The sequence below is a fragment of the Urocampus carinirostris genome, chromosome 16 (genome assembly GCF_059441175.1).
Source record: "Urocampus carinirostris isolate Australia breed hairy pipefish chromosome 16, RoL_Ucar_1.0, whole genome shotgun sequence".
Classification (NCBI taxonomy): domain Eukaryota; kingdom Metazoa; phylum Chordata; class Actinopteri; order Syngnathiformes; family Syngnathidae; genus Urocampus; species Urocampus carinirostris.
The window spans coordinates 18,355,635-18,558,833 of record NC_142364.1 but is presented as its reverse complement, the minus strand read 5'-3'; the positions used below and the strand labels follow the sequence as shown (position 1 = coordinate 18,558,833).

Sequence of the window (203,199 nt, the reverse complement as noted above, 5' to 3'; positions counted from 1 at the left end):
TTATATCCGTGAGTTTAGTAAATCCAGGAGAATAAAATACTTACAAATACAAAAGAGTAAAAAAATGCTTTCTGTATGCCATCAGCCACGTGCTCTACGCATTCATCTTTTTCGGCCAATTGCAGGCTTTGTTTTGCCATTCAAGCCAATGCCACCCTGTAAATGATAAAAAGGACCCTCCCCTTGACCTCCGAAGAACTTTAGCCAATAGTAATCCATTCAAATGATGATTGGCACATTGGTTAGCCAATGAAACGCCCGTAAATAAATCCCAGCATACACCGCGGACTACTTGGCGTTCGGGGGAAAATCTAGTCGCGGCGGCAAGTTAGTTGCAAGACTTTGCGAATTAATATTGATCCATAAATAAGGCGCACTGTATTATAAGGCGCATGGTCAGCTTTTGAAAAAAAGAAAGGCTTTTAGGTGCGCCTTATAGTGCGGAAAATACGGTAGTTTGTTTTTTCACCTAACTAATGACCATGCATACTAGAGGGAGGGAGAGAGAGAGAGGGAGAGAGAGAAAAAGAGAAATAGAGAGAGAGAGACAGAGAGACAGAGAGAGAGAGAGTGAGAGAGAGAAAGAGGGAGCGAAAGAGACAGCGAGAGCGATACACACACACACACACACAGAGAGAGGGAGAGAGATAAACAGAGAAAAAGAGAGAGAGAGACACAGAGACACATAGGAGAGAGAGCGCGAGAGAGAGATACACAGAGAGAGAGAGACATACACGCACACACACACACACACACACACACACACACACACACACACACACACACAAAGAAATGGGGAAAGAGAGAGACAGTAAGAAAGAACGAGTGAGAGAGAGACACAGAGAAAGAGAGACCCACAGAGAACAAGAGAGAGAGACAGAGAGAAGGAAAGACAGAGATACAGAGAGATATTGAGAGAGAGACACAATGAGTGAACCACTGAGAGACACATAGGAGAGAGGGTGCGAGAGAGAGAGAGAGAGAGAGAGATACACAGAGAGAGAGAGAGAGAGAGAGAGAGAGAGATACACACACACACAGAGAGAGAGAAACGGACAAAAGAGAGAGACAGAAAGAGAGAGTGAGAGACACAGAGAAAAAGAGAAAGACACACAGAGAACAAGAGAGAGGGACAGAGAGAAGGAAAGACATAGAGATAAAGAGAGGGATAGAGAGAGAGAGAGAGAGAGACATATATATATATATAGAGAGAGACATATAGAGAGAGAGACACAGAGAAATAGACACACACACACACACACACACACACACACACACACACACACACACACAGATTGCAAAAAAAACATCGCAGTTTTCTGTCTTCATCAAAAAGGAATCAAATTCCAAATCGAGCTTAGAACTTTGCCCACCGCACAGCAATAAATCACCATTGTGCTTCTTGCCATTGGTTATTGGCTCCCATTCCAGGTAAAGCAATGTAACGTCACATGCAAAGGGTCAATACAAATAAGGGAACCCATAAATTAATTGTAAACGTATTAAAAATCCAAACATTAAAGGGGTCCTACAGTTGGAGGAGCACTATCCCACTAACGATCGCCCCATCATTTTGGGGGAAACTTACTCAAATCTTTTAACATTTGTCTGAGGAAATCAATGGTATATTTTTAACATGGATGAGATTTATGTTTTTTTGTCTCTTTGTCTTGTCCTGCGCGGTTGTCATGGCGCCCAGGTGCCCCCCCCCCCTGACACCGGCTGAGACGCATTGGACTGATTGCTTTTGGAATACTTAAACACTCCTTTTGAGACTGCCCGTTGTCAGACCACTGCTTTACCTTGTTGAAGACCAGTTCATCCCTGTTTGATCAGAGTAGTGCCCAGTTTGTAATTTTGATTGGATTTGAACCTGTTTTGTTTTGGTTTTGGTCTGTTTGTGTGTTGGACAACTTTTCTTTCCTAATTAAAGTGACAGATAGTCTACACATATGAGTTCCGACTTCCTGCTTCCCGGTCCGTTTCCTGACACTCTTATTGTCTATTTAACTCAAATAAGTAAGCTAATAAGCTTAACATTACTGGTTCTATCTTGAAAAAAGAACACAAAACTTATACATGAAGAAATTATATAATCATGACTAAATATAGGCAGTGACATATTTCAGTATCACAACAATAGTGCCATTTTAGTGGGTGCTATGTATTTGATATAAAATATTTTAAAACTGTTGAATTAATAAACTTGCCTTTTTGTGAAAGTTTTATTTATTTTTTGATCTTCTTTCAATTGACGTATTGCTTTTATCCTTTTAGTGTTGTGAGACAATGTTTTCCTTTCATTGTACTCTTACAGTAAACCAATAAAATACTGTCAGAATCCTTCCAGTTTTTTATGGAATGTTTCATTTTTCTGAATTACAGCTGTCGAAAAGAAATGAGTTCTTGACAAATAATACTCTTTTCTTTTCTGATACTTTTGGATCCAAGACAAACACATGCTGAGTGAAGAAACGAGACCAGGGAAAATAAAATCACATGTCAAATCACTGCCCAGGTCGGGGCGATGATATAAACAAAAGCCGTAATCGAAAACAGACCGGATAGTTGCGACTCGATCTAGTGAAACACAAGTGTTCTCCTCTTGCCATGAGTTTAGATGGCGCTTTGTCCACCAATTAGGGACGAGATCGCCTGATTGGCTGCTCGAGTGGACGTAATTACACACAGCGACGCCTTGTACATGGTTCCCGATTTGATATGGCCGCTTATTATGGATGCACATACTCGCAAACACACGTATTGGCTCAGGCGGTGTGGTCCAGGCCAGGGCCACCGGGACAGAATATCCCATGAATTAGTGTTTCTAAACTGTTGGGTCGGGAGCCAAAAGTAAGTCCCGGACCTAATTTTAGTGTGTGGCAAGGTAATGCTAAGAAGAACAATAAAAATGCAACGACACTCCTTAACAGCAGATGGCGATATTCCCCAGCTCGATCTCTTCAACCTATACAGTCATTAAACCTGTTTGAGAGGGACCGCGTCTCATTTTATTGTGATTTATTTTGTTTTATTTCCTTTTTCTGCGCATTATAATGGGTCCCAAAAGAGTTTGTGATAAGGGGAAGGAGGCTGGAAAACAGTGATAACAACTATTAAGTTGAAGAAGGAAACGATTTGAAATAACGACAGCGATGTACGAGTGTATGCTAGCGACGCTTGCTGGTACAGTAAATGATTTACAAATGTAGTATTTCTAGCTTTTTCCATGTATATTGATTCTTATTAATTACATAATGAAAGAATTATAGATGTTTAAGTACAAGCTTTATTAATATTTTGATTTTTTAAAATTATGCGGCTTTTTTGACTACATAAAATACTTAAAGTTGTTTTGGTTTTGGTGATCATGTTGTTTTTGAAAGAAAGGTGAATATATTCTACCATCTCTGATTTAAACTGCACAACCTTTTATTTTTTATTGATTTGGGTCGCAACTTGACTTTTGGGTGTAATGGTGGGTCCTCAAGTCAGACCATTTGAGAACCAATGACAAATAGTATCTGGCTGAATATAATAAACTTCTCAGACTCCCTGGTAAGGTCTATTCAGGGGTACTGGAGAGGAGGGTCCGCCAGGAGGTCAAATCTAGGATTCAGGAGGAACAGTGAGGTTTTCGTCCTGGCCGTGGAACACTGGACCAGCTCTACACACTCTGCTAGGTCTTTGAGGGTGCATGGGAGTTTGCCTGACCAGTCTACATGTGTTTTGTAGACTTGGAGGAGGCATTCGACCGTGTTCCTCGGGAGGCCCTGTAGGGGGTGCTTCGGGAGTATGGGGTACCGCACAGTCTTATCCGGGCTGTGCGGTCCCTGTATGCCCGGTGCCAGAGTCTGGTCCGCATTGCCGGCAGTAAGTCGGATTCGTTCCCGGTGAGGGTTGGACTCCGCCAGGGCTGCCCTTTGTCACCGATTCTGTTCATAACTTTTATGGACAGAATTTCAGGCGCAGCCTTGGTGGGGATGGAGTCCGGTTTGGGGGCCTCAGCATTGCGTCACTGCTTTTTGCAGATGACGTGGATCTGTTGGCTTCCTCAGACCGTGATCTTTAGCTCTCGCTGGAGCTATTCACAGCCGAGTGTGAAGCGGCCGGGATGAGGATCGGCACCTCCAAGTCCGAAACCATGGTACTCAGTCGGAAAAGAGTGGCATGCTCCCTCCGGGTTGGGGATGAGATCTTACCCCAAGTGGAGGAGTTCAAGTATCTTGGGGTCTTGTTCACAAGTGAGGGTAAGATGGAACGGGAGATTGACAGACAGGTCGGTGCAGCGTCTGCCGTCATTCGGACCCTGTACCGGTCCGTCGTGGTGAAGAGGGAGCTGAGCCGAAAGGCAAAGCTCTCGATCTACCGGTCGATCTACGTTCCCACCCTCACCTATGGTCATGAACTTTGGGTTATGACCGAAAGAACACGATCCCAGATACAAGTGGCCGAAATGAGTTTCCTCCGTAGGGTGTCTGGGGTTTCCCTTAGAGATAAGGTGAGAAGCTCAGTCATCCGGGAGGGACTCTGTGTAGAGCCACTGCTCCTCCGCATTGAGAGGAGCCAGTGGCTCGGGCATCTGATAAGGATGCCTCCTGGACGCCTCCCTCGGGATGTGTTCCGGGCATGTACAACTGGCAGGAGGCCCCGGGGGCGACCCAGGACACGATGGAGAAACTATGTCTCTAGGCTGGCTTGGGAACGCCTCGGGATCCCGTCGGATGAGCTGGAGGAGGTGGCTGGGGATAGGGATGTCTGGGCTTTCCTTTTAAGGCTGCTGCCCCTGCGACCCGACTCCGGATAAGCGGAAGATAATGGATGGATGGATGGATGGATGAATATAATAGAATACGATACGATCCGATATATTATATATCCGTTATCCGTTATCTGCACCACTTATTCTCAGTAGGGTCGCAGGGGTGCTGGAGCCCATCCCAGCTATCTTCTTGGGCAGTAGGCAGGGGACATAATTCTATTTCTAAGAGGAGTTCATCGTAATTTTCCATACCACACACACGAGAATATTTTTTTTTAAATTCAGTATTTCAGCTTGGGACTTTTTGATATTAACATTTAAAAATGAGATTGCATTGAGGGTAGTATCGGAATCTGCTAGAGCAGGACATTTTTAAAATGGGGGTATAGCGTATTTGTAGTACGAAAGCCACGGTAAAATTTCGGAATGGAATCAATACAAAGATAAACGAACGGATACATTAATTCAGTCTGAGGTGGGGACTGCAAAGTGAACTTGCCATATAGCAGGTGATAGAAACATATGCTAAGTAGCTAATGCCTTCCGAACTCCTAGTACCCCAAATAAAAACATTTAAAGATACAAAATAGAACATATATTTCAGTTATGATATTACTCGACTGGACTGGATATTACCTACTCGGAGTTCTTGTCAAAGACCTGGACGAAGCATCAACTTAGGTTGCGATGGAAATCAGCACGGGAAAAAAAAGTAATAGCCATCAACACCCAAGGTATTGCCACAAACATCACGATCAACCTCTAAGAGCTTGAATCAGTCACCAAATTTAAATATCTAGGAGCTGTCATATCAGAAGAGGGGTTAGAACCAGACATCATGGTTGGGATAGCTCTAATCACAGCCGCACTTGCCAGGATTAAACCCATCTGGAAGGACAAGAATATCGCAGTGAAATCAAAGATCAGACTCGTGCAAGCAATGGTTACTTACATAGTCCTCTATGCTTGCAAGACATGGACTCTCACAACAAAACGGGAAAGGAAAATCAAGGCCATGGAGATGTGATGCATCAGCTACATAGCCCATGTGACAATGAAACAGTGCACAACACTATCAGAGGGATCATTGGTCCCTTCAAAGAACTGTTGTCAACTGTGTGCGGACAAAAACTGCAGTGGTAAGGTCATGTCACAAGATCATCAGGACTAGCCAAGATCATTTTCCAAGGCAACAGTCCAAAGGGGTAGGAGAGGAGATAGACAGAAAACAACTAGGCGGACAACATCAAGAAATGGACTTGTGCCAACAAGCAAAACACAGGCCAGGAACTGTCAGCAGTGGAGAGAGCTACCTAGAGTTGCATCCTCAGTGTTGCCTCAACGGCCTAGGTGGTAAAGGGACTTCACTTATTTCATCTTCATAATTGGTGATGATAAAGGACACAATTAATTGCTCTATAGAGGAACATTCTTCCTGGAAATTGAGACGGAATTTCATATGACGCTCTCGAATAAAGTATCAGGTGTGCGCCTGTGTGTGTATGTTGACCGACCTGATTGTTGTTAGGATGTCTACACCAAGACGGAGTAAAAGAGCTGGGCAGGTGGCCTCCTTCATCTGGAGCACATCTGTTTGCAGGATGACTCACATGCTCCTTCCTACCTTGACCAAAACACAAGCGCACCTTCAAACACATATTTGCCACTCCAAAACACACTCACACAAAACTCAGACATCGCCAATCAGACTTAGTGGACCTCCCCACGGTGCGCTTTGATGTTGCGTTTAATGACCATCTTAATACAAGAGAATAAAACCTTATTATCTAGCTGTTTCACTCTTGCTGCACCAGCACTCATTATGCAGCATAAACGGTTCTGATACGCCTGTCTATTGGATGCCTGTAATTTTTACCAGGCTTATGATTGCTGCCATGTGAAAGCCTTAAAATTTGAATATAGTCTACACCATTTTGAAATGCTCACAAAAATGCTGTACAATAAAAAACTGATTTTAGACTAATGATATCAGGTCTATTTTTTGGCTCAGGAAGTCAAATGCATTTTTTAGAATGATCAAAGAGTGGGTCATTTTTGTTAAAGGGACGTTGCACATCAATAATTTTGCTAATAATTTCATAAGAATTTTTTTTTCCCCCAGACTGATACCTAATCCAAGCACGTGAGTGGTCAGTTAAATTGTGCAAGATACAGATAGGTACATAACCTTCACAAAAAAGAAAGATTACATTGAATTGATATTGATATCCATGTTGTGAAACATTGTATTTAATGAGAATTGACATGGCATTCTAGAGAAAACTCTAAATGAGTAATATTTTTTTAAAGACAACATGTGTTTTTCTTTAAAGGGAAATTGTATTATTTCGCACTTCCTAGAGGTGGAAAAAAACACAATTTATTTAAAAAAACTATTGATTTGAATATATATATTTTTTTTTAAATAGAAAATTATATAAACGTTCATTTGTTTATACACCTTTTTTAAAAACATGGAGCTGTAGAGCAAATAAGCCCAGCACAAAATTCAATTCCAAGTAACTCAGAACTTTGGAATGGATGGAATGACTGCGTCCCCTTATGGACAGTCCCCAAACAAACCAATTTACCATGTACCATAATGAAATCTGATAACAAGAAGTGTTGAATGTAATTAAAACATCCATGGCTAGGTATTGATAAAATTATGTTCTCACCATACGTAATTATGTCGATTGGAGGGGCATTCTCAATTACAGAATATTACGTAAATTTCTCACTTCTTTGGCTTTCTTAAGAGTTTAGCAACTTCAATGACCCGATACTGTGAGTATCAGATATCTAAGACCAGGTCCATAGAGGCATGATCAGATATCTAAGACCACGTCCATAGAGGCATGATCTGGTCAAGCGTCCCTGGTCTATTTAAAAAGAGGAACTGATTGATAGTCAAGTCAAGTCAAGTCATTTTTATTTGTATAGCCCTAAATCACGAAGAGTCTCAAAGGGCTTCACAGATCATTACACTATATTACACAAACTATTTTCAACCGACAAGAGGAGTAGGTTATTCGTATGCAATGGAGTAGAAGTGAGTTTTAAGTTTAGATTTAAACATTTCCACTGAGGTTGCAGATCGAATCTCAGGGGGAAGAGCATTCCACAGCACCGGTGCCCGGATGGAGAACGCTCTCGAACCAGCAGAAGACTTCTTTGCTCTCGGGATCATCAGAAGACCAGCACTCTCAGATCGTAGGCTTCGGACCGGGACATAGTGGCAGATCAGATCTGAAAGATAAGAGGGAGCAAGTCCATGTATGATTTTGTACAATACTAAGAGAACTTTGAAGTCACATCTTTGGCTAACTGGGAGCCAATGCAGGTTAGCCATAATCGGTGTTATGTGATCGTACTTTTTTGTCCTAGTTAAAAGCCTCGCTGCGGCATTTTGTACTAGCTGAAGAGACTTGATTCTGGACTTCGGGAGACCGGAGAGTAGTGCATTGCAGTAATCGAGACGGGAGGTAACAAATGCATGAATTATTGTTTCCGCATCAGACTGAGACAGTATTGAACGGATTTTAGCAATGTTGCGAAGATGGAAGAAGGCAGTTCTAGTAATTTGCTTTACATGCATCTCAAAGGATAGATCAGGGTCAAATATGACACCTAAATTTTTAACTGAGTCACTCTGTGTGATGTGACATTTGTCAATGTTCACAGCAGTTTTTGCGAATAAGTCCCGGCATTTAGAAGGACCAATGACTAACATTTCGGTCTTTTCAGAGTTAAGACGCAAGAAATTGAGTGACATCCACTCTTTTATCTCAGTGAGACAGGCCTCCAAATTTCCACAGTTTAGTGTGGAAGATTCCTCCAACGGAAGATATAGTTGAGTGTCGTCTGCGTAGCAGTGGAAGCTGATATTGTAGAGTGCCCTCTTTCCTACTGCCTCGAATTACTGTCATGTGGCCGCGCGGGCCTGCACTGCGGCCTTGAGCTTAGCACGTGGGCCATACGTTGCGACCACCCGGAGCACGAGACCAAATCCCTCCCTAATAACAAGTAAGAAGACGTTTTCAAATTTAACACCATGTTTGCTGGTACTTGGGAATGAGCGTTTTTTTCTCTGTACAAGGGAATCTCCCCAAATCGACGCACATTATAGCGGGAAACTTTCTTTTTGTGCTCGTAACTTTCAGCGGTCGAAAACTCCCATAAATAGCGCCGCCCCCATCCTTTTTTTCTATCATTAATACTCTGTGTTAATAAATTGTGTGTGTTCATTACACCGGCCTGGTGCATTGATTCCATTTTCTTGGGATTATGAATTCATATCAGAGAATAATTCATTTCAATACTAACGATTTTCAAAAGGAAAGCTAGAAAAATCCATACAAAGCTCACCTAGAGAGAGCTGACAAGATTTTCTACCATCTTGCTGCTACCCCCAAAACCAAAAACCATGTGAAAGGCTGGCCAAAAAAATGATAAGAAATATGGTGCGATTTTGTCACTTTGAGTCTCCATAGTTTGTAATCTTTCTTGTGGTTTGTTCATTTGTTTTTCCTTACACCAAACACAGTGATAGTTAGTTGTAAAATATTACACAGTGTCCCTTTAAACCAGAGGTTGGCAACACAAAATGTTGAAATATTGCACCAACAAAACATATTCGGAGTCGCAAAAAAAGCAAAGCTTTATAGGAAAACGTTAAGAACGTATGTTTCATGTGTTTGCCCCAACAGAAACCATAGTTTTCTATTATCAAACATTTTGAAAGAGTTCCAGGAAGCCACCAGGGGGCCAGTCCACTTTTTGCTGACCCTTGCTTTAAGCAATGCCTTGATTGAAAATAGAGAAAAACATAGAAGTCAATTACAATGACAATGTCGTCAACATTAATGGCAGAAAATAAAATTGAAATATGGGAAAATGTGTAAAATGAGCCAGAATTTGAACACGGACCTCTCGACTGTGTCGTTAAATTGCTATCCATACAATCAACAACCAAAATTCAAGAAACAATCGAATTTAGTCAAACATGTCAAGCTATAAAAACGACAAAGGTTTGTTTTGCTATGTGTGTTCATGGGACATTCTGTAAGGGGTTGTGGTCGATGCGCAAGGAACCCCCCTCCAAGCCCTTGTTACACTTCAATTCCTGGAACACTTAACATGGCGTGCGTACACACATATGCACTTTAGCGGTCGGCTTTGACAACAAGCTGGGCAATAATTCAATTAAATGAAGCCAGCTCGTGAAAAATTCACAAACATCGACTTTTGTCTTACTTTGGTGATCGGATTTCTCTCCTGAGGCAATAAAAATTCTTCGGGTTGCTTTATCAAGTGCCATCGGGGAAGGGGGATAATGACGTCATCATCTGCTTATCTCTACATTTCAATGGGTGTTTTATTTTTTATTGTCTTGTATTTAACGCTTCTCATCAATAATTGGTAAAATGGTTGCCAAGTTAGAGAAAATGAATCCAAAAAAAAGCAATAGAAAATATTGGTGTATTTCAAGGTACCCAAGTTAAGAACTGATACTAGTTGAAAGAAAAGGTTACTGGATTTATTTCGTTTTTAATGTGTTGTTTTTATTTCTTTTTAGTAAAACTGGTTAAATAAGAGCTGGACATAAGCTCTTCTGTTGAGGGTCTTTTTACAGAATACTGTGGGCACTATTGTGCTTCGAAACAATGGCATTAGAATTCATAAGTGCAAAGAAAAACATGGCTGACATTTACTTTTATACTGGAATGGTCCATGAGTCAATTTTAAATCTGATAAAATAGAAAATGGCTGACAAACACTATCATAATGAAAGGGCGGTCCGGAAAACCAATATCCAAACTTTAAGGAAAATGAAACGTTTTCATGATTACCCATTGCCCTCACCTGTGCCCACTTGTTTGGCACCAGCTGCTGCTTGTTGCCTGATTGTCTCCCCTCCTATTTTAAGTGCTCTCATTCACTCCTGGTCAGTCCATCAACAAACCTCTGGACTTGCCAGGCGAGCATTTTGACTCTGTCCTGTCCTGTCCGGTATCTTGCTCATGTATCCTGCATCCGGTATCGATCCCGTCTGTCCCGTCCAATCTGGTATTGATCCCGTCCTGTCCGGTATCAATCCCGCCTATCCCGTCCTGTCTGGTATCCTGATCGTGTATCCTGTATCAATCCCGTCCTGTCCGGTATCCTGCTCGTGTATCCTGGATCCGGTATTGATCCCGTCTGTACCGTCTTGTCCGGTATCCAGTATCGATCCTGTCTGCCCCGTATGATGCCCATGTATCTTGCATCCGGTATCGATCCCGTCTGTCCTGTCCTGTCCGGTATCCTGCTCGTCTGCCCCTGGCTTCCTATTTATCTGCGCCTGACTTCTCTTCCCCACTTCTTCTGCCCAGCGATCGCCAACTCGCTGGCATTTGTGTTCCCGCGCATGACTGCCCCGCTCCCGTGAATAAAGCTTGGTGTGAAAACGTTACGCGTTTGGGTCTAACGTCTTTTCGGGTTCTGACAAACGTAAGGTACAGCGGTAGTGGAAATTTCTACTGCCCATCAAACCATTGTTTAAACTGGTTTTAACAAGTACTGATATTGTTCCAGCTCACATGTTGGCAACAAAATAGGACACAACTGAAACGATGGAGATTAATAATGACTGGTTAAATGAATACATCAAGAAGTCAAATAATGATGAACAGTGACCTCACACTGGCACAAGTGAACATGAACCGAACATTATTTATATCTAAGTGATTAAACATACATACAGACGCTGCCCTACTCACGAACGATCGTAAGTTGAATTTGTTAGTAAGTTGCTTCAGTGCTAAATTTTGTATGGAATGTATGTTTAAGGTTTATATAAGTATGTTTAAGGCTTGTATAAGTAGCGTGTATTGTTTTGTACTAAAAATAAACATTTCATAAAATAATATGCTCTCTAAAAATAAATAAAGTTGAGCTTAACTTACTTTTAGAAGATGCGCTTCAAAAGGTCCTTCTCTGTGGTATAGATAGATAGATAGATAGATAGATAGATAGATAGATACTTTATTCATCCCCGAAGGGAAGGGATCCAACCATTTTCTCAACAATATCAGGCTTTCTTTTCCCACTTTCATTTCATTACACTTTACACCAACCGTATTGAATGGATGCACGAGATATTAAACAATAAAAATGTCAAAAGTTTCAAAGTTGGAGATACAGTGTAGTATGTTTACACACAAACTAGAAAGAGGAAGCCGGATTTCTTCTTCGGGGTGGATCCTGGGTGAGCTCTCACAGCGCCACCAGCGGCGGAAAGAAGCACTACAGCAATTTCCTTTACACTGAAAAAGTTGCAAACAATACAAAAACTTTCAGCAATGTCCGGACATCTCTCGACATCCCCCAAAAAATGTTCGGATGTACCGTTTTTCGTAACTCGAATATTCGTAAGTAGGGGAGTGCCTGTATTAAAATAAAAAAAGACTATTGGATGAAAAGCTCTTAAATGATTGACAGAGCCCTGAAAATTGGATAAAGACCAAAATAGTACTGTTGTACTTTATTGTTTTAATAACCCATTTTATGATTGGTTGAAAAGTAACAAGCATTTTTGTACAATTAATGAGCAAACCACAAAAGGGCACGTGTCCACTCTATATGTTTCTCAAAGGCAGAACAGTTACCCATGCAGTCGAATCTAATTCTAAGGTGCAGTTCTAGATTTAGGCCCTGGATTATTAAGCACTTGTGGCCAATTTGGGGTTTTTAGGTCTGCCATATTGTCCGGAAAACACAGTCATAATAATCTTATACTGCATGGTGCCGTAATAAGTGCTGTGCTATGGATAACATGTGGTAATGTGATATAAATTATACAATATACAATCTCTTAAAATGACTCCACTCTCTATAAAACATTATATGCAGAAAATGACCACAATTACTTCAAATGGCAACAGATGCATTGGATTTTATAACTGACGATAAGAGGGATAAAAAATGCTATTATTGTCGTCAACAAAACATGTCGAGCAAGGACTAAATTGGATGTTTATATAAGCCTCGCATGTGACAGGTTGCCCCTTAAAACAGAGAGCCAAGTGTCGTATAATTCTCAGTCCTTGGGGTGTTTTGATAAAAGCATGTCAGGGACATGTTATTTCCACACCTGGGAACTGTTTGACATTGTTAAAGAGAAAGAAGAAAAAGCCACAGGTCTCCCTTAAGCGGCGTCTGCCTTTATGTACGATACGGTACGTGCGCTTCTAGGAATTTTTGCTGTGGGTCCCCCGTCTCCCCCCCGGTGTCCAGACTGTAAGACAAATACGATTCGATGTTGCTTGTAAAAGAGTCACCACAAAGGCTGTTCGCATGTCAAACGAACAAACATGGATTTAAATAAAAAGAAGGTTCGGTTAAGCCAGGGGTGTCAAACTCATTATAACTCGGGGGCCACAGGAAAGAATAAACATTCCCTCAGGGGCCGGACTAGTAGATCGAGGAGAAAGAAGAAAAAAAGAAAGAAATAAGAAAAAGAAAAAGAGAGGGAGAGAAAAGGAGAGAATGTGGGACAAGAAAAGGGAGAACGGGAGAAAGGAGAAAGAGAGAGAAAGAGAGAAAAAAGAGAGAGAAAGAGAGAGAACGTAAGAAACAAAAGAGAAATAGTAAGAGAGGGGGATAGAAAGAGAAAGAAAGAAATCCAAAGAGAAATAGAAAGAGAGAAATAGAGAAAGGGAGAAAAGAGAAGAAGAGAAAGAGAGAAGGGTAGAAAGAGAGATGAGGAAAGCAAGGGAAAGAGAGAGAAAAGGAAAAAGGAAGAGAGCAAAAGAAGGTAAAAAGACACAGAGAGAGAAAGAGACAAAGAGGAACAGAGAAAGAGAGAGTAAAAGAGAAAGAGATAGAGAGTGAGAGAAAAAAGGAGTAAGAGAGAGAGCGAGAGGGGGGGAAACTCAGCATCTTTGTGAGAGGCACCTGGCGTTGGCAAATCAAGTGGATATATTTCAACCTGCAGCTCGTTTTTATCTTGTGCTTCCCTCAGCGTTATCTCGCGGGACGGATGAAATCCCTTAGCGGGCCTGATTCGGCCTGCGGGCTGCGTGTTTGACACCCCTGGGTTAAACGGAAAGGATTGTTTAACTGTGCAACAGTGTGAGTAAGTTTATTTTTATTTATACCAGGCACATCCAAAGTCCGGCCTGGGGGGTCAGTTACGGACCGTGATATCATATTTAATGGCCTGTTATAAAATTAACAATATGTTGCACCCGTTTTCCACCCGTCCGTTCCTTATTTCCCCGTTTGTCCCCGGCTACGACCTGTTTTTTGACCCCGACCATGTTTTGAACTCCCGTCCCGGCTTACGACCCGTTTTTGATCCCGACCACATTTTGCTCTCCTGTCCCAGTTATCGACCTGTTTTTTCCGTCCTCAACACCACGATCTCCCGCTCCGGAAGATCCACATCCGCATTCGGAACACGCTCCGATCCCGTGAGCGGTTTGCTTACCGCGTCCAGCGAGCACCGGATCACTGGCGCTGACTTTCCTCTATATTTCAATAAACTTGTGAGTAAACGTAACGCGATTGGGTCTACCTTCTGTTCTGGACGTGACATATTTTGTTCAACATAATCAAATATTTTCCAACATTTCTCATCAGGAATCTGCCCCTGTTGCTCAATTTTTCTTCGGTATTTCCCCATCACTTTTCTTTTATAAATGTCATTTTTGAGGGCGGGGCATGGCTGCAAATTCCCATTGGTGTGCGTATAATTATGGAAGTCTGTTAACAATCGCCATTGTCATCTCTGCTGAGAGGTAGTGTCGAGCAAACATTGTTTTGAAGGCGCGGAGTAACATTTTTTCCTTCTTTTTGGGGAGTTATTCTGGGGTACGACTGTTTTAACAAATGGGTGAATCATCTTAAGCAGCTCCCCGCCGGGCTTTTGTAAATATTTGAGAGGGACTGTTGACATGAAGATAACACGGGCTAATGCATTTAGGAGTCAGGAGTGTGGGCGGGCGCCTATGGTGTAGGGCGTCTTCAACTAGAGGATGGGGACCCTGGTGTTAGGCCAGGGGCTCGACATTATTTCAACCATTCGAATATGATAAGTTTAAAATAAGTTTTTTTTTTAAACAGTAAAAAATATCTTGGATACCACCAATGTCAAATGGTAGCAGATACCAATACCATTAGTTATGTTATTCCACCTGAGCAGACAATAAAAAAAAAAGCACCTATTAGCGCAAACTGTTTTTTATCTTAAAATCAGTAAAATAATCTCATCTCATTAGCTGCACCGCTTATCCTCAGTAGGGTCGCGGGGGTGCTGGAGTCCATCCCAGCAATCATCGGGCAGTGGGCAGGGAACACCCTGAACCGGTTGCCAGCCAATTGCAGGGCACACAGGGACAGACAACTCTCTCGCTCATTCACACCTAGGGCCAATTTGGACCGGCCAATCCACCTGAAATGCATGTCTTTGGAATGTGGGAGGAAACCGGAGTGCCCGGAGGAAACCCACGCAAGCACGGGGAGAACATACAAACTCCGCACAGGTAGTCCGGTAGCTGTATTTGAACCCACACAGGAGGTTCCCGAGACCTTGGAACCGTGCCGCATAATATTCCTCTACAATGTAGAGTCTACATGAAGGGAAACCAGGCTGCACAGTTCTGAGGTCATGGGATCAAACCTTCCTCTGTCGAGTTTGCATGTTCTCCCCATGCTTGCATGGGTGTCAGTGTTAACATTTAGAGCCTCTGATGAAAAGCCAGACAATAGATATGTTTAGACGCAGGCAGTAATCTGATTGGAAACAGACAATTGCCACTTTCCGATTGTGCAAAGCCAAGAAAACTCACACAAGAATCCGAATAGGGTCTAAGTCCAGCTGCGATTATTCCAATTGGAAGGGTTTGGTTATTTCAATCCCCGGGATGATTGTGTTAAAAGCCGAGGTGAAGTCCAAGAAGAGCATAGCTCATTGTTTTTTTTCAAATGGCTCAGCACAGTATGAAGTGTGGTGTTTAATATGGTGGATTCTACAGTTGCATTCATCCATGTGTATTGTAATTCTGTCATGATTGCCGATTCAGAGCACCTGCGACTGCTTAATTGGCGCCAACAGCCCGGACAGCTCATTGGCTGATTTACTCCTTTCAAACCCCCAACTTCCAAGAGATCCCTGTCAGATCGTTATGCGAACCGTTGCTCCCAGCTCGGCAAGCTCTTACGTCAGACTCTGTTCCTGCCCTGATTTTCTCTGCCTGATCCTCGTTGCCAACCTGTTTCCGGACCTGACTCTGCCCCGTTCTGCCTGCCCGTTATCCGATCTGTTTTGCCCCGCTACCTGCCCGCCTCCTGTTGCCGACCTCGTTTCCGAACTTGACACCGCCTTTGCTCTCCAGTCCCGGCTAACGACTTATAATTCCTGCCTGTCTTCGACCCTCCTCGTTAGACACGGAAGTGCCACTTCCGCAGCTCCTGCTCCCCTTGTCCGTCAACCATCGGACTGTGGAAGCAAGCCCTGCTCTTCCTCTTTATTAATAAAAACTGCGAAAACGAGCGCTATTGGGTCCTATGTCTGTTTCTGGTCCGTGACAAATTCTATGCTTTTGGCTAGGCATACACAAGCAAATATTGTAAACACGTGATCCAGAGATAAGGAGCTCACTCTAGAGTGCAGAAGAAAAAAGAAAGGTACTTTGTTAAACTTGGTGAGTGACATTTTTCTTAGAGATAAATGCAAAAACAGCTCTATTTGCAGAAGGTCACTCCTGCTTCGCACTTGTAATCGTAATACTCACAAATGCCATGTTCACAGGGCTATTTGTTTTTCATGTGGCATGTAAACGATTATATTCGAATGGTTCCAAAAATCTGACTTCTGATTCCAGTCGGACTATTCCCTGCATGGAAACGTATTGACCTTTTTCACGTGACGTCAAATTGCCTTCCCCGGATGAATTGGAGCCATGATGGACTGTAAGAAGACCCTAACGGATAACTCTTAAATGAGTATTTGACTTGAAACAAATATCAATAACGATTACATAGAATATAACCACCACTTTTTACAATGGTGATTTATTGCTGTGAGGTAGGCAATGTTCTAAGCCCTATTTGGAATTGTATCCCTTTTGATGAAGACAGAAGACAGTGATGTTTATCTGTTATCAAACAAAAGGGCTGGTGTTGTGCCGAGGCACCTCTTGCAGCCATCAAGTATTTGCAGGATTTGCAGCAAACATTTTTTACAAGGTATGCTTTATGTATTTCGGAGCGATTTTATGTTAAGGAGGGATGAGTGCCACTAGGCTATACTAGCCCTACTTACACCACAGGAAATGGTGCCCCTATTACCCTACTGGTTAAGGAATCCAACCAACCAACCAAGTACAAGTCACATCAAAAACACTAAATATAATAAGTTAGCTAGTGCTAACTAGCTACGTTAGTGTCTTACTGCTGCCATTTCTTACTACATAAACGAGCTGCTTTTAATGCGATTAATCAGCAATTTGAAACAGTAATCTTCCGAAAATCACATGTACAGTATCGAAAACAGTTATGTGCTCTACCATAAAGCTTATTACGCCGAAACAAACCGTCAATTTATCAACGGAAAATGGGAAACGTGTGTTCAACGTGATTTCGACAAAGTAAATATTTTCAACATGCTCATGTGATTTCTCCCATGCTTTACTTTTCTTTTACGTTCCACAAAAAAATTGATAAAAAGTCGTTTTAGTAATGTTTGCGTGGGGGGACATTTCATGCCGGGGGTGCATTTTAACAAAGCACACAACGCGGGCCAGCTACAAAGAACTGGTAAGCAGACCTCAATAGGCTTTTAGATCAGCACTGGTGTATGGGGATGCTCCATTTACAATATAGTGATCCAGATCGTGTTGACTGAAGTTAGGCAGACTGGAGCATTTGGTTAGATCTGTGAATATGTCAGGAAGAAGACTGTATGGGTCGATAGCTAGCCCTGCTAATGCTATCCTCACTTTCTCTTAATACAGCTCTTTGTGCTTTTCAACAAGGTGAGCCACCTCACCCAACAGCTGCAAAGTATTAATTTGAAAAGTCATTGCCAATTGTGTTGAATAGTATAGATTTTTTTGTTGTTGTCTCCTGTTTACTGGCCAGACCCACTGTTTATTAGGGTTTATTGCCGTCTATCATGGTGTCGACACGTGGTTAGGTCACGTATGTGCAAAGGGTCAATAGCCAATGACATGAAAAACCTACCAAAATATCTAAAGCATTCAATGTTTCCTTTGACCAGTAATTTGATTAACGACCACTTAAAAGTGTGTGTACAGTTGTCTGTTTATTTTTCCTTCTCTTCGGTTAAAAAAATGTTTGACAGTGCGTGTCTTTGAGTGAGGGTGTGTAGACTTTTTATATAACCAACAATAAAACACATTGAGTATTGGTGTTTATACATATATTATTTTAGTCTTCCCTACCTTAGCTTTAAAACAATAAATCTTTGTGCCCGAATATTTTTCTTTTTATATCCTTTTTTACTCAGAACAATTTTTTCTCAAATGAAGTTAAGGCTTTTAATCAAGTAGTACATTTTGCTTAAAGGGACCGTGTGTATAATTATAATATTATAATTATGATTAAAAAATATTGATTTAAATAAAAGGTGAATATTCATGAACTTTCATACAGTCTGCAGGCTTGAGAGCGTTCTCCATCCGGGCCCCGGTGCTATGGAATGCCCTGCCTCCGGAGATAAGATCTGCAACCTCAATGGAAGTTTTTAAATCAAGGCTTAAGACACACTTCTATTCCAAAGCTTGTGATTGATGCCCACCTCATATTCTGTATTGTCCTGTCTTTTTCCAACTGCCTGCCTGGTGGTGATACGAAGGAGAAGGATGATTTGAGATGAGTAAGCGGACCAGCGTTTGACCTGAAGCATGTGAACGCCTGCATGGACCAGCTGGCAGAGATGGGAAGCTGCGTCGTGGCCGCCATAGACTTTCTGGGCTAGTTTACAGGCTGGGGGCGTCGCTGCTGTCATGCACTTTCCGGAAAAAATTTCAACATGTTACCTGGTGTTTACTATGTTTGTGTACTGTAATGCTAAATTTAATTCACCCTGGTCATCCTAAAAGGGGGATACCACTTGTAAGATCCCTTCTCAAGGTTTCTCTTTTTCCTCACGCTGAGGTTTTGAGTTGTTCTTTGCCCGCATGTTGGTTTAAGATCAGGTAATGTGTCATTGTAATCCTGTGCAGTCCTTTGAGACATTTTTGTGATTAAGGGCTATATAAATAAATTTGACTTGACAAACATTCATTAAAAAATAACCCAAAACCTCGTGAAATGCTGGACCAAAAAAGGAGAGAAACATGCTGCTTTTTGGTCACTTTGGGATTCCATAGCCTGTAGTCTTGCTTGTGCTATTTAGCAATTAGTTTTGGTTACATAACTGAATAGGGGTCGAATAATGCCCACTGTCTCTTTAAAGGGACATTATGTATAATTTAGCGCCTCTTAGTGGTAAAAAAGATAAACTGATTTATTAAAAAATATATAAATAAATTATATATTGATTTGAATAACAAGGGAAAATAATGAACCATCATATAAAATGCATTTTTACTAAAAAACTTCTAAGTGGAAAATCTTTTATTTATCCTACAAAACATTAACGTCCACTGACATGATTGTACGCTATCAAAAACCTGGTGAAAGGCTGGGCAAAAAAACGAAAATGAGAAGAAAAATGGTGCAATTTAGTCACCATAGTTCTTCCTTGTCAAGTCAAGTCATGTTTATTTGTACAGCCCTTGATTACAAGGAGTCTCAAAGGACTGCACAGACCACATATCATTGCAAACTACAGACTATTATTACACCATCCCCAGATGTAAAACCTACATGAGGGCAAGGAAGAACTCAAAAACCTCAACAGGAGGAAAACGAAGAAACCTTGAGAAGGGACCGCACATGAGGTCATCCCCCTTCCAGGATGACCAGGCTGAAACTGATGTTGCAATACCAAACAATACACAGATATCGTCAACATAAAATATAGGTTATTCATATGCTATACAATATAAGTGTGTTTTAAGCCTAGATTGAAACAGTTCCACTGAAGTTGCAGATCGAATCTCAGGGGGCAGAGCATTCCACAGCTCCTGGGCCCAAATGGAGAACACTCTCGAACCTGCGGATCTCTTCTTGGCTCTTGGGATCACTCGTAGACCAGCATTTTCAGAGCGAAGGCGCTGGACCGGAACATAGGGGGAAATCAAATCAAAGAAATGAGGGAGCAAGTCCAAGCATGATTTTCTGTAATACCAAGAGAACCTTAAAATCACATCTTAAGCTAACAATGTGCTGCTCAAACCAATATGACGACATCTAGTGGTCAAATAATACACACTGTCCCTTTCAGAATACCAGGACTCTTTATGACATTCCAGCCAAAATGAACGTTGCTCCTGATGCTAATCTTCCACTTGGATTTCGAGGACGTACTGGAAAAAACCTCTGCGGGGCGTCTTGACCCCAAAAAGGTGAGAAAGCGAGCGTAGGCGTTTTTGTGTTTAGTTTCCGATGTGATTATATCAATATTGATAACAAAAATCCACAAAGCTGCTTCCATTCGGTCACTGCCTGTTGTCTCCACGACAACGATACACACTCATTATCTTGCATCAAGCGCTGGAGTGGCGCGAAATGTTTATTCTTTTTCTCATATTGACGCACAAAAGGTTGGCCAGGAAATATGAAGCATTTTCGATCTGTTATCGTGAACGGGCTAAATCATGACTACGACGGAAAGAGCATCGAGCCAAATTTGGGACTTTTTCCTGCCTTTCCTTTCTGGGAGAGACATCTGCTTTGTTCATATCAGAGGTGGTCATTTTGAACGCTTCAGACGAAGGACTCTCTTTGTTTCAATAGTGAAACCTGAGAAGCTTTTGACGACGATTTGACTATTATTTAACTTTGCTTGTTGCGGTTTGCAGGAGTGTAGAAAACAATTGCGTCAAACTGACATCTGTTTCTAATGCATCGACGCATGTGTGCATGAGTGCGTACGCCTGGAGGAACAAAAAGCTTGAATATAACAAATACATACGTATTATTTATTGCAGGGGTCTCAAACTCAATTGACTTGGGAACCGCCGGAGCTAGGGTCTGAGTTCAGTCGGACCAAATCTAGTGTTCTGCAGGAAAAGCTCTGATAAATACTTCTAACCATACTCAAATATATTTTATACATTTTCTGCACAATAAAAGTTATAAAAATAAAGAAATTAAGAATTCATATAATGATCAATCAGCTCCCGACCACCGACCACTCCAAGCAGCTAAATCCAGTCTTCTATCGGCCCAGCTACACCGGGCCATTATTCTTTTCAATCCCAGATCAATATTTTTCTTAAAACTGAATGAGAAAATAAGACCAATACCTTCTTTTAACTCATGAGTGTTAATCAAAACTGCTTCCAGATACTGATACAATGATATAACCTAGCTAATACTAAATCCATTGCACCCTGGTCATCCTTGGAGAGGGGATTACCACTTGTGAGGCCCCTTCTCAAGGTTTCTCATTTTCCTCATGTTGAGGTTTTGAGTTTTTCCTTACCCGCATGTTGGTTTAAGATCAGGGGATGGTGTTATTGTGACCAGTGCAGTTCTTTGAAAAAGTTTGTGATTCAGGGCTATACAAATAAATGTGACTTGACTTGACTTACACAACAAGAAATTCAGCAAAGGTAGTTGACATGTTTTGTAGCACTCGTTTTCAGTTGCACTACACAACACAACAACTTCTAGTGGTCAAATATTACTCATTATCCCTTAAAATTGCATGGAATTAGTGCAAATACAATATAACATGACATTGTAATATTACTCTGATTTCTCACTAAAGGCAGGCTTCGAAAATGCTTGAATAATTAATGCTGTAGTTTCAAGAATTGAAAAGTGCTTGAATTTTGAGTAAAGTACTTGTTAATGCTTGAAACCTGCCATGTTTGTTAACAAGCCTGCTTAAAAATGACGCTGACACTGCTCTCTGGCGGCTTCGCTTTGCCATTGCATTTCTTCTTCCCTGGTGATTAACAGCAGCTGGCATTAGTGTGTACGGCAGTGTCCTACGAAGTGTCATCGCCCCCTACGGGTCACTCCCAAGAGGACAGGTGGATGCTACACCTAGACGGGCTACTATATAATGTGTATTAGTGCAAGCATTATGTATCAATTATTGATAGGCCATGCAAAAAAAAATCAAGGTTCCGTTTTCCAGTGCTACATTGTAATGGGAGGAACTTCCTGCAACTGAAAATGTAATCGATACATTACCACAATTTTGCCCAACACCTATATACGGTAGACGGAGATTTGTCTTGAAAATATTTATAGAAATATTTTTCAGATCCACAAATGTATTCGCGATTTACTCAAGACCTAAGTAAATCTGCAAAATACATGATTCACACTGGACTTTTTTTAATGGTACCGGAAAACTGCCTTTGAAAGTCAAGTCATGTTTATTTGTGACGCCCTTAATCACAAAGAGTCTCAAAGGGCTGCACAGACGACCACAGACTATTATTACACCATCCCCTGATCTAAAACCTACATGAGGGCAAGGAAAAACTCAAGTCCTTAAAAAGTGTTCGAATTTCCTCTTGAAAAAGTTGTCAGAACCTTGTAAAGGGCAGAGTACATCAGTACCGGCCTTCGTTGTGAGAACCAATACCTCCAAATGAGGCTGGTGTAGGCACAATACTGGTATTCGACACTACTCTTCCATTACGAATAAAAACACATTAAAGAACTAAAAAAAACAAGTGTATCGTGTAACGCGTCGCTTCAGGGAGTGAGAAACAACAGCCGGCAGAAACCTTTCCTCAGCAATTTCTCGATTCCAAGTAGTTGCGCAAACGCCGACTGGTTTTTCTGTTTTGCATCACACGTTGCAGGAATAACCCCGACTTAAATATGTGCGAAGCCGTTCGGCTGAGTTTGAGCGGTGACCTCGCTGCTCCCTTTTCAGCAGCTGAGGAACATCTCGCGCCGACGTCAAAGCCGTCATAAATCCGCCCTTTCCAACGCTCAATCGGCCCCGTGATATGAATTGTTGCTATTTCAGAGTATTTTTTGGCAGACGAGCTGAGCTGCAGTGTGTTGCCTCTCAGCGATTACACATCGCTTTTACGAAAAGCTCTCCAAATGAGCTTTTATTGCCATTCCGATGGCTGACTCATCACAGCATCACAGTAATTAGGGCTTCCCTTAAAGCAGGGGTGGGTAAACTAGGGCCCACGGGACACATGCATGTCAAGCTTTTTCATCCAGGACATCAAACAAAAACACTCGAATGGTGCCAACTTTTGTCCCCAGTGTCCCTTTCCGAATCGACGACAAAAACGCTACTACACAAATACTACAAAATAGCAGGTTGTACTTGCCCAAGAATCTTGTTTGAGCCAATAATCTGACATAGCCATCACGAAAAAGCCACGACAATAAAATGCTATTACACAAATACCGTAAATTCCGGACTATAGAGCGCACTTGATTATAAGCCGCACCCACCACATTTTAGGAGGATAACCGCTTTTGTACTTACACAAGCCGCACCTGTATATATGCCGCATAAACCCACATTAAAACATGTAACACAATTGTAAAAGTAACCCAAACCCGACTTTAAGTCCCGCGATTGTATCTGAATTTAAATTTAAATAAGTTTGTACCGCTAAAAAGTGAGGGATTACAGTATGACTTGGGCTAGGTATCACAGTAGCAAATGCAAGCATTAAGTAAGTGGTCAGCAGCCACTGGACCAGTACCATACACAAAAAAAATATTTGGGTGCGTGTTACACCGGGATTACACAGAAGTATATCACAGTGATTGAGCAATAATTAGACAAATATTGCCCCCTGCTCAGCATTAGATGCATTGTTGTATTGTATTGTATTTATTTATTCAGCCAGTATAAACCATATGCATGATATACACAAGAAATCATTTGACACGCGAACACTCAATAATGATAAAATAATAGATTTAAAAGAATAAAAAGAATAGAGTAAAAAAATATATTGTAGTGTATAATACAAGGTAATTATATAGAATAGTTTAAAAAGAAAGAATATGTAAATAACAAGACTAGAGTAGAATAGGTCAGAGGAACGCCGCATAATAATACTATACATAATAATCTAAATCAATTCCCATTGAACATACGGATAGCGGAAGGGTAAAAACTCTCTTTAAGACGTGTAGTCTTGCTCACAATTGAGTGAAGACGGCGACCTGACGGCAGGTAATCAAAGTACCTGCAAGCAGGGTGACTGGGATCGTCTATAATTTTTAGTGTCCATTTTCTAGTTCGGTCGATGTAGATACTTTGCAGGGACGGGAGGCCAGTACCTATTATTTCCTCTGCCGTCCTCACTACTGATTCAATCCTTTGACAATTCTTTCTGATTGACGCGACGAAACCAAACTGTGATTGACCTAGTTAAAACGGATTCAATAATAGCACGATAAAAATTGACTAGAATGGATTGACGGACTCCGAATGTTTTGAGTTGACGAAGGAAGTAGAGCCTTTGTCTGGCTGACTTTAGAATATTAGTAGCATTGACAGTCCATGTGAGGTCAGCTGACAAGTAAGTACCCAGAAACTTGAATGAATGCAACGGGAATCGAACCCAGATCGCGGCAGTGAGAGTGGCTTATGGTTGATAAGGGAAAAAGCATTATAACGTTGTAATGAAGCATTAAGGGAAATAGTTCAGCCAAAACTTTCTTTAGACAATGTGGTACCGCGAGTAAAAATGAGATGAAAGCCAATGCCTTTTCCCATATTGTCTCAATCCCTAGTCGTCTCGTGTTTACACAGTGGATTTGGGTTATTATAATTGATATTATTATTAATATTATTACCATTATATAATTTGCATGAGTATTATATTTATCATTGTTGTTCCTTTTTATTTTTCATGGTTCACGCATCCCTTAACCGCCAGGGTCCTTGCGGCACATTTCCTGTGGTGTGTCATAGGCAAGTACAGCATGACAGAGCCCAGGGCATTTTTGGGGTAGTGTTTTGCTCCCCATATGGTAGATGGCACTTGTTTCAATGGTTACCAGTAGCAGGAGAAGCCTCCAGTTCTTTCTCAAATACAACACCCTCATCATCTGGTCGTTGTTGTTTTTCAGTGTAAAGCTGCATCCCGCTCTTCAAAGATGGGCTGGGCCTCTGCAGCGGTGTCTGATGATACTGATACTAGTGTCAGGTTCTGCACGGTTGCCATGGCGCCCAGCTGGCACCGCCCCTTGACACCCACTGACTCGCATTTACCGATTACTTCTGTGGGTACTTAAACGTGCTCTTTTGAACTGCGGTTTGCCAGATTGTTGTTGCTTGGTTATACTGTTTGTGCTTGTTGGACTTTGTTGCACTCCGGTGTAACATTCTGAGAGATTCCTGCAAGTTCTGTTTAATTCTGGAAATGCCTAGTTTGTAGTTTTGACTGTGTTTGACCCGTTTTGTTTTTTGGTCTGGTCCGTTTGTGTTTTGGACAAAAAAAAAATTCTCAATTAAAGTGTGAGGACGTCCACGCAAATGAGTTCCAATTCCTGTGACAACTAGATCCTAATACTAGATCCTAAACCACTGGGGTTTTATTCCGAAAGGTTGAGTATCACAGTGTACAATACGCATTGCATCATTCTTATCATTACTAATGTTGTTATTGGACTGGGCCGCGAGTATATTCAGACATTAAGGTCGGCGGCATTACCTCAGGAGGTAGAGCGCTCGTCTTGGGATCAAGAAATTGCAGGTTCGAATCCCGTGTTATATGTCAAAGCATCCTTGGGCAAGACACTGAATCCCTAATGCCCCCAATAAGCAGGTCGGCGCGCTGCATGGCCGCTATTTGTGTGTGAGTGTGTGTGTGAATGGGTAAGTGTGAAGCACATTGTAAAGCACTTTGGGAGGTCTTCATTGACTTGAAAAGCGCTATATAAATGCAGACCATTTACCATTTACAACAAACTGGTCCGTGGTACAGAAAAGGTTGCAGATCACTGTTTTTGGTGTCTAAACATGTCAAGTCAAATCATGTTTATTTGGATAGCCCTTAATCATAAGAAGTCTCAAAGGGATGCAGACTATTATTACACCCTCCCCTGATCTGAAACCTACACGAGGGCAAGGAAAAACTGAAAAAGCACAGCATGCAAAAACATCAGATATTTATTTGACAGGAAAAGTTTGACAGCTATCAAGAAAATCCAGATTATTTAAAAAATATATATCAACAGAAAACGTTGCAGATTTTAACATTATTTTCGTTTATTTGGGTTTTTGTCCACACTGTGAGGGTATGTAAACAATCCTGTTCTAGCCAATGATCTGACATGGCCTTCCAATCAAGATGAACAGCGAGGGATAACAATTGACTGTAACACCACACAATAAAAAAAGGAGAGCACATCTTTAATTTCTTAATCGATTAATCGTTTACTTCTCGTGTAGCTGTTTAGAAAATGTCCAATTACGTTGAATTGTCCATTAGCTGCTTTCTTTTCGTAACACAAACTAATCTGTGCTGTGAAATGTCCCTCGGATGTCCCAAAGATCGATTCTGCTCTTTCCCCCTAATGGAAAAGACTCTATTGTGACGTTCCAGAAATTCCATCGTGAAGCCGTCCGCTTCAGTGGCACGACATATCCATTGTCCAAGGACTTGAAACGCACACGCAACCACAACAAGCGCTTGTTTGCCACGCGGCCACACCTGACTGATAAGGACGGGCTGAGTATGAGGGCGTCTCGCCACTTTTAAGCTTCCACCTGCACCGCCATCAACATTGGCAACAGGAGAAACAACCCACAACATTAGAAAAATTCCTAAGGTAGCGATCAAACAAAAGAGTGAATTTGCATGATTCGTGGATTCGCTGTTATTAACTCATTCCGTTCCATAATGTATAAGTATGTTTTCAGAAGTATTGTCCCTGACTGCCAAAACTTAAAAATAATTGTAATAATAATCAAGCCTCTGGGAATGATTTCAGTATGGTAAATCACCTCCCTATAGCAGGAATGGTTTCGATCAGAACTTTGTCCACACATTAAGGAGCCCACACTTTGTCGTGTTGTTTACACTATCCAGTGATTGAGGGAAACCAAACGCTGAAAAGGTCTTGCAAAGTCATGCATCATTCATGCATAAGTTCAGTGTTCTTGAAATAACATGTGATGGAAAGCATTGTTTAGATATTGGAGGTATCAGCATCCAGAAAAAAAAGCACAGAAGTGAAAGTTCTCCTTGAAATGCATCCTTTCAAAGCAGGGTTGGGTAGGGTTACTTTAACTGGATTACTTTCAATTACTTTTGGATTACTCCAATACCAAATATGCTAATAAAAGACAAAATAAACTAAATATGAATAAAATTACTAAATTTTGTGCAGGCTTGGGGAGTAACGGAATACATGGAACGGCAAAAATGATGTTGGCAAGCTGTTTGGATTTATTTTCACTTTGTTTATGTTAGTTTTGCCGGAGATCAAAGAGATCAAAGCCAGGAGAGAAAGCTTACCACGTGTTGTGAGTCATAATTTAATTCATATTTAGTTTCTTTTGTCTTTTAATAGCATATTTGGTATTGGAGTAATCCAAAAGTAATTGAAAGTAATCCAGTTAAAGTAACCCTACCCAACCCTGTTTCAAAGCATGTTTTCTCAAAAGTCTTCTGAAAAAGGAATATTTTCAAGAAACCAAGCTATGTTCAACTGTTGTTTACTATGTAATGGTAAAAGCTAGAACCACACTTATGTTTCTAATGAAAAAAATGAGGGTTAAAGCTTTCTTTTGATATATCCCACTGTCTATGTTACGGCACTAAAATTTCTGTAGGCCGCTAAAAATGACTGAAAATGGCAAGAATAGCTGGCACCATCTCTTCCCACTTGAGAGAAACGTATAGGATTGAATGAGTTAAAACTCAATGCTTGTAAATGCAGCGGTGGGCCATGAGGAGCTGCAAGTCTTTCTCTACTGTCTTAAAATATATCTAAAATCACGTGATTTTAACCAGAACGGAAATATTTATTGGCCTGGAGAGGGATGGGAGCAACCAGGCTGTACTTCCCCAAGACACACTACAGGAAATAATGCCCCGACGACTCTAGTGGTTAAAAGAAAACCCGTCATTGCTTATTAAATAATTCCGACGTTATGTCAGCCACCTTTCATTGGTTGCGCTGCTTTCAGATGTGCGCTTTCATATTTAAACATTTAACCAATTATATTTCAGCCATTAGATGATGCTAGGCTCAGAATTCTACCCGGAGAACTTACAAAAATTACAAAGGGCGGGCCAATGAAATCGGTCTTCGAGAAAGCTGTTGGTTTAGCCAATCAGATTCCGAGTTGGCGTATAAACGCCAGCTAGAAGGGCCTTGAGAACTGTCATGGGTTTCACAAACTATGACCAGCGTTTGGTGGCGTCCACCAAAGTGATCATGCGCCAACTGATTCTGAAACGCTAGATGGTATTGGGCAACTACAGCCTGGCGGTGTCCATCGCCCTCCAGGATGGTTTTTCATGGTAGGTGTTTGCCATTAGGAGGAGCAGCCTCTTGATCTGACTCAGATAAAGCACCTTTATCATCTGGTTGCCGTTGTTTTTGGTGTAAAGTGTCAACCCAGTCTTGAGAGATGAGACAGACTTTGGCATTGACAAGCAGCTGCCTGTGACCAAACTGAAACTACATCCTGAACCCATCCATCCATTATCTGCACTGCCTATCCTCATTAGGGTCGCGGGGGTTCTGGAGCCCAACCCAGCTATCTTCGGGCAGTGGGCAGGGGACACCCTGAACCGGTTACCAGCCAGTCGCAGGGTAAGCAGAGACATATGACCACTCGCTCATTCACAACTAGGGACAATTTAGACTGGCGAATGAACTTGACATGCATGTTTTGGGGAATGTGGGAGGCACCCAGAGTCCCCGGAGGAAACCCACGCAAACACGGGGAGAACATGCAAACTCCAAACAGGAAGGTTCGATCTCATGACCTCAGAACTGTGCCGCACACGTTCATCCTGAACCGCTTGAGTAAATCTATCTTGTTCCAAAATTTTGAGTACTAAATCATTCAATGAGCATGGAGTTTATTACGTTTTAAATTGGTTTTAACTTTTGAGTTAATTACACAGCTACATATTTGTTTGCAACTCTTGAGTTAATGACAGATCTTTAAATTTGTTTTAACTCTTGACTGAAAGCAGTTTTCGACCTAAACTCCCAGTTAATGATTTTAACTCTAAAGTTTTAACTCAGAGTTGTACAATTTCAGAATCATCTTATTGTCTTTTGTCATCGATAAGAAAGTATAAAACTTTGTTTGCAACAAGATTAGACATGGCACTCCACATGATCGAGAGTTAAAAGAAATAAAAAACAAGATAAATGAACATCAGGATGAATAGGCAAAAATATTTACAAGGTAGTGCTTGGAAACTGGTAAGTGCAATTTTCTTTCGTTATAATAATGCAATTACAGCATTGAAGCAGTAAATATTAAACTCTTCATAACACTTAAGTTTGTATTTTATTTCTTTTTTTAAACCAGAAACAAAAAAAGCTTAATGGTATTGTAATTTGTTTTACTTTCTATTAAGTCATGTTTATTTGTATAGCCCGTGATCACAAGGAGTCTCAAAGGGCTCCACAGACCATTGCAAACCACAGACTATTATTACACCATCCCCTGATCTAAAACCTTCATGAGGGCAAGGAAAAATCAAATAACCTCAAAAAGAGGAAAATGAAGAAACCTTGAGAAGGAACCGCACATATAGGTCATTCATAAGGTATATAATATAAGTGAGTTTTGAGGTTAGATTTTAACAGTTCCACGAAGGTTTCAGATCGAATTTCAGTGGGCAGGGCATTTCCAAGCAAAACAAACGATGTAGGAGAAAGCACGAAAGTTCATGTAGGCTGGCATCTGCTTTCAAGCATCTGTCTTTGACTGGACAAATGATTGAGTGTTCTGAGTGCATGTCTGTGGCTTGTCTGTTTTATAGTGTGAAAGACAAACCAGCGCATCCCATCTTATGATTTCCTGTCATGTTTCATGTCATCCCTGGTCCCACAGGCTGTGAATATACCACCATGCGGATGCGGTGCATTCAAAGGCCACGTACGGGGATGTGAAGGCCACCGCTGTTTTTTTCACACCGATACACCGACTCAACATGCACCTGCCTACACGCACACAAACATGCACACACACACATTCCTTCCATGAAACAGCGCCGGCTAAATGGACGGCTCAGGTGTTTCTGCCTTTGTAGTTTGCCGAACACCAAGCAGAGACAGAAAGTGAGCGAGACAGATGGAAAATAGCGCTGGAAGAGATATGATGTTTTCCTTTCTTCTAGCGGGACTCTGAAACTCCATCTCTCTTTCATTGGCTCTTTCATTGTCACTCAACTCTTTTGTCCGCCGCTGACGAGGCCCCCTCGACACCAAAGAGGTCATCCGGCCGATACCTGACTCCCATTGACGGGCCACTAACATCCTCTCCATAACTTCCTTTCATTTTCCCGACACAAGGCGATTAAAGTTGTCTCTTTTTTTTCGGTTAAGTTAAGACTCCTCTTTTTTTCCTTTGTTTAATTGGACACAGGATTATTTTATTACAACAGAGAACAGGGTGTTCTCTAGGGTGTCGTAGTTGCAGTGGAGGGTTCTGTGGTCACCGGCTTTGGTCTTAGAAGGGTTGATCCCACTAACCCTGAGGTGCTACAACACAATGGCTTCTCTGGGGGACTTCATTTGGGCTACAAATGCTCGAGCCGACTATTTGCGTCAGTTCAAAGAGCACAGCTAAGCGTGTATTGCCTGAAGAGTACTGTATGTGAACATCGTTACCTTCAACATTTGCCTATTTTTTTTCTCGCGATTGCTAAAAGGTTCTTGCCAGTTGTCCTGGACTGACCTTCTGCAGAAAGTTACAAAACTCAAAGGGATCAAATAAATCTACAGCTCACAATGGAGTCCATATAAGGTCTTGTAGTAAAACACTAGGCGGATGGACTCCACCCATTGCGCACGCTTTACAAAACATAAAACGTGTGGATTCCTAAATACAAGTTTCTAACTTTTATTGTTCAGTACTTTGAAACTGCTTTATGTGGGCCATCGAATGAATTATACATAGACTGGAATACTAAAGATTCTAACATGGGTTCCTGAAGTGTTCGATCACTTCGATTCAACAGACCATTAGGTGGATCCAACTGATCCAGTTCGATTTTTACATTTACATCTTTAAAGAAGCGTATCCTAGGGGTAATTTAACCAGGTGATCCATCGTTGGAACACATAGGACCCTGCCCTGAATAGTCTATAAAAACACTACTTCAACTAGTTTTATAATAGTATTATTATTATTGTTGTTACACAGTGCAGTAACAACCAGTTCCTGGAAGTGTATGCATACAAAAAATTGTTTGCAGAGTTGGTATTTCCCGTCGCTTACTCTAATCAAACAGCGTTTTTCTCATCTCCAGTCCGACCGAAGGACAATAACAAACTCCTGCTAAGTGGTCCTGGGAGATGTTTCAATAAACATTGTTTCCCTAAAACAGCGTGTTGCCTCTGTTTTGGAGATGTATTAAGCACTAAAAGGCTCATTGCGACACGTCGGCCCATCGCCTCTTAGCCGTGCATTAGCCGACCCATCTTCTTTCATTCATTTCTCCTCCTTCCATCCCCGTCTCTCAACAATTTACATCCAGAGGTTGAGGAGCAGCTGGACAATAAAAGCAGCTTAAAAGACTCACTGCCGCAATGTTTACATTGGCCGGCCTGAAGCGGTGATGAAATTGAACAGTAAAAAGGTCATTTGTGTTGCTCGCCGGCCAGGTTGCTTTGACATTTATCTCTCGCTGTCATAGTGCGAATGTCTTTCGGAAAGTGCCGTGTGTCCTCCAGGCCCGGCTGTGAGAGCTTTTAAGCTTTGTACAGCGTCCGTTCTGTGACTTCAAAAATAAGCGCTTGACATTCTACTACTTGTCTTCAGTTACAAATAGCGCCAACATATTTTTAGTCCCAAAAAGGCTGATATGGAAATGTTCTTGTTCGAACCGATGACTGATATAACAAGTGTCAGGTTCTGTCGAGAAGTGGATCGCATAAAAGTAGACACAAAATCATATTTAAGAAAATGATTTATATACAGAAAATGAATCGGTATTGGATAGTGTCAGAAACATAAACAAGAAGTTACCTAGGCTATTCAGAATTCAAATACAGCTATTTTAACATAGGCTTGACAACGCACCCTTGCCACCACATGTCCAGATCTACAGTAAATGTTCAAAACATGAAAGGCGAAGGATATGGTGAGTTGGTGCTAACAGAACAAAACATGCAAGGCACATAATCACATGTACACCCAACATTTTCCAGAACCAACTAGTTCCAACAGAACAGAACTCAAAAAGAAGAAAACACAAGGGGTAGGTAGAGGGCTCGTCTCGGGATCAAGAGATCACAGTTCGAATCCCGGCTCCTCCGTGTTACATGTCGAAGTGTCCTTGGGTAAGACACTGAACCCCTAATACCCGCAATATGCAGGTTAGCGCCTTACATGGCTGCACGGCGGCTATTGGGAAATGTGAAGCACACTGTAAAGCGCTTTGGGAAGTCTTGACTTGAAAAGCGCTATATAAATGCAGATCATTTCATTTCATTTACAAGAATCATTCCCACACATGGACAGGAGAAAACATCAACAGCGCCATTATAACGAGACCATGAAATAGTCAAGTCAAGTCAAGTCATGTTTATTTGTATAGCCCTTAATGACAAAGAGTCTCAAAGGGCTGCACAGACCACAGACTATTGCAAACTATGGACTATTATTACACCATCCCCTGATCTAAAACCTACATGAGGGCAAGGAAAACTCAAAAACCTTGAGAAAGGACCGCACATGAGATAACAAAAACAAATCATGAATCATGTTGGTTCAAGATCAGGCAATTGTGTCATTTTAATCCTGTGCAGTCCTTTGAGACATTTTTGTGATTAAGGGCTATATAGATAAATGTGACTTGACATGAAAGGAATACTTTACAAGACGTGTTGGAACACTAGCTCTACCCATACATCCATTTTCCGCACCGCTTATCCTCACCAGGGTCGCAGGAATGCTGGACCCCATTCCAGCCGTGGATCACTTAACCTCCAGGTTCATCGGGGCACCATTCTTGCAGTGTGTCTTGGGCTAATACAGCCTGGCGTCACCCATCCCTTTACGGGCTGTTTTTTTGGATAGGTGTTTGGTCCCCCACCTGAAACAGTACTGTTTTCCATGGTTAACACGAAGCATGAGAAGCCTCCTGATCTGACTCAGATACAGCACCTTCATCATCTGGTTTTTCGGTGTTTCTAGATGGGCTGGGCCTCTGCATAGACATGCCGCGGTGTATGTTAATCCTAATGCTAACCCTGGGGCTAAATTATGTAAGGTAAAAAAAAATAATCCAACAAATTTGTGGAAACTTTGAGTGCCTTTGTACCCTCCAAAGAACTCTTTGTGACATCATATACTTAAGACCCCAAAGACCGAAATTTCACAAGAAAGCACCAAAACGCAGAACATGACAGTACCAAAAACTACAGAACATGACTGTAAGAAAGGTCGCAGCCATCAACAGCAGATATGAAGTAAACAAAGTCACTAGAATGTAAATGGAACAAAGATAACCTTTAGAAATGAGTCATCTTGTCTCGTTTATTTACCCAACTGCAGATTCAAGTCAAATTTTCCACTAATACTTTAGATTCGGAAAACCAAAACAAAAGGGAACATCCTTAAATTGACCAGTGACACTGCTTAATGCTGCTGTTTTGGTTAGCAATGACACTTAAATGAAATGCTAACTAAACAAAATGGCTGAAATGATTGGATCTAGAACTATTATGTAATATAGCAAAAATTAGATAATGTTTTATTTATTTCAGAATTCTTTTCCACTAAAATATGAAAAAAAAATGCGTAAAATGTGGATGATTTTTACCGTTTAACTATATGAGACAATTTTGCTCATTTATAATTTTATTTTTCTTGTTTGAGGAGAAAAATGTTCAAGTTACAAACTCTTTGTGTGTTTGTGTATTTTTACGTATTATTCAAATTTGAGGTAAGAGTTAAGATTTTATGCCCGAAATTTGTGTCCGAGTTAGGGCACAAAATGTCAATCTTTAAGTTGGGTGAGGCAGGGCTTATCTCTCGTTCTTTTTTTTTCTTTCATGGAGGATCAGTACAGCATGCACTTACTTCTACTCAAATAAGTATTTGGATGTCTATTTTTTACTTCTACTTGAGTAATACTATTCTAACGAAACTGGACTTTTAACTGTAACGGCACCCACTTCGGCGCTGCGCCTCTGCGGCACGCGTACTTCAGCGCCGAAATGTGGCCTTTAGGGCCGAAGTGTGCATTGCGGCGCGGCACTTCAGGGCCGCACGTACTTTAGGTAACGAGTACACACTAGATTTGAGGGGCCGAGCCTGAAGAAAACTTAAGGCTGCACCTTGGCGCTGCATTTTGGGGCCGCAGGTACATAAGCTGAAGTACGCAGGGCGCCAAAATACAGCTTTGGGTTTACTTCGAGTCCAGTTCTTCAAATCAAATTAATGGTTTGGGCTTTTTTTTTTAGGCCCGATCTTACCTCTAATTCAAATGAATATTGTTATTTTTAAAATGAATTACGTTTTTTAGCACAACGAGGCACAATGTCCCTTTAAGAAAAAAATAAAAATACGTTAATTTTTTTCTTAAAGAGAGTTCAGTGTATAAATTATGATATATAAAACTGGATTTTCTGACAGTGGGATTAGAATTTTTTTTCCTTTCCAATTTTTCAGACAACGGCTTTAAAGACTTAAGTACTCACGCTGTGTTCTTGTCTCTATGCAGATGGTTTCTTCGAAATCACAAGAATTAACTTTGGTGTTGCAATACTGTAGATCTAGGTGGGTATTCAGCCGGTTTACCTTCCCCTGGCGTGACAGATTAAAACGATGCCCTTGATACTTGCATGAGTTTAAAACATGTTTACTGCGGTGGCCCCCAGGGGACGTGTGGTTGTCACATGGCCTTGTTGCAAGCCATTAAAGTAGCAGATACAGCTTATAGCTCGTGTTTACACTGACCATTTGCTGGAAGACATGAGTAACAGATGTTTTTACCCCTCTTTTCGCCAATTAAAAAAAACACTATAGAGATGCTTCATCCTTGGTTATGAGACACTCAGAAAGTCTGATTCACTTGATCTAAGGAGGAGAAGAAGGAGGGGGGCATTCCTCATCGACCAAACCAAAACAAAATTTCTGCTGCTTACCTTTCAACAAGTACATGTGCTGATAACAAATACAGTGCTGTGCAAAATAATAGCAGTGCAATGTGACCAACCAGAATATCTCTGGTTTAAGTGGATTTATTATTCTTACATGCCAAACAAGTTACCAGTAGGTGCAGGAGATTCTTAGAAAACAAACAAGACTCAGCATTAATAATTGGTACGCTGCAAAGCCTGTGAAATTGGGCAAATAGTTCAAAGGGGTGTGTTAAAAAATAGTGTCTGCTGTTGACTGTATGAACTCAACACTATTTTGTATTTCCAAAACAAAGGTAGGATTTAGCAATCCTAATATTTAGTAGCATGACCACAGTTTTCATCACATCTGTGTGACATAGAGTCAACCAACTTATGGCACCTTTCTGTTGTTATTTCACTCCATGATTGTTTAACAACATTCCACAATGTATTTACATTCCTTGGTTTTGCTTCACAAACAGCATTTTTGATATGTCCCTGCAAGTTCTCAATTGGATTGAGATCTGGGGATTGGGCTGACATCCATCCTTGTTGCATCCAAAGTTCTTCAAATGAGTTATATTTTTCAACTGATCAATCATAAATTAAATATGGTAATATGCACCGTAAAACCTTAAGTGTAATGTGTAACCAAACATTTGAGTCATTATTGGGATTGTGCACAAATATATATGGGATAAGCAAATATGAGTCAACTTTTGTTTCTTTCTGTGTGGCCCGGTACCAAACGACCCACGGCCCGGTACTGGTTCCTCGGTTTGGTAGTTGCGGACGACTGCAATGACACATTGTTGCTGAAAACCACATATCCTAATCTGCTATCTTGGCTTAATTTGGTTACATTTGAAAAGACAAACAAGGAGATAAAAATTCTATAAAGCCAACGTAATGATCAAACACCTGTCCTTACCAAAACACACTCACCACAAATAAATTTCATCATCAGGGCACACGCAAAGCCGAAGAGTGGTAGATGGAGGCTCATTGAAGTAAGGCCATGCGGGCCATCATCACAAATAGCGGCAGCGTGACAACAGCTTAGCTTCGTATCACCGTCAACGCTCATTCCATGCACAGAAAATTTCAGGCCCCAAACGTTTGAGTCCCTATCGCCGCATCTGCGGCCAGTGACAGCTCCCTTCTGATGTTGCGGACCCACAGAGCAGATAAGAAAGCGTCTGAGTGCTACTTGTTGCCGCCCTCATGGCACACGCATGCACTCGGAGTCCTATCGTGGCATCTTTGTGGCCCCCCTAAGCAGCCCCAGACGGCTCTCCGGTGATGACGACCGATGGAGCGGCGCTCGGAGGCCGATGTGTCACACAAACTTGGATTTACATCTAGAGCAGGAACGCAACCCTCATGGGACACTCATGCGATGCCGCAAACTCCTCCGAACTTTTCTATCTTTTTCTAAGGAGCTCAATGTGTCTGATCTGAGACCATTTATATAACTCCAGTAGTCAGGAAACCAGCAGAAATTGAAAGTAGCAGTCTGACTCCATCCTCATCAACTTAAAATTCTGAAAAAGCCTTACTTCTGACTTTATTTGGACTATCACTCCAACCGCCCAAGACTGTGAACCTCAGCCGCCATGTCTCTTCTGCCCTGACACTGAGCACCAAGGATGTGTGCTGAGCTCTCTACTTTTTACCCTGTATCCCTCGGACGGTTCACCAACCCAACCCACGAAACCGATTGTGAAGTTCGCTGATGACACCACCTTGGTGGGACTCGTCTCTGATCGGCATACAGGAAGGAGATGGAGACGCTGATGACAAAAAATAAATAGATAAATGGTGTTGAAAAAAATAAACTAATGCTCAACGCCACAAAATCCAAGAAAGTCATAACTTGACTTCACCAGGGCAAGCACAGACCCCCCCCCCACTAATTAATAATAAAGACTACAAACTCTTGGGTGTGCACATCTCTGACGACCTCTCCTTGTCCACCAAAGCCAGGGCTATGGGAAGGCCCAGCAGTGACTCCATTTCCTGATTGTTCTCATGAGAAAAAAACCTGGAACTGAAGCTGCTGGTGTACTTCTACAAAGCCAGAGTGGAAGGTATTCTGGCATATGGCATCACTGTGTGGTTTACTGAGGACATGGCAACATATAGGGAAAATATACATGGTATTCAACAAAGCCCAAAATATCAACAGCATATCTATGCCCAGTCGAGAGGACATTGCCGGCTTGCAGACCCATTAACATCATAAAAGACAAATCCCACTCCAGCCGCCACTTCTATGACCTGTTGCCATCTCGTAGGTGCTACATGACCCTCAAAACAAGGACCGACAGGCTCAGAGACAGGTTTCTTCCCAGGTCCATCACAACCCTAAACAAGCGCACAAGACTGTGAAAACGTATCTCGCCACTTGTTTTGGGTTATTCTTTTTTGTTGCGGCTAAATGTTGTTGCACTTTTTTTTTAACGATTGTTACGATGCACTATTCTTTTTCATTCACAAACATTGAACTATTATTAGAACTTAGGTCCTGTCTCTAAGGACTACATTGTATATATCTTTATCCTGATAGTCTTTTATTTATTGTTTTCCTTTTAAGTCTTTATGATATGTTTACCCTGAAGTAACATTTTCAATCTCGTCCCATACAATGTTTCACAAAGTTGACATCAATGACAATCAAGACAATTGAATTGAATTCATTCATCTATCCATTTTCTGTGCCGCTTAGCCTCACCAGGGTCGCGGTCGGTGCTGGAGCCCATCCCAGCCATTTTCGGGCAGTGGGCAGGGGACACCCTGAACGGGTTGCCAGCCAGTTGCAGGGCACACAGGACAACTCACTCAGTCGCAACTAGGGACAATTTGGACTGGACAATTAACCTGATATATTTGAAACATAGGTGGAAACCAAAGTGCCCGGAGGAAACCCACGCAGGCCCGGGTAGAACATGCAAACTCTGCACCGGGAGACTGCAGAACGGAATTGAACCGTGGGGCTGCGCGCTAACCACCCGGCCACCGTTCTGCCCCACTTCAATTCAATTCAATTGCTACCCGACAAATGTGTATGCATATTAAATCAACTTTACCTGTATACTCACGAACAATGTTGGGATAAACACTTTACAATGGAACACGATCACTTTTCATGCTAACAAGTACAGTTACGCATTATGAATACAATTTTGTAATTTAACTTTGGTTACAAAATGGTGCCTTACTCCGCTACTTATTAAAAGCAGATCACGAATTATATTTAAATCATTTACTTTAAGCACATATGTCAAACTCAAAGTGAAGGCTCGACATTATTGCATCATACACCAGGAGTCAAGTATATTTTTTGTAAGCTAAACATCACTTTTCCTTGAAGAAAGTTTTGTTTTAGGTTGTTTTGAACGCAGTTTTCTTAAAATAGAAACTACATAATACTGGTTGCACCTGAATATTAGCAGCTAGTGTCGCTAAGGTAGATTTGAGATACTACTGTATCGTCTCAATTAAAGAAATTAGATCATTGAAAATAAATGCGCAAAAAACACAGCAAAAAGTAATTATTTCAAGTAGCGAGAACATTTTTAGCTTAAGCGATTCGCTCTTAGCTTTTGTATCTGTATTGATATTACTTTAGGGGTCGCTAGCTATGACTAGCAAAGCATTAGCAAGTAGCTTTGCTTAAGCAGCAGGCCACAGAGACGCTGTCACTAGTATTAGCAACAATCATTAACAATTTGCATTATTCAATGAAAACATTGCAAAAAAAAATACATTTTTCTTCTATCTATATATGGAAGTCATATCAAGTCAAGTCATTTATTTCTCTAGCCCTTAATCAAAAAATGTCTCACAGGACTGCAGTTTACAATTACACCATCCCCTGATCTTAAACCAACTTATCTTTCTGGTGGGAGGTGGCTAAAGTCAAGAACACACTCACATTCGCCAAATATGTATCTCCCTTTCTCTTCCCAACCTGACACCGAACATTAGGCCCACAACACAATAAGCGGTGAGTTATGCCATGTAACTCTTCATTAGCAGAGAGGCCGACAGCATGGACTGGTTTACCCCCTCCGCATCATTCTTAACTAGCCTTCGCCATTCACATCCATCCCTAGCACACACCCTTGCATCTTTTTAATTAACGGACCTCACATCCAGAGCCTGTTTGAACCATATTTGTGCTTTCCTCTCATTTATTTCCTATCACCTCTGCACTACATACTCTTTTAGTCAGACTGCCTTCATCCATTCTTTCCATTTGTCCAAACCATCTCAGAACATTCTCATCAACCATCTGAGTAAGCTCTCTCACCACACCAGTTCTTATCCTCATTTCCCGATTCCTTGACTTATCCAGTCGTGTCACTCCACACATAGAATGCAAACATTTAATTTTCAAAGACAATTAACCTGTTACGCTCATTTACTCTCAAACTTCATGCCTCTGAGCCATACATCACTGTTGGTAGCACCACACCTTCATGTGGTTAACATGTATGCGGCACAGTTCTGAGGTTATGGGATCAAACCTTCCTGTGTGGAGTTTGCATGTTCTCCCCTTGCTTGCACGGGTTTCCTCCCACGTTCCAAAAGGCTTGCATGTTAGGGTGAATTGGCCCGTCCAAATTGTCCCTGGGTGTGTGAATAAGCGAGTGTCTGTCTCTGTGTGCCCTGTGATTGGCTGGCAACCGAAGATAGCTGGGACAAGCGGTGCAGATAATGGATGGATGCTTTAGTGGTCGCTAGCTGTGACGAGCACAACATTAGCAGCTTCTTTCATTTTCAACATTCAATCAGTCCAGCCCTAGGATTGTAGTAATTTTTTTTAATTCGGCTGTCCATTTGACTTTGGCACCCTTGACTTTAAGGGACACTGTGTATTATTTGTCCACTTGAGGTCGCTGTATTGTGTACTACAACTGAAAACAAGTTTTTCAGAGCACAAGGAAGAATGCAAACTATTTGCACCATTTATTTTTCTCATTTTTCTGCCCAGCTTTTCACAGGGATTTTGATGTTTTGGAGTACCCGTAGCGGCAAGATGTCTGACAATTACATCATGTCCCTCCAGGTGAGGCTCATGTCAATTCAAAACAGATAAATCAACCTACAAGTATTTTTAAAAAATTCTCGCAAGGAAGTCCAGGTACAGTTGTAATACATTTTGCTTTCTCCCTCCCCATTTTATGATCTTTTGCGTCCTCTCAAACTTTTATACATTGCACCTTAAATTGTCTTTCATAAGTAAACATCAATGGTAGAGTGCTAAGTCGCTCCAAAGGTCTGTGACAGTCTCTCAAACTGAGGTAAAAAAAACAGGAATGATTTTAGGCTGAGAGCTTTGGGGATCCTGAGAACCCTGTGTGTCTGGCTGGTTTATTTTTGACTTTTTTTCATTTTACTTAGTGATTTATGATTAATTAACACTTTTCAGGAGTGTCAATTCCTATTAGTGTGCAGAACACCCTGTGGTTAGAAGAAACAATTACCACACCATGCCCAGTTTTTACTGATTTATTTCTTTTAGAGTACACGCACAAAAGAAGCATGGAACTTATTAGACAACGATGCATTCTATTCAAGACTTCAGTGTTCCAGCCTCCTTTCGGTAGATAAAGCTGTGTCATGTTAGCATTAGATTCAACGAGGACTGGTATCGTTTGACGATAACAAAGTCATGGTATTGTGTGGTAAGACGTTATCACTGTATAACATACTCTCACTGTAATACGCCGAAGCCTCCACTGACTCTGTTGCTATGCTGCAAGTAACACTAAACGAGCCAAAGATGACCGGGGCTAGGACTGAACAATTTCAAGACAGTGGGGTAATTCTGCGTTGTATACATGTTTTGTTTTACTTTTTGTATTTCATCGGGCGTTTTTCCATCATATTTAGGCCGATCCCGTCTTTTATCAAGTAAGAGTGTATCACAAATGCTATAATTTTGCGTGGGGTGCTTAGGTTCAACACGCCCAACAACGGGCTGGTTACGCCCATGGTTACAACTGTAGATAGTAAAACTAGTACAGTTGTAACACTGCTAGTGAACAGTTGTAACATTATGATATACTATTATTACAAATAAGCTTCAGATAGTCAAATATTCTAAGAACTCTATTTAATAGAGATATTTGACAAGAAAAGAATGGACTAGAAGAAAGTGCTTGTGTCATATCTACACGTTTGTATGGACAACATTGCTAATCAATCTGTCAAACACTTGTAGCATATGTATGAGCCAGTGCCTGGGGTGCAGCCTTTGCAGGAATTTGATTGTAATAAAAACACTGTACCCACTTTTTTAGGTTGCTTGCCATCGCATTTGTCCATAAAGACTATACAGAATGTGTTACAACTGCCCCCGCACCATCAGCCACTATTAAGCTAGGTGTTAGCTAGGTTGTTAGCTAGCATGAAAAAAAAAAAAAAAACACTGAGGATTTTAACCAAGAATATGGCCATTAAAGCCACGTACCAAATTTGACATAAAACAACGAGAAAAAGTTAGAAAGCTCACCTGAAAACGTGTTTTTTGACCATAAAATTGAGACAATGTCAATCAAAACGTCTTGTGTGAGGTCAAATGGAAAGGGAAGTGGCATCAATACAATTCTCTCCAGATTTGTCAAACTTTGCCTGTAACAACTGAACTCAGTCTACCATGTAAATGATAGTTCATGTAATGTTTGCTTATCATTCAACTAAATTATTTAATTGACCAGGGGGCGTTAAATGATACACAGTCACTTTAAGTTTGACCATTGTTGTCAACAGTCCGGGGTATCTGATGTCAATTTTTGAGCTTCTAAAACCATTGCGATTTCATGGGTGAACTACGATGATTAGTGTATAATATATGTGACTATATTATTATAATTATTGATATCTGACCTATGTAATGTATGTATCCTTGAGATTGTGTTGTATTTAGACACAAAACAGGAGCTCTCTATAGGAAAGTAATTAATAGGAAAGATGAAGTGGTATGGAAAATAAGCATCTGCTTCATACTACCCCTTTTCGAACATGTTATGTTAACATTATTTTGTTATTGAGTCATTGTATTTGTCCGGTTTTTATTTTAATGCTCGAAATAAAGTTTTCATTCATTCATTCAACTGTCTGGACTACTAACAGGCTGTGTAATACTTTGCTGACAAAGTAACTAGTGGCGTCGCCAAAACACGATCATCTTAATAAGAACGCTTTGCACCAAAACTCAAAAAATCTATCCATTCCATGGGCACTAAACAAACAATCGCACATGCTGGCTTGGCTTTTGAACTGGAGTCTGATCACAATCTGAAACATGCTTTTCATCTCTGGCGCACAAGACACTACAAAAGTGATTTAGGGAAAAAAAAAAAGAAAAAGGATTAAGGACATGGTCTCATCAAAACGCAGCTCTGTGTTGCTTTTAGGAATCAAAATTAAAAGTGTTATTATAGGAACAAAGAACATAAATAATATCTAGTTAAGTGTTATTCAACCAGTGTGCAGGGGGACACTAGTGTGCCGTGAGACCTTGTCTAGTGTGCTGCAGGATTATGCTCTTTTTTTGCAAAGAACAAAACAAAAACATGCCATTGTTCAGTATCTTTTCATCAATTCCGTTCAGCTGAGTAAATGACATTCCTCCATATCAGCAGGTGTAGCACATTTCAGTTTTTTCTCTTATTATGTGCTAATTCAAGTTAATAACAGTGTCTGAAACAACGTCTGCCTGGACGCCCAGGGTGTGAATCTTTTACATCGGGCGTACAACTTACAAAACGCCGCCCGGGGGGCCGACAGCTTTTTCAAGAAGAAAAAAAAAAGCGGGAGTGCTAGAGCCCATCCCAGCCATCTTCGGGCATTGGGCAGGGGACACCCTGAAATGGTTGCCAGCCAGTCGCAGCGCACACAGAGACAGAACACTCACTCGTTCATTCACACCAAGGGAAAATTTGGACCGACCAATTAACCTGACATGCATGTTTTTGGAATGTGGGAGGAAACCCACACAAGCACAAGGAGAACATGCAAACTTTGCACAGGATGGCCGGTAGCCGGATTTAATCGCGTGACCTCATAACTGTCTTACGGACGGGCTAACCACTCATCTGCCGTGCCACGAGTGCAAGATCACACTGCCAAAAAAAAAAAAAAAAAAAAAAAAAAAATCAAAGTAAATAATCTTGCTTGATTTAACAAAAGCAGGGATGTAATAATTTGTTTTGTTCTACTGGCAGACATTTTGTTCTCTCATATTAATCCTTGTTTTTATTTTTCTATAGTTAAAAAAAAAAAAACTATCAGTATTTTACACACAAAAAAAAAAGCCACAAATCAAAGTGCACCTTATAATCCAGTGCATTTTAGACTGGAAATACAGAAAATGAGACACGCATAACAAGACAATTAAATGTGTCTATATACGGTAACCATTTATGAAGAAATTAGGTTAATGTAGTTAGGAACTCAGATTTCCTAATATTCATGTTCTATTAGACAAGCTTAAATTTTCATTTTTTTAAAGCACTCTTTTTTAACTTCATGAGCCTTATAATCAGGTGTGCCTTATATATGAAATAGCTCAGATGAAAGTTTAGAGGCCTTATGGTCGGAAAAATACAGCAATAAAATAGCCCTACCCCTTAAAATATGTAATAAAATTCAAAATTACAGTAAAACTATCAACCAAAATGAATAAATTGAATTACCCTCTTCCTCTAGTGACCACAAATAATTTAAGAAAAAAAAAAAAACCTTTTCACTGTCATTTTAAGAAACATGTTAATTTAACCTTTAAAACAGTGAAACCAGTGCCGGAATTTTTGAATATGTGTCAGTATGATGTGCATCAAGATTTTTCAATAAAAAACAGTTTGGGAAACACTGATCTAGTGTAAATACAAGTTTATTTATTATTAGGGATGACGCTCCATGATAACAAAAAGCGGAAAAGAACATTCACAGTACATTTCCCTATCATGGCGCTTTCAAACTTTAAATCCCAATAGCTGTACTTGACAAACTACAAAAATATTTTCTGTGGATGGGGGGTACATAGAATTTACATTGCAAATGACCTTGCTGAAATGACCTTTTTCTACGTTTTGGGCCTCGAGCTCCAAATATTGCCTCAATTTCATCGTTTTGCTGTGGCTCCATTAGGTTTTCATGCACTTGCTGGTGAAGTACACGAGAACACAAAAGAAGATGACAGGTAACATAAAAAGAAGGAAAGGAAGTGTGATTGCTCAAATGGTATTGGTCGCCGGTGAGTGAAGAGGTAGAGAAAGTAAAAAGGACATTAACATGGCGGAAGGGTCCCGGGTCTTTCTACAAAACATTTACAAGCGACCTAAAATTGAGCAACTCCTCTTTCTGTTTCTCAAACCTGAAAAAAAAAAACATCTAGAGCTAACAACAATTCTACTCGATTATTTGATGGTCAGATGGAGCGGGATCGTCAAAATGTGTACTTGAATTACTGCACAAGTGGTATTGAACTGTATAGTCAGTTTTCATACAGATAACACATTTGTATTGATAATCCAAGAGGGAAATTCAGTCCAAATGTTTGAAAAATGATGGCTTTGACGCAAACGGATAAACAACGTGTGCAATGAAACATCTGGACCAAACCCAAAACATTTTTAATATTGGTTTCTTCGGTTTTTTTGCCCATGTAGAAGCATCGCTTTTTTTGGGATATTTATAATTTGTTATTCCAAAAAGTTCCTTAATACAGTAAAAAACTGTAAAAGATGGACCTAACAAAACTGGTTGATCATATTGCAACAAAAAGCTAATTCCTAACATAATAATTTGACACACCTAACACGTAAATCCTTCATCTAATCACTAAAAAGGTGAATGAGAAACGCGGCCGTTGATCACCCGTGCGGCGATGCGGCTTGACCTCGGTGTTTGTTTCCCTTTTCGTGCAGGAGTTTCGGGTGGGCACGGTCTGAGAGGGAGGGGCCTCACTGGGCCTCGCGGAACTTAGCTTGCAAGGCGTCGCAAGTTTTCTTGGCGTCGCCCAGCAACATGGCCGTGTTGGGCTTGTAGAAGATTGGGTTGTCCACGGCGGCGTAGCCCACGCCCAGAGAGCGTTTCATCACCACCACCTGCGGCCGGACAAGAGGACGGTGAAGGTATTGCCATTTTTCTGTTTTTTAGTTCGACAGATAACTTGACCGTGTGTTTAATTTCGTCCAAATTATTCATCCAAAAGGTTTCTCTTTTTCCACTGACCTCTACATTGCCGCCACTTTGCGAGTGTACTGTATAGCATGTATGTCAAAGTCAAGGCCCGCGGGCCACAGACGCTTTCCTATGGTCCCTGTGATGATCTTGTATCATACATCAGAATTAGAATTAGAGGTTGACCGATTGGACACAGATATTGGTATCGCATTGTTCTTTATTTAATTCACGAGACGATTATAAGGTCTCTCTCTCTTGCTTCATTGTTTCCCACTCACAAAATAAACTTTAAATACTGCTCCTCTCCCCTGCTTCAGCTACCGACCCCGTGTCTTGATTGGATAAACAACTGGGGGCGGAGCCACTGAAGTAGGCAAGGCACAGCTGAGCTAGCATGTCCCGACATGCCCGTTTCTGTGATAGAAGAGCGTATTTGTGATCAAGAGATGGCGTAAAAAGTGGAGTTAACTTGTTTTGGAGAGTAGACTGATAAATTAATTAGTTCATCAAGCGTGACTGTATGTGATTGAGACAGAGCATGAAAAACACGTTGAAGCTCAAGTGGAAGTGATTAGCTGTTACCATAACATTAGTTTGTCAGTCTGGCTCTAAATCAGGAGGGCCCATATTTTTCAACTTGCGAGCTCCGTTGACATTCTGTTAAACTTTTGTTTAAAGTTAATTTAAGTCATGTTGGTCGGATTGTATTTTTTTCAATTAGAATGTTGTAAAGACTTTCAGGGGAGTTCTTTTAATGTACTTTTATACAAGTTGCTGCTAAGCCCGTTTTCATTTTCTGCACCGATAGTTTTCCGTTAAAGTGAAAGATTAGTCAAGTTAGTTGTGTTGAAATTTTAATTTATCATTTAAAAGGGTTTCAAGAAGCTGTTCAAGTTTCATTGAATTTATAATATTCTTAAAAACTTCTTGGGCCAATTTTTAAGCTTTAACAGCAAATAAATATCGGCTCCAAATATCGGTTATCGCCCTGCGACTGGCTGGCAACCAGTTGAGGGTGTCCCCTGCCCACTGCCAAAAGATAGCTGGGACGGGCTCCAGCACCCCCGTGACCCTACTGAGGATGAGCGGTGCAGATAATGGATGGATGGATGAATATCGGTTATCGGCCTCCTCTCAATAGTAATAATCGGTACTGGTCCTGAAACACCCATATACTGTCAATCCCCATCAGGAATCTTACATTACTCGCCCTTGATGAAAGTTTTGTTTTGGTCAATAGATACTGTATTTGTACTTTGACTGTATTTAAATCCAATTATATTTAAAAAATGTAATAGATACTAAATAATTGAAAGAAAATTAACATTTTTTTCTCTTGGATACCAATTTATTTTGCTAAAATAGAACCCAAACACTACCGATTGTGCACTAGTACGTAATAGCGGCAGCTCCTAGAATTGATCTTCCTAATTAAAAGATTGGAAAATTGAAAATGATACACATAACCCACCACAAAAATAATCCATTCCTTTTTCAAGTAGTGAGCACATATTTAGCTTTAGTGGTTAGTTGTCATCTTTAGTTTTCATATCGTCGAGCATTGCTTTGTGTGTTGACTAGCACAACATTAAAAGTTTACATTATTAGCTTCTTTAATTTTTTGTTCATTCATATGAACGAAATTTATTTTTATTGTGCCTGTTGAAAAGTCAAGACTACCGACAGAGCCGTTAGAAAATATAACTATTTATAATATCGCAATATATATTAGGTTTTCAGTAATTTCAATTAGCTCCATTAGACTATATGCAGAATTTTGAAATTTGTCAACAATTAATCCAGCCCACCAGCTCAGTCGAATTTGTTATTTGGCCCTCCTCCAATTTGACTTTGATAACCCTGCAAGCATTTAATCCATGAACCGTGAATTCAATGATTGAAACCTTAGTTTGGATAGTGTCTTATTTGATATCGCTGTTTTGCTTAGGGCAACCAAAATTGCAACAAATAAGATGACAAATTATGGAGACTCAAAGTGACCAAAACGCATCAGTGTTTTTAAACCACTATGAGGTAGTACACACTGCCCCTTTAAAATAAAGCAGATTGATGGCAATATCATTCATTTCACTGGGGAAAATATACGAGAGGAAGAACAAGGGAATTGAGTTACGAGCATGGTCTTGTACCGGACTGACGCTAAGGGACACTGCGCATTATATGACGCCTAGATGTCACTAGTAATGCAACCAAAACATTCGAATTAAAAAACGTCTCTTGGCTCGAAATAGGGTGCCAAACACTGCTTTACAGATCCAATTCTTTTTGTCAACCAAAAAGTTACTAATGAACCATTCCATGCCTTTTCACATGTTGAAAAAATCTGTTCATTTTTTTCCGAGGCAGGAAGTTTGGACGAGACAGCTGTGGACAATGGGTATCAATCCCAGGTCTCAGAGTAGGGCCATTCCAACGGGGCACAGTCACTCCTAATAGGATCAGTATGGGACTTGCACCAGGGGCTGCAACCATCTCTCACAATACCGATGTGATTTCTTTTTATCGCTTTTATGCCCGGGGATGCAAAAGTTACAACGAGGTGTTCCTGAGCCAGATGTGTCTCACCTGCTTCGCCTTCCAGACCTCCAAGACCGGCATGCCGGCGATAATGGAGTTGGGATCTTCCTGGGCTGCCGAGTTCACAGTGTCGTTGGCACCAATCACCAGGACCAAGTCGGTTTCTGATTAGCGACAAGATTTTGGATGTAAGTAGGACAATATACAGAGGCCCCTACACATACTACACTCATTACAAGAAATTTGGGTGAACAAGATGTTGGGCTGCAACAATTACTCTAGGTTGTTGACAAAAATAAACAAAAAATAGTCGACAATTTCAATTGTCGACTATTGTCGCCTGACACCTTTCTCCAACATGAATCAATTCTCTTGTGAGAGTTGCTTGTGCGCAGTAGCTCTCTCGAGCGGTAGCATACAAATGACCACGTCAACTAGAGCTGCACGATTAACAGAAATGTAATTGATATTACAATGTGACATAGTGCAATGTGTAGTCGCAAAGACACTGTATTTAAAAAAAATAAAATAATTTATAGTTTTTATTTGAGTGATGGATCTTTTTGCCAAGATCAAGTTTCAACGTTAATCGCCATTTAGAGGCAAGTCTGTGTTGGGTGGACATGACTGTGTGCGCGACTGTGATTGACTGCCGGTTTACAACAGGCCACCAAAACAAAGCGACAGCAAGTGGCTTTAGCAGCTCATTACATTATGAAGAAGTTAATTAATTAAATCAGACTCCAAGTCAGAAGAGCGCAAAGAAATGCTGATCACCAGCGGGTGCTACGTGCATTGCTAACAGGTCCAGGAATCGATTGCGGCAACGTCGGGAGAGAAAGCTATAGCGAGGCTACAAGTCGGGCCTACAGCTACGGCTAGGCTAACAACTCTCACAAGGCACGCTTGCGGAGCCTGGATAGTCACCAACGTCAGATCCATTACCCGTGAAACGGAAGACCTGGCGCCAACACTTGTGGCTCTTTGAATCATCCTGGAGACCTGGCTGAAGTCGCAGTTACCCGATGCTATTGTGTAACTAGCTAGCCGCTCTCTAAAACGCTTTCTTGCTCTGAAAGGAGAAGCCCTCCAACTTTGTGGTACTTTTGTATAAATTACAATAGAGAATGTTTATTCAACTGTAATCCTGCATTCTGTTTTTTATTTGTAGATGTATAGTGGTATACGCTTAGTCTATAATGACGTCATCTTGAGGTAAGTTTGACCCTTGTACCTACTTACATCAATTGAGGAATCATAGTAAATAATGGTAAGTAGGCAGAATCCTTAAAGTGCCCCAGGAGAGGTCGATGTTTTCTTAAGGTTAAAAAGCATGTCACACATAGCACGGTGGACAGTTGAATGAAACGGAGTCTGACTCACCTCCGTAAGATTCAAATAACGTTCAAGCCAATATGGTTTTGACGTGCACTGTCCATTTTAACACATACGTTTCATATACATAAATGGATACACTACCCCATTTGAAGTCCAACTTCCTTCCTGCCTTGTTTAATTAAAGTAAGCATGCAGCGTGTGGAAGAAATATAAAACTTTCATAAAGCTTGCGACAGACTGCTGTGGAACTGCACTCAGTCTGCAACTGTTCCAGATGCAGTGTGCATTAGGCATAGGACTAAAAACTGAGTTTGATGTTGGATGTTAAAATTATTGCCCACAAATTGCATGTACAAATCACTCAAAAATGAACTTCAATGATGTGACTGATAAGTGGAATTCCTTTGATCATGAAGATGATACAGGCTATCTCTCCATGCTTTCGAGACAAAACGATTTTCACAGCAACTCATAAGGACAATATTCTGCTATCGATGCACTTGTTGGATGCCTTCTATTCACACAACTGCAAGAAGTTCAACTCTGTCGTAGTATTATTTTCAAATGTTGTTGTTCAGAATATTTTTTATGTTTCTTGGACCAGTTATGGATCCTAGTTTCATTACATATGTTGTGCACACATTTCTCGAATGTCCCAGATAGTCTTACCAGGGAAGTCTTCATTGAGTTCTTCCATCTCCAGGACAATGTCATAAGGGACGCCGGCTTCGGCCAGCAGCACGTTGAGCTGACCGGGCATTCGACCAGCCACAGGGTGGATACCAAACCTGTAGAAATACAATTATAATTACTCTTTTGGGTAATCATAAACAAACCCTGCGACTGGTTGTCAACCAATTCAGGGTGCCCCCTGCCCAAAGATGGCTGGGATTGGCTCCAGCGGTGCAGATAATGGATGAAAGGATAAACACAAACTATAATTGTATATACAACTTGTTTGTACGATTATTATAATAGTTTGGCATTTTAGTACTTAAAAGTGGCGTCTGCAACTTGAAATGTTGCTACTCTCTGTCGCCATCTCCTGTATTAAAGTCCTGATTGCAGCCTCCATCAGCTCATTGCTCAATTACTAATGAACTACAGGCGCTGCCCTACTTACGAACGTGAAAGGTTCCGGACGATCGTTCGTAAGTTGCTTGAGTGCTATATTTTGTATGTTAAAGGTTTATATAAGTATCTTTAACGCTTGTATATGTAACTTTTATTGTTTTGTACTAAAAAAATAAACATTTGATAAAATAATAGGTCCTCCTCTGTGGTAAAAAGTGGCCGAAAAAAAGCGTTCCAACCATTTTCTCAACCGCATCATGCTTTCTTATTCCAACTTGTTTCAAAATAAACGGCTTGCCTCTTCTTTACGCGTTACACCAACTATTTTGAATGGATGCACGAGATATTGAACAAAAAAAAAAGTCAAAGTTCTTAAGCTGGAGATACAGTACAGTATGATTACACATGAACTAGGAAGAGGGAGCCGGATTTCTTCTTCGGGGTGGACGCTTGGCGAGTTCTCACAACGCCACCACACGCTGGTAGTGGCGAAAAGAAGCACTACAAGTAATGTCCTGTACACAGATAAAATCTAACTTACAGCAATGTCTGCATATTTATCGACATCCCGAAAAAAAATGTTCGTATCTACCATTTTACGCAAGTCGAATGGTCGTAAGTAGGGGAGCGTCTGTATTCCTTTTTAAAAAAAAATTTTGTTTTGGGGTTCAAGTTGGGTTTAGCTTGTATTTGAAACAAGCCTTTTCTTACTTTTACCATTTTCAGGCTACACCAAAAAAAAAAAAAAAAAACAAAAAAAAAAAAAAACAAAAAAAAACCCTTACCCGAAGGAAACCCAAGCAGGCAAGGGGAGAATATGCAAACTCTGCTTGGGGAGGGTGAGACAACTGGATAATTTTTTGCACATTGTCTCATTATTACGAAATTAGGTTCTTGTAAATACTAGGGGGCCCACTGCGTATGTGCATATCTTAGACACGCTAGTCAGTAACCACGCAACTAGCATAAATAACATGCCTACATAACTATCAGTTTCACTCCCAATCACTAAATTAAATGAAATTTTCATCATTGGTGTCACTGTGACGTTAAACATTTCAATAACTTCTGCCTTCCGCTTCTTTGTCGCTTTATACAGACTTATTATCACCTCTGCTATCATCTTTATTATCATTTTTTCAGCTTTTAATCTGCAAAATATGATTTGCTCTTCAGTGCCATTTTTGTAAATTCGAAATCCCTTTTGAGCAAGTTGAATATATTCACGAAATTACACCTTATTTTCTTAACATCCGTGTCCCGATGAGTAAAAGGCTGTGTCATTTCACCAAATAAACATTTTCAAATTGCTCAAATGTCGTTTCTATACAAGGTGTCAATTCCCTATGCTTTACTGAGGCGTGTTCAGGAGAGTGAGCGATTGCTATCGCTAGCTATCGCTAGCTTCTGAACGGCCAATGATTATTGAGCGCTCGCGTGCCCGAGTAATCACGGGAGAAAGACCGCTTACTTTGATTTCCAACATGGCGTCGACAGTGCTGAACATGGAGGATCTCACCCTGACGAGTGCTGTTGGCGATGTAATATATCGTCTTACATTGCCTGGTAATGTTTGTGAACAATGCAAGACAGGTATGACCCTTCCACTGCGTTTAGGATAACCTTAACTGTGTCAATATGCGAACTGTCGCTCATATCAGCCAACTCGCTCAAAGCAAGCTGTAGAACGAAATCCATTGTACTGTCGTCGGCCATTTTGGATCAGTAAGGCAATCACAGTGAGCGATTACAAAACGTTCAGCAGTGCGCGGCAAGCGATTATCAAGAGACTACATGTCTGATCACTCTCCTGAACACGCCTCTGTTCTATTACAATTCCCTCAAAAGTGAGATACAAAGTCATTTTAGTGACGTTTGCGCAAGTGACGTATGCTGGTGGGTCATTTTTCGGCACAGTACGGCAAGATTGAAATGATCAACACAGGCCTATAGCGCCCTCTAGTGGTTTAGTGTGAAAATATTAGTGAAATGATATACCCGGTAAAAATGTCAATAATTTCAGATAAATCTCAAGCTGTGCCTTATAGTCAGAGAGAAAAATTGCCCCATGTCTCCTCTGATTATACTGTATGGCTGTTTGTTTATTAGAATACAGATAATGTAAAAAGAAATGAATTGTTTATTTATCGTCCTTTATACAAGGACAAAATTATGGCTCCCAAATATTGTATTGGCTTCTCCCATGTGGCTGACAGCTTTGAAAATTTCCTTTAACTTGAAATATCTGCACTTCATCCAAAAGCACTTTCCACGTTGCAATCTTACAATCAACCTAAAAATCTTACAAAACATAGTTGAAATCAAGATTGTAGCCCTACCCCAAAGTGGAATCCCCGGCAAACTGCTTGGAAGGAAGCAAGAAATTCCTAATTTACAAATCCAGTGGGCTCGTGTTAGTTTAAGGAAACTGGACTAAAGCGGCCATGTCGTGTAATGGCAGATGCTGTTTGAATCGGGATTAACCCGTATTAGTTTAGAGGTTTTAGGCCGCACAGGCACCCCACGGCATATGGGACACATTAGCATCGGCGGCTGCGCCCGGGGATTGAAAAAGACACTTTGGATCCAGTTGACGCAAGAAATGCGAGGGTGAACTTCCTATTGGACGGGGGACACAAGGAATATAAGATTAAAAGGGATTATAGGAGTGATGCACTGAAATGAAAATTTGAATCAGAGATGGAAAACGAATAATGTGAAACTTTTCGCTGAAAGATCACAAAGGCTTCAAATTTATAGATAAAAAAATAAGAATATTTTCTAAGTATCAACAGTGATATACAATATTGGAAAACCCCAAATATATTCACGTTTTATTCAGTGTTACCTCTCCTTACAAATGTCTCTACAAACGAATAGGAAAATATTTCCTCTAGTTACAAAGGCGTTTCAAGATAAGGAGTTTAAAAATACAGTACAGTACTTGTTGTTATAAACCGCTCCAAGAGTTTCCTGAACGTAAACAAACTGGCTAAAATCTGCTAGGCAACAGAGTGCCCATGTGTGTTCCCAGCATGCTCTTCGCGTCACCATCACACTTCAGGGTTCAGAGATGATGAGGTGGAAGGGTTCCGGCAAAATAGCGGAGAGGAGACTGGAATAAAGACATTTTAGCACAATTCCATAAAGTTTTGGAATTTGTGGAAAGGAATCACCTGGAAAAAGTGTCGACAGGTCGGGCTGTCGCTACGTCTGCCTTGCACATTTCTGACTAATTGTAAATAACCAGCAAATGCAGACATTATTTTTTAAAAAGCACGAGGCAAAACGGTAAATGAATATTCCTATTATTTACTTTTTTTTTTTTACATTATGTGCCTCTTGTTTTGTGTTAACCCCCCTTGAGTTAATACTTTGTACGACCTCATTTTGAAAGAGAAATATTTGCCCATTCTTCCTTACAAAAAGCTCAAGTTCCTTAAGGTTTGATGGTAATGGTCTGTAGAATAGAAGAATAGAATAGAATTTACTTTAATTGTAATTCTTTGTAACCATGCACACAGAACGAAATGTCGATACACGTGACCCGTACAGTTAAACTGTAGCGAGCCGATGCAGCCGCAGCCAAACAGGGCGCAGCCATTTTAGTCATTAGGTGACCAAACCCCCCAATTCCAACCCTTAATGCCGAGCGCCAAGCAGGGAGGCAATGAGTACCAATGTTGTGGCTTGAACCAGCGACCTCCCAGTCTCAGAGCGGGCCCCTACCATCTAGGCTACGGAGCTGGTACACAGAACTCTCAGATCTTTCCACAAAATGCTCAATAGGATTGAGGTCTGGACTTTATCTAACCTTTATATTGTTAGTTTTAAACCATATTATATATTATTATCATTATTATATATTATAATATTTTTGAAACACCTACTTTTCAATTTTTTTTTCACTATAATGATAATATTAAATGTTGAAATCACTTGGTTCCACTTCACGATTGCGTCTCACATGTTGTGGATTCTAAGAAAATATTTTCAGTTTTTAGCTTTAAGTTGGAAGCCTGAATGCGGCAATATGACAAAGTTTTAGATGGGCAATACTTTTGCCAGGCTGAAAGTGAGACGACCAAGTCCAATAAATTATGTAAAACTGCTGAATGCTCCAAAATGCAAATGGAACAAGTTCATTCTATTTACTATTTTGAATAGCTGAATTATCTAGATTTTTCGAATTTTCAGAAATTGTCAGGAAAGTGATTAGTGACAAGAACACGGAAGTAGGAAACTGATTAGTATTAACAATGGCTCGACAGTCAGGCCATTCTAATGCACTAAATGAGTCACACTGTAACTGTAGTTGAATAATAATACTTCAGGGGATGGAGGTCACACACAAACGTACCCGTAATAATTTAAATCTACTCCTCTGTAGATCGTAAGCTCCGTAGCGTTAGCATGTAAGCATTAGCGAAAGTCCAGGTAACAAAACCGTGTAAGCAGAATGACACACAAATGTTAGAAGAAAATGTTTCTTGACCTCGTTTTCATTCACTCTCATGAGAAAAAGTTGCGGCGTGCGCAACCCCCCCCGAGTGAAAGGCAGCTGCCTCACGTAAGAAGTGACGTAATCACAACATTGTTTTTGGAGGCCTGTTTACGGTTTTATTCTTCTTTTGGGTGAAACCAAAAATGCACTTTTGATCATTTTTTGGCGGTAAATTTTCAATGCCAAAAATTTGGTGCATCCCTAGATTTAGTCAATAAATTTTGAAGAGAAGGGGGAAATTCCCCATCTTTCATTCTTTTACCACCGTGTTCCTGCTAATCAAGGACAAATGTAACAAATATCTTTCAAATAGCAGCTGCCAGTTCCACCATCACTCAACACGGGTGAGGCAATTACACGGGCTTCCCCTCTCTGTACTTTTGGGAAATTTCATTAATCCACATCATTTAAATTCTTCCATCAATACACAATTCACATAACATTCGGTGGTTGTTCAACGTTTGAGATTCTATTGTGGATCAGAAAAGAGGGTGGGGAATGCCGCTCCAAGTGAGGAATGTTAACGTGGAGTAGGGTGGGGATCGGGACGGGGAACTTACCGAACGTCCTTGCCAGCATCTTTGAGATTCTTGACCAACTCGGCAATGGGATACTGCGCCTTGGCAGCACAAAGACCGTAACCTGGGAGAAACACATTTAAAACACTGTTAATATTTACAGACCCCTCGCTACTTCAGTTATTGCTGGTTCACTTCTTCTCGAAAAAAAGATTGAATAGAAAAACCCAATGAATGCTTCCCGCACCACTGAGGAACGTTTCGGACAGCCAAGATTAAAGCTGATAGGCCAATTCATATCATCTTTCATACAGTCTAATGATGAGACACCTGCTCGGTATTCCATCTGCATCTTGCTGAGAATACGTATTGTTCCTCAGTGTTTTGCATATTACTTTATAAAAGCTATAGTTAGTCACTACTTCTTCCAAAAAGTAACTGAAATACACTATATTAAAACTAGTTACCAGAGAAAGTAAATTTCTGCTACTTTTTAAGAAAGGGGTCTCAAACTTACTGTCGCTGGGACATTCTGCAGATGCCCCCGCTTTAATGAGAAAGTCAAAGGGACAGTGTGTATTTGTCTTTTCTTTAGGTGCATTTAGTAAATACTATAATCGTAATCGCTATCTAACTATACGGAAGCTGCCATTTTGAATTGTGACATGAGACGAATAGACGTGACGTTAACAACTCGTAGATCGGAAAACGGCACTTCTGAACGCCGTCAGGTTTGCTGGGACACGGCGCCGTTGGTGTTTGCAGCCTAAGTAATGCACTGCTTTTGACCGACAGTAACGGCAGAAAAAATTAGTTGGATAACAGTTACTGAAAAATATCATTCCAATACTGACTGTCCCACTCAATTCGTCATAGCCTCCCCCCGATTAAATCACTGTCATTTTAATTTCCAATATTATTCATGACTATGACAATAGTGCTCTAGAGAGGCAACACGATTGGCACTCTGGCAGTAAACGTAGAATACAAAAAAAACGTCTGACCAGACTGTTCCAGCTAAGTAGTAACACAACAGGAACATTTTTGAAGTGCAAGCCTGCAGCTGACCCCGCACGCCCCTCCACGGCTTCACGACTACCCGCTGCGACTGCGTTTTACGATCCCGCAAAATGTGCTAATGCGGTTGTGAGAGCAAAGTGTGCTGTAAGTTAGCAAGCAGGTACTCTTAAAAAAAAAAAAAAAAAAAAAAAAAGGGGGGAACCCGTAACCTTGCCAGCTTCAAAAGAGCTCCACTGCCAGTCGCATGTTGCCATATCGGCAATAAAAGTCAGATGTTGCTTCAAGGGTTGACCTTGTGGATGTGTTGAAGAGGAGTGTCATTAGGGAAGACTGAAAAGTGAGGATGATTAATTAAAGATGTACTTTTATCCAGTTGTTCTCATTTTGCATCCAAAACTTTAGATATCAAAGGAATACGCTGGAGGGTGGATAGGCCAGACAAAGCATGAAAATTGCACACCACAATTGACCTCAAATGATCAGAGTGGAAAAGCAAAAACAAATCAAATATTGTAGTGCTTATTACTCCAACAGACAACAATCCAGCAACTGAAGACTCAGCAGGAGAGATTTTGCATTAAAACAAAATGAGGCAAACTGGTTCGAATTGAAGCTGTATGCACAAAATGCTTGATAATGTTACCATCTCTGTCCGAAGTTCCTGTGTGTAATGTGGTTCCACCCAAGACGTGCATCTGCTATGAAAAGCCTGATTGACAGCACATCACTGTTTTGATAATTCTGTTATTATGGTCATGCGATGTTGTCACGAAAGTAAATCGCTGAAAAGATAAATGTTACTAATTGTTATTAATGTGTTCACGGCGACGCAGTGGTTAGCGTGTGAGCGGCACAGTTCTGAGGTCATGAGATCGAACCTTCCTGTGTGGAGTTTGCATGTTCTGCCCGTGCTTGTGTGGGTTTCCTCCGGGCACTCTGGTTTCCTCCCACATTCCAAAAACATGCAGTTCATGTTCATTGGAAAAAAATTGCACAAGCTCTCTCAATTTTTCTTCAGTTCTGAAACCTGTGTAACAAACTTTTGTTTCGCCAAGGTTTGTTTTGCAGCGTAAGACAAGCAAGAAAAAAATAACAATGGAAACGAAGCTTGATAGTACAGATATATGAAGGATGAATATGGCCATAATCATAGTTGATTGGGACAAATAATAAGAAAGAGGAGGTGATTGAAGCAACTTCCTCGCAAGTGGAGGTTTTAAAATAATTTTATTTCAACGTCCCCCAGCCCCTAAATTTGCATTGACCAACTAACTCCAATGTACCAGCTCAAGTCACGTCATACAAAAAGTAAATACCATACTTTTCTGTTACCTGTATGTTTATTAATAATGTTATTTACTCATATTAATTTTTGTACCAAATGTTTCATATGAATATACAATTTTTAACATACCTGGGGTATTGAGGGTTTGGAACGCATTTGCCAAGTATTAAAAGTTTCTATGCCTCATCATGAAAAAAATGAACTTATGATCCCCACCTCAGAACAGATTAATGTATCCTGTAGGTCTGCAGTTCAGGGCTCGGTTAAAATTATTCCAAATAGTCCCAGAATGCAATTTTTATTTATCGAAAAAGCAGAGGAAAAAAATAAACTTTTTTTTTGGGCCACCGGCGTTTTTGGGCCCCGTGATTCAGTTGTGATTATTGTCTTTATTATAAGTCCAATGGAAATTTGACACTCATGTTCACTTGGCAAATAAATTGTAAAATGTTAAAATACAAGCATTGTAACCTAAGATATCCATCCACTATCTGCACCGCTTATCCTCAGTAGGGTCGCGGGGGTGCTGGAGCCCATCCCAGCCATCTTCGAGCAGTGGGCAGGGGACACCCTGAACCGGTTGCCAGCCAGTCGCATTCACACCTAGGGACAATCTGGACCGGCCAATTCCCCTGACATGCATGTTTTTGGAAACTGAGTGCCCGGAGGCACCCGCGCAGGCACGGGGAGAACATGCAAACTCCACACGGGGAGGTTGCGGTAGCTGGACATGAACCCTGAACCACTGCACCGTGGGTCTGCGCGCCAACCACCCATCCACTGTGCTGCCCATTTTAAAATATTTTATATTAATAATCCAATAAAATGTATACTTCGTAATCAATACTTAAATGAATCATGACCAAATACAGTTTGGCTCCTGCGTTTTTTTTTTAATACGCACACTTGCATGCTAGTCTGTGTACGCCCAATGAGCCGGTGCACCTTATGGGCATAAAAATAAGGTATATCATCCTTAAAATAGATAGACAGATAGACATTTTCTTGTTTAATGGAATATTTTCTACCAATGTTAGAATACATTAAAAAAAAGGACTATGGAAGATAAGAACACAAGTATTAATAAATTTGATTCTACTACCAATATAAGTATTAAAAAAAAAAAAAATTTAAAAATTAAAGAAAATAATTGAAATAATCAAAGTTATTATGTCAGACATGTTTGTTTATTATGAGTCTTTTTATACTTATTTTACGAATTGAAAATATTAATTATATATACTGTATAACTATATAGCAGAATAGAAAATCAAATATGCAAACATAGTAACATGATAATAACAAATTAATAACAAATTCACCAAATTCGGAGGGGACTTGAAATTTTAACCACACATGCAAAGAGGAGGAAAGCTGCCTCCTGAAGGTCTGCTTTGACAGGCATCTGGTTTGGGGAGGAAACGTGCGCTTATCAGTCCATTTATCATGACTTGTGCAGTTTACAACGTTAGCAATGTTGAGTACACCGTACACTTTAAAAGTACCATTTTTCGGATTATAAATCGCTCAGGGTTATAAATCGCACTAGGTAAAAAATGCTTAATTAAGAAGGAACAGAAAAACCGTATTTTCAGGACCATAGGGTGCACATAAAAGTCTGATTTTCTTCAAATTGTGCCGCGCGCCCGCCCTATAGGCATGTAAAATGGCAGACGTAGCATGTATATAAGGCTAAGTTCAATGAAAAACAATGCTCAATTCCGATTTTTTGGGGTGAAATACGATGTTTTTGTGAGATGTGACTTGTATGTGATCTCCTGCGACTTCTATGAATCTCCTGTGTGAACACCACCATGTCCCACTTGTGAAAAAGAGGACACAGGGCGTCACCTGCAATGTGTGTTGTTTGTGGAAGTACTCATGGATGGTAATGCTGTAGCGTATCTAGCAAATTGAAAGTAACCGTGCTACAGGCTGACTTTGCCCCCAAGTATGAAATCCAAAACCTCACTTTCTCTCCATTGAATGCTTTTCGTGTTTTCGTCCGCCGAGGTGTGTTGATATCTACGCTAAATGGAAGAAAATGGAAACAGAGAAGCCATGAAGATTAATGAATCGATGATTCGCAAGTGGAGGAAGCTGAAACGAATGAAAGTTTTGCCTTGTGTTTTACTTTGTAATCAATACTTGAATAAACCACAACCAAACTCAGTTTTGCTCCTGCTATATTTTAACATTGTGCACCCAATGGTTGTGAAATTACCGTAGATGAGTCACGCAGGGGTATATGGTGTAAATTTATGATAAAATCCACCAAAAACACACGTCATCTTGAAAGGCAATTTAAAATAAATAAAATGTGCAAACGTTACTAAAACAACTTTGTATCTCATTTTTGGGGAATGTATTAGAACAGTAAAACAGAGTATTTAAGCCTTGTACAGAAATCACTTTGGAGTAAGTTAAAAATGTTTACTTTGGCAAAATGGTGCCTTATCTTCTAAACATTTGTCTCTTGTTTTATTTGTTAATAAAGTCCACTTCAGCGTAATAAACTTTATGATAGAGCACATACAGCAACTGTTTTCAATGCATGTCATATTAAGATGATGTTTTGAATCACTGGTTAATTGCAATAAAATCAATTTGTTTCTGTGTCCATCGATTGGTAAGAAAAGGAATTGTAAATATTTTCAACTCGCTTCAACTTGTAATTTTATCGACGTTTGCGCGAGCGACGCATGCTATGCGGGGCTTTTCACCTTGAGCGCGGTTCGCTTTTTGGCACAACACCGGCAATGTTAAAATCATCAACACAAGCCTAGAGCGCCCTCTTGCATTTTGGTATAAAAACATCTGGAATGATATACCCGGTAAAAACAAGCCACATGGTATGAGTTACACCCGCGGCCAAACTATATTTTATCATCCACGGCAGAAAGAACACGCAATTTTTAAAATTTTCTGCGCATTTTTTTGCACAAAACCATCGTTCACCTAATAAAGACTTGAAAGTTGTTTTGTATACACGAGAATGGTTTTTCACATATTCTGCATCACTTTTGGGCCACGCAGTGCATTCTACAAGTTATCAGACACGACCACACAACGACTTAGGAATGTGTGTTCCTGTCAGTGTCAGTGTGTACGGGGGGGAATGGATTGAATGGGGGGCGCCCCAACCTTGTCAATTAGTAGAGTAAAACGGTGATGTAACACGGGTCAAGAAAGGGTTAAATAAACAGAACACACACTTTGCAAAAGCGGGAAGGAAAATTGACTGGCAAAAGTGAAAAGTGGTTTTTTTTTTCTACTTGCATGTGTGTGTGTTACCTGGAGTGATGATAATGCTCTGGGCCTCTTTAATCATATCCACAGTCTGATCCACGTTGACCTCAGTGTGCGTCCCTGTGATCTCCATGGGCTTCCCGGTGCCGGTGGAAGACGTGCCGTAGCCCCCAAGGATGACGTTAGCCAGCGAGCGGTTCATGGCCTGACGGCAAGATTTGCGCTCATTATTTTAGCGCCATCCCAAGTCAAGTTGATTTAAAGTCAAGATGTTGCCTTGAAAAGCACCGGCGGGAGGGACAAGGTTTTGCACTTAAGCTGTGGTAATATTGTAATACATCCTGGTGGATGTGTGAGGGACAGCAATGTTATCCACGTTCTTTCTACAAACGGCATTAACCGTATTTTCAGCACTCTAAGGGACACGCTCAAAAGAATAGTCTTTAATATTTTCCCCCATCTATAAAGGAACAGTATTTTCACAACTAGAAGGCGCACCTGAAAGCCTTTATTTTTTCAAAAGCTGACCACGCGCCTTATAATACAGTGTGCCGTATATATGGATCAACATCGAGTCGCAAGGTCTCGCAACTAAGGCAAGCAGCCGCCGTCTAGATTTTCCCCCGTAGGTGAAGTAGTCTGCCGTGTATGCTGGGATATATATACCAGTGTTTCATTTCCTAACCATTCTGTCGCTCATCATTTGAATCGGTCACTGTTGGCTAAAGTTATTCGGAGGTAAAGGAGGTGGGTCGTTTTTAGCATTTACAGGCTTGCATGGGCTAAAGCGGGGCAAAACAAAGCCTGCAATCGGCCGAAAAAGATGTGAATCACACGTTAGGAGAAAACATTTTTTGATGCAGATGCTTCTTGGCTGGTTTTTTTTCATTTATTTGTCAGCATTATTGCGTGTTTCGGAGTGTGTAAATATTTTACATGGTTGGATGTAAGAGGACCATGGTTGCGTATTATTATTGAATGTGATGGCCGCAAGACGACTTTGGTGAGCTAACCCGGCTTTATATTTTCCCAGTATCTTGTTACTGACTTATCTGGATGTTTCCGTGATGGATCTATTTTTAAATTCAGTTCAGTTCAATTCAAAGTGTCTATTGTCATATGCACAGTGAAGAACCACGTTTCCCTGCACAATGAAATTCTTAATTTGCTGTCCACAAAGTTGCCAGCGAAAAAGAAAATAAAAACTAAGAAATGGTTGGAAGAGTTTAAACTTCCTAATGATATGTGGAATGACGCATTTGAGTGATTGGTGACATCGTACAGACACCATGGCGTACGTGTCGGAGAACCATATTTGCTTCTTTGCGAGCGGTCGATATGTTAAGAGGTGAATACGTTTGACTGAACTATTGGACTGTTTTGTTGACGTTCCCACGGTAGCGCCTTCTAGTCCACATGTGTGGAAAATATAGGACAAAAAAGTATTTTTGGGGGGCACGCCTTACAGTTGTGAAAGTACAGTACATTGAATTGAATTGAAACTGCAGTGAGCGCTATCGTATTTAGTCACGGCATTTTATACACTTACAATAGAGGTAAGATCTTTAACCCTAGCCCAAGCAGTGCATGAAATTCGGGTCAGGTCGGGCCTAAAATGTCAATCATTACGTTTGGGCTCGAGCCGGGTTGCTCCCTCTTGTTTCTCTCGATGATTTAAAAAAAATTTCCACATGTCATTGTTCTTTGTTTCTTTTTCTTTGTGCTGTGCGGTGCGGTCAAGTTGTGTCTAGAGTTTTTTCAATTTCTGAAATAAACTGAGATCGCAAGGATAGAGTCTTTTCAAAATGTCCCCCTTTGCGACTTACCACGCACATGATGTAGGACAGAATGGCACCGGATGATCCGATGAGGGCCCCAACAATAGTCAGGAGATTGTTGTTGAGCAGGAAGCCCTCTGCGCATAAGGCCCACCCAGAGTAGCTATTGAGCACGGTGATGACCACCGGCATGTCGGCACCACCGATGGCAGCAGTTAAGGTGACTCCCTGGAGGGAATACAGAGGAGAACGTTAGGGCCAGGATACAGGGTTCGTACACCTTTTTCATTGGCCGAATTCAAGCACTTTTCAAGCACTTTAATGGCCAATCTTTCATTTTTTCCAGTAACCCAAAAGGAAGAAAATCCAGTGCCGATCAAAAAAAAAAAAAAACGTTTTTATTTGTTGAGTTTGACTTAAATAAAGTGGCCGTTAGCAGATACTTGTTATTTTGAGCTGTTCCTATCTATGATCTTTGTGTCAATGGACTGCTATAAAATGACATGAATTCTGCCTTTCTGCTTCAACAATGCACACGCAGCTTGGCTACATCACACGGAAAGGGCTCTCTAGGTGTTGGGTAATAATTGAGTTCAATACTGAAGACAAAAAAAGTACTGTATAACGTGTACAAAATGCAGAAGAAATTTTTTTACAGATTCAAACTCATCTTTGTGATATTGATTGCTCTGTAGCAAAGTGCATTCACTCTTCCAATCTTAGAGACTGCCAATCCAAGTGTTCCGTTTTATGCTTGGGGGTTTGATAAAACCCGAACCACACGGGGGTGGATGGGGTAAGTATTGAAGGAAGTGGTTGCTCTTCGCTCATACCTGAGGCTTTGTTGCTTTTGATGAATGACCTCCAATTTCAATTTAATTTAGTATAATTTGTTGTTTTGTTTTTGTTCTGTCACGTTTGAAATAAAAGTTTCGCTAATGAAAGATTGACAAGGTCAATATTCTGCTGCTAAAACTTGAGTTGGCAAAAGCTCGCAAGAAACATTTTGCAAAAGTTAAGTATGACTTTACAGTGGTAAAGTCCGAAATAATTAGACTCAAGTGCAAGGAGGGAGCTGGCATGCGCACAAAGGTCAGTTTTGACTCGATGAGTGCCAGACCCTTAACAGATTTCTGGTCACCACTGCAACAGGCCGCTTATTGACTCGGTCCTTCCTGATGAAGTTACGAAATCAACATTCTTACACATGCCGTCCATCAGCATCGGCCTGCGATGAAACATGGTCGTATAAAATGAATGCTCGCTTGTGCCTTACCATGATGGCGGACAGAGCGGAGACGGAGCCCAGGCAGGTGATGCCTGTGGTGTAGCTGGGGTCCAGCATGTACGGGATCATGCCGCCAATGCTGCCGGCCATCAGTGAGGCGTTGAGGGCGTGACGGGCGGGGAGGATCAGAGGAGCGCTGCTCAGCATACCTGTGCCGTGGACGTCGGGTTACTACTTAGGCAGGATTCATACTTTAAAACACATGTGCAAAACCCGCGGCCCACGGGCCAAATGAGGTGATTTTACGAGCCTGTTGGATTAGGACTCTCAGATATTAGATAAAATACTTGCGCTGATCAGCTAGGTTGCTCTGTTGCTCCGGCATCTTTCAATCTCAAAGCACTCTTGCACACATTATCCAGTTTGAACCATTTACCACTATTGAGTCTCACAGAGACATGCAAGAGGCAGTATGCGATAATGGCCGTGAAGTCCGTCAGTACTGAATGTGTATGTAGGTAAGGCCATTAGTAAATGGCAACCGTTAAATTAGGGAATTTAGAATAATGACCCAAGGGCAGCACGGCGGCGCAGTGGTTAGCGCTTGTGCGGCACAGTTCATGTCATGGGAACCTGTTGTGGGTTCAAATCCAGCTCCAGACTTCCTGTGCGGAGTTTGTATGTTCTCCCCGTGCTTGCGTGGGTTTCCTCCGGGCACTCCGGTTTCCTCCCACATTCCAAAAACATGCATTTCAGGTGAATTGGCCGGTCCAAATTGTCCCTAGGTGTGAATGAGCGAATGTGTGCCCTGCGATTGGCTGGCAACCAGTTCAGGGTGTCCCCTGCCCACTGCCCGGAGATGGCTGGGATGGGCTCCAGCCCCCCCGCGACCCTAACGAGGATAAGCGGTACGGCTGATGAGATGAGATGAGATGAGAATAATGACCCCTAAACGTTTCTGTAAAATTTGTCTAAAATCCCAATCCAAGACGTATACAATTTAAATTGAATGCTGTTTTTTTAACCGTTTTAATGGATATGGAACGTTTTGGTCTCTTTTGAAAGACTGCAATTGGCAGAGAGGAGTGTCAATCAAATGGTCAGAGGCTAATTGCCGTCTTGGAAATGATACGAGTCTGTTTATTTGTAAACGGGAATTATGGTGCAAAACGGATTGCAACAAGGATTTGTCAGATGATGCAGATGATTTTTTTTTTTTTTTTAATTTATCCGTCGGCATTATCGTGTTTTGGGGTAAATATTTTACACGGTTGGATTCTAGGGATTGTTTTTGATGTGACGAAGCCATGTTTGCAGAGAATCTCATTAACTGACTACCGTTATTGGTGAGCTATCCCGACTTAATAGTGTTTGGATATCTTGTTTCAGACTGATCGTGATGTTTCTGTGAGGAGTTAATTTTGAAATGCATATCTTGAATGAAAAGAGTTTAAGCTTTCCAATGATATGTGGCATGGCGCATTTCAGTGACAGGTGACATCTTAAAGATTCTTAATTGCTTCTCAACCGCCCGCCAGCGGAATGTCAAAGGGTTAAAAACGCCAACATCGAAAAGTTAATTGAAATATGAATAACTGGAATACCTTATTACCTTTACATACGAGATTCATTTGTTCCAGGATCGTGCTCCTATCTGGAATTACTTGTTTCTCGAGGGAATATTCCCGATAGGAAATAACTGAAAACCCATCAATTCGTTCCTGGCCTCCTGTAGAGGTATCCCTGCATTTAGTTTATAAAATATTACACTGTATATCTGCAGTGACATTCTGTCAATGCAACAGCAATGTTTGTGACGGATATAATTCATTCAGAGTTACTTAACATGAGGAAATACCTTCATTTACTTTACATATTAATCACATTTAGTTACTATTATAAGTCTCATCAGGTCCTTTGAGGCTGATGGGCTCCTCCGTGTTATGTCGTTGTGTCCTTGGGCAAGACACTGAATGCCTAATGCCCCCAATAAGCAGGCAGGCACCTTGCATGGCGGACTCCCTATTGGTGTGTGAGTGTGTGTGTGAATGGGTAAGCACATTGTAAAGTGCTTTGGGAGGTCTTCATTGACTTGAAAAGCGCTATATAAATGCAGACCATTTACCATTGATGTTTGACACGCCTGCTTTAAAGTAATAACCGTGATACATGAGCACATCAATTAAAATCAACAAAAACACATATATTCCAAACTAAACCCATAAAAAAATAACCGTTAATTTTAATCGCCAAATGGCAGAGATTAATCATTTTGATTGTTCCCCACGTTCCCTTTTAAATCAAGTATTAGCTCTGGCTACCATCCAATTTCAATACGGTAAAGCCATAAAAAAAGTGAGGCATGAGTATTTTTTGGTTATTTGGCCACAGTCAGAAGAAAATATTTCAGACCTAATTAGTTTACGCTGTCAACTCAAACCAAACAGAGTGAAAATGTAAAGCTAAATAAACAGAAATGGTTGGTTGAAGGTATTAAAATCTAGAGTGGCAATGTTTGCTGTAATTATTGCAAAACTGTATCGTGCTACACAGTTCTGGCAGCTGCTGATGTATAGCGTGCAACTCACTGACACGATATTCGCATGATGATGTGCTAATTTTGCTCATGAATCACCGGCCTAGTTTGCACGGGTCAAAAATATTGGCACACTGGCAGGTGATTGTTTTTGATTTAAGTGTTTTTTGCCTAATTTGACCTATTTTTTCTTATTTTGGTATAGTTTTTTTTTTTAAATCTCCCCCAAAAAATCAAATAGGCAGATAAATTCACTCAACTTTTTGTTTTCACTAAATAAAAAAACTGTAAAAAAAAGAACATATTACGTCAAATGAGCAAATGTATGTAGTTTGTTAGTGAGTACTTTGATATATACATTTTTCATAAAAATGCACGGAGCAAGAAAAAAAACTGACCTCAAACATCTCACTGTTCGTACACCTTTTACATTGCCAAATTCAAGGACTTTTTTAGGGACTTTCAATGCCAATTTTCTAATTACTCCAGTACCATTAAAGGAATCAGTGTGAACCATGTATTTGCAGAGGCACAAATATATCTGCAATTTACCAATAACATTTTTAACCTTGCATTTGCATTCATCAAGACATGTTTTTTGGATCTTGAGTAAATCACAAACATATTTGTATATTGGAAGACAAACACCTCTTACAATATAAGTGTTAAAATGACAGTAATATGTAGCTTACAGTTTTGTTTCTTCGGTTCTTCCCACCACAATTTACCACTGGGAAACGCTTCCTTAATTTTTTGCACGGTCCATAATAAATGTCAATTGAAAATATGTAATCCTTGCACTAATATGCATTTCATACAGTCCTGTTTAGTTGTAGCATGCAACTGGCCTCTTGGGCGCTTCATAAGACAGCGCCATACAAACTAATGCTAGCAGCCATTAATCACGAGGGAAGAAGAATTGCAATTTCACCAGAAAACAGTGCTAGTGTCATTTTTAAACAGACTTGTTGAGAAACATGGCAACAATTTCAAACATTTACAAGCACTATATCAAAATTCAACCCTAAATGTGAATAATGACCTCAGGACTTTTGGTCTTGTTGACTCAGCGGTTTTTTTCAGCTTTTTAGCTGAAATTTTAGCAGCTGTTTAGGCATCCTCTTGATCTTTTTAGATCAAGAGGATGCCTAAACAGCTGCTTTTTAATTTCCAGTTTTCTTTTGTTTTCTCCTTAAAATATTTTCATCTTGAGGTTAATCTTTTCCAAAAAATAAAAAAATGTTTGTACCCCATTTCAGGATTTAAGTCTCCCTCAGGATTTGAGTCTCCCTTTAAGTCTTACTTTATGGGTTTTACATTCTCATGGGCCTATGACCCTGCCTACAGGAAATGCCACCCAAAAAAGGTTTTGGGAGATGATGCTGTAACTGCGCACAACCGTACTTACTGATTGATATATTTTCATATTATTCTTGATGGTTTTTTTTAAAACTTTTGTGTAGCATCTAACAAAAACATATTTAGAACAGTGAAACATTTTTATTAGAGGTTTTCTAGTAGAGAACTTGATTCGGCCCAATATTCTAAGCTTAGGTTGCCCCCAGGTAAATTGAGTTTGAGACCAGTTTTACAGTGCACGATTCGGAACTTGTCGAACCTTGCAGTTTGCCGTAAGCCACCAAGGAGCCGCTGAAAGTGACCCCGCCGATGAAGGTGCCCAGGTAGGCCACGATCTTGGTGAGGTTGGCCGCGGGGTCGGTGGCGAAGTGAGGGTACTCCACCATGTACTCAGCCACGCAGGTCAGCACCGCAGCTAAGCCCACCAGGCTGTGGAAGGCGGCCACCAGCTGGGGTAGGTCGGTGATCTGGATCCTCTTAGCGATGGTCAGACCTGCGGAGTAGACAACAAATTGAACACACGCATGCCAGTAAATGCAAATCTCTGCTGGGAAGAGGGTCGATCCAAACTATCTGTTGTTGACGTCCTGTTTGGCAACATTGCATGTTTATGCACTCTGCAGATGATGCTGGCTTGTTTAGTCTTGACCTCAGCTTTGTTGCTAGAACAATTACCATTTCAATGAAAGTCTCAAATGCAAGAAAGAGATAGTGACTAATGCACATTCTGACAAATTGTGTGTATACACACACACACACACACACCTTTCTTAGTCTGGCAGCAGACAAGGCACGCACTGTTTGATGCGCTCATCACAAAGCTCACCCGCATGCCACACACCTGCCTTGTAATCTACCACACGCACGCACACAAAAAAAAATAACCATCACTGCAGAAAATCCACTCAAACAGTTAACAAAATATAATAAAATACCTTAAATAATCATGTTTGCAAGTAAACATAAGTTTGTTTGGACTTTTTTTTTCTTTGCAAACATTGAACATTTGCAAAGAAATCACCAAAGGTTTAGAAAAAAACAGTCCCCAAAATAACTTGGCACACTTCTTCTATCAATCAAACTGTATCTTACATCAGAAGTCGGGATTCTACGGCCAGCAAGCCATACTGTATATGTCTCCTTTCATGAGTACATCTGACTCTGAGATAAAACGGAAAGTGCGCAAATATTTTTTGTATTGATACATGCGGAGCCGATCATGACGCATAGAAGCCAAGACGACACTGACTAACTATAGGGTTCGGTCCAGTAAATCTAAGGCACAGTCTTTACTACAGTTTAGTCAACGTGTTAGCCCAACAAACACTTTTTTGGTTGTACATCACAAAATAGTCCTTTATATGGAAGCTCATTAAACAATCGATGTTCATTGTTGAGACACGGATTCTTTCTCGTCCAGCGCCGTCTGCACTGAAGTTAAATACATTGATATCCTTGTTTGCGGTATTTTTGGACATTCTCACTATAGAACTTTGCTCGCACCTTGTTTTGAAACCATTATATAGGGAAAATACACTCCGAAGTAATTACGGGAGGAAGACGTTTTTAAGTGGAATATTTATATTGATATGGGACACAGGATTTGGCATGATTTTAACACAGTAAGATTAAATCTGCTCAATGATTAGATTTTGTCTTGAGCTTGTGTAATATTTTGGGTCTCCTAGTGGTACAAAAAAATGCCAGTTAAAAAAAAAAAAGAATGATTTGAATACTAGGCGAAAATACATCAACTATTCTACCAATGTTAATTTAACAAAAACTAGTTCGAGAAATTTGTATTTGTTTTGCACAGTGGGATCCATTCCGAAGGTCGTGCCATGTTTGTCTGGTGTCTTGATGCGGCACTGGGTTTTGTTCGCATTAGACAACAGTGTCATCTAGTGCTCAAATATAATACGCTGGGGCTTTAAAATGTAGGAAAACTTAGCAACTTGTCGTCCATAATCTACAGTATATTAAACAATCGACAGATATTTTACATTAGCAAAATAATCTGTCAGTGGTATAATAATTTCTTTTGGGCAGTGTGCAAAGAAGAACCAGCCCATGAAGCTTAAACTCACTCACCGGCGGTGCCACCAACGGCCATGGCGGCGCTCATCTGCGCTAGGAGTTCTGGACTGGGCTTGAGCGCACCCAGAGTGGCGATGATGCCCCCGGCGACACCCATAATACCCAAGGCGTTACCCAGGCGGGCTGTGGACTGGTTGGAGAGCCCCGCCAGGGCACCCACGCAGCACAATCCAGAGCCCAAGTACATCATCTGCTCGAACAAAGGGATACATAATAAGTAACACAGATGGTTCTGCTCACCATCTGGACAAACAAAGACCAAATAAAAAAGGAGGATTACCTAACTTTTACACGCCAGTGGACTACATTGATAGACTCTTAAAATGGACACTGGGTAAATTACAGGACATATTATTAAATGAAAATATCCCACCTGCTCAATGTTGTATCCCGACTGCAGCGCTGCGGCGTAGCCGCCCACAAACACGCCACCTGGAAGCAGGTAGAGGTAGTTGTGCTCCGGGGGATCGGTGGGACGCCTAAACATGTCCAACATCTTCTGAGTCACCAGGAATCCACCTTTGGAGAGAAGAATATAAATAATGGATTAACAAATATAAGGCTGAATTGTCATGAGAATTGGAAGGAGAGAAAACCAGATTGTGATAAATAGTGATTACTAAACATAAAATCATTCTCAAACTTCAAAAAGCCCGCGGATCATAATATTCTTCTTCAAAATCATCTGCATAGACCAGCGGTGTTGAATTTAATTTTGTACCAAAAAAATGTACCTTAGATAGTCTTTGACCTGAAATTCACTAAGTTCGATACTACAAAATAACACACCTCATTGTTTTTTTTGCTTATAAGTGTATTCTGTAAAATGCTTTATCTTTTTTCAGTATAACACATAAATTACAATTATAATAAACAAAATTGCCTCATCTGACAAATTATTAATCATATTCCTGAGTATTGTTTTCCCAATCTTGCCAGAAAAAGTCTTGCAAGGCGTGGAATTATCTATTAGATTTGCTATACCATATTTATTTGTGTATAACGCATATTTTTCTGTACGTAAAAAATAATTCAAAGTTTGTGTGTTACTATATTTGAGCAATGATTGATCAGTCGAAAAATATCTCTGACCCCAATCGCAAAAATAAAATGCAACAAGAATCTAACTCAGGTAGTGGCGGTGAGAACATTGAATCTTTACCACTAGACCACCAGTGATATACAAAAAAGCTTTTGACTTTAGTTCACTATCACACATTTTATAACCCCCGTATTAAAGAAGAGTACGCCCTTATCCACACACTTGCGCAGTTCCACTTCAACACCAGTTCTGGCTCTCACAATTTCATTTCCCAATCTATCCAATCTTGTCAATCCTAATATACTCCTCTAACACTTCCTCTCAAAAACATTTAATTTCCTTCTCAAATCTGCATTGAGGCTCCATGTCTCTACACCATACAACACAGTCGGCACAATCACACTCTCATACAGTCCCCTCTAAACATCCATACTCATACTCTTGTTGCTCATCACTCTCCTCAGAGCACCCAAAACCTTGCTTTTTTCTTTTTCTAAAATAACTTTGTCATTACTATGTTATTACCGGGTTAACAATTGGATGTAGGGTAAAATAGACTCAGTGACCACTAAAATAAATTTGACCCCAAAAAAATAAAATCACAATGATACAACATACTGGTGAGCTATTTTCAGAACTGGTCCAAACCAACATGTTTCCACCCGGTCTCGACCAGGGAGCTTTTGCGTGTTAGGCAAATGTGCTAACCACTGCACTACCGAAACAAAAAAATGTGTTTGTCCTATTACATAAAAGGAAAAAAATCAGTGCGAGTAATTCACGTTTTTTTAACTTAATTGACGTGTTGCTTTTGATACCCCGGAGCGCCGATATTTATGGAATTGGCTTGTGACTTACTTTTAAGCTCGCTTTGAAATCGGAGGAAAGCAGGCAATGTGACATCGAGCTCAAGGGCAAACATTACTAGCGCCTGATTATCATAAAAAACTCCCTTTAGAAAGCAGGTCAAGAGAACCACTGCGTGCCCAATAACTGGCGCCAGGAACGTAACGAGCTCGTGTTAAATCCGTGTCAATATTTTAGGAGTCAGTATCTACACGTGGCAGTAGACATTTTGAGTTTGCCATTTGAATGATGAGGTCAATTTGAGTGTATAATATTTGTAATTTTCAACATTAGTTTAGCCTTTTTTCACTCATAACCTGAAAGGGATTCATTGTTTGAAACAGGGGTCGTGTGGCTCTGTTCGCGAGTACATCTGGCTCAGAAATACTATTCACTTTTTGATGCATTTAGGCTGGGACTGCAGCGACAGCAGTACTTTTTTACCTTTATCCATTAATCCATTATCTGCACCGCTTATCGTCAGTAGGGTCGCGGGGGTGGTGGAGCCCATACCAGCTATTGTCAGGCAGTGGGCAGGGGACACCCTGAACCGGTTGCCAGCCAGTCCCAGGGCACAAGACAGAATACTCACTTCCTCATTCACAGATAGGGACAATTTGGACCAGCCAATTAACCTGAAATCCATGTTTTTGGAATCTGGGAGGAAACAGGAGGTCCCTGAGTTTCTTTTGAAATGAAAGTGGAAAAATAAAGCTTGATGCGGTTGAGAAAATGGTTGGGAGGAGGAACTCGCCTTACACTTGAAGCTCATCCTCCAAAAGTGAGTTAAACCTAACTTTATTTATCTTTATAGAGCATATTATTTTACTAAATGTTTATTTTTCAGTACAAAACTATAGAGGTTACTTATACAAGCCTTAAACGTATAGACCTTGGACATACATTCCATACAAAATATAACACTGAAGCAACTTGCGAACAAATTAAACTTCCGTCCAGAATGCATTTGGTTCGTAAGTAGTGGCTCTCACAATTTTTTTTTTATAAAAAAACATCTTGCTTTCATGGTTTGTTGAGTCAGATGTCTAGTTTAAAATATTGTGTAGCATATGGAGATTGAGTTGGAGTGTACTTGATTTAGTTTTTTTTAACCAATCTCCTCATAAAACATGAGTGATATCGAAAAACCGTACGTTCTTAGCGTTGCCCGCAATACAGCTTGTGGGAACAAGAAGCTCCTGCACATGTGTCGTGTACTCCAAAACAGACGCACAAATTCGGCGGACAAAGGAAAGGGATCATCCTCAATTATGTGTCATCCTTTCATCCAAAGTCTGCTACCCCTTGAGGGTTGTGGTCCATGTGCTAAATTACTTTATGATGTACATTTTGAACCGTGGAGAAATCACGGGTAGAGAAGAGTAAAAGAGAAAGGAAAATAATTACATTGGTCTTGTTCAAGTTTTGAGGTTCAATGGAGTGTATTAAAGCAAGCAAGGCATCCTCTTGTAAATTAAACCACATTTGATTTCATTACATTTCTATTCCATAAATCCGGTTTACGACAGCAAGGCCGCATCAAGTGGAAGCGTGAGGGCGCATGTATTTCTAACCGGAAAGGCGTGAGAAAATGCCATTAATGACTCTCTCTGCCATGAACCGCACTATTATGTAATGACACGTTTTGGTTTCATTCATCCAATTGCCTTTAAAGCCTCACTTCCCTCGAGCAGGAACGCCACAGGATACACAATCATTTAAAGAATATTTTACTGCATAATAAAGAACGCTCCATGCAAAACGTTTATAAAGAACAGATTTTATTTTAGTTTTAAGATAATAAACAGCCATAGCTCGAGCAAAACAACAACCAATGCATAGCCAATACCACAAGTAACTAATTAGTAATTATTGTTTGACAATCACCACCAGCTATGACTAATTATGTGAATTTCCCTGCAGGGATGAATAAAGTATTTATCTATCTATCTATCTAATCAAAATTATACATTTCTACCCTTGGTTAGACAATAGAAAATTTCTTAAAATTATCCTTACAGTTACATCTACTATAACAGATAATTTTTCCCGTTTAGGGATTGGTCTCCTTCATTTAAAAGAGAAACAGGAACAACTCTACTCAAAACGATCAATATTTTCTGCAATCGGGGCAGTGTCGGTGAATGGATTATGACGAAAGGAAACACTATATGATGTTTTGGGAATTTTTTAAAAGAATGTTTAAGCATTTAAAATAATTAAAAGCAATCGTGCATTTTCAAAATCAACCCCACGTTTAACTTTTTTTTGGTCTTGTTTAAAAGGGGATTAGTCTCATCTACAGCAGTTAGCGACTTACTACGCATGTTGCTAGTTTTAGCCTCACTAATGCCTAGCGGCTAGCATTGCGATTGAGGCCAAGCTATATACAGGAGTGGCACCTGAGGAGCATCGCTAGACGTTAAAGCTAGTTGTTTTTTATTATTACAATAGGACCTCTCTTCATACAAGCTTTATTCGTTTGAGGATCGTGCTAGTAGCTTGAATTTTTCACGTAATGAGCAAATTTACCTGATATGGAATAGTTAAAAACGATTCGGTCGGTTCCCAACCTACCGGAAGCATCAAAGCATCAATAGCTATAAACAGATCTTCCTGATCACTAAAAACACTTTTAAGTATTATTTAAACATACAAATAGAGTAAAGAGAGAAATTAAATGATACTAACAAAATAATTTTAAGAGAGTGGGGGAAGAGAGACAGAGCTAGCACGAGAGTGTTGATGATACGTAATCACTTATTGTACACTTTCAGTTTTATTCAGCACTATATTTTTCCCTTTTCGCTGTACTGTTGGAGAAATTGGAGGTTCGATAATCGAGAGAAAAGTCTTCTCATATGTGGATAAGGAAAATGGACAGGAGCCTCGTCGAAGGGAGATGTCACTTTATTGATGCGTCAATGAAGATCTCAGAGAGCTGGGAACATGACAATGTATTTAAAGCTGGTAGTGATGATTAGGCTTCGATTACACCCCAAAAGGCGGTCCTGTATCACGTATCAAGTACAGAGCGTCCCGTCCCTTGCACGCTATCTTCAAGGAAACTTAATGTCTGCCAAGAGTATCTTCAAGGATGTCTACCCGACCTTTTCCCACACCTGTAAGCAAGTCTTTCTAAATTTCTACATGTATGCAAATCTATTCTACAAATGCAAGTGTATTTACCACAACAGTACTCGCGGCACTTTTACTTTCTAAATTTCTTTCAGAGAAAAACTTCTCAAAGGAGCTTTGTATCTGCCTCCCCTTCAAAATGTTACATAAATGCACAAGGCAGATGTTAAAAAAAGCTGAAGCGTGACCAGTGAACAGTCCCGTGACTTGGATTTACCGTCGTATGTGGTGCACGATTTTTTTTCCCGAATAAATCTCGTATATCAAAATCCTCGCATTAAGTTCTCGTATGAAGAGGTTTTACAGTAATTGAGGCAGTTACTTCAACGGCGTGAACACGATTAACCGACACACGGATATTAAAGTCTTGCCAAGTTTTCTCACACTCTGTCACAGTTTTGGAGACAGGCCTTGGGAGACTGGGCAGCGGAGTCCCCAGAAGATCAAAAAGGCATGGCAGCGGTTTACCACGCACGCCAGTGGTTTTTTCACCACACATTCAATCCTGACGGAGGTTCCTCATGTTTAACATGTTCTGTCACGGATGAAATGCAGATGCCTAGGCAGCGTTGGGCAAAGTCTCTTGTCCCAGTCAGCAGATATTAAATTGATCAGTTCATGTACGTTAACGATTGTATTTTACGCACTATGCGGCGCGCCTGATGCTTCGTAGGACAATGACGTACAAACTAATGCCAGCTGCAGTTAATCACGGGGAAAGAATAAATGCGATAGCAAAGCGAAGCCACCAGAGAGCAGTGTCAGCCTCATTTTTAAGCAGACTTGTTGAAAAACATGGCAACAACTTTGAACATTTACAAGCACGTTTCCAACCTTAAAAACAGATAATTGAAATTCAAGCATTTTTAAGGATTTCAAGCACCCTTACGAACCCTGAATGATTTGCAATCTAGCTCAGCAATGTATATCAATTTGATCAATCATTGCACAATTGTTAATCAAATACAGTATTAGCATAAAACCTTGTATGGAAACTGTATGCATTTCCAATATTACCCACCACAATATCATGTGGTATATAAAGCTCACAGGGTTATCAGGCACACTTTCAAATTTCCGTCCAAATTGGGTCTTCTAGGTGAGCCTCGTAGTCGGAAAATATGTTAATTTATTGTGGTAAAAGCGCTAGTCATTCGCTTGCACACTGCAAAGGGGACTCTTAAGGGCACCTTCCTGTGTCACTCTAATAACATTAACCCTAAGAAAAAGAGACATGTGACTACAGGGATTGTACATAGATCAACACATACTTGAGTTGTTTGACTTTCCTCTCTGGACAGTTTCCAAGCCATGTTATGCCCTAATACGTACTGTCATGTTTAGTTGCAAGCAAACTTGGTTTCTCATCAACACCGTGACTACCGTGGCGAAAGCTTTGATGGTTTAAGCATTTTGTCATGAATCCACATTTCTCGCAGCATGTTACCGTATGCCGATGCTTACATTCCCATGTTATCCTGACATGGCCATCCTGTTAACTGAAATGGGACTACCCTGCCCAATGGAACGCAAAAATTAGGCACTACTGAGGAACAAAGTTGCTCAGTGTTTGTCAATGACAATCATGGACAGGAAAAGACAAACACAAAGCTCAGCCTAAGAGGAAATTGGTATTATCAGAGTGATATTCTTTGGATGTATAACTGCATAAAAAATAAATCACAGTTGTTGGTCCAAAACATGAAAAAAATTTTACATTATATATATTTTAATTTAAAATGAATAGGTCTTTTTAAAAATTTTCTTAAAACACCACATACAAAAACAATCTTACACTAATGGCATAAGATTTTGCTCATTTTAACCCACATTTGTATTTGAATAAATACAGTTGTGTTGCCCGCTGGCAAGGTTTTGTTATAGTGGCCTATGTGGCCATGCGGGAGTGTGTTGCACGAAAGGCAATTTTTTTTTTAATAGTTAAGCTATAAGTACCAGGTTAAAATGGATGAAAGACCATTAAAATAATTGTTTGTGCTAATTTAATAAAAGCGGAATAATACTTTCGGGTTTCACGCGTCACTTCTGGTTCCAGGGACCTTGAAGTAAACTGAAGACTCATGCTAAGGCTGACATGTCAGTTGCAATCCCAATCCATCCATGTTGAAGTATTAACGAGGCAATGCCTTAAGTTTCTAAAAATATTTGTTTGATGTCTAAACAATTATATTTTGTATTACTTCGCCAAATTATAGTGCATAAGCTTTACATCTATCCGAACATATTGATACGTGCTCTCAATGCACTGTATTGTATTGTTGCAGTTTTCACCATCCAGAGAAGTAAAGCATGGTCTTTCTTTGGTAGTTTACCTCTGTCATAATGATGCTGCAACTGTATTCAACTTATTTTTCTGGAAATTTGCTAATTACTTAAATGAGCAGAAATGATCTGATATTGTAGATTTTTAAAAAAAAATAACATTGGAAAAATAATGCATTAAAGAAAGCAAAATAGTTTCCTCGTGCAGATGGTAGATTATGTTGGTCCTTTAGTGTATTTTTTTCTAATTTAGAAAAATGATCTTTAAATAAGTTGAAGAGACTTTGCCCCCGGCCGACTCCAGCTGTAGAATAGAAATTTGAAACCCGGCAAAATTCATATGTAATCAAAAGATTAACGATCTGCATCCGTGTGTCATGTTCATGCCAGGAATTTGTTCACTGTGTGTCTAAATGACAATTCGCCTATTATGAACAATTTAATTATTATAACTATTATTGTAATTGTGATCAACCAGATGGAGAACTTCATTTTGGAAAGCAGAAACTCACTGGTGACTAGGACCGGAACTCTTGTTTGGGACTACCCACACCTATAAATGAAAGGCGCAAAGCGCCAAACTCCCTTTGTCCTGCTGACTTCACACGTGCTCAAAGGGGGGAGTGGGGGGAGGCCTCGCCGGCCTAGGTCGCCTGGGGACAATGGGGACCAACAAGGCCGAAAGCCACAGCATAGTCTCCCCAGCTAGAAAACATGGTAAAATCAGGCTATGGCTCTCCTTTGTCATATCCCTGGGCTGAGGGATGTGGCGAAAGGGATTGAGAGACTTGTCTGAGGGTTGTTTTTTTTTTCTCGCCGACCCCCTTTTTTTCCCCACGTGCCGCTTTGTCGGACCCAAAGGCAGGCAAGAAATTGTTTCAAAACAAACCATTTGGTTCTGGGCAAATTAAGTTAAAAGTCTGACACGCTATGAAAATAATTCTTGATCATTTAAATGACTTAATTATCTTTACCAGGTTTATGGATCAACAATTTCATTATTGCTACCAAATTTCTTCCCCCGTTCCCGTTTTCTAAGACTACGAGGGCTTGTGGCAACAATGTTCTTTCTCTTCTTTCGTTTGATTCAATTTTCCTTGTCAGGTAAATAAAGGTAGTTTCTAAGTATCAAACACGTGATTCAATTATTTGTGTGTCTCTACTAGTTTCCCTCTGGACTGATCAATCATTATCCATATCAATGAAATGAAAAATCCATCATTTAAAGTTAAAGTTAAAATATGTTTAGAGTACTGCTTCCTTCATAATAAGTGCTAGGCACAAATCTGAGACTGTAGAATTCATTTGGATGGGAAACTGAACACTACCTGCTGGCCGGATAGGCGACCACCGAATTAGATTCTGGCCTAAATCAAAATAATATTAAACAATTACTCTTCAGAGTTAAATTATCGACCATCTGCTAGATAAAATATTGCTTAATTGGGGGATGTTTTTTTCTTATTTTCTTCAGGAAAAAAAAGATTGCAGACCTGTATTTATTAACAATTGAAAATAAAAGCCAAAATTTCTCCCAGTGGTGTGAAAATATATATTTTTTGTGGTATAGAGTAATATACAACAAAATGATACAATTGTATACATCCTATTTACACACAGTAAATGTTATCCATCATTTGTTCGGACAAGCAAGAAGTTACAGGTAAGTGGAACAGGTAATGAAAACATATAAAGAGCATCCAAAGTGATGAATACGTCCATAGTGAGGAATACGGTAACAGTGGACAAAAAAAATGATTGGTGGTTGCCTTAATTCGCAGCTATGATTTAGTATCTTGATAGCAAAAGACTCACCTGCTATATTGACCGAGGAGATGAAGGCAGCTAGAACAGCTAGAGTCTGCGCTGTGCTTGTTGGGGTGTAGCCACCTCCCATTAGGGCCAGACCACCAACGGCCGTAAGACCTGTATAGGGCGGACATTTTCAAAACCAACTTAGCTTTTCTTTCCAGAAATTACATTCAAATGCATTTATTCTATAGGAATTATAGCCATCCAGTAGTTTGCATACGTTTTAGAACGTCAAGTGGAGTCATGATGTCTAGGATTAGTTGTGCATAGCCCAAAAAAATTAATGGGTAAAATAATAAACCATCGCTTAGCTTTTTATGAATCTCCCAGAGAATGTTGTCAATTGACGTGGTGTCACTGCAGAAATGATATTGGTGTACAAACCATGAACATCCCTTTTCATGGCCAAATTCAAGCGCCTTTTAAAGACCGTCAAAGCCAATTTTCAGATTTCTCCACAACCATTAAAAGAAAAAAAGGCATGTATAAATCATGTATTTTCTAGAGCCACAAATAAATCTGCAATTTTCAATCCTGCATGTGCATGTATCTAGACGCGTTTTTTTAATCTTGACAAAATCGCAAATATATGTTTTTTTAGACAAATCTCTCCCCATATACTGTAGGTGTTGGATATGTAGCTTACATTTTCAGTTGCAGGAGGTTCTTCCTATTACAACTTACCACAGGGAAATGCTTCCATTTTTTTTGCAGGACCCATAATAAATATCCATAAAAAAACTAAAAATTTCACAGTGCCCTGTTAATGCGTAGCATGCACCTGTTTTATGGGTGCGACCTTAAGCGGGTGTTGACCCTTCATAGAGCAACACCATACAAACTAATGCCAGCTGCAGTTAATCACAAGGGAAGAAGAAATAAAATGGCAAAGTGAAGCCACCAGAGAGCAGTGTCAGTGTCATTTTACCTGCCAAAAATCTGACTCCCCTGCTAAAATGGACCGTTTGAGATACAGACTTGTGACTTCTAGGGTAACCTTCTGTGACATAATTATGTCAGCACAGTGATTTTGAAGAGTTTCAGACGTTTCTCATTATATTACTATTATTAGTAATAATAGTAATAATAAAAACAATCTAGATTTGTCGAACACCTTTTCAGTAACACATCACAAAGTGGAGGTATTCCTCTGAAGTTGGATCCCAAAGCCCAAAAAACATTTTTTTGCAGGGGAGTCGGATTTAGGCACCACAGTGTACCTGGACACAGCGCGTTTTAATGTATCCGCCTTTTCAGACTCATCCTTGAATTCATGTTCATGTTTCGTTTCGTTTCGTAATGATGTTTAACACTTGACGTGCGAGGTACAACGCTCTCGAGGAATAATGCACAAACAGCACGGTCATTTTTTGCACAAAACCCCAGTAATCTGTCCATGCTGGCTGAAAAGAACGAGATTCGTTCATTTATCACGCGCTGGTGTTTCTGTGCGAGGGTTAAAACACAGATCTCTCGTCCCCTGCGAGGCACCGCGCAAACACACGCTCACTGTAAAGCCGCTAAACAACATAGCGTACAATGAAAACGTCAATTTCATGTAAAAATGCGCATTAAAAAAAAAAAAAAATCATTACTTTGCCAGTGCTGGCATGCGCGTCATAGGTTGCAGACCACTGATATACACCAACGTCTGTAAGTTATTGTCTTTATGATGCCTGGAACAAGAAATTGTGGAAGTCTTCCTGTAACTGCAGACAGTCAGTGACTCAGAACCACGATAAAGGGTCTGAAAGGGCCTGATCTGAGAAATCACAATTGTTTTTTTTTCCAAACTCGTGCAGCCCTACTATGAAACATTTATTTTTCCTTCAAAATTTTTTTTTTTAAATAAATACCTGTTTTTCATTGAATTACACACACCAAAAAACGAAAAAGTCAAAAGTGCCCGCTGAGCTAAGAATCAGGGCAAAGATATAAACATAAAAGCAGCTCGGGGCCTCGTGGCCAATAAAATATTTCAAAGAACGTGTCCACGTTCGTTTCCAGCACGGCCTCACTGGTGCGTGAATGTGCGGGCGGCTAAATGAGCAAGGGACCACCCCGACCCCCAAAGATCACCGCCGGTGTGTTACTTCCTACCTCCGTGTGGGTCGGCACTGTGATCAAAGCAGCTGGAACACACACATATGCACATACATCCCCGACCTTTGAACCCTGTTGTGTTAAGCAGCAGTCAACAACGGGAGCACTTTTAAGGTTTTATTTGGACTGGGATTTCCCGAAAGAATGCAAACTAGAGACTGAAAGTGACCAAAACGCAACATTGTACTTAATTTTTTGCAGAGCCTTATTGAGGTTTTTAGATACCCGAATCAGCAAGATGGCAGGTAATTATGGCAGCTACTTTAAGGTATGGCTCAATTTATGCAAAATAAATGCTGATTTGTCAACCTACCAGTCATTTTTTCAGGCATGTTTATACAATGGTTCATGCATTTAGACCAATCATTTAAACAAACACTGTTCTTTACCATTAGAATGCGCTAAATAACTCACAATGTCCCTTAAAAGCATGGGTCGCCAACCAAGTGCCTCTCTCGAAAAGCAACCGAAGCTCCTTTGAGAGCCACACAATTTTTGATAAAGACGGTGAGGTTCTTAAAAAGGCAAACAAACAAATGACAATGTCATTGGTGGCAACACTTCAGTGCCATGGCAAAAACAGAGTAAAAATATTGAAAAACTGTTAAAAATGTGTTACTAAGTTTAAAATATACGGTATATTTTGTTTTAATGGCTGCACGTGCAGTGATTAGTAGGCACGTGATATTTTATTTTTATTCAAAACAAATAGTTTGTTTTTGTTCCTATCCAATTTATCATTTGTACAAGGGTGCAGAATTTTCATGAAACAAACTGATGGTGTCTTGAAAGATGTCACGTGATCGTCTTTTTTGTTTCCTTTTAAGGATTTGTAATTGAAACAATTGTAAAGGTAAAGAAGGAATAAAATACTGCATGTTAAAGCTTATCCGTTTCCTACCTTGATGAATCACTCTGAATATTAATCATTAAAAATCAGTTTTCACGTAAAATATAAGTTAGGGAATTAAATTAATTGCATTAAAAATGTTTCGAAAGTGCATTATCAAGGTGCCCTTTGTGTTACTCTGCTCTTGGGCTCAAAAACGTTGGAGACCCCTACTTTAGAGACACTCACAAATTACAGTACATAAAAGACCATCAGTAATTCCTTTTTGTTATAAGGTCGTAGCTGATACTGGTAGCCTCGTAGTGCCGGCCCAATACAGATGCGGCATCGGAACGCATGAATATCTTTCTTGATGTCATATATTGGTATACAATGTACATATTATACATATTCTAGTTATGGTTGAGTTAAGCTCTCAACACTTAAAGGAAGTGCAGTAATGCCTACAGATTGAGTATTACATGAACAGTCTGTTAGAATGCTGCCCATTCTGACAGTAATGAATCCTTAGACTACAAAGTCATGGTTCGCCACATCAAAATTTTACACTTAAGATCAACATTTCCCTTCATCCCTTCAATTAAAACAAGGCAGTTTTGCAGTTCTGACTTACAAAAGACCAGATATGTAACACAATGGGATCTATCAATTTAGAAAATTCTCAAGTATAATCTGGACATCGAAACCATCAATACCACACAAAACTGACCTGAAATGGCGTTAGTAACGGACATAAGTGGTGAGTGAAGAGCGGGTGTGACGCCCCACACGGTGTGGTATCCCACGATGCCTGCCAGGCCAAAGGTGGTGACCATCTGCGTGAAGGCGGCATTGGGAGCTGCCAGACCCAAACCCAACAGTGTGGCAATGCCTGTAGGACAAACAAAAAAAAGCTAAACATTTTTAAAAGGCAATCAAATAATGACATGGTGTAACACTCTCAAATACTCAAGATATTAAGTACATACACTAATTCACCAAGTCACACTCTTCCGTACGTCAGCCGTTTTTGTGACTTAAACACGGAAAAATGTATCAATATGTGCTCTATATTGTACTTCGAGCGTGAGGAGGATCAGTGTTGTGTTATTCTTGCATAGAAACTCAAAAGCATTCAGTTATCAACATCGCAAACTAGCGTCTTCTTTGCTGAAAACCATTTTTATATAGTCTCTGCCAAAAATGTGCAGATTTTTTGCTTGCTGATGGTTCATTTTATGTAGCCAAAAAACGTGCATTTGTTTCTTTACGGAGAAAATTAGTGTCAGCTACTCCTGAGCCTGACAATCGGACCTTCTTATTCACTGGAAATTTATGTAGTCTTCTAAATAACAAAATTTTAATCCATGAAATTTTGCATATTCCTTGCCAACTTGCATTCATTTGTTCCAAGCTGAAAAGTAGCCAATACCTGGCATCAGTTTCTTCCACCCTGAAGACCGGTATATTCTTCTTCCTTAGTAAAAACTAAAGACTTCTGCATAAATGTGGTTCCTCTTCTGCTATAAAATAGTTTTCATCCATGCGGAAAAAAGCATCTTCTATGACAGAAACTAGTGTCTTTGTTTTCTATATAGAAAAGTCACTTGTATGCATTCTTTGCCAAAATCTAGGCTTAGCATTTTCCCTTCTCCCATCAAAAACAGCATTTTTCCCCCCCACACCAAAGATTAACGTTATTATATTGTTCGCTGAAAACTAGCTCTTTATTCTAGAGCGAAAAATAGCATTGTATTTTTCTACAGAGAAAGAAAATGGCATCTTCTACGCAGATTTTTCTGCGCTGGAAAAAAAAGTTTCGTTTTTTCGCTGCTGAAAACAAACATTTTTACACTGGCAACTAATGAGATCTTTACTGTTGTAAAAGAGCATCATCATCATCTTATAAATAGAACAACTAGCGGCTTCTTCTACATGTTCTATGCTGAAGATGCTGGATATCGGTCTTATTTTTCATTGTAAACTAGCATCGCCGTCTTCTACATAGAAAAATTATCGCCTACACCAAAAAGCTTGCTTGGTCTCTTACAATGCGGAAAACTGGTATCATTTTCTTGTGCACTGAAAATTAGCGTGTTATTCTGTGCTGAAAAATGGCAGTCTTTTTCAATAACCAAAGCCCATAATTGAACTGCAAATTAAACAGAAACGCCAAAGCGACTTATAGTCCAGAAAATATAAATTGTATATTAAAAGGTTAGGTTAAAATTGGTGTAGACAACTTAAAAATTTGCTTCTCTCTGCCGTCATCTTTTGGCTTAGTCATGATCGCAGCACTTCATTCCTCAAGTACTAAAATAATTCATCTTTTTGGGGATTTGGGTTGGTGTTAGGACTGTATTTGAATCAGGCCTTTTCTTACGTTAACCATTTTCAGGCTACACTAGTATAAAAAACGGGGATGAGCATGAAATCACTCCCGCCCTCCATCCTAATGTGTTGTGAGTTCTGGAACTGCTGTGCTGAGTGTAAGATAAAAGTAGATTGGAGCGGTAGGAAAATATATACAGTGGGACCTCGCTACTTCGCGCTTCGACGTTTGTGGATTCAGAGCTTTGCGGGCCTAAAAAATAATAATAATAATATAATACAACTTAGATTTTTTTTTTTTTTTTTTTTTAAAGCATTTTTGAAGGGGCGTCGCTACTTCGTGGTTCCGTGTTCAGAGCTTTGCGGGTCTAAAAAATAATAATAAAATAAAATAATTTAAAAATATATATATATATTTTTTTGTTTTAAGGTGCGCCGCTACTTCGCGGATTTTACCTTGCCGCGGGAGGTTTTCGTCCCCGTTAACCGCGATAACCGAGGTCCCACTGTAAAAGCTCTTTGAACTTTGTTGGGCATTGTTAACTACGACTTAATTGAGAAAATAGTCTACTTTCAACTTTATGAGGACACCTCAGATGACGCACCCCACCTATAACTGTTCTCTAAATTGATAATCAACCATGCTGTTGGATCCATTTTTTTACCTCTAAGGTTGCCGAGTTTCAGACCAATCCTGCTAGATTTCCCACGATGGCATACGCATCTTTTCCTCATTTCCTGTTTGAATGTGAGAATTTGTATGACCCCCAGCACAGAAGTTTATTGTTCTAAATGGAGTCAATTACACAAGCGCTCTAATGAGCAAAAAGCGCCAACTGGCGAGAAGCACCTAACAATGTGGCAGTCTGTGACGTGTGATCCGAAATGAGGTGCATGTGGAGCGCTCGCTCAGTAGCTTGCGTCACGCCGCGGGGAGCCCTGGCAGCCGGCTCACTTCAAACAATCGCTTCAGCGCGACACCACTTTTATATAGCGCATTTCCTGACACTAAGGGGGTGCCCTTTTTTTAGGGTGCAAGCGTGCGAGCGCTCGCTTTAATCTGGCTGCCGCACTCGGCACCTCCCGCGTGCATTCCGGCGCTGACCTGAAAGGACGAACGATTAACCTCCACCTCGCGGCAGACCCTGACCTCCCTAAAGCTGACCCGCGAGTCCAATGAGGACAATTAAGGCAAAATTAGGTCCATGAGGGAGACCTCTGGTTTCCCCTCGCATTTAAATGAAGCATCCAGTCGACTGACCTCCAGTGTACGCGCTTGCGGAAGTGAGCGTCGCCCTGAAGGGCGAGATCTGAGATGACTTCTCAGCTTCCAGCTCCTTGACACTTTTGGACTTCGGAGGAGCGAAGGTAGGCATGTTGTTGGGTTTAGGTGCTGGAAAGAGGACTTTTCCATTCTGGGAGGACATAAGGGAAAAAAAACAAACAACAGGGTTGAGAATTATTGCTTAGATATCGTTAAGGCCGAATGACGTTAAACATGCAACATTAGCCGAAAAATACGAAATGGTCAAAATATGCCGTATCAAATTTTCCGCCTGATAAAGGGCACACCCCAAAAAATAGCCTTTCGTCATATACTTTCAAACATAAGGCGCATAAAATTGAGACGAGAGTAAGAGCTAACGTGTTTATTCAAATCGCAAAACGTATGCAACAGGAATTGAACCCAAATAGTGACAATGAGAGCGCTGACACCTTACCACTAGACCACCAGTGATACGAATGAAATGTCAAAAAGCATTACATCTGATCACATTACCACACTATTTCTACTCACGCTGTCAGAAACAGATTTGCACAGTTAATTCTAATAGGTTTGTTAGCATCTTCACTTTTTCACCAGTGTGTCAATAATGTTTTGGTTTAATATTCATACGTACATAAAAGAACTTTTATTTTGTTGAAAAACGTTCCGTTTTCACCATTCTCTTACATTTGTTAGTGAAGAAGGGGAGAGACTGTTGAACCTAGAAGAATGCACTATGCAAACCAGGTTTACTTGCACTGCGAGTAGAAATAGTGTGCTAATGACATTAAATCGAATGTCTTGTCACATTTCACCACTTATGGTCTAGTAGTAAAGTGTCTGCGCTCTCCCCGCACTACTCTGGCTCGATTCTCGCTGCATACAATGTTTTGGTCGGCCATGTTCTTGATGAGCACAATCAATGCACTAAAAGTGTCACCGTATACCGTGAGACCTCATTTGATAACGTTTACTTATAATTACCGTTTGCATTACCAATCTCATCCACCATATTCTGTGTTGTAATGTGCACTTTAGAACTTCTGTCCAAATTTGGGTTTTAAGGTGCGCCTTATAGTCTGGAAAATACAGTAATATCTGGTTTTAATGTCTCATCTGTATGATGAGCAACAAGTTCAGCAGACAAATAAAATCTAGTACAGATGATTTGTTCAGTGGAAACAAAGAATTTGACCCTAGCCCGAAACTGATTACAGCACATAAAGCTTCCTTAACAGTATGATGAGGATGGATGACAAAGGGTGCTTGGAAAAAGGAAAGATAAGATGAGATATGCATCAGTTCTGCCGTGACTGGTAATGAAGCGGAGGTCAGGCATCAGCTCAAAGTCTGTAACTTACACTTCCTGGAGGCCGCAACATTGGGTACACAATCTCATGTGATCAAATATGGGCATTTGGAAATTGACGAGGATAACAATTGTCATCAGAAGACATGGTACAAAGGAAGTGGTTCAGTAAACAAAAATAATCTTATTAAAGTGCTTTCAAACGCACGTGATCTTAATGTCTTGGTTCCAGTTATCGCTCAATTTTGCTTCCCAAATTTGCTTTTGATATTTGATTAGTAGAGCGAGCATACAGTCATCATGAATGTTTTTTTGGGGGGGCTTTTATGTAAAACACATGACATGCATCTACAAAATGGTTTTAGCAAAATTTTGAATAGCAATAACTCCAGCTAAAATAACTTCAAGCCAAACTAAAGCAGAAAACTCATGTTTCCAAGTAGCCTACCTGGATTCATTGATAGTGAATACAACACTAACATTTAGGTGCAGTGGAATGAAACCGAAGATTAAATGTGAGGCAAACGTGTTTAAAGCTAAGGTATGATAATGTAATGTGTTTTAAAGAAGAAAATGTTTTTAAAAATACAAGTCACAAAAACCCATACTTCTGGTTCGAGACCAGGTGGAAAAATATGTTGGCTTGGAGAGGAATGGGCGCCACTAGGCTGTATTTGCCCAAGACACCACAGGAAATGGTGCCCCTACGACCATAGTGATTAAGTGATCCAACCACCCAAACAAGGTTTGTATCGGCGTTATTACATCTTAACATGTTGTAAGGGTGACATCTAGTGGCCATAAGAGGATAGGACAGGGTGTTTTGATATTCTTGTGACATTAACAATAAATGGCATTAACTAAATGAAAAATGTCAAAAGAACAGTTTCCCCCTAAATATAATGCATTAATTGATACAAAATTTAAAATTCAAAGCAATAGAATTGCACTTGACAGTCTCCATGCATGAACTTGTAAAAATGTATGCCTATGTATCCTGACATTTTTATTATTCTTTTCCCTGTTTAAGTCTTTATTACATGTTTATCCTGGAGTGCCATGACTATACGCGATGTAAACAATGTTCACTTCGTTGTTATAAATGTCAATGAAATAATTCTAATACAAAACATTGACATTTAAATTAACAAATTTTGCTATAAAATGTAGTGCCCATTAAAAATGCCATTGGTTGAATGTGTGTAGCTTTATATGTTCATAAATATTTTGAAATTCTTAGAAACAAAATGCATCCGTTTCAGCCTAAAAATACTACTGAAACATTATCCAAAGAAAGTAATTTTATAATTCAATTTATTTGGTCAACTTAGGGAAATTCATTTTCACTGACTGTAACGGGGGTATAGTCAGTGCTGTTGCAGCAAAGCGTGCGCCGAATGGTCTATCTACAGCACCTGGTCTTCCCAGGCAATCTCCCATCTGAACTATAACCAGGCCACACCCTACTTACCCTCCCGTGATTGGGCGTTCTCAGGGTAGAATGGCCGTAAACAGGTAATATTTTCCAATGAACGTTTTCGAAAAGATTGTTTGATGTTGTCCTTATGATAAGTTTATTCAGTTTTTGATATTAGACACCTCCAAAGGAGATTTCATAGGATGCCTGTTCAATATTTTCACTATTATTGCGCACTGTTGTTCGTTATTTTATTACATCATTGTCACTATCGGCCAATCATGTTGCCGCTTTTTGATTTCTGCTTTTGTAACCTGGGGAATTAAATTTAATGAAGGGCTCAGGTCGGTGGGCCTCATGTTCTTATCTGAAGGTTTCTTTCCCTGTCCTCCTAGAAGTTCAAAATCCATTGATGCATTCTCTTCTTATTTTGAGTCTATTAAAACTTTAAACTTAACACATACCAATCAAGAAAGTACTCGTTGGGATTTTGCTGATTACGCTCATACCTGCATGACAACAGAGCCTCTGATGACGTGATCCATGGTACCAAAGTCAAAAACATCCTTCACGTCAAGATAAAAGTTTTCCTTGTCGGGACTGATGGCGCGCACCAGCTTTGTGATGTTGTTGGAATAAAGTGTGCTTGATTGCGTAGGCAAGCGACTGGGCAGGTCTGTGAACCCAATATGGGTCACGCCCTGCGGGAAAGAAAAAAAAAAGGATTAGGATTTTCTGTGTATTTTGTAATGAGGAAATAACTCGCACATTGTAAACAGACAGCTCCCCGGGCACGGTGGTCTCGATGTTGCCTCCAGCTTCAGCTGCAAGGTCCACCACCACGGATCCATCCTTCATGCTTTCTATCATCGGCTTGGTTATGAGAATAGGGGCCTGCTTCCCTGTCACGTGAGGAAAGGAACCGATGAGTTTGCTTTACAGTTGAGGTCACATCATGATCATACGAGTTGTAAGGTTAATTTGTCATTCAAAAAAATAGGGTGAAGAAAAAAAACGACAATTTGGGTCAGGAATAGCCCGATACGGTCCTTGGGTTGATATGACTCAGCATTCCAGATAGGTTTGTACAGACATCCCTGAAAGTTGGGTGGGTTTTTTGAAATTAACCTCAAAAATGTAGACGTGTTTTGGCAAAACAAAATGGAAGAATGTTGTTCTATGTAAAATTCACATCCTAAAAATTGTTTTTTAAACCTTTTAAAGCTGGTAATTTGTCCAACTAAAACAGTGCTAATGTTAATAACCTAAAAATAGGGTCATATCAGTAAAACAACCCAAACAACAAGGGCAATTGATTAGATAACATTGTAGTCATTATTTTGCTTAGAGCCCTCCAAAATTGTTTTTTTTTGCACCACCCTTTATTGTTCTTTGTCTTTAAACCACAAATCATGTTGTTGTGCCGTGCAATTGAATACAAGTGCTAAAAAGCACAATGAAGACTACATAGTAGGGAGACTCAAAGTGATCATCTGCACTATTTGTCGTCTCAGTTTTTGACCAGCCTTTTGCAAAGTTTTTTGGGACCCGTAACAGTAAGATGACAAACACCTAAAGTAAAGTAAATGCAAATTTCTCCACCTACACGTATCTTATTTTTTTAACACTTGGAAGCTTTAAATAATACACACTTTAAACCCCAAAGATTTGCAATGTGTATAACAATCTAAAAAACATCATGAAAATAAATATTTATCATATTGAGTGACAAAAAAAAATAAAAATAAATGAATAAATCAATGTTATTTATATCTACAGACGCTGCCCTACTGACGAACGAGACGATCGTTTGTAGGTTAAATTTGTTAGTAAGTTGCTTCAGTGCTATATTTTGTATGTTTATGGTTTGTACAAGTATGTTTGTGTTGGTTTGTACTAAAAAAAATAAAGATTTCATAAAATAATATACTCTATAAAGATAAAGTTACGTTTAACTTACTTTTGGAAGATGGGCTTCAAGGGTTAGGCGATTTCCCCCTCTGTGGTCAAAAGTGGACGAAAAAAAGCGATCCCACCATTTTCTCAACCGCATCAAGCTTTCTTATTCCACTTTCATTTCAAAATAAACGGCTCGCCTCTTCTTTAAACTTTACACCAACCATATTGAATGGATGCACGAGATATAGAACAATAGAATTGTCGAAGTTCTTAGCGCGCATGAGATACAGTACAGTATACGTGATATGTTTACACACGAACTAGGAAGAGGAAGCGGATTTCCTCTTCTGGGTGAGCTCTCACAGCGCCACACACTAGTAGCGGCGGAAAGAAGCACTACGGTACTGTCATGTACTCAGAAAAGGTGCACACAATACAAAAGCTAACTTACAGCAATGTCTGTATATTTTTCGACATCCTGGAAAAAATGTTAGTATGTACCATTTTTCGTAAGTAGGGGAGCGTCTGTGTATATAAAAATTTTGTTTAAATATCCAGCCCAAAAAACTGAATTGTTCATGTATACCAAAGAAGAGACTATATTTTGTTATTTTCGTAGTACATTGCTCTGTTTAAACCAAAGTGTTTTTGAGTGTGCATGGTCAAAATAAAAGAAGGATTGCCAAAATAGAACCAAGACCAAGTGCAACACTTTGTGTACATACCGGGAATGAGCGCGGTGCTGATGATAATGTCCACCTCCTGACACTGCTTGGCAAATAACTTCATCTCAGCCTCAATGAACTCCTTTGACATGACTTTTGCATAGCCTCCTTGGCCCTCCCCAGATTCCTTAAAATCCACTTCCAGCGGCTCGGCACCCAAAGATTTGAACTGGTCCAAAGCATCGGCCCTGCAAAGAGAGAAAATGATTATAATTATTTTTGGGATGCTTGTTTGAGAAATATATCCAAACAGAAACAAACCTGGTGTCAAAGCCTCGAACAATGGCTCCCATGGCTCTGGCGCTACCAGCGGCTGCTAGTCCAGCCACCCCGCCCCCGATGATCAGTACCTAATTGCATACAAGATTCAGGCTTCATACACCATTTTGCCTTGTGTCAATTGAAAAACTGATCAAATGACGTCTGATTTTGCCAGCTTTTTACGATATGTCGGAAATGCGCGAGGCAGACATAGCGATAGCAGTCTCGTCAACACTTTTTCCGGGTGATCCATTTACACAAATTCTGAGACTTCGCAGAATTTTGCTCAAATGTCTAACTTGGGCTGATGGAATGATGGGTGAGTCATCAGCCCTTTGAAACTCTTTGTGATTAAGGGCTAATTAACATGACTTGACTCTTCCCAGTTATTGTCCACGAAACCCTCTACCTCCTCATCTGTGAACTCTGAACTGTGACGTGACTTGAAGAACATACTAGGAGCACGCATGCACACTAGTTGCCAGGCAGATTTGAAGCGCTAGCGTACGTTACTGTTTTTCGATTTCGTAACTAGAGGGAATCTTAGTAAGTAGAGGGAATATTTTCCTGTTTAGGTACTTCCTAACCTGAAACTTTGGTATGTAGAGACATTCGTAAGTAGAAATACCCCTATTCTTGAAAACACAACATTAAAAATTAAGCATTTAAGGATTTCAAGCACCGAAACGAACCCTGAAAATAAAGTTTTCAGAAATGTCCACTTTTAATGCAGGAATTTTGTCTAAAACACAAAAGCTTAATTTCTTATGTTTCCCAAAGCAATTTTGTAATTCATTATCTCTACAGAGTAGAATCTCCTTGAAAATCAATGATTAAAAATCACCTTGGCGGGCGGCACTTTCCCAGCTGCTGTGATTTGTCCAGTGAAAAATCGCCCAAAGTTATTGGCTGCCAACACAACAGCCTTGTACCTAGAAAAGGGTAGTAAAATGCATTCAAATTGGTTGACCAACAGTGTCTAAAAATATATGTTACACAATAACCAAAATTGGGTACAATATGAACTGATCCGCAACTTAAATCAGTTTGATTCAACCTTAACGGTTGTTTCACGCTAAATCACACATTCTTAAGATCTATATTTCTTTACAACATGAATTATTTCCTTTTAAACAAGTTATACTATGTTGTTTTTGTGTAGTCACGTTTTTAGGAAAAAAATGGCAAATTCTTTTCAACCTCCCCCCAAAAAATTGTTCTGAGAAACTTTAAATAACCCCGTTTAAGGGGGTTGCTTTGTATGATCCAATTTTGATTTTATTTACCATTTTTAGTAAAAAAATGTATTTCCAACAAAATAAAAAAATTGGAGAGAGATCACATTGTAAAAATCAAGCTAATTTTAAAGAACTTTCCAAGCAAAACAATTTCAGCGGATATATTGGACTGATCTTTCGGGAAGTGTTGTTTTTTTATGTTTGTGGGGCTTTTTTTCTTTTTTTTTAACCCCTTACCATTCCTATAAAATCCCAAGTCAAGACATATCCAAAGTAAATTGAACGCTGTTCTTTAACTGTTTAGAGAATATGGACGGATTTGATCTCTGAAGATTCTTCCCAAACTGAAATAATCACTCCAAGTGCTACTAACATTGAGTAATCAGAGTTGAAATACACAGAAAAAGGTTTTTGTTCTCGCCTGAATTTTTTTTTTGCAATCAAATTTCCGCAAAAGAATCTAGCATGGGCATTTTAGCTGAAAAACAGGTGAGACAATGGCTTGAAGCCTTACATAGTACCTTGTCAAATTTGATCTCAATCTGAAAAAACTACACATCCTGTTTTACACAGTTTTCTAATGGTAGGTCTGGGCGTTTCCAACAGAGGCCGTTTGGAGAAGACCAGTTCACAGCCCTTAAATCTTGTTTTCGTGTATTTTACTTTGGCCAATTTTTGGACATTGTAAAAGAGTTGGAAATATTTGACTTCTCTTTGTTCAAGTCAATCCATGATTGTGGACACTTGCGCATAATAGTGGAGCATAAAAATGAATCAAGATTGGCTTTGCGCACGTTTACCTTCGGCTGTGATTTGAATACACAGCTTAAATGTGTACATCTTTACGTTGGGAATTCATTGGCTAACCAATGTGTCAATCCACATTTTAATGTGTCATTATTGGCCAAAGATTTTTGATGCCATATTTTTGTAACGTTTTTCCAAAACAGGCCCTCATAGATTGTCACCAGTAAAGGATCGTTTTAAAGGGGAGTTGTGAAGCAAAACAGACAAATACAACGAAGCTCGTCAACAATAAAGGAATTGAGTTTTTTTTTTAAATCTGTTAGCATTATTGTGTGTTTTGGAGTAAATTTTTTTACAAGGCTAGATTTTACTAGACTTACGTGCATGTAACCACACCATATTTGCAGGTAATCTTATCATGAGCTGACTCCTAGGAGACATTGTATTTGAGCAGTGCCAGTTTTATAGTCTTAAGGTATCTTGTCTTGATGACTATATTTTGAAATGGTCATCATATCTTGAATCCCAAGAGTAAACTTTCATTGATATGTGGCATGACGTATTTCAGTGACTGGTGACATCGTGAAGACACAACTTTGTCGGAACAGAAACCCATTTCAGGAAACTCAGAACTAATTTATTTAAAGTTGTTTTAAAAAGAGATGATTCAAAGCAAACATATTGAATTTTATTTTAGTAAGGTTGCTTTCTACCAAAGATTCCAATTAAGGGACAAAAAAAAACAAAAAAACAAAACAAAAAACAAACAAACACCAATTTATGCGAGCTGTTTGTCAGGAAAATTAATGTAATTATTCTTAAGTAGTTGATTAGTCCATTCCTGAACCAAATTTAGTAATTTTTTTGACCTAACCCTTTAACACTGTGATATGTTACGACGGTTTCGGATTTATGACATTTTAATATCAGCGCAAATAAAAACAAAATTATTATCATGAACCTACCCTGCAATGTTAGCCATGGAGCTGAGGGCGTCATAACCCTGGGCGATGGTGACTCTTGGCACCTGGTCCATCGCCAGAACGGTGGCTTTCTTTTGAGAGAGCATCTCCATCAGTTCGGGGTTCTGAGCTGGGTAGATGAAGCTGATTAAAGTGGCCGCATCCTTCATCAGCTCCACTTCATGTATGCCCAGGTCTGGGTTGAAAACGGGAGCTCGGACCTGAAAGAAAATAGTTTAAAGGAAAAGAGCTTTTTTAGAGTAAATTGTAAATATTACAATCAATTTTTGAGCTTAAAGGGATTACAAAAGAGCATGTTTTTCTTCAATTGGGCACAGAATGTATAGTAATCCTCCCCACAATCATGCAGCTATGTTCCAAAGTATTCCAGGTGTCATGGATCTTGAGAAATTAATTCTCAAAAGATGTCAGTTTGACCTCATAACACCTAGAGCTGTGACCTCACCAGATGACAATAGGAAGTCAAAACAATGGCGGGTAAAATTTAAAAGGACACAGAGATTGTAGTAATCAGGTAATACATCTCGGAAAATAATTGGAACGTACCAATGTGTGAGCGAGTGACGGAGTTTGCTCACCTTGACCAAAACATCTGACGCAAATACAGCTTTCTGATCTTTAATTGCGGCGCCAGCCTGGGAATACTGCTCGTCTTGGAACTTCGAGGACTCTCCGGCACCGGTCTCGACGACCACATTGAAGCCTTGTTTGATAAGCGCCTGGACGCCGGCTGGAGACAGTGCCACGCGCCGCTCGTTTTGGAAAATTTCTTTTGGGACACCAACTGTGAGCTGCTTGTATGGAATCCCTGCAGAGAGGCAAGAAAACACATTTTATTTTATATTAGACAGTCGGTACTCATTTATCTCTTAAAGTGGAAGTCAACCTGAATCTCTTCAGCAAATGTCTTAAAACAAGGACTTTTTATGACCATAAGGCGCACATAGAAGTCTCCGATTTGCTTCAAATGGTGCAGCGCGCCCTATAGTGCAGTGCGCCTAGTGTGTGATGTAAAGCTTAGGACACAATAAAGCAATGTGGGGAGTGTGGGCGTCACCGCTAATATGTGAGGAGTGGGCGTGTATATTAGGTTAGGTTCACGCTGCAGAAGTGAATGCACAATTCTGATTTTCTGGTGAAATACGATATTTTTGTGAGATTGTTAACATTTCCAAATAAATAAGACTTATATGCTATCTCCTGCAACTTCTTTGCATCTCCTGTGTGAACGCGACAATTATCCTCCTTTTGCTGAAAAGGACGCGAGAAGTCACACACAAGCGTCCAATGTTAGCTGTAATACTCAAGGATGCTAACGCCGTGGCATATCTAACAATTTGAAAGTTGTTGCACTACCAGAGGCTGTTGTCCCCCTAAACATGAATTAAACTCAAAATCTCACTTTGCCTCCATTAAAAGCTTTTCATGTTTTCGTCCGCTATGGCGTTTTGATTTCTGTTCTACGCAGAAGAACATGGAACCCAAGCAGCCGCAAGAGAATTGAAGATTAATGAATTGATGGTACGCAAGTGGAGGAAGCTGAAAAACGAACAACAAGTTTTTATCCGTGTGTTTTACTTTGTAACCAATACATAAAAAAACAACTAAACTCAGATATCGGTGCATGCTATTGTGCGGTGCGCCCTGTGTATGTGTTAAAATACAGGAATTGAACCAGCTACCTATGGTCATGAAGATGTTTTTGTTGCAGCTTAATGTAATTGTACTACTTTTTATTGTGCTAATGTTAGGATGCACTACTTTTATAACTATTATAGCTAAGGCAAGTCACTACTTTTTAATATTTTTTGCCCATTTATACTGACGGTCCTAGATCTTATTTTTCTCTTTTTGGTCTTTATTCCAGATCTCTACCCTAGAGTGCTATGTCTGAACTCATTGCTCACAAGTTTTCACATCCTTGACATCAATGACAACGAAGACAATTATAATTTGGATTCAAATTTTTGTGGCCACCACACAGAATTTTTACTGCATTTCATTTGTGCGGAAAATTTGTTTGAAAAATAAAACATACGTTTTATTAATTGTGAGGATGCTGTCGAATAAAAGATGACATTATAAATGCTCAGGCTTAATCTAATGACCAATCAAAATTTACCTTCTTTGTAAAGCAGAACCTTGACTGGTTATTAGCAGAAGCCCAAGCAACTGTGTTCACTTAACTAAATTCTCAAAATTGCTGCCCACAAAATTGGTTCAAACATGAATGATGGTTTTTTATTTGTTTTTCTACAAAGAAAAAAGGCCTCGTTTTGAAAAATACAAAACAAAAACAAAAAACGCCCATACAACATAAGATTGTACAGTATATATTCTTAGAGTGCCCTCCACTTTAAGAAAATTACAACATTCACAGGACTAATTTACAATATTTTAAAATTATAAAAATCATAAGTTAGGGCTTCATCGAGAAGCCATGCTGCACTTATTCCTATGGAAAATTCCACTGCGTCACTTTCCCCACAGTGCCTTTTCATCTGGACATAAACAAAAGCTGCCCTTCCTCCTGCAGTGCCGACCTAACCTCTACGAAAGCAAAAAAAAGGGGATGGCTTTAACACTACATGTTTTCCCTCCAAACAAAGCAGGGCATTCAGAAACATTTACACATAATACATATCTACAAACATATATTACATGTTAAAAAAAATTGGAGAACAGATAAAGACTTTTAGACAAACTGACCATGCCTTGGTATTTTTCTCCCAAAATAATGAGATTTTCTTCGCCCATACCAATCTATAAAGTTTAGGGACACATTTATCAGTGAGCAGATTAGTTTGCTCTCAACCTGACTAATTTAGGGGGTTCAGAAACTAGCAATAACTACAAGACTATTTGTTACAACACAGCAAGATAAAATGAACATTACGAATGTGACTATGGTTCTATAAGTCCCGTACGACTGCCAGAGTTGGTGCTTCAAGCACGGAATTTCATCTTTGCGTATACAGTTCGAAAAATGCTAACCAAAAATTAGTCACTACATCGCACCAGTCTCATTAGGAATGTCTATAAATTCTAGTCTCAAAACAGGTGCACTATAGTCATATAGTGACAAGATTCTTTAGTGGTCGTACAAACTCATAGAACTGTAGTAAAATTTGTAACTTCCGCTCTATTTTGTCCCTACCAACCGCCTGAGGCGGTGTTTCAAGCTTGGAAAAGACTAATAACAGCGTTGTCACAAGGAACCCCCCCCCCCCAAAAAGGGCGACATCCAAAAGGCAGGAGCACAAATGGAAGGACACCCCCTTCAGGGCGGCCCAGGAAGTGGCAATGGCCCTGGTAGAATGGCAGTGCACCCATGAAGGCAGGGGAGACCACAGGCGGCATAATACTGGCACCAGTCCCCACAATACAGCAGGACAAGCGCCAATCAGACCAAACAAACAATCTCCAGACAAGCAATCATAACAAACAAAAGGCAACCGGACGAACAAAAATTTGCCATTGCGACAATGTAGCAGCGCAACGCACGCACGTTGCCCCCCACAGACACATGCGCCCTAATGCTGACCACAGGGAGGGACTGGGAAGGGACACCAGCCCCAACTAAAATGACCAGTAGAAGGCAGCCGCTATGCCTGGCAAGCAGGCAAATTGGGAAATCCTTACAACAGCGGTGGCCATAGCGACAATGCAAGGCCAGCCGGGAATAAACACATGGACACGGCAGCCCCAAAGCTGATGGGACCGAAATCTTTTAACACATAATGAAAGTGTCTACAATTGATCAAACGCTAACTAGTGTATGTAATCATAAAAACTAACAATCAAACACTTAGAAAATTGTCCTTGGAAAGTGTTAAAGATTAACTAAGTCCGTTACTTGCCGCATCAAAAGCATGATCAGAATTAAGACATCAGCTTCAGGTGGAAAAGCTCCCAGGTACAGTGTGGGAACCATAACTCATGTTTTGCAAGTGCCCAACCATGTACAAGAAATCAACAATGTATAAAATGCATAATTATATAGTATATTTTGAATCTAAAATCTGATCCAAACACATTAAAGAAACATTGATTAATTTTATGGTACAATAGTAATACTATCATTTAATTAAGGGTGCCCAAATGTTTTCTATTAGGGATGAAAAACATTTGCAAGAGGGCACTTGATATACTTTGACTGGAATTTTACAAAATAAAATAATCCAAGCAATTTATTATTATTAACACTACACAAATGAGAAACAAACATACTAAACATAAAAGATGGACTTTAAAATGTTCCAATTTTCACCGACTAGACTGACACAGAACATAAAACCTAATATTATATTTTCCCAACCATGGGGAGCACCGTGGTCTACAGAGCTGGTTTTATCTCTGTATATAACATACCACAAGGCGCACTGCAAGATAAGGCGTGGGTGCCCTCTGCTTGTGGCTGCATTACAACAACACAGACAAGCATTCAAGTGTGCGGATTTAAAAAAAAAAACAGTAGCTAAACTGAGTTTTGTTATGGTTTATTTAAGATTTTAAAAGTAAAACACATGGATAAAAAAAAAGTTTTTTAAAAAGAGCTGGTGCGAAAACAGTTTAACACTAACGTTTTGCGTAGGGCTACTTTGTGTTAGTTTAATATGTTTACTCCTTGCAAGGATGAACAGGTGCTATCAATGATAACCTAATGTTAAAGCTAAACTAATGTTGAGCTACTGCTAAGGTATTCTTAGAAGAAAATGGTTATGATAAACATAAAAACGTTTGTGTTAATTGTATTTTTAATGTACTTAATGCTTCTGCAAATATGAAGAAAGAATGTGTGGTGTTAGTTTGTGTGTTTGATATACGCGCAGTTAGATCAGGAGGCTTCTCCTGCTACTGGTAACCATGGAAACCTGTGCCGTTTCATGTGGGGGAGTCTGTATGGGATGGAAATCAGCACAGAAAAAAACAAAGTTAATGGCCAACCGTCCCCAAGATATCATTGTAAACATCACCATCAACCACAGAACGCTAGAACCTCTCACCAAATTTGAATATCTTGGAGCGGTCATATTAAAAGAGGGGTCAGAACCAGAAAACAGCGCAAATCACAGTCACACTTGTCAGACTTCAACCCGTCAAGAGGGACAAGAACATAGCATGGAGTTGAGATGCTACAAGAAACTTCCAGGGATCAAGCGACCTCATGCGTCAAGCAAAACGCTGCGCAACACTATCAGAGTACACATTGGACCCTACGAAATACGGAAACTTCAGTGGTATTGTCACGTCACAAGATCATCAGGACTAACAAGATAATTCTCCAGGGCACAGTCCAAGGGGGGAGGAGAGGAAGACTGAAAAAGAACCAGGCCGACAACATTAAGGAATGGACTGGTGCCAACTTTACCATGACCCAAGAAAGTGCAAGGGACCGTTAACAGTGGAAAAGGCTGTCCAGAGTTGCATCCTTATTGGTGCCCTGACGACCCATGCGGTTAAGGGATCCGTAAACTGCGAATCCATAACATAACCATCATTATACTCATCCTCTCTTTCTAACCAGGACAGCTTTACTAAATCTCCATTAAAAGGTTCACTTTCACTTTCAGACTCACTTTCCAAAGAATGGAACGAAAGTCCCGGCAGACACGATAGCCCAAGCATTGACAATACATTCTTTTCATTATAATCTGCTGGAAGTTTCCGCGCCATCGTAATCCTGTTTGGGATGGAAAAACGAACCCGTTTAATAAAAGGAAGGCACCAAGACTATAGCAATAACATTAAAATTGTTAGCACCAATGATAGCCTTGGCAAACAAGGCATTGCGTGTGAAATCACGTCCTCCTTTGCTTGTGGGTAACATGTGGCGATCACCACAGGAGAAGGCATAAAAGGAACAGGAAATTACATGTCGCATTTAGTCGGAAATGTGGACTATCTTAACAAAACATGCGATTTCACCCAAAAATGTTTTAAGCGTTCACTCGGCCAAGGCTCAAACAGGTGACCTCCCGGACGCTTAAACCTAAAGCCACTGACCTGGTCTTCGTCCTCCACTTCACATGACAGAAAGGGCGGACCGAAAAATTCAAAGACAATCTGAGCGCCTTATTGTGGTGAAAAAATGGTACTAAAATACTTTTAAGGGTGTTAAGTTTCCTTTTTAGCCCAAAATAATTGACTCTGACATTTCTGTATTGTCACAGTCGCATAAGAAAACACTGCTATTCATTTTTCCTATTTTTATGGGCATTTACATTACTTTTTTTTGTTGCATTTATGGACTGTTTTAAAGTGTAAAGCATATAAACAACAACAAAACAATGTGTTCATTTTTTTTGGCAATGACTTTTAGACCTTGACAACTTTTCTCTTTTTTTCAAATAAGCCATGTCAATTATTTTAAAGCAACTGAACACAAATGGTGGGCCCAAAAGATGCCCTCGAGCAATAATTTGATTTACATACAGGCCCATTAAAAGATCACTATATACTTTTTCATTGAGTCCCTAATAGATAGATAGATAGATAGATAGATAGATAGATAGATAGATACTTTGTTCATCCCCGAAGGGAAATTCACATTTCCAGCAGCATCCCTGAGCTGAGAACAATCGAGAACAATCGAAAATAACACGGGAGCTGCTGGAGTGGCTGCCATTCGTGACGGCGCCGGAAGAAAAGATTCAATTTGAATCATGTACAAACAAACAAACAATTGAATCATGTACAAACAAACAAACAAACAAAATATTCATGTTTCAATAAGTGGAGTGTTAATAAAATGGGGGGAAAATAATTTCTGATACTGATATAACCAGGTAAAACTAATTTTAAGTTACCTGTCCAAATGAATGTTGTGCCATCTCACCTTTCCCACTCTCTCTCCTCTCACCTTTCCCACTCTCTCTCCTGCAGTTGACTTGCTGCTGCTCGCTCCTGAAACTAATCTGATTTCCTATTGAAATTAATTTAACTACAAAATTTCAGGTTAACCGGATTATAAAGCATGCGCCCAAATGTAGTGTTTTCTTATCTTCGCTCTGAAAATGCTGGTCTACTAGTGATCCCAAGAGCCAAGAAGAGATCCGCAGGTTCGAGAGAGTTCTCCATTCGGGCCCCGGTGCTGTGGAATGCCCTTTCTCCTGAGATTCGATCTGCAACCTCAGTGGAAATGTTTGAATCTAATCTTAAAACACACTTCTATATTATAGCATATGAATAACCTATATTTTATGTTGCCAATATCTGTGTAATATTTGCCCTCATGTAGGTTTTAGATCAGGGGATGGTGTAATAATAGTCTGTGGTTTGCAATCATCTGTGGTATGTGCAGCCCTTTGAGACTCCTTGTGATTAAGGGCTATACAAAAAACATGACTTGACTTTACTTATTTTTCATACTGTATATAAAAGGCGCACTAAACTACAAGGCACATGTAATTAACACGACATTGAGAACACTACATTAAGACCTTCCGTATTTATTAGTGTATAAACGATGTAGAGGTAAGATCTGGGGCCTAGTCCTGAACTTCGGGCCAGGTTCAGGCATAAACTGTATATCATTACAGGGGAGCCTGGGCTTCTCTCTCGCAACTTTTTTGTGCTTGGGGCAATGTCAAGCACAGGAGGCAGGCGCGCTGGTGGGGGATTGTTTTTAGAGACAAAATCCCCCTTCCTCCTTACGAATAAAATGTGAAAAATGGTGTTTAATTGGTCGGGCACGGGCTGTTTCGGGCTGGCTTTTTTAGGCCCGATCTTACCTCTACACCGTTGGGCATTTTATACACGTACGATATACAGTGTACTGCGCCAATGATGGATAAGTCCAAAAATGTCGGTGACGCAAAACATTGTATGCAACGGGAATCAAACCCGGGTCACGGTCGTGAGAGTGCCAAAACCTAACCACTAGCCCACCAGTGATACAGCCGATATACGAAAAAAAGAATTTGTGATTTTATCTCGTTGTCGCACGATCCTTACTCCCGGTGCCAGAAACTATTGTCAGAGAATGGAGAAAAGAGATAGTCGTGCAACCCACTTCAGGGTATGTACACGTCTCTAGGTTCGTAGGAGCTATGAGAAACATAACAGAACGACACAATTGGAAAAGTTAACATCTGTATTGAAAGATATACACTGTAATTGAATGCCAAAAAGCACGACAACATCGCCGTCTTCTTTTTTCATCAAAACAGATACGATAAAATTCCATATCTGGTCCAGAACCTTGCTGGTTGGCACAACCCAATGCACACCAATAAATCACTATTGTAAAAAGTTGTGGTTATATTCTTCTGTTGTCATTATTGAAGATTGTTTACACTCAACGGCCCATCCACTGCTATCTTCTACTACCTGTTTGTTCTGCCAGGGAAGGCAACACGACATCACGTTCAATAACGCGTCGACCACATTACTGGCCAATCAAGGGGTTTAGTTGCATCTTATAGTCCAGTAATACAACTAACTAATGAGCATGACAACTGTATGTCCTCCCCGCAACCCTAGTGAGGATAAAAGGTGCAGAAGATGGATGGCTGGACCGTAATGGCCTTTACCTGGACTGGCACATCTTCCGAGGCCGTGACTGGTCCTGAAAAACCTTATGCAAGTTGTTTTGACGGTGGGGACAGTGGACAGTTTCAAGCAGGACGAGGCGCCGCCGAGGACGGGGGTCGAGCAGCCGGCTGCGATGACTCGTAGGAGGCTTGCCATTGTGCACGCGCACACAGCAGCAGGAGCTAAGCAGGTAAGACGGCGCTCCTCCTGCACAAGGAGAATACTTTTTTTAACAATTTTTTTTTGTTTGAATCCTTTATTTCACTGGTTCTCAAGACAAGTCAGGCCAAGTCATGTTTATTTGTATAGCCCTTAATCACAGGAAGTCTCATGAGGGCAAGGAAAAACTCAACTGGTCTGACCTGAGGACCCACCATGCAACCCGAATGATCAAGAAAAATGTCCACCTTTAAAATGTATTTAATGAAATGATTGCACAGTTAAAAGCAGGGGTCGTCAAAAAACACATACATGATACCATACTATATATATATATATATATATATATATATATATATATATATAATTACACCCAATTTTATTATCAAAAAATAAAATGAACAACAACAACAAAACGACTTCAAGCACAGTATATACTTGCATAAGCCTACATTGCATACAAACGACTCCCTAAAACTGCTTTAAAATAGCCATATACTAAAAGAAACTAAAAATATTAAATTACACATGTACCTAAACATAAATATTTACTGTCGCAGTTGTTTTCAGAGTTTAGAAAATACGGCAATCATGCATTGATAAAACTTAATATGCTGTTTAACAAAAACTAAAAATATAACTTTTTTAGACCGTTTCTTGTACCTTCAATTGCTGCAGCGCTTCAATGGTTTCCCATTTTTGTATTTTGGGATCATTTTGTATTGTGATTTATAATTTGTTGTTATAAAAATGGTTGGTATTTTAATTTGTTAGCATAATCTATTTTGCGTATTTAGAAAATGTTCAAATATATCATAAATACAATGGTTAAATTTTCTAATTAAATTTACTTGGAATCTGAAAAAATAAAATAAAATAAAATTGTTGTATAGGAAGTATTTTAAAAAAATACATTAAAAAAAACCTGCAAGAAAGTGATATAAAAAAAAAAATCAACATTTCACAACTATGTATAGCTAGACTGGCAAATAATTTAGTTCAGTGTGATTTAAGCCATTTGTTGTTTTCAGGATTACAATATTATTTTTATAGTCATAATTATATATTTTGCTCATTAATTACAAAACATCTCAACGTAGAGTCATAAAATAAAAACAATATTTAATACAATTTATTTAAAATTGTATATGATAAAAAATATGAAACCGTTACATTGCAAAAATAGAAATTGAAGACAACTGATCAATTTAAATGAGCAAAATGATCATGTTTTTTTCTAGTTCTTTGTTTTCATTTTTGCAGTTAATGTTTGCAATATACAAGTTTAATGCCCAGATTTTTATTAACTGTTGCAGCAAATATTCGTGAAGTTGCCTTTATATGTTGTTATTTCAATATTTACTATTAAAAATATTGTTTTAGAATTTTATAGAATAATAGTCTTTATTTTTCATTATTTATAAAAATCCTAGTCATAGTAAAGGCAATATGTATTTAAAATGTTATAACACAACAGATCTAATAATCGTAATATTAAAAGAACACACAACTAAATATTTTCAAGGGAAAGCAAACAACAAAAATAAAACTGCAATGTTTTAAAAAAGGACACCACTAACTCATTTAAAACCCTAGTGTTATATTTGACCCCTAGATGACACTGTTGTCTAAAGCGAAACAAAACCTGTGCAGCAGCAAGACAAACATGGCGGCAACTAAGGTAGGGATTCTACCATGCACACAAAAAAATAATTCGCTGAGAAAAAAAGACCATTGGTGTGATATTTCATAGATAAAAATCTGTGTTTGCTGTCCCTTCTCAAGGTTTCTTCATTTTCCTCATGTTGAGGTTTTTGAGTTTTTCCTTGCCCTCATGTTTCCAGATCAGGGGATGGTGTAATAATAGTCTGAAATAATAGTCTGTGCAATAACCTGTGCAGCCCTTAGAGACTTTGAGAGATTAAGGGCTATACAAATAAAAATGACTTGACTTTCATTGAATTGTACCACTAGGACGGTCTCGAAATTACGCACTGTCCCTTTAAAAGGAGAAAAAAATGTATTATACCATCAGAACTGGATTTATTCTAACACTTAGTGGGATCATTGAACAAGTGTCTATGTTTTATCGTTTATTGCAGCCATTCAACTTGATAAATGTAAATATTAGATTTATTTTAAGGATAAACGGGAGGGGGTGGACACTGCGAAGCGATGTAATCATTTTCGGCGTGCTTACAAAACAAGATGAATTCTACCACGTCACCAAAACGCCTGCCAGACTTTTCAGATTGCTCGTCTTCGGAATGGAAGCAAAATGCATTTCTTTTCTCTTCGCAGAGGAAAAAAATGAAAAGATGGGTGCCAATTTTCACTATAAATGCATTCCTTTCAATCAATGACTTCCATGCCACATTGACAGTGTCCTTCACATGACCTGCAGAGTTCAAATACACAAGTTTAACGAGGGGTAAGGAAAAATCACGTCACACCATTTAAAACGATATTCATTCATTTTTATGTGTTTTAATCAATATGGTGTCCTTTCCACCCGGCATTGATGGGGTGCTAGCTTACGGGGGTTAGCATGCTAACCACTGACAAATGCACATCTGCCACGCTCGTATGATCCCATTCAAACTATGAGCTCATAGCACGAAGGCGTACGGATTTCGGTGCGCGAGGATGTAAATGCACGTGGGGAAGACTTAAAAGAGTTTAGATTGACGTCATTAAATTACACTGACCTTTGAAGGGGTCCGGTGTCTTTTTTATGAATGTGTGCAGCACGGCCGAACTGTGAGTCGACCCGGAAGATGTCGGCAGAAATGGCCGGATTATTATTAGGGGGTTTTAAAGGACAGATGAGCTGTAAATTAAACATGTCGACGCTCGATTTTTTAAATTTCTATTTATTTTTATAAAAGCTATTACAACGTAATAGTTGACAGATAAGACATCGTGATACTTGTATAGTTTTTTTCCATAAACCTCATCATATCTATTTCTGACTGATAAATTTTAACTCAAATGTCCCGACACCCGTTTTATATTGATTTGTATTTATTTTTGGAAAAGCTATTTAAATGTAATAGTTGACAGGTTAAACATTATTACACATATATGTTTTTTTTTCATTAAACGCATCATACTCTATTTATGATTTGACAAACGAGAATCAAACCACCCGTATTACCCCTTGCACATGGTAATAATAATAATTGAGTATTCTCAAGCAGAAAAATAAATATGTTTTCACGACAATTGAAACTGATTTGAAATAACAATCGTGTATCAAAATGTAAATCTGATGGTACATTTTACCGTGCTTCCACTTAGGGGCAATGTTGTACCGTTTAAACCCATCCATGGTTAAAGTATGCGTGATTCAAATTGTATTAATGGGTTATTTATCCTCATCAGAGTTGTGTTTTTTTTTTAAAAGATTGATTTTACGATTTATTTTAAAATTCAATTTTTAGTCAAACAATTGGTATTTTTAAATTGAATTTAAATATCTTTATAGTCAAGTCAAATCATGTTTATTTGTATAGCCCTTAATCACAAGGACTCTCAAAGGGCTGCACAGACCACAGATGATTGCAAACCACAGACTATTATTACGATCCTCATATCTAGAACATACATGAGGGCAAGGAAAAACTCAAAAAGCTCAACATGAGGAAAATGAAGAAACCGCACATGCAAACCGCCCATTGCCCTCACTTGGCCCCGCCTGTTTGGCACCAGCTGCGGCTTCTCGCTTGCTTGGCTTCCCTCCTATTTAAACTCAGTGCTCTCACTCCCCCCTTGACAGTCCGTCAACAAACCTCTGCACCCGCAAAACGTGTGTTTTGACTCTGTCCGGCATCCTGCTTGTGTATCCTGTCCGGTATCGATCCCGTCTATCTCGTCCTGTCTGATATCTAACTCCAGTCCCCAGTGTCTGGTATCGAGTCCGTCTGTCTCGTCTTGTCTGATATCTGACTCCAGTCTCCAGAGTCTGGTAGCGATCCAGTCTATCTCGTCCTGTTTGATATCTGACCCCAGTTTCCAGTGTCTGGTATCGATCCCGTCTGTCTCGTCCTGTCTGATATCTCACTACAGTCTCTGGTATCGATTTCGCCTGTCTCATCCTGTCTGATATCTGACTCCAGTCTCCAGTTTCCGGGGTTGATCCCGTCTCTTGTCCTGTCTGATATCTGTCTCCAGTATCTGGTATTGATCCTGTCTGTCCTGTCCGGTATTGATCCCGTCTGTCCGGTATCTGGTGTCAATCCTGTCTCTTCTGTCTGTCCGGTATCTGCTTGTGTATCTGGTATCGCTCTCGTCGGCCTCTGGCTTCCTGTTTTTCCACGCCAGACTTCTGTCTTACTTCTTCCACCCAGTGATCGCTGAATCACAGGCGTTTGTGTTCACGCGCATGACTGACCCATTCCCATAAAATAAAGCTTGTGTGAAAACGTTACGCATATGGGTCCTCCTCCTATTCTGGTTCGGACATAAGCCATGTACAGCCGGAAGGCTTTTTAATAACGTGTTGAGTCAACCTAAACTAATGTCTTCGGGCAGAGGTCAACCAAGCCGTGCTAAAGCCTCGAGAATTTTTTGCAAAGTTCGAATAAATTACTTGTTTTGAGGTCTTGAGAAAAGGGTGGGCCAGAGCATAATATTTTTGCAGTCCATTTTTTAAAATCTCTGACTAGATCATGTTTGGTGATGATGGATGACAAATTGTTAGTTTATTTGTAGATATTTTTTCTATTATAACCAAATGAATTTATAATACGATAAAAAAAATTTCCAACTTTTTTTAAAAACATTTTTTTTCTTACTTTATTTTATAAAGTATATTTTTATTCGATGACGTTTTTCTATATCTAAATAAAATTAAAATTAAAAATATCAAAATTGACTGATGGCAAATCTTTTTGCACATTTTCACAATTCTACATATTCATATGCAGTCCCAAGGTTTTACCTCATGTTGAGGTTTTGAGTTTTTCCTTGCCCTCATATACGTTTTAGATCAGGGGATGGTGTAGTCTGTAGTTTGTAATAAACTGTAGTCTGTGCAGCCCTTTGAGACTCCTTGTGATAAAGAGCTATGCAAATAATGAAAAATAATGCAAAATGATGGTTATAGTGCTATTATTACATCGTGGTTCAAATTATTCCGCATATTATTTCCTTTGCCATGAATGAATGTATCTTTTTAAAAACTGCATGATTTCAATGTTTCAGTAGGAATAAAAACATATATCCATGGCGTTTACCAGCTGCCTCTGGCTATCTGTATGTAAGTGTGTGTGCTTTTTTCCTTTTCTTTCTTTTTTTGCCTCTCTCTCTCTTTCTCTCTCAGTCCCTCTCTCTCTTGCTTTCCTCTTCTCTCTCTCTCCCCTTCTCTCTTTATCTTCTCTTTTCTCTTCCTTTCTCTTTCTCTTTGGATTTCTTTCTCTCTCTCTCTTTCTTTCCCCCTCTCTAACTATTACTCTTTGTATCTCTTTTGTTTCTCACATTATTTCTCTCTCTATCTTTCTCTCTCTCTTTGTCTTTGGATTTCTTTCTCTTTCTTTCCCCCCTCTCTCACTATTTCTCTTTTTATCTCTTTTGTTTCTCACATTCTTTCTCTCTCTCTGTCTCTCACGCTCTCATCCTCCATTTTTTCTCTTACTCCAAATCTCTCTCTCTTTGTCTCTTTCTTAGTCTCTTTCTTTGTTCCTCTTTATCTGTGTGTGTCTTTTTACCTTCTTTTGCTCTCTATTTTTTTTCCTTTTCTCTCTCGTTTGTCTTTTTCTCTCTCTCACTTTCCCATTCTCTTTTTAATCCCCTTCTATCTTTTTCTCCTTCTCTATTCTCTCCTTCTCCTTTCTCTCCTTCTCCATTTCTCTATTGATTTATTTCTCTCTCTCTCTCTCTTTCTCTCTCTTTCTCTCTGTCTCTCTCTCTCTGTCTCTCTCTCTCTGTCTCTCTCTCTCACTCTTTCTGTCTTTGTTTCCCCTCTCTCACCATTTCTCTTTTTATCTCTTTATCTCTTTTGTTTCTCACATCACATTCTCTCTCACTCCCCCTCTCTTTCTCCCTTTATCTTTTTCTTTGTCCCACCCTCTCTCTTTTTCTCCCTCTCTCTTTCTCTTATTTCTTTCTCTCTCTTTTTCTTTCTCTTTAATCTAGTAGTCCAGCCCCCGAGAGAATTTTTGTTCTATCGTGTGGCCCCCGAGTTAAAATGAGTTTGACACCTCTGGCTTAACGACTAGTTATAATGAAAGCAGTGCAATGAAAGAATCGTGCATCGGAACAGCAGTGCAATGAAAAATAGACTGTGTAATATAGTGTAATAATCTGTGAAGCCCTTTGAGACTCTTCATGATTTAGGGCTATACAAATAAAAATGACTTGACTTGACTTGCAATACCATTTAGCAGCAACAAAAAAAAGATACTGTATATTTTTACAGTTTAGCACGCTGGTTTAGGGTGGTGATAGAAATTGATTTATGATATGTTATCCGCATTAATGTAGGAAAATAGTTGACAGAAAATGAGATCTTGAATAAAACAATACACAGCGGTTGTTCTTTGGAGTCGGAAGAGATATGAGGGCTTTGAGTGTGCATGTGCATGCACGTGTCGGCACTGAGTGTGTGAGAGGCACAGGAGGCTTTGAAGTAGATTCCAGTCATGTTAACGAGTCCGGGCTATAATATAAACCAGGAGTCTGTGGGGAGAAAGTGGGAGGAAGGTCCTAGCACTCGCTCTGCCTTCGAGCGTCTCACATCAAGTCTTGTTTTGTGCTTTGGCATTCTCGTCTCCTCATTTTACCCCAACTGAATATGGACTATAGGAATATTTGCATATTTTTGACATAAAGGAATATTACATTTTTGTTGTTTACGTGTACTTCTACATCTTGTTCCGGCAAGCATATTTGTCAATATTGTACGACCAACCAGTGAGGATGTTTGGCAGCTTTTGCTCACAATGGCTTCTCATCGCCGCAATGTGGAGTTTCACTCTACCGAGCACATTGGCTGCAAGACGGAAGGCCGCGTTGAGCAAATCCGAGAGTCAGCTGGACCCCAACGTGAAAGAATGGGGAGACTATTCGGACCTCCCCTCGGGAATTGAGCTGGGACTGGGCCTGGATGGAGACGGACAACACAGACGCGACAACCGGGAAAGGGGAGGAACTTCCCTGAACCTCCCGCCGGAGTTAGAGTTCCTCTCTGACTTTGCAGGCAAGCAAAATAAACGAAGCAGTTTGAAATGAATGCCTTTGTTTTCCATTATTTTCATTTTTGGGATTTAGTTGCAGTAGAAAGCAAACTTTTTTGTCATGCAAATGTTACAGTACAATAAAGTAGGGAGGCTATTTGGTTCCTATGTCGTGATATGCTTCACCTGTGCTCGCTCCTTTGGCGCCAACTGCCTCAGACTCTGATTGGCTCTCTGTCCCTATTTGAACCCACTCCTTTCCGTCCCCTGTTGTCAGTCTGTCTACGAATCTCAGTTTACTCTAGACAAGCTTTTCGACCCTGACTCACTCCTGTTTTTGCTCCCGTCTGTTTCCCGGCTTCGACCTGTTTTTTTATCTTGACCACGTCTACTCTCCTATCCTGGCTTTCGACTCGTTGCTGATCCCGACCACGTTTTTGCTCTCCTGTCCCTGCTACTGACCTGTTTTTTTCCATTCCCGACACCGCCATCGCTCGCCACAGAAGTGCCACTTCCGCGTTAGAGCGACATGCTTCCCGCGACCAGCGATCACCGGATTGTGTGTGCAACCTTTTCTTTTCTTCCCAATAAAACTGAGAGAAACGTACGCAAGTGGGTCCTGTCTCCGTTCTGGTCTTGACACCCTATGGCTAAAGTAGAGGTCTTTAATGCACTCTTTGAAAAATAATAAAGCGTATAAATTAGGCCATATTTTGAACTTTCACTTGTAGAGTATTCAACTTTGGTCAGAATTCCTTTTTGCGATTTCAGAAAATGATCAAAACATGTAAAGGGGATACTGTGTTTTAAGTCAATGACATACATATGTTATCTGACTGATACTGTGGAATGTGAGGTTGGAGAGGGGGGGCTTAGCTTGCATTTGCGGATTAAAGGTTGCCGTGACAACTCCACCGCAGGCGGTCCGCTAGGTGATGCTAGGCACTGGTATTGGTGTGACGTTAAAGGGGGGGATTTCTATCAAAATACAATAACGTAAAAATCAAGCCAATGTTGTTGTCTATCCAAATGGTGCTAGTTTAAGTTCTCAACTTCTAGTTGTCTTTGTTTTATTTTCTTATTATTGTTTTGTGTTCTATTCAAGCTTCTCCAGTAGAGGATTCGTAAAAGAAAAGTCCATAAATCCAAGAGTGTGTGTGTCTCGATTAAAGTATATTGAACTATCAAAACAGTAAAAAGAATTCACCTAAAGTGTGTGTACCCACCCTTCAGAATAACTAAACAATGTTTTTCATCCATTTTCCTGACACAATGATCTAAAAACGTATGTGGTGCTCCAAAAAGGCGAGACGAGTTTTGAAAAGAATAAACTCGGCTCGTTGATTCAATTGGTCAATAAATTGTTTGTTAGAATAATTTATTTATTTATTCATTATTTTCACCACCCATATTCGCTACACATGTCAAGACTAGAATGGAGACAGGACCCACTTGTGTTGCGTTTCTCACAAGTTTTATTGGAAGAAAGAGGAAAGGTTGTGCCCACGATCTGGTGATTGCTGGACGCGGGCAGCAAGTTGCTCTGGACACGGAAGTGGATCTTCCGTGGCGAGCGATGGCGGAGTCTGGAACGGAAAAACGGGTCAGTAGCCAGGACAGGAGAGCAAAAACATGGTCGAGATCGTAAGCGAGTCGTAAGCCAGGAGAGTAGACGTGGTCGGGGACAAAAGAGGTCGAAAGCCGGGATATGAGAGTAGATGTAGTCAGAATCAAAAACGGGTCGAGGCCAGGGGACAGACGGGAGCAAAAAACAGGTGGGAGTCAGGGTCGAAAAAGGCTTGCCTAGAGATACTGAGGTTTGCAGACGGACTGACAAAAGGAGATGGATAGGAGTGGGTATAAATAGGGACAGAGAGCCAATCAGAGTCCGAGGCAGTTGGCGCCAAAGGAGCGGCACAGGTGATTCACACCGGTAATCATGACAACACACATATTTTGATAACTTAGATAAAACAAGCTCCTTTGCGCCTTCATCCTATTGAATAAATACATTTAAAAAAAGAAATCTTACACAATCTGCGGCAACCAAAAGAGTCTTCAGATTTTTCCTGCAAATATCTGCAAATTTATTCATTTATCCGTCCTCTCTTGCAGGTAAAAAGCGACTGTGGATTATAACAGCCCCTTCATATGATAACCAATACCTTCGTATGATGGAAAAACAGTTGGAAGACACGGATCAGGTGAAGTGATAGAACCAGAAAATACTTGATGCTCTATTACATGATAATAAGATTTTGGTCCCTTTCAGAAATGGTTAAACTGCCGTCTAGCTGAAAGGGACACTTTTATTGTGTCCATAATCCAAAACGCAATGATGGAGGGGAGAATCCAGAAGACAACCGTAGAGGGAGATGCCACTGTAGAGACCATGGACCCTGATACAGTCACCAAGCTCCTTCACTATCTTAAGCTCAACCAGGTAAACACACAGTCGGATTTTATTTCTGCACAGAGCCGATGGAATGATCGTCTGATGTTTAGTGGGCTGAAGTCAAAAGTCCTCCAATTAATTTCATATCAATTGGACTATTTGCAGCTGTATTTTTACGGGCAGAGTGACTAGCATATGAAACAACCTGTCAGGACCAGAACAGAAACAAGACCCAATAGCGTAACGTTTACCACAAGTTTTATTGAAAGAAAGAAGAAGGGCTGCGCCCACAATCCGGTGTTCGCTGGACGCGGGAAGCAAGTCGCTCTCATATTCGGACTGTGATCCAAAAACAGAAGGGACGGAAAAACAGGTCAATAGCCGGGACTTGGAGAGCAAAGTGAGGTCGGGGTCGGAAACGAGTCGTAAGCCGGGATGGGAGAGTAGACGTAGTCGGGATAAAAAATGGGTCGTAAGCCGGGACGGGAGAGGAGACGTGGTCAGGATCAAAACGGGTCTTAGCTGGAGACAAACGGGAGCAAAAACGGGACAGGTGAGAGTCAGGGTCAAAAAAGGCTTGCCTTGTATACACAGGGGTTCGCAGATGGACTGACACCAGGGGACTGACAGGACTGAGTTAAATAGTGACAGGGAGCCAATCAGAACCCTCGGCAGTTGGCGCCAAATGAGCGGGCACAGGTGATTCAATCCAGTAATCATGACACAACCAATAGGCTTATACAGGTGCCCAAACCTTTCAGAAAGCAGGCCAGATTTGGTAAAATGAAACTATGTGGGGGCCTTGCAATCTTTCGAACAGTTGTTAATAATTTTGGCCTCAATAAAAAGTTTGCAGTGCTTGGCTAACAGCGTTACGACCTCGTAGCTCGCCTTTGTCGTATTTTCATTAGACTCGCGGGTTTTGTGAAAAAGCGCTGCTGTGCCATTAAAACAGCTTCCAGTTGCTTCACCTTTACACACCGTTCGTTTCCAGATAGCTTTTTGTAGTCAGCACGTTTCGTCTGGCAGTACCTCTTGATATTATATTTTTTTAAAACAGCAATGGTCTCTCAGGCTCGCACAGTTGTTTTGAATTTGGGTGGAAAGACACACAGATTTTAACTCTTTCTGGAAGCGGCGTCTGTCACAGTCAACTTTCCTTTTTTCAATTACAGTGGGTGTGGACATGGGGTGGGCTAAAATTCTCACAGAAACAAAGGGCAAGGTGGCCAATGTGCTATAGCCATCATCTGGTGAAATAGTATTTTTTTGTACAAATTTATTATATAGTGCAGTCAACCCTACTGGCAGGCCACATGTTATTTTCATTTTATGACAGAGGCCACTGGCCAGTGAAAATTTGATAGCGGGCCGAAACTGGCCCCTGGGCTTGACTCTGGACATCCCTGGGCTAAAAGTTCAACCATTTGTTAGGCACTGGGGTCCCTTGTGTGCTATCTGACAATTATTTTTTAGTATTTTTAGTATTTTTTTTAGAATTGGGCCTGCTTGGTTAAGCAAAATTCCCCAGACTGTCAGAACAGATGGTAGACCCAAACGCGTAACGTTTCACAATAAACTTTACTGCGGAAGCTGAGAAGTCATCTATGTGAAAGCAAGCGCCAGCAATCTGGCGATCGCTGGGCAGAAGGAGCAGGGAGCTCACGGGATCCGAGCGTGGTCGGAAGGCGGGAACGAGTTGAGTAGCCGGGACGGGCGATCGGAGCATGGTCGATGGGCAGAAACGAGTCAAGTAGCCGGGACGGGAGATCAGTGCGTGGTCGGTGGGCAAACACGGGTCAAGTAGCCGAGGCGGGAGATTGATAGATAGATAGATAGATAGATAGATAGATAGATAGATAGATAGATACTTTGTTCATCCCCGAAGGGAAATTCACATTTCCAGCAGCATCCCTGAGCTGAGAACAATCGAGAACAATCGAAAATAACACGGGAGCTGCTGGAGTGGCTGCCATTCGTGACGGCGCCGGAAGAAAAGATTCAATTTGAATCATGTACAAACAAACAAACAATTGAATCATGTACAAACAAACAAACAAACAAAATATTTATGTTTCAATAAGTGGAGTGTTAATAAAATGGGGGGAAAATAATTTCTGATACTGATATAACCAGGTAAAACTAATTTTAAGTTACCTGTCCAAATGAATGTTGTTGGAGCGTGTTCGAAGGGAGGAAAAAGTCGGGAGCCGGAGATGATCGGGAGGACAGGGGCAGACGAGCAGGATACAGGTAAGGACGGGACAGACGGGAGCCAGAGTCAAATAGTTCTTGCCTTGCATGTGCGGAGGTTCGCTGACGGACTGACAAGGAGTGAATGAAAGCGTTGAGTTTAAATAGAAGGTGAACCAATCAGGGAACGAGCAGCAGCTGGCGCCAAACGAGCGGGCACAGGTGAGGGCAATGGGCAATCATGACACTATTATGTTATTATTCTTTCTGTATGACAAATTATTCAGATTCCAGATCATAAAATGTTTTTATTTATACAATTTTATCATATATTTCAGGTTTATGTAGTGATTGACAATTCCGAATCCATGTAATTCTAACTTGAATCGATCTTTCTATTGGATTAAGGACCAAGTGTTCAACATGTTGGTGCTGAAAAAGAACTTAAGAGTAGGTGAGCAATTCCCAATTCCGGTCCGGCTGGAGGCCGTCTTTGAGGTCATTGATCAGTTTCCCATGAGGAAATTGGAGAAAATAACCAGAAAAGGATCCAAACTCAGGTTCTGCTTCTACACTTTATCATGATATGTTGTACTTTAAAACGAGAGGAGATATACGCATTGAACTGATGGCATTATTTCACAATTTCCTAGGTGCAAAAACACAAAGAAGAAAGTCCTGGTCAAAAGGAAAAAGATGAAGAAGAGAATCATTCCGACCCAGCAGAAGCAAAGAAACCAGACGTCTGTCGCGACCTGGCAAAGGAAGCCCCCCTTAGATAAAAAAGCGGCGCTCAAGAGTAAAATCCAGGACATACTGAGCGGCAAGTCCAGGTTTGTTATTCGGAAGGTGACGGACGGGAGGAGAAAGGAGTCCGATACTGGCGGAAAAGAGAAAGAAGAAAAAGAGGATATGCGCCGTCCTCCTGATGTGTCAACAAAAAATGAGGAAGTCAAAAAAGAAAGGTGATTTCATTTCAGTTTTGATTTTGTTTCTACAAGAATCTCTTAACTGCCTGATCTTAACTTGTTTATTCATAAGCAACTATAATAAATTGTCATTGTGTGATAACGTAAATTATTTAGTGTACTTTTCTTTTGACCAGTTATCAATTTAAGCCTGCAACAATATGTTATTACTAAATTAATCTTTTGATTAATTTGTATATTTAACGATTAAAATAAAAGGTTTTCACTGTAATCCCTGTATTTAAAAACAGGCAATCATTTCATATTAATATTGAAAAAAACATGGTTATTTCTATTAAGTTACTTGTTTGGCACATACCGTTTCAGAAACTAGGAAAACACGCTGATGTGAAGAACATGCCCCGAATAAACAAACATGTAAATAACTACATGAATACATGAAAGAAAGAAAGAAGGACTGAAAGAAAGAAAGACAGAAAGACAGAAAGAAAGGAAGACAAAAAGAAAGACAAAAAGACAGAAAGTAAAAAGGAAAGAAAGACAGAAAGAAAGACAGAAAGAAAGAAAATTAAAGAATGAATGAAAGAAAGAAAATTAAAGAATTAAAGAAGGACAGAAAGAAAGAAAGAGACAAGATAGATAGAAACAAAATTAAAGAAGGAAAGAATGAAGGAAAGAAAGAAAGAAAGAAAGAAAGAAAGAAAGAAAGAAAGAAAGAAAGAAAGAGAGAAAGAAAGAAGAAATCTGATTTTTGTCAGATTTTAAACAAAAACATATAGATAAGGATACAATTTTTTTATCATATACCAAAGATTTGATTTACTGTAAAAGTACGGTAAAATATTTCTTGTGGGTCCCTTGAAGCCTTGTACCATTACTTTGCAGACTGGACCCAAAATTAGATGGAGAATGGAAAAAACCCGCTGAAGATAGTAAAACAGAAAACAAAGAAAAGGAAACGTCTCCAAAAAAGGGCAAAGGAAAAAAAGGAAAGAAGGGAAAAGGCAAGTCGAAAAAGCAAGCAAGCGATAAGGACAAAAGTGCCTTGAAAGACTTTTTGGATCACTTTAAAGGGAAGAGAAGGTTGATGGTGAGAATCCCTTTCATCCACACATACTTTACAGTTTACGGTCCCTGCTCAATCTTCTTATGTATGTCTATGTTTTTGTTCATGGCGCAAGCTAATATCAACTCCTAGCAGAGACACAACGCTATACCTGCAGCAGAGCACAGAGAACGAGAAGCATCACTGTGAGCTAGCCGTAAGGAAGGTCACCGTGGCAACTATTGTGGGTAGGGGGAACGATGCCACCCTTACGTTGCGTCACTATCAACTTGGTAAGAAGCATGTATTCAACAGAAATACAACAAAAATACTACATAATAACTACAAAACTAAATACAAAATATAGTGCTTAAAAACAGGGACCTCATATATTATTTTGCTTTCATTATAAAAATAAAAAACTAGGATACAACTACCGTACTACAAAAATACTATTACAGTAATACTATATTACAAAATACTACTACAGAATTATTTACTCCAAAAATACTACAAAAAGACGACTACATTAATATTACAAAAATACTAAAGAAATATGACAAAAATTATCCAAAGGAAATACTTCAAAAATTCTACAAAAATACTGCTTTGGAAATACATCTCTGAAATACTAATACATGATACTATGATATAAAAAATACTTAAGAAATATTAACAAAAAAATACTACTACAAGACGTTTATGACCTAAATCCTGCAAATTACACCTATAGTGATCTCATCTCATTAGCTGCACCGCTTATCCTCAGTAGGGTCGCGGGGGTGCTGGAGCCCATCCCAGCAATCATTGGGCAGTGGGCAGGGGACACCCTGAACTGGTTGCCAGCCAATCGCAGGGCACACAGGGACAGACAACTCGCTCGCTCATTCACACATAGGGACAATTTGGACCGGCCAATCCACCTGAAAATGCATGTCTTTGGAATGTGGGGGGAAACCGGAGTGCCCGGAGGAAACCCACGCAAACACGGGGAGAACATACAAACTCCGCACAGGAAGTCCGGTAACCTATAGTGATACTACAAAAAAATCTACGATGGAAATATCACAAAAAAACTACAAAGATAAAACTATAGTAACACTGTACTACGAGAATACTACAGAAATACTACAGATATACAACAAACATTTTTATATGGAAATACTACAAAATACAACAGAGAAAATACTAAAAAAAATACTACAGTAATGCTACAGAAATACTATAATCATAATACAAAAATACTATGAAAATACTACAGATATACAACAAAAAGTCTAAATTTCGAAATACAAAAGTACTGCAGAAATACTAAAAACAATACTACTAGGGAAATACTACATACAATTACTTCAGAAATACTACAAAAATATAACAAAAATAAAACTACAGTAACACCATGAAAAACTACAGTACAGTAATCCCTCGGTTATTGCGGTTAATGGGGACCAAAACCACCCGCGAAAAGTGAAAATCGGCGACTTAGTGACGCCCCTTCAAAAATGCTTCAAAAATGTATTTATTTATTTATTTATTTTTAAATTATTTTATTTTATTATTATTAACACCAGCTTGGTAGTCTTGGGGGTATGGCGCCCGCCCCGAGACTGGGAGGTTGTGGTTCAAGCCACACCTAAGACTTAAACATTGTTACCTGTTGGGGTTGGAATTGGGGGGTTTGGTCACCTAATGACTCCCAACACCTCAGTTGGGTTGAGCAAGGGGGCTGGGAGTCCCCTCCTCTGAATCAATCTCCCAAAAAGAGTCAGAAATGACTCTAGCCACCTCCCACTTGGGGGTATATATATATATATATATATATATATATATATTTTTTTTTTTATTATTATTATTTTTTTTGTAGTATTTCTGAAGTAATTGTATGTAGTATTTCTCTCTCTCTCTATATATATATATATATACATATTTTTTTTTTTTTTAGACCCGCGAAGCTCTGAACCCGCGAACGTGGAACCGCAAAGTAGCGACGCCCCATCAAAAATTATTATTTTATTTAAATATTATTATTTTTTAGACCCGCGAAGCTCTGAACCCGCGAACGTGGAACCGCAAAGTATGGAGGTCCCACTTGTGCTTCAATAAAAATCCGACTTCAGAAATACTGAAAAAAATACTTTAAAAAACTACAGTAATACTTTAAAACCAAATAACAAACAGGGACCTAACATAATGTTTTGCTATAATTGTGGTTGTTTCAAAAGCAGTTTGATAAAATTAATCTATTTAAAAGAAGTATAAGATGTCACATGCGGCCCCTGACTCAAAATAGTTGCCAACCCCTGGAGTAGAACATGGAATTACTTTTAGTAGGTATGCAAATTATCAATTAATAGGTGGCCCCAACTCTAATTTTGCCAAGGGCCCCATGAAGGCTTGGGCCGGTCCTGGCCTCATGGCAGAGGACGATAGTAAAGCCAAGTATCCCGATTTGGGCACACCTCAACCCCAAATGATAGAATTGGTGACAGTATTAACAAGCTAACAGCCAGTCAAGCCTCCATTGCATTTTATAATGGAGGATTACCTATCTATTTTATTTCAAAAGGAGCTTTATGTAACATACAGGTTCATTTAATTCAAAATTTGACTGTTGCCTCATCAGACACAAACCTTACCGCATGTCACAGATTGTTACTATTGTAAATTTTCTTATACAGTGGTACCTCGGTTTTCGAACGCCTATCAGTTCGAACAAATCGGAGTCCGACCAAAAATTTCGAGAAATTCTTGCTTCGCTGTTCAGTCAAAAAATCGGAGTTCGAACGCCGGTAATGCGTGAGCGCGTACGCTAGGGTGCGATGCTGAGCGCCGTATGAGTGTAGCTCGCTCTTTTCATGACCAACTGTTATCGCGTGCAGACGTGCTTCGTTTTGCTTTCGCTTTTAATATAGTAGGTGTACCAAGTGTTTTAGCCCCTAATTATGCCTCCGAAGAAAGTCAGTGCAAGCAGCAAAGTTGCTACAGGTAAAAAAAGAAAAGTAGTGCGTACAACTATTGCATTTAAGAAAGAAATAATAGCAAAATATGAAGGAGGTGTGCGAGTGTCTTATCTTGCCTGCGCCTTCTGCTGACCACCACAAAGGTAAGAAATCCTATTCATAATTCTTTTCTTTATCCTTTTTTTTATTTTTACACGTTCATGTTAGCGTAATCTTTCGTACGGAAGATTACGATAACGCGAACGTACGATTAGCCTGGGTTAGCTTTATGTTTACGTTAAACATTCAAGGTAAACATTCAGGGTGTTGGAACGGATTAAAACGATTTACATTATTTTTAATGGGGAAAATGATTTCGGTGATTGAACAAATCGGTTTTCGAACAGGGTTCTGGAACGGATTATGGTCGAGAACCGAGGTTCCACTGTATGTGTATATAATGAAGTGTTTAGCCGCTATACCGAATGATACTATTTCCATTTAAGAGTCAGAGCGTCCATTCAGTGAGCTACCAGAGCAGCTGTCTGATTCTGGCCTGATCTCCCTCTTGCGATCCCAGTTGGGTTTGTCTTCCCCCGACCTTTTCTCCATGACTGTCACCGATTACGACATTGGGCCCAATGTAAGAAAATCCATCTACAATTTGAATTGAGAGGAAATTCCTCTTCGGCAAAATCTTGGGGTAAGGATAATTACATCCTGTTTTTAATTTTCTCCACCAAGCGAGTGTTTGAGGCGCCTCCATCGAGTCTGGCTATATTCGAGTACATCGACAACTTTCCCTCGAGGCGTACGGAGAAAGAACGAGAGAGGAAAAGTCCCCTGGCGTGCGGAACTGACAAGCAAGAATCTGAAACTGAGAATTCCTTGCATAGGTAGAGTGTGCACGTGCATGCACAAGCGCACACTTTTTGTTTTTTGATGAGTAAAAATTGACCTATCGTTACAGGTTTGTGTCAAAGAGGAGACTGCTGATCATATCTGCTCCGACTGAGGACGACTACTCCTTTCATCAGCAGCTGTCTGCTCTCAACGGACAAGAATGCCCCCTTGGTCAGTAAAGAGCATGTTCGATACCCAAGACGATACCTCTTGAGTAGTCACTGATACGGATAACAGACAGCAATACTACAGATATATATACTATATATATATACATATACTACTGATATTGATCGTTCTGAGTATGAAGTCCTATCGACACAAATACTAATACTGGTGTTGGTACTTGCACATCCCTATCAGTGAAACAATACTCAATACTCACGATTCAAGGAACCCAACTAATTTTTTTTTCTAGACCGATATCAAAATTCAAGCCTCTCAACAATGATTAATAATTTACAGATCTAAAAATCCCAACATAATATCATCCCCTTAAAATAAAAAACGTTGAAATAAAATGTTAATATAATATTGAATTTCTTCTTTTTGATTGACAAACTAAAATCCAGCCGATATCAACCGAATCAAGTACAATATTTACATGGGTACCGATACCTTAAAGTATGTTTCGGCACTGATAAAATAAGGTTATGCACTGATGGCTGGCACTGGTACTCACCCATGTCTACACATAACATAACCAAAAAACATAACATAACATTGTCATCGATGCAGATACTAATTCACAATATAATAAGTACTTTTTATACATAAGTAAACATACCTATCAACTTGAGCCAAATGCTCCCCTCATTAATGATTACAATTCCCGTTATTCAGCGATAATAAACCTTACAAACACAACGCGGCATCTATTTACTCACAGCAAGACAGACTACTGTTCATAGAATAAAAACAAATTTAATTTGTGTAAAGAAGTTTATTTTTTATCAAATAACACAATCATTTAAGTTATTTTTTTAGTTATTTCCCCACTTGCAGTAAATGTAGTACTTCAGTAGTTTTTTTTTAATTTTCCGTACAAAAATTGGTATACCGCGCACACACAATTTGAACTAATCAAAATATGTATATAACACTGGGAACACGTATAAGTGGATATGTCACGAGGGGACCGGACCAGAACGGAGGCAGGAGGCAGGAAGGGAGAACTCAATTGCGTTGACGACCAAAACTTTTATTTAGTAAAATAAAAGTCGTCCAAAACTCAGGGACAAGACAGAACAAACAGGCTTTAACTAAAAACGTGCAAACACAGGTTTCTTCCGACTCAAACGAAACAGGACAAAGCAACACAGAACGGGACCATGCTGGACATAACAGGATAGGTATTAATAAATAAAGTAACAATGGTTCATGGTCTTTCTTGGGATTTTGGATTTATGGTATAGAATAACTGCACAGTACATGAAATGAACTTTTAAGTGCCTTTTCTTGTCTCAGGTATTCGTCACTTTGCCATGTTGAAGCTGACAGGGGTTGGTGATGATTCCTCAGGAACTGTGGAGCTGTTTCCTCTAAATGGTGACTGCATTTTCTATTTAATGGCTACCGTTATGTTTTTGAGGCTTTTTTGGTTTGCATTGTGGCGCATCTGTACTACCTTTTTTTTCTGACAGGTCGCAGTCAGAGCGAAGTGGAGCCGCTGTCCCGCACTATGATCAACAACCTGCGCGAGCAGTTGAAGATCAGCAAGGATTACTTCAGCATGCTTGTGGTGGGCAAGGACAGTGACATCAAGGCCTGGTTCCCCTCACCCGTGTGGTCCTTGGACAACATCTACGACATGGTGGACTCTATGGATCTGAGGGTTCAGGAGGAGAAGCTGCAGAAGCAGCTGGGGATCCAATGCCCGGAGGCGGATGGGCGCGGACAAGGCCATGAGGACGGTTACCGCGGTTATGGCGGAGATCATCACCGTTCAAGATGAACGGGGATGAGGATCACACATAAGAACAGTTCAAAAACCAAAGACTCCGTACTGTTTCTCACTAAATACCTACTTTGCAGTAAGAACTATTTCATGTATATTCAGAAATATTGGAATGATACACTTAAAATGCTTTGATAAGATCAAACTTAATAACTTTAGTAGACACTCAAAATCAGGAGAGAAGACTACAATGGATTTTGAACTTGCAAGAAGAAACTTTAGATAAAAATCATCTTAAAGGGTGTAGACATTGTAGAATAGCAACATGATTGTCCGAGAGCGACGATGATGTCAAAATAACGAACAAACGATTCCAATAATAGTCAACATCAGGAATCGGCTTCTTATGAAATCTTATTTGCATTCATCCAATAATAAAACAAAATAAACATATCACCATTCAAAACATAACTTGAATTTAAGCCTCCCTTTAAACATCAAGCAGAAAAAATATACTCTTTATGAACCTATTTTCACACCTTTTTTTTCCTAGGTTCTTAAACGAGGAGCTATCAGACAATGTTGCTAACCAAAACAGGGGTAGCTAGTGAGTCCTATAAATCTTTGAAAGACTGATCATTTATGGAATTGAAGGTTATTTTACATTGTGTTTCAATCGGCTAATGTGTGATCATTCCTCTCATTGTTCATTTTGTTGTTATTTTGATTTAAGCTAGTAGTCTTGGTAGATTGAATTGTACTATATTGGTACCATTAAGCTAAGATAATGAAATATATATATTTGGCTAAATAAAAGTGTTGTGCATACAGGTAAACTTTGAAAAATGTCCCTTATTGAATCCTCATCACTAACTTTCAACACCATGCCCCATGCACTTGTTTTTTGTACACACTACTACTTTCCAATTTCTTAACCAATTCTCCTCATTACAAATGATACACATAACTAAAATTCCCGCTTTTCATAGTATTGCTTTTGTCACATCCAGATTTCACATGACACCAAAAATTCAAGTTTCACTTAATTTCAATTTATATTGTAAGTATTTAGTGTATTTAATTCAGCTTTTCAAATATTTTGAAGCATTTTTCATAATTGTATTCCTATATGATTAAAATTCAACACAAACCACAAAATATTGTTCTTTTTTTTAATTTGATGTCAATTTCACATTCGTGTATGGTATACAGACCGTACATTTTAATTGAGTTTTTGTCGAGGTTAAAACTTGAGATTGTATTAAGATGAAGAAAAGGACACACTCTGAGTCGGAAAGGTTTTTGAGAGCCCTTCCATCGGAGGCGCGTGCTTCCAAGATCTGCTTCCAAGATCGGCTCAGGAAAGAATCACGCGCCGCCTGTGGCTAGAGACTCATTAATTGGAAAGCACAAGCATAGAACAACACATGTGATTGGCTTCAGCGAGGTCACATGAATACAAGAGAAGAATCTGATTGGCATAGACAGAAAACACATGTTGAAATTAAGTGAATATTGCTGGTCGCTGGATGGCGTGTGACCATAATAAATGAGCAGTAGGGAAAAGAAAAGAAAGGAATGTAGGGAGGAAAACTCCTAAGCAGGCTTCCCAGCACCAAAGCGAAGGCCAACTTGATTAATTGTTAGCGCGTCCCAAGAGGATACAATTGTAAGTGCTTCCTCTGACTTCCCAGCACCATAACAAAGGCCATCTTGATTAAAAGTTAGAAGGCCCCAAGATGATACAATTGTTGCAAGAATACAAACACCTCGATATCATCTTTGGCTTTGTTAAGCTTATTTTGAGGATAAAATCATAGGTCCATTCAAACTCTAATCAAACTACAGGTTGCAACAAAAATCTTTGCACTTTTGGTCATTTTCGACTATAGCCCTCCCCCAAAAAAAGAAAACCAAGACATCACTTTTTTTTTTATTGTGTATACAAAAAAAGAAGAAGAAGATGGTGGATGCTGTCAAAATGGGAGCTATGCCAAAATTATACCAACTAGAAATTTCTCAAAACTTTGGGTGCCCTTTTGCATCTACACTTTTGTTAGTCGCTAGCTGGACTTTGACTAATATTTACTACAGACCTAGCTTACTACAGTTGAACAGTTTTGAGTCAAAAACACGAGCTTTGTTTGTGATATTCAGTCCATCAGTACTTGAAGTCGATTGTCAGGTGCTAAGCTGTGTACGTCGAGATGTTAAATTATTATTATTAATATTCAGATTATTATTATACTATAAGAGATCGCTACTATGAAAAACTAAATTAAAAAGGGACGCGAGATACAGTGTAGCGCTCACAAGCTATTTATTTTTCATCATGTCCACCCATTTTACTCAAAGTACAATCAACCTGCTTGTGTTATTTGGCCTCCAAGTGAGTTGGACGAAAACCAAGTTCATGTATGTCGGTGATGGACCAGATCCACCTCCCATCCAAATTGGTAGCGACATCGTAGAGCCTGTCAAGAGCTTTGTGTATCTGGGGTCCATGGTGACAGACAATGGGGACCTAAAACCAGAGATTCTCCGCAGAAGAGCCCTGGCAGCATCTGCTCTGCAGTCTCTCTGGAAACCACTCTGGCGGCACCAGACCATCGCACGCAAGACAAAGCTCCGCATTTACAACCTCGCCGTACTCTCTATCCTGCTTTATGGCTCAGAAACATGGCCCCTGAACGACACCCTGGCCACAAGAATCGACGGTTTTGATAGCAGGGCTCTTAGAACTATCGAGAACATCAGGTGGCCCCAGCGAGTCTCCAATAAAGAGCTCAGAGCCCGCACGTGCCAGCCCCGAGCATCTTCCTTGGTCGCACAACGCCGCACCCGCTGGTTTGGCCATGTCCTTCGTCTACCACCAGACCATCCGACACGAGCCATTCTCCAGTTTGACCCAAAGGCCGCAGGCTGGAGACGACCACGAGGGAAACCCCGCACTCGATGGCTCGACGTCGTTGCGGGCGACCTCCAACAACACGGAGTTGCTGTCGAGGATGCAGAACAGCTGGCACAAGACCGCCAGCATTGGAAAAACCTGGTTCATCTGGTCGGCTCAACGCACAGGTACGGGACCCCCCGACCTTCGCTGGAGCAATAATCAATCAATCAATCATATCTCAACTGTTTTACATCTTATGTAATATTTGTGGATAAGAGAGTACTCGGTTAGTTTGGACACATGGAGAGAATGGATGAGGAGCGAATGTTGAAGAGGATCTACAGAGCAGAAGTAAATGGAAAAAGACCAAGAGGAAGGCCGCGATTGACGTGGATGGATGGTGTTATGAGTGCACTGCAGGAAAGAGGTGTAAATGTAGTGGAAGCTAGAGCTCTTGTCGGTGATAGGAATGAGTGGAGAGGTGTTGTGAAAGGATAGTGGGAAGTTTGGACGCGTTCTAAGGGATGGGGAGGGCACCTGTACGATGCGGCAGGGGTAAACCAGTGAAAGCTGTCGGGCCCTGCTGTTGAACAGTGTGTGTCGTGTCACCCTGACCCGAGTGACATGGCCTTGTTCTTGTGTCCCGTATTATCTGGAGGGACGAAAGCATGACCAACTTGGGTGCCGAGGTGCTTAACATGTTTGTGTATTTGGGCCTTTGGGTTGGCCATGGTCCCCCCAAAAATATGTGTGTGTTTTTTGCTACTTTTTCCCTTTTTTTTCCTTTGTTTTTGTATGTGTTTGTCTTGCTGTCAGTCACTCCTCTCGAGGGATATGATCAGGGTAGGTAGATAGTAACATTTGGCCTGACTGGAATTTTAAGCACTTAAATGCCATTTTCCATTATTTTATGGGAATCTAATAAACAACACTTAAAATTAGCATCCAGCAATATGCCTGTCAGTTATTTATCATGTTGTAGTGTGCCTTCTTTTCGCAAGTCTGTGCAAAATAAGCTGTTTTTCTTTCTTTTTGTTACAATGTTTTATTTTTACATTAGAATATATATAAAGCCTCGAGGCCTTAGGACTCCCAACCCTGAATTAGGTAAACATATTTTATTCTATTTGCTGGACACTTGTCACTAGCAATATGTAAACCATGAGATCAGCACATGAAGATAAAAGAAAGTGTGACACACATATACCAAAACACAAAAACGCTCACAGCCCACATAGTGAGAGAGAGGAAGTACATGACACATAACCCACAGAAGTTCACACTCGCACACTCATTCCTTTATCAGTGTTTAATGGCCGCCAGCTCTGTAGGTTAGCGCTCACTTGGACAGGTACAGAAACGACATTTTAGGAAACGTCATGAACATGGTGAGTATTTCAATCTACAGTTTTTGAAGGGAATTTATTGTATGGTTATTTTCTGTAGCTACATTAGTAACAATGTTTTGTGTCAATGAGAGAATCCAGAGAAATGAAAATGGAGTCACCTTGTTTTGGTTTTGCGGCTCCTGCTTTTGTAATTTTGGCTATCACCCTTCAGCAATCTGGAAATACAAAATTGTCCATTCCTCTTTTCCTAGAAGATGCCTTCAAAGCTCAACTCCACGCACTTAATTGTTTAATTATTACTTTTGTGTTACCAATAGGTATGACCAAAACTTTTGGATGCAGAAATATGTGTACACATTTAAAAATGTGTGAATTTTCAGTAGTATATCGTGTTAAAGTGTGTTGCGTTAGCTCAAGAAACACTAGCAACTTTGTGGAGAAATAGGTGTTGGGTAATTTTGTTTCTGGTTGGGAAAGAGACATGTGACGGAGGATGTTTTTGGACTTAAAATCTTTTACATTAAGACAAGGTGATCCCAACCATGTCTATGTCTTGATTTTGTTTTCGTTTTTAACCTTTCTTGTGTTCTTTAGATAGATAGATAGATAGATAGATAGATACTTTATTCATCCCCGCAGGGAAATTCACATTAATAAATTCCAGTGCATTTATTTATCTAAAAATCATAACATTTGATAGAACTGACCTAGAGACTCACTTCTTTTTTACATACTCAAAAATATATGGCCAGTTGGGTTAAATCACTCAGCGGGCCGTATATTAGACATGCCTGGCGTAGGGGTTTGTAAGTGCAGAAGTTCATATGTTTGCTGTCGTAGCAACAGCTGCAGCATTGTCCTTATCTTGACTTCCTTCTACTGTGCTGAATTGTTGTGTATTGGTAGTTAATTGTCAGTATTTGATTTATGTGAAATGGATGGATTTATTCAATTTCAAACATTATGAATTTTCGGGAATTCCCCTGTGGTCTTTGCATAATTCAGTCATTTTCCCTTTTCTTCTTCATTGCTTCCAGGAAAACAAGTCTGATGTAAAGGCCATCATGGCTCGCTTTCAAGCTAATGCTATTAACGCTGATGAGAGCTGCTCGCCGTCGACAAGACACAAAACGCTCCACAACGTCTCCCTCTCACCTTGTCCCGCCCTACCGTCCAAGAAACCGGTCCTAGAGAGTCTTCCGGGCAAGACTTTGAATCTCCCACCTAAACCCTCATCCTACCTTCAAAAGACTGAAGTTCTTGGCCCAAATATAACAAAAGCTCTAGCAAGTAAATTTAGTACCACGGATGAGGCTACAACGAAGAAAACTTCATTTGAGAGATTTCAGACCCCTGTGAAGCCAATGGAAGACAAGATTCCTCAAGTAAAAAGTCCTGTGCTAAAGCCCACACGCAAACCCCCACTCAGCACAGCCCTTTCAAACCCGAGACTTCCCGGTCCAAAACCCCCTCCAGCAGGGTCAAAACCTAGCTGGGTTAAAGAAGAAAGCGGCGGGGGTTCGGCTATTGACCCCGCACCACCCAAAGTACCTCCATTGCACCGAAAACCAAACAGCAGCGTGGTCAAATTACGTCAGCAGAGTGAAGTTACTGACAAACTTTCAACCAGTTCAGACTTGGTGGCGACACAAGAGTTTTGTGAGAAAAACCCACCAGAGTTGGAAACCAAACCTGATCCCGCCGTCCCTCCTCCAAAACCCCCGGCCAGTAAAAAACCCAGCTTGAGAATCCCGACCGGTGCTTATAATCAAAGCTCCATCACTAACGGCGATTCCGCTTTGGGACCTAAACGCAACCCACTCCCGGATTCGATCACTTCTTGCCCCGCCCCTGCGAAACCTAAACGTCCCCCCAAGGTAGACCTGGAGGACTTCAGAAGATCTGCTGGGATTTTGAATGGTAAGTTTGGGTATTTACTCATAAAAAGCTTTTTAAATTGCTTGCATACTAAAACATTAGAGAATATCAACCTGTGCCAATTGTAAAGGCTTTGTTAAACATTAAAATACAAAAATATATGTTTAATTTACTATACATTTTTTTTGCTTCTGCTAAACTTGAGTTTGAAAAGTAATACAATATTTTCAAGTATTTTTGGGTTCTGATGGCAGATAATTTTGATTTAGCTTTCTTATTTTATCAGAAATAATAAGTGTATTTGAAAAATATAAATGTAATCAAATACAGATAGCCGATACTTAAAATTAGTTAAATTAATTAATTGAATTAATCTCCAATTTCTAATGACTTTGCTCGATTTAGTTCTTTTAGAGAGAAAAACTATAATGTTAAATGAAACTGAACTTATTTCTATTATACGATCGTGCTTTAAAAGAACAATCAGACAATTTTGCACATTTTATGAATTTTTTTACTTTGTTTTTTCATAAAATAATTTCAAAAACTGCAGTAAAATAAAGAAAATCATACGAAAGATAATACAAACAATGAAAACTATAGTTAAAATTATCAAAATAATGATTAGAAAAATATAATAAGAATAACGGGAAAATGACAAAACAATGTTTTTTACTTATTGTACTATTAAAATGATGAAAAACAAATTAATGATTAAAAGCATATAGCAAAATCCGAAAATGTACATTTTAATTTAACAATGTTATATGATTCTTTCTTAAATCCAAGAGAAAAAGAGAAATTGAATAATTGTTTTAAGAAAAAAACAATAATAGTAAACAATTTTACCTCCCAACAAAAAACAAGAAAATCTGACTTGCAAAGAACATTGTTTTTGAGATTAATAGGTTATTTTTAAATTTATTTTTTTGCTGCACTGTGCAGTTTCTGTTTTGCTGGATGAGAAAGTTGCATATAAGTAAGCAGGGAGAGTAATCGGCTCCTTTTTACCCTTGGCCTTTGTTAAAATGACAGTTTTGATGTTTAGGTCAGTCAACATTCATTGTGATTTTCCATACAAAACCTAAATAAACGTTATTCAACGATCAGTACTAGGAATTAAATTCAGCAGATTCCCAGAATATCAATGTCAAAAAACAAAACTTTTAATAGAAGATTTGGCAGGGCCATTGATCTATTAATGATTCATGTTATTTTTACAGGAATGACCAATTCCAACAAAACTTTGCCACCTACTCCCTTTGATAACCACGGCATCCACGGCAACAGGCCTCATCTACCTCAAAGTTCAGTTCCAAATCTGCCTCCACGACCTTTAGGAACCATGTAATGCCTGCACTCTTGCACGCTTGCACACAATGAAAAATTCTAGCAATTTTAGGTTTTTAACTTGTACCTGCAGTGTGCATCAGGAAGAGTCCTACGACGATGTTGAGGCCATAATGATCAATACTCCCGCCCCTCCTCCTCTACCGCCATCCACAGGTCTAGTAAAAAATGAACAGCAGCAAATATGTGAACAAGTGTTGTAAGTGAAATGTACAGAATTTCCTGTAAAATTTGAAAAAAGAAAATGGTACGCAAACATTTCCAAATGCAGATCACTTTGCTATATTTAAACAAATCATTTGGGGAAACAGCTTTATCTATCTGAAAGCTCTGTTCCCTTTCACTCTGGTGAATCAGAGGAAACTTGTTTGGATATTGAAATTTACATCAATTTTGTTCCTTCTAGGTCACCCAAGCCTGAAGCCCAAGGTGATAAACGTTTACTTCTTCAATCTCTTAAACACAAATTCCTTCGGTGACGTAAATGTTCTGATTTTATATAGTGATTTTCAAGTCAATGAGGACCTCCCAAAGCGCTTTACAATGTGCTTCAGACTTTTCCCTTTTACACACTAACCAACCGATAGCAGCGTCAGCCATGCATGGCAACTACCTGCTATCGGGGGCATTAGGGCTTCAGTGTCTTGCCCAAGGACATTTCGACATATAACTCGGAGGAGCCAGGAATCGAACCTGCAACCTCTTGATCCCAAGACAAGCGCTTTTACCTCCTGAGCCAATGCCGTGATGACTGCATGGAAGATATACTAAAACCAATGACGTACACAGATACATAGAATGGGATGCTAAGGCTCCTGTCCCATCTGCACCCTCTAGAGAAGTGCTCTTTTTTAAATGTTCCTTTTCATCCATCCATACATTATCTGCACCGCTTATCCTCAGTAGGGTAGTGGGGCTGCTGGAGCCCATTCCAGCTATCTACGGGCAGTGGGCAGGGGACACCCTGAACTGGTTGCTAGCCAGTCGCAGGACACACAGGGACAGACAATTCGCTCGCTCATTCCCACTTAAGGACAATTTGGACCGGCCAATTTACCTGACATGCATTTTTTGGAATGTGGGAGGAAACCAGAGTGCCTGGAGTAAACCCATGCAAGCACGGGTAGAACATGCAAACTTCACACAGGAGGTTCGATCTCATGACCTCAGAAATGTGCTGCACACGCGCTAACCACTGCACCGCCGTGCTGCCCAAATGTTGCTTTTATTTATTTAGTTATTTAAGCATTTATAATTAAAATGTGTCTAAATGTGGGGTCCCTTCTCAAGGTTTCTTCATTTTCCTCATGTTGAGGTTTTTGAGTTTTTCCTTGCCCTCATGTAGGTCTTGGATCAGGGGATGGTGTAATAATAGTCTGTAATTTGCAATAGTCAGTGGTCTGTGCAGCCCTTTGAGACTCCTTATGATTAAGGGCTATACAAATGAACATGACTTGACTACCTTTTTGTTTGCATAAAAAAAAACACATGGGGAAAAAAGATATTTAGAAAATTGAAATTTCCAAAGTTCTGTAAAAAGTGCTGATTTTGAAAACGGGGCATCAGTGTCATTTCTGAACTATTGCAGCCCAAAGCTGAGTTTGTTACAAACACAATACGGGAGACTAAAGATTTTTAAAGTATAGACTCCCATTGTAATTCATAATTTTTCAAGAGGCTAAAAACCGGATATTTAGAATGCTGAAAAAAGTATTCAGTGAATCTTATGTAAAAGGAAAATGGACATTGAATATCTCATCTATTAGATGTGCACTTTAATGAGGAGGTCCACACATGTGCAAACACATTACTCTGAGAATAATTTTCCCCATAATAGAAAGAAATATACAAACTAAAGACTTCAAAAATACTGTATGAGACCATACTAAGATTTGGTTGTTGTCCCCAGGAGGAACAAGACGACGACAGTGACGATATGTACGAGCCTCTCGATGATGAGTGGTAAGAACAAACTCTTTAGTAATTCCAAGTTAAAATATTTTTTAATTGTTACTCAACTTTTTCTGGTGCCGACTTGCGAAAAGGGACGAACAACAGATGAGAAAAGAGCAAGAGGAGAAACGACAACTGGAAGCCGAAAAGAAGGAGCAGAAGGAGCGAGAAAAGAAGGAAAAAGACGCCAGGAAGAAATTCAAGGTGAGACGCCTCATTTTGGTTTATTTCGTGGACATATTTTGCTGTATTTGTGGTTTTGCATGTCAGCTTGCCGGCCCCGTGGAAGTGATCCATCAAGGCAAAGCCCGTGTTGACTGCAAAGGCAGTAAGACGGAACTAGCGCTCAAGCGGGGAGACCCTCTGGACATTATTCGAGTCCAGTGTAACCCCGAGGGCAAATGGTTGGGACGGAAACAGGATGGATCCAGTGAGTTGATTTATTTTTACATGATCTAAATCCAGATTTGGCCTTTTATCTATTTTTACAAGATTGCATTTTTTGGGTGTAAAATGGGTCGTTTATCTAAAACTGGTAACAAGTGATTTATTGTGGCACATGTGTATGCTGTGAAACCCTATCCAGAGTGCCGCTGGAAATTGGTGACGGCAAATTGATAATTACAGTATATACTCGCATGTAAGCCTACGTTGCATATAAGCCGGCACCCTACAATTGCTTTGAATAAGTTGCATACTAAAATAAATACACATATAGCGAAGCATCAATAACAAACTCATAACATTATTTATTTGGGAATAAAGCCGCCTTTCTCCTTTTTATTTTCTCACAATTTTTCTCACAAAATCCTTTCTACTGTCTTCCCTCAAGATTTCAATGGCCCTGTCCTGCAGATTATTAAATCTGCGTGACCAAATACATTTCTTCACCTCTTCCAGAGATTTTGGGTTGACAAAAAAGTTATTGGATCGACACAAGGACATATTTGCTTGTGCAGCTCATTCTCTTCAGCTGTGGTTGGGGTGATCATTTCGGTGCATTGGCGCCCCATAGCTGATCAAAGCTTTTGAAACGCCGATGTTTCCCTACACCTACTAAAAGGCCGTGGTCTCGCCAACTCAAATCTGATTAATGTAAGCAACAGATCTATCCTTACTTGTTTTATGCTAAAGGACCTGCAGATCTGATTGTGAAGGACTTCAGGTATCTACCTGACCCTGGCAAAGCATAATGGCTAAAATGTGATTGGTTAAATGATTAATTATGAAAACACACAACTGAAAGAAGCGCAACTAGGGGAAGGGCAATTAAAGGAGGCTGACAAACAATTTGGAATTATTAAGTATTCATGGACTAAATATAATGAACACCCCATGAATCGGATGTTTTTTGGCCAGCAGAGAAGGCCTTGCAGGCCGTGACGGTCCACCACTGTATTAATGTATTAAGGTATATACTATTCTTATTATACAAGAACAAACAAAAATGACAACAAAAATTAAAAGGTACATATAAATGAATGGAACTAAATCATAAATTGATAAATCAAAATATATAAAAAAAGAAAATACTGCCGTTTGTATTTTTCAACTGTATAAAATCATCAGTTGGGAAACGAAAACCTGGTGTTCCATAGAAAAATAACCATATTATTCTAAAATACTGACTTTGTCACAATATTTGTCAGTTGGCTTCGTGAAGACGACCTCAGTGGAGATTGACTTCAACACGTTGAAAAATCGCCAAGTTTCTCAGCAGGTCTCGAGATGTGAACTTTATGATGATGTTGATGTGGCCTCATCAGACAGCAGGTAAAGAAAGCATTTCAACTCTTTGTTTTAATTGATCTTTTAATTGAGGTTATGTCGGGCGGTTCTTGGTTAAAAAAGGAAGTCTAGACACAAATTCATTCACCACCAGCCCATTTGGAATACATATGTCAATTGTGTGGTATTGCAATAAAATCCGCATCTTCCCATCTATCCGCCACAATTAACTGGAATACTGGGTCATTACATTTCTTTCATTCCATCTGGTAACACTGAATATGTCTAAATTACTTTGCAAAGAATATTAAAAAGATACATCAGCACTGAATTGGCCAGGTTCTAGATTTTCTTTTTTGAATAGATCCTCTTTTAAAGGGACATTTTGTATTATTTAGCGCCTTCTAACGTTAAAAGAAACTTCATTCATTTAAAAAAAAAACAATCATGATTTGAATAATAATAAAAAAGACATTAACTTTTATGTACATTTTCTAAATATTCAAAGGTCAACATCATGCTCACATAGAGGGAGCTGACAAAATTGTTTACCATCTTGCTGCTACAGATACCCCCTAAACCAAAACCCTGTTAAAGGCTGGATAAAAGAATGAGAAGAAAATCTCCATCGTTTGTGTTCTTAATTGTTCTTTGTAGCAATCCTTTGTTGTTTTACTACACAATACATTGACATTTATTGATCAAATACTACGGTGTTTCTTAAAAGTAGTAAAAAAGATAAAAACTATCAGTGGGTGAACATTTTTTTTGCGCGCTATTGCAAAAATTTATCTCACAGAGCACACTCCTGCAATATTTTTCTGGTGAATTGAACTTGTAAAATACCATACTCTAAATTATATTTATGGGAGGCTCATTCGAAGAAAGTAACAAAACATTTGAACCTCCAAGTCTTTTGTAAAATGCAAGTTTTTTATAATTGGCGATGTTTTTATGCAATTCTTTTAATTAAATTTTGTTTTTATTGAGATTTGTTTTACGACTACAAGGCACTAAATGATACTAACTGTCACTTTAAATAAAATGTACACCCATCGATCATCTGCGCCGCTTATTCTCGCTAGGGTTGCGGGTGTGCTGGAGCCCATCCCAGCTATCTTTAGGCAGTGGGCAGGGGACACCCTGAACTGGTTGCCAGCCAGTCTCAGGGCACACAGGGACAGACAATTCACTTGCTAGGGACAATTTGGACCGGCCAATTAACCTGTCATGCGTGTTTTTGAAATGTGGGAAAGCTAGAGTGTCCAGAAGAAACCAACACAGGCATGGGAAGAACATGCAAACTCCGAACAGGGAGGCTGCAGTAGCTCAATTTGAACCCCTGACCTACGTACCGTGGGGCCGCGTGCTAACCACCCAGCCACCAAAAATGTCCTCCTTTTTAAAAATATAAGCTGTTTTCAAGCGTTCCAGTTATGTCTAAAAATTGTATTTCGAAAAAACAATCGCAGGTTCGAGAGCCCTTTCCATTCGGGCCCCGGTGTTGTGGAATGCTCTTCCCCCTGAGATCCGATCTGGAACTGTTTAAATCTAGGCTAAAAACACACTTCCATTCTATATCTCATGAATGACCTATATTTCATGTTGACAATATCTGTTTATTATTTGTTATTGCATTAGCCGTTGTAGCCTGGTCATCCTGGAAGGGGGATTACCTCATGTGCGGCCCCTTCTCAAGGTTCATCCATTTTCCTCATGTTGAGGTTTTTGAGTTTTTCTTTGCCCTCAAGTAGGTGTTAGATCAGGGGATGGTGCAGTAACAGTTTGTAGTTTGCATTAATCTGTGGTCTGTGCGGGCCCTCGAGACTCCGTGTGATAAAGGGCTATAACAAAAAACGTGACCTAACTTGACTTACAATATTATTATCAAGTTAACATCACAGTTCAGATTTTTAAAAAAATATTTTTTCCTTCTCCTATGGATAGAAAGATTGCAGAAGGTGTCCATTTGTTGTTGTTTTATCAATATTGAGAAAAAAGCAATCCCGGCAATTTATGACAGTATTTTACTATTGCAATTGTAGTAGGAATAAGTAATCTATTTCCGTTACTTGTTACATAGGCTGAAAAAGATTAAAAAAAAATTAAAATCTCTTTTGCAACCACTGATTTATGTAACATTCAAACCTCTTTTTCCTCCACAGCGGAATCAGTGGACAAGGAGGTAAGCCTCCTTATTATTATTATACAACAAATTCAGTATAAATTCAGTTTTAAATGATTTTATGAGTATTTTGGTATAGATTTGCTTTTCTCCCTGCAGTGTTTTTACCGCCTCCCCCGGTAGAGGATGACGAATTATATAATGATGTTATCGATACAGACTTGGACGTGAGGTAGGTGACGCCGAAAAAAGAAAACAAAAAAGAAACTGTTATAAGAAAAATATAAAATAAATATGTACTGTATATATGACTGTTTAGTCACCTCCAGCCCAGATTGTCTGTTACAAAGCCGCTTGGCCTCCTGAAGATTTTTGAGCGAAACAGACGACCACTCAGCGCAAAAGAGTAAAATAAATAAATGTCGTCAACTGGGTTTTGACACATTAACCTACCAATCCTCACTAAAATCTCTCATACCAACAGAAAAAGGACATGAAACTTGAATGTAGATTGATTACATTTTCTCCACATATTGTTTCCATTAATATTGCATGAAAGACTATAACTTCTACTATTGATGTTTGTGCCCAATCATTGATATATGTTTGCTTTTACTGATTATGTTTCCATCGCTACTGCATGATGCTGCTTATTGTAAAATCAAAAGTCTAATACATCTTTCAGTATGTGCATTTTGTAAGAAAATAATTCCTTGTAATGTTTTCTGATGTGGCAGGTTGCCTCCGCCCAGCCAGTTTATAGCCGAAGACAATGCAGGTATTTGAAAACAAATAGTAGAAAATTAAAGGCAGCAGTTTGCATTTTATAAATTCATTATTACTTATGGTCGCATCATATATTTGGGGTGAGCAAGTCTGGATAAGAGGTATCAGGTCCATGCCGATAGCGAGCCGTGTTTTGAGTTATTCCACGACAGCTATGATACAGGTACTGTCACAGAAAATTTAGGAATATTAATAGTTACTAGTGTTGTATATAAAATATGGCGTTTATGTCACGGTTGCCATGGCGCCCAATTGACCCCGCCCGTGTGGCGCCAGCTGCGACTCGTTGACAGATTGGCTTCCCTTCTATTTAAGCTCAGTGCACTCACTCACCCTTTGTCAGTCCGTCAACGAACCTCTGCACCCGCAAGACATGGGTTTTGACTCCAGTTCCCTGCCTGTGTTTCCTGTCCGGTATTGTTCCCTTCTATTTTGTCTGGTTTAATATCGATCACCAGTTTCGTTTCCGTTTAGTTTTTCCTGTTTAATTTCGATATCCAGTTTTGATATCAGTCCTGTCTGTCCCGTCCTGTATCTGTCCGATATTTGCTCGGGCAATTGGTGTCGATCTCGTCGGCCTCTGGCTTCCTGTCATTCCACGGAATCGAGTTCGGAGAAAACTCGAATTTTTACATTTTATTTGCAAGATAGACTTTTTTTTTAATTAGCATGTCATAATAGTCTGTAATTTGCAATAGTCTTTGATCTGTGCAGCCCTTTGAGACTCTTTGTGATTAAGGGCTATACAAATAAACATGATTTGACTTGTCTTGACTTGACAAAAGAAAAAAAGACAAAGAACAGTAATTGGTGGATGATTAAGTATCTGAAAGATAAAAGCGGGGCTTGTAAGAGGGAGGGAGACAGAATCCATCGAGCAGATCCTCCACCACGCGACACAAAAACAAAGAAAAAGAAACAAAGAACAATGACAATGATTAAAAAAAAAAAAGTCAGCAAGAGAAAAGCCCGGTCTGGCCCGAACTAGGACGTAATCAGTGACAATTTAGGCCGGACCCGGCAGAGACTCGGGTCGAGTTCAAGCTTGAGCTGTTACCTCTGATCAAAATTTACTTATATTATTTAATTTGGTGGAATTATTTGATGAACTTGTACAGTTTTAATAGCATGCATTGAGGAACTTATTTTGTAATGAAAAATCAAAAACATATGTATATTTTATGATAATACCATGGGTGATTAACATTATCAAAATGTTTTTCCTACTTTTTAATCATCCCACTGCTTTGTTAGAAGCTGACGACGAGCTCTACTATGATGTTGACGCCCAAATCCAGCCGCCTCCTCCACCCGTCAGCAGGTCCAGGAAAAATATTTTTGAGCGCATTCACGGCCAGATTTGTTTCAAGTTCTGTTCCTTTGTTTATTTACCTCAGCATTCCAGCTCTGAGCAGCAGATCCAAGGCAGAGGAGGCGGACGCAAAGAAGACTAAAAAGTTGGAGAAAGAAGAGAAGGACTTTAGGAAAAAGTTTAAAGTTTGTATTAAATTACCCACAAAAGACTGTCACAAGAAAGAAAATGGAACAACTTACACATACAAAGCTGTTTTCCTCTAAAAATAGCATTTTATTTAGAAAAAAACATCTAAACATTACCTTCAAAATTACTAAACCTATTGTCATAAAAAAAAAAAATTTCAAGCACGATAAAAATATGCAGAAGAAAGTCCTAAAAATATGTTTTTAATTTGGAAAGGACTCATTTTGTAACAATGTGAGGTAAAAAACGAAACAAAAACATTCCTTTCTTTCTGTACTACAATTTCGGGTGATTAATACATTTTTCACGGGAAAAAAAAAACATTTTTTTTTTAATTATGTTTTTGCACAATTAACCTTTAAAGCATAACATAAAGCGAATCAACTATGTTTTTCCCTTTTAAAATGTATTCTTATCTAATACAGTAATTTTCAACCTTTTTCGAGCCAAGGGACACTTCTTTGATTAAGAAAATATCGAGGGACGCAATGTTTAAGAATTAATTCAGCACAGATTCCCCTTTTTTTAACTACTTAAATGATGATGTTACTTCAATCTACATACATTTTTCTTATCATTTTTGGTCCCAGTGGCTCAGGAGGTAATTGGTAACTCTTGAAATGATCAGCTAGTAGAAGATTTCTTTTTTACTTCTAAGTTCTAAGGTTTTTTTTAATCTTTTTTTGTAAAATATGAAAATAATAATTACAATCAGCAAAAATATAAGAGATTTTTCATTGTATAAGATTTATTTTATTATTTTTGCTGTGCAATTTCAAATAGGTTCATCAAACAAAACAAGTAATTCAATCTATTTCCCTGTACTTCCTCTTGAGCAGATAATTAGAATATAAAAAAATATCTGCTGCCAACTACTGATATAGATGAATGTTAGAAGAAGAAAGCGAATACAAACAACGGCATACTTTTTCACAAGGATAGAATTGGACAATTTATGTGGCACATTAGACAAGTTCTCCTGGCACATTGATTAAAAAAAAATAGATTTTTATAAATACTTAGTATTTTTCACACAGCGAAATCTTGTTTAATTCCTTTTTGTATATAAATATATATATATATATATATATATATATATATATATATATATATATATATATATATATATATATATATATATATATATGTAATTTTCCCTTACTTTTACACATAAAGAAGTACCCTCGTGCATGATACAGCATATTGCCTGTAAAAAAAGTCTGTTTTTGCATGCTTTCAGTATGACGGTGAGATCCAAGTTCTGTATCAGGTGACCGTCAGCCCCACAGCGGTGAACAAAAAGTGGGGCGGAAAAGATCTCTCAGTCAAAGCCGGGGAGAAACTCGACGTGATCGTGAAGCCCGTCGACAACAAAATGATCTGTCGCAACGAGGAGGGCAAATGTGAGTGCGCAAAATTACAGAAAAGTTATACTGTACAGAGATCCCTCGGTTTTGGCGTTTAATGGTGACCAGAACCACCAGCGAAATGTGAAAACTCACGAAGTAGCATCACACCTTGATAAAAGCCCCCGAGAGTTAAACTTACCTAGATTTGACATCCTTACCTACTGAGAGTATACGACTTTAACAAAATAACAACAATAGATCTACAAATAATAACACATAATAACAATTAAATGAATGGTTTTATGAAATGAAATGATCTGCATTTTATATAGCGCTTTTCAAGCCAATGACTTCTCAAAGCGCTTTACAATGTGCTCCACATTTCCCAATAGCAGCCTTGCAGCCATGTAAGGCGCTAACCTGCTTATTGGGGGTAGTAGGGGTTCAGTGTCTTACCCAAGGACACTTCGACATGTAACACGGAGGAGCCTGGATTCGAACTGGGATCCCTTGATCCCAAGACGAGCGCTCTCCCTCCTGAGCTACTGCCGCCCCGTTTTATTGTCGTTATACAAAATTAAAAGTATTAGAAAGCAATTTACAGAGCGGCTGTCTAGCTGCGCGCCTGCATCGGTTGTCCTCGATTTGAGCCAAGTCTCCGGAACAATTACAACAGAACCGTCTCAAATGTAGCGGTTTTCCACGAGTTGTAGCTCCAGGTCATCTGTTTCATTCTCAATGTTTCTGACATTTCTGAAATGTAACGAGCCCTTAAAGTTCACGGTCGTGGTGCTTCCCAGTTTGATTTGATTCGGAGACATTGACTGCGTACGCCCATATCGGCTGTTTTACTGTCAGCATATACAAGAAGTCACTCAGGGTGGTGAGGAAGAACAATGCAGAAACACAGATAGTACAGTGGTCACGCCCACCCAATACACACACACACGCATTCTGCCCTGTGCAGAACTAACTGTGTGCTAGAGGTAAGATCGGGCCTAAAAATTCAGCTCGACCCGACCAGAGTCGCGGGTATATAACGAACCCGCCCAAACTCGATGGATTAACTTGATTTGATAACGGAGCCCGACATAAACCCGACAAAGTAAACAGCGTCGAACTGCGTTTTGGCCGAACTACGCAGCTTGGGGTTTACTTGGGGCGGAGTCCTTCAAATCAAGTGTGCACTGCAAGTGCAGCGCCAAAATGAACGGTTCGGTGCTGAAGTGCGCATCTTGGCGACCTGCAGCTAAGAAAAGTGAAACTTACGAAATGGCACCGAAAAGAAAATCATATTTTGCAGATTACAACCTTCTAATCGTGAAATAATTGGCCGAAAAGCAGAAAGAAAGTTTATTATGCTTGTAAATTATTGGCAAGAAGCGGAAATGACATTTCAGGTTTAAAATGTCTTTGCATTTAGTGTTTTGGAGGTAAACTGATAGTTGGGGAAGCATTTTCTTTATCTAAATATTATGAACCAAATGAACGATACAGTGATATAAATGAAGATAAAGACAATTCAATTAAAAATTCACAAAGCAGTGAACATTCGATCACCGAAGCGTGAATTAGCGAGGGATCTCTGTACTGTACTCAAACTAATGATAGTCTTTTCTTATCTGTGTTTTCCCTTCTTAGTTGGTTATGTTTCAAACAGCCAAATTTGCATGGAGTGAGTATAAATAGTAAACTTTTTCTTCCAAACATAACATAAATATGAAAAAGCTGAACTGTTGTTCCATTTACAGCGATGGGGATATTTATGATGATATTGACGCTGGTAGGTTTGAAAACAAAATGTCATCCCAAAACCTCATAGTAAAATGTTTTAATCATGATGATATTTTCCCTTTCAGACTGCATCTATGACAACGAATGAGGAAGCAATGCTGTGTAAATATTTGGAGTCAAAAAATGTTAACATGTTATTTAATTGTGTATTGAAGTCATTGCTATATACTTACACCTTTTTAATCTGCATTTATGTGAAGGATATTTTTCATAGTATTAAACCTAAATAAAAACACACTTCTGTATTTATAAAAAGCATTCCTAACAATTTTACTGAGTGTGATTTTTTTCAATTCTGTGTCTGAATTTTCATTATTGTCTCCACTATTTTTTGTTCCATTTCAAATGTTTCATGTTTAGAAACGATATAATATTACCTTAAAGGTACATTGTATCGTATTTGACCACTAGATGGCACTGTACAGTATTGTGTAATGCAAACGAAAACCAATGAGCACAGCGTAGCAGCAAGATGCCAGACAAACATGGCGGCGACTACTAAGTATGGTTTCCTCTATGTAATACGGATAAAAAAATTCTGATCTATGAATATTTATAAAAATAACGCTACCATGATATTTCATGTATTTTCGTCTATTATCCCCCAAAACATTTTAATGAATGAAGTTTTTTGTACCACTAAGAGGTACTTAATACCACTCACCTTCCCTTTATAGGGAATATGTGTAATATTTGACCACTAGATGTGGTTGGCTGCAAACCTAATACACGCGGCCCCTTTAAACATGACTTATTTGACCACTACCAATCACTATATTGTGTAGTGCAAGTTAAAACAAATGCTACAAAGCACAAGGATGAATACATAGTAGTGAGGCATGAGGTACTCCCCCTTCCAGGATTAAGGCTGCAATGGACAGTGCATTAACAAACAATAAAACAATAAAAATAAAATGATTAAAGTATAACATGAAATAAAAAATAAAATATAAAGTATGACCAGGTGGCAATGTATGTCAAACATATGCGCGAAGATTATAGATATAATAATAAAGACTAGATGAAGAAAAAAAAAGAAAAAAGATGGTCAAAATAAATAGGCACAATTTGGAGAAAGAAAAGACAAATATAAGAAAATAATGAAAGAGAAAAAGAGAATAGAGCAAAAAAGTGAAGAAAAACAGAAAAATCAACTAACAAAAGGGGTACCCTTAGCAGCAAGATGGCGAACAATCATGTCAACTCCCTGTAGTTAAGCCTCATGCTCTGTCAAGTAATTACAAAGTTCTCAATCTTTGAGTATTAAAAAATGTATGTCTATAAGATAATTTGAGTATTTTTGCTTAAATGGTAAATGGTTTGCATTTATATAGCGCTTTTCAAAATTCCAAATCAATTAGTCTTAGAGTAAGTTTATTTATCACTAGGATTGCCTGAATAATACACACTGTCCCTTTAATGTTTAACGGCAAGAACCCATAAATGAATGGATAGTTACAATTTTTTTCAGCTCCAGTTATTGGGAAAACAATAAAAAAATCCAGATAAAAGTTTTTTTGTTGTTGTTTGTTTTGCTTTGTTTTTCTCAATAAATGTTTAATACAAATGACTAAATTCTGTTTTGAACTTTATATCTTTAGTTGAAATCTTGAAAACTTGTGGAGACATCCTTGTTAAATTCACGTTTAAAGGGACATTGTCTTATATTAAGCGCCTCCTAGTTTTACAAAAACTTAATCAATAAAAAATAAAAACTTTGATTTGAATACTAGGCAAAAATCTAGTGAAGTCACTGCTATGTTTGACTGCCATCTTGCTGCTAGCCGTGTTCTTGTCACTGGTTTTCGTTCACATTGGAGTATACAGTGCCATCTAGTGGTCAAATATTACACACTCGGGCTCTTAGAACTACCCCATCACAGTTGTGTGTGTTATAAAGTCAAACTCAAACCCTTACACGCGATAAGTATTGACGAGGAAGATTAATTACCTTTTTTACTTGTACTTGCATTTAGTCCAAGTAACTTTAAACGTCTGTATTTGTTGTCCAAATTCCTTGTTTTCAGAAAATGTCTTTTCATCGGTTATCCCTTTTTCGTAGTTTTCCAACGTCAATTTTACATCCAATTGCAAATTTAAAATAAAGTTCATAAAACAAATATATACATTAATATATTTAATAAACATAAAACTGCAAATATCTAGTTTTTGAGAGGTATGTTTTTGAAGCTGTGAAAATGTAGTTGCGCTAACGCCATTTAGCTCAATTGAAGGCGCTGTGAACATATTTACTTAGTAGAAGAAGAAAAAGGCGGAAGTGAAGTGAACGTCCTTGTCTTCAACATGGCTCCTCCTGTAGTTGTTTCGCCACTCATAAAGGTAAAATAAAAATATTTTCGATCATTGCAATGTTTCTTTACTTTTTGTTGTATTAGCATTTAGATCATATATCAAGTTATGTCACGTCAAGTTGGTAAAGTTGTATTTTGTTGCTGAGCGGGCTCATTTAGTCGGTTCTATGTCCGTTTCTGCAACGACATTGAGGTGCTTTGCAGATTATTGTGCAAAAAACTCTATAAAACAGAAAATACCTTTACTACCATATTCCCTTCAAAGAACATTATATATTAGTGTATATTTCTATGTGGTAATTTGTGCACGATTTTAACTACTCGGAAGGAAGGTCAAAGTGGACTTGTCCTTGCTTTTCAAGCGTGGTTGGTTTCACTGATGATTTCTGAAATTGTAATAATTCACGGTGGTATTTACACAATGCTGTGGGTGATTATTTTCAGACCGCCCGGTGGTCGGCCCTGTTTCTCGGCGTCGTGTATGGCAAACAGAGGTTTGGTGAGTATATTAACTACTCCAATAATACATTATTCTATACATATATTGCACAACGCACTCTATGAAAGTTGAAAAACACATCAGTGTGTCTCTGATTATACTTGGCAACCCTGAGTGATTAAAATGACCCTGGTAAAGCGAAAAAGATCTCTCCCCCCTTACCCCCCAAATACCGTACTACTGTAGAATAGCACTAAGGGTGTTGACAACTTTTTCAGTTACCTATCATTCAATCCTTTATTTCATTTGTGTTAAATATTCCTCCCAGGGCTGCACAGCACTTGTCACGCTTTTTGTCAATAAAATGATTTGATTATGCCTTTTTACTCATTACATCTATTAATTTTCCGAACTGATCATCCTCTCTAGAGGGGTGCTGGACTCCTTTCCAGATTGACCACCAACCACACAAAACATAAACATACAAACATTCACACTAGGGCTGCACCATTTTGGGGATTAAAAAATATTGCAATATTTCAGACCAGTTTTGCAATTTCAATGTGATTTTCAATTTTAAAAGTAATATTTATTTTCTGTGGTACTTTAGCTTTTTTTGTACTTAACCCGTGGATGCAAGACATACCAGTTCATACACAATCCATAAGTGGGGTTGATAGTGTGGAGAAAAAAAAAATACTAATGGCATCAATATCATACACATGTTTATTAGAATACAACAATACCATGAGGTCATTTTTTAATCCCACCTATGCACCCGAGGGTTAATTCGAGAGAAATGCTTTAACCTGCCTGCGAGCGGTTAGAGTCTAACCGTCTAACCGTTACTGTTCAGAAGCAGAGATGTGTCTGTATGATGTCACCAGTCACTGTTCTTTTTGGAGTCTTCAGATTGACACTTTTGGAAACACCTATACATACCATTAGAACAATTTGTGAAATACTAAAGTTTAGTTTTTTTAGACTGATCAACTTTGACCTGGGACTAGGTAAGGCTTCATGCATTTGTCCCAGCTGTTTTCTAGCCAAAATGCCAATGTTACACTCATCTTGCATGTGGTTGCCAAAGAAAATAAGACTAAAAGCCTACTACGAGTGCGTTCTAACTTATATTACTAAATGTTAATTGCACTTGCAGTTATTATTTCCATTTGGGACAAAACCTCAGAGTGTTACCTTGTTAAAACAGACCAAAACGTCCATATTCAAAATATGGTTTAAGAAATACATTCAATTCACTTTGGGTACGTCTTGGATTGAGATTTTAGGTGATTTTTATAGGATTATCAAGAGGTGAAATAAAAGTAAACAGCGCCCTCTTCTGGGGCACTTTATTAGAGTTTGCTGTCTATAAATCCTTGCAAAAACCCGCAGTGTTATGCGATTACAAAATAACACAACGTCATATCGCAATGCTGATTAGATTTGGGTTAGTCGTGCAGCCCTAATTTACACACACATCCATAACTAGGAAAATTCTGGGATCTCCAATAAACCTAATGTGCATGTTTTTGGAATGTGGGAGATAACCAACACATGCATGGGGTGAACATTCGAAAACCACACTTTTAAGCCAGTAGCTGGACATTAACCTGAAACTTATATACTGTGAGGCGGTCGTGCTGACCAGTCAGCTACTAATGATGTTTCACACAAGGCGCCTCAAGATGATCCGTAGAACGGCTAGGGCTGCAATGGGAGTTGAGATGAGTTCACAGCTGACTGAAGTGGCGTTCTACCATTAGTGCTGGACAGCGCTGTCAGCTGCCGTGCTAACCAGTCATCCGCCATGCCACCCAGACATACACCAGTTTTTCAAAATGTATATCCACTTGGTGTCTTTCTCTCTCTCCACTGATTCCTCCCGATGTCCATATTCACCTCCAGTAATCATGAAAACGCACAATGTAAGCAAAAACTGCATAACAAAAGGAAATCCCATTCGTATTGTAGCACTGAAACATTTTTGAATTGACATGCCTTTATTGTCATTGGCCGACGTTGTGAAACATTGTTTGCAACAAAATTGGACTTGGCACTCCGGGGTAAAGATGTAATTCAGATTTTCTATGAAAATATGAGGAAAAAAAATCAAGCAATGCCCATTATGTATTGACAATGTTGGCTGTTCCGTGGTTCTTGATGGTGCATTCTTGCCATCTGCTGGACACTTTGAGTAACGGCTTGTTTGATGTGCTGTTTTTTTTTGTCTACAAAACACTTTCAACTTTAAAATGGCACTCTGAAATGCCATAAGGAATAAAACAAATCCTAGAATTCTCTTGATTTTCAATGTTTGGCAACTCCGCTTTGACCAAAAAATAGTATAAACTATGATAGAATCGCATCTTTTTCTGGTTGACGGCATGCGCCACAATGGTCACCCCGTCTTGATATTATATTTCTAATTCAGAGTACCTGAAGCCCTTTGCAGATGAAGACCGAAAGGTGGAGGAAGCTGAAAAGAAGGCGCGAGAGGAGCAGATTCGCATTGCTAAGGAAATTGAAGGTAGCCTAAAACTACAATTTCAACACTCAGTCTTCATACCTAATCTATTTTTCCTCTTCTATGTCCACAGCTAATTCAGAAAGCATCCTGAAGTGAGCTATCAGATGCCCTTTATGTTCCAAAATGAAATAAAAGCAGATTTTTTTGAATGTGTGATGTTGTGATGAGTGTTGTGTGTGTCCTTCACGTAATAGTTTGTTGTAATCCTCGCTTTGTTTAGTAGCAATAATCCCCAGGATTGGGGTCAACCGCCAGTAGTAGAAAGTGCTGTGTAGACAGAAGCACTCATCTCTAAGATAAGGTTGTAATTCCTTTACGCGATGCAAATGTCACTTGCAACTCTTATTTGTGCCTGGACCACAACAAACAATTAAGGGCTAAGTTTATCCATGATGATTCATTTTTATATAATCATAAACCTGCATGGGATTATTTTTCCGTGGATGAAAATAAAAATATGTAAGTCACACCATCAAACGATGCATACACATACGCTCCCCAAATTACGAAAAACGATAGATACGATCATTTTTTTCGGGATGTCAAAAAATATCCGGACATCGCTGTAAATTAGGTTTTTTATTGTGTGCACCTTATACCGAGTACAGGACAGTACTGTAGTGCTTTTTTTCCGCCGCTACCGGCGAGTGGTGGCGCTGTGAGAGCTCACCCAGCATCCACCCTGAAGAAGAAATGCAGCTTCCTCCTCCTAGTTCGTGTGTAAACATTCTATACTGTATCTCCAGCGCACTAAGAACTTTGACGTGTTCATTGTTTAATATCTCGTGCATCCATTCAATATGTTTTGTATAAAGAAGAGGCGAGACGTGTCTTTTGAAATGAAAGTGGAATAAGAAAGCTTGATGCGGTTGAGAAAAAGGTCGGAACACATTTTTTCGGCCACTTTCTACCACGGAGGAGGAATTCGCCTGACTCTTAAAGCTCATCTTCCAAAAGTAAGTTAAACTTAACTTTATGCATCTTTAGAGAGCATATTATTTCATTGAATGCTTATCTTTTAGTACAAAACAATCCAAGTTACTTATACAAGCCTTAAACATACTTCTATAAATCTTAAACATACAAAATGTAGCACTGAAGCAACTTACGAACAAATTCAACTTACGAACGATCGTCCGGAACCTCGTTCGTAAGTAGGGCAGCGTCTGTATCCTGGTTTAAAATGCTCTTATTTTTTTAGAAAATCAGTGTGTCAAACTCCTGGCTTGCAGGCCAGATTTGGTGTGCCACATCATTTTATTTGGCCTGAGACGTCAATGAGTGAGCCTCTAGAAATAAAGGAGTGAGGATAGACACATAAGTCTCAAAATTGAATTTGTAGTCTGAGTTCGATACGTCATGACTGTTTCTTCAGTTTTAAAATGAAGGTATCTAAAATTAAGTTACATCTTATAATCCAGTAAGACACAAAAGACGATTTTTGCTGTTTTTGTCATATCTGTATTTTCCCAAATACCGCTTTTCAATTTTTAACACACGTGAAAAATAATCTGATTAAATAACAGTCAACTCAGATTTTCAAGAACACTTTGTGAGGCTTGGCAATTTCCTCCACTGTCGTGTGACTATAACAACAAGCTCGCATCTTTTTAAGACTGTTTATTGCAAAATGATGATTAAATTGTCTACAAATGGAAATATTCCCATACAGATATTCTCAAGAATAAATTTAAAGTCATATAAGTACAATGTAAAATCGTATCTAACTCATTTATAGAATACAGGTATGAATAAGCAGCTAGCAATTTGTTGCTTTCTTTTTGCAATAGAAATATTTCACCAATAAATAATTTTACTTAAAACACAGAGAGAAATAGTTTTCCATAATTTTTTTATGTACTGTGCTGCATCTGCATCTGATGCTAGTATTGCATTGGTATTTGAAGTACCGGTACTATAATTGTTTCCGCCTGTACAAAGCAACTTTTGGCTGGCTACTGAGGTAAACAAAGTCATGTGTGACTGGAAAGAAGATACATTTGTTTCAACCAAAAGTAATAGAGTTGTGATGCACCGAAAAATAAGGATGGAGGTTTCGTTTAAAATGGGAGCTCTGCCAAATTATCGCAAAAGTTCCATGTTTTTGTGAGATGCTTGCTAACTTGCTAAAGTTGAGCTGCTTTACTACATAAACCCGTACTTCGATTTGTTCAGCCATTCGTATTCAGTTTATTGTCCCCAAAGTCGATTGGCTGGAAAACTACGTACGATGAGAGTTTAATTTACTATTATTATTATCATACTTTGCGGAGTGAGACTCCTTTGTAAAATTATACCACACACGCCACTGCTACATCATCATCATTTCCCTCCTACTCCTGTTTTCCTGTCACTATTTGCTTTCCGTCTTTTAAAAGCTAAAAGGCGACAAAAACATGTACTCAAAGGGACCATGTGTATTATTTGACGGATAAATGTCACTGTATTGTGTAGTGCAACTGAAACAAGTGCTAAAAGCTCAAGGAAGAAAACACTACTGAGACTCAAAGTTTTGCCATGCCTTTTTGTTTTTTTAGGTACCCGTAGTAACAACATGGTGGACCATTATGTCAGCTCCCTTCAGCTGAGGCTCACATTATGTAAAAAAAACCCCGAGACGATCTTGAACTAAATGCATGTATATATGATAGTTCATGTATTTTCGCTATATATCTTAATCGTTATTGTTATTTAATGAATTAAAATTTGCTAATTATAAATAATACACACTGTCCCTTTAAAATTAAAAATATTTTGCAGTCTATCAGCTCCAAGATATTTATTTTTCACGACAACCAGCCACTTTACTCAAGGTTAAATGAACTTGATTGGGTTAGTGTATTTGCGTTTTTGCTGACTCAACAGTTTTACTTCTGTATCACTTTGTTGTCTGAATTTCATTTATTTGTCACGGTTGCCATGGCTGCCCGTGTGGCACCAGCTGCGGCTCATTGACAGATTGGCTTTCTGTCTATTTAAGCTCAGTGCTCTCATTTTTCCTTTGTCAGTCCGTCAACGAACTACTGTAACCGCAAGACGTGGGTTTCGACTCGGTCCTGTTCCTGTTGGTATTTCCTGTCCGGTATTGTTCCCGTTTAGTTTGTCTTGTTTAATTTCGGTTTCCAGTTTTGTTTCCGTCTATTTTTGTCCCGTTTGTTATTGTCTCCAGTTTTCGTTCCTGTCTAGTTTGTCCTGTTTATTTTCCGATATCCTGTTTCGTTAACTATCCTGTCCGTCCCGTCCTGTCCGGTATCGATCCCATGTGTCCGATATCAACTCGGGCAATTGGTATCGATCTCGTCGGCCTCTGGCCGCCTATCATTTCACGCCAGACTGCTGCCTAACGTGCATGACTCCCCATTTCCCATAAAATAAAAGGCTTGTGTGAGTAACGTCACGCGTTTGGGTCCTGATCCTGTTCTGTTTCCTGACATCATTAAGATAATTTGATCATGGTAGTACTTCAAATGACCAGTTGTCATTTACATTTGTACCTTTTTAAGCAAGTCAGTGTGAAAATATTGTATTTAATATTATTTTTTAATCTTTGTGTTTCCAATTTTTTCTTCTGCCAAGTCTTTCACATTTTTGGTTTCTGTATGAATAATTTGTTTTGGTGCATCCCTAGTAATTATGTCTTTCTTATCCTAAAAACAGCTTTGGAAATTGGCTAGACATAAACATATCTGCAACTAACCTGTGATAATGATTTATATAAATTTCAGATAAAAAAGCACAGTATTCTGTATTTTCCAAGACAATAGTGTATTTACATGTTGGATTTTGACTAAGAACCCAAAAGTCCATTTGTACAATTGGGAAACATACACTCACATACAATATGTACATACAAACTTCCAAAGTATTTGAAAACTAGAAGATACCTTTCTTGCTTGTGATGATCTTGGCTTTTTCCTTTTAAGCACCATTTTTCCCCCTGTAAAATTTCTATTAAAACACAATTGGACACATGTCCGCCTCTCGTGCTTTCTTTTTTTCCCTCTTCTGAGTGTTTCAGCATACTGAACAGGTCTTGGAGCCTCCACCGCCAGTTTCTGCAGATATGCAAAGATAAATGATACGAAGTAACGCACAAAAGTTGAAATATCGAATAACAAAGTTGTAGTAGGACCTTTTCCTGCTGCAGCTGCCTGCTTGGCGGCCTTTTGGTCTTCGATTTCCTTGAGTTTAGCCTCGTACTCTTCTTTTTTGGCGTTCCACTCCTTCCTGTTGTTCAGGATTCCGTCCAGCATTGGTTGGATTTGCGGGTGGAAGCGTGAGAATTCCTGCGAAAAAAAAAGACAATTTATCTGATTATTTCTGCAAAATGAATGAATACAGTAATTATTATTCTAATACAGTATTTTTTGTTAACCCTATATAAATGTAATATCAACATCTCTGCCATTTCAGGAAATCTTGCTCTTTTTAAGTATTATTTTTGTAATTTTTTAATTAATTGGGGGGGAAGGGGGGGTAGAAAATCACATTGTTTGATTTTTAAAGAATTCATTTGCAATTCATGGTGGAAAATAAATATTTGGTCAATACCAAAAGTTCATCTTACTACTCTGTTATGTGCCCTTTGGTGGCAATAACAGAGGCCATACATTTTATAACTCTTCACAAGCTTTTTACACACTGTTGCTGGTATTTTGGCCCATTCCCCCATGCAGATCTCCGCTAGAGCAGTGATGTTTTGGGGCTGACGAACTTTCCACTCCCTCCACAAATTTTCTATGGGGTTGAGATCCGGAGACTGGTTAGGCCACACCGGGACCTTGAAATGGTTCTAACAAAGCCATTATTTTGTTGCCCTGGCTGTATGTTTGGGATCATTGTCATGCTGAAAGACCCAGCCACGTCTCATCTTCAATGCCCTGATTTTCACTCAAAATCTCTCGTTACGTGGCTCCATTGATCCTTTCCTTTACATAGATAAGTCGTTGTAGTCTCTCTGCAGAAAAACAGCTCCAAAGCATGACGGTTCCAACCCGAAGTTTCGCAAGGGGTATGGTGTTCTTCGGATGCAATTCAGTATTCTTTCTCGTCCAAACACAAGAACCTGTGTCGCTACCAACAAGTTCTACTCTGGTTTCAGCTGATCACAACACATTCTCCCAGTCCTCTTCGGGATCATCTAAATGTTCTCTGGTGGAGCCTCGTTAGACCACGTTAGACATTGTTAGAAGGTTTTAGACCTCTTTGACAGGAATAAATCTTTCACTGAGTTAATTATTCTTGTTAACCTTGTAAAATAACCTATTGGACAGCTATTCGGGTTTCTGTTTATCAATTAACCTAAATACATAAATGAATAATAGTAGTGCATGTGCATAAATATTCTGTATGTGGCCCCCGGATGTTAAATGAAGAATCACCTTGTAGACAAATGTGCAGACAAAATCGATAAAACCACATTGGAGTTTGGGGAGCTCAGCTGCTTTGTTCCTGTCCATCATGGGCTGGTGGATGTAAAACAATTACATAGAATACATTATAAGTTACAAGTTTTTTTTAATAGAAGATTCTTTGGTCTTTCTGACCAATCACAAAAGACTTACAATAGGTTGTTGCTCCAGCACGGTTCTCTCCAGGTCACCTTGTTCCCAAAATTCTGCCGCCACAGACAAGGCAACCTACAAAAATACAAACAAGCGGTGAATCCTGAGTTAATCATTTTTTCCGGAGAGCATTCTAATATGGCATCACATTGTATTATGCTGGGAGCACGGCAACAGACAGAAAAAACATACAGAGGGTATTCAACACATCCCAGAAAATCATTGGCTGCTCTCTGCCCAGTCTGGGGGACATTGCTGGCGGTTTGGGAAACCGCAGCAGAACCAACTAGATTGTAAAGGACTCTTTTCACCCTTATTTCACCTGTTTGACCTGTTTCCCTCTGGTAGTCACTACAGGTTCCTTCAAATAAGCAACTTACAGACTCAGCGAAAGTTTCTTCCCAGGGGCCATCACCTCCCTAAACAAGTACGCGAAACTGTGAAAAATAATTTAGTTTGCGACTCTGGGCATAACCATCCTGTTTTTGGGCATGCTCAAGCACCCCAACAATTATAGCATTTTTAAAACACCCTTTTCCTCAATAAAGGACAGAATAGACTTAAATATAATGAAAAATGCTTGATTAAAAAAAAAGTAAACCATAAGAAAAATGTGAACAACGCAGTGTCGGAAATACTCCACTGCCTTGATATGGTTTAGTCCATTTGATTTCTAGCACTGCTCTCACCCCCTCCTGGCTCCCCTTTCGCACGGCTAGTGGGATCTGTGGAGGTTACAGTGTATTACAATGATAATCCCGAACAGCTAACAACTCTCCGAAGCCACCGCTGCGAACCCTGTATCATGTCAACGCCAGGTCAATTAGCCATAAAATGATTGACTTGGAGCCTCAACTCATGGGAAACCACTACTTTTGGGACGGTCTTATTTTCATCATTGCAGAGACTTGGCTCAAATCGAGGACACCTGATGTTATCGCAAAGCTAACCGGCCAATCTCTAAATTGCTTTCTTACACTATAAGTAGAAGACCTCCAATTTTGTTTTACTTTTGTATAATGGCAATAAAACCATTAATTTAACTTCTATTATGTGTTGTGTGTTATAATTTGTAGATCTATAATTGCTTTTTGTTACAGTCCTATACTCTCAGTCAGTAATTAAGTAATCTCAATGTAAGTTTAACCCTTTAGGGGCTTTTATGAAGGTGCGACTCTACTTTGCAGATTTTAACTTTTCGTGGGTGGTTCAGGTCCTTCTTAATTGCGAAAACCAAAGGATTTCTGTAAAAGGAGCAGAATATACACTTGATTTACAGATTAAGGTAAGACAATAAAACATTTTTTTGCTGTAGTTTATCTATCTGCCAATCAAATAATGAATAAGATGTAACAAATGCAAATTTACCCTCAAAAACAACTAAAGATCAATTTAACCGATCGCGATTACTAATTAAATAATACGGCCATACGTGTCTTAATTCTATCCAATAGCCTGTCGATCTATCAATCAATCTACTCTCTGACACTGTAGTGATTATTTATGAATCTATATTGAAAATGTCCCCTCAAAAACAACAACGGAGATCAATTCAGCTAACCAAGTTTCCTGGTTAACTCATTTACGGACAGTTGTGTCTAATTTGTACCCAAAGAATGAATTCATCTCCTGTCAATTAATACATTGACTTACTGGTGCACAGTTTCTTAAACTGAAGTGTGGTTTTATGAATAGAATGTCCCCTTATTAATAACGGAGATCTATTTAGCCAATCTTGATTTTTGATTTTCTCATTTACTCAAATTGTAGCCAAATAATTGAAAATAGTTGACAATATCAGGGGATGGTGTCATAATAGTCTGTAATAATAATTTGCAATAGTCTTTGATCTGTGCAGCCCTTAGAGACTCTGTGATTCAGGACTATACAAATAAACATGACTTGACTTGACTTAAATCTTACTGTGCCTCCCCAGATAGACTCCACCGCTCATCAAAGGTTTATATTGTAATTGCTGCTTACCTTGCTTTGCACCTCCCATGGCTTTGTAATAGCAGACAAGTCACAAGCTGTCATCATCATAGCCCTGCAGTGATAAACATTTCAAGAAGGCTAAAGACAAGCAGTTATTTTTGCATGTGTTTCATTGACTCACATGACTATCTCTTTCCTGGTTGTTTCCAGGGACATGAAATCGACCCATTTCTTTTCATCCTCGTACGTATGCGACAGGTCCACGATCTTCTGGAACATAGTCCTCTTTCTAGACCGGAGGGGAGAAGTTTAATTATTTATTCCTATATTTTACTTGTAGTAAATTGAGAAGTGCAGTAGGCATAAGGACAGCTGACTTGAAATATAGCGCAAGATCGGTGGCGATGATGGCGATATCTGTGAGGTGAATGACGTGGTCCACCTGTCTTCTGTTCAGGTTCTGGTAGATGTTGAGGGACTATGGTGGAGGGCAAGAAGAACTAATTAATTTTGGGGGCTCTCACCATGCACACTTACCATCATTCTCAGCTGGGGTATAAGTTATTTGTGCCGAAATTATTGAAAAAGATTAAGCTAACTTTTGAAGCAGAAAAATACTATGTAAAATTGAGCGTTACAGAATAAGACCATGCCAATTTGTGTTTTAGAAGCAGATGAATTTCTACAGCTAGCTTGCATTTCGCTATCATTTCAGTATTGAATAAGATGCTGTATTCTGGCGTTCTCTACGTAAAAATTTTGCCTTTTTCGTGTCACTCCTGTTATTATAAATATTTTAACATGCGTTTCCATTTATAGAAGAAAAATATACCTTAATTGAATGAAAATTGTCACACAACAATTATATTCATTCCTAAGCCCTATTTATACTTTCAGTGGCCCAATAAGAAAACATTGTAGTCAAAACTGTCACGGTTGCCATGGTGCCCAATTGGCCTCGCCTGTTGCGGCTCGTTGACAGATTGGCTTCCCTTCTATTTAGGCTCAGTGCTCTCACTCACCCTTTGTCAGTCCGTCAACGAGCCTCTGCCCCGCAAGACGTGGGTTTTGACTCCGTCCCGTTCCCTGCCTGTGTTTCCTGTCCGGTATTGTTCCCGAATATTTTGTCCTGTTTGATATCGATCTCCAAATTTCGTTCTCATCTAGTTTGTCCTGTATAATTTCGATATCCAGTTTTGATATCAATCCTGTTTGTCCCGTCCTCTCCGGTATCGCTCTATCTGCCTGATATCTGCTCGGGCTATTGGTATCAATCTCGTCGGCCTCTGGCTTCCTGTCATTCCACGCCAGACTGCTGCCTTAAGTCTTCCGCCCAACGATCGCCGAATCACTGTCGTTTGGGTTAACGTGCATGACCGCCCTATTTCCCGTAAAATAAAAGCTTGTATGAGAAACGTCATGCATTTGGGTTCTCCTCCTGTTCCGGTTCATGACAAAAACTAAAAGTTAAATAAGATATTCACACTTACACTTTACTGTAGCTGCAGAATACAGTACGTGATTGAAGAGATTATTTCAGTAAAATCTGATTAGCGAATTGAAAAACAAAAGCCACAAGTTAGCCCAGATGAGTACAAAAAGTCCGGACTTTTTAACTGCGATTGGGGTACCAAATATGTTTTTGTTGTTTTAAGAAACGTATCTACAGATGGGGGAGATTTTGCTCATTTAATCAAATATTTTTAAGGTTAGAAAACATAAAATGGGCAAAACAAGCTAAAATCGTATACATTATATGACTGAACTTTTTTTTACTCATAAATATCCTTATTTTACCAGAAAACCCAGTCAAAAATCTGCTAATTAGGTAAGATTTTCAGATTTCCTTTTTTACAATTTAAATTTGGGCTTGAGTTTGTGTTCACAAGCAAAAAAAGTCAAAAGCTAGATGGTGGGCTCATGCCCAAACGTTGAAATCCTCACCTCATCAGACAAAAGAAATTTTCCAAACTCCAGATGGTGTCGTTCCAAGATTGAAGAGCCATGCAGCTTGGCTAGAGGGTTCCCCGACCTGTTAAAAACATAAAATCAAAAATAGAATAACATAATTATTAAGCCACATCAAATATGTTGGAATTGTTAGAAAACATACTACTTACTTGACCTGGTACAAATTATTTGTCCCTCTGTGGTCAATATCATGAAGAAAGCCTGCTGTAATCATAGCCATGACTTCCAAATCGGTGTAATAACGCTTCAGCATCCCTGTCTGGACATAGACACAACACTAATCAATCTAGCTCGATTATTTTATATATATATTCTATACTGTATATGCAGCTTTACAAATACCGTCAAGAGCGTGAACATAGTCTGGCCCACGTTGAAGCCGTGGCGCCAGTTGTGGTAAGTGATTCTCCGGTAACCTTTACTGACAGAGTACATGAACCGAACCAGCACCTGAGAAGAAGCGATAGCACCAAAATCCAAATGATAGACCCCAAACTTTTTAATGACACAATATATGTGAGTGTTTGATCACCTCCTGCGGAATTTGGAACTTCTTGACCACACCCACTTCATAGTACATCTGTATCCCGCACTTGACCAGTTCTATTTCCGAGCAGTTGAAATCCGAAAAATGGAACTGGTAAATCTCAAATTTCTTGATCAGGGGAGGCAGGTCTTTTTTCTATGAATGAGAAGTTCTTGACACAGAGCATTCGGCTCACTCAATGTCCCATTCTTGAGCATCTTACCAAGATACTCAGAAGCTCGTCTTCTTCACAGTCCCATGGTTCGCAGTCGTAGACTTCTTTGGTGTTCTGGGAGTGGATAAAAGACCTACACGTTTTTTTCTTGCTTGACAAGGAACTTACAGTATATATTTGAGCAGGATAATTAGAGCATTTTCATTAAAAATAAAAAATCTAATTGGCCAAAATAATGCCCATTATTTTAGTATTCTTTGCTTTGCTGGTCGAGTGATGATTCATTTGTTTTAAGTATTAATTTCACATTGATTTAAAGACTCATTCATATTTAGCACTTAAAACATTCCGGTTTTAAAACAAAGTAATAAAGTACTGTACAGTATACTCAAACGTGGAAACTCTATATAATTATGTATTTGTTACAAACAGCTGTGATTGTAGTATTTATTTCTAACAAATTCCCAAAATGTATTCGTAATTTTTTTGAAAGGCTCCAAAAATAAGTATAAGTATTGGCCTAAAATAAAATTGATATTTACCTACAAATATATATATATATATATATTTTTTTTTTAATGAAATCCTACACCTCCCTCTATAATTCTAACGCATATATTTAAACCCTAAAAATCTTTTATTAATGGCCCTAATGGTCTTTCATTCATTCACTGGCAACTTACTTGCATGTAAAGTGGAATTTTGACATCAATATTCATCAGTTCCATTGAATATTAATTCATTCATTCATTTATTCATTCATTCATTCATTCATTTATAGTTGGACTATTAAATGAAAAATAGAGCTTTCACGTCCCTAGCAATTAATGGCTCTGAAATGTTATGAATTCACTCATTAACAACAAAATGCAAACTACATTTGATTTTTATATCTGTAAAGATTACTTAATGCTAATGTATTCATCTAGTCACAGCTAGCCTACTCATATATAAAATTTAGGTTTGACTTGTTTAGCCATCATTGTTAACAGAGATCCTTTCCTTCATTAGGGATGGCAATTCCTAAAAGGAAATGAATCGATCCTATTCCATCTTTGCGGATGAATCACTGACCAGGATGTTTTGGATCTCATCATTTCGACATTTGACATGGTAAAGCACCATGTCCTGGGCGATGTCTTTGCGGTTCTCCAGCTTGTTCATCTTGTCGTACGTGTCCGTGTTGAGAGCCGACCAACCCAAGAATTGGGTCAAAGCCTTGGAAACAAGAATAACCAACGTTGAGTCAGATACAAGTCAGCGATGTTACCGCTTCGTACCTCCATGAGCTGCTCATCTTGATCGTCAAAAGGCTTTCCGTCTTTCCTGTTGTAGAAGGTGGCCACGCCCACGATCTCCTCCTTCTTGTTGACGATGGGGAGCGAGAGAACATTCTTTATGGTCCAACCGCTGCTGTCCAGTGCCTCACTCTTGATGGCAATAACATCAAAACGTTGTTTTCATTTTTTGTCACATTCCTACAGGCTTCGGTTTTGAGCATTCTTACCTGGAAGGCGAACGTCTCGTCCGCTCCAGCATTCATAATATTGCAGATCTATTTAGAAGGAAAACAAAGATATGCTAAGAAAAACAATTAGAGGTACTGTTTTTCTCCTGAATGACTTCAAATGGAACTCACAAAGCCACTTTCAGCAACATAGGTTGGCAAGCCGCTGACCAAGGCCCAGTGATCAGCTGGAGGATTACTGCACCAAGAGCAAAAAGGTTAATGATAAGTTTATGATGTTCGCTTACTATGAAATGAAATGATCTGCATTTCTCTAGCACTTTTCAAGTCAATGACTTCCCAAAGCGCTTTACATTCTGCTTCACATTTCCCAACAGCGGCCGTGATCTGTGCAGCCATGTAAGGCGCTAACCTGCTTATTGGGGGTAATTGGGAGTTCAATGTCTGACCCAAGGACACTTCGACATGTAACACGGACAAGCCGGGATTCGAACTGGGATCCCTTAATCCTTAAGCGATCGCTCTACCTCCTGAGCTACTGCCGCTTACTATAAATAATGTAGTTCTGTTTTAAATGTTGGACCCCTGCAAAGGAGATGACATATGTCACTTTGTTGGTTTGACTACTATACTTCACATTTTACCTCGTTGTCACTTTTGGCTGTTGTAGTCTTTGATTCCACACCCTTAAAGGCTGATCTGCTTTTTGTAACGTTGGGAAGATAATTATAAGAGAGGGCTCAGGGGATTACTTTCAAAACCGGTTGGAATTTTTGCATCTTAAAGGTTTTTATATGTGAGGGTTCTATAGCTTATGAATGACCTATATTTCATGTTGACATTATCTGTGTATTGTTTGTTAATTGTACATCCATTGCAACATGGCCTTTTTATTTTTTTTATCTTTTAAATTTAATATTATACTTCAATCATTTTATATTTTATTTTCAATTTTATTGTTTGTTAATGCAACATCCATTGGAGCCTGGTCATCCTGAAAGGGGGATTACCTCATGAAAGGTCCTTTCTCAAGGTTTCTTCCTAGTCCTCATGCTCAGGTTTTTGAGTTTTTCCTTGCCCTCATGTAGGTTTTAGATCAGGGGATGGTGTAATAATTGTTTGTAGTTTTCAAGAGTCTGTGGTCTGTGTAGCCCTTTGAGACTCCTTGTGATTAAGGGCTATATAAGTAATGTAAATGGTCTGCATTTATATAGTGCTTTTCAAGTGAATGAAGACCTCCCAAAGTGCTTTACAATGTGCTTCACTTTTCCCTTTTACACACTAACCTGTAGCAGCGTCAGCCATCCAAGGCAACTACCTGATTGTAAGATTCAGTGCCCAAGGACACTTTGACATATAACATAGAGGAGCTGGGAATCGAACCTGCGACCTCTTGATCCCAAGATGAGTGCTTTACCTCCTGAGCCAAAGCTTGTTTTAAACCAGAGTGTTGGAGCGGTTTAGTCATGCACAATTACTTAGCCTTGTGCCAAAATAAAGCAGCCGTAGAATACATTTCTAGGCTTGGGTCAATATTTTTTTGTTGTTTTTAAAATTTGAAAGAGAGGCGGGCGTTCTAAAGGAGCTGTACGGATGTCTTCTCTCCTTACTCTGACTGTCTATCAAACTGTAAACTGGTCATTTGGTCCTTTTATATCAATGATACAAATAACAGAATATAATTGTCAAATACGTGGAGGAACAATAGCTAAGTGATTCCAATAACTGGTAATATTTTGTCTAGAGAGTACATTACAAACCCCAGAGTGTTTACTTACGGTATTACTTTGATGTCTTCCTTCCCATGTAGAATATAATCAATGACTTTATAAAAGTGTATTTCCTTGGAAAAACAGAGAAAGAGTATTATTTAATTGGACTGCATTTATATAGCGCTTTATAGGTCACTGAGGGCCTCCAGAGCGTTTTACAATACACTTCACACTTTACCCGTTTACACACAGATAGCAGAGTCAGCCATGCAGTGTCTTGACCAAGGACACTTTGACTTTTAACTCAGAGAAGCCGGGAATTGAACCTGCAACCTTTTTGGTCCCAAAACGACCGCTCTACCTTCTGATATATGAAATAATTTTCATTCATACTGTAATATTCATGTGAAAAAAAAACCTACCCTCCCATCAGGAGTTATGGGCCCGGAGTAAGGTGGCTGCTCTCCCATTAACACCGGCCAAACATCAAAGAACTCCTGAAAGAATTTTACATGGTTCAGTCACTCAGTACAAAGATGGGTTTTCACGTCTTTAACATACTTTTCATGTATGAACATGATAAAATTCAATTGATGAGGAACATGTCAAGTGAACAATTTCTGGGCTTTAGCTAAGAGTTAAATTGTTCAGATTTGAAGTTTTTCGTAGTTATCTAAAAATTAAGTGGTTATAAATGATTGCTCGTTAAAATTAGTAATTTCTGTTATAATATATGTCATATAGCAGACAAACATAGATATATTTCAGAAGAAGGATTAAATCCATACGATTTACAGAACGTTTGCAATGATTAATTAAACGAAATAAAACACAAGCATAAATTTGGGCACTGCAACAGAAAAAAACTGCATGAGTATTTAGTAGATCTTCTTTTTCCTTATACTTCTCTAATTGTCTTGAGGGCTGGATTAAATCTGTTGTCTGATACAGCCAGTGCGCCATACTTTGGTGACCCCTGTTTTACACTGAAAAACAACCAGATGATGAAGGTGCGGTATCTGAGTTATATTGGTCGGCATCATCTAAAAACCTACTGCAGATTTTGGAGAATGAAGCTGTCAACTTTCTCTTATTCACTATGTTTCATGTTGATTACGTCTTTGTGGTGTCTGCTGATGACCTCGCGAAACCCATTGCAGCCTGGTCATCTCGGAAGGGGGATTACTTTATGCGCGGCCCCTTTTCAAGGCTTCTTCATTTTCCTCATGCGTTTTGAGTTTTCCCTTGCCTGCGTTTTGAGTTTTCCCATGCCTTAATACAGGTTTCAGATCATGGGATGGTCTAATGGTGATCTGTGCAGCCCTTTGAGTCTTTTTGTGTTTAAGGGATATACAAATAAATACAACTTGACTTGACTTGACTTCTTCTGCTACCAGTACTATCTGTTTCATGTGAGCAAACCCCACCCCACCCAAAGAACGGCCTGGAGAGGAATTTACACCACCAGGCTGCATTTGCCCAACACAGACCACAGGAAGTGGTGCCCCTAGAAGCCAGGTGGTCAGAGGATCTGTGAACCGTGAATAATACATATAACGGGCCATGTAAAAATAGTCAAAATCTCAAAATTTGCTAGTACTTGTGCACTTGAATCCTGAAAAATGGTGGATAGTGAGTGAGTTTCAAATAAGCAGATGCAAAAAACTTGCCTTTTCTTTGGTCATGTCGAGTAAGCCGACAGAGTATCGATCACAGTTGAGGTAGGCCCGCACCGTGTACAAGGCCTTGTGGAACTGTCGCTCGATGTCGGTCAGCTCCTCGAAGACTTTGTTGGCCGACCACAGCAGCAGCTAGCAAATACAACCACAGTTGATCCTAATTCTGTCTTTACTGATTTTGTCAGTCAATGACAGCGAACACGTTGAAGTCACGTGCTGCCTTTTGAACCTTTCACGAGCTTCACCTGTCCTTTACGTGTTTCACAGCTGTGGAGGTAACTAAGGTGGTAGATCTTCAGGTTCAATGTTGCAATTTTCAGATACTTTAGGAAAAGCTGGATGGGAATACAAAATATTTTTTAAAAGTACACTTTTTTTCTACTCAAGTTTAGTGATGTTGAGCTCACATCTTCATCCTCCTCCGTGAAATGGGGTCCCGAAGTCTTGTTGAGGGCCATGATCACGGCCACCATATCTTTGCCATTGAGAATGGGGGTTGCCAGAACGTTTCTGGTTTTATAATCGGTCAGCTCATCCGCAAACGTGCTGAAATACTGGTTCTGAAACACAAAATATGCACAATACTCAGTGACGTACTGTCAGGGGACACAGGTGAGGCTTTTTCTCACTTGTCATCATTTAATTATGAAATAAAAGATATATTCAATGGTTATATTTATTCAGTGGTAAAATCACTTCAAATTCAACTTCACAACATTTTGATTTTATCAAAATCGATGAAATTTCACACGATATTATAAATATTATTATTACAAGTAGTGTGCAATGTATTACTGTGCTGAGTATTTGCAGATGCATAGTGAGGCAGGAAATTATCTTGCCTCAAGGCAGAGGGCGATAGTGAGACCAAGGTTTCTGAATTGGCGCGCAGCTCAGCGCAGAATAATAGATTTAGTGACAGTATTAGCAAGCTAACAGCAAGTCAATGTCACTGGCAATGACTGAGATATGATCATTTTGGTTGAACGCATATTAAGTGGGTCGTGGGGACCTCCTGCGTGGGTTCAAATCCAGCTCCCGGCCTTACTGTGCGGAGTTGTATGTTCTCCCCGTGCTTGCGTGGGTTTCCTCCGGGCACTCCGGTTTCCTCCCACATTCCAAAGACATGCATTTCAGGTGAATTGGCCGGTCCAAATTGTCCCTAGGTGTGACTGAGCGAGTGAGTTGTCTGTCCCTGTGTGCCCTGCAATTGGCTGGCAACCAGTTCAGGGTGTCTCCTGCCCACTGCCCGATGATTGCTGGGATGGGCTCCAGCAACCCCGCGACCCTACTGAGGATAAGCAGTGCAGCTGATGAGATGAGATGAGACATCTTAAGTGGTTACAAGGATGTTCAAGATCTCACTTTTAACCACTGTCATATATTTTCTGAGAGCAAGTGCTCAGATAGAAAACAATAATATTTTCTTAGAACAATGCACTTATGTTATACTGTATAAGTATCTGTAATCACAATTAGATGTTTATTTATGTAAACATGTTTTTTCAACATTTTACACATTGGATTAAAAATAATTTAGAAACTACCATAGGAGTCTTAACTACATAAATGTGGTTTCCCCACATGATGTTTCTAAAAACATTAGCATACTCACCAAAACCACCACATTACGCCTTAACTACTGCTTTTCTCTCCTTAAAAACGCCATTAGAACTAATTATAAATCTTCTACTTTTTAAAATTCAAACATGAATAAAAATCTTGACTTGAGACTAGTATTTTAGTCTAGGGTTGATTTATTTTAAAGCAACATTAAGTTTTTGCACGTGAATAAACCACTCCAACGATCACATAAAATTTCCGTTTTGAAAAAGAAACGTTTTTAATGATGAAGGTGTTGTTATTTCTTTTTAACATTCTGGATACCATCAGAGATTTTTAAACAATTCTATCTATCTGTCTGTCTGTCTGTCTGTCTGTCTGTCTGTCTGTCTGTCTGTCTGTCTGTCTGTCTGTCTGTCTGTCTGTCTGTCTATCTACCTACCTTGGTCATATCCCTCGAGAGGGGTGACCAAAAGCAGGACAAACACATACAAAAACAAAGAAAAAAGGAAAAAATAGCAAAAAACACACAAAAAAATGACAATGGCCAACCCAAATGCCCAAAAACCCAAACAAGCTAAGCACTTCGGCACCCAAGGTGGTCATGCTTTCGTCCCTCCAGATGAAACGGAACACAAGAAAGCGGACATGTAACACTTCTGTTCAACAGCAGGGCCCGACAGCTTTCACTGGTTTACCCCTTCCGTATCATACAGGTGCCCTGCCCAATCCCCTAGAACACGCCCAAACATCCCACTATCCTTTCACAACACCTCTCCACTCATTCCTATCACTGACAAGAGCGCTAACTTGCATTACATTTAGACATCTTTCCTCCAGTGCACTCATAACACCATCCACGTCAATCACGGCCTTCCTCTTGGTCTCCTTTCATTTACTTCTGCGAAAAATGGAAAATGTTGCCCCCTTGTGTTTATACAGGGAGTGCAGAATTATTAGGCAAATGAGTATTTTGACCACATCCTCCTCTTTATGCATGTTGTCCTACTACCAATTAAGCATATCAGGTGATGTGCATCTCTGTAATGAGAAGGGGTGTGGTCTAATGACATCAACACCCTATATCAGGTGTGCATAATTATTAGGCAACTTCCTTTCCTTTGGCAAAATGGGTCAGAAGAGGGACTTGACAGGCTCTGAAAAGTCAAAAATAGTGAGATATCTTGCAGAGGGATGCAGCACTCTTAAAATTGCCAAGCTTCTGAAGCGTGATCATCGAACAATCAAGCGTTACATTCAAAATAGTCAACAGGGTCGCAACAAGCGTGTAGAAAAACCAAGGCGCAAAATAACTGCCCGTGAACTGAGAAAAGTCAAGCGTACAGCTGCCAAGATGCCACTTGCCACCAGTTTTGCAATATTTCAGAGCTGCAACATCACTGGAGTGCCCAAAAGCACAAGGTGTGCAATACTCAGAGACATGGCCAAGGTAAGAAAGGCTGAAAAACGACCACCACTGAACAAGACACACAAGCTGAAACGTCAAGACTGGGTCAAGAAAAATCTCAAGACGGATTTTTCTAAGGTTTTATGGACTGATGAAATGAGAGTGAGTCTTGATGGGCCAGATGGATGGGCCCGTGGCTGGATCGGTAAAGGGCAGAGAGCTCCAGTCCGCCTCAGACGCCAGCAAGGTGGAGGTGGGGTACTGGTATGGGCTGGTATCATCAAAGATGAGCTTGTGGGGCCTTTTCGGGTTGAGGATGGACTCAAGCTCAACTCCCAGTCCTACTGCCAGTTTCTGGAAGACACCTTCTTCAAGCAGTGGTACAGGAAGAAGTCCGCATCCTTCAAGAAAAACATGATTTTCATGCAGGACAACGCTCCATCACACGCATCCAAGTACTCCACAGCGTGGCTGGCAAGAAAGGGTCTAAAAGAAGAAAAACTAATGACATGGCCTCCTTGTTCACCTGATCTGAACCCCATAGAGAACCTGTGGTCCCTCATCAAATGTGAGATTTACAAGGAGGGAAAACAGTACACCTCTCTGAACAGTGTCTGGGAGGCTGTGGTTGCTGCTGCACGCAATGTTGATCGTGAACAGATCAAAGCACTGACAGAATCCATGGATGGCAGGCTTTTGAGTGTCCTTGCAAAGAAAGGTGGCTATATTGGTCACTGATTTGTTTTTGTTTTGTTTTTGAATGTCAGAACTGTATATTTGTGAATGTTGAGCTGTTATATTGGTTTCCCTGATGAAAATAAATAATTGAAATGGGTATACATTTGTTTTTTGTTAAGTTGCCTAATAATTATGCACAGTAATAGTCACCTGCACACACAGATATCCTCCTAAAATAGCTAAAACTAAAAAAGCCCCACTCCAACTTCCAAAATATTCAGCTTTGATATTAATGAGACTTTTGGGTTCATTAAGAACATGGTTGTTGTTCAATAATAAAATTAATCCTCAAAAATACAACTTGCCTAATAATTCTGCACTCCCTGTATTTTTATTGGGTGTAAATGAAAAATTAAATGTTCGTGAGTCAGTTACAATCGATCATAGTAACTTTTTATTCTAAAGCACGTAGACGGGAAGGAGCTTTAGCACCACCTATTATCCGTCTGTGCACGTATATGGCCTGGATGCAATATGACAAAAATAAATAACTGTACTGTGTATAATTCAATAGTATGATATTATTAAGTTTAAAGACAACGTGGTAGTCATATTAATTGATTTATTATGTCGCAAACAAGTTATTTGGTGTATAAGTGTTTTGGAAACAAATATTTTCTTAGATGAGCTTATTCTGGCACTAAAATTTGAATGAAAAATTGACTTTTTTGTAAAGGTAATGTCAAAGACAAAAAATTTAGTGTACAGACACCTAACTAGATCTGTTGTCCATTATTGCTGACTAGATACAAGGACCGTGTAATCCACTCTGGCAGAGCTTCAAATAAATGGATTGTCTCACAAGTGGATTAAACCTTCACTTGGTCCAATGTAGTTGGCGTGGCTGCAATCACTCACTCAACACTGGCTTTCTTTGACTGAAAGCGTAAAAAACATCACCGGTTGTGTCAATTTTGTCCTTCTTCTGTCATTGATAATTTTTGGAAAGAAAATATACTTTTGAATTCCCTTTTTAAAGATCTTTTTTTTCTTCTGCAATGGACTGATCATGGTTATATCTTTGTTTTATTTGATTTTCATACCAGTCTACATCAATCAACTGCTCCTTTCTATCAATTATTGCAATATTAAGCAATAAAGAAAACCTTACAACCACAAGACTCCACCTATTCACTCACAGCCAAAAATCAAAGAATTTGTGTAAACATTACGCGTGAAAAATAAATGCTCTAATTGAGGACAGCATTTGCTAGTGTACCACGAAAATATTAGCAATCTATGATAAGGTTGTTGCCTGCACCCAGACGATCTGATTTAGAGCCGTAATGAATGACACAAGATCGGTGTATTTTCAGCAATTTTCCCCTAAAATATGTTATACGGTGTGAAATGATCCAAAAACGTATAAAATACTGTGAAAACACATATGGATTTGACTTGCAATTTTCCAAGCTTGCACAAATCTACCAAAATTGAGCTGGTGTTCTGTCACCTGTTGGTCATATGAGGAAATACGAGCAATCACAGTAGAAGAGTCCCTCTCACCTCTTTGACGTCCTTCACGTTGACCGTTTTCTTGGTCTGGGCAACATGACCGACTATCCCCATGTCCAGTGGGTACACGATCTCGGAATCAGGCGGCACAATACAGTCATCCAATTCTGACTTTGTGCCAACGTCGAAGAGCCTGGTGGCCAGCTCACCGATACCGTTCCTCTGTCGGTACATAAACAAACTGCAGCGATCGGCGTGGATCAAAGCACCGATTCTCTTGAGGATCTTGAAGACCACTTTCTCCATGTTGATGTTCTCTTGCATGTCGGTGATCAGGTCATACATGAGGCGACTTTCCTCCACCTGAAGGGGACAAAGGAAGCGTGATCTTTCCCATTTAGTTTTTTGTAACTTGTGTCCTTTGTTGCGAATACCTGACTGAGTTCCTGAAATTGGTTGAAGTCCACCTGTTTTTCTGGGAGTCCTGACGCCTTCGATATGTCGCTTGGAGTTTTCTTCTTGGCATAATATTCTTTAGCGAAAGACGGGTTCGCTTTGAGGAACTTTTCCACATCCTCCTTCTGCACACCCATGTTTCTGTCTGTAACCTTTGCTGCCAATAAGCTTCCCCTAAATGTTAGCGCACAAAACAGGGTAAGAAGCAATAAATAGTACAGCAGGATCCAGTTTGGTCTCCTATTGTAATCCAAACAGCATAAAAAGATGATGAAAAGGGCAGTATAGTCGTATTATAATCTTCAGTGTGCTAGTTAGGAGCCCAGAGAAGAAGGCAGGGGGCTGAATGCAAACAATCCTCCTGCCCTCAGCTGATACTTGTAAAGGTTAGTAGGGGATCTGCGTAGTCAGGTGATCATCTCCAAACCCACATGGGGGCCTGGGCATCTGTTGTCCCAGTCAACACAAACGCATCTCCAAAGTATTAACCAATGAGGAGACTGAAACCTGTGGCAAGGCTCAGTCGCAGGGCCCTATTGAATACCCCAGCCACTTTGTTTAGCTTATAGATAGAATCTGAGGATTTACCAGAAAACTGTCTCTCTTGATTGTCTTAGGCAAGCCCAAAAGGAATCTGGGGAAATCAAGTAAAAAAATCTAGGATTCCTTAAAATGTACAACATAAAGGATTTGGGTCTCTTGTACCCCCATCACATTTCAGTTTCGACACTCATTCCAAAGCTCAACAGTCCCTATTTGGGTCTGAGTATTTACCAATTTCCCAGAGACTTTGTCTTGCTCACAGATGTAACCTGATCTGTGTAGCCTGCCTTTGCCTTCTTCCCAATGCTACCTCCTCTATCTAAAATGATAACAGGTTCCCCGAGCCACCTCCTCTGATTCTTCAAAAGGGTGACTTTTGGTTTGTTGAACCCCAATTACCGTACATTTCAGTTCCGACACTTAGCAGCAAACCTCTTCCGAAGCTCCACAGTATTTGGGATTGCGCATGGACCCGTTCCCCAACCACTTCGTCTCGATAACACCTTTGGTGTTGCCCAACCATCTGGGATATCGTCCCTCTCATATGTTCTGGGTTGCTGCTTTTCTTCCTTCTTCATGCCGGGAAGTGTTGGTTAGCTTCGGAGGTGGCGGTTCGGGCACCTAATTAACATCCTAAAATCCTCTGATATTCAAAAGTGAGAACCCAGATTATCATTGCTACTGTGACCTAGTAATGCTAGCTTATTTAATTTATCGATGGGGTCAATAAAATTTCACAAAGGGCAAATGATTGATTATACATTGATAGCCATATCTGGCAGCACAGCGGCTGAGTGGTTAGCGCGTCCGCGGCACAGTTCTGAGGTCATGGGATCGAATTTTCCTGTGCGGAGTTTGCATGCTCTACCCGTGCTTGCACGGGTTTACTCCGGGCACTCCGGTTTCCTCCCACATTCCAAAAACATGCATGTCAGGTTAAATGGCCGGTCCAAATTGTCCCTAGGTGTGAATGAGTGAGTGAGTTGTCTGCCTCTGTGTGCTCTGCAACTGGCTGGCAACCGGTTCACGGTGTCCCCTGCCCACTGCCCGAAGACAGCTGGGATGGGCTCCAGCACCCCCACGACCCTACTGAGGATAAGCAGTGCAGATAATGGATGAATCGATAGCCATCTCCTACTTGGAGGCCTGGCTGCACAAGCTCCTCAGTGCTTATTTAACAAGACCTCATCAAGCATAAACCCGATTTACTGTAGTTGGGACAGGGACTGATTATCTCGATACCACGACTGTCTCTGGACGCTTTTAAATGTCACACCTGTATGCAGCCATAATAGTGTAAGCTACGTTCCCATAAGCACCTTACAAAAGGTCATATTATTAATCTGTTTCCGTTACATTATCTGCACCAATCACTGCAATAGATAAAATGACCACTAGATAGCAGCATTTTCATGTTTTATTACTTGAGCTTTCTAGACCAGTCCCAACCTTTAGTTTTTATCAAACTCCCGAGGCACGCCGTAAATCAGTCATTTCTGGCTCCAGTTTCATGTTTTACGCTTGTATTTTCCTCAAAAGCTTACATTTTCATGTTGCATAAATTGACTGTAGAACATTTTTCTCACATTTCGGATTTTATTGTATTTTTGAACAGTTTTTCAGGATTTTATCTGGTTCTTTTTCCAGGAAACAAAAACTTACATAAAACTTATATAAATACTTGAACTATAAAAAATACATAAAATGAGTGAAAAATATTTCCTACATCCTGACTTTTTTTAGTTTTTTTTTTTGGGAGGGGGGGATAAAAAAAATAATACTGGTAATTAAAATCTGCAAAATTGTGTGCAAGCTTTTTACTTTACTTTTTTAATTATTGTTTTATTTTAAAAGCATAAACAGCTTCATCAAACAAAATAGGTTTTTGATGTATTTCCCTGTACATCTTGTGAGGAGATATAGCCTATATACTTAAAATAGCATGCTTAAAATTGGGTAATATCCTGCGACCCACTACACAAGGTCACCTGGCACACTGGTTAAAAAACATTGCCACGGACAAATGATCTTCCCCTTCTTGGGATTGTTATGTCTTTTGTCCTCTTTTTTCCCATTTTTTCTTCAGTTTTTCTTCTTCTCTTTTTCTAGTTAAGATGTAATAATAAAATAAGTCAAATACTGTTTAGGATAAAACAACCAGCTGCCAGCTGAACAATATTTGTTTTGCTTTGTATAATCTTTAGAAAAATTTCACAGTATACTATCATAAATTTATAATAGTTAATTGGTTATAAAGCATATGAAGCAAACATGTACAAAATAAAGCAGAAAAAATGAAGAATCTTTAGAAGCTGAAATAAGGTTTCTTCATTTTTTTCATGCTGGAGTTTGGAGTTTTTCCTTGCCCTTGTGTAGGTTTTAGATCAGGGGATGGTGTAATAATAGTCTGTGGTTTGTGCAGCCTTTTAAGACTTCTTGTGATTAAGGGCTAGACAAATAAACATCACTTGACTTTTTAAATATTCCAAAAAGGTTATGTGATATTTCGCTTTTTGAGGTCGCCGGAAATGCAATTGCTGTAGAATCTACGATGACGCCATCTTCATATTACAAAATAAGAACCATAATGGGCCTAAAAGTGAACCCTGTAGTACTCCTCATTTGTTTTTCCGTGGGCTAAACGTGAACATATATTCATACCCAGGGTTGGGTAGGGTTACTTTAACTGGATTACTTTTAATTACTTTTGGATTACTCCAATACCAAATATGCTAATAAAAGACAAAAGAAACTAAATATGAATAAAATTACTAAATTTCATGCAGGCTTGGGGAGTAACAGAATACATGGAATGGCAAAAATGATGTTGGCAAGCTGTTTGGATTTATTTTCATTTGTTTCTGTCGCATTTTACGTGAGTTTTGCTGGAGATCAAAGAGATCAAAGCCAGGAGAGAAAGCTTACCACGTGTTGTGAGTCATCATTTTATTCATATTTAGTTTCTTTTGTCTTTTATTAGCATATTTGGTATTGGAGTACTCCTCCTTGATCTGCTACCTTATCGTGGTGGAGGAGTTTGTGTGTCCCAATGATCCTAGGAGCTATGTTGTCGGGGGCTTTAAGCCCCTGGTAGGGTCACCCATGGCAAACAGGTCCTAGGTGAGTGGCCAGACAAAACGCAGATCAGAAGACCCCTAATGATGAGAGAAAACTTTGGTCCTCGATTTCCCTCGCCCGGACGCGGGTTACCGGGGCCCCCTTCTGGAGCCAGGCCTGGAGGTGGGGTCCGCTGGCGAGCGCCTGGTGGCCGGACCCTTACCCACGGGGGCCGGCCGGGCACAGCCCGAAGGGACGACGTGGGACCCTCTTCCCATGGGCTCACCACCTGTAGGAGGGGCCAAAGGGGTCGGGTGCGCAGAGAGCTGGGTAGCAGCCAAGGGAGGGGTCCTTGGCGCGACGATCCCCGGCTACAGAAACTGGCTTTTGGGACATGGAACGTTACCTCTCTGGCAGGGAAGGAGCCCGAGTTGGTGCGTGAGGTTGAGAAATTCCGACTAGATATAGTCGGACTCACCTCTACGCACGGCTTGGGCTCTGGTACCAGTCCTCTCGAGAGGGGTTGGACTCTCTTCCACTCTGGAGTTGCCCGTGGTGAGAGGCGCAGAGCCGGTGTGGGCATATTAATTGCTCCACGGCTCGGCGCCTGTACGTTGGGGTTCACCCCGGTAGACGAGAGGGTAGCCTCCCTCCGCCTTCGGGTGGGGGGACGGGTCCTGACTGTTGTTTGTGCTTATGCACCAAATAGCAGTTCGGAGTACCCAACCTTCTTGGGGTCCTTAGAGGGTGTGCTTGAGAGCGCGCCCCCTGGGGACTCCCTCGTACTGCTGGGAGACTTCAACGCTCACGTGGGCAATGACAGTGAGACCTGGAAGGGCGTGATTGGGAAGAACGGCCCCCCTGACCTGAACCCGAGTGGTGTTTCGTTATTGGACTTCTGTGCTCGTCATGGTCTGTCCATAATGAACACCATTTTCAGACATAAGGGTGTCCATATGTGCACTTGGCACCAGGACACCCTAGGCCGTAGTTCGATGATCGACTTTGTCATCGTTTCGTCGGACCTGCGGCCGTATGTTCTGGACACTCGGGTGAAGAGAGGGGCGGAGCTGTCAACTGATCACCACCTGGTGGTGAGTTGGCTTCGATGGTGGGGGAAGATGCCGGCCCGACCCAGCAGACCCAAGCGTGTTGTGAGGGTCTGTTGGGAACGGCTGGCAGAATCTCCTGTCAGAAGAAGTTTCAATTCACACCTCCGGCAGAACTTCGCCCATGTCCCGAGGGAGGCGGGGGACATTGAGTCCGAGTGGACCATGTTCCGCGCCTCCATTGTCGAGGCGGCTGATCGGAGCTGTGGCCGCAAGGTAGTCGGTGCCTGCCGCGGTGGCAACCCTCAGACCTGTTGGTGGTCACCGGCGGTGAGGGATGCCGTCAAGCTGAAGAAGGAGTCTTATCGGGCCTTCCTGGCCTGTGGGACTCTGGAAGCAGCTGGCAGGTATCGGCTGGCCAAGCGGAATGCGGCTTTGGCGGTTGCCGAGGCAAAAACTCGGGCATGGGAGGAGTTTGGCGTGGCCATGGAAGCCGACTTCCGAACGGCTTCGAGGAAATTCTGGTCCACCATCCGACGTCTTAGGGGGAGGAAGCGGTGTGCCATCGACACTGTGTATAGTGCCGATGGGGCGCTGCTGACCTCGACCCGGGACGTTGTGAATCGGTGGGCGGAGTACTTCGAAGACCTCCTCAATTCCACCGGCACGTCTTCCTCTGGGGAAGCAGAGCCTGAGGACTCTGGGTTGGGCTCTCGTATCACTGGGGTTGAAGTCACCGAGGTTGTCAAAAAACTCCTCGGTGGCAGGGCCCCGGGGGTCGATGAGATCCGCCCAGACTTCATTAAGGCTCTGGATGTTGTGGGCGTGTCATGGTTGACGCGCCTCTGCAACATCGCGTGGACATCGGGGACAGTGCCTCTGGACTGGCAGACTGGGGTGGTGGTTCCCGTCTTTAAGAAGGGGGACCGGAGAGTGTGTTCCAACTACAGGGGAATCACACTTCTCAGCCTCCCTGGTAAGGTCTATTCAGGGGTACTGGAGAGGAGGGTCCGCCAGGAAGTCGAATCTCGGATTCAGGAGGAACAGTGTGGTTTTCGTCCTGGCCGTGGAACACTGGACCAGCTCTATACACTCTTCAGGGTCTTTGAGGGTGCATGGGAATTTGCCTGTCCGGTCTACATGTGTTTTGTGGACTTGGAGAAGGCATTTGACCGTGTTCCTCGGGAGGCCCTGTGGGGGGTGCTTCGGGAGTATGGGGTACCGCACAGTCTTATCCGGGCTGTGCGGTCCCTGTATGCCCGGTGCCAGAGTCTGGTCCGCATTGCCGGCAATAAGTCGGATTCGTTCCCGGTGAGGGTTGGGCTCCGCCAGGGCTGCCCTTTGTCACCGATTCTGTTCATAACTTTTATGGACAGAATTTCTAGGCGCAGCCTTGGCGGGGATGGAGTCCGGTTTGGGGGCCTCAGCATTGCGTCACTGCTTTTTGCAGATGACGTGGTGCTGTTGGCTTCCTCAGCCCGTGATCTTCAGCTCTCGCTGGAGCGATTCGCAACCGAGTGTGAAGCGGCCGGGATGGGGATCAGCACCTCCAAGTCCGAGGCCATGGTTCTCAGTCGGAAAAGGGTGGTATGCTCCCTCCGTGTCGGGGAGGAGGTCTTGCCCCAAGTGGAGGAGTTCAAGTATCTTGGGGTCTTGTTCACGAGTGAGGGTAGGATGGAACGGGAGATCGACAGACGGGTCGGTGCAGCGTCTGCCGTCATTCGGACCCTGTACCGGTCTGTCGTGGTGAAGAGGGAGCTGAGCCGAAAGGCAAAGCTCTCGATCTACCAGTCCATCTACGTTCCTACCCTCACCTATGGTCATGAACTTTGGGTCATGACCGAAAGAACTCGATCCCGGATACAAGCGGCCGAAATGAGTTTCCTCCGCAGGGTGGCTGGGTTCTCCCTTAGAGATAGGGTGAGAAGCTCAGTCATCCGGGAGGGACTCGGAGTAGAGCCACTGCTCCTCCGCGTTGAGAGGAGCCAGTTGAGGTGGCTCGGGCATCTAATAAGGATGCCTCCTGGACGCCTCCCTCGGGAGGTGTTCCGGGCATGTCCCACCGGCAGGAGGCCCCGGGGGCGGCCCAGGACACGTTGGAGAGACTATGTCTCTCGGCTGGCTTGGGAACGCCTCGGGGTCCCGTCGGATGAGCTGGAGGAAGTGGCTGGGGATAGGGACGTCTGGGCTTCCCTTTTAACGCTGCTGCCCCCGCGACCCGACCTCGGATAAGCGGAAGACAATGGATGGATGGATGGATGGTATTGGAGTAATCCAAAAGTAATTGAAAGTCATCCAGTCAAAGTAACCCTACCCAACCCTTGTCATACCTAGAAATAAATATTTGTCAGTGCAGGGTTTCTCACAGAAAACTTGCTAAGCCAGGTGGGCAGGGATGGGACTAACTTGGAGTGTTATTCAACCTTGGTAAAAATCAGTCAACTGGAATTAAAGGATGAAGGGCACTCATCAAACCATGAACAGATGACACTCAATTGTTTTCATCACATTGTGAAATGGCTTATAAATCTCTATTTTTGAGTGAAAAATGGGGACCAAAAGAAAGTTTGAGCATTGGTTGCTACAAACGAACACAATTCTGAATATGGTCTTACATAAAATTATTTGCTATTGTTGGATGCGGTTACACAATGAATCTATTTGCGTCTTTGAGCTCTTTCAGGCCGCACAAGACGGGTTAGAGCTTCGAGGAGAAAATAGATCGTCTGATTTGATTGGCTTGAGTGTCATGTCTGGCCGGGGACACTGTTTACAATGTTTATGCAAAGCCTGCGAACTTGATGTTCTTGATGTGGCCAGCTTTAATCAGGTTGAAGGAAAGTACACATAGGCAGCAATTTTGGATGTTTTTTCACGCTGATATTTAGTGACAGGTGAAACTTTTTAGTCTGTTGTTAGACAAGCTTAGTCACTTAGGTTAGTGGTCAGAAACCTTTTCTGTACAACGGACCGGTGGAATGTCTTAATATAAACTCGCAGTTTGGCCCAAAACCTTAGTAATAATAACAATATTGATAATGATAATAATAATCCCAAACCCACTGTGTGAACACTATTTCACAAAATATACGACATGGGAAAAGACATACAATATCATCATATTTTTACTCATGGTGCGATATTGTACAACATTGTTTTGGCTGAACTCTTTCCCATCATGCTCCTATGCAACAATGTAAAATGTGACATCGGGAATTAAAATAATGCGATGATGAGATCAAATTGAAGGCCTTTTCCTTTGTCGTTCACAATCCTGGTAGCCTAATTCTTAGAATTCAGTGCTAACAAGACTGCATCCTTGGTTCGATTCCCGTTGCATCCAATGCTGAGCGAATTAAGTCAGCGATAATTGTCGACTGATCCATCATTACTCAATTTTGGTGATAACCTGGTGTAACGAGCACCAAACTTTGAGTTTGGGTGAAAAAAAAAGGTAAACACTAATAAATATGGAATAAATTCTTTTTTATCTATGGGGGCCGGTAACATCGGTTGCCGACCACTGATTTTGGTGACAATGGATATTTTAGCTTATGACAGGTTTCTTATATGTTAGAATATATCGGTGGGACTCATTTTTTTTAAATTATCTTTGGTTTTCATTTAATATACTCTTTGAGCATTATTCTTTTAGTCAAATCATCATAACCAATTCAATACTTTTGAATTTGGAAATAGTACAAAAAAGGTTACCTACCTACCTACCTCCCACCTTCCCTTTATTCCTACCTACCTACCTCCCTCCCATTATAACTACCTACCTACCCACCTCCCATTATACCTACCTACCTACCTACCTACCCACGTGGCTAGCTACCTACTTACCTACCTACCTACCTATCTACCTCCCTTCCTCCCTCTATACCTACCTACCTACCTACAACCTACATACCTACCTACCTCCCTACCCACGTGGCTAGCTAGCTAGCTAGCTACCTACCTACCTCCCTCCCTCTATACCTACCTACCTAACTCCCTCCCTACCTACCTACCTTCCTTCCTTCCCCCCTCTATACCTACCTACGTACCTGCTTACCTACCTATCTACCTACCTACCTCCCTCTATCCCTACCTACCTACCTACCAACCTATCTACCCCAAAAACCTACCAACTAACCCACAATTTTTTAGACATTTGAATAAAAAATGTAAACCTAAAAAAGTTACTTCGTAAAGTGACATTAGCAATAAGCTAAAAGCCATTTGAACGCAAAACAATGGTGGGGACAAAACAGTGATTGCTCCCCTCCGTCCATGCCCTTAAGTTACACACATAAGAGTAGAGAACCAAAACAACACTCTTTCTCATTTCTTTTTAATAATTTTTCAAACAGAATAATATGGATATTTGGTCCTAAAATCCAAAAAACAAGCCCAAAGTATAACTACAATGCGTTTATTTACAAATGGGTTGGATTTGTTTGGGGTCCCATGTAGAACATGAGGCAACATGCGAGCGATTGTCCTTCAGGTTACATAAACGTCCAATTGTTTATGGTAAACCTTTGGCTCGTTTGTACACAGAAGCCAGCTTACAGTAAGGTCTTCTAGCCAACGAGATTACAGATAGATTTAAGCACCTTATTTAGTTCCCGGCAATGAAAATAAGTCGTAAGCTCGTCTGCGTTTGGCTGTATATAAAGCAAGCGGCCGCCGACACCAGACCCAAACGTTTGTTTGGACACTTTCTGCAGATACTCCCACAAAAGGTATTCCAAGTGGTCTGACTGAAATAGTGACTCATTTTGACATTGTTTAACCCAGAATGGCGTCCACCAAGTTGTCCGTCCTGCTGGTCATCCTGTCCTGCATCGAAAGTTGCCTGTCCGCCTCGTGCGTGGTCGATAGCTTTTCCGTCAAACCGGATTTCGATCCCAAAAGGGTAAGCCAAATCAAGAGTGATCGTCTAAAGTTTTTTACAGTAAACAAATAACTGAGGAATCTTTCTCATTCAGTATGCTGGGAAATGGTACGCGCTGCAGAAGAAGGACCCGGAGGGTTTGTTTCTGCAGGACAACATCTCGGCCGAATACACCATCGACGACGACGGCAGCATGACGGCTTCCTCCAAGGGGCGTGTCACCCTATTCGGGTTAGTTAATACATTCGTTAATTAGTTTATTAATCAGTCAGTTCATTTTTATTTCTGTGGCTGGTGCAGAAGTCGTTTAAACATGGAAAATGATCAATTAATCCATTACATAATTAACCTCCAAGTTAATTTTTATTTTCATGGATGGTGCAGAAGTTCTTGAAACACAAATATAAATGAATAAGTTGATCAATTACTGTTATTTTTTATTTTATTTTTTGATGCAGGAGCCGGTTTCAAAACATTGATTAAATTATTATTTAATTAGTCAGTTAAATTTTATTTTAAAAGATGGTGCAGAAGTCATACCAACGAGTAAAATGATTAATTAATTAGTTAATTCAGTAAGGAGTTAATTAATAAGTCAGATATTTTCTATTTTTGAGTATGGTGCAGAAGTCGTTTCAAAATCGAAAATGATTAATCGATTGATCAAGTAATTAATTGGTTAATTGATTAGTCAATTCATTCGTCAGTTGAGTTTTATTTTTGAGGATGGTGCAGAAGTAGTATCATCATGTAGAAGTGATTAATAAAGTGGTTTAATCAGTTATTTTTTCTTTTCGAAGATGGGGGAGAATTCAGTTCAACTCTGAAAATTATAAAATATTTAGTTATTCAGTCAAAAATTATTTACGGTTTATTTTCGAGGATGGTGCAGAAGTCATTTAAACACGAAAAATGATTAAATAATTAATTAGTTAATTCATTTAGGAGTTAATAAGCTAGTCAGTATCTTTCTTGAATGTGGTGTAGGAGTCGTTTCCAAACCAAAAATGATTAATCATTTAATCAAGTAATTAATAAATGAATTCATTAGCCAATTAATTCATCAATTAATTTTTATTTTTGAGGATGGAGCAGAAGTCGTTTCAACATGGAAAATGATTCATTGATTAATTTGTAAAGTAATTAGTCAGTTATTTTTATTTTTGAGGATGTGCACTCGTTGTTTCATCACAGAAAATGATTAATCGATTAATTAGTTAACTATTCAGTTATTTTTTTATTTTCAAGCAGTGCGGGAGTCTTTTCAACACATAAATTGATAGTTTTCTCGAATGTATACAGTCAGCGCTATTGGATGGGTTGACCGCAATGCGGTTTGATGTTCTCATGGGTCTACACTGAATTTATTCGATGTTCAAATGAAAGAGAAACGTGTAAGGCATTGTTTTTTTATGACTTTATCGTTTATTTCTAAGTACGGTAGTCAGTTAATTTTTACTTTTGAGGATCCGTTTGAAGTCGTTTTCCGAAAAAACAAATGATTACTTAGTAAGTTCAAATTTATTTTGAAAGATGGTGCAGACGTCTTTTTCAATATTTTTGGTTTCCTCACCCTGCAGCTTCTGGGTTGTCTGTGCCGACATGGCCGCCCAGTACTCCGTCCCCGACCCTGAAACCCCTGGCAAGATGTTCATGAACTACCAGGGACTGGCTAGCTACCTGTCCAGCGGAGGTGAGATCTTGTTGAAGAATCCAGTTTCCTGACTCCTTTACTTAACATTGTAAACTCTCTGCAGGAGACAACTACTGGGTGATCGACACCGACTACGACAACTATGCCATCACTTATGCCTGCCGCACTGTCAAGGAGGACGGCAGCTGCGAGGACGGCTACGCTATTGTCTTCTCCAGGAACCCACGCGGCCTTCCCCCGGCCATCCAGCGCGTCGTGCGCCAGAAGCAGGAAGACATCTGCATGGTGGGACAGTTCCAGCCCGTGCTCCAGTCCGGAGCCTGCTAAGAATGGAAGAATGGGCGAGTGGGACGAGATAGCAAGCCCGAATGCACTTGTTGTGGCTCCGAAGCAAGATTGATTTGTGTGGACTGATGGAAAAAGAGAAGAAGAGATTGACCACCTAAAATACCTGAATCCAATTTTATGTTGCATTATCCTGTGGTCTTTAAATGAATGTACCATTGAATAAAATGTTTTTTCTAACACCAAATCTGATATTTTTTTTGTGAATACATGAAATTCTGCACTCTGGACCATGAAAATGCTCAGCGCTAATTCCTATTAAGCTAGTGGTCCCCAACCTTTTCTTGACCCGTATCGGTTTAATGTCTGACGATATCCTTGCTCATGCCAGATAATATAATTATCAATAACACCATTAATAAGAATAATACACTGTGTAATCACTAGACCACTAGCAATGTAGATTACATAGGAAAAGGCATTCAATTTTATCTCACTATTACACTATTATTACTCACTGTACTAAAGAGGAATGTTCTGAAAGATATAAATGAATGCAAAAAGGCATGGCAAGGGACACAACAAAATTTTTCAACCCAATGCGGCCCGCCACTCAAAATAGTTTCCCACCCCTGTGTTAGAATGAGTGATGGGCTTTGTGAGGACATAGTTGTCGTAATAATTCATTCACTCCCATTCACAGCAAAAGAAGTCCACGGCAGTAAATGTGGTAAATAAATGTCTATAAGATCTTGTATTAAGGATTCCTATGGGGCCACAAGCAAAAATTATTGGCTCCCTGGTCAATATTAGAATAGAAAGAGAGTGAGAGTGAGAAATAAAAAGAGAGAGGCAAATGTTCTCATGTGCACTTACTCATACGTAAATGTTAGAGAAATAAACATGGATAAAAAACACTTGATTTCAATCCACATCTGCCCTGCAATATGATTGGCTAGCTACTTCTTGGTTTGGCCAGTGCCATAAATATTCACAGTATGTGCGGAAATAAAGAGATGACTACCTTGTTACAAATACATTTCCCCTAAACTTTTCCAGCCACAGACTCTTCTTTGGTTCCGCCAAATAAGGAAGAACTTCGAAAGACCCACATTTCGTTCACAAGACTTTTCGTTTTCCCTTTTTCCTAAAGACGGATGCTGTTGTATTTTAGAATTTAATGAACAGTAATTGTACTTAGTTCAAATGAAAAAAACAAATAGCATATTTGTATTGTTGTTAAGCCATTGGCGTAGCATTGAGCTAGCCTATTTGAACTAGTTAGTTACAGATTAAACAATACACAATAGGAAAGACTAATACGGAGACCCCTTGCTACTTCACACTTATATTATCGCTGGTTCACTCGTTTGCGGATTATTTTTTTATTTTTTTTAAACTTTTTATTTCTCACACACAATTTGACAGAGTGTTGGGTCACCCATCATACAGCAACACGAACCACAAAATATATACAATTGACATTCCCATAAAAACAGAAAAAAACCAACAAAAAATGTTAATAAAAGAAATAAAATTTCTTGAATAAAATAATAAAATTTGTTTGCGGATTTTTAAATGAATTGATTTTCTTTGTTGTCGTGATGTGATATAATTGTATGTCATGTCATGTTTATTTGCATAGCCCTTAATCACAAAGAGTCTCAAAGGGCTGCACAGATCACAGACTGTTGCAAACTACAGACTATTATGACAACATCCCATCATCTAAAACCTACACAAGGGCAAATAATACACTTATTACCAACATAAAATATAGGTTATTCATATTCTATAGAGTAGAAGTGTGTTTTAAGCTTAGATTTAAACATTTCCACTGAGGTTGCAGATCGAGTCTCAGGGGAAAGAGCATCCCACAGCACCGGAGCCCGAATGGAGAACGCTCTCGAGCCTGCCGATCTCTTCTTGGCTCTTGGGATCACTAGTAGACCAGCGTTTTCAGAGCGAAGGCTCCGGACCGGAACATAGGGGGGAATTAAATCTGAAAGATATGAGGGAGCAAGTCCATGCATGAACCTTAAAATCTCTTCATAAACTAACAGGGAGCCAATGCAGGTTAGCTAAAATTGAGGCAATGTGATCAAACTTTCTTGTCTTAGTTAAAAGCCTCGCTGCAGCAATTTGTAATAGCTGAGGGCTCTTAATTTTGGACCGGAGAGTAGCGTATTACAGTAATCGAGGCGGGAGGTAACAAACGCATGAATTATAATCTCCGCATCCGACTGAGACAGAGTAGGGCGAGTTTTAGCAATATTGCGAAGATGGAAAAAAACTGTTATAGTAATATTCTTAACGTGTGTTTAAAAAGACAGATCGGGGTCAAATATGACACCTGAATTTTTGACTGAGTCACTCTGGGTGGTATTACATTTGTCAATGTTCGAAGACGTTTTTGAGAACAAGTCACGGCATTTAGATGGACCAATAACTAACATTTCGGTCTTTCCAGAGTTAAGGCACAAGATGTTGAGTGACATCCATTCTTTTATCTCAGTGAGGCAGGCCTCCAAATTTCAACAGTTTAGTGTGGCAGATTCCTCCATCGGATGATAAAGTTGAGTGTCGTACATTGTATTCAGAGGGGACAGATTAAAGAGGACATTCTGGATTCTGGGTGTGTGTGACTGTCTTTGTGTGCGGCTGTAATAGCCTGCCGTATGGTGTCATTCAAACAGTGGGCGAGCTGGGGAGCACAGCGACCGCTAATTTTTAGCCACTATTTACATTGAAAATAAATTAATCAATCAATCGGAATCCGAGGAAATTTGGAAGAGCACAACGAAATTGTGATAACCAGTGGGTGCTTCATAGGAATATTATCGGTTTCCAGGAGCGACTTGGTGCAGCGTCTGAGAGAAGGCAAGAGCAGTGCTGCTAGTACGGCCTACTGCTAACGGCTAGGCTAAGTACTCTTCTAAGCCATCTTTGTGGACCCTGTATCTTGCCAACGCCAGGTCCATTAGCCATGAAATGGATGACCTGGAGACACAACTCATGGGAAACCACTACATTCGGGAAGGTCTTATTTTAATCATCGCGGAGATCTGTCCCCGTTCGAGGACAATCGATGCTAGCGCAGATGCTCTCTAAATTGCTTTCTTACACTGAAAGGTAAAACCCTCCAAATCTGTTTTACTTTTATATAATGACAATAAAACCATTCATTCAACTGCTATTATGTGTTTTGTGTTATTATTTCGAGATCTATAATTGTTGAGTCGGTAATGATGTTATCTCGAGGTAAGTTTAACCCTTTGGAGGCTTTTATGAAGGGGCGATGCTACTTGGCTTATTTCCACTTTTCTCTGGCGGTTCAGGTTCAAATTAACCGCAAAAACCGAGGAATCATCGTACATCTGAAATATAATTCGACAATTACTTAAAAAGGACCAATTTACACATTCCTTTCATGCTACACATAACAAAGACAAAACCTCTCTCCAAAATTTGGACTGAATCAGGATACATAAATTGAACATTCCCACTTGTCAACTACAAACCAAACAACCTTTAAATCCAGCTTTTACTGCACAAGTCGTCTATTCCTGATCTCACGTTGTAATTTGTGCGGGATCTCAGCAGCAAAGCGCCACGTGCCGTCGATACGACCGGGAACAGAGTCGTGCGTAAAAGGGTCTATTGTAAGTGGCTGCTTGGCGAGACCGTGTATTAGGCGTCGAGCCAGAGCGCTAAGACTTAAATTAGCTTAGCACTGAAAGGGATCAACTGTGTGAACTTACTTAACATGAGGAGCATTTTTATTCTCAGCTCAAAACAATATCAACAAAGAATGTAAATATCTATTAAATTGTGAAATTGTCGGTGGAATTGTTTTGGAAACAACTATTCCAGGCATGTCAAACTGAGTTTGGCCAGATCCAGACTTTATGTTTTCAGGTGGTCAATATAAAATGTCAACACGGAACATTAAACTTTGTTTTTCAGTAATCTGCTTTAGCACTCAGCCTACATTTGTAGCCTACCCTACAAAGTGTAATCAAGGATGATAAGGGATCTTTTCTAAGCACAAGACATTTATTTACAAAACATTATTTTCACGTTTGGCATTCAACATGTTCACAATTTGTTTATATTAAAAGTTAAGTAAATGCAACATCCCAACTGAACAAACTCACCACAAATACAAACAAACTCAAATAAGAGATATGAATGAAAATATGCTTGACTCAATTGTCATGGATTCATGCATGTATAGTATGTCACAAGAGTGACAACGCCACTCAGATTTCGTTATAATGTTTAAAAGGACATCACGAAAGAAACATCGCTTTGACACGATTAAAACAAGTCTGTCAACAAAGGCCATGGTTTACTGGAAAGATATTCTCTGGTCTAATGAGACAAAGATTAATTTTGGTTCAGATAGTGTGAAGCATGTGTGGCGGCAAACAGGTGAGGATTACAAACATGTTTGTGTCGTGCCTAATGTCAAGCATGGCGTTGGGAATGTCATGGTTTAGGGCTGCATGAGTGCAACTGGAATTGGGGAGTTGCATTTCAGTAAGGGTAACACAAACTCAAGGCTAAATTGTGAAATACTGGAGCAAGATAAGATGAAATGAAATGATCTGCATTTATATAGCGCATTTCAAGTAAAGACTTCCCAAAGCGCTTTACAATGTGCTTCACATTTCCCAATAGCGGCCGTGCAGCCATGTAAGGCTAACCTGCTTGTTGGGGGCATCAGGGGTTCGGTGTATTACCCAAGGACACTTTGACATGTAACACGGAGGAGCCGGGATTCGAACTGCAATCTCTTGATCCCAAGACGAGCGCGCTACCTCCTGAGCCACTGCCGTCTCCCTCCAGAAACTTGGTCCCAGGGCAATGTTTATGCCTGACAATGACCCCCAATACACCTCGAAGATAACCAAAGCTTTTCTAAATGGGCCGCGGGTAGAGGGGGTTGACTTGCCAAACATTTCTCCAGATCTAAACCCAATGGAACATCTTTGGGGCATCCTCAAGCGGAAGGTGGAGAAGCGCAAGATCGCAAACTTCCCCACCTGAATCATGTTTTCATGGAGGATCGAATGAGCGTTCCAGTGGCAATCTGTAAGGCTCTTATTAAATCCAAGACGAGGAAGATGAAAGTGGTTCTTTAATATCATATTGGCCACATAAAATATTGAACATTGGAAATTTTTACTTCAAGATGTACTCACTTTTGTTACCAAGGGTTTAGTGACTAAGTAAATATTTTGAGTTTTTTGAGGGTAAAAATGAATTTAAACTGCTACAGTATATAAGCTTTACACAGACTACTGTCCATTTTGTCAAAACAATGTTTCTTCAGTGTTGTTCAATTAAACATAATGATGATATTCCTGCAGAAATGTGAGGGGTGTACTCACTTTTGTGACATATTGTATATACTGGAGCTATATCCCCTAGTGGGAGGTGGCTCGTCCCAAGAACACACTCTTGACTCTTTCTGGTAGATACAGAGGAGGGGATTCCCAGCCCCTTCCCTCAACCCAACTGATGTGTGGCAACACCTGTTGTATAGAGTCACTGGGTGACCAAAACCCCCAATTTCAACGCTTAATGCCGAGCGCCAAGTAGGGAGGGAATGGGTACCAACGTTCGAAGTCTTAGGTATTACTCGGCCAAGGCTCGAAACCTCCCAGTGTTGTGGCGGGCACCCTATCCCCAAGGCCACCGAGTCTATTGTCATACTACTACGAAATAATCAAAGAAATACGACTTTAAGCAGTAAACATCACATCAAGCTAATGGGCTGGGTTGCTGAAGCTGAGAAATTACTGCACAGTACAGTCCCTAAACTGAAACCAGTGTATTTGTATCTATTCGAAAAGATCATAACCTTCGATAGAAATGAGATAGAGACTTGCCTTTTTTTTTTAGAATTTACGGCAGGATGGACTAAATCATCCAACCGGCCGGATCCCTGGTCCAACTCAATCATCTCTAACGTTACAAAAATAAAATGATTTCAACCCGTCATTCCTTTTCAATTTTGTGATTTATTTTTTGTTGAAACTTACTTGAAAAAAAGATTTAAAAAAAACACACCAAAAAACATTTGGGCTGATGTGAATCTTGACCATTTCAATTCAAATAACGTGAGCCAAATTTACAAGTCAACGTTTATTGATTGAAACAGTAATACAGACAAACTTCAATGTTAGCCTTGAAAATACCTCAAGAGTTACGTTATCCTAAGAAATACATATCTCATCCACACTCACCAGCCACTTTATGAGGTACACCTGTCCAACTACTCTTTAACATTTGATTTCTAATCAGCCAATCACATGGCGGCAACTCAATGCATTTAGGCATGTAGACATGGTCAAAACAATCTCCTGCAGGTAAAAGAGTATAGGGAAGAAAGGTGAATTGTGTGACTTTGAATGCGGCATGGTTGTTGGTGCCAGAAGGGCTGGTCTGAGTATCTCAGTAACTGTTGATCTACTGGGATTTTTCATCTCTAGGGCTTACAGATAATGATCTGAAAAACAAATGCCTTGTTGATGCTAGAGGTCAGAGGAGAATGGCCAAACTGATTTGAGCTGATAGACAAGCAACAGTGACTCAAATAACCACCCGTTACAACCAAGGTAGGCAGACGAGAATCTCTGAACACACAGTACTGTCCTTCGAACTTTGACGCAGATGAGGTACAGCAGGAGAAACCTCGCCGGGTGCCACTCTTTTCATCTAAGAACAGGAAACTGAGGCTACAATTTGCACAAGCCTGATGAATCTCAATTTCTGTTGCGACAATTTGATGGTAGGGTCAGAATTTGGCGTCAACAACATGAACGCATGGATCCACGGTTCAGGCCGCTGGTGGTGGTGGTTATATGGTCCATATCTTCTGCTTATCCGGGGTCTGGTCGCTGGGGCAGCAGCCTTAAAAAGGAAGCCCAGACGACCCTATCCCCAGCTACTTCCTCCAGCTCATTTGACGGGATCCCAAGGCATTCCCAGGCCAGCCTAGAGACATAATCTCTCCAGCGTGTCCTGGGCCACCCCCAGGGCCTCCTGCTGGTGGGACATGCCCGGAACACCTCCTGAGGGAGGCGTCCAGGAGGCACCCTTATCAGATGCCCGAGCCACCTCAACTGGCTCCTCTTCTGAATGACTGAGCTTCTCACCTTATCTCTAAGGGAGAACCCAGACTGCCTGCGGGGGAAACTCTTTGCGGGGGCCACTTGTATCGGGGATAGTGTTCTTTCGGTCATAACCCACAGTTTATGACCATAGGTGAGGGTAGGAACATAGATCTACCGGTAGGTCGAGAGCTTTGCCTTTCGGCTCAGCTCCCTCTTCACCACGACGGAACGGTACAGGTTCCGAATGACGGCAGACGCTGTACCGACCCGTTTGTCGATCTCCCGTTCCTTCCTGGTTATATGGTGTCGTGGATATTTTCTTGGCACTCTTCGGGGCCCTTGATACCAACTGAGCATCGTTGCAACGCCTCAGCCTACATGAGTATTGCTGCTGACCATTTCCATCCCTTTATGACCACAATGTAGCCAACTTCTGACGGCTACTTTCAGCAGGACAATGCACCAGGTCATCAAGCTGAAATCATCTCAGATTGGTTTGTTGAACATGACAATGCGTTCACTGTACTAAAATGGCTTCCACAGTCACCAGATTTTAACCAAATAGAGCGTGGGTGGCCAACCCAGTCCTCCAGAGCCACATGTCCTGCATGTTTTTGGAGTTTCTCGGCTCTAAAACAAATGATTCCTATCACCTGGATCACGATCAAGCTCCCACACAGCTACCTAACATTGGCAACATCTGAGTTGGAGAAGAGAAACCTCAAAAAACATGCACCACATCCCATTCAAGAGAGCATCTTTGGGATGTGGTGTAACGGGAGATTCGCCTAATGGATGTGCAGCTGAAAAATCTGCGCCAACCGCGTGACGCCATCATGTCAATGTGGACCAAACCTCATGAGGAATGCTTCCAGTCCCTTGTTGAATCCATGCCACGAAGAATTGAAGAAGTTCTGATTGCAAAATGGGGTTCAACCCATTACTAGCATGGTGTACCTAATAAAATGAACGGTGAGTGTAGGTGCACATGGTATATAAAACACTCAGTTAGCTGCTCTTTTCATGCGCAGGTCGAATCATATAAGGTTAGTATCAGCATGCACAGCTATAATAAATGAGTCTTTTGAAAGACTGAACACTAAAATCCAGAGATTTCGTAAAGACAAATTTTTCTACTTTATCTCTTTGAATACATCTCTTATTTCTTGGTCTCCTCGATTTGCTCCACCTCACTGGACTCATCCACCACTTTGCCGTTGATCATAGTCTGCGTCACCACCTTCACAATTTTTCTGGTGCGAACATCAGGTTCCTCTGTAATCATGATCATAAGACAAACAAAATAGGAGATTAGCATTGGCTATGTTTTCCCTTAAATACTGAAATATGAAAAAATAAATGCAAGTAATATTTTTACTTAACGAAAATTAAAAACATTAAGAATACAGAGATACATTTATAGACCATGTGTTTCTACCAGCTGAATATAATTATTTAAATATCAATGTTGGGCACATAATAACTTATTAATTATGATAATTAATAAAACCAAATATTTTTAAAATCAATTTGTTTTGAATTATAATTATAATTTTATTTACTAGTCACAGTAGCTTGCTTTCGTGTGTGTATATCTCATGACGGTGGCTTATGAGGATATTGGCTGCCCTCTAGCGGTCAAAAATTCGATACTGTAAATGAGAGGAATAGTAAATTGCCATTACTGTAATTAAATTCATCATAAAGGAAAACAAGACATAGGAATCAAAATGCATTTCTTTAAAAATATCCGGCCATTTCTTTCTCTTGCAAAGAAGAGAGAATATTATATACCAGTAATATTAGTATTCAACGACTTTGAGTATCAATAACGGTCTGAGAAACTACAGTAAGAGTTGATTACAATGATTAAAAATACTCACTTTTTGGTGGGGGTGGAACTTCTTTAATACTGAAACAAAAATGAAATACATTTTAAAACCAAATGATGAATACCAAAACTGACGTTAGTGGCAGCTAGAGAAGCTAATTGTGCTAAAATTAGCTTCTCCATTTTGACATAGAGCAAAAGAAATTCAACGTGTAATATAAATAATGTATCAATTAAATGTCATTATCGAGAAAAGGCAGTATTACTAATTATTACTAAGTAATGAAGTTGAGTCTGTATAATGTTAACTGAAACAAATACACATGCTAAATAGTTAGCTAGTCGGCTTTGTATACTACATTCATATATGTGGTCTTGAAATTCTACTTTTATGATATATAAAGTCTAGTTTTATCACATATACAAGTGACTTTAAGTTAATTAAGAAACATTTATTTTTTGCGAAGGAATTTGTAATTAGGTATATTAATTGATTCATTCATTTATTTATTGTCCTTTCGTTATTATCCGAAAGAAAAGGTACAATTTCTGGGTGTTTAATCCATATCTGTCAACATTTGTTTTTCCTGTATTACATATTGTGTATGTCTTCTTCTTCTTCTTCAGGTTTAACGGCAGTTCGCATCCATCGGTTTGATGCATTACCATCTTATTGTGTGTGTTGAGAATAGTTTTTGTACAGGAAATTAAGAAAAAAAAAAACTTTGTCGGACCGATCTCGTCTTGCACATTTAGGCTCTAACCTGGATCATCTATGCCAGGGGTGTCAAACTCATTTTAGCTGGGGGCCACATCCTAGAAAACTCTTATGGGGGCCAGACTAGTAGGTTTAAGAGAAATAAGGAGAGAGCTAAATAAGGAGAGAAAACAAAGAAGACAAAGAGGGATTGACACAGAGAGAGGGAGAGAGAGGGGATAGAGAGGGGGAGGGAGAGAGAGAAGAAAAGAGAGAAGGAAAGAAAAGTGAGAAAAGGTAAGAGAAATGGACAGAGCACAATAGAGAGAGAGAGCACAACAGAGAACAAGAGCGCAATGGAGAGACAGGGAGAAAAAAATGAGAGTGAATGAGAAAGAAAGAGAGAAAGAAAGACAGAATGAGAAGGAGAAAGAATGAAGAGAGGATGTAATTGAGAAAGAGAAATTGTAAGAATGACAAACATAAAAAGAATGAAAGAAGAAAAAAAGATGAAGAGAGAAATAGAATGAGCCGTAGATAGAGAGAGAAAGAAAAATAGGAAGTGAGAGAGAGAGAAAAGGTGAGAAGAAAGAATGAAATAACAAAAAGGAGAAAGAGAAAAAAGAAAGTGAAGAGAAATAGAAAAAAGCGGGACAAAGAAAGAGGGTGAGAAAAAAAGAGAAAAGAGAGAAAGAAAGAAAGAAAGAGAAAGTTAAAGAGAAAAAAAGAAAGAGAGCAAGAAAGAAAAACATGAAAGGGGGAAAGAGTAAGATAATAAAAGCGAGAGAAAGAAAAAAAAACTACAGTTACTTTGAGTGGTGCCTGGCTTGGGTGACATCAAGTGGACATATTTAAAATTGCAGCTCATTTTGCTCTCATTGTTGTCTTGCGGGCTGTATTAAGACCCTGGGCGGGCCCGATCCATCCCGCGTGCCGCCTGTTGTCTAGCCCACTGGTAGCAGACGATAACGTTATCGTGTATCAGTATTCTGCATAGTCTGTCTAGCTGTGAGTAAATAGGTGCCGCGTTGTGTTTATTATTCTTTATTTCATGCATTATTTAACAAGTTGTAATTTCATAAACAGATGGTAGAGTTCTTTTAGTCGTACACTGCATGATTTTTCCATATACTATACGGTACCTTTCCTCTCCCTCCAGCAGGCGCCTATAGGTGGCGATCTCCATCTCCAGGTTCTGTTTGATGCGCAGGAGCTGCTCGTAGTCGGTCTTGGTGCGTTGCATGTCCAGTCTGAGCTGCGAGAGGTCTTCTTCAAGCTGGTTGAGGGTCACCTGAAGACGCTCCATCTCGGTGGCGTACTTGAGGCTCGCTTCGCCCAGGTTGCCCTCCAGGGCCGCCACCTGAGGTTAGAAATTATATTATGTTGTTGGCCTGGGTCGGCCATATTGTAAATATATCACAAGGGCGATTTTTTTAAAAAACAAATCACAATTCGTATCATGGTTCTTACTGAAAAAGAGTTTCCCACACAGCACCAGACGTGTTTTGGATATGGGAATCAATCTTATCAAATTGTACATGGATCTACGTTAGTCATTAATGCTAGCTCGTTTGCTAGGTTTCTCTTCTCCAACTCAGGTGATGCGACTTGTTAGCAAGATGTGTGGGAGCTTGATAAAGATACAGGTGAATGAAATCACTAGTATTGGAGCTGAGGAACTCCAAAAACATGCGGCTCTGGAGTACCAGGTTTGCCACCCCTGTATTAGTGAATAGTGTCTGAGGCAATGACAATATGGGTATTTAGCATTAGCAACTAGAGGGCAGGATGCTTTAGGAGCAAAAGCCTATCTATGAGATGCTAACATTAGTAAGTCATGTCAGTGACAATGGTGTGAGCCACTAAAGTCATTTAGCATTTAGCAAGTCTGCTTTAGCGTCTTCTTCTTACTACCTCTTTTCGAACATGTAATTTTAACATGATTTTTGTTGTTGAGTCATTGTTTTTAATGTTTGAAATAAAGTTTTTCATTCATTCATTCAAAAACAAAAAAAGTCCTTCGTGATCTGATATCGTCATCACCAATCCTTAGTTGTAGGGTGCGTGGGTAACCTGGCAACTTGGCTAATTGAAAAACCATAACTTAGCTCACTCCATGTATTCATTTTTTAAACTACAAATATTGCTTTGGTTCTGTAAATCAACCTCAGCATATTTAAAAATACTTCATCACCAACAAAAACATCCATACAGACAGACCTTGCTCCCTTAGACAGCTTCATCATTTTTATCCACATATTTTTGAATTTTTACTTAATGTATCCTTTCTTATCAGTACTTCCCCAGCAACGGTCTTCCACCCTTATCTTATATACAACTTTTGACGTCTCAGGAATGTGCAGTACTAAATATTGCAGAGGGAGTTCTCCTTTTTTATCTTGTAATGTGAGTTCCCAGGAGAGCCTGTTCCTATAAAACAGGGGTAGGGGACCTATGGCTCGGGAGCCATATATGGCTCTTTTCATAAGCAGGTATGGCTCCGAAATAAAATGTAACTATTGCACATCTCTCTGTGGCGTTCCAAAGTCAAGTGATTTCATCCCGATTTTGGTCTATATAAAGCCGAAGCAAATTAATGCAGAAGTTTGATAAGAAACCATTTAAACTGATAAATAAAAACGCTGACAAACGACTTTGATTGGGTGAGCAGTACAAGTGGGCGGATCCCTGCACACAGCGCAAGGCACTTCCTTCTCTCTCTCTCTCGCTCAGTGCAGTCTACACCGAAAGTGAATATGACGATTTGCTTATCGTTTGCAGTAATTTGTGACATTTTTACAAAAGAACTTTGCACGCATATTGTTTTGAAACCCTTATTAAGGACAAATCTCATGGGAAAAAAATGCCTAAACACTCTTAACTGAAGGTGGAAGACAAATTGTAAATGGCATATTTACATTGATTTGGGACACAAAATTTGGCATTATTATCATTTCATACATTTGATCAAATCATCAAATGACACACAGTGAAATAAAATGTGCTGAAGAATTAGCTTTTGTCTAGAGAGCGTGTTTGGCAGTTTTTTTCAATTTTGTCTGAAAATATATGATGTGGCTCTCTCAATTTCTTTTTAAAACATTTTTTGCTTTTATGGCTCAAAAAGGTTCCTGACCCCTGCTATAAAACATAGGGAGAAACATTTTTGCATGCCTTTTGGTGGGAGACGCTTCCCATCGACTGGTCCTGAGTGCACTCTGATTTTATTTTATGAACTAAATGTCCTCAACTGCATTGCTTCTCTCCAGCTCTATCTTTTCAAAGTCCGAATATTGGGTTCGGTCAGAAGCCTGGACAGAAAATTAAATGAAAAATGATGCCGTTTGGTCACTTTTGGTCTGTGTAGATTGTATTCTTCCTTGTCCTTCTAGGCAATTGTTCCCAGTTGCACGACACAATACGGTGGCCGAAAAAGTAATTTTAAAAGGCACAGCGAGTATGAAGTGTGCGTCCAATCACCTGCTTGTGCAAGCTCTCCAGCTCCACTTCAAGTGTCTGCAAGAAGCGCTGCCTCTCCACCAGCTCACTTTGCGCTCCTCTCAGGGCTTCGTTGCTCTCCTTTACGTCCTTTTGCACCGTGTCCAGCTTAAGAGCCAAAGAATGATTACACATTGAAGGATTTTATATTTTTTACATTTTACTATAAAGGATTTCAAACAAGTTACATTTATTGAATGCAATGAAGATTTTTCACAGAGAAGGCTTAAGATTGACGACAGGTCGCGCCGTTCCAAGTGCGGAGTGTTTTGATAACAGGGCGCTGATGAATGACCTAAGCATTGTTTTGATAAACGCTTGGTGTTGTTATGAGTTTCTTCAGACATCGTGGCGACGAGGGGCAGTCCACATGGGAGGAGTCTCTGGCCCGCCCATGGGAGGAGTCGGCACGCCCATGGGAGGAGTCAGCACTCCCATGGGAGGAAAAGACGTGGGAAGAAGAACTTCAGGAAATCGATCGCGAGGGACAATTGAGAAAGAGGCGACAATAATTCGGCTAATTCGATGGAATTCACTTAGTTAAGTACTTAAAAAAAATGAATCTGCCCCCGTGTGAAAATGTCGGCAATTCTTGTTCATTTTTCCATAAAGAAACGAACATGCATTGTTAGGCGAATGTAAGTTCTGTTTGGTTAATGGAGTCGGATAACTAATTCAAACTATTTGGTAAACGATGCATTTTTTAAATAATTTAATTCCTAACAACAGTTACCACCCACGCAACTCCGGGAACCAAACGGATAACTCAATCGCACCTTCTTGCGGTACCAATTCTCGGCATGTTCCTTGTTTTTCTTGACAATGCTCTCGTACTGGATCCGCAGTTCGGACAGGATGGCCCCCAGTTCGGGCCCTTGGGCGGAGTCCACCTCCACGTTGACGTCATCCCGGGCTATGCGGGACTTCATCTGCTCCAGTTCCTGCAGGAGGATACACGGACTGCTTGAATAAAACGTCCAGAAAGTGTATTTTACATGACATTCCTTTATATTTGGTCTTAATGTGTGTGAGACACCTGTTTAATGGAAATGTAGGAGCATTTATAATACATGATTTAAATGTTCTCCATCAATAGTTGATGAAGTCTAGCTCAGGTACAATTGAACCTTTCAACTAGCCTGTTCTTTAATTCGGAGATTCTCTTTTTTCCCAAAGACAAAAATAATACAGATTCTTAAAAACATATTTAAACCGAATTTATCAAACTTTGTACAGTTGTTTCTATTCAACATTTCAAGATGAAAATGAGAGAGAAAGAGAGGGAGAAAGTAAGATAGAAAGACAGAAGTCAAGTCAAGTCATAAGTCTCAAAGTGCTGCACGGAACACAGACTAATGCAAACTACAGGCTATTGTTATACCATCCGCTGATCTAAAACCTACATAAGGGTAAGGAAAAACTCCAAAACCTAAATATGAGGAAAATGAAGAAACCTTGAGAAAGGACCACACACGAGGTAATCCCCCTTCCAGGATGACCAGGCTGCAATGAACAATAAAATTAAAAATAAATATGAAATAATTGAAAATAAAAAGGGAAAAAGAAAGAGAGGAAGAAATAAGAGAAAGAGGAAAAAAGGGAGAAAGAAAGAGGAAAAAAGGAACAAAAAAAGAAAGAAAGAAAGAAAAAAAAGGATAAAGGGAGCAAAGGATAAAGAAAGAAAGAGAACAAAAGAAAGAACAAGAAAGAAAGAAAGTAAAAAACAAAAGAGAAAATAGATAAGTTGTATCTATAGTTAATTTGTCTAAGTCGACCACAAAAAAATATTCTAACAGAAAATCACAATGACCCAGCACCAGTGATCTATTTTCAGAACAGCTCTGCGGGCACCTCAGCTGTCCCTAGTGGGCACCTGGTTCAGTGTGTCCTATATCACCACCGAGACACACATCACAAAAACTGCTTGTAATCTACTTTGTCTGGATCCTTAGACCAGCATTGAATGTTGATAAAGGGCAGTTTTGTTCTATTTTGAGTGCGTTTGCAGGCCATAGTCTAGCTCTCATAAGCCGAGTGGTGAGAAACGATCACTTAAACGTAATAAGATCGACCCGTTTTTTGTGTCTGCTGTAACCAAAGGACCCCTAAAGGACCCCCAAAGGACCCCTAAAAGACCCCACTCAACTAAATTAGGTCACTCCGACAACGTATGACCTTCTTGCTTTTGAAAACGGAACAAATGCAAAGAAAAAGGAATCTTATTTCCGGTTTGAATTCATATATTTCAGTGGAGAACCGTGAAGTTTACACCTATGCCTTCACTCCAGTTTCAACTAATAATGTGTAATTTACATTTTTTTTTTTACAGGGATTCTGTCTTGTTGTAGTGCATTGGTTAGCATACTTGCCTAACACGCGAAAGGTCCCCAGTTCAAGACCGGGTGGAAACCAATTTTGGCCTGGAGAGGGATGGGCGCCACCAGGCTATACTATCCCAAGACACACCACCGATTATGGTGCCCCTACGACCCAAGCAGTTAAGGTAAAAAATTTTGCCCACCCCATTTTCGACACGGAGAAAGTAAATAAAAAAGGAAAGTTGACTGTGTGGGCTGCTGCTTCCACGACAGGTGAAAAAAAAGAAAGAAAGAAAGAAAGAAAGAAAGAAAGAAAATAAAGAAAGATAGATGGGTTGAAATAAAAATAAATAAAGAAGGAAAGAAATAAAGAAGAAAGGAAGGAAGTAAAGAAGAAAGAAGTCAAGTCCTGTTAATTTGTATAGCCCTTAATGACAAGGAGTCTCAAAGGCCTGCACAGACCACATAATATTGCAAACTACAGACTATTATGACACATCCCCTGATCTAAAACCTGCATGAGGGCAAGGGAAAACTCAAAAACCTCAACATGAGGAAAATGAGGAAACCTTGAGAAGGTTCCTCACAATACGATATTTTCCATTGCACTCATTTCCAACATTCAGATAACTGGCTCTATTTTCCTGCATATGCTTTTTTATGAATCAAGGTATTAAATTTCATACAATAAAATACTTCTGAAAAATCCATATTGCATTGAGTTTGTCAATGCAAATTATAGAATTTAGACATTACTCATCCTTACTATTATTCCTTGTGCTTTTTAGTACCTGCTTTTACCATACAGCGACATCTACAGGTCACATAAGACACACCGTCCCTCAAATGACCTATTTGCTGGATCATTTTGGGTAGGGGGATATATTCTCCTTTGCCATATTGTCGGAAATCATAATTACAAAATCTCTTCATAAAGGGACAACAGAGGAGAAAATAAGGCCAGACAGACACTCAAAGCAGATAGACTACCTCCTCGTGGTTTTTCTTTAGAAAGTAAAGTTCCTCTTTCAGGCTATCGAGGTCTCCCCTGAGGGACGCAATGATCTGCTCATGGTCGCTCTTGGCCTTCTTCAGGGCCACGCAGTCTCGTTCCACCGACTGACCCATCACCAGTTCCGTCTCCCACCTAGTTACGAAGAGGAAGTCATTGGTCATCAGTCGGCCCCAGAAACCTCAAATGCGATTGTCAGGTTTGTTCATGAACCCCTCACTTGATCCTGAAGTCATCGGCAGCCAGTCTGGCATTATCGATCTCCAGCATGAGACGAGCGTTTTCCAAAGTCTTTTTGCGCACCTGAAAAACATCAGGCAGCAGGAACGTTCTCGTCAGTTGATCTGCGATTCAGTCTTGAAGGCGGGGTGCATAGTTTAAGGTGTCCTTATGAAGAAATGTCCAATATTTTTGAATGTTTGATGGCATATAGTGGTCATTCATCACTCTATATTAAAAAAAATGGGAAAAGTTAAAAAATAACAAGTCGAATAATGGACTATTTGTAAAACACATCCACTAGCTCCTGGATTCTGAGGGAATTCCACTGAAGGAACGTCTTCAGATGTTTCTTTACTCCCAAAATTAGGAGCTGTTTATCCAGGTTCACCAACCATGCTGGAGAACATGTGGAAAGGTAGATGTTGACCACATGCATATACTTTGGCTTTGCCCAAGAAATCAAGATAACTGGGAAAAATTAGGGTATGTTTTAGAGACAATATTGGGATATGGAACACCCAAGTCATTCAAGGTGCTCTCTTAGGCCATCTAACAGAAGAACCATTCCAGAGAAAGGATGGGTACCTGTTTAAACATTTATTGAAAACTAGCAAAAAGTAATAAGATTATGGCACAAACAAGATCTTAATGGGTGTGCACTGTGGAGGAAATATTTCTAATGGAGAGGACCTGATTTTGAATAAGATTACAGGAGACCCAATTCATGGACAAATAGGAAAAATGGAAAGACTATAAGGACACCATTTTCGAACAATGAAGACTGGACTTTGAAGAATGGCTTAAACATGGATGACATTCCCAAACACCGCAATATAATTTTTGTTGTTTTTTTTTGTTCTTTTCCGTCCCCCTTCCACCTCTTTTATTCTTTGTTTGTTGTGTTGAAAAAAAGAAAGACAAAAATGCACCAAAAACATTAAGTTACTAAAAAGTTTAAAATAAATAGTTTCTCTAATAAGTATGTCTAAACATTGCTCAACTGATTTCAAAGAGCCTTCGTACATAGACTTATCAAGCTTGCAAGATTCATTCTAAAGTAAACCAAAGACTGGTGTGAAGCTTCGGGAGTTTGGGGAATTTTCCACTGACTTAAGTCTCGTTTTTGCCATGTTCCGCCTTTCGGATATATAAATGATTGACAGACATTTTGATGGATATGTGAAACCATTACAGCCTTGTACTGTACTTATATGCCCAGAATATTTTGTTTTACTGTAATAAATACTTACTTTAGAATTAGTTATACCCGGAACATGAATGTTAAGAAAAATCTGTCTTCCCTCATGGGGCTCATGGGGTAATAGGGCTTCTAAAAAAACTTTATAGTAATCTATTGTTGCCTGCTTTTAATCCTTCGGTCGGTGTCCCTCAAAGCACACTTTTGGACTCATCGACTACAGATGGATGAGAACGAAGGCCAGCTATCTGTATTGGAGCTCATACCAGGTTACCTGAGATTAAAGGCATGGTACATTGTTTTTTTAATAAAAGGCAATCTTAAAGAAAATTATTTTGTCAATATGTTAATGTATTTCTCTAAAACTAGTTTGGAAATAGAAAGGAATTTTAGGTAATAACGGTATCGGTATCACTGACTACTCTATATTTGAATGAAAAACCTTGTATTGAACATCCGGACCCCTGACATACAAAATTCAAGGCTTTGTTGTTTCAATACTGCACCTTGCTGAGTACAATGTGAAAAAGGCATTTGGGGCTACAAACGCAAATTTGTCAAATTCTTTGGTCAACTAAAGGCAAATACACACAAGAAAGAAAAACATAGTCATAGCAACAATAATATTTTAAATAAAATAACCATAACAAGCACAAATCCATTATGTAATCACATTACTACTAGGGTTCTAGATGACATTGGAAAAGGAACTAGATTTAATATGATAACCACACAGTATTTGGAGGTGGCAGTAGCTCAGGAAGTAAAGTGCTCGTCATGGGATCAAGAGTTCCCAGGTTTGATTCCCGGCTCCTTCGTGTTTTTTGTATTGGCAAGACACTGAATGCCCCCGATAAGCAGGTAGTTGCCTTGCACAGCTGTTGCTGCTATCGGTGTGTGAATGGGTACGTGTGAAGCACATTGTAAAGTGCTTTGGGACTTAGCATCAATGACTTGAAAAGCGCTGTATAAATGCAGACCATTTACATTTACTATATTTACTCCTGGTACTACGTTGTACAATGTTATTTTTGTCGGAACTCTTTCCCGTAATGCTCCAGTACACGTTGTACATTGAGTCAAAAATACTCTTATGATGAGATACAAGCTAATACCTTTGCCAATCCTAGTGGTCTAGTGGCTAGTATTTGGCGCTCTCACCACTGCGATCCGAGTTCGATTCCCATTGCAATGCTAAGCAAATGAGGTCAGTGATATTAGTCGACTGATCAATCATTAAGGGGATAGGGTAGAACCTCGAGATAGCATGCACCCAAATGTTTTGGGTGAAGGAAACTGTGTGTATACACAAATAAATACGGTATAAGCACAAAAAATGGCTATTTTTTTTCTGTTCGAAGGGCCCGGTACTGGTACACAGCCTGGTGGTCGCAGACGACTGAGAGTAAGTACAACTATTAGTGCTTAGTCTAAGCAGATAAAATATATACGATCAATGTATGTCTCGGCTACCTCCTGCTCAACGGCATGAGCCTGAGCCATCATGGATTCAAGGTCATGACCTTTGGGAATGCGCTCAATCATCACTTGCTTGATCTTTATCTCCAGTTCGGCGTTAGAACGTTCCAGTGAGTGAACCTGTCCAAACAAAGAGAAAGACCAAAGCGCTTCCGTAACATCATATCCTTGTCCGGCAGACCAGATGGGAAAAAAGCCAACAGAAGTCTACCTTATCCAAGTACTTGGCCAGACGGTTGTTGAGACTCTGCATGGCCTCCTTCTCGTTGGCGCTGTTTCCGTGTAAGCCGTTCAGTTTTTGTCCGGCCGGCCCGTTGAGGTCGTGGCTGACGGAGGCCGATCGGGTAAGCGTGCCGCCAGAGGAGAAGGAAACCGACATGCGGGAGCGGCCGCCGTCCATCAGGGAGCGACTGGAGAAGGATGGTTGGCGGTTCACCGAGTAACCCCGAAGTGACATGCTGGAGGTCATGATGATGGGCTGTGGTCAGGGAGGTTTACATAAAAGTCTAGTACAGTGGTCTGTGAAGTTGTGCCTGCAGGTACCAGGTGGCCCCCTAAGGACACCTCAGTAGCCCGTGGACACGTGCAAAAAGACAATTTGTAGTGTTCCTTTCCCACGATTATGCCGATATGTTGCAAAATGTTCCACACAACGGGGGACTCGAGACATTCAGTCTTAAAGTTGTCCCGTATCCTCCAGAGCTGTGACATCATAAGATGAATGAAAGACTTTAAAATCCGTATCCCATTAACGCAACATATGAGGCAGCTCCAAAACAGATGGTGACTGTACCAAACAGCAATTGTATACAGCTCATTTCTGCTCGGAAAAATTGGAACTTTGCTCACCCTGGTCACAGGGGGACTTGTGACTGTTTAAAGCTGTGTGAACTAAGTTTTTATGGAGGCAGATTTTCAATTAAAAAAAAAAAACTGTTTAATCAAAGAAAAAAAGTGTTTGAATGCAAAATCATATTTGACACTCAAAAATGTTTTGCATTTAAACACATTTTGTGATTAAAAATGTTAAATCTTTTCTGTGTATGGATCAAGTTTTCAGTAGGACATTTGTGTCTTTTGTCCAGAAAAAATATATATAATTTTGATTGAAACAACTTATATAAGTATATACTCATTTACCTCCAGCCTACAGTACCTAAATGTAGGTTTGATGTCCATAGCTGTCAATTGCACTCAGATGTATTTATATCTCTTTGTTTTCCTTTTTTATTTTTTTTACTTTTTGTAGTACATTTTTTTCATGTTTCATTATCATTATCATCTATTTCCTTTGTTTTTCTTTTTTCTTTTAAAAGTTCTATTTTACACACCTCTATGTTCTTACTGTAGCACACAACTGCTTCCATCGGTAATATTGAAGGGGAACAAAATACCAAATTAAATCACATTTAGAAGTGTTTTGATGATCACTTAAAAAAAAAATGGCACTCAAATCCACCACTCATCGTCTGCTTCGATGACACCCCTGACTTTGTGGTCAGCAACTCATCTAAATGTAAATGCTTTTATTAGAAAGAACTCTTAAAGTCAATTATTATGATAATAGGAACAGTTTTGTATTCAGGAAAATGACATCTAAACATGGATAAATGAGGAAATATGTAAAGGTGTTCGAGACAGTAATTATGATAAACAAATCAGAAAACTGACTGATGAGGAGCTCAGATGGGATTAACCGAAATTTCATCCATACATCTATTATCTGGACCGCTTATCCCCAGTAGGGTCCCGGGGGTGCTGGAGCCGACCCCAGCTATCTTTGGGCAGTGTCACGGTCGCCGTGGCGACCAGTCTGCCGCGCCCCCGAACTCAAGCTGTAGCAGATCAGCTGATTGCTGGTCTGCTACTTAAGGCTGGGTTGTGGGTTTGGCGGGCGCTGGCTCATTACACATTCCCCGGTCTGTTATGCCTTGTCCTGTTTTGTTTTAAACATTGTCCGTTCTGTTATGCCTTGTCCTGTTTAGTTGAGTTGGAAGAAACAACTGTTTGTTTTGTCATGTCCCAGAGTTTTGGACAACTTTTATTTTGGTGAATAAAAGTTTTGGATCGTTACGCAATTGAGTTCTCCCTTCCTGCCTCCGTTCCGGTCCGGTCACCCCTTCCACTCCACCTCGCCTCGTGACAGGCAGTGGCCAGGGGACACCCTGAACCGGTTGCCAGCCAGCCGCAGGGCACACGAGACAGACAACATGTTTTTGGAATGTGGGAGGAAACCAGGGTGCCCGGAGGAAACTCACGCAAGCACGGGGAGAACATGCAAACTCCACACGGGGCTGTGCTGCCCCAAAATTTTCAATATCTGTAATATTAAGATTTGCCCTGCAAGTAGCTTGCAACCAGTTTGGGGTGTCACTGCTTGATGATAGCTGGGATGGGCTCCAGCACCCCCGCGACCCTACTGAAGATAAGCGGTGCAGATAATGGATGGACGTCGATATTAAGATTAAAGTGGACATGAAGGAAAAAAAATCATTTTCGTGACCTAGATGCTTTTTGTAGCATATTATCCACTGTTCCTAGGTACTATATTTGGGTGAAACGAATACTTTGAAAAATATGATTGTTTTGCAAAAAAAGAAAAAAAAAAATTATTTTCGCTTTTAATGCATTTAACCAAAACTTTCGTCTCTTTTTTCGATCAGGTGTGTCCTTGAAACTTCACGATCACAACGTTTTTTTCTCTGATTCCGGCACACAAACACAAATCATGAGAACTAGCAGCATTGGTAGCTTTCTTTTCCTCTGTCTTCTGACCAGCACAACTCTTGTCTCCAGCTTCAGCTGTGACAAAAGTTATGAAACCATCTATAAAGTGCATCGAATTATAAAGCGCACTTTTTGAATTTCTAGGGTTTTAAATTGTGCCTCATTGTCTGAAAAGTACGGTACTATTAGGGTCTTACACACCGCCTACGAGCAGAGGGCCCCAACTGGGGTTTGAACTGGACACCGGTGTGTTCAATGACCACACATTTCAGGTCATTGTCATTTTCCAGTTCTTCTGCCTGTCACAGTTGCCATGGCGCCCAATTGGCCCTGCCTGTGTGGGGCCAGCTGCGGCTCGTTAACACATTGGCTTTCTGTCTATTTTAAGCTGAGCGCTGTCACGCTTCCTTTGTGAGCCCGTCAACGAACTTCTGCCCCACAAGACGTGGGTTTCGACTTGGTCCTGTTCCTGTTGGTATTTCGCTTTCCAGTTTTGTTTCCGTCTATATTTGTCCTGTTTATTATTTTCACCAGTTTTCGTTCTCGTCTAGTTTGTCCTGCTTATTTTCGATATCCTGATTCATTATCTATCCTGTCTTTCCTGTCCGGTCCGGTATCGACCCCATCCGTCCGATATAATCTCGGGCAATTGGAATCGATCTCGACGGTCTCTGGCTCCCTCTCTTTCCACGCCAGACCGCTGCCTAACATGCATGACTCCCCATTTCCCGTAAATTACAAGGCTTGTGTGCGAATGTCACGCGTTTGGGTACTGATCATGTTCTGGTTCTTGACACTGCCATTGTCATCCTCGTCTTCATTTCCACCACCAGGCCAGGTTTGTTTGTCTCTGGTGTTAAATTTGTTTATTGCTTTTAACAGTTTCAGGTTTTTGTTTGGGCATTTTGTGCCCACTCATTTGTTTGGTACAGGTTTTGTTAATAATATGTACTGTCCTTGGTTCAAGCACTCTTGTTTCCAGTACTTTGGTCCATGTTTTGTTAACAAATATATACCGTCCTTGATTTGAGCAACCCTGTTTCCAGTTCCTGCCTCCCCCACATGGGTCCATCATCCTTCAAAACCTTGACAGGTACTTGGTATTAGATTGCCCACACTTACTTGATTATGAAAAAGAAAAAACAGTTGTTATTCTGTCTCTGTAGGTTCATTTGACATATACTATTCCCGGTGTCACCTTACTGTCTTTACTTTGACCAATCAATGAAGACTTTGTGCGTTTATATGAGGGGCCGCAATGGTGCGGTGCAAGGTACGTCCCCTGATGCATTTCTCAAGCTAGTTTTAGAGGCGGATTAAGCATCAAGGGAACCTCTCTGTGCGACTGTCACTTGATCCTGGCAACGCTACAGAGGAGCTGTCAAGGGGGTGCGGGGGGGACAGATGGACTCCTTGTTCACATGGGAAAATGATGCGCTAAATATGAATCGAGGTGCATTCCACGACAGACAAGGAAGCGCTTTGTTGGCAGCAAAACTCACTTTTCTTTTAATGATCAGCTTTTCACATGAATTGCAACGCAAGTAGTGGCCGGAACTCGAACCTCATGCATGTGTTTCATCGTCAAAATGATCGGAAATGCCGTTTAACAGATAATGAAGATAAGAACAAAAGATGTACTTACCTTCTGGAAACGAAAGGTCAGGAAAGATGATCAGGCCTGCAGGAGAGTAAAAGAGCTGTGCTGCTGATGCTGCAAGGTGAGCTTTTATGTACAGGTGAGCAGGAAGTGGGTGTGGCCTGTGCAGAGCAAATGAGAGTGTTGCACGAAAAGAGTTAGGAGAAAAAAAACAGAATTAATCAATTAATTAAGCTTGTAAAAATCTGATGTATTCCAGTGAAATAAAAAAAAGTTATTGATGCAGCAATTATATATATACAGTGGCTTGCGAAACTTTATGGCCCCCTTGAACTTTGTAACCTTTTGCCACATTTCAGACTTCAAACATCAAGATATAAAACTGTAATTTCTTGTGAAGCATCAACAATAAGTGGGACAAAATCATAAAGTGGAACACACTTTAATGGATATTTTGAACTTTTTTAAGAAATAAAAATTAAGAAAAGTGGGTGTGCAAAATTATTCTGCTCCTTTATTCCCAGTGTCGCAAACACTGCCCAGAAGTTCAGTGAGGATCACTGAATGATTTAATGTTGATCTAAATGACTAACGATACTGAATGGAATCCACCTGTGTGTAATAAGTCTCTGTATAAATGCACCTCCACTGCGATAGTCTCAGAGGTCTGTTTAAAGCGCAGAGAGCATCATGAAGAACGAGGAACACACCAGGCAGGTCCGAGATACTGTTGTGGAGAAGTTTAAAGCTGGATTTGGATACAAAAAGATTTCCCAAGCTTTAAACATCCCAAGGAGCACTGTGCAAGCAATCATATTGAAATGGAAGGAGTTTTAGAAGGAGTGATGAAAATCACATGATACCTAAATGTATGACATAATTCTATTTATTCATTTATTCATTAGTGTTAGTACTTTGTCCTGTACTCTTTCATTTCTTTTGTCTCGTATTTTGTCCCGTTGTTTGTTGTATATTTTGTTATCCGTTTATTTATTGATTTACTTATATTGTTATGAATTTATTTCATTTATTAGGTCATTTTTTTTGTCATGTATTTCGTCATGAATTTTGTCATTTGTGATGGTGTGTATTTTGTCGTGCATT

General features: G+C 40.0%; 7 protein-coding genes across 8 annotated transcripts; 4 read left to right on the top strand and 3 right to left on the bottom strand.

Moving 5' to 3' along the window:
• Positions 1 to 44,045: 44,045 nt before the first annotated feature.
• nnt (nicotinamide nucleotide transhydrogenase) lies at positions 44,046 to 105,640 on the bottom strand. Its single transcript, XM_088356154.1, has 22 exons — positions 105,515 to 105,640; positions 102,647 to 102,854; positions 94,691 to 94,920; positions 94,095 to 94,312; positions 91,989 to 92,076; positions 91,145 to 91,233; positions 90,884 to 91,071; positions 89,028 to 89,161; positions 88,769 to 88,960; positions 85,528 to 85,681; positions 82,666 to 82,827; positions 79,007 to 79,117; positions 70,256 to 70,401; positions 69,877 to 70,072; positions 68,045 to 68,278; positions 63,939 to 64,099; positions 62,711 to 62,890; positions 60,930 to 61,089; positions 55,373 to 55,454; positions 49,904 to 50,022; positions 47,945 to 48,060; positions 44,046 to 45,279 (listed from the first exon to the last, which is right to left on the bottom strand). Exons 2-22 carry the CDS (start codon positions 102,801 to 102,803, stop codon positions 45,136 to 45,138), a joined length of 3,261 nt encoding a protein of 1,086 aa, XP_088212280.1. The 5' UTR covers positions 102,804 to 102,854; positions 105,515 to 105,640; the 3' UTR covers positions 44,046 to 45,135.
• A 3,863-nt stretch (positions 105,641 to 109,503) lies between these two features.
• On the top strand, positions 109,504 to 123,254 carry ccdc80l2 (coiled-coil domain containing 80 like 2). The gene is made up of 12 exons (XM_088356082.1): positions 109,504 to 110,004; positions 112,097 to 112,185; positions 112,254 to 112,424; positions 114,978 to 115,129; positions 115,223 to 115,534; positions 116,384 to 116,588; positions 116,680 to 116,836; positions 119,989 to 120,125; positions 120,227 to 120,378; positions 120,453 to 120,556; positions 121,853 to 121,933; positions 122,029 to 123,254. Exons 1-12 carry the CDS (start codon positions 109,725 to 109,727, stop codon positions 122,337 to 122,339), a joined length of 2,151 nt encoding a protein of 716 aa, XP_088212208.1. The 5' UTR covers positions 109,504 to 109,724; the 3' UTR covers positions 122,340 to 123,254.
• A 3,196-nt stretch (positions 123,255 to 126,450) lies between these two features.
• Positions 126,451 to 141,216, top strand: fyb1b (FYN binding protein 1 b). Of its 2 annotated transcripts, XM_088320214.1 has the most exons (19): positions 126,451 to 126,563; positions 127,562 to 128,444; positions 129,626 to 129,749; positions 129,826 to 129,908; positions 130,159 to 130,181; positions 131,662 to 131,714; positions 131,798 to 131,909; positions 131,976 to 132,135; positions 133,355 to 133,478; positions 135,599 to 135,618; positions 135,718 to 135,790; positions 135,878 to 135,964; positions 136,296 to 136,336; positions 137,599 to 137,665; positions 137,742 to 137,841; positions 139,086 to 139,248; positions 140,836 to 140,869; positions 140,946 to 140,977; positions 141,054 to 141,216. In XM_088320214.1, the coding sequence occupies exons 1-19, from the start codon at positions 126,555 to 126,557 to the stop codon at positions 141,074 to 141,076; spliced, it is 2,211 nt and encodes a 736-aa protein (XP_088176340.1). In that variant the 5' UTR covers positions 126,451 to 126,554; the 3' UTR covers positions 141,077 to 141,216. The 2 variants fall into 2 exon arrangements, with proteins under 2 accessions (XP_088176340.1, XP_088176341.1); XM_088320215.1 differs by lacking the exon at positions 135,878 to 135,964.
• Positions 141,217 to 143,194: 1,978 nt separating this feature from the next.
• On the top strand, positions 143,195 to 146,379 carry LOC148350516 (ATP synthase F(0) complex subunit e, mitochondrial-like). The gene is made up of 4 exons (XM_088320216.1): positions 143,195 to 143,328; positions 143,745 to 143,799; positions 146,174 to 146,269; positions 146,340 to 146,379. The coding sequence occupies exons 1-4, from the start codon at positions 143,293 to 143,295 to the stop codon at positions 146,363 to 146,365; spliced, it is 213 nt and encodes a 70-aa protein (XP_088176342.1). The 5' UTR covers positions 143,195 to 143,292; the 3' UTR covers positions 146,366 to 146,379.
• Positions 146,380 to 147,874: 1,495 nt separating this feature from the next.
• Positions 147,875 to 167,306, bottom strand: pde6b (phosphodiesterase 6B, cGMP-specific, rod, beta). The gene is made up of 23 exons (XM_088320213.1): positions 166,898 to 167,306; positions 166,515 to 166,826; positions 161,707 to 161,859; positions 161,545 to 161,634; positions 161,291 to 161,431; positions 160,043 to 160,117; positions 159,687 to 159,751; positions 158,080 to 158,146; positions 157,948 to 157,995; positions 157,721 to 157,870; positions 157,515 to 157,658; positions 156,489 to 156,554; positions 156,272 to 156,421; positions 156,082 to 156,189; positions 155,889 to 155,998; positions 155,713 to 155,800; positions 154,146 to 154,246; positions 153,950 to 154,057; positions 153,817 to 153,880; positions 151,834 to 151,908; positions 151,651 to 151,734; positions 150,402 to 150,555; positions 147,875 to 150,324 (listed from the first exon to the last, which is right to left on the bottom strand). The coding sequence occupies exons 1-23, from the start codon at positions 167,054 to 167,056 to the stop codon at positions 150,284 to 150,286; spliced, it is 2,553 nt and encodes an 850-aa protein (XP_088176339.1). The 5' UTR covers positions 167,057 to 167,306; the 3' UTR covers positions 147,875 to 150,283.
• Positions 167,307 to 176,243: 8,937 nt separating this feature from the next.
• rbp4l (retinol binding protein 4, like) lies at positions 176,244 to 178,636 on the top strand. Its single transcript, XM_088319653.1, has 4 exons — positions 176,244 to 176,471; positions 176,545 to 176,681; positions 178,031 to 178,143; positions 178,208 to 178,636. Exons 1-4 carry the CDS (start codon positions 176,355 to 176,357, stop codon positions 178,429 to 178,431), a joined length of 591 nt encoding a protein of 196 aa, XP_088175779.1. The 5' UTR covers positions 176,244 to 176,354; the 3' UTR covers positions 178,432 to 178,636.
• A 5,958-nt stretch (positions 178,637 to 184,594) lies between these two features.
• Positions 184,595 to 202,185, bottom strand: LOC148350513 (keratin, type I cytoskeletal 18). The gene is made up of 10 exons (XM_088355704.1): positions 202,141 to 202,185; positions 197,980 to 198,246; positions 197,763 to 197,888; positions 195,090 to 195,172; positions 194,848 to 195,004; positions 192,316 to 192,480; positions 191,522 to 191,647; positions 189,184 to 189,401; positions 187,397 to 187,425; positions 184,595 to 186,788 (listed from the first exon to the last, which is right to left on the bottom strand). Exons 2-10 carry the CDS (start codon positions 198,235 to 198,237, stop codon positions 186,673 to 186,675), a joined length of 1,278 nt encoding a protein of 425 aa, XP_088211830.1. The 5' UTR covers positions 198,238 to 198,246; positions 202,141 to 202,185; the 3' UTR covers positions 184,595 to 186,672.
• Between the last annotated feature and the right edge of the window lie 1,014 nt (positions 202,186 to 203,199).

What these genes read in the sequence shown, in the direction of transcription:
- ccdc80l2 (XM_088356082.1), top strand. Translation starts at nt 109,725, where the DNA reads ATGTTTGGCAGCTTTTGCTCACAATGGCTTCTCATCGCCGCAATGTGG. An exon ending in CGGACAAGAATGCCCCCTTG is followed by an intron (nt 120,557 to 121,852) that starts GTCAGTAAAGAG and finishes TTCTTGTCTCAG; the next exon opens with GTATTCGTCACTTTGCCATG. An exon ending in GGAGCTGTTTCCTCTAAATG is followed by an intron (nt 121,934 to 122,028) that starts GTGACTGCATTT and finishes TTTTTCTGACAG; the next exon opens with GTCGCAGTCAGAGCGAAGTG.
- rbp4l (XM_088319653.1), top strand. Translation starts at nt 176,355, where the DNA reads ATGGCGTCCACCAAGTTGTCCGTCCTGCTGGTCATCCTGTCCTGCATC. An exon ending in CGGATTTCGATCCCAAAAGG is followed by an intron (nt 176,472 to 176,544) that starts GTAAGCCAAATC and finishes TTTCTCATTCAG; the next exon opens with TATGCTGGGAAATGGTACGC. An exon ending in GGGCGTGTCACCCTATTCGG is followed by an intron (nt 176,682 to 178,030) that starts GTTAGTTAATAC and finishes CTCACCCTGCAG; the next exon opens with CTTCTGGGTTGTCTGTGCCG.
- LOC148350516 (XM_088320216.1), top strand. Translation starts at nt 143,293, where the DNA reads ATGGCTCCTCCTGTAGTTGTTTCGCCACTCATAAAG. An exon ending in TTGTTTCGCCACTCATAAAG is followed by an intron (nt 143,329 to 143,744) that starts GTAAAATAAAAA and finishes GATTATTTTCAG; the next exon opens with ACCGCCCGGTGGTCGGCCCT. An exon ending in GTATGGCAAACAGAGGTTTG is followed by an intron (nt 143,800 to 146,173) that starts GTGAGTATATTA and finishes TTTCTAATTCAG; the next exon opens with AGTACCTGAAGCCCTTTGCA.
- pde6b (XM_088320213.1), bottom strand. Translation starts at nt 167,056, where the DNA reads ATGGGTGTGCAGAAGGAGGATGTGGAAAAGTTCCTCAAAGCGAACCCG. An exon ending in AAGATGAGCAGCTCATGGAG is followed by an intron (nt 157,659 to 157,720) that starts GTACGAAGCGGT and finishes CTTGTTTCCAAG; the next exon opens with GCTTTGACCCAATTCTTGGG. An exon ending in CTATGTTCACGCTCTTGACG is followed by an intron (nt 155,999 to 156,081) that starts GTATTTGTAAAG and finishes GTCTATGTCCAG; the next exon opens with ACAGGGATGCTGAAGCGTTA.
- fyb1b (XM_088320214.1), top strand. An exon ending in CCACGACCTTTAGGAACCAT is followed by an intron (nt 129,750 to 129,825) that starts GTAATGCCTGCA and finishes TTGTACCTGCAG; the next exon opens with TGTGCATCAGGAAGAGTCCT. An exon ending in GAGCCTCTCGATGATGAGTG is followed by an intron (nt 131,715 to 131,797) that starts GTAAGAACAAAC and finishes ACTTGCGAAAAG; the next exon opens with GGACGAACAACAGATGAGAA.
- nnt (XM_088356154.1), bottom strand. Translation starts at nt 102,803, where the DNA reads ATGGCAAGCCTCCTACGAGTCATCGCAGCCGGCTGCTCGACCCCCGTC. An exon ending in GGCTTACGGCAAACTGCAAG is followed by an intron (nt 64,100 to 68,044) that starts GTTCGACAAGTT and finishes TCCACGGCACAG; the next exon opens with GTATGCTGAGCAGCGCTCCT. An exon ending in ACTCAATGAAGACTTCCCTG is followed by an intron (nt 48,061 to 49,903) that starts GTAAGACTATCT and finishes GTCGCTAATCAG; the next exon opens with AAACCGACTTGGTCCTGGTG.
- LOC148350513 (XM_088355704.1), bottom strand. Translation starts at nt 198,237, where the DNA reads ATGACCTCCAGCATGTCACTTCGGGGTTACTCGGTGAACCGCCAACCA. An exon ending in CTCATGCCGTTGAGCAGGAG is followed by an intron (nt 195,173 to 197,762) that starts GTAGCCGAGACA and finishes GATGTTTTTCAG; the next exon opens with GTGCGCAAAAAGACTTTGGA. An exon ending in GCCGATGACTTCAGGATCAA is followed by an intron (nt 195,005 to 195,089) that starts GTGAGGGGTTCA and finishes CTTCGTAACTAG; the next exon opens with GTGGGAGACGGAACTGGTGA.